Source organism: Vidua chalybeata, chromosome 12 (genome assembly GCF_026979565.1).
Source record: "Vidua chalybeata isolate OUT-0048 chromosome 12, bVidCha1 merged haplotype, whole genome shotgun sequence".
Taxonomy (NCBI): domain Eukaryota; kingdom Metazoa; phylum Chordata; class Aves; order Passeriformes; family Viduidae; genus Vidua; species Vidua chalybeata.
Window position 1 is genome coordinate 5,275,038 of NC_071541.1, and position 288,358 is coordinate 5,563,395.

The window sequence follows — 288,358 nt, forward strand, 5'->3', positions numbered from 1 at the left end:
TATTCTTCCTGGGAGTTGATCCAAAGCCCACTGAGGTCAATCAGAACTTCCCACTGATTTTATAAGGGCTTAAGCTCTGTTTAGTTGGAGCTACTAATCCGATTTCCACACCAGTGCTACTGTGAAGTCCCAGTGCTGACACATTAAATTTAGCTCACTGCCAGCAGTAGCATCATTACAGTTCCTGCTGCTCTCAGCTCTCTCTTATACAGATTTGTTCATATATCTGCAGCCACAGAAGCTTGGGAAGAAGTCCTACAAGGCAAGGCAAGCTGATTTGGGCCTTGTCCACTAAGAACGGAAGACCTCCAGGAACAGCCTGGGGTTCAGGTAAAGTTGCCCATGAAATTCAAGGAGGTGGCACTCAGTGCTGGTCCCATGGCTTGGGGCAGGCTCCTCTGCTGTGAGCAATGCCACTGCTGGGGAGGGGTATGAAATATGTCAGTGGACACCATTGAACACCGTTTCCAAAACAGGGGCCATTGCTAACCAGGTTTGTCACCAATTTCCTCAGCCCTTTGAACGGAGAGAACTGGAAGATGTTTTAGTAGTTGGTGGTGTAGCACCTGACAGCTGAATAGGGATGCACTAACCCACGTGGGCACATGCAACTTTTGCCCCAGAGACCTTGCAAAACTACACCCATCTGTGCTGGAGTTCAAGAGTATTGATGAGTTTTTCAAATTAATTCCTGGTTTAGACTTAGTTTTATCTTATGGTCTAACTTAAAGATTTTGAGATTTCCTCTCCCTTTTTTTTTTGACTGTGGTTAGCCTCAGGAGCCACTCAGCTGGATGCACAACTCTAGGGCTCAATAGTTAGTGTTTTCTCATATAAAATTCCCTTCCTGCAAGCCATTAAGGTGTGAGATTGATCCTTTCAGTGTTCATGGAGAGTTAAAACACATGGGGGTAGAGAAGAACTGAAAAGACATTTATTTGGGGACCCAGGCCAATATTGAAGAATTTGATTCAGCTACAATGTCCAGCTGGATGTGAGATAAAGCACACCAGTGCTTATATCTTGCTTTCCAGACTAGCTGTGCAGAACCACAGTGATGGGTTTTCCCATAGGTAACACCATACCTTAGGGATATTTGAAAATTAGAAGGTCTTATGGCTGGAAATAATTATAGTTCACAAAAAAAGGATTTGCTTCCATAGCAAAATGGGCAATGAGCTGTGCGGAGTCCTTCAATTTAGTGCTGAAGATTTAACACAACTGTTAAATCTTACATTTCAAGATTTCCTGAGTTTCTTCTGATTTCCAAGAATACTGGAGATGAAACAGCCACTATAAATCCTGTAAGTCCAAAAGTGCCAGGTGTATAGCAGCAAGTAGTTTATCAGCTTCTGTTTATCTGGGTTTTCTTAAACCTTGTCAGATACAATGATGATCAGCACTGAGTTCCTACCAAACAGGTCAATAGAGGCTTCAGTCTCTGATCCAGATGCCAGATGAGTTGTCCACAAAACACCCATTAGGACACAGACCTCAGGTGTAGGAAAACACAACAATTACAGAGACTTCCTGGAATAAAAGAATTTAAGCCATGATCACCTGCTTGCTCAGAAATAACTGATGAAATTGGTGATGTGATTTCCTGTGATGGCCTGCCTGCTTTGTGCCAGGAAGGTGCACCTTTGTAATGCCTCTTCAGATGTTTTAATGTGTCTCTCTCTGTGCTGAGAGAGAAGTGCTTTAGCAAGAGCGTTGTGCCATCCTTGTCCAGGGAAGGAGTGAAATGCTGGCCCCTGAGAGGTGCTGGCCAGGATGCCATGCATGGCACGGAAAGGAAATATTTCCCTGGTGGAAATCTGCATCTGGTGCTACTGGGCCATGCAGAAGGTAAGGGGTGGTCCTTGAGAGTAGTTGTGATATGTGCTGTGGGCACAGGAGGTTTGGAGTAGCAGTGGGATAAGATAATTCTGTAGTCTGAAAACACATTTGTCTGTTGAGTCATCTATTATGTTCTTAAAATGTGGTAATTGGAATCCACGCATTACCAAGCCAAAAAAGACAATAATTAAAGCCAAGGCACAAAAGGGAGTTAATGTTCCAAAATTATTTTGTGCAGAGTTATTTGATAAAGTAAGTCTTTCTCTTTCCTTATAAAAACCCCTGCTCTACAATGAATTTTTCTAACTCTCTGGAAAATAATCTAATTATAGTTAACATTATTATGTTCTTTGGTGCTTTGAATGGAGCTGTGGGTAATATTGTGCTTACTCCAAAGCAAATAGCTGCATGTTTCAGTCTGACATTTCATATTGATAGAAACAAAAACATTTTGTTAAAAACAATGGATAAGGGAAATAATTCATTTTCTAGATAATACAAAAGAGGGAAAAGCACCATCATGTTCTCAGCAATAGCAGAAATATGCTTTGCCAGACACTCCTCTATAAATATATTTAATTATAATATTGTATTCTTCTCTAGGAGAAAGCAGGTGAAACCTAACTTTCTCTTTCCTGAAATCTTCCCATATATTTTCCCAAACAAATGAGTATCTTAAGACTCAGGCATTGTGATCACTTGAAAGCTTATAACAACACTGGAAAAAGAAAGATTAAATATGAAAGAATGGTATAAAGTCTGAAAACGTGCATTTAAATCTTCTAGTTCAATCTCAAACAGACAAGCCTCATCTTTATTTTTCTTCTTTTTTCTTTCATAAAGCCCTAACTGGAAGCCAATGAAGTTGGAAATGTATTGACTTTGTTTCATTTCTGGTATAATTAGTCACCTATAGTTGAATACTGACGTTAGATGCACAACCTTCAGCCTCTCTGCAGAAATGGAAATACAATTGGAATTTGCTGCTGTCTCTGAAACGTGTTTTGTTGAATCTAATTTGTTTTCACAGCAACCCTGTTGCTAAATGCTCTTAGACCAGGGAGGTTAAGTAACGTGATGTAAGCGTAACCCACGGTCACGTAGGCATGGCTGCACAGGGAAATTTCTGGTAATTTGAGTCACAAAACCAACAATTTTTGCTGGTTGTGGAATGAGAAATGTCTCAGGAAACTGAAATGTCTCAGGAAACTGGGCTAGGGATGCTCAAGGGGCTGGTGGTGTGGGAAACTCTTAGCAATCCCCTTTTTTCCCTGTGGGACGCCATGGAGATGGTATCAGGAGGAGGGACAAACCCACTGATGGGGGAAATAGTAAAGGTAAGATGATTTTTATGAAGTTGGGAAAAGTAGGCTTTAGGAAAAAACTCCCCAGCACAACTGAGGGCATCCTGGGGCTGCTGCACAGCCCCACAAGCACCACAGCCCGGCCAGAGCAGCCTTGTGCATGGCTCATGAGCTGCCTGTGGTGGATGAGCTCTTCCTTGGCCATGCTGCTAGCACAGACCTTTTTTAACTTGCAATCCTGCTCACTCTGCCCTGCCTGACCCATTCCATTTGCACCAGGAGAATCTGAAAAGGGGCTTTTGGAGGTGTTTGCCCAGGGCCTGGGCTCACATGCTGTGAAATGTGTAATAGAGTCAAAGCAGACTTTGCTGAAATGGTGCTGGAGTGGAAGCCTGCCTGTCTGCTCTCTGACTGGAGAACTGACACATTATATCTCCCTCTGTGAAAGCAAATATTTTTTCTGTCAAAATGCCTGTAATATAATCCATTCTCATTCTTTCCTTGGTGTAGAAGCAAAAGCTTGAATGATTTTAATCAGTGCCGGATTTTGTGCTCCTGTTAGTATTAGAAATCCAAGAACATACAAAGCTGTACTCCAAAGACAACTGGAGCTGTTCTTTTTTAAGGTCACAGCAAATGCAATAATGCCAACAGCTCATAGTGCTCTTCATTAGGCTGTGTAACTTCCCAACACATCAATCATTCAGTGGAGGGTGTTTACTTACTTTCTTTAACAGGATGAGTGTATTTTAAAATTGGTAACCTAGTTCAATTCTCCTTTGTGAGACAGATGTGTTGTCCCCGTGTTGCCCCCGTTGCTGTGGGAATTCAGTGATGCAGAACACAGAGGCAGAGTTGGGATTTCCCTTCCCCAAAGAGATAAAGCCAGACAGGTACCCAGGGCACTGTGCATCCCCCTGTCCCCCCTTCCATCACGTGGCTCAGCACTGGGTGGATGATAACTGAATATGTGGAATCTGCACTTGAAAATGCCTTCTCCTCTCTGTGCAGGTCAGCTCTGTTATGAGTCTCTGCTGTACTCCAGGAGTTCCTGAAACTTTGGAAAGAAGGTTTTGATCTGTTGCAAACCCTGATTTGGTATGGCACTTACCTCTGGGCTGGGTAAAACCTCTGAGGAAGTTAGCAGAAATTCACTCAAAGAGGTGAAATGGAGCCCATTAGATGCTGCTGAGGATGAGCACTGAGAGTTGCTGCTCCAGGCTCTGCCTCCTGAGTGTTCTCTGTTTGGATGCCTTCTCTGGCCCCAGACAGCTGTTCCTGCAGGAACTCCTCTTCCTTCTCCTAGCTGAGAGCAGGGGACACTCTTGCATCTTGGGCTTCCCAGAGACTGTCCACCTTCCAGGTTCCTTGGCACGCAGCAGTTTGGATTATGTGCACTTTAGTATTACTTAATCAGAAATTCGGGCTCAGGGGTTTGTTTTGGGTTTGTTTGCCCTTGTTTTCTAAATATTCGTAGATAGCTCCTGGGAGCTTGCTGTGGACAGCCACACTGACAGCTCTGAGCTTTGGTGTGGTCCTGGTGCTTGCCAAGGCTCACTGCTCACTCTTTCCTTAATTGAGGGTTTGGACGAGGATAAGGCTTGGCTCACACCCCTTGTGAGACCTCACACATGCAGAGAGCTGTGCTTGATGGGAAGGCAAACTCCTTCCTGAGCCTTTGCTGTTTTTCCCTCAACCCCTCCTTGGAAAGCAGGGAAGATGTAAAAGTACTCCATGAGCAGCAGGAGGGCAGACCTTGCTGCTTCCCAGTGTAGGATTACATATTAATACATCAGGCTTCAATGGCTTCTGGTTACACAGGAACACACAGAGAGCAGCAGAGGGGCTGGGAAAAGCATCGAGTCCCAACAGCTCTGTGATCCTCTGGCAGCACAGGCACACATCCCTGCTTCCACGTGTGGGGCACTCACAGAGGCAGACTCAGGGCCAGGGAGAAAGAAGAGAGGAAACCAAACCCCTCAGCTACGTGTCATGGCAACCAGAGCCAGCACGTCACTGCAATCCAGGGAGCATCCCTTCCTGCTGCACCCATGTAACAGGACAGGGAGGAGCAATGCAAGGGGATCCATGGCAGAGCTGTCCCACTGGTGTGTGTGGTTAAGAAGATGAAGCACTGCTGGTGCTGGACAGTGTCCCTGAGAGGCAGCACCGTGCCTGGAAGGGTTCTACCCTGCTCTGTAACAATATCAGATGTGTAAGGTCTCAGTAGATGTGTTACACTGAATGAGTGTGAGTGCACCCAGGATACAGGGTGTCTTATTTTGGTTCCAGTTGGTCACGTTGGAAGAGAGACAAATGATTGCAGGGCTGCTCCCAACCCCTTCATCCCCCAGCCTGCAGTGACAGACACAGGACCTTGCTCTTGGCCTTGTTGAACCTCGTGAGGTTCACATGGACCCACTCCTTGAGCTCATCCAGGTCCCTTTGGGTGGCACCCCATCCCTCAGGTGTGTCAACCACAGCCCTCAGCTGGTGTCAGGGGCAGAGGCTGACAACGAAAGGAGATGTGTGTTGTGCAGAGGTGCTCTGCAGAGCTCTGTTTAATACAGCAGCACTCGTGGGTGTGTGGTTGGGATGTGAACTGCTCCCTTACCACATCTATTGTCTGACAAGTGTGGCAGTGTCCCTAGGGCAGTTGGGCAAGCAAAGAGAAGAGCAATTTTCTGAATACCTTGTGCTGAGAGGATGCAGGGCTACAATACAGCACAAGCACTCCATCTACCTGAAGTGCAGACCTACTGCTGCCAGTAGATTAGCCTTAATGCCCTTGGAACGTTTAATTCAAATAAACAACCTTGTTTCTGGCCATATACAAAACATCTCTTTGTGGTGGAAATCTGCTTTTTGTGGAGATTATGTTTGTGAATGCCAGGAGGTACTTGGCACTAAGTGCCTCATGCATTTGTATCCCTGCATAATCCATGAATTGCCTGAAGATGCTCTTTAGCTGCAAAATTCAGATCCCCATCTTAAAACACTTTGCTGTCCTGACATTCTCAGTTCCAGAAGTTTAGGTTTATCTGCTGAGCATTTCTCCACTGTGGGAATTTGGTTTGGGACTAGCTGTTAATAAATTAAATAGCACTTTTTTTTTTTTTTTTTTTTGGTCATTCTTTTGCAACAAAGGCCCATCAGGGAATAAGGAGATAATCAGCTTGAAGAAAATCCTGAGAAATCTGTCTGCACCTCTCCAAATAGGTCACCCACCAGGCAACATCCCTGAAAATTGTATGGGGTGCCTCTGAGATAGCCTCCAGATTATTTATGGTGTTATAATTCAATTAAGTGGTGGCAGGGGATCAGTGAGGGTGGCTGTGAGATCCTCATGTGCTAGGTATTTTTGGACCCTACAGAGGAAGAAATGAGAGTATTTAGGATTGAGTAATTACAGTGGTTAGGATTTAACAGGGAATTTATACTGCCATCTGTGGATATCAGTCTAGATGGGTTACTTCATATGGAGGCATAGGAATGGAAGCACTTGTCAAACAGGTAGCTGGGATGCTGCCTATAGATAAGCAGTAAATGATCTATGGGAAAAGAGAGTGGATGTGCTTGGACAATGTTTTATGACCTTCCCTAAACTATGGAGATAGATGCTCTAAAATGTGAGTCTGCCTTACAGGCAAGAGAATTTTAGGTCAGTAAAGCAGAAAAAGGTTATGGGTTAAAGCCTGACAGATTCCTTTCTGCAAGATACTGAGAGCAGATTTTCCTTGAGTCATTTAAAGGAAATGGGGAAAAATTGTGTAGCTGAGAGAATAACATGGTGCTTTAGCGTAAAGCACTGAAATGCTGGCAAAACACTTTTGTTTGGAGAGAGCATGAGCTATCAGGGTCAGAACTGTCCCACTGGAGGTGCAGATGAATCTTGACTGAGCTGAGAAAACAAGCAGAATGTTGCCTGGGTTCAGCTACAACAGAAAAATAGTGACATACTTGTAAAATTAGTTCTTTTACACTCTGGCCAAGTGGAAGACACCTCTTTCAGAGGTGTTACAGGTCTTTCAAACCTTCACCTCAGTGCAAGCCACCTTTAGAGTAGTAATACACAATTAATAGTGTATTATTGGTTAATAATGTATTATTACGTTAGAGTAATAATGCACCTATTAGAGTAATAATAAACAATCCTCATTTTCTTAAACTATGAGATTTCACTGCTGAGGGCTTTTTAACTGGTTTGTGAGAACTCTGTCTGCCTTTCCTCATAAGCAATCAAAAATCTATGGCTCCATAAAATTTTAGAGTCTTATCCTCACCTTCACCAGTTCCAAGTGAACAGAAAGTGTTTAAATTTGTTAAATCTGCTTGGTGAGGTGAGAGGGATGGCATGGATGGCCCTTCTCTGTTGGGCTGCAGTGGCATTTCTGTATGTGGCTGCAGAGGAAGTTGTTAGTGACACCATCAGGTGCTCTAGAATTGAATTGGGACTTGTCAAACTCTCAAGTCCCACACAAGAGTGGCTGTTTCAGTCAGAATTATGGCTGAGCAGACTCCTCTTGTGCTGTTTGGGATGCCCTGCTCCATGCTGAGCAGCACAGGGTGTGCTGCTCCTCTGAGAAGTCACTGGTGATTCCTTTTCCTTCCCTGCAGAGGTACTGGCATCATCTGTTTCCTATTTAAATTCAAGGGTATTACTTTGATCAATTGTTGAATGCAATTGAGGAGGTGTCTTACTGTCCTGCCAGGACTCTGCAGCCACAAAATCTTATTCTGTGTGGGAAACCCCATTTCTAAGCCATCATTAGTGACCAGCAAATTGAATTTATAAATCTCTTGGGAAGCTGTGAGCAGACACCCTTTGGATTGGGAAGTGGTGTTTAGCATCACCTGCACTAAGATGCAGCTAAACTGGGTTCAGTTTCTGCCTCTACCTCAGGTGTCCTGCAGCCAGGGCAGGATCCAGAACCAGAATGAAATCCCCAAGGAGGGGACTGCAGAATTATTTGGGACACTTCAGTATGGTGTTCACTGAGGTACAATGTAGTTGTAAAGCCCATTGGTTTCCATGGCAGATTGCAGAAAAGGGATGGGAAGGAAGACGCAAATCTGATTTTGAGTTACCATGAGCAGAAAAGAAAAAAAAGAAAAAAGTATACCTGGATCCAAATCTAATATCCAATAGCATATCTGGATTTCTCCAGTGGTGAGAACTTCTGTATCAAAAGAAGAAACTAGTAGAAGAATAGCAGGTACCTGGTATAAACCAGGAATTTTTTCTTGTTTAATGTTCCCTCTAGCAGGGGCATATAACTCTGCCATGCTTCACTCACCAAGAGAAGTCACTCCTGTTTCTCATTTTCTCCTATCTCTGGTCACTATTAATCATTAGGCAATTACATTCTTAAAGATAAATCACCACAAGTTTCTCTTCTGTAAACAGAGAAACAGCTTTTCTTTGTAAAGATTGATTTAGTTGCCCTGCAATTTCCTGTTTAATTAAACAGGATCAGTCTGACAAATGCAGGTTTTTAAGCACTTTGTTTCTGGCTTTTTTTTTTTTCTTCTTCTAGGAATATACAAAGGATGGAATTATTTTTTCATGGCGTTGAGAGGGCAGCTAGGTTAATACCAGTCACTTTGCCCTTGGGCATCGACTATTATCAGCAATGCCAGATAATCTCTTACAAGGAAACCCCAAGAGTGATTCTCCACCATCCTGTGTGGCCTTCAGCTGATACCAAGTGAGTGTCAGACCTTCCTGAGGCAGCAGATGTGTTTTGTCCAGATGTGGGGCATCTTTGCTCTCCTCTCCTCAGCCACATTGAGCCCTGCTCAAAGGAGTGGAAGATTTATTCATCCATATCACAGAGCTGCATGCTGGGTAGGTAAAGACCAGATGCTGAAATGTATTTTTGAGGGAAATCAAAGCCAAATCCTCAGATGGATTTTGGGCTACTAACTTAGAAATGTGTAATATATCCCTAGATACAGCAACAAGTGGAAGGGTTGGGCTGGAGGCTTGTGGTTCTGAGGAAAGAAGTTTGAGGGGTACCTGGGTGTGAGCTACCAAATATGAGAGTGGGAGATGCAGCTGGTGTGGGGCTCTTCATGCCCTCCAAAATCAGGGCTATGGGTACCTTGTGAATGAGGCTGAATTTTAAAGGGAATTAATGTGCACACAGGACAGTGAAGTGCTGGCACATCCCAGTGTGGGAGCTCCAGGAACGGATGGACAAGTCCAGAAAAGGATCAGCCAAATTGCTGAGCCTCATGGGGATAATGGGGAGAGTGGGAGGAGGAGGCTGGGGCAGTCAGAGGGGTGATGGAACCAAAGCCTTGGCTGCCATTCCCTGTGGGGGCTGCGCGGGGCTGGAGGAAGCAGCAGTGGCAGCCGTGCTGCTCTCCAGGGGCCCTCGCTGTGCTGAGCAGCAGATGTGCCCTCCTGCACCGACTTGTCTGGGCTGAAAACACTCATCAAGGTGATGTTATACAGCCTGGGAAAACAGGAGACAGTCACATTTTTATTGGCTTTCAGATAAACGTTCCCTGACGTTGGAGCCGTCTGCAGATTCAGTCCTGACACTCCTTTCATTCATGCCTCTGTTTAAGTGATTTCTTGAAAGGAGAAATCCAAAGAATTGTTTTTCCCCTTTCGAACTCTGTCTTTGCAGCCACCTGGGAATATCACTGATCACCCAGTGAACAATTGGCACTCAGCCTTGCCATACTCTCAGTACCATTATTACACCAACAAGGCAAAGGTGTCATGTTCCTGCTGCTGCTTCCTGAGATGGTAACCCAGAGCAGGGATTTTTCTGGAAGACAATTTCTTAAATACTCCCTTTGGGGTTTTCAAATGATACTCCTTAGCTGCTGTGACATGAGCTAACCCTACCTTTTGTTGAAAACTGCTTGTCTTTTGTTATTAGCTTTGTTCCAGGGTAAACAGTTGGAAATGTCCTACTGGTTCATATTAATGTCAGGTTTCACATTTGGGACTGTGGTTAGGAGCTGTGCCAGAGTAAGTCCTGACAGGTGTACATGGAATAAAGGGTGTTTTGATGCTTTTAGGAGAAAAAAGGGGTACAATTTCTTCCAGAGGCTGTGATCTCCCAGTTGTCTTTTACCCCTTTGTGATGCAAGAGGAAAAGCCAAAATGTGCATGAAGGTGCTGCAAACACTCATGTGGGATGGGAAAAAAGCAGGAACAATAGAAACTGGCACATCTGCGGCTTCCAGGAGAAGCTCTGATCAACAAAACCAAGGTCCCACCAGCCTGTAGTGCCCTCTCCTTGCTTCCTGCAGGGTACTTAGGCCTACCAACATAGGAGCACTCCTGCTCTGTGTCACACAAATGGTGGCAGCAGGTCAGGGATGTCCTGGCACAGAGGGGGTGACAAGCCCCAGGTACAGTCACATCCTCTCTTGGCACAGGCGGGTGTGTGGGATCCCTGACCACAGAACAGCACTAACAAAAATTACTCCCATCTTCCCAAGGGCTCAACCTCTCAGCATGAATGCAGAGGTGAAGAGGGGGCACAGCAGGAGCTCTGGGGCTGGGCAGGAACTCTGCAGGCTGGGGAGAGCTGGCCTCCAACGCTGCGGCAGCTGGAGCTGCATGGGAGCATCACCCGTCTCTTTGAGGGTTTCCTTGCTGCTCACCCTGCTGAAACATCTTCTCCCTCCGGCTAAGTGGTTCATGGCTCTTGGCTTATTGCTATTACAAGACATTTATGTTTCATGGCAGATGGTCTAGTGTACAACTTGTTGTTTTGCTTTTTTTTTTTTTTTTTTAACCAAGGTAGATCAGCAGGCAGCGGCTCAGTCTCAGCAGCTCTGGGTTGAGATATCAGTTTTATCCCACATTTCTTTAAAGCAAATGAAAGAAGGAAAACAAAAAGGTTGGGAGAGAAATACTTTCATAGTCACAAGATTTGTCAGTTTTATGGTGTATTTGGCACTTATTTTGTGATGGCCAAAGTAGGATGTCCCAAGCACCTTTAGAAAACTGCTAAGGTACAAAATAATGAGTGAACAGTACAAAGCTTTGTGACTGAATGTGTGAAAAAACACTGGCTTTCAGCTAAGCTGCATGGAATTTGACCTTGGCACAAATGATGGTGCTTCCCCATCTCCTTCCCAACCTGTGCCTTTTCAGACAATTTGCAGATTTAATTTACAATGCATTTCCATATACAGAGGAAAAGTGCTACAACTTTATCTGTCCGTGGAGTCCCAGTAGTCTCAGCTCACCAGATGTTCCTTACTCATTTAAACAGTGCATTGAGCTTTGCTTAGTGTGATAATTTTGAAACACAACGAGTATGGGGATACATAATGAGGAGTTAGAGGTAGTGGCTATAAGGGTAAAAAGTTTCAAGGAAAAGATCAATTGTCTTGTGTCCAGCTTCATTACCATAACTGTGGGTATAAATTGTTGTGCAAACACCTACAGGTCACTCTGAGCATAAATTATGTCTTGATTTCTTTTCTTAAGGCCAGAAACTTGATCAATAACCTTCATTTGAAAACAGGACCTCACTGCCAGCAAAGTCTTTAACTCAAACCTTGTGATTACCAGTTGGGTTTGCTGCAGCAGGGATTGTACCTGGCTCTGGGGTGAGAAGGAGTGTAAAGGACATTTTTACAGCCATGCCTTCCTACCCCCAGGAGCAGGAATAGCTGAAGTGTTTTTCCAGGGACTGACTCCTGTTGTAGCACTTCCTCTGGGAGCTTTGTAAGGGGCTCTCCCACTCAGTCCATTTTCCCACCAGGGAGGGTGGAGCTCCCACAGGCCCTGGCAGTGAGAAGGCAGAGGGAGAATATTCACAGTTACCCTGCAGAGACATCACCTTAGAGACTTCACTGCGAGGTTCCACTCCAAGTCCAAGAAATAAAATGGAGACAGATATTTATATCTAGGAAACAACAGCCCATGATGTGACAAGAGCCTCAAAAGGACACAGAGAGGTTAAGTGACACCAAAAAGAAATTTCATTTTCACCCAGTAGAGACCAAAAAAAGAAAAGGAAAAAAAAAAAGAAAAATCAGCATTTTCACCAGCTGAAAGGCAAAGCAAGAGTTCATGCTTCCTAAAGAAGTTAAAATCTAAGAATCCATATAGTTACATGAATATTTTCCCCTTAAGGAATGTTGGGGTTTTGTTTTTTAAAGCTTAAAATAGTTTCACCTCCCCTCCAATATCTTGCTGAAATATTAAAAAAACTATCAACCTCACTCAAGCTCACAATAAATTATTTTTGCCCTATATTTACAGCAAGGTCAATTTTTTCTCCCTGGATTTCTTGCATATAATTCATTTGAATGGGGTGGCTTCTATGTCATCTTTAATCTTCTAAATGTATCTTAAGCCCAAATTACAAATCCTAGAAATGAGTGACCCATAATGAATTCTTAACCACAACTTTCTGGCAGAACAAATATACTTCTCAAATATGCAAACTGTTAAATGTTTTCTTATCATACTAAAAGTGTGAATTAAATTATAATATGATGAAAAAGTAGCAGTTTGCAGTAATTCCAAATGTGGCAAATCTTCAGTAGTGCATAAAATTATTCAGTGAACTGTGGAAAACATCAGAGCAATTCTAGCCTTAAAGCTTTTCTTCCAACAACCAAAAAGTGCCAAAAACAAGCAAGCATAGCTAAGCATTTCATCTTGGAAGCAGCTTATTGAATTAATAAGACAAGTCAATTAATGTAATGCTCTGTTGCTTCAGGATAAAACATGAAAAGGAAAAATATGGAGCTGTTTACTGTAGTGAGATCAAGCAACCATGAAGCCTGTAAAGTTAAAGTTGTTAATTTCTCTAAAACCTAAGGAAATGATCAGCACAGCTATTGTATAGACTCACTTTATATGTAAGTCTTGAGTGAGGTGTGGATATTCTGCTGTCCAGACAGGGTTTTAATACCAATTTACTCCTGCTAGGAGTAAATTTTTGCCTTTCTACTGCATAAGCTTGAAACTGAATTTCTGCTTCATTCACACTGGGCAAACATTGGAACAGCCTGCCAGGGAAGTGCTGGAATCACCAGCCCTGGAAGTGCTCACAAAACGTGTGGCTGTGACACTCAGGGACATGGTTTAGTGCTGGCTCTGGCAGTGTTAGGTTAATGGTTGGACTTGATGACTGTAGAGGCTTTTTCCAACCCTAATGATTCTGTGATTCTCCATAGGTTCTGTTTGATGGGCTCTCCTGTGTCTGAGGGTGTTTCAGTGCTAACTGCTGAGGAAAGTTACCTCAGAGGTGTGCAGGGTGTTTTCAACAGGTTACATTTAACCTCTGCATTGTAGAACAGTGAGGAAAATCAAGAGCTGCAAGTAGAAACTCTCTGTAATTCAGCAGAGCAGCCTGTGTTTAAATCGTGGCAAGGTCCTGATAAATTGAAAGTTAAGGCTGGTAATCTTTGCTTTCAGGTCAGTTCCTCAAGTTTCATTTAACTTAATGCCAGGCTTGTATGTGCTCAGAAATCCTGATTCCAGATGTCTGAAAAAGTGTCTGACAAGGATGGAGTCAATTAATGGTGAACAGCTGGCTTTCCTGTGTAATAGACCCTATCTTCTCAGAAATCCTCATTATGCAAACTTTGGGTTTGATTTGGAAAACAAATATAATAATATTGATCAAGAACTTTACCAGTTGTGAAGTCCTATTTTTCAAGTCTTCTGCCCAAACCACTGCCTTTGATTGCAAGGGACTAATTAGATCAGTTTGAGCAGGGCTGCTGGGGGTTGGGGAGGACTACAGGAATGCCTGGCTGTTGGTAGGGATGAGTGCCTCAGTTATTCAGGCACAAGATGACTTTCACGTCTGACAGCAATTTGGGAAGAGCAACTTTCTCATGGCTATTCTGGTAAAATTCTGTAGGGTGTGAAGGGCAGCAGGTGGAAGGGAGACAGCAACACACTGACCAGGCCTACACCCATTTCTGTGAGGTTGGTTTTTGGAGCTCTTTTCCAGTTGTCAAGGCTTCAAAGGGTAGAGCTACAGAAGGTGCTTAAAGGTGGAGCTCCTGTAGTCTGCAAGAAGATATTAAAGGAATATCATGAGGACTAGAAATCAATGACAACTCTGTGTTAAACCAGTTTTAGTTTTGGGGCTAAACCATTCTAGCAGCTTTAGGCTGCTCTTCCTAATTTTGCCACAAGGTCTTCAGCAGCACTGACTGTAAGAAATATTTTCACTCTTATTTTCCTTTGCAGCTTTTTTCCATGCTGGAAAAAGGGATGTATTGTGGTCCCACTCTAAGTATTTTTTGTAGATTGCTGCTAGATGCACAGTGGAGATGATATTGTTGAGAAAAGCCATTGTGGCACTTCTGAGACCTTTTGAGGGACATGTTTAAGTCCACAGGATCTCACAGATCATGTGCAATGAGCAGTCACAAAAGTCAAAATTTAATTAGTATGGAGGGGGAAATTTTTTTTTTAAGTCAGCAGTGGGGCTGCAAAGCAACATTATGAACCAGCAAATACTGTGAGTCAGATCCAGTGAGAAGGGAAACTGAGGTACCTGCAAAAAGCAGGCATTGACCCTAAATATCCAGTCTTTGGTGGGGAGGGGGGCGGAAATTAAGAAACTTCAGCCCGGAAAATCTTCCTAGGCAGCAGGTACAATCTTTTGATCCTGTCCCAATTGTTCTCCTTGACTTGCTGGGCATTGGTGAAATTTTGGTGAAGGACAGCCATGCCCTCCTTGAGGTCAGTCCTAAAGGATAAAGACTAGCAAAAATATGAAACAATCTAACATGAATTTTAATTTGTCTTATATATGAATACCTGGAGTATCATTTCAAAGTTGGCTGTTTCAGTTTTTGTTGCCCAAAGATGTAACATGGCACAGTTGGAAAGAGCCCTGTAAGGTGGAAGTCTCAGATTAAATGGATACAACATCTGTAAGGGAAAATGGCCCACTGTTTTGAAAACTGAATTCAATTCTGCTCAAATCAGAGAAATAGACACAGGTTATATGAGCTAGAGCTCATGTAAACAAATCAAGGTGGTCTGATGATAATAGAAAGAAAAATGATATAAAAAAGGTGTTTCAGTTATGGGAGAAGATTGGAATACTGTTTATAATCCAACAATGAAGCAAATGATGAGATGAGTTCTGCTGAATAAAACCAACAGGCTCTTATCCCCTGTCTTGTTTTCTGTGCCAAGTAAAAGAACAGGCTTTTGTGTAAGCAAAGTATAATTTTTTCTGCCTTGGACAAAGAGTAGAGATGAGCTGAAAGAAAGATAGGCTATAATAACATTTAGAAATCAGGTGCTAAGAGAGTATAAAAGCTAACTGAGAATGTGATATTCTTATAATAATCACATCTCAGCACAGATGAGAAGAAAATATCACTTCAGGCTTGTAAGGCTTACAGCTTTGGGTGCCAGAATTTCCCTGTCCTTGTGTTTATGAGTCTTCCCTCTCTCCTATTCGAGATGAGGAGAAAGCAGTTCTAGGACATGTCAACAACTGCTATGAATTGCTTTGCTTTGTTTTCCATCCAGTCACTGTTCTCTTTTGAGACTGTAAGTTTTTGGGAGTCAAAGTCAGAAGAAAATGGAGCCAAATGAGTGAGGAGGTCATGGAAGCTGCCTCTGGCAGGTGCACATCCAGACTGTGATATTTCTTTGTTGCACTGGCTGTTGCTATTTAGCTGATGTGTCTTTGAGAGTCTGGTGGCCAAACAGAATGGGGAGATATAGCCAAGCTGCTGAGGAAAAACATTGTAGCCTGGTTGTTCCTCTTGAGCAGCTTTGAACATATATGCCACCAAACTCCGCTCAAAGAGCAGGTAATTCAGCTGAGGTGGAAATGCCTTCCTCAGTAGGAAAGCTTTACTTGGACTGTTGTGCTGTGCTGTGAAGACATAAGTGCTGTCTTCACACACACTCATCAGTCAAATCCAGACTGGACTAAGAGCAGGGAAAGTTGGTGGAATACAAATCTGCTTACTGTGGGTCCAGTGCTGAATGATAAACTTGTCTGTGGCAGAATTAAAGGAAAGCTGTAGAGTGCCTGGAGGTAGCACTGCAAGGCAGTGACGTCTTTGTGACAGGTCTCCTTCCCTGCTTACGTTCATTACTAAGATTTAAGTGGGTCTCAATGTGACCTAGCAGTTCCTCTTCAAGAAGTAAAGCTGGTGAAAGATTTGCCTAAGGGCTTGAATTCAAGAGCCAAGTGCATGTTTTATTTTAAGACATTTTTAGCTGATCTTCAGCATTAATTCAGTACTGAGGTTCTTCGGGTTGCAAAATGCTTGAAAGGCTGTTTAATTTCAAAAATACTTTCAGGGAGTATTCTCTTCAATCAGAGAAGGACACAGAGACCATTTTCTTTAGACTGTAACATTTCCTAACTGTTTCTCTGCTCTGTATCAGTGTCTGTGAGACACCAGGAGGGCTTTAGGGACTTGGGGTCAGATGTGTAAAAACTCTGGACCATTCTACATGGGACATCATGAAGGCTCTACTAATCTAGATAGCAGCATCTAACAGAGAGAAAATGTAACTGAAAGAGCACAAAAAGCTCAGAAAAAGCTTTGGCACAGGCTTCCCAGAGAAGTGGTGGAAGCACTATCCCTGGAAGTGTTTCAAAACCATATAGATGTGGTGCTCAGAGACACGGTTTAGTGCTGGACTTGACAGTGCTGGGTCAATGACTGGACTTGATGATCTTAGAGGTCTTCTCCAATCTAAATGGTTCTGTGCCTGTGCTTGGATTCCACACAGTGCATTTCACAGCGGCGTGGCCAGTTCTTCACTTTTTATTTCAAGTCCAAAAAAAGTCTGATCAAATCAGTAGTGATAAATTTCCCTCCTGCAGAGGCTTAAACTGGTGGCAAGCCCCAATAGCTGGTGTGCCGAGTTCTCAGATCTGGTCAAGGCAGAGGAGACCTTCAGAAAAGCAACAAACAGAATGGGTTCAGGGAAGGTGAGGAGCTGACACTTAACTCCTCTGCTGCAAATCAAGTAGCAGCAGCACCTGCTCTGTACCCAGGGCACACCTGAGAGAGACCCTGTGGCCCTGAGCTGGGGGATTGCTGGTCTGGGCAGTGAAATACAGGGAGCTGCTGGCACAGATTGGCATCTCGCCTTCCAAAGTACACAGGGAAAAGGAAAAGAGTGAAGATCACATAAATCACTGTTGCTGTGGGGGACAGCTCCCTGAAAGGGGTCTCTTCTTCAGTCTGTGGGGCAGTAGTGGTGATAATAGAGATGGATGAATGTAATTGAGTGGCGTGAAAGAGAGGGGATGGGATGAAATGAAAGTGAAATGAAATAGGAAATGAAGAGGAATGGCAGGTGGGAGGAAGAAATTACATATTCCCCTGAGCAATATTTTAGGTTATGGGTAGTTTGCTTCATATCTAGGTGGGCCCCTAGCCCTCACTTCTAACTGAATCAAGGACAGTAATCTGAGAAATAAAACAGATGAGAAATAATGGGAAACAGGTTAGTAACTTGATGCTCAAACATGTGTTTTGTTTCTGGTCAGACAAATTTGATTATATTGCTTCATGGTGGGAAAGCAAAAATAATCCAACCATGAGTGTTGGATGAAAAGATGCCATATCCAGGTTTGCTATGTGGGAAAGACCTCTGCACATTTCTGAATTAGGAATTAGAGGTACACATCAAACAAAGGCAAAAGTTTTAGCAAAGATCTGCAAAATGCACCCACACAGGAATATTTGTCAAAAACATTTTTTTTCCCATGACTTAGTTGCTCTGCATAGTATCCTCTCCCATGGCAGTGGTGTTCACATTCTCAGGTGAGACCAAGTTATTTGTGCTCCTCATTGGCTAGTTCATCATTTTTCTGGTGGAAGGCACCGTGAACTTTCTCCCCTCGAAGTCAGCTTTTACATGAAAACCATTCTCTCAGACGGGTTCTCCAAAAGAAGAATTGTTGGTCATTTTTTTTTCAGCCTGTCAGGGTTAAGCATGGCCATTTTCTATCTCTGCTCTCATCTGAAAGACTCAGAGCAGCTTCTACTATGGAGCCATGAAACCAAACTAAGGCAGGACTGTGTCCCTGTGGGAGCAAAAGATGTTGGAGTAGACCTGGTGGTGATCTTCCAAGCATCAGTGGTTTGAAAATCCCAGCTGAAGGGAGATGCACGAGCTCTGGTCAGTTGGTGCTTGCACGATTGCCCACACTTGACTGCAGGCCCCCTAATTCTGCTCTCTGTGAGTCAAGCTCAAAGCCAGGGTCTGCTCTCAGCAAAATTTCACTGATGTGAATCACAAGTGAACCAATCAGTGAATCACAGGTGAACCATCCTCAGTGATGACCTGAAATCCAGGAGCCCTCAATTCTACTGCTGGGCCTGCTGCAGGTTTTTAGCATCACCTTGGGCAGGTCTCAGCTCTTATGAGTTTCAGTTTCTTGCCTGGAAAGCAGAGGATTCAGTTCCTTTCCTCAGAGCAGCGTGGTTTTATAAAGTACAAATATTTGTGAAGTTAAGTGCTTTGACTGTGTGAGCCTCTGAGAGAAGAAACCATAAATATGTGTCAGGCCTATGATCTGAATTCAAACCAGTGAACTAGAAAAAGTGTTGACAGCCTGAAACCAACTGCCCTGTACACACATCTCCTTCTGTCTACCTGAAAGATTATTTGTGGAATGTGTTTCTATTTTTCTCTGGCGAAAAAATAGAATACCAAGCAAAGAAGCATGACCCACTTCTTTGTCAGGCAAGCTCTAAACCCTGCTTACTGGGATGTGACTGAGGTATTGATAAAAGAGAAGCTCATTTTAGGCCACAATATTCATCCTGCCCTTGAAGAAGAAGAAACAAAGCCTGCTACCTTCAGATGAAATGGATGTGCTTTCCAAGTCAAAGTATGTTTATCTCCTCCACAACTTCTCTATGATCTGTAATTATATTTGGACCAGCCAGTGAAACAGGTAAGTGGCAAATGAATGAGGAGAGTTAGGAATGTAACTAATCATTTTATAAAAGGAAAACATTCAAGCAGTACACCACTGACAGTACCTGCAAACTCTGCTAATAGTCAATCAATAGGTCTGATAGGAGCATCACTCATCAGAAACTGCTTCACCTTCAGCAAATTTTCATGGTCCTTCCTCTGTGTAGTGCCAAGTATGGGTGCACATCATGCTGTTCCTGATGTTGGCCATAGGACTGGACTTCCTTCAAGGTTTCGTTTCTGTTTTTTTTTATATAACGTATAGTATATTCAAAAGAATATCAAATCATACCACACTGAGCTTTTTATTACCAGAGATTTTTTGGACAGAAGCACATAATCTAAAATTTCTGAATTAATAGGCAGATGGTAGCTACTTCTTCTTTCTTTTTTTTGTATTTTTTTTTCAACTTGTACATTTTAGATTTACAGAACTTGATTTCACACATCTGAAGAAACACTGACATAAATCTAAATTTATATTTGATGCATTTACAAATATTCTTTTTCTTTTTTTTTTTTTTTTTCATTTCCTGAAGTGTCTGTCTAGACTTCTGCCAAAAAGCAGGAACTTTCATTTTCTCCTCTGTTAAGATAAATAACTTTTAACATTTTGCAGAGAATGGCATGACTGTCACTTTCCCATGAGGATATGAGGACCATTCACTCCACCACTGAAACACATCTGCTTTCCATCATCCAGGATAAGTAGCTCAGACATCTTCCTGCTACACACTGTGCTACTGTGAATATCCCTGAAATGCAGAATATTTGTGACTCTAGGCTTGTTGAATTCTTTGTTATTATTGTTTTCAACTTGGTTCCCTGAAACAATGAAGGTTAGTTGCATCTGACTCTTAATTGGACTTCATGTTCTATCAGTCATTATTTTTGCAAAGGCCTTAATTGCCCTCTAAAACATTTTAATTAAAACAGCAATTTCTCCATGCCGTACTTCACGAGCAGAGTTTTGCAGCAACTTCAAAGAGACGCAGATGTTTACTGAATTTGGTGGGGTGGTATTTGAGGCTGCCTACTGGCAAAGAAAAATTCATAAACATCTCAAAGAAACTTTCCTGTGGTAATGACAACATTTCCTTCTGATATTTTAGCAAGTCTAATATTTCCCAGTCTCAACAGGCATATTTCATAGGCACAGCACAAGCAGCATTATTGCTCACAGGATGAGCCATGGCCGTGGCTCTGCTGTGGGGTAAAAACCTCCCAGTGGTGATACCTTGGGCTTTGGCAAAGAGTACAAGAGGCCACACATGGGTTTGTTTGTGAGGCTCCTCAAACAGAGTATCACTAGACTGGGAATAAGGAAACCAAAGTTCAATTTCTGCTGGATTTTCCACACCCCCCAGTGTGATTGTGGGAGGCTGTTTAGCTTTGTGTGCCTCAGTTCCAGCTGGTAAAAGGCTGATAACATGTCCTGGCTTGAATAGACTTACCTGCTGGTCTATCTCCTAGTGCACCAAGGAATGCTGGAGGAGGTCTTGGGGTTTATAAAGAGCTGTTTGAGTAAAATTCAGAAATGCTAGGGGTTTATTTTGGAGGAGTTTCTCTTTACTAGTGGCAGCTGAGCCTGGAGCTGACATTATAATCCATTTGGGGGTAAGCAGGCAGGCAGTGTTCCCCTCTGAACTGAGATGACAGTGCTGGGGACACATGGCCAAGGCAAACAACATCTAAAATATAGAGGAGGGTCCAGGTATCTTCTATGGTTTGGGCAGGTGGCTGTCCCCAGAAAATACCCAGCCTGTCCAGCTGAGCCACCAGGGAGGGTGGTCTCCATGTGCAAGGATCATCATCACTCACAAGTGATGGTGAGGCTCACTCTCCTTTCTGTGCACAGAACCAAAATTTTTAATGCTGGAAACGACCTCTAAAATCATCAAGTCCAACTGTTAACCTCACACTTCCATCTTCACCACTAAACCATGTCCCCAAGTGCCACATGGAGGCCTTATCTTGAACATTCCAGGGATAGTGATTCTACCACTTTCTGGGTCATCTGTTTCTTCCCTGGATAATCTTCACTCATATTTTTGAAGGGAGATAATAGAAGTACTTGGAAACAGCTTATCCATTCCCACTGTGAGCACTGGGAAAAGATCAGCATGGAAAGCCAGCCTGGAATATGGCGTGACACGTCATGTAGCTGCTTTAATCTACACTCTAATTACAGTGACAATTTCTGCCTCTTGAAGCATCAGGATTGAAGTGGTTACCCTGAAGGAGAAAGAAACTCAGTGGGAAAATTTCAACCAAATCTAGGATGGGAAGTGCAGCACTTCCTCTGCATTGGATTAAAAGTGATCAGCATGGCCAAAGGCATCCTGTGAGAGACAGGTAAGCCGGCTGAAAGGAAATTGGAAATATTAAAGGAATGAAGCTGGACTGAACAGAACTAGTTTTACAATTCCCTATTCCTCCTTGATTTGGTAGCATTAGGGGGACTGAAGGGTAGATCGTGCAGACTTATGCGTGACAGCAAGACACTTTTCCACACCAATAAACACCCTGAAATTAATTGGACCGCTCACAAAAGTGCCTGGGAATGTGAACTAGGCTCGCACATTTCAGCCCTCAGATTTGATCTTTCTTCAGCAATGCCAGGGCCAGACTGCCTGGTGAACAGCTACAGCTCAGCCAGAAATGGGAGTTCAGGCTGCTCGCCTGGGCCAAGGTCTCTGTGGACACATCCTTGCTGAGGAGCATTTCAGCTCAGCTGAATTCATCATAGCAAGAAACAGATTGAAAATAAACCGAAGGAAACTGTTCTCAAAGTGAAGGGATCAGCCACAAGATTGTCCTTGCCACAAACTGTTGGGCATTTGCTATGCTGTGGAATTGCTTAAATGTATGCTTTTAGCTGGTGGCAAATGCTCTAATGAGAATTAGCCTGGCCTGCAATAAGGGAAACCTAAATTTAGGTACTGTGTACTGTCCCATGTGTACTGTGGGGTAAGAGCACGCAGCCAGGTGTCCACAGAGGCATGCTTAAGCTGAGGTGCCTGTTCACCAATTGCAAATGGGCTCCTGAAACACCAAACCATATGAAAAACTCCCCTCACGTGCCGGAATGGAAAATAGTAGCTTTGTTGTTGTTTCAAAGAATTAGTGAGCCAACAATGCAAAGCTTAGGAGGTGGTTACTGGGTTTTACTGCAGTCTCTATGAGCTACACAAAGTCTGAAGACATTGTACGTACAGTACATCTTTAATAAGAAGGGAGCTCACAGTCTACCAAACTCTGCCAAATAAACTTTTAATACATACTGTACTTCACTCAGTAGTTGTCCATCTCTTCTTCATGGAATATCTAACAGCTCTAAAAATATTTTCTTGGAGGAGGATAGAATTATCATTGTTATATATCAATCAAGTATGGTTAATGAAGCAAAGCCAGCATGCTAGTATTGCACAAGGGGAAAAGCCTCCAGAACACAAAGTGGAACAACAAATGCCCTCAAAATTCTGCTGAAGGGAACAGGAAGCTCTGGATGCTGCATCGGTAGGATTCGTGTAGCTCTTAGGCGTCCTTGTACCACAGCAGGTTTGCTTTGCCTCTTCACTGCCACATTTCTCTCTCAAACAGGTAGGGAACTTCCAGACCATAGCAAAAATGAAAAAAAAAATACAGCAGCTGCAGCAAAGTGTGGTACTATTCAATTTCTTGAAGAGTGAGGCTTTTATTTCAAAATATCATATATTAATATATATATATTTATATATATATATATACTTTAACTGGTATAAAGTAAATTGTAGATCCAAACTTATACTGTTGCTTGTACTTTGCAATCTCAGAAACTTTACCAAAGGAACCACTTTCTTCATTTTTTATTTTCAGCTGTCAAAAATCAGGGCCATTATTTCCACCGAATCCTTTCTTTCACACAGTAAAGCCACTGTTGTTTTCTGGTAAACAGTCAGAGTGCAAATAAGAAATCCATTTGGCTTGGAAAATGCTGAGATGGTTTTAAACTTTCAATACTTTGTCCTCATAAATCAGCAGGGCTTTCACTGTCTCCGTGCAGACGTGGGTGCTCTGTTAAGTCCTTGGGTGGATCTGCAGTGAGAAAATGGGAAAGAGTCAGTTATGCATAATATGGTATTTTCTAAATATAGTATTTTGGAAAAGAAAGACCAAGGCTCTGTGGGATATAGCTGATTGATATAGATGAGTTTAAATGCAATACCAGAGGGGTGTGTGTCTTTTAGTGCTGCAGGGGTGTAAAAATATGCAAGAGACAGATCCTGAGCGAGATCCTGCCTCTGCTTTGGGAGATATTGGATGTGCATTTACCACCTGGGCTGGTGGTGCTGGACATAACAGAATCACAGAATGTCTTGGTTTGGCAGGGACACCTTCCACTATCCCAGGTTGCTCCAACTCCCGTCCAGCCTGGCCTTGGACACTTCCAGGGATGCAGGGGCAGCCACAGCTTCTCTGGGCAGCCTGTGCCAAGGCCTCCCCACCCTTACAGGGAAGAATGCATTCCTGATATTCAATCTAAACCTCCTGTCTGTCAGTCTGAAGCCATTCTCCCTTGTGCTCTCCTCTAATGCCCTTATGAAGAGTCTCTCTCCATGTTCCTTGCAGGAGCCCTTCAAGCCAGGAGAGATTTGGGCCTGGGGCTGTGCTCAGCCCAGCCTTCCACTCTCCCCTTCCCAGAGTGACTCCAGTGACTTCTGCTGGACAAGACAGGCAGGAGCATCCATACACCTTTCAGGTTTGTTTGGAACCCCTCCAACCCACTTCCCCAGAGGGCAGGGTAGTGACAGGCCATAGCAGCTCCTCCACCTACTCACCTCGGGTGAGATAACACACCCTGCAGCAGACCAAAACCCATCCCTCCTTGTGACTACCACCAAAACTGATCTGAGTGCTGCACTAATGCTGCAAGGGGAAACACCAATGCCCAGGAGTTTTTTTAGGATGCTGAAATAAGAACAACTGCCCGACAGCAAAAATAGTGCTCTCAAGGAAATGCTTTTTGTTATGCTTTTGTTTCTTTTCTGTACTGGTTCAGGCAAATGAACACCACAAGGAGTTCAGCCCTTTGCAGGCATCTGGGTCAGCAATGAAACTCACATTGACTTGAATATGGTCAGGCTTGGAATTAAATCAGGGTTACAGATTATTATCTAAGCACGAAGTGATTAAATACAGCAGTAAATATTAGAGCAAGAGAGATTTACATGAGATCCAGACAGTTCAAATTGAATGAAACTGAATCCCACTAGTTAAAACTGAAACAAATGGTTTAAACCAGATTAAAGCAGTCAAAACAAGCTCAAACCAGATTAAACTGGTCAAAACAGGATAAAAATTGTAGAAATCAGTTTAAACCAGTTCAAACCAAATCAAACCTATCAAAATCAGTTCAAACTGCTCAGAACCAGTTCAGATGGGCCAAAACTTGTTAAAACTGATCAAACCAGGCTGTAACACAGAGCACAGGCTGAGAAACTGGAGAGGGGCTTTGAACTGGGCTCCTCTGCCCATTCCCAGCTGATCAATACATTAATTTCCATGCTCCAGAACACCAGCAGCATCCAGCCCGAGCTGCTGCTCTTCTACTTCCACTGGTGCCAGTTGCTGTGCTGAAAGTGGCAAGGTGACCTCCAGCAGGTCCTAGTACAGCTTTTTAAGGAAAGCACTGAAAGTTCTTAAATAAATTAAAAAAAAAAAAAAAAAACAGTGATGAGGGATTAAAAGAACATTGAAACTCCTCCAAAAATTGAATGACAATATTATTTCCTTCCAGTGTTTGTCACCTGCCTGACCATCAACAGAAAGCAAATCAACTTAAGGAAGCTGTGAGCTTTATAACTTTGGCTTTAAAAACTTAATTAGTGAGCTATGCTAAAGGGCTAAACACAGAAATAAATGCATGAAAAGGAAGGAATGAAGAATGTACTGGTAAAGACTTCACTGAGCCTGTTGGCCACCTCCTTCTGACACTAATCAGTATTAATCACATCTGAGACCCAACCATGAAGTTATGCACTACCCTAGAAGATTATACATATGGTGCATATCCATGTATTCATAAATATATATATAAACATACACACATGCTTATATGTGATTTACTGTGGGCCTGGAAGAATGCACTAATGGGTATCTTAATCCCAAGAGTCATAAATGGGAATGTTTTCCTTGTCAGGACAGCAGCTAACATAAATGTATTTAGTGTAAGGAAAAGCCTTCATTAAAACAGTTTACAGTTTACAGCCTATGGAGACTTGCTGTAGCCTTCTGCCTAATCACCACAGAGACTGATTTGTTGTGTTTCTTCTGCTTTCTTAACTTCCTTAACTACTCAAATTAGACACACGTGGCCCAGTCTTGGAACCTGGATTGTGGTCAGGGCAGATTACATTGTAATCTCGTTCTCTGCTGCTGTCTGAAATGGCAAAACAAAGGGGAAAAAAAAAAAAAAGCCTGTTTCAGGATCTGATTGCTTCCATTATTTATATTTATGTTGCTAGACTTGACACAGTGGTAGAGATTCAAGCAAGTTCCAGGGACTAAGAAGTAGAATTTCTCCTTAGAAAATGCAAGAGACAGTTGCTGAGCACATCATGTCATGTTGCCTTTGTCAATTGGGTTCTGTAATGATATTTTAAAGCAACAAAGCAAAATTCTACTGGAAGCAGCACCATAAGGTACTCCCCTCACAAGCTAATTAAAATAATTCCTGTGGGTAAATGAAGAAATATTTTTTCAGTTATGAGCACTCACTCTGCAAGTATTTAATTCAAATGAAATACAATAATGCATACTGAATAGATTGGACCATACATCTGCATATTAATGAAGCTCCTAAATTTCTAGCAATCACTTCTATTGCCTTAAACTAGTTTATATGATGAGGACTGGGGGAGTTAGGAGAAGGACAGCTTCACTGAAGAAAGAAAATGCAATTCCTCAATTATATAACTTGTAGACAGACTGCAGAAGGGCTGAATTATTGTGTAAGATACTTCATGTTGCTTCTTAGTTCTTCTACATCACTTTCTTCCATTTTAACTCCCCACTTTCCTCACTGGAAAGGACATGTAGCGACTTTGTGGTCTGGGATTTTTAAATTTCACTGCAAGGCACATTCATTAGGAAACAGCCTTCCAGTGGTGCTGCAGTGGGAAGAGTTCAGCTGTGGGCACAGAGAGATTTGCAGGAACAGCATCGCAGAAAGAAACTGAGTCAGGGAATCCCAGTTCCCTCCTTCCTCCTTTTCTCTGGGAGGTGACTAAGAGATCACATGGATCTTGTTTTTGGGGGTCACTTACTGCTTCCTACAAAGAAAACCTCCTAAGTCAGTAGGTGTCCTGATCATTTAATGTCTTGGTGTGGCAGAAGGCTCTGCTCCAGAAATGAGGATTGCAATACAAATCATTCATCCTGGGGCAGGTCCTATGGAGGGAAAGAAAAAGATTCAAGTGCCATGAGGACCAATTAGGGTAAAATCTCCTCCTTCAACTGGAGGCCTAGAAGACATGAAAAATGACTGGAGTTAGGTAGGATTGGAGAGAAAGGAAAAAGTCAGGAAATCACAACACTACGCTGCACATTCCTGTGAAATAGCTGCTGGGCATGAATATGTAGAATTTCTTATCAAACAGGGAAAAAATTATTGAAAATTTGCTCTTTTTCATTTACCAGGTTTCAAAAGCCCTTTTTCAATTCACAGAAAATGAAAATCTGTATGTTTATAAAAGCATTTTGAGTTGACAACCATGTCATTTTCTTGGAAAAAAATTTCAATTGGGATATGAAAATTAGTTAATTAAAATTGTTGAATACAGGTATAGGTGACAGTTTTAAGACAATGGTTGTGAAACAATCACACAATGCAAAAGAAAAGCTAGAGTCTATTTCTGAAAAACACTTTTATTCCCAAGGCAATCTCATGGTGGGAGTTTAGGCAGCTCATTCACACCCTCTCTCTGCCTTTTCCTGGCACGGTGTGGTGAAAGCTGTTGTCACCTGTTGGCCTGTGCTACCTGAACCTGCAGCATCTCAAGAGCTTGTCACTAATGAGTTCATGGGGTTGGAGCTGTTCTGAAATGTCCTGCAGGGCAAACAGAGAGCTGAGTCCTCTGCTACAAAGCATTTGTACAGCTGCTAATCCAGATGCTGCCTGGAACAGCCAAGAAATGGATATAGGATTCAGCAGATCCCTCTGAGCTGATGTTCTTCCCTTTAGCCACCAGAAAGGGACTCAGTGATGTGCATTAGGGGTATTTTGAGGTGACAATCTCTGTAAAAAGTGACCTGGCTCCAACCTGCCGATTACCAAGCCTGGACCCAGCTGACCAGCCTGATCCATCTGGATTTTCACCCAGTTATGGCCAGAAGCACTGGGTGATCATGACAGTGGTCTTTAAGACTTTTACAGCAGGGATAATGATGGAAAAGACATGGGTGAGCAGTCATTAGTGATTCCCTTTCCTGTTAAGACCTCCTGGGTGCAGACAGAAAGGAGACTTACTCTGGTGGTCTTGATTTTATTGCCAGTTGCACACATCCATCCAGAATTATCAGGCAACGTCTTACATTCCTCTCCTTCTAGGCAGGGCTCCATCTCACACCACCATTTCCCAATCACTATAGAAGCTAAAAGAGAAAAGACAATGTTCACAACTATGTTACAATGACCAACTCTAATTAAATAATATCTCAAGGGTCTAACACTGCAGTTAAAAGGCAGAGTGTCCCTTCAGCTGGAGTTTAGCTGTAAGGATTTCATATTTAATTACTTGTTTGGCATCCTATATTGCCTAAGACAGTGCACTGCTTGCCACAGCCTCCTCACACAGGAGATCTTGTCCGCTCCTGTGCTGTGGCTGCAGGGAATGCTGTGATGGCAGCAATTCTGCTGCAGACCAAAGGACCATCCAGCCTAACAGCCCCTCTCCCTGAGTGCCAATCTGATTTTCACAGGCGTGCACAAGAACAAGGCAAGTCTGAGGAGATTGTCCTCAGAATATTCTCCAGGTCTTCAGGACTTCTGGTTCAATGTACTCCACATAAAACTATGTCTGCTTTGCTTTCAGGATCTACAGCTGGATTTTTTTTTACCATGAATCTGCCCAGAATTATTTGAATCCATGGAGACTTTTGGCTTTCTCAATATGCCATCACAGGGAGCACCACAACTAGAAACAGAGGGTAAGGAAACCCTGAACAGCAGCAGAAGCTGTTTGTTGAAACAACAACATATTATGTATTTTATAGAAAACATATTATCTCTAAAAGTAACTTTTAATGTCCAAATATTTAACACTGTAAATAATGGTAGTGTTTGGACCCAGTTGTTTGAATTTAATTGGCACATATGTTTACAACCTTGAATGTACCTTAATGAAGCTTCTTGCCTGGGAATTGGTATCTGACTATATCCTTAGCTGTATCTTAATGACATTTTTTGTCTGGGGATTTTGATAAACTTTAGCTAACCTTGCAACTGTGACGAGCTGGCTCATGAGTGGCTCTTTCTGTGGTTTGCTTTCTCTGGCAAGAATTAATTTCATGGTTGCACTCAGGAAGCCTGTCAAAGCTTTCTGCACAGTCACTCAAAGAGAGATGCTTAACCCATTCATATCATCCCTCATGGCTGCTTCAAGCCCACAAAATACCTTTGAAGCAGCTGTCTACCTTATATATATTAATATATATATACATACCAGCTGACTGCCATTGAGCTCTGGAAAATGCCCTGTTGTGCATGCATTGATTTAAGGACGTTACAGAGCTTATAATTAAATTCTTGAATACAAAATTGAATAGAATAGTTCAGTTTGAGGGGCCCTACAATGATCATATAGCTCTCAGTGTTGTCTTTCCTGGTTCTTCCCACAGCTTGTATCTGATTTTTATCATATATAATTTCTCCATATATACAAGACAGAAAAAAAAAAAGCCCTTTACACCTGTGCTGGTAAGGCAGTTTAATGATGCTATTCACACACCTGTTTCAGAAGGCCATAATTGATGCTGCTAACAGCAGAGAAAAAAGATTTCTCTCTTTGCTATGCAGGAAAGGCACGAGGGCTGAATCTGCGCTCTAATAATAGATTGTGCAGTGGGCAAACTGAAAAACCATATCCTGCTAAATACTGGCCTTCACAGCAATCATCAGAGCATCCTCAGGATGCGTGAGAAGAATCCTGTGACATGGAATCAAAAGTGGTGATCATGATTATTTACTAGGAGCAGTGCTATAGTATTAAATAACCACAGAGAAGGATCCTACAGGGCAAGGTACTAAACCCCACAAACCTGAACACCCTGGCCTGGAGAGTTTACCATGTAGAACAGAGATTTGAGGTGAATACAGACTGAGAGGCAGCATGGAGAAGCAACGCTGCTCATAGCAATTCAGATGATCTCACTACTTATGAATGTTGTTAAATACAGCCCAAGTATTCAGATCTTGACCTTGAAAAATAATCAAATGCAAAGTCAGTGCTGAACTTTAATGGCAACTGACTCATGTAGTGGTGTACTGGTTTTAGTATATACATACATGTTATTACTGAGTTATGATCACAGTGCAATTACACCCAAGTGCCCATCAGCGAGCACCCTCACCTGGGATGAAGACCAGGCTCCTTTTATAACAGGGGAAACTAATGGGGGAAATTTGCAGATGAACAGCTCCTCTTTGTCTCTAATATATAAGTAGGCAAGGTCCTTTGTAAGTCTGAAGCACTAAAAAGCTCACTGTGGTCTAGTCCTTAGCCTCTTGCCATGGCAGGGGCATCCAAAACCCAAAGAAAATTACTTCCTTTGAATCTTGTGTTTATAGGTTTTCTCTTCTATTAAGAGCCTTTTAATCTTTAGGACCAGTTGTCTTGGGTACTGCTGGTCCTTTGAGTTCTACTTGATTTCAAAGTTTTACACCTCCAGCTCTGTTCAAAGAGGGAGGAAAACACTTCAAAATGAATCACAGTTTGCAGCATTTGAGATTGGGCCCACCTGTAGGAGGAGGGGAGAAACCTTCCCCAGGGACATGATGCAGCTTTTCTATGTTTAGGTTATGTCACTTAGAGATGAGCTGAAGCAGTTGGGTCAAATTGCTCAAATTAAGATGCTCCCCCTCAGGGTGGTTTTTATTCAAGAACTGCCAGATCCTGAGGAACCTGAGCTTCTCAGTGACCCAAACCACTCATCCTGGGTGAGAATTCGAAATTCCTGCTAATCACCAGGCAGCACAGGCTGTGAGTGCTCACATCATGCTGAATTACACACCTGTAGCATTCTGGAGTGCTTCTCATTGTGTTCTTCTCACTGTATGGGGAATACACGAAGCACAGGAGTTTCTTCATGCAAGGCTGAATTGACTGAGACAGATCCCTCTGCCATGGGGAAAGGAAAAGGATGTGGAACAGAAGAGCCTTGACTATTCCTGCTCTGCTTGTGTTTTGTTTCAGTGCTTTTTTTTTTTTTTTTTTTTTTTTTTTTTTTTTTTTTTTTTTTCCCCCATCACCTTCTAGGTTAAAAAAGGGATTGCATATATCTGACCTATTTTCAAGAAAATGCCTCTTTTATAAGAATATTTAACTCTTAATATATCACCAATGGAGCTGAGGAAAAAAGCAACTTTCTTCAGGAAATTCTTGAGGTTTATTTTTCAGCCCAAATTATGCATTTCTAAGATCTTTGTTTGCAAAGCCATAGAATAATTTTGATCAAAATATTTAACTTTTGATGTATTTAGTCTGCATGGATTAACACACACAAAAAGCATTTGGTTGAAATAGCAATTGCAAATCGTGGTCTCCAAATAAACTACAAATAAGAAATCTGAAGATCAGATAGAATACAGGGAAAAAGCAATAGAATAGCTTATATTTTCTCATGTTTACACAATTCTATTGCATTTTCAAATATATTTGTTCCCAAACATTGTGTTTGTTCCCAAACATAATGCCCAAAGCCTTAGGCAGCTGCAGGAAACTGCCAGTTTAGCTTGGATTCAGCCTTCAAAGTTCATGAGAACCTTTGGAGGTTGCACAAGGGTATTGACCATGCTTTGATTTGCTCCTGTGCATTATCTGGAGCACAAAGTTTTGATGCATGAAGGCAGCTGGCTGGGGAGAAGTTTTCCCCTTGAATTTCAGCATCAAAGTATTCTATTAAGGGGCAGTAGAAATGCACTGAACACCTTCATATATCTACACATATATCTAAAAGATCAAATCAACATGGAAGCATTAATTGTTCAATCATCCTCCTCTTGAGCCAAACAAAGTTTAGAAACAATACACAGTCCATTTGATTAAAGATGCCTGTTGAAACTCCTGAATTTATGTTTCACATTTCTCAGTCTTCAAGTTCTTGCATTAAACTGAATCTACTCAGTTCCTCAAAGCTGTTTTACCTGATTAACAGGACATGGACAGAGAAAATGTGCACACAGAGCCCAGACAGTCACAGGCAATTACTTCTGTCATTTTTGCTACTCCTGTCTGTAGAGAAAATGCAAATTCTCTTTGTTTTGTTTTGCAGATAAAATTCTTAACTTTTCTGCATTTGTATTTAGGAAATTGCTTTAACAATATGACAGAGTCTATATGGCAAAAAGTATAAAGGCATTATATTTAACAATGTAACAATAAGGCCATCCTCACAGAGTAACAGATAACTTTAATTCATGTTTATGGAATACCTTGAAATATGGAAACAGAGCAAAGTATCATCATGCATTTTTCAACAGTTTAGAGGGAACATGCTATGTATTAAAATGTTCCAAGATTGCTTCTGCAGTTGCTATTATAAAGCCACAGCAGCTCTCTTTTTGCCTGTGATAAAGTGGGCACGTTTCATTTATATAGAAATAGAATACAAAGGAATGGAGACATTAGATTGTGGCTCCTCCTCATCACAGGTATCGTGTTACTGCAAGGAATAAGCAGCTCATTTTCACAGCCAGTGTGACACTCACTGCAGCATGGGAAAGTTTTCCCTGTAAGTACAGAGCATTCCGTTTTAATCTCGTTTCCACCAGCGAAGATTGATATAAATAAAATTTAAATAGAGAACACATTTCACAGATGTCAGAAGTGAAAAAGACTTTGTCAGCTTAATGAAAAGATATCAATTTTCTCCACTTTATTCAATATATTGTGAGTCATTTTCTAAATGGATTAGATTAAAGGAAAGTTCAAACTCCCTTTGAGAGATTCTTCCACTGATGGAGATTTTGGCAATAGCAACAGCACAGAGGTGGGTAAAATCTTTCAAGTAGTTTCTCTCTATTTTTTTTAAAGGATATAAACTAGAATGGGAAAAACTGTAACCTGGTGCTCACCTATTCCTTATACAACAAAATCTCAGAGAATTGAATGAGACATGCAGTTTCTCTTAGTTTATTGGGATGTCATGGGGAGCAGAATGAATTATAGGGGTGGGAACACACTTTCTGGGAGGATGAGAAAACTGGACTGAAACAAAGTGTTATCTGAAGGGTTATGTATTTCATAAACAGACTGAGATAGCAGCCACTCTGGGAGCTGTAGAGAAGAAATCTGATAAGTTAAAGAATACAAATCTGAAACAAAAGATTTCAGGTTGAATATTGCTATCTGGGAGAAATGCAGGTTGCTTCCTTCAGGGAGTCCAAACTATCAAACTCTCTGCTTTAATTCAATCTTACTCAATTTTACAAGCATCAATCTAATGCTCCTGCAGTGCAATGCTTCACAGACTTTGATAACAGACCTCTCATAGCTCTGGGAAAATGGACATTTCTCCTGTTTAAAATACAAGCACAGTGCAATCAGTCTAGCAAGTGGTGTCTCACATCTCTAATTGCCTCAAATTCAGTCTTGCTGAGTTAATTTAATATTTTTTAAATTGTAGTAAACATTAAAAAGACATCAGCATCTTAAACATCTATTTTTTTGAACACTCTGATCTTTGTGATATTCTTCAGGCTTTTAAAAAAAGTTCTATTAATTCACTGATAGAATTGAAAGAATTGAAGATTTTAATTTTTCTTCCATTCAGAATTATGGATTCTCCATTGCAAAATATTCAGCAGCTAAAGTAAGATATTTTTAAGAGTGTATTACATGTCTGAACAATGCTGTGGGCTACACCATTAAATATGAAAGGGCAGATTAGATGCAACTAATCCATGAACAATTTCCTTGGAAGATCTGCATAAACCAGTAACAAAGGGTGCTAATTCAACAGCATGGAGAGAGTCACTAGTGAAAAAACACTTACATTGCCATCTCCTAGCAGCCAACAAACTGCTATTAAATTAGGAAATTAGTAAATTAGGAAAAATGACACAAACATGTTGTGTGCTTCCCTCGTAACAATGTAACCAACAGAGGTGGTGGTGGCTAATGGACTGAGAAGCAGAAACTCCAAAGGTTTGTTTAATCCCAGCTCTGCTTCCTCACTTTCTCTCTTACTACAGGTAAATTACCTCCTTGCTATACCAGTTTGCCATTTGCAATTTTATTTACTTAGAGGATGAGTTATTCTTGCTGTGTTTCCTTGTATGTTGCCCTCTGTTTCTTCTGCCCTGCTGAACTTTAACACTGAATTGCAGGAGTTTGGGAGTGACAATTTTTTCTCCAACTGTACAGTTTGAAGAATGGGTTTCTCAGTTACTATGAAAATGAATTAAAACATTAAAATTACGTGAAGTAATTTTTTACTGCCAGAAAGTCCTTAAACATATTCCTGCTTTTGAGCTGAATGGAGATGATCTGTTAAAGAGCAGATTTCACACAAAAAAGCTTTGATTTTGCCAAGGAATTTCTTGCCCTCACTGCTGTTCAGATTGGGAGCGTCAACTGCTGCAGCTTTGTCATTTTTCCATGTCCCTTTCTTTGCACCTCTGGAAACAACTGCTGCTGAGTCATGTGGCTGAGGGGCTTCCACAGCTGAAGTGGGACCAGGATTCCTCATGGGCAGCACCTTCGTGGTGAGTCCGTGTGCATCTTCACTTCTCTGAGTCCATTGACAGTGACAGCACCCCGGTCCTCTGGGCATCTGCCCAGCTGTGCAGAGGTAAAACACTCTGATTTGTAAGCCAGGCACACAGATAAAGCACCCAGAGTTTAAGGAGAGCTGTAGAATTTGCATATCCATTTTCTGAGTCAGGAAGATCTCAGCAGCAACGGCAAGGAAAAGAAATCAAAATGTTTCTCAGCTGCTCACAGCTCAACGTGTGAGATCTTTTTAGTTTGGGATTTTAGGAAATACAAAAATGAAGCCAGCAAGAAGATGTCAGGCTGGGAGGCCTCTTGTGGCACTCCTTCAGGAGATGCCAGCAGGTCCTAGGCCAGTTGTGCTGGCAGCTGGCTCTCAACCCTGCTCTCATTTGATAATCATCTACTCAAAAAGTGTGGTAGGCTTTTTAAAGTAATTATTCCACATTCCACTGAACTCAGACATGACTAAAGCTTGACACTTTTTCGCTGAAAGTCATGGATCATAGTTGGTATTCCAACAGAACCCTCAGCACATTATCTATCAGGAAACCTGATTTCTGCAAAGGAAAGGCAGAGCAAGCCTCAGCAAAACAGATTTTTGCAGATATGTGTGGCAGAGAGAAAGGACATGAAATGATAAAATAAATCATGTATGATAAACTTGTCTCCCCAGAAGTGCATAGTTATTCTATGACCTTCCAGAGTGCTAAAACACGGTCTTGTATTTTCTCTTAGAATTTCCTAAATTAGGAACAAATAGCCAAGGCAAGCATCAGGCTGCCAACTTTTTTTATTGCTTTACATGTGTGAGTTTATTGGTGGTTGACATAACCTCTCTGCAAAGGGAGTGGGGCATTTGAGAACAACCTGCTGGCACTAATGAGTGCTGATGAGGCTGGTGAGAACATGAAATCCAACATTCAGGGAGCTGATGTGAATGCAGGTGACTGAGGACCCTCTCCCAACCTGTCTGGGCTTCTTTTGCAGGTTAGGGAGACCCATTGCTGCTATTTATTACTGAAGTTTGGAACTGCATCCACCCTTCCCAGCAGAACAAGGCTGAGAGCAGGCTGCTAAAATATTTGTGCAATGAAGAAATGTTATTTACCCCCTCTTTGAATGACTTCAGATAACCTAGTGAAAGTTTAATTTTATTGTTATATATTTAATGAAATGACAATGAAATGCAACATATGTATACATATTTGGAAATACAATAGGAAACTACTTATAAATATGCACAGACATGTTTCAGACCAGAGTTGAGGACTGGTGTGCCATCAAAGAATTAGCTATCCATGCAATGGTAATTTTCCAGGAATTCATTAATAAAGTAAATGAACAAGTTGAAATGCAGAGGAAGAAGTGCCAGGCTGTAAGATGAGAATTAGGGGGGTGCACAAAGGTTTGTGGGCGGCCTTGGAGTGCTATTCCTTATATATATATATGTATATATATATGTAAACCAATAATCTGTGTTTAGTATGTTATCCAACAGTTACTGGAGAAGCAGGGGAAAAATCCCTCAGTTTTTGCAGATTTCAGACCAAATCTGGTATCTGTAAAAGCTGCCATTTGCTCAAACATGAGCTCCTGTGCTGCTGGTGTTGGGTTTGGGGATGTGGAAGGGAAAAGCTGCGAAATGGGCTCGGGAGAGTGAAAGTCTGTTGTGAAATTTTGACTGAATGAGGTGCCAGAATCACAGCCTAGCAGCAAAGCACTCTGTGAAAGAACACTGGAAATGAATAAATTATATAATTGTAATGCATTTATAAGGCATAACAAAGCATGCATAATATATTGGAGGGTTGTCAGTTATGAAATTTAATTCTGGTGTGCCACTTGGGTATGAATTGTGTAGTGTTTCTCTCATTACCAGAGAAACTCTAGTTAACAGAGAGAATTCCTGTAAATAAATATACATAGAAAATTCTTCCATCAAATCTACAGAAATTAATAGGATATAATGTGATTATATGCCATTAGTCAATGAAAACCACCTTTATTTAGTTGGGGTTTTTTTTTGGGTGTATGCTTTTCCAGTGAAAAATGATTTTTGCTTTGGCTTTCTTTTTGAAATGCAAGCTATTATATTGTCCCTCTCTTCCTCTGTGAAAAATACTAAGTTCTCTGTGCTTTAAAGACCTGTGGCTGGAACTCCAAACACTGAAAATGTTGAAATATGTGGCTGAGATTCCAAGTGTCTCTGCAATAGTGGAGGCTATCAGCTGGGTCCTGGAGAAAGCAAGTGAGGGCAGGAACAGTGGCAAAAGATCTGAAAGCGTGAAAGAACCTGAGCAGTAAAAAGGTGAAAGAGAACAGGTTTAGATTAGATATTGATTGAGAAGAATTTTTTCCCTGTGAGGGTGGGGAGGCCCTGGCACAGGTGCCCAGAGCAGCTGTGGCTGCCCCTGGATCCTTGGAAGTGTCCAAGGCCAGGCTGGACACTGGGGCTTGGAGCACCCTGGGACAGTGGAAGGTGTCCCTGCCCATGGCAGGGGGTGAAGGCTTTAAAGGTCCCCTCCAATTCTATGATTCTGTATTTCTCCTAAAATCCAGATGTCAAGGAGTTTTTGGGAAAAGAGACTGCAAAGAGATGTGAAGTACATGAAGCCATCTGCTGTTCTTCCCTTAAAAAGGATGGAAAGAGGATAATAATCAGACCTGGAAGATTCCTGGAGCAAAATCCCAGGGAAGGCTGGGAGCAGCCCTTTGCTGGTGTCTGTACCCACCAGATATTTCAGTCCAGCTACAGAAATTTGTTTATTCAGATCTCCACCAACCCAAGCCCACCCTGCACAGGGTCAGGTGCCCTGTGCTCCCATTGCAGGGGATGATTCCACGTGAAAGGAAAACTAAGGGAGGTTTCATTGTTCTAATGATGGCACTCTGAACTTGCACGTGGTGTTTGCTGCTTTATGCACAGTGGTACTGAAAGGCAGAGCCTGCAATATTCTTGAGGAGGTAGTTTTGTTAGCTTGCAATTATCTCTGCTGGGAAAAGACAATAAGGTCCAAATTCTCTTCCATGAAGTGGGAATTGCTGTGGTATAAATAACACACCTTTAGAGCACTCCTATCTCCACAGTCCAGAAGAGCACATTTTAAAATCTGTGTGGAGGAAGTTGTTTTCAAAGGTCGAGTTAAATGAGCCAACTGGAACTACACAAGGTAATTACTGATTTATTAAAGGTGTTGTATTCATTCAGCTATCTTTGTTCTGTGATGTAAGACAAGTCTAATTTTGTTTCAAAGATTAAAGGAACATTTGTTTTTTGTAAACAAATCCCTAGCTGCTATTACAAATTACATCATGCATAATCTTGACATGATAGATTGGGAGATATTTCAGTGCAACAATGCCAGTGCAATTGGAACAAGAACTGCGAGACTGAACAAAAATTGATGAATTGAGCACACAATATTTTGTATTTCATGTCATAGCTTAATTACTGCTTCAATATGCATGGAATAAGAGAAGTAACTCAATTATAAAAGCTTATCAGCAAGACTTACAAACAGTGAAATTCAAGTGTGGATATTAAACTGACCTTAACTGACAAGCTTTCTTTGAAATTATGTTTTCCTTCAGTGCTCATAATGCTTATTTACTCTGAGACTTTTTACAGAGCTGAGAAGTCTTTTAATGGGCACTTGAAATTTCATGGCCACGCTGCTATTGGCACAGCTCATGTCTTTTTGCCCCCGTTCAATTTAACTCTGAGTTGTATTATTTTAAAAGATCAAAATTCACTACCATTCACAGTGATATTTTTCCTCTCTCTCTTTTTTTTTTTTTTTTTTTTTTTTTTACCCCAGAAGAGGCCCTAGATTTCATTTCTTCTAGGGAACTCTTTGCTACTAATAATTTATACAATGACCTTACCCTGTTGTCCTTAGAGTGAATAATCCTGAATTTATACAAAGATCATTATTTCCATTGTAATGCACAAGATGTGCTATTGAAAAAATAAGAAGGTGGAAGGAGCTGTGAGCCTCAGACTCTCAGGTACTCCAGGAATGTCCTGCCCTCTCTGCTCAGGTGATTCTCAGCTATGAAGCCATAAGCTCTGTTCTCATAATTACAAAAAGGAGTTTGTTTTTCACAAACATCTGTCCTTGTTCTACTTGATCTCATTAATGCTCATACAAAATGAATGTACGTGCAGCCTGAGCGTGCCCAGCGCAAGCTCTTCACAATTATCAGCATGAATTAGTGGAAAAGGTTTTGCAGGATGTGTTCAGCTCTGCCAGTTGCAAAATGTATGCAAGCAGGAGTCCTGCAAAGACAAATAGCTAAACAAAGACACTGGGAATTGCTATAGTTACCAGAAAACTGAACAGAAAACTTTAAATGAAATTTTATGATTTTATATTTTTTTAATTTTACAATCTCCCTTCCTCTGTCATTTTAAAGCACTTTAAAACAGAACAAGTTTGAAATAGCTGGGTTTTCTAAATATTAATCTTCAAAAATAGCTGATCAAATAGGAAAGATAATTGCCTAGTGAGCTCCCTAATTCTGGGCATTATGATGCAGTCCTTAGACTTCATATTTCTAATTTTCTGCTTTAATAGTGATCACAAATAGAAGCAAAGGTGGGTGAATAAGAGAAGCAGGTCAGTGGAAAAGTTCTGGGGAAGCTGTAAAGACTGGCTGTGTACAACTGATCTGAACTGTCATTGCTCAGAGAGCTGAGTCTTGTGGATATTCTCAGTTCAGTCAGAGAGAAAAGGAGAAAGATTTCTACCAGTCTAAACCTGGGAAAAAGTTGGAGAAGAATGTAAACAATCTATTATCTTACTTTCCGTTCATATTGCTTATAGATATGTTCTACCACACTGACCCAAGTCCAGTGTACCGATCAAGTAAAATGTTTTTACTTTAAGACCAATAGAATTAATGTTCACAATGTTCTCTATAAAAGAGAGATGTACTTGTAAATAAATTTTCATTTACCTTCTGGAATTGTACAAGTCATTTTGCCCATCCCTGGCTCAACAACATCAGAGTCCATCTCTACAAGTGCTCTGGGTTTATCAACCATCACCTCAGACACTCTGAGGCCTTACAACAGGAGCATCTCCTGGTCCATCCTGCATGACCACAAACTGACTGCACCAAATTGTCACAGGATCCATGTGCCCACCTCGTGAGGCTCCTCAAACACAGGACAATTAAGAAAGAAGCACAGGGTGAGGGGGTTCATCACTGGACATCTCCTTCTATTTAATCAATTTAATTATCCATTACCCAAATTCTGCAGAAGCACTTGTGTCCTGACTGGCACCTGCCATTTATAATGTGCAATGTCCTTGACAGCCAGACACGACCATGTGCACAGAGAATGGGATCCAAAAGATGGGAATGTCCACAGAGTGACTCTTACCCACCAGCACTGCAAAACTGAGAGCTCCAAAAGAAAGCTTTCTTCCATCCAGAAAATAATTCCCAGAAAAGTTTATCCAGAGAAGTTTCTGCTATTCTGCTGCTGCCATTTTGAGTATGATTTTATTTTTTCCATTTCATGTAAGAAATCCCTTTGCACTGCTCAGGCTGATCTGCCACAGACTCTCAGGGTAGATATTCTTTCCAGCACCACTCACAGTATCTGACTTCTCATTCGATCAATCGATCCGTGTGAGTGATTTCTCCTTTCACTTGCTTCAGGCCTCTCCTTAGCACCAATCCTTCCCCTTTTGTCAGTAATTCAGTCTCCACACCTGTGATCCCAAAGCTGAGCCTGGAAACTGGTGGCTCCTCCATAAGACACTGAGCACAGCCAAGGGAATGGTCGCATACTTGATTGTCACATTTAGTACAAACACTCTAAGATACAAATGTTGTTATCTCTTTGACCTTTAGGTGCTGATTTTTATGTTTTTTGCTGCTCCTTAGACAAATTTTTCCTATCCCAGACCTTGTGATGCAAACAGCTGAAAAGGCTTTCTCACAAAAGGCAATCATCAGAGTTCTTTAATTTAGCTTTCAATGATGGTAGAATATAATAATTTATTATGAGTGCTTTTTGCATGGGCTTCCTCAAATATTTATAAATTCATTTAAATAATTAATACAGGAGTTTTAATAAACTGTTTCTATTCACAAAAGGAATGTAATTTGCAGAAAGGACAGTTCAGGTGCTAGGAAACACGGGTAGACCACATGAATTAAAAATAATGGTTTGCATCAAAAGTTTGTATGACCTTTTTACAAGTTGTCTAAGGTTGTGTTCCTGGGGTGAAAAATGCTTCTATTGATTGGATAAGTTGTGCACTACACAGGATATTTTAGGGAGGGAAAAAGAACAATTTTCTATTAACTTGGGGATTGTCAAGATCAAAGTTTATCCAAAGAAACAAAATACATTATGTTAACTATATCAGCATAAGTCTCCTTTTTTCCCCCTTTTTCATTTTTTTTTTGAGAATTTTTTGCTACACACTATTTTCAGGAAAGAGAAACAAGTTTTTTATCCATTGGAACATGTTTGCATTTATCACTACAGCAGGCCATTATTTAATCAAGCATGAGGTATCTAAACCAGCCTGTGATCATCCTAATACGGATAATAACAATAAAATCCTATTAACAAAAGCAATTACTTCACAGGAATGCAGCCAGTTAGAGCTTTCTCAGCCTGCCTGGGCATCACTGATTTCCTCTCTCCACCTCTGGTGCTGAGTTGAGCACACAGCTCTTGTAGGATGTCAGATTCCAGTCACTGAGTGTTGAAGGGGAGAAAGTCTCTCTCCATCTGTTTTCTCCCTGGATCTTGTTCCATTGGGATGTGGGTGTTTAGTTCATACTGAGGAGAAGAGTCCCTGAGCTGAGCAGGGATCCAGGCATGGCAGGGTGTAAAGCTGCAGGGAAAATCTTCCCTGCCTTCTCTTCCTGAGAAACCAGCCTGAACCTGGTGCTTGACTTCTGCCCTACGACCTTACAGCACACACACACACACACACACACAAAAAACCCAAAAAAACAACAAAAAAATTAAAAGGGATTATTACATTCCATCCTTTAGCTGCTAAGTAATTGCTGTTGCTGGGCCAAGGCAAGTCTCTCAGTATGTGTGTGGGATGTGCCTTTCATCCTGGTATCATTTATCCTCTTCAAGGTCACCTTTAAACTTTGCATGCAGCACCCGAGTGCAAGGGCCTGGACACAGCTCTTTGTGAAGCAGGGCCACGAGCTCCTCCTATTCTGGCTCTCCCTTATTCCCTTCTCCTTTCAGATACCAGCTGCCTTCACTGCTCCGGGCAGCATCAACTCAAAGTCACAAGAACACAAACTTTTCACACAGAAATAGGAGGAGGAAAGGAGGCAAACTTTTCCCCCCTCACCTCATCTATGTAAAGCACTAAAAACCCCCCACACACCATCACATTTAGAAAGGCAATCACAGCTATTTCAAATACCAAACAAACCCAAGCTTATCTTGTAACTTCTTCTGCTACCTTAAAACTCAGGGGTGCTATGTTCTGCAAACACCTCCTCTTTGCACAGAGTACCAAAATCTCCAGCTCCAACCCTGGAGAGAGCACTGGCAACTAAACCAAGGCAGATAGCAGGGAAGGAGAGCAAAATATGCAATTTTCACTGGGCACACTATAATTACTAATTCATAGCAGAACTGATCACAGTATTTCACGCTTATCCCATGTAATTCAGTCACAGCAGTATTCATTTTACTATTAATTTTAATAGAATAATTACCTTTATAAAGAAGAAAGAAACTACTGTTGGAGGGTCAGATCCTCAGGTAGGGAAGATATGCTGATTTATGCTAGCTTGATGAATTTTGTCATCTTCCTTTTCCCTTCCTTTGAAAGGAATTCAGTAATTGACTAGTTGCCAGACTTACCGAGATAATCTATGCTAAAAGAAGCAAAATAAGAAGAAATGGGGAAGCAAAGACATGCAAACACGTAATGGTAAAATTTCCATATCTGCATTTGAATGTTTATGTGCGTGCCTGCCTGGCAGGCACACACAGACACAAACACACAGACACAAACACACAGACACAAACACACAGACACAAACACACAGACACACACACGTGCCCGAACAGCCAGTTCCCAGTTCATTCCCAACGCTGTCTGGCAGCAGACACAGTTCCCATAGTGACACACAGTGCTGAATTTATAATGCTTTGTGTCCAGGTTCTGCTCTGTAAAATGGCAAAGAGGTTGGGATTCCAAGATCGTTCTGTTTGAATATTAGCAGACATAAGGATTTAGAGTATGAGCTGTATTAAAGACCTCCAAAATAAGGAGGCAGCTAAATTATTATCTCAAGAACCGAGAGAGATTCGCAAATCACTTAAAAATTTTGCTCTTGGTCACCAGAAAGTTTTGATATGAATACTTCATAACCTGCAGCTGCCATAGTTTATGTATTTTTGAGAATAAGCTTAGACCTCACCCCCTGCCAATTGCTGCTCTCACAGAGATTCTGTCTTTTCTCCTGTTTTTCTGGACATTTTGTTTCCTTGTCCTTTTTCTTCATTCTCCTGGCTCATAGGAGCAGATCTGCCTTTAGTCTGGAATGGTGTGTCAGAGAGGAAGCAGAAGATGTTAGAACTTGCCACCAGGAGCTGCTGGACAGCTTCTGCATCTGCCTCTGGCCATTTAGCATCTTCAGGTACTGTCATTTAGATACTTCAAGGTGCTGCATTATATTATAATGAATTGCTTTGTGAATTACTACTGAGATTTATTGAATTCATGTCTCCATCTTGGAAAATGTGTCCTCTTGTTGTGATTAAGATAATGCATTGCTTGAAACAGAAGTTAAAATACATGTCAATTCTGGCAGTCAGCAGTGCTGTCATTTAAGTTTTCTACTTCCAAAAAAAAAAAAATAATTTCAAGATAATTGTTTCCTTTCTCTCTGCTTGGGTTTTAAATTTGAGTATTTTATTTCAGGGTTCTGTTTAAATTGAAACTAGTGCAGCATTATATGCAAAGAGACACCAATCTCAGAGGGGGAAAAAAAGAACGACCAAATATAGATTAAAAAGCTGCCTCTCCAAAGGTTTTGAAATATGAGAAGCCTGGCTCTGCATGTAAGATTAATGACAGCTACGTGTGTGATGAATAGTTCAGCTCAAATCAGGGGAAAGTTTTGCCCTAAGTATCTGCTGTTCCAAGTGTTAAAACCCTGATATCACCCAGCCCTGCAGCAGGAGCACTCTGCGTCCCGACCATCCTCTGCACAGACAAGTGAACAACAGAGAGAAATAATACCTATGCTTATCATCAACTCACATCACTTCATGACAAAAACATAACTCCTCTCCCTGGATATCTCTTTTTCATTATTTTTATATGTGGTAATATATCAGCTTTGTTGGCTTCTTCTAAGAAAGGCAGATACAGCAGCGGTGGCAGAGGCTTTGCTCACATCGTGGCTCATGAATGGAGCTATTCTTGTACTTTAAATAGTCACTATTTTCCTAAAGAATGGACAAAATGAATATTCAGTTACTGTGCATTCAGGGCCTCAATTTGTGGCCAGGGAGCATTCAAGGCTTCAGTTCTGTGTTGGGAGCTCATGGAGAGATCTTCCAGCTCTGCCTCACAGGGAACAGCAGCCCTGGCCAGGGGAATGCAGAAGGGCTTCTGCGAGGAAGAGTCTTTAGTGGCTGATGTGCTTCAAGATTTTGTATTTTAATATAAATGAATAATTCAAACACTATCAGATTTTTTCCTATTAAAAAGCAGGTGGAAATAGTCAAATTAGGACAGCTTTTGGCCTCCAAAGGCTTCTGTAGTAATGCTGCAGCCAAGTTGGTGTCTCATGACACCAGAGCAGTTTCCTGTGCCTTTTCAACACTTCTGCTGCAAGAATCTCAAAGCACTTTTCAGGCCCTACCTTGACATTGTAAAATCCTGCCAAGGTAGAAGGGAAAGCATATTCTTGTCCTTGGATCACCGTGGATTGTACAAGCTGCTCTTGCAGGACATGGGGGAAAATGGTAAAAATATCCCTGATCCTTCAGTGAATATATTGGTTTATATTTGTGTTCTCTGCCAGAGAGAGAAGCAGAGGCAATCCTTCCCACTTTCTGTGGGCACTGGAATAGAAAGGAGCTCTTGAGTTCCTGAAGAATGGCTGTAAGATTTTATCTTGCTAAATAAGAATAATACTAAAAAAAACCAGACCCCAGAGAAATCTCTTAATGTACACATGTACATTTCTTATTACTGTTTGGGAGGAAATTCTTCAAAAGCTGATCAGTTATATAAATTTACTTTTTACACTCCTTGTATTTGGTCTTAATTTCAAATGGAATAAATATGAGAAAATAAATTGTATAGATAGCGCTTTTTGCTTTAAATTGTAATTTTTAATTTAGAAAACCACTGAGCGCAAGTTGTTTAGGTGCCCAAACATAGAATTGAGGTAACTCACAGAAGCCCTCAGTCTTTGAAAGTGAGTTCTAGAACACCATTTTGCACTAAGGGGAGAGAGGGAGGAGCAGGCTGTGTCTGCAGCTTCAGCAGTGCAGCAGAAGTGTGTCTGTGTTCCTCAGCAGCCTGCAGCACCCACCAAAGCATCACTCAGCGTGATGCCAAATGGCTCCCTTTGATGTAGACCGGAAAAAAACACACAGGATGGGAAAGAAAAACATCTAGACAAAGCTGTGAAACGGATTACCCATCAATATATATCTATATCTGCATATCTAATTCTGTGTTTTCTTTTTTTCCAGGGTGCTGAAAGAAATGGGCAACAGGGACACACCTTGGCAGCATCTTTCCCCCCATGCAGAGATGCTGGGAGAAAGCACAAGGAAGCCAAATCCCAGCAGCATTTCAGCAAGAAAGCTTCTGGTGAAGCAAAAGTGAGTCAGATCAGCCCAAAGACAATAGAACTGTCTGTTTAATATCCCTAAGGAGTTCCTTGGGACTGGTCTCTCAGCAGAGCACACTGCATTACATTTGTGTTCTGCAGGGGGACAGTAAGAAATGGAACTATCAGAAAGGGGCAGGGATGCCTCCTCTGTCATTTTGAAGAAAACTAGAATTGTCGGAAATCAGCCACACTGTATGCAAAGGAGGGTCTAAATGTACTGGAATAAGATTGAAGAGTTGACATTTAAATTGCAAGGCTGACATTTTTATGCATTTTTACATGCATGCTCTCATGGCTCTGTGGGTAGATGGAGGGTAGGAATGAGGAGGTGATGCCATCACCTCCTGATGATGGCTTGCAAAGGCAAAAAGTGAAATTGTTATTTATGGCAGTGCAGAACCTGTCTTTATAAAATGCTTGTCATTCAGGACAAAGATGTGAAAGTTGCCGAAACTCTTGGAAAATATGTGCAAATACACAGCAAGGTTTCACACGTATTTCCAGTGATGCCATATAATGTCCTTTCCATTGTCAGCCTGTTGTACAGTTTCCCTGCAGCCATATTTAGTTCTGCTGGCCATGGGATAATGGCAAAGCTGCTTCCAGAAACTGAAGCTTCCCTTCAGCTCCCCTTCAGCAGAGTCCAAAGGTCTTACACCTGCCAGCACTGATGTTTTGAGAAACTCCAAAGTGCCACCAAAACACTCTTTAGACTGAATGACAAGACAGAGTTGAAAAAAGTTTATGCATAGAGTCAATGCATTCAGCTTGAACAGTTATGCAAAGAAAATATTATTGCCTGAAACTCCCAAAACTACCTTGCAAAACCTCTGAAGAGCTGTATGTTTTTTGCAGGTTCCTGTTGTTTTTTTTTTTTTTTTTCTTTTGGGCTTTGGGGCATTGTTGTTGTTGTGTGGAGGTTTTGGACCATAACTAGAGTTACTGCCTGGTACAACTCTTAGTACTGCAAACAGCATGCACAAAAAACTCCTACTTTCCAAAACATCTCGTCTGACTATTTCTCAGGAAAGCAAGTGGTGAGCAGTGGATAAAAATGGTGCGAATACACTTCTGGATTTAGGGATCAGAAGAAAACCTCACAGCTCCAATCCTGATCCTTTTACAAACACAGCAGAGAACAGAGAGAGCAGCAACAATTGCAGTGCCCATCCTAACCATGATGTGAATTGTGTATTACCACAGGCAGACTTCTGCCAAGGCTCAGCTACAAAAACCTCCAGCACTCCCCAAAAAACAAAAACTCGCTGCCCTGATTGAGCTAGAAGGTGATGACTGCAAATACGCTTTACAAATGTGCAAGACAAATAAGGGTAGAATTGAACACTAAATTCACCAGCATTTCATAACCCAGGGTTTCTTCCCAACCAGAACTGCAATCTGTTAGCTTGCTAATTTTGATCCTGTCTTTTTCTATCTTCTTTGTTTTAGTGGTGAGTAGATCTGATTGAGAATTAGTTTGCTCCATTTAATCCTAATTCATGTGTGTCCCTGAGACTTCCTACCTTGTCTGCCTGTCCTGCTGTGGGTACCTAAAATGCAATAATCTATGGTTCACAAAGCTTTTATGATGACAGCAAGTCAGAGAAGGAGCCTCAATGGCACCAAACTATCCTTGTAATCAACCTCAACATAAATGTTGTCTTATGCACCTCTCTTCTCCAGCAGGGCAGAGCTGTTCCTGTAGGGATTTCCATGGCCGTGGGCAGCAGTCTTCCCAGCCTACCATGTGTGTTAGCTTTCATCTGCACCAGTGGATCATGGAAGAAGAAACACAGATAATGTGTCAGTCTGGAAGCAATGCACGAGGGATATCACAGACAGATTAATCTGGCGCCTCAAAGACAGCATAATTCATTTGGATGAAAAGGGGATTCTCCTCAGTGAGACAGAGAAAAGTCTGCTTTTATCTTTTGTCTTGGCAGAAGAGTGAAACACGAGGAGAAGCTCTTCATGGGAAATGGGAATGCCATTATAGCTGCTGACACCCTCCTGGCCAGGGGCCCTCAACTAGCCCCATGTCCAGTTTCCTCTTTGGCCACTGGCTTCCATGGGCGCCGGGTTTGTGGTTCAGTCCCCTAAATATACAACAGGCACAACATCACCTCTTCTGTCTCCTCCCAGTATAAAGGCCAGTGATCTGATGGACACCAGTGGAACAGCCAAAACAGGAGAATTTCAGCCTCTCTGGGGAGCTGGGACTGCAAACCTTCCACAATTCCTGCTGGTCTGTAACACAGACAAGCAAGTCTTCCCTCTACAAAGGTTAAGTCCAGGCCAGTGATGGTCACAGGACATCACTGCAGGTGGTACAGCTTCAGCACTGTCAAACTCTGCCCTCCAGCCTTCCCTTGGAAAATATATTATTGTAAGCACAGGTAATTTCTTGTAACTGTCAAGAGGCTTTGTTTTTGCCTTCTCCACTGTGATGAATTCCCTGTTAACCAGAATAATGTGACAAGAAATAATTGTCAAAGAGGTAAATTCATACTCAGCTCTTTTGATGATTTGGCAGTTTTTGAATTTGCACAGGCAGCAAGCAATGCTTTTTTAATATATAGGACTTGAATAAAAACAAATGTGCTCCCAGTAAAATACCCATTATACACATTTTATAATGGAAAGAGTTGTGGACAGATGTAGGTCAAGATTTCAGAGCAAGGATCACTCACTGTCACTCTATTTTGAGGTGGGTAACTTGCCTGAAGATACTTGGTTTTCAGATCAAGTATAAGTCAACACAATGAGACTGCTATGAAGGTCTGTTCATTTGGTGCATCATTATGCTCCACTTCATAAAACCTCAAGTAGACTCCTCTCAACTCTAGCTGCTATTTCTGCTGTGAAGATGAGCAAAAGGGGCTATACTCATTTCTCATCAGGAACCTGAATCAACACTCCTGGAAGACTCCCATTAGTTTGAGTGTGAATTGCCTGATGCCAATACAAAGTTATAAATATAGAGTAGCACCACTGGCACAGAACTGACACTGTTGTAAGATATTGAGGTGTGATTACCTTGGCCTGTTTTATTCTGTGTGCTGCTTCAGTAATACACTTTCTGAGGCCCACCAAAATTTGCAGTAATTCCCTAATTTGCATCAGATATCTATCCTCCATTTGATGGCTGTTTAATGGCCCTGTAATTCCACAGGGCAGTGCCACTGGGCACACGACTTTGGCATGAGGCCACCTGAAACACGGTGTTCCCTTTGCAGCACTTTATTAGCAAAAGGCCAGGTAATGGAAAGAGTGCCCAAAGAGGTGTAAAAATAACAATAGCACTGAGATATTGATGCATAAGGGACTGGGTTTAGATTACAGCAGGATAAGCAATACTGAAATTCAACAGCAAGTTAAAAAAGGTATCTAAAATTCTACTATAGAGGGAAATGTGAGAAAGAGCGAGTAACAAACTGAGGCTGGAGAGGAGAACAAAATGTATCATCAGCACAAGGAGCCCAGCAAGAAAGTGCAACACTTCAGCTTGACACCAGCCTTTGGCAAAGGCAATTGTTTACATTGGTGTTTTTCAGGCAGGAAAATAAGAGAAATGAACAACTTGCCCCAACAAGCTGGGAAAAGAACCAAGAAGAAAAGCCAAGACCGAGGCTATGGTCTTCATTTCTGCTGGCTGCTGTGGATTTCTCTGGAAAAAGAAATTATATTGAGAGGCACTGGCCTGTGGACCCTCCCCTGGAAACATTCAGGGTGTGGAGATGGGAATACAGACTGGAGAGATCCCATCTCTCATGGCTGGAGATGGGAATAGAGACTGGAGAGATCCTCCAGGGAAACAAAGACCAAAGGGGCAGCTAAGCCAAAACACTTTGTGTCACTAAATCATGTTTCTTTCTTGGAGGGATGAAGATTAATCAAGACAGAACTAAAAGTGAGTCTTTGATAAAATGTTTAAGTGGCCACACTCGAACTACAAATTATTTGCATCAACTAGAAGATGAAACATTAGTTTTCCATTATGCTGCAGGAAATAGCAGCTTGCTAAATAACTCTTTTAACTTTCCTCTGGCACCTATTGATTATATCCAATAGAAATTAAGAGTAGAAGGCAATTAAGTTCAAAATTTAATGGTGTTCTGCTCCTGTTAATTTACTGCCTGACCTGATCAATACATTACACTGGATAACAATCTATTCCACTGAGGCTTGGTTTCTCCAATGTCCCTTCCACTAAAATTACAGTAATGACAAACAACTAAATTTTCAGCAAAAAATACTCAACACTACCCCCGCCTCAAAAAAAAAAAAAAAAAAGAAAAAAACCATGATAAAAAATAACTAAAAATTAGATTATTCACTGTAGTAGTAAAAACAGCAGCTTAAAACTAAACTGACTTTTACAGCACAGAGCTTGGACTTCATGAAAATATTAGATAAGCTACAACCTCAGCCAACAGAACCCTCTGGAAATTGAAATCTCAAGCAAGTTTTAAACATCTCACATACACAGCAGTACAAAAAACACCTCCTTAATCTAGAAGGCAAAATTGAAGTGGGAAATTAAAGATCAATGGTAGTGAAAGCAACAATATTGTGCTGTTGTTTTTTTTTCTACATAATAGTTTAGGTCTCCAGGTGAATACACACAGCACAGACTTTATGTATAACCAGCTCCATCAAGACCTACAAGCACAAAGTTAATTTGCATTAGGTTGCAGGTTTTTTTGGTCCTTTCTCCAAAACCTTGTAAGCACTTTTAAAATAACTCAACTGTTTCCTAAAGGAAACAAGGAGATGGTGACATTTCTCACTTCCTCCTATTCTCAGAGGTGGCACGTGCTGGGTCCCTCAGTGCCACGCAACCTTGGATGGTCTTGGAGACCACAGAGATGCTCCTGCAATCCTGTCCTGCAGCAGAGTCCTTGGGGTGGACAATCCACATGGTGGCCAGCAGGCCAGCATTTCTCTCTCTGGAGCATTTCTCTGGAGAGGCATCTCCTAGCAGAGAATCCCCGTGGGACTGACTCTCCCAGTGTGTCTGGGTGCTCACACTCTTGCCTATACAACTGGCTGAATTGCATCACTTTTTTTGGCAAAATTCAAAGTGTCAGCATAAAGTCAAAACAAAATATGATGAGGTTTTCTGAAAATATCCTCTTTGCTGATCAGCTGCATCCCTACTGGCATTCACTGTGTAGCCAGCACACCATTAATCACTATGAAACATTTTCATTTATTTTGACACCAAAGAGAAATTGGAAGGAAGGATATTTTTGGATGGGAATGAAAAGCAGGCTGTAGGAATATCTCCTTTTACCTTAGTATTTCCCCAGATTTACTGTCAACCACGACCCTGTGGAGCTGCTCCCCATGCTCTGTTCTTATCTCATCCTTCACATGTACAATAACACTGATCTGAACATTGCAAATCTTTAATCTATTTACTGTACATTCTTTCAGGTTTTAAAAATAAGAAAACAAATTCAAATATTTGAGGTTATTTACTGCATCCAATATTACCTACACAACAAGTCTGCTGACACTGCAGCGTGGCTTCTCTTCACTCCTGTCTTGCCCACAGCCCAATTTTTTTTCTCACTACCTGAAGCCTGTGCTCCTGCCCTTGCTGGATGCCTGCCTTGTTTTGCAGCATAAAATAGTAGATTATATTTTTTTTGCTAGATTTCAGAGTGCAAATATAGCCCCCTTGGTCTCTGCAAAACTCCTGGGAAGAACCTCTCAACATCTATGGTGTTGTTTTCTTAGTGAAAAAAACCCCAAACCAAAATAATACAGTAATAATTCCAGGGACCTGTCATTTTTAGCTGAAAAATTATATAGGAAGAAGCAGCATCTACATTCTTTGACTTATTGTAGCATACCATGAAGTGAGCAAATACAAGGGTAGACATATCCAAAAGATGTTGTACAGGCAGGACACTACACCAACATGGCTGATTTGTAGTCTACAAAAAGATACATGGAGCAAGACCTAATATTTCAGGAAAAGCTGGCAGAACAAGTGCATGATCCATACCCTGAGCACAGGGATACTGCAGTAAGCCTTGCCCATAATTCTGCCCAAAACCTGTGGACTCAGCAGAACCAAGAAGGGCTCTGGCTGGCCCTCCTGCTGCTTCTGACCTGCCAGCACTGCTGATGTCCCTGGCTACACATTTCCTCTGGGTCCCTCACTACTAGACACTCATATTTAGGAAGGCAGAGTAAAAAAGTAAGAATACCAGAATAAAAATGTAACAGAATTCAGCAAAATAGCACTAATACTTCCTAAAATGGCATAGGTTCCCAGCAAAAGCACAGAGCTGCACTCACAGTGGTGGTGAAGATGCAGGTCATTAACATGCTGGTGATCTTTATGGGGTTTCTCTACTAATGATGCTATATTGAAACTGAAAGAGCACATTTATCACTTTGCACTTTTAGCAGCATTTAGTAATAGAGACCAGTGCATTATATTTGCTTCTTATCTCATACTATGCAAAGCAGAGCCCAGCAAATGCTTCACAGCAAGCAATTTATTTGATTTAGGACTGTATTTTGTGTCCATGAACAATCTGCTAGTTGAGTGTGGTGATTACACTTTGGTTATTTTAGAACTATTTGGTGAAAAAAAAGTGAAACGGGACAGTTTGCTCTCTAGCTACTGCAGTAACATTTCAGTCATGCACCACTGAGAGTTTATTAGCTGGGTTGAAACCCTCCAGTCTAAACCAGCAAATTTATTCCTGGAACACTGCTTCCTCACAGGTCACCATCTGTATGGATTAGACCTGAGACCTGGAGGTTGTTTATAGAAATGAATTTATATGGCTGTTTCTATTAGTTTAATAGTAATCCAATAATAAATTATTCTAATCCTATTTTTCTTTTAAAATGCCAGACTATTTTTCTTTGCGAGCACAGACAGGAAAGGAAAAAAAAAAAAAAAAACAACAGAAAAAACCCAACTAATTAAAGAATGTTAAATCAGCAGGGCAAAGTTCCTTACAAGGTTTAATATATAAAAGAATTCACAGGCAATTTTTTTTTCTATACCAAATATACTTATTTTAACAGTTAGCCTGCAATATTTTTGTCATTTCTGCCCCAGACTTCAACATTGAGTCAGAACAGCATTTTCACACCGCCTCTACTGACCTTTAAGGGACTGGGCTTCCTTTCTCTCTGATGCCCAGGGAAGAGCCAGGCTCGGTGCAGGCTGGAGGAGGGAAGGGCAGCCTGGCAATTCCCTCCGGGCTGCCCGGGCTCTGCTCAGCCAGAACAGCCCGGGGGTGCCCAAGCAGCCCCGAGGAGCTGCTGCCATCAGAGCAGGGCTGGGCTCAGTCAGTGCAGAGCAGTGGGAAGCTGCCAACACTAACTTCCTAAAGGTTAATACTTACAACTACATTTTGGCTGATATTTCCAAAGCTGCCTAGAGGGAATGGATGCCCAGTGCCCATTAATTTTAATAGGAGCTGGGCAGGCACGGTCCTTATGAGGGTAGGACTATTTCAGCCTATTACTGGTGGTGACATAAGGTCTGATGTTGCAGGAGCCTGATTACCAGCTGGGAGCACTGAAGCTAATGCAGCTCCTATATTTTGGCTTGAAAATTGAATATGCAAAATGCATGAAGTGTGTGGCTATGCTTACTATAAATAATGAGTTTAAAATGAGAGTGGTTCAGATGGAAAGGGTCTAACCCAAAGCTAACTACAAATTAGTGTTCCTGATGATTTGAGAAATACATTGATAGGATTCAGGATTTCACTGAAGACCTGTGAATAAGGGTTGTTACATTCAGAGCCTAAGCTTCTAACCTGGTTTGTCAATTTATTCCTTCTATTAGGAAATTGTATCAGCTTTCAAAAGGCGCCATGAAACAGTAAACCACAAACCTGAGTGATTTGCAATTAGGTTTGAATTTTAGGAATTTCAAAACCTCCTCCATTCATTCTATTTATCCAACCTGGCTACACAAAACACATTTAGACCATGTCTATTGTAATCATAGATAATTTCTGATCTCAGTTTCTATCAGGCCATGTGTTAATGAGCAGCCCAGCTGGGAAACCTGAAAACTCAAACGAATATATTTTGCTAGAATCCCCACTTGTGGACACCAGGGGTCATTGGTACAGTGCAAGCCAGGTATTTACTTAATTTGTGTTTGCAAATGCTGTGGGGTCTTTTTTCTGCAATGATCTCACAGAATTTGCAAGGGCTGTTTCAGAGGAGCAGTAGAAAAGGATTCTGCAATGCTGCCTCATTATTGCTCATCCAGGGAAGTCCAGGATTGCCATCTCTGACAAACAGAATAGATTAAAAATATCTAAGTCAATATTTACAATGGTGAATTAATTGGTTCCACTGCTAAAGCTGATTTATCAGCAGGTTAGTGCAAATAAATGAATAAAAAAGAAATACCAATGTTGGTGAACCAAACAATAAAAAATGATTGTATCAAATAAAGCCAAACTGTAACTAAAGATTTTAGGAGGGTTTTTTTGGCCTCTAACATAAAAAATAAATTTTATGAGTCTGCTGTACAGCATTTTGTCTTGGCTTTTATGTCTGTGATCCACCTATTGCTCACCAGTATGCTGCAGTGTTATTTGATCAAATAATACCAATTACTTTGCATTTTGTGGGTGAGACAAAAGACACTGGAAGTCTTCAAAACCAGCTGTCAGCCCTGGTGGGAAGCTGTTGCCACCCCCCTCTTAGAGCTAGTAGTACTCTTCTAATTTCCAAGCTAAATTTAATGATGGGGAGTTTATATCAATTAAACCCCCACTGCTTTTTTAGCCTTTCTCCATCCCTGGTCTGACAGCAGATTCCTGATCCGACAGCAGATTCCCACTCCTCTTTGTTCTGCTGTCCTACAACTCTTCTCTCTCAACAGAGGCTGCCTGCTCCCCTGAGCAGCCAAAGCCTCTCTCCACACCTGGCCCCACGAGTTAATTCACCTCGTTTTTGAGGCAGAGTGGCTGGAACTGCATCCCAGGAACTGGAACCCATCCCAGGACAGGAGCAGCCCCAGTGCTAGAGGGAAGCACTTCACTTCTCCAGCTCTGCCACAAAAACCTCACCTGATTCCCTGCCTGACATTCAGACCACCCAAATTCATCAGGACAAACCAGGGAGATGAGTGGCACCAGTGCAATGAGAGTAGCCTCTGCTACCGAGCTGAACCCCAGGGGAAACACAACCTGTCCAAAAGGATACAGATTTTCTCCTCTGCTGCCCTGCTCCTGTGCTCTGTGGTGTAAAGCAGTGGTCACTGTCCTGCCCAGAGCAAGGGGTATCTGTGTCCTTGAATAACCAATAATTATTATATTATATTATATTATATTATATTATATTATATTATATTATATTATATTATATTATATTTTGGATATACAGGTGTTCACTGCACTAATGAACTTGGGGTTTTATATACAACAGGTGCTCTGGTTTTAAAAAGTGTTCATCCAGTTGGCAATTTTCAAGAGGAGGAAAGGAAACTTCTAAAGGAAATAGAGTTCATTTGTTATTTGCATAACTGTATTACACACAACTGTATTTGATGGTATTTCGTGGAGGGGTCTGGAGAAAAAGGAAAGGGCATTTTGTAATAAGAAAATCAATAGAGAGAGATGTTTTCTACTCTCATTTGAGTTAATGGGAGATTTGCCTTTGTCCTCAGTTAAGACAGTGTCATTTGCTTCTCCATTTCATTCCTGAGTGATGGTTTGTGCTGATGTTTCACCTTGCTGCTCCTGAGTTCTGGGCACATTTGGAAGATAAAAAAAAATGTACTGACCACACACATGCATCTTGAAAACTCTGCTGTAGGGTTGCTGCCTAGGAATTGTAATCAAAAGGAAACGATTACACAAACCCACATATTAAAAGCAATCCATCTGCCTGCAGAATAGTTTTTATGTACTAATGACACAGGGCAGAATGCTTCAGTTGTGGAGCACAGCTCCTCTCCCCACCACTGTCTTTTCATGATGGTTTCAAAAGGGAGAGGCAGCACTATTTAAATAATATTGAAATTTGCCATCCTCCATCTTGCTTAAACTTGAGCAGTTATTGTAACAAACTGAATGGTCTTTGAGAACAGCTCCCAAAGAGGAATAATGCTTTCTTTGATACACAGGATTAGTAAACTGCTTTTTGACACCTGCATATGGAGACCTGTTCCAAACTCTGAAGGCTATTTACATGCTGAGTAGCACACTTCCTCAGCAAAAAATCTAAGATTTGATAGAAACCCTTTTTTGCAATGTCTTTACTCGATTCCTAAACTTAAGACAACGCTGCAATATTAATGTATAAAAATCTCCCAAAGCAAACTACAGACTGACAAACTGCTGAGGGGCTTGGGTCCTACAGTGACCTGGTCTTATTCTGAAAGGAGGAACTGTAAATGTGTCTGATCAATTGTATGGATAATTGATCCTCTGAAATCAATTAAACACTTGTTGACTTGCTTGCTTCCAGTTGCAGTTGCCAGATTAATTCACATAGTTCAACACAACAGACAGTCTCAGTGCTAAATTAGTGACTCCTATTTGAACTCTCTTCATCAGTGAAAGGATAAATGATGTGTTTGCTTCCTTCAAAGATTTGGTCACTGCCTCTTTAAAATTTCAGTGTGTAATAGCTTCAGGTTCTTGTTTATTAATTTAAAGAGAGCTCACTGTGGAGGAGCATTTTTCATTCTTACTTAATCATCCACTTCTTTTGTGTTCAAACCCTAATCCTACAAACCACAATCAAGCCTTCTGAACTAGCTCCACGTTTATAGATGGAAGGTAGCTTTGAAAGAAAAGAAAAAAAGGCTTCCTGCTCTGCAATGCTCCAGTCAGGTATTTTCTGTAGTGTATCAGAGACACCTGTAGGCACGCAGCATTTCACAGTGCATCAAAACCACAGCATCTGATGCAGAAAAGATGTGTGGTGTGAGCTTGTGCACAATTAACCACTTAATAATGTGGCCTTCCCTGGCAGAGATAAACTATCATCAGAATTCCTGCCAGGATTTGGTGTCAGAGGATACAGCACAGATGCTAACCCGACCATAATGTTTCCCTAAGCTCCCCTTGGCCATGGATTAGCTGGACACTGGTCCAACACATTCCCTGAGGACTGTGAGCAAGGATTAATAGCCAGTCACCATCCTGTTCATTTTCCTAAACCCTACTAACCGTGGCCTCATTTGGCACAAACCAGCAAGTCTCTCAGGACTTCAGGAGTCAGTTTAAAACCTGGGTATCAAACCATTTCCTGAGAGCATTTTGGGTGCTGCACTTGGGCATGTGAGCTTTGCCACTCAAGGGAAAGGTGAACCCAGTGCTTGTTTAAAGGCAGGGTGTAAAGGTTTAACCCTCCTGCTCCTAAGATACCACACATCCTCCATCAGCTGGATCACCTCTCCACACAGATGCAGTAAATGGCAGCAAATCTCTTTCTCCTGCTGCCATGCAGGGCAGATACACATCAAACTGTACCTTCCTGATGTTTGGAAATGTCTCCCTCAGCGCTGCTGGCTGAAGGGTTGTTGTGGGAAGCCTTCCTTAGCACTGCTGTAGCTGGTTTTGCCCCAGATCTGCCATCTGTATACTTGCACATGGGTCACAGGGGGCTGAGTCTCCTGCTGTGGGCTCACCAAAGCAGATCTGTGTCTGTAAATCAGTGAAACCCCTTGTCCTGGTTTTCTCTGTGCTCGCCAGGCAGCCTGAGCAGTCCTTAACCTGAACCCATGGTCCTGCCTGTGGCTTCATCCCTGCACAGGAATTTTCTCTAGGCTCTCTTTTCCCTTCCAGCTCGTGCTTCTTTTCCCTGTGGTGCCTGGCACACACTGGCATGGCTGGCTGCCCTCCCTGCCTCCAAACCCTCTTCCCAGGCTCTTCCAGTGCTGTGATTAACATTTAATGCTACCTATCAGAGGAGAAATCTCCTACTGTTTTTCCATTTAGCCTCTAGTGGGTTTATTGCAAGTATGTGAGTGAAAGGTTACTTTCCTCTGTATGGAGGTGAAGTAATTATATGTTCCTGTGTGTCTTCACACTGCTCCAGAGCCATGCCATTCCCTAATTTCACCATAGGGATGCTGTTTGTGCACCTTGGTTGGCTGTGAGGGCTCTGCTCCCTCTGAAATCAGTCAGCTGGAACCTGGGAAAGAGACCACCCCTCACACAATGGAGATAGTACCATGACTTACAGCTTTTTTCCCCCTCTTAAGTAGAAAAAAGAAATTTTTTTCCTGCTGAAATTGTGATTTAAGTGAGCCCTCTGCACTTCTCCAGGGGTGGATTAGTCAGCTGTTCTATAAGCTTGATATTAAAAAGGGTGGTTGCTTTGCTGTGCAGGAAACCACAACATCACTGGAAAAAGAAATATAAAACATAGGTGGGGAGAAAAATGATCACTGCAATGAACAGGTACTCACACAAACCCACAATCAGAGGCTCTCATTAGCTGCACCATCCTCACACCAGGAAGACAGGAGCATCCATTCCCCTCTCCCCAGGGCCTGCTGCAGTTTGCATGCAGCAGGAACAGCACAGCCCCGGCTGGGAGATGGGGGAGCACCTTCCTGGGAAGCCCTGACTGCAGCCTGGCTCAGGTGAGCTGCAGATTTGCTCCTTGAATGTCCTGCCTGTGTGCACCTTCATCACAGAAAAGCATCCCTGTGTGTCTGAGCAGCTCTGGGTGCTGTCAGGCACTACCCGTGGCAGGGTGGCTGTGCACAGAAATATACATTATCACACACACACATATATATATATATGCATAGATATAGATCCATATGCCCACACAGAGATTTGTTTGCACATCCACTTGCTCAGGGAGAAGCAGAGCCTCTCTGCTCTCCCCAGGCTGCTCACTGATGGTCTGGGTTCAGGAGATGAGGCTGTGCCCTGACACAAAACCTCACCCAGCACTGGCAGGGTCAGGCTCACACCTCCCCTCTGCTCCCTCCAGCCTCTGCCCTGCAGTGGGAAGGCAAACTGGTAACGAGAGCTTCTGTGCCTGGGTAAATGAATTAATTGCTCTGCATGGCTGCTGCCAGCTCTGCTTTTGCTCCCTCTGAAGTCAGCACCTCTCAGGATCTGGCTGTGATTTCAGGGTGGCTGCAAGGGCGTTTCAGAAAGACAAGATCTGGACAAAACAAAAGCCTAAAATATTTCAGTAAAGTTAGTCTTCTCTACCCCCCTTTTTTTTTTTCTTTTTTTTTTCTTTTTTTTTAATAGCACATATGATATTCTGTGACTTTTTCTGAGCTTGCTAAATGGCTGTCAGTGGGGAAGAGAGACATTTTTTTCCTCCTTACAAATGAAGTCATCTGAATTCACCAAATAAAAATAAATATGAGCTTGCTGCTTGGTTCCAGTGGTGCTGCAGAAGGACAGGGCTATAGATTTTCCCAGGAGTGTGGAATAATTCACCAAGGTTGCTCGTTATTCATATAGACAGTGAATTAATAATATGGGACCCTGAGATCTCTTCTTATCTGGGCCGAAGCACAGCTAGAGGGATAAGAAGCTGACTCCTTGGATTTCAAAAAGCATTTTTCCCCCTTTCTTCAAGAAATAAGAATTGATTGAAAGTATTTTCACAGAGCGGGAAAAAAAACCAGGCTTTCTGGTGATACCACCTAAAGTACACATTAGATAAATAGAAAACTATTGGCTTTGTGACTGTGAACTGTTTTCACTTGATGTAAGTGCTGATAGATACAGGATTATCTCTAACAAAGCATTTACCAAGGACTTGACCCAAAGTCAATAGGACTCTTTCATTTGACTCTACAAGGCTTGAATCTTGCTTTCACTGCAGGCAGAGCCAGGAAGTGTCTGAGCATCCCATGCCCACCCCTCAGCTGGTGGGTGCAGTGCTGTGGGAGGATGCCGAGGCTGAGCACCAGCACAAGGGGCTGAGCTGCACCTCTGTCCTGAAGGAACACTCCTGAATTATGGATGCTTGCTCCACAACTGGTGTCTTGCCCATAATTTAAAAATAAAAATAAATGAACTGATGTCAGCAGGGTGGCTGCACTTACTGTCTACCTAGGGAGAGACAGACCAGATGGGACCTTTTCATCTGTGTGTCCTGGGTGGGAGAAAGCAGGGCAAACACAGCAAATGGAATGTGTGCTGTGAATGCTGTCCTCTCTCTGCTCCAGCTATTGCACATGGAAAAATAAGGATGAGCAGCACCAATCATCCAGCAGCTCAACTGGAGAGGTGTGAGGTGCTGGCCCAAAAAGGCATTAAAGTCAGGGTACTCCCATGGGTCAGCAACCTCATGTTTGCTTTGGTAGTGCTGCCCTGATGAAGGGTGGTGTAAATTCACAGGATCATACGGTGGCTAGTGATCCTCAAAATAACAGAAATCTGAAGTATGTACATGTGTGCTAATATTTCATACATTGTGGAATTATCTGAAACTTGAGGTGATCCAAAATCAGTCTGTGAAAAATGAAAATACTGGCTTGATTTGATTTTATTTTTCTGTATCAGTGAATGACTTTTCTTTCCCCGGATGCGTGACTGGTGTAAAACAGGACAAGAGCAAACCATGGAGACTAAACCACTAATCCTGCTGCCTGAGAGTTAATGCTTCAAATCCTGTGTTGTAGAAAACGTGGAATAGGATCACCTCACGTGTCTGCAGAGCCCTTTCTTACAGGTACAATTTAGAGGGAGAGATACTGCTAAAAATTTTAGTAGCACCTTCCTTTTTGCTCATTGGTTTTCACCAGTGTAAAACCCACCTCATTTCCTAAAAGCACTGGCAATATGCACAACCTGCATGAAAGTTCCTTTGTGGCTGATTTCAAAAGCCAGTGCAGGTGCTTTTCTGTTATTCCATACTCTGTGGTCCAACAAATTTCACAGATAATTATGCAAGAAATATGAGGTTGCCTGTGAAAGAGTTTAAAATAGCCTGGAAGAAGATTGAAGGGAAGGGAACAGAAAAATGAAACATTAAAAAATATGTGTGTCTGAGAGCACTGACTGTAACATAGTAAACTCCAGTATAGATGAACAAATTATATATTATTCACAAGCCTTGAAGAACACACAGACATAACTACCTACTGACTGTACAGGATGCTTCAATACCACTTTAAAGGATATGGTACCAAGCATGATATTCCCAGTATAAAAGTGATAGTATTAAAGTGATAAGTATCTTTTTTTTTATATATATAGTAATGATATGACAAAGGAATAAAAGCTCAGCCCACAGGAGAAATTGCACCAGTGACAGAGATTTCTGCTGAGGTACCTGAGAGCCTTCATGAGCCCACTGGAAATGCTGGGCATTGCTTTCCCCAGAAAAAAAGGACTTGCTCTGGAGAGGTATTTGGGCAAATGAAGAAAATAATAATATCCATGGCAGAGAGCTGAGCAGCCTGATGCCCGTGGTATATGCTGTGGCCAAGTGGCAGGCAAGATAAATTGTAGAGAGGGAAGGGAGCATTTCAAACCATCCTTCAAATAAAAAAGACCTTGAAGTAGTGAAAGGAATCATGAAAGTAAATGTGCAACAGAATAGGCAAAGAAACAGAAACCGGTGTCTGTGTTTCATGGCAAGGTTTGGCTTTTGTTTTGCTCCCACTGATGCTACTGCACAATTCACTGGTGATGGAGCAGCTTTAAGGACAGTGTCTACTGAATACAAAGAATAATTTATGACTTCTAAGGCTGCCATGGCCTGGCCTCACTATTCTTTATTAAGATGAGGCCCCAAAGAAGAAGTTTGCTGGACTTGGCAGGAAGTGATACTTGGGAACACACATGAACTTCATGCCTTTCATAGTACAAATAACCTCAGCCTGAATTTTGTCTCATGCAGGAGGAGGACTGCAAACCAAGCCCTGTGTACTGGGATGGTGTGCTACCCATGATCAGACTTCACAACAAAAAGGACAAAAGGACCATTCATCAGCCATGACACTTATTAAAAATGTTAAGATGACTCCTACAAATAATTGTATTCTCTGAAAGAGAAAACAAAGCCAGCTCTCCACAAGCCCAGCTGTGTCCCAGAGCAATAGCTGGTAGGAGCAAAAGTCAGTGCAATCTCTCCTCTGCAATATGGACTCAAACTGTCAAAGCAGCAGACTTGAGGAGGTGTTTTCTGATGAACTTTAACTGGGAAACACCAAAAGCTTGATCCCAATATCATAAGTCAAAGTGTGGCAGGGCAAAACTGAGGTTCAGCCTGCTTTATACACATTAGTACATAGCCATGGGGTGGAGATGACTTGAGGTGTTAATCAGCCAGCAGCCAAACTGCTCACAGGGGTCTCCCAGTCCTTGTCACCTCTCAGAAGTGATGTCTTTGTTTGGGTGTGAGTACATTGCTTCACCTGAACACCAGTGGATATTTGATAAGGACTCATACAAGATTTCTTAGTGACACATTATGGCTTGAAATTATCTACATTTACACACTGTAAATAAAACCTAGTGTGAGGTTAACTTTCAATATGGTTGACAAAGAAGGTAGAAAGCTGCTGGTGACCTTTAGAAGTGTTCTCATGCACAAAATAAACAGCAAATCCCAAATTTTGTGTGAGTTAAAGCACTGACGTCAGTGGGACTCCCATGGGAAGTTTTGGGAGTTTGTCTTAACAAGAATGGAGCCACCAAATCGAAAAAGTTTTGGCTTAAGCCAGGTCAGTGTGTCAAAAGCCACAAAGCAAAGTCTGGGATAAAACAAAGGCCAAAGCAAACGTCCCTTGGATTAATTTTTACCAGCAGCATTTTGGGCTTTTGAACTGTTCTCCAGCCATCTACAAAAGCAGCTATGGGCTGACTACAACCAAACTTGAAAGGGGAAGACATTCCTTTGTAGTTCACGTTTGCTGGCTTTGAAGTCACAGTGAGTCTTACCAGTGACTTCAATGGGACTTGCCTCACACTTTCATATTAGCCATTGTTTTATCCTAACTCCTTTCAAAATTCCAGAGAATAACATTTCTTTTTATTGTAATCCTGACAGAGCAATTAGGCTCCAGTCCACACCTGCACCTGACTTTTTTCTTAATACAGCACTCTTTGAGCTTCTCTTCTCTGAACAGAGTTATGAGGGCTGAATTAATGGTGTCTCTGCTCTATCTGCTGCCTCTGTGTTTCATGACCTGATGAAGAACGTGAAATTCTTCAAGGCTTGTACAGCTGATCTTTGGTTACAACCAGCTGTAGTTTTCACCTATGGTTTTATGAGTGTGCTTAGCAGAAAAAGAAAAGCTTCTTTTTATCAGGGTAATTAGGCAATAACAGAATGACAGGATGTGGACTAAAGCATAATCATTCACAGGTGCATTCATAGCATGGTTTTAATCATGAGTTCAGAAGCTGAATTGCATTCCCAGTGTAACAAGCTATGAAACACTGCTTCATAATTTAAAAATTTGAATGTGTTTTTTAAATAATAAAACATTTCCTTTCGTGTCTTTAATATATAAACCAGGTATCCACATGCCAGAAATACCTGCTGAGAAAACACATGGTTCTCATTCCTCTAAGGCAGCCCCTAATCCTTCCCCTTCTCTTGGTGTCAAATCTGCAAGAATGATCTTTGTCTGCACAATATTCCATTCCACAACATCCAACAATATTCCTGTCTAACTACACTGAACAACTCCCTGCTCCATTCTAATGCCCTGGCAGCCTGGGATTGATGAAAGTTACCCAGAAGAGAACATTTTTTTCCAATATTTGCTTGCAAAGCTCCCTCCCCACTGTTGCTTGTGGTGAAGCTGAGTGCCAAACACGGACCCAAAGAGGAAACCATGGGTACTCCCAAATCTGGCAGAGACACCACTGCCCATGGGATTCCAACTTGGAAAGAGTGAGGAGAACCCAGCACAGAGCCTACAGTGCTGCACAAAACCAACCTGTGGCTCTCTGAAGCACCTGTGGGTTGGTACAAACAACAGAATGTTCACCAGAAAGAACAGCGAGGGATTTTTACAAGATGCTCCATTCCACAAAGCTGCTGCACTGAGGGATTCTGCAGCACAGAGCAGCTTGTTTGGGAAAGGTAACTAATGGGATTAGTAGCACTTAGTCTCCATCTTCTTATGAGATTTATATTTTACTAAGCACTTCCCAGCTGTGCATCTCTCCCTGATTACTGCATGGTTTCACCTTGCAGTGCTGGCAGGGGAGCCCCAGAGAGGAAAACACCCTGTGGAGCTAAACCTCATATGAAACCCAGACACAAATAACATCGTGCTTTTCCTTCAGAAAAAAAATAATTAAAAAACCCAAATCCCCATGACCAGCAACAGCAGCAGAGATTTAAAAGACAAAGATTTTTTTCCTGCTTTCTCTAATGTTCGTTTCAGGACTAGAAGAAAAGATTCATTTATTTATGTTATCTTGCCACTGACTTTCCAAATGACTAATTAAATCAAAATGAATGGCAGTTGTCCTTTGAAATATTTATGAATCAAAACTGATGTGGCACTGGAGGGGCCCCGTGAAGTGACTCAAGGGATAATTTTATCCAGGTATTTATCAATAATAAATATCTTGTACTCATCAAAGCATCATACTGGGCAATATTCTTACAGTTTTCAGTTAAATCTTAACGTGACCCATATGCACAGAACTATGCACTGAAGTAGCAAGAAAATGGTCTAAATATATACTCATGCTTATAGATTTTTCTATTTCGTTAAATAAAGAACACAACAAAATTCCTATGCACAATCTGTGGACTTACAGCTTTCTAGCTGTAATGGATGGTACACAAACAGAAACATATACACAGGAGGAGCTACTTGCCATCAACACAGGAAGGTCTGTTTCTTGTAGTCCCAGCCACTTTCCCAGGTAGACAGGAGCATTTTACTGTTTGTGATCTTTCCTCAATGCGATTCTTATTACAGCATCTGTGTGCTGCTATAACTTCACACGTTCCTCCTTCTGGCAAAAAAAAAAAAAAAAAAAAAAAAAGAAAAAAAAAAAGAAAAAGAGAATATTGACACTCTGATTAGGAAGAGCAGCAGTGGCTAATCAAAGCACCCAGGCGTGCTCCTGTCTGTGCCTCTGCCCAGCTTCTGTACAGGTGGGATTACAGTTTTTTATTTCTGTCTTGTTGTGTGCTCCCAAATAAGCCAGGTACTGTTACATTACATTTTTAATAGAAAATGTAGATAAGTTCACTTGCCTTTCTTATATTACAAGTCTCTATGACACCCACATAATTTTTGGTCTAAAAATAATATTGTCAATGTCTGGGCCTGGAGAAATGTAGGTAAAATACTACAGAAAATGTACAATCACTGTTGGCTGGTTTTATACTTGTAATATTGGAGACCTCTTCCCTAAATATTTTCTCATACAAGGACAGAGACTAAGGGAATTATCTAGAAATAAGATTTTTCTCCAAATATTTGATTCTGTGCTAGTACTCAGCCCTTAGGGAATGACAACGAGTCTCCCCAGATTACAGAGTGGCCCAACAGCACTTCCCTTTGCTTCCCCACTCACTAGATTGGCAGATTTAAGGCAGGAAACATTTCCACTGTGTGTGAGATCACCAGGTTTAATTTGTCTCCTCCCTAATTGTTCTTTCTGAGCATTTGCAATAGTTTTATTAGAAGGAGAGCACAGGGGAGTGATCGACAGGTCCACGGTGGCTTTGGGCTTATGAATGCTTGGTGTTTGTGCCATATGCTGAGCACAGAAATGAGGTGTCAGGTGTGCCATTCCCCTTCACCTCTGCTCTGCAGTGCAAGGAGACAAACACCACGGTGGGCTAATGCCCTGCCCAGGTAATTTCTCCATTCCTCAGTTCAGATTGCATTTAGCTCACAATCACAGAGTGTTTAATGGTGTCAGGCTGTTCCCCACAGGTATCTGGCTACTTTCTGAAATTGCAGCACAAATTTGGCAGGGTTTGTTTCAACTTAGTACAAAACCTCATGTGCTGCCCACTAATGGCAGGATGTGCACGATTTTCTAGAAGAGCTTTATTTCTTCATGCCATTAAGAATTGCTAAGTGCACAGTGCTTTTACTACAGCATAAACCACATTACTCATATCTTTGGATTTCACTATTTTTGAAACAATATTGAGGGCTTTTGACGCTGTGTGCTGTGTGGCCAGGTAGGAGAATAAGAAGTGTGGAGATGCTGATCCACATCTGGCTGTCAACAAGGGGTTTTGGTAAAAGTCTGGCAGTCCAGTGGCATTTCCCTACCAGGAGTGAGTCCTGGTACCTGGGGTTTCTAAAAATGAGGCATTTTTAGTGAAGCACTTGCCAGGTAGACAGAGAGAATTCTGCCTTGCCTGATGTTGGTCATATGGTGGAGTTTGCAAGCATAAGATTAACTCTGTAGTGAATATTGAAGTCATCTGGAGAGACATGCTGCTGCACCTCTTAATTATTAGGTGTGTTTGGGCTGCTGACACAAGCTTTTTGAAAGCCAAAAGGTGTCAAAAAAGAGAGATCTCAACAATTCAGAGAGCCACCCTCTGACAAATGGGCTTTGGAGTGTATCTGAGGAGTAAGAGGAATTGTGGTAATCAACTCAGCCCCAAATGTTTGCATTTTCTATGAAATAATCCTTCACACACAGTCCCTGTTCCCCTATCCAAATCATATTGAAGGCAATGAAAAGATTCTCATTGGTTTAATCCATCTTATGGTCATGCCCTAGGAGAAGAGAGATTTGTGATTTTATTGATTGCAACTTCAACAATAAAGATAATGTACACAGTAATAAGCATTTCTAATTTTAGACTACATAGACTGTGTGGTAAATATTTGTGAAAAACCTAAATGCTTAATTTTCTCTATAAATTTGCTGTATGAGTACTAAGAACCACATGACCGAGTCTTGCTTATTTGGTTATCTATTCAAAATATTGGGGTGTGGTGGAAGAGCTTTATAACATCTTTAATTGTTATGTGGAAGCTCAAGATGCTGGAGCAGTAATGAATTTGGCTCAAAATGTGTAGTTGTTTAGGAGGGTCAAAACATAATGACGCTATAAAAGCAATGAAAAACCATTTTTTTAACTGCTAGAAAGTTAAATACATTAATTGGAAGTTTTATCTACATGGTCTATAAAAGTATGCAAATATTAATAATTATAATAATAGAAAGACCCCTTCCAGTGCTGAGAGAGAAGAAAAAATCCACCTCACATGGAGAAAATTTTGGAGGTTATACAGCCTATTTTCCTGAAAAATCTGTTAAGTGGGATCAGATATTTGCATTAAAGCATGTTTAGCCTATGGATGCCTACTGGGTAGCATTGCATGAGATGTGTTTTGCTTGTATGGATTTTACCAGCAGTGCATGTACATGTGAGACTTTTAAAAAGCCATATACAAAATGGGAATAGAGACAGATCTAAACAGACACAGTGAGAATAGGAAAAAACCTCATTGAAAAAGCATACTCTTTACTACATCATTCACAGAAACATATACACCACGAATATATTGAGAGTGGGAGGTTCTATTTAAATCTACTTCAGCTGCATAAATGAGGAAATTAATTGAGTGGGGAGAGGAACACAAATCCATCTTCAGTTTCCACTGAAAACCACTCACTGTTCAGATGAATATGTGAAATACCTTTGCATTCTGTGATTTTTATTTTTTATTTCCAACTTTCTTCTTTTGGGGGAGGGGTTGAAGAACACCAAGAAATACTCTAATTCAATATCTGATGGATTTCCTGAGCCATTTTTTTTTTCTTAATGGTTCATCTGGATTATGGGAAGATTTGGCAAGATATTACATGGCTGGAAGTTCTGAAACAAATGTGAATTATTGACCTGATAGGCTGTGAGTGCAGAAAAAGTTTGAATCCTTGTCATAAGCCCCACAAATGTCTCTGTTTTTTGAAGTTTATGGTCTATTGAGCTACAGTAGCTTCTGGCTTTGATTCCACAACAATAGCCTCATCCAACTCCTTCAAGTCAATAGGGGATTTGCCATTGAATTTAAAAGGAGAGGAAAGGGGTCTAAAAATACTCAGAGTAAGTGTCTTCTGAATGTTATGTTGACAGTTACATTTCATAAAGTGGCTGTTTTATCCACCTGTCTTTTTTTTTTTTTTTTTTTTTTTTTTTTTTAGTAATTTCTTTCTGCCCCAAGAAACTCAGAATATTAGAAATGGAATTGGAACTTGCAGACCAGGAAGAGAATTGATCTTCCTTCAAGAAGCTTCAGAGATGAATGAAAATGTCCTGTCATGACTTATACCTTCTTCACACCAAACATTAGCAGGACTTGATAGTGAGAACAGCTGATCCTTTCTGAGCACTCAGTTCACAGGAGACCTCAGCTTTGCATGAAGGAAATGTGACCAAAGCCAGAGGGACAGAACTGCCTGCCAGGGAGGATCCTGGAATGTTGAAGATGGCAACTCTCTGTGTCATTGCAACTCTGCTCAAATTCCCCAGCCTTCCAGAAATCCTTGTTCTGCACAGACTTAAAATAGAAAATTGTAGAAATAATAGATCATTCTTGCTGTAAAACACAGACAACTGTTTGTTACCCCTGCAAATGGTTTCATTCTAATTGGAGGACACTAACTCCTGAAATAACGCCCATTTTTGTCTCTGTTACAAAGCCACCTTGAGTTTACACACCACAGAGTGAAATATTTTATCATGAGTATGAGTCTGCTGTAGGAGGCTGTGATTTAAAATGTCTAATCACCTATAAGGTCTGAGTGCGTGCCTGGCAGAAGCCAAAAAGCCATCTTCTAGTCAGCTCTGTTTTTTATACCTCTAGCTAGGAGGTAATAATAAGAGCATATTTTGCACTTCAAAATTATAACTTGCCTCTGCATTCCAGCCAAGCCTGAACTTATCAGTAAACAAACATAAAAAAAGGCAAACAGCACTACTGATTTGTGTTATACATTGTAGAAGTCATTAACTATGGCTCAGGTAGCAAAACTTATACGTCCTCTCTTTGACAGTGATGACAATTTAATAGTATTTGACTCTGCTGAGTTACATGGAGTGTCCTGCAGCAATGAGAGAGGTTGTTTATCAAAATGATAAACATGTTTTCATTTCCTCCTTGGCTGCATGTATGTGATCAGAAGTCTAAGGCCATCAAGAATTCACTTATTCTGGCCACCAGACAGACATTAAGCTATTCAGGACCATCTGTGCTTGAAATGAGTTCCACTTAATGGACCTTCCTAGGGCAGGTCAGTCATAATGAATGCATGTGTGCATGAATGCATGAGCAGAGCAGAGCTTTGGTGAGACTTCTTGGGCTGTTTGGCACTGGCACAGCCGGCTGACAGATAAGATGTGCCTTTCTTCTCGGGGTCACACGCCCAGTGATTTTAGAATTCAGATCCTCTGTTACATTTGCTTCTAGCTCATTGCAAATGCACCTCACAGCCCAATCCAGATGAAGGTTGTTGTAAGAACCTGTTCCTGCTACTTGCAAATAAAATAGCAGTGCCCAAACAGCATCATGGGCTTTGCTGGCCAATTTCTGCCTCTGTTACACCACTGGTGATTCACCGTGGGAATACAAGCAAAAGAAATCATATGGACCAATTTTATCAATGTTTCCAGACAGTTCATTAGGACTATAGCTGGTTTGTGGTAGCTCGATTTATTTGGAACAGCTTCAAGTAGCCAGTTGAAGTGCCAGTGCTATCATCCTGCTAAGGTCATAGACCCATATGTTATTCTGAAAATGCTTAAGTGCATGCAGATGCTGCTGCTAGATCTAGGAGAACAGAGAACATTTAGAAGAGAATTTAAGTTCTATAGGCTCCAAGCAAATGTTTAACAATGTGACAGCAAAAATTCTTCAGACACTTGTGGACTTGCTGAAAAATTGCTCCCAGAAATGAATGGATATAAAATTTTTCACCCTCTCCACCCCATGTCTTTACACAACAAAGGAAAGAAAGGAAAAACAGCCCTGTGGCAGCCATTTTTTTTACATTTACTATAAAGAATTCAGGTTTGGGGGCTGCAGTTTAAAGAGTTTTCAGATTGAATAAGCTTTGGAAACTTCCCAGGTGTAATTAATACATTCATAAGCTTTAATCAAAATGTTTATGCCAGCTAATGTGCCAGAACTGCAGACTACACTGTGCACAGGGGAAAATACTATACTTTACTTTAAGAAATAATAAGCCACTACTATGGAACTTACAAAGCAGCATTTTTGCTTCTGACAGGAATATGTAACAGATGGAAAAACAAAGTCCCATGCTACACCAAGAACTACTTCACAAGTGAACAAATAAAAACCTCCTCATAGCCACAGTGCAATTACACTCCAATTTTTCTTTTATGTATAATCCTCTGACATTGTGTATCTGCCTCAGAAGGGAAAGGATCAACCTTACAGGATTCATTTTCAGGGCAGTGAGAGAAGGCTTAGGGTTTTCACTCATTTTCACAAGGTCAAGGTTAACTGCCATCAATGAAGTCACAAAGCAGCTGAACTTGGCTCATAAACCTGATGTAACACAAAGGCACCATCAAAAAATTGACCTAAGTGTAACCCATCAGCATTACTCCTGACTTAATTATTTTCCATTATGATAACAGATGCAAATAAGTTGATGAGCTATTCTTTAGATATGGAATTACCATAACCATGAGAATTTGGAATGCTCCACACATGCTCTGCAAGTCCCCTGATATACAGTGGATTTTTTTATTTAGCCCAGTGGATTAGAATAAACTGCACTGTTCTGTTTCCTAGATTTCTATTTATATTTTGATTAATATTCAGTATTTAGTTGTTCATTATGCAAGATCTATATTATTATTTTCATTTTGGGAAGATTCTGTGCAACAGCAGCAACTTAAGTGACTCCCACTGTGGGTCATTAAGTTTTGGGTTGGGATATTATTTTCTCAAATGCTGCTGCTGTGAAAGGGTTCTGGAGACAGAGGGTACCCCCTTGAAGAAACTGCTGCTTCTCTACAAAAAAAAAAACAGTACAAGAGGACCATGGCTAGTGAAATTTGTTTTCCCGTAGAATTACACCTTGTGTTAAACTTTAAAACCCCACTGAGGTTTTTCTGATGCCCAGGTCACTGAAAAGAGCACTCCTGGAAGTCCCAGCTCTGTGAGCCCACAGGACAGAGCCCATGGGATGGTACAATATTCCTGTAGGTCGAGGCCCCAGTTCTTGTGTCATGGCACAACACCCCCATTTTGAGCAAGACAAATAATGAGATTGTCTCGCTTTGTGCTGGCTCATGGTCAGAATTTGGAGAAGAGCTGCTGGACCAAGCAGGTCATTTACCTGTGAAAATTCATTTCACACTCAGCCAAAGTTCTGATAGATTCTGGAGTGAGAATTCCTGGGCTAAGAGGGGCAATGTGCATTCTCACAGGCATCTCTGGTTATTTATCTTAGAAACTCTTAAGTTTCTGAGAGTAATCTTGACAGAAAAGGCCATTTTAATACAATCAAACTTTTCTGCAAAAATGAAAACCAAAAGAACTTCTTTTCTAAGAGGAAAATAAAATCTTTAAAATATTTTGTTCAGCAGAATGTTAATAATTCAATTTAATATTAACTTTTTTTTCCATTTTTATTTTATTTCCCATTCAGTCTAATAGGGGAAGCAGGGATATGCAAAGCTCTAATTAGCACAAGGATTTATAGTCTTTTACAATTTTCTACTAATGCTCTCTGCCATCAGCCACAGGAGGCTTCTATCTGAGAGATTTACAGATTCTTATAGTTACACCCAGAACAGAATAGACTCTGATCCTCACAAACTGGTTTACTCACAGAAATTAAAAATACGTATTTTCTGTAAAGGAGAAATGGTATGGATTCTGCTCTTGAATTCACAAGGAAAACCCAGAGCACACCAGCATGTGAGCTGTGCTTGGATCTTGGGCTGGCTTATGGATTTCCATATCAAACCAATATACACACCAGAGAATAGGCTTTTCTGCTAAACAGCCTTGCAAATTGATCTCCTGAGAAATTTGCACGGGACCTTATTCTTATATATATTAAAAAAAAAAAACAAAAAAAAAAAAACAAAAAAAACCCCTAAAAACCTCTTACAGATGAATCAAAGTGAAAATGGTCTCCAGACCAACAAGGCAGCCTTCCAGCAGCTCCTGCCTCTGGCACACTGCAGCTCCAAAGGCAGAGGAACACCCAGCAAGGCTGAGGAAGGCGAGAGGCGACAGGGCAAGGGTGGCTGGAGGGGAATGCTGATGAGGACTCTGCTCCCAGTTCTTATTTAAGCAGGGTTATGAGTAGTTTTAATTAACATTTTGCATGCCTGTGTAAAATATACCCCCCAAAATTACAGAATATATGAGAAAATTCCTCCTCTTGTGTATGGAGCTGTCCCTGCCCACTCCCCACAGGACTGATTGCCTCTTTGTCACGGGGAGTGTGCCAAGGGAATGTAATGAGGACTATCAGCTCTCCTGCATTGATGAACTACAAATCCCAGACATGTAACTCATGAGGCAGGCAAGAATCCAATGTTCTCTTAGTGGGGATCTTCAGTCTTTTAATGAGATTTTTTTTTACTTCAAAGGGAGGCCAACTTACAGCAACTTTGAGAAATGGAGGTTAGAAATTAGAAGTCTTGGTGGGATTTACAGCTCTGGAATGCCATTAAGAGATGTGTGTGAAGAGGCAGGACTTAATTCAGAAAGAGAAGAATGTTACTTTTGAGAAATAACTGAAGTTCCATATCAAAAAGTAATAAGCATTATTACTTTAAATTTCATTGACTTTCAGTGAGATATGACACTCCTAGAAGTCTATATCACTTGTAAATAGGATGTCTTGGTCTAAATGATGTATGCCAGAAAGGCTGAGCATAAAATCTTGTAAGTACCTTTAAAAAAAAATCATGCTCTTAGTCACTTGGGTGGTTTGGAAAATTTAATATTTGATATGTCAGAGAGGATAAAAAAACCGAGTTTGGACAAAACAGATGTAATGTGCCTGCACTGAAGCAGTGCTCCTCCTATAACTTAAACTGCAGGCAGCAGTATAAACTAGAGATTAAAAAGACCTGCTGTGCTGTTCTGATCATTGCTTTGCAGATGCACAATTCTTGCCCAGAACAAATTTTCTAGGTATCAAAGCTGTGGAGAAATGAACATTTTTGCTGCTGAACAGAAATGAACATTTCCAATATTGACATCTCTAGTTCTTTGCCAGAGAACAGTGAAAATCCAAAGTGGAATTAGGCCTGAAAATACCCTCACAATAAAATTGGAGTGAACCACAGAATATTGTTCTTGGAACCTCAAAATGTTTTTGTAAATGCTGCCACCAAGAGACATCCAAAGAATCAATGGTAAGTTTCAGGAAAAATACGCAATGAAAGAAAGACAGGACTACTCTCTTTTTGGGTGGAATAATTAAGTTGGAAAGAAATAAGTAATTCAGTCACAGCTGCTGATGAGAAATGAATATAGAAATGTGCATGAGAAGTGGTTACTAAGAAAGGATTTAGAAATTATTCAATGTCAACTATGGAACTATGGAAGCACAGCTTGGTCCTTCCAGAGTCTCACTTTTGCCCAATGGGCTTTCCCCAAGCACCAGATCTTTAAAACTGCCTAATACATTTATTGTATTAGATGAATACATTCTCCAAACTTCTCCAAAATGAGAAACCGTATTAATTTTCCCTTCAACCTTAAAAGAGATTAAAATTTTCTTATGATGCTCCCTTTGCATTTTTCATATGGTACATGAAAATGTCACATTTTCAGGATTTAAAAAAAATTATAAAATAATCCACTGATTACAAAGCAGCTCTGCAAAAACCAACATTCAAACCCAGGCTTTGAGTCATCACAAAATGATTCAGGGATCTTATATCCTTGTGCAAAAGCAAAACAATGTCGCTCTATACAGTTCATCTTTTGATATGATGGTTGCAGATAAATTCATCCCCAGATAATTTTATCCACTAAGGTGATTAGCCTATGGAGAGCCTATGATGTGTTTACTGAGCACAGTGGCATAGTTTATGGTAATGCTCTTGTCATGCTTTATAAATGTGTGAGATGCTTTTATGAAGTAGTTAGATAAGGAGTGGTGAAAGTAATGTGATCCATAAAGAATGCACAGTGATGAAGAGCTGGGATTGCACAGATACTACAGACAGACTGATAGAGAGAATTATAACCAGTGCAGAGGCTGCATTAATCTTCCAGTGAATGGCAATAAATAAAGTAACAGCAAGGAATGGGTCTAAACAAATTTGGCCAATGTATAAAACTGAGATGTCAGGGTGGGATCAGAGTGATTTTAATGGGATCTCTTACAGATGAGTTGACTAGCCATGGTGGCAACATTTTCATCTATGGGCTTGACCACGTCCTACAAAACCCATGAGAAGGAAAACAAAGACTGTAAGTTACAGCACATGCAAGCAAAAGTCACTGTAAAGTGCTGTGTGTGATGAGCAGCAGCAGTAAATCCTGTCCTCTGCAGCAGCTGAGCAATGCCAAGCAATCACTTCCCAGGCATTTTTCAGTGGACAAGTGTGCCCATTATCCCACCCCATATATTTCTAGAATTATTCATACCGTGACTGCCAGCAGCTGGTCCTGCATTTGAGCAGAAAACCATTCCTTTGCCAGGAACTGGCTGCACACTGGTGCAGAAGGACAGAGGATGGGACCAAAGGCTAGGAAGCAATCAGTTGTTTTTGCATTTTACACTGCATTCATTATCCATAGCAGAAGAACCTGGTAGTCTCCAGCCTAAGGAATTTAAAACACACTCATTTCTGAACCTTATTTAGCTTCAAGCACAGTCAAGCACTTCAGTAAATGTTAGGGACTAGATGTGTGAGCAGCAATATTTTAACTTTCAGACTACTGTACTTCAGTTATGAATTAATAAGTCAAGGAATTCTCTCTCAATCTATTTTAACTTTCAGGCTACTCTGCTGTGGTTATGAATTAGCAAGTCTTAAAATTCCCCCTCACAATGATCTATTCCCTCCAGACTTAAGCATGATTGAGCTGTTCTACTTCTGGTCAGGACCAAACTATGGCTGAGGAAGCAGAGGATGAAGTGGGATTCAGACCATATTTGTCTCAAAATTTAACTCATCAGTGCAGTCACTTCTGTGGGAAGCCTCAGTGGGAGGGCAGTTGCCTCCTCCTCACAGAAATTTTAAGGGAGAGGACAATGGCAATATTTTATTTCACGATAGCTTTTGGCACCTCTTATTTTCTTCTTTTGGTTTTGTTCTGGTAAGGTTCATCTCAAACAAAGCCGGTCTGACTGATTTTTCTCTTTTTCCATATTACTTTAATCACTTCCCAAACCTCTCTTCTCCTACATTTTTACATAGTCACTTTCCTGAGCTGCTTTTTTTTGCATGAGTCTTGGTGTTTTGATGTCTCTCTCCTCCCTATTCCTGTTGATGAGCAATATTTTATTTCCTGCCACCATGATTTGCTCTGTCTTTCCACTCCAGCTCTCTGCATACAATTGCAACCCTGATTTATTCTGGTTTCCCCCTCTCTCTCTCTCACTCTTTACCTTTTTTTTTTCAACTGCATTGAATGTTTCTCTCTCTGACAATTTCTTTCTCTTCTCTCTGGAAGCTCCTGATGAACAACACAATGCAGTACTGCCTCCTAATAATTGATCACCTGGCTGCTGTTCAGATTTGTACTGCTCCTCTGAATACATGTGCAATCCAGTTCACCCTGTTCCTTTATCATGTGAATAAAAAGGGCTGCATACTCGAGTGGAAACACAGGAAGTCTAGTGAGCAAATAATTTCCTACTTTGAAAGCAACATGTGACATTACAACATTGGCTTGAAATTATTATTAGTTTATTCTTTATTAGTTAAACAGCAGCTGTATGCAGGGAGCTCTGCAGTTAGCAGAACCTAAGAGGCCAGGCAGAAAACACATTTATTTTTCTCTCCCCTGTTTACTCTTGGTGATGATAAGGATTCATCCAAACACGATCTAAGAGAATTTGGAATCTGATTTTTCAATTAAAAGTTGCTTTTTAAACAGATTTCTTTAAAAACTAAAATGTTTTTGATGAAAAACATTGGCATGTCATTGGCCAATGTCAACAAATTTCAATTCAAGATAAAATCCTTGTCTCAGCATGTGTTAAAATTCACATAACTCAACTACTTTTAGCAAATGATTCCCAGTTTCCTATATAGTACTACAGCCAATGAACTACACCACACTCACATCGTCACCAGAAAGGGGACAGTGTCTTGAAAGCTGAAGTCCAGACAAAGAAGGAAGTAAGGAATTATTTCAGCTATGTCTCTTATGGTCACAAAGAAATAATTTTATACTAAGATAAAAACAAATTCAACTTTTGTTCCAAACTAATCCAAGTGATGTATTCCAGGGAAATGTTAAAAAAAGAAAAAAGATACATGCACATGTCCTGGGCAGGTCCTGCAGCTTCCTGAGGAGAAGCAGCCCCTCTGATGGGTTGTTTATTCTGTGATTCTGTCCTCATTCCAGCACTGCCTCCAAAGGGTCCCTCTTCCCTTGGCTCTTAGACTTGTCCTGATTCATGTCCAGCTTAGTCCACTTTTGAGCTAGTTGGAAAAACCCCATTTTCCTCATAGCCCAAGGTTTTGCTCCAGAGAGCTCAGGTTTAAGTGCCATTCCACAGGGGTCATGAAGATCCAGCTCCAGGTGAGCCTCACCAGAGAAACAACTCCAATGCTCTGACCCCTCAGTTCAGCTGCTGCATTTCCAGTCTCAGAAATTTTGGACAATGTTGGCTATAAACTGGGCTTTCATTAGAAACAAACAAAAAAAAAAAAAAAAAAAAAGAAAAGCCTGTAAACTAGAAATAGGACAGCTCTGCCAACTCTCCTGAATGGTGTGCTGGTAATTAGAAACAGAAGAGGTCATCTTGCCCAATTCTTTCCCTGTATCAAAATGTTGCCTTCCACACACTCACGAGCATCTTGCTCAATTTATTTTCTCATTATTTAAGCAATTGGACTTCTGCTGGTGCAACAGGGGATCTTTTGAAGATGCCATTCTAGTGTTTAATGGGATCCACCATTGGGCTGAACAGAAAAAGAATGCTCCGTTTTCTTTTGCTCCGTTTTTCTCATTAACACTAATTGTGATGCTATGACCAACTGAACACAGCTATTCCCTGTTCCACATTTACAGATGTCAGATATGTTTCAGATGGTCATCACATCCCCCATCATCATTATCACCACTTAGACAAGCTGTGCATTTGCTGCTTCACTTCACCTTTCTTTATAAGCCTGTCCCCATCACCTTACTGATGTCCACGGCTCTTCTCAGCATCACTGACATCACTGATGTTTTTATAATTCCACTATATAACAATTACATTATTATTAAAAGTGATAGAAATTGTGTGCTGTAAATTGGATGAGTATTATTATCTCCATTCAAGAGTGAAAATCTGCCCTATTTTCCCAATCCAGCATTTATCTCTACTCAGCTCTTCAGTACTATTAACTAAAACATAGACAAACAGCACAAGTTAAGAAAGTTTAAAGAATATTTGATCACCAGTGTATAAACTACCAGATACATAGGTATTTATTACTGCCTGGGCACATCAGCCCTGTGGAGACGGACAAGGAATAAAAACCAGGGTGTAGAAACAGAGACAGATGCTCTGTAATAGAAAATCCAGCCAACAGTCTGAGATGGAAGAGGAATGCCATATCTAATTGAAATGGTGCTCTATGCTTCCCAGCAGTGTTCTCAACAAGGAAAGACACTATCACCTCCTGCCATCGCTTTCCTATTTTTTCCATCCACTTTGTAGTGGCTGGCAATTTTCCAGCATTAATGCTTGAATACTTCTTTTCTCCACATATATTAGTTCACTTTTTTTCCTAGATACACTCAGATTATTTCTTGGGCCTTCAGATTTTTTCTGATCCTTTTTATTATGAGCCTTGTACTTCAGTGATATGTGTTGTAACACATATTTTACTGTCACTGGTAGATTGGCAGAGGCCCTGTTTCCTGTGGATAAAGCCATCCCCAAATATTTCTGTTGAAACTTGAAAGATGCTTTTTGGCTTGGCAGAAAACTGAAATAGCAGTTGCTATGGCCCTAAATAGCCATGGCCCTAAATGGAGTAAAAGGAACAGATTTTCAAGCCCAACCCACCAAGTTATCCAGCACTGCAAATGTGGGTTCCCTCTTGTTCCAGTGGGAGCCTTCTCCTATCAAACTGCACATCAACAAAGAAATTTAACCCTGCAGCCAGAGAAACTACTGACTTTCCACTGAACAAACAAAAATGTAATATCAGCAATACCTTTAAGGCAGCCTTGGTTGACAAACAGGTGCTCCCTCTGTAAGACAGTTTTCTTATTGATCTGTGCTAACATCTTGCAGAAGTGAACAATCTCATTGCCATGTCAAAGGCTAACCATCTGTGAACAAGTAATGCAGCCAGAAAATCCTTGTTGCTACAATAATAGCTTTAGGACGTGGGTTTTGTTTCAATCATCACAAAAAGAAACCTTCAGGAAACTTCACAGAAATTCTTTTTCTGATAAGTTAATGCACCTAGAAAAATACTTCTGCTTACAAAAATTTCATCTAAATAAATGACAATAATTTACATACTATCAAATGAGTAAAGTATCTAAAATAATTGGAAAGTTAATTTTCTCCCTTCTCCTCCTTTGATATTGCAGTCACCTCACAGTCTCATGCATCATAGCCCTTCTCTTATTTAAAAATCATAATTCTCTCTGTGGGACAAATCACCTCTTCAATACCTGAATATATATATGTTAATACTTTCAGGATCAGATCTTTTTTTCCACATCAATAAACAGTATTCAGCCATGCTGGAACCACAATTTTAGACTAAAAGACCATCCTAAGAGATGGATGAGCAAGCACAGTGTCATACTGAGAGACAGAATAGTGAATTAATGATGGAACAAAAATCTAATGGCAGGACTTTCTGAGACCAGGAGACAGTCTTGTGAGAAACTTTCTAATTCAGCGAGATAGCATCAGGTCCTAAATAATTTTCATGTTGGAGAATATTGAGGTCCCCTGGCATAAATTTTGACTAAGAATTTTATAATCTGACTGTTCCCTTAGAAATGTGAACCAGGAGCTCCCTTATTTCAAGGAAATGAATTATTATTATAATCATCATCATCACTAATTATTGCCTTTGATAAGGTACTGGACATTGTTGAGTCTATATCTAAGTGTCAAGCCTATAGTTTTATCATTGAAAAAAATCTAGGCTTCTGGCTAGATCTGGAAAGCCTTAACTTTGTCCTCCTGCTCCCTGGTTATGCCCAGGGAACAGCCTCATGGAACACCAGCAGTGTGGCATCTAGAAACAACTCTGGTTCCCAAATCCTGATGAAGACCTGTTTTCACTGCAGCAATCTCAGGTCTGTCATCCCTGGCAGATGGAGGTAAGTTGTCTGAGGGGTCTGTTATCTTTGTGCATAAATATCCCACCTGGCCACGTGTGGGCTCCTCCCCACTATCCCTGTTTTGTTGACTTGTTTCAGCTGAAAATTTGCACAAATTGAAGTACTGGTTTTAATTATTTTAAAACTAGTCTGGATAAAGAAAATATCAACAGAAAATAGGAACCATAGCACTGTCAGTAATTCAGTGAAGTCACGGTTCTCTATTCTTGGGGTTTTTTTAACCCAAAACATCAGAGACAACAAACTGGAACTTCTTGATGTGTATTTGCATATTTGTTTACTTTTCAAACTAATTAGCTTTTAAAGTATTACCAGGGAGCTGAACAAATGTACCCTATAGCTCCAAAAACAATACAAGAGAAACTGTTTGCATTTGAATGAATTTACTTTGCTGGTACCATGGGTGTGTCAGCCCAGTGAACACTTAATGTTGAACATTAATTATGCAAACAAAAGAAATGGCACAAAGCTGCTATCTCTGTTAGTTTTCTTCCAGGATTCAACCATGTTTATATTGGAGGTTTGGTGTCCGAAATAAATTCCTGACTGTGAGACTGCTTCAAGCAGGATGATGTTTCAGATGATTGAAAATATGCACTGATCAATGCCCGAGACAAACAAGCTCTCAGCTGCTGTTGCTCACTCACTGACCCTCGCTCAGGAAGAAATTATTTTTATTGTGCTGTGAATTTCATCAGCTGGTTGTCAGCGTGCTGGACTGATGGTGGCCCTGCTCCCTCTGGCCAGTTTCTGACTAACAGCTTCCCAGTTAACTGCTCATGGGTTTATGGCTTTGCTTCTGATCCTCAGGACAGGGAGAGTAAGCACTTGGGCATCAGAACAAAGCAAAAAAAAAAAAAAAAAAGATAAGTGAAAAACCACACTGAAACTTCTTGGAGAAATTTACATTCAAAGTGAACATTTGGATTAAATTTAGGTTTAAGCTAACCAACCTACCCCTCCCAATAGTTTTGGCTGTCACTTAAAAACAAACAAAAAAAAAAAAAAAAAAAAAAAAAAAAAAAAAAAAAAAACACCAAAACCAATAATGAAGCCAATTAATATCTGTTAAGAGAACTGAGTAAAACAGCAATATAAAGTGAATAGAAGAGGACAAAAAATATGAACTGCAACTTGTTGATACCCAACAGTAAAAAATAAATTTTAATATGGTAATGAACTAATGTCAGTTAGGAACAAAATGTAAATGTTTCTAACCAACATAAGAGTGACTTTCTGAAGAAGAATATTATTGGGAGTGATGAACAAGAGAGGTGGTTGGAGCAATGAATAATGAGGACACTGAGAGATGTCAGGAAAATACAAATTTTCACTGTGTCTTCCAATGTCAAATCCAGGAGTTAAGACAGAACATTAAGTTAAAGATTCAAAAAAATAATGGAAAAATCTCACATAAGCACATGAGCTGAAAGTTTTCCATGAGCTCACAAAGCAGTTAGAAAAGCAAATTCTTTTAGGGGTTATTAAACAGAATCCCTGAATCACAAACTGCTGAAAACTGGAAAGGTCTAGAGGGAAATTCTCCTCGTTGGTTTATCACTCCTGTGCTCTGCCTTAGCATGTGCTGCAACTGCTACTGGAAACAAGATTGGATTCCTGACCTGACCCAGTATGGTTGTTTTTAAATTCCCAGAGATGGTCCCAAAGTCCCAGAGGTCATTCTTCAAGTCATCTGAAAATAGTAACCCACTGTAAAGTATCACCCAGCTATTTAGGACACATATTCCTAACATAAATCATATATTGGGACTTTCATATCCCTTTGCAGGTCTTGCATTTCCATTTTTCCTGCTCTTATCCAGGGCAAATCTCCATCTCCTGTGTTCTCTTTATATTCAAATCACATCAGCTTTGACGTTCCTTCTCCAACCCGCGCTATGAAATGCCATCACAAGCACACCCTAAACTTTTATTTATTTCTTCACCATCTGACAGCCTGCCTTGCAGAGCCTTGTCCAGAGTCACTGCTACAGGACAGAACAAGGCAGGAAATGTCAAAGTTGTCATGCACGTTCCCCAGTTCTTTGATTTCTGCTGCCAGCCACACCTTCTCCAAAACTTCTTTGTTTTTGGGCTTCAAACTAAGGATGATTCCCCCACGTGCCTGTGAAATCCTCAGATTTCCAAATGTCCCAGATTCACTGCTAAATGGCCCTTAAACATGTACAATCCTGGAACACAAATACTGCCAAACTAGATCAGAACAGTTGTCCATCATCTCTTCTGCACTCCCTGTGACAGATGAAACACAAAGGGCTTCAAAGGAATGTTAAAGGAGCCCATAAATGGGACAACTGCCATATAAGCTGCCTACACACTTATTTTCTGGGAAATGGGAACTCCTATTCCTTTGGAAGCCTTTTTTTAATCCTAGAGAAATTCATAATGTTCAAATGATCCAGAAAAATACACATATTATTATATGTCCATATTATTATATGTCCCTACAACTACTGGTGTGTCATACCTTTCACATACATTATACACTGTATTAATAAATATTTTAGACCTGGTTCCCTGCATCAATTTTACAAATTTCCTGAGTATCTGCATTCATTCATCAAAAGGACTGCAAATATAACAGTTATTCTGCATTCCATTTTGTGCCTCTTCAGGAGTTTTTCTCTATTGTACATGGTCACCTACGTGTCAATTTTTGCTCATATAAAGCTATTTCCTCATCTCTCAAACATACCGTGTGGCTCTTATTTTAGATTTCACTGGTGCTTGAAAATTGATGATAAAAGGGGCAATATGAATCTGTCAGTAGACACATCTTAAATACTCATAATGACATTCAAGAGTTCAATATTCAATACAGTATTTCCCATTTTTATCCTGGTATGCTGGAGCAAGCATTTCAGTAGTCACCAGATTAGGGCACACCTATTTCACCCTGACACTGACTTTTTTTTTCCTATAACCAATGTTTTTGTAATAAATCACCCTCTGCAGTTTCACCAGATAGGTGATTTTCCCTCACCACTCCAAGGGCAGGAGGTGGCTGACCCCTGGGACTACTCTAGCTCTGCTTTCAAATCATTCTCCATGTTCTTGCTATCCTCTTGGGCCTGAGCTCCTTTTGTGCTGCTCAGCAGTCTCTGGAACAATTCAGGAACAATTCAGGAACAATTCAGGAACAATTCAGCACACGTTCCCCTGGGTGCTCTTGTCTCTTTACCGTTTACATCCTGACAACATCCCCTTCCCTCGTTCTTCCCTTCCAGGATCCGTCACAGATCCGTTATTCATTTTCAGAGCACAGTGTTGTGAGCTATGTCACAGGTTCAATTCACATGTTGTGAACCAGATGTTCTGCTCAGGAGAAAGAACTGGGGCTTTGAATCCAGTGGTTAGGATTTAATTAGAGCCCTGTACATCAGGGACATGCCTGTAGCCCAGACATGATCCTGTAAGTGGCCCTTTAAATGCACATCTCCCTCCTTTGAATACAAAGGCAGAATAATGCCCTAAGGCTAAAATTATCCTTACTGACTTTCTTTCTGTATAAACATTTGGTTTTTTTTTTTTTTTCCTGCTTTTATCAACTTTTTTCAGATCATCTGCCCTTACACTACCCTTTCACCTAGTTTTCATCTCACCCTGTGAAAGTCTTTGGTATGTTCTCTATCACCCAAGACAATCAGTCTCTAAGTCAAGTCTTTACATGTGCTTCCTAAAATTGTTTTATTCTATACTTCTCCAAAGGTGCCAGATAACTGCCCAAACTTTTTGTAGATCTAATTTATGGTAAATATTATATTTTACTAATTAATTAGCATTAAAAATATGACATAATTGTAACAAACATTCTTGCACACATTTGGAAGTGCTTTAAAAGAAGGTTAGCACACTAAAGGCATTATCAATGGTAATTCCATTATTTGCACACACATCACCACATGTACACACACTGTTACACAAGCATTATTTAAGTTCACTTTGTCTTGGCTCCCAAAAGATAAGGAAGTTTTAATTTTAATATTGGTTTGCATGCAATGAGAGAGAATTTTAGATTACAGCAGGGGCCACAAACTACATGCACTTTTTAGCAGGGGCTGTGCACATCAGCCTGTGAAAATTCTGGATGCACAGGCCCAGGGTGGGCAATTGTGCACATCAGCATCCATCCATGTCTGCAACTGTCTGTGTGCAGATACAAAGAGTTTTCCATGTTATAGGCACAGGGCCCATTAGAGAAAATCATTCATTACAGATGAGCAGTACATTTTTCTGCATTTTTTCCAATCATTAAAATACGTTTCATATATTTTTAGCTCAGTTCATTAAATGCAGGCACAAACTTGCCCACATGTCTGTAATTCCACTGGACTACTCCTAGCAGTTTTGTTCAGTACCGTTAAACTCTGTGTACTGCAGACTTTGTGTTTTACTACTACTGCCATGAGCTTTGCAAACTTAATTGCCAGAGTGACAATGTTTCAGACAGAGCTGTGAATTGAGGCTGCTGTTGGAAGGCTGTGTGTCACAGCTGAAGTGGTGGAGGGCAGACACTGGATATCAGCTGGTTTGTGTTCAAGTGTTACAATTTTATTCATGAAAAGCCAATTTTTGGTGAATGCCAGCCAGACCTGCAAGGTGTTGGAAGTCATTAAAGGATGTGTCAAGGTCTTTCTACCACCCTGCCTGGCCCTGGCAATCACCAAAGAGCAATTGGGGGAAAGGCAGAACTCTATCACCCTTGTGCACAGCTTTTAAAACTTACTTTAGACTGTGGGTAAGAGATGTTCATTCCCTTTCCCAAATATAGTAACAGGTTAATGACCTTATACGTGGATTCTTTTCACAAACTAAAATACCTATAAATAAATAAATAAATAAATGAAAAACCTATCTAAATACTAACAAAAATCCCAGCTGTTCTAAAGCTGAGGAAACCCATTTCCAGTCACCAAACATGACTTTCATGCAACAGTAGGCAGTATTATGTTTGCTCAAAAGACCAAGTAATAGATAATAAAAGGGTCATCAATTAATGTTAAATTACCTTATCTATTTTCATCTATAAAATCAGAGACTGAGTGTGACTTCACTCCTACAACGTACTTTGAAAAAGGCAAATAAAGGAGAATGAGAGAAATGTTATGAATTGACTTAGAAGCAGAGCATATGCTGTACTTAAATGGAGATTATAATGTCAGTTAAGGATGTATTTGCACATACTCAGAGTGAATATCTCCAAAATCTCTGTGCATGTGTATAAGCACATACTCATTCTTAAACATATATACCCATAAATGTTCAGCTGGCTCAGAATTTAAAATTCAGTTGTATTTTCCTCAGGAGTCTCTGACTATCTTGAAAGATATGTGCAGTTAGCAGATAGCTGGAGGTACATTCCCACAACTGCTCTGCCTTTACCTGCTGTTATTTTCAGAATACAAGAGGAGAGTGAGTGATGTCTTCTACTCTCCATCTAAAAGCACCACAGGCACTCAGAAAGTGTTTTAAACCATCTTTGCCTGAATAAGTTTCTTAATGTCATCTGGCATATTCTGACATTTACTAGCTATTTGCAAGTTAGGTTAAAAAAAATGCATATACAGATCATCTTCTACAATGAAATATCACATTTTGGTGATAACCCCAGTTCACCCAAGGAATCCTGATTTCACATACATCCAGATAATAGAACTGATCTATTGTGGTAATTAACTTCATCAGAGTAAATAAATTACTTCATTATTTTTCTGTTTTCTACTATTTGAAAATACCAAAATTAGAATCCTGAAATGAAAACATAACTAATGTGGACCATCACAGCTATTATTTTTTGATCTGTCTACTTGATCTGGCTTTAATATTTTAAAATCTGGTTTCCAAAACTAACGTTGCCATAAACTAAATGCATCATCTCCTGAAAAACAATTCCCTTTTCTAACAGTATTTGGTGTTTCTCTTATTTATTGGTGTCTTCTGGGCCTTTGTCTCAGTGTGTCAATATACATAAAACTTAGCTTATTTGGTTGACACACCTTATCTACATGGCTTTATCAATATTTCTGAACAGCTGCTCAGTGTTCTGTGCATTAGATCATGCAAAGCTTGTCACTGCAGGGGGATATTTGAGCTCAGGTGTAAACTTTTGTATGTTAGCCTTCAAACCAGTGCGAAATGAATGCCCCCTTCCTGGCCATAACAGGTACATTTGTGCAAATCTTAAATATCTAGACTGAATTCTTCTTATTTTCCTGGTTTGGATGCCATGGAAAATTCAGACTAAGCACACATTAATTCTTGTACTCCTGGCACAGGTTGGGATTTTTCTTTTCTCAGTCTGTTGCACAGTCCTGAGTCATGATTTCTTATTCTTGGTCTTCAGTTCTCTTATTTCTCTGTTTGATCAAAGCCCAACTGTGTCATCTACAAATTGTTTATGGCATTCACACGCAGGAAATACTGTTTTTCTAAGATATTTTGGATAGAAAAAGTAATCATTTTCAGTGATGTAAAGACTTTGCCTGCCTCAGTGTTTCAGTCTAATCTTTGATCTTGCTGCTCCTTGTGTGTACTATTATACAATTACCACCCATGTGTCCCTGAATTCTCATGTATTTATACAAATCCTCACTCTTTCCCCCAGGAAAACACATATTTGCACAAGTTCCCTCTGTAGAAGCAGCACTGCTTTGTGCAGTTGCAGGAAGCAATCCCCCCTACCATCTCCTTTGATGCTTAGACATGATCAATAATAGAGAAATTGCATCCATCTCCTGCCTGCATGCCTGTGGTTAAGGAGCAGACACACATACAGCTCTCAGCCTTAAAGGCCTCATTATGCATAATTACAAGGCATATTTCCTTGTATTACAATAAATAAAAGTGATCCATATTCATGTTGTTATGCTATCAGGGTGGATAAAATCCTGCTGCCCCACTAAGATGATAAAGTCAATGGGATTTCTGCTCAGTAAGAAGTAAAAGAGACACAAAGAATTTGTCTGATATTATTAAGAGATTCTTATTCTGGATTAAAGATAAGGTGCATTATATTACCCACTCTTTGCAATCCCAGCATATTTTACATTTTGTCATATTACACTGCAAACTCTTTAGAAGTTCCTATTTAGCAGCTCTTACCACTTTCAGATAGGAGCAATTGGATTCAGACTGTGAAAATCTTGGAGGTGTTACTAAGGACATAAAGAATTTGAGGGGTTATTTTAATTCCTTGCCTTTGCTTATCATATAGGCAAATGCTTACTTTCCTTTTCATTTCCTGAGGCAGGGCTCCAAAAATGTATGAATTACTTAGGAGTCAGATAATGCTTATCCCAGCCTTTGCAGGTTTTAGAACAGCAAATGAAAGAGGTGCCAAGGAAGCCCTTGCACACCCATGTACAGAGGTACATGGAGGCAGATAAACAGAGGCACTGCTACCTAAAATCTTCAGTTAGCTGAAAAATTCATCCTTCAGCCCTAAATCACCCCTGAAATCTGGAGACATCAGATTTCAGATGAATATTTTATATTACATCTTGAAGGCTCTTCACTACAAGAAGTAAAATAATTGTTATTAAATTCTCAGCAGATTACAAGGCATCTCCAGCACACAGTGCAAAGGAGGGATTGGGCCTTTGTGGTGCACAGCTCACTGCGTGCTGGAGAAGTGGATTTTGCTTCTTGAAGGATATTTGCCTCCAGCATAATACCAATAATGGAAATAATATCACATCATATAAAGTTGAAGCTTTTATTCTCTATAGAACTGAGGAATGATGAGAGAAGTACTCTGGGAATTTTACCCTTTAGATTAAATATTTGAGTCATGAGTGCCTGAGACAATCAGTTTCAGTTCTGAAATTACCTTGCTATCTCAAGCATAGGAAGAATAAAAGATACTTTCTGTATTACAATTAAGACATGGAAAAATCTTAATTTTAACAAGATTTTATGCTTAATACAAGAGAAAAAAGTTTTTAAAAATAGTGCTGAGCCTTGATGTCAGCTTTTCCAGCATTAGCTGAACTCAACCTGTGAGTTCATGGAATGGTCTGGTCCTCACTGCAGCCCATCCATAGACAGTCCTCTCTAGACAGTCTCTATCCTAGAGAGCTTACCAAAGGTTTCTTCCCAGAAAATTATACAAATAAGCCCAGACCACACATACAAAGTAACACTTCCATAACAAAGAAAAAAATGTAAGTTAGAATTTTCTCCACTCTGTGAATTTGATCTATAAAGCTTTTATGAAGTTTCTGTCTTCAGAAACTACTGTCTAAACTGAATTCATTATAGATGTAGAGATGATCATGAGGAGGGATTACAGATGTTTGCAGAACTAACATTATTTGTTCTCAGGGACAAAAAGCAGTTTTAGCAAGTAGAGAAAGCAGCATGAGATAAATGTGTGTGAGCACACCTGTACTCAGAGGACTATGTCATAAGTATTCTCTGTGAAGAAACCATTGGATTGTACTTCCAAAGAAGTGTCATGATCTCTCGGTTTTTAAATACTTTTTTTACATAAAAAGATTGGCATTTTGAGTAAAAATGGAACAGGACAGAAGGGACATGACAGGTTGAGAGGGGCAGACTCAGTTCATTTCTTCAGTTCATTGACTTCTGCCTCAGTAAATATGCTTATTCAACAGAGTTTACAAGGCTCAGCACTGAAACAGCTGGATGAAATCCTGTGACCTTTGCTACACAGGAGAATGGAATTCTAGAGGCACTTTCTGACCTTAAAAATCTTTGAGACAACGGAATAACTATAAAAAAGGAGAAATTTTATAAATCTTTGAAATGCTGAGTCTGTGGACTTTCAAAGAATTAATTCCATGTATTCCCTTTTTTTTAGCTTATTTCCTTTTTTCCCATTGTTCATCTATACTGGAGATAATATCTAAAATCCAATGCAATTATATTGCCACCTCATTCACTAATGTATAAAACAAGAAAAAACTTCAAAATACCATCAATTGTGCACATTAACATGAAACAGCAGAGAGTTTTTATTATGAAAAATTGGAAAAGTGTTTGACATTTTTGGCACAGCTGGGAAAAAACCCTTTTATTTCCACAGTCACACCAGAGGTGCATGTATGAAATGTTGGTGTAGGCACACAGTAGTGCCAAAGGATGATGATTTCACAGCTCAGCTCTAGGCACAATGGACTGAAAAGGCCTAAAAAGGCAAACAAAGATACCCCAAAGGCCTTCAGAGCACCAAAGGAAATGGTGTGGGTTCATGGAAGGCATAATATCCATGGAGCTCTCCAAGGTGCTGCCTGCAGGGTCACAAGGAAAAATCCATGGTCGTGAACAAAAGCAGAAACCTGAACGCTATTTGTATAAATTATTCTTCTTCAAAAGAACTTATTCTTCTTCAAAAGAACTCATATCAGAGGTGTGGATGGGCTCGATGATGAAAGGGAAAAGGTTGTAAAGAGAAAAAGGAGAGAATTGCAGTCGGAGAAGCAATAAAATATGTATCACTTGGGGACTGGGCTGTTTTATGCTGAGACTGGAAGTGTGGAACGTTCTCCAAAGGCTCTGCAAGAGGAAAGAAATTCCACTCACACAATTAAGCAAACTCCAAGAAAGAGAACCTTAAATCTAGTGGAACCTGAACAGAGACTAATACAGCTTGACAGAAAAAAATCTAAGTGATTAGAGGAGCAACCAAGTGCTCTTTAGAGGCATAACGAGCTTAGGTGGGAAGGCCAAAGACTTTCATGCAGCACTTCTTTTCAACCACTGGTTGATTGGAATTATGCAAATAGAGGAATGTGTAAACTTGATTTATATACAGACCTCAAGTGCTGAATAAATAAATTGGGCCCGTCCTAGTACAGTTAGTGGAAAGAAAATAAAGTTTCTGACTTTAAGCTAGCAGTTTTTAATTAATTATTTTTAACAGAAAGCAAGCTAGAGGTAATAATTTCACAACTACTAGGCTTCAGTATATGGTTAAATTATTTTCCAAAACTAGGTACAGTGTAAGTTGGAATTTGGGTGATTGTGAATCAGGAGAGTTGCTGCCAAATTTGATCCAGCTCTGTACTATTAGGTACTGCCAGGAGTTTTAATAAGTCTCTGGTTTGGAGTTCTCTCATTTTGCTAATAAAATATAATTACCAAGAACTCTATGGCTTTCACTGCTGGTAAGAAACACATGGACAGCTTCAAAAGTTCTGTTTGAGGACTAGCAGTTTCTAGAAGAGGACACATATTACTGGAGTGCAGGGGAAATAGCTCCCCAGAATATCCCAGCATTTTCCACATTCCTTCTGAGTTTACTTTTCACGTACATTTATTTATCAGGGATTTACTTACAGGCCTTTCAGCTTAAAGCCCTTGGTACCTTACAGAACTTTGCTCTGCTATCCTGTGCCATCTTAATTCTTTTGCAGGTGCTGTATGACAGAGAGAACTGTCCAAACAAGTCCAACAGTACAAAATCTGTTTTTCCAGACCACTTTCCTGCTACTAACTGCCATGTCTGTGCTACTGTAGAGGTAGTTAAAAGGAAAACAGAGATAAGTAAAGAGTTTTTTTTTGTTTCCCTAACATTTAATTGTATTTCTGAATTGGACGGGAAGCAGGGAAATGACCAAGGATTTATTCTTCTTTCAAGTATTTTCCATCTAGTTTTACATATTTTAGTTATTCTTAAATGCATGCCACAGGCAAAAAAAAAAAAAAAAAAAAAAAAGAGAAGAAAAAAAGAAAAGTTGAATGCTTTGCCTAAGTACGAACTACACAGGTCACTTATAGATGATTACAAGTTAATAAAAATTTGGATTTTATAATTTTGTTGAAAGTTATGGGTATCTGAATTAGCTTCACTCGGGGCAGTGCTTGCTTATGCAGGATTAAACATCAATTAGTTCTATGGCAGTGGGAAGTGCTGCTTTTAGCAGACAGAGTAAAGCATATATGCATAATATATGAGGACAGAGGAGATTCCACATCTCATTTTGCATGGGAACAGTTTAACTGAAATCATCAGTACAAGTATAAAAGAAAATAAAATCACAAGCAATTCCTGCTGGATCTGATCTCCCACCTGAGCAGAGAAAGGGAGACACTGTCGGGAACAGCTGCACAAAACAGCCCCACAACAGGTCCCTGACAAGCCCAAAGAAGCTGACAGCTCTCCCTGCACTCCCCAGGTGTGTGGAAAGATCCACTACTGTGAGAAAAGCTACTGAGTTTTGGAAGCAAAGATCAAACAGCCAAGCTTCATAAAATCACGTCAACCATGTCAGCAGCCCTGATTTATCCAAACAGGGAAGCTCTGTAACACTGAGTTTCACTGTGTGTTAACACACAATGACATTTGGGCCCGATGTGGATATTTGAAAGGCTCTCTTTTTGTCTGGGAAGAGATAAATGTATCTCAGTGTTGAGCCAATTATTCACAAAGACACCAGGGGACTCACATCAACAACTAGTTAAGCTTCCACGTTTGCCAGTGAAAACGTCAGCTGTTTGTCTACAAATATTCAGCAATTATCCAGATACCAAGACACCCAGTAGTACTCAGTAGTCATGGCAACCTGCTTTTTCCTTATTTGAAATTGAAGATCAAAGTGTTATTTGACTGGGGTAAAGTATGCCATTTTTTAATTCTTTACTGATTTAGGAACAAGATTTTAAACTTCTGCCCTATGTGGTGAAGATGTCATTATGAGTATTCCATCCTGCCTGGACTGTTCCCGCTTTGCTACTCTCAAGTCTCTACTTATATGTCATTTTCAATTTTACTGTCTCATTTTTCCTTTGGATCTGATGGAAATGTACTAATGAACTGGGCCCTTCCACCTGTCAACCCTTAGCTTTCCTTCCACATCAACCAACAACAACAGTTATCATTATTTAAATAATATTATAGCAACTGGTCCTGTGAAAAATACAGCATTGCTCTAAGTTTGGCTGAAACAAACACAACTCAGAATTATTCTGAATCCTGAGAATCCTTGGCCAGTTTTGTATTGTATTGTACTTTCAGGCTTGAAACTGCTCATCTCAGACAAACCTGGTCATACTTTGCTTTCTTTGTATAAAGCAAACAACTGCCTAGAGAATATCTGAGATTTTATCCTGTCTTGCTCTGAAGGATCAGTGTGAAGCCATGCTGTGAAGAGGAGCTGCTGGGACTAAGGAAGGATGTGGCACAGAGAACATCCATTCCCAGGCTCTGCCTCTCAAGCTTTCCCCACTCACCAGGTTTTGGGCTGGGAGTGACTATTTTTTCCCTCTGTGTCAGATCTGCAAGATTTCCAGGGTGGTTGTGCCTTCCCCTTTAAGAAAGGTGAGATTTTCTTATTGGGATCATCCAACCACTTCAGAAAGTGCCTGGATTCCCAATTCTCCCTGTCCTCTGCCCACCACGCCCTGTTACTGCCCTGAATGCTCTGCAATCTCAGCATGGGACATCTGGACAAAATCAAAATCATAGTGTTTAAGAGCAGTCAAAGTAGAGGAACCAGTCATCTTTTGTATCCTCACACTCCCTAAAACTCTCAGGCTACAAAGGTGGACACAGGCTAGCTGTGACTTCTCTGCATACAAGAAGAATTAGAACAACTGTGAAGGAGTAGCTACATAAACCCACAGGGCAATAAGCCAGGCAGTTTTGCTAAGATCATTTCCAGGCAATGTTTCATTCCCAGTGGAGGTTTCTATTGATCAGTAGTTATTTTTGCTTGCAATCAGCCATAGACTTGAAAAAAAAAAAACCCAACCAACCTCTGCTTAACAGAGCATCATCATAAAGTGTATCAAAACTAGGAAGGGCCTTTGATTACAGTGTACATCCACTCGTTATTTTTATTTTCTCTATCTGCCTTCTGTTTGTTTATTGCTATTTTCTTTTTTCTATCACTTAGAGTCAGCTCTGCCACAATCAAATGCCTTATTTTTGGTATTTATAGCAGTACGAGGGTGCAGGAGCTGCTGCAGGGTAGAGTGTCTGTCCCTCACCATCTCTGCCAGTGGACACTGCTGGGGATGAGGGTTTAGGGAACTGGGTTTTCAGCTGACTTTATGCTAAAATAACACTTTGAATGCCTCTGCCTTCTGACAGCTTGGAGCAGCCTGGGAGTACACACGCCACTAGCAAAGGCAAAGTTTATTTTGTAGAAGACTCCATACCCAGCTGATGTTTGCATCTGTAGGTCCTTTTTCGTGCTGTTGTGTTCCATTACAAGAATAATATTGTCTATGTGAAACAAATATGTATTTGGCTTTAACCACCCTTAATGTAGATCTTAGTGAATGCTGGTTACTATAGTTACACTGGCATTGTGGGTAATTCTTTCATTATAACTGTTGCATGTTTGTATATAAACAGCTGAGCTGTATTTTTCTTGCTTTAATCTAAGAAGCCACAGGAAATGCTTTGATTTAAAATTTGCTGATCCAGCCTGCAAAGTTAAAAATGTGAGATCAGGGTGAAATCAGCACAATTCACTGCATTATTACCTAAAAAACTTAAGGGAAAATGTACTTCAAAAAAGCTGAAAAGCTGTTAGAATGGCATACGTGAGTGGGTCCATGATCCATTATGATTAAACATGCACTTAACCATTTCACAGATTTCGATTTTAATGCCAAACAATTGGCTTATTAAGCAGACCATGAATATAAAGGCTTGCTTTATGCCCAGGGTTCTGTGATACATCCAGATCTATTAAAAGGATATTTTCCTTATCAAATTCACCTCTTCAGGGTTATTTTGTTTGTATTTTTTTTTTCTTCTATGGTGTCACCAATCAGGAGATGAGGTCAGTCAAGCCTTTCCTAAACTCCTGCTGGCTGGGTGTGATCCCTGGCTGTCCCATATTGCTCTGGGATGGCACTCAAGAATGTGCAAGGTAGGAAAAGAAGTTGCAGAAGCTCTTGTAGAATTAAGCGGAAATGAACATATTGACTCTTACCAGAGTGAAGTTCACTAAACAGGGGGACACGGCTCATTGTCCTTAAGCTCTACCTTCTGGGTTAATTAAAAATTGAAGCACTGTGGGTTTGTACCTCAGATTCCAGCACCTCAGTAATTGCTGCTAAGGAATGGAGTTAAGTGGAAAATAATTGCAATCTGAAGGTCTATCCCCATGCAATCCAAAGCAGCTCCTGCCCCCCTGCTCCAGGATTTCACCTTAAGGAGCAGCTCTGCCAATTGCAAGATCCAGCGAGATTTTCAGATACTTTGTGAACTGCAACTGAAGACAAACCATGCTCCTTCTCATCCATGCTCATTTTGCTGAATATATATATGCAGTAGTTTACACTCTCAAGTCTTTTTAGAGTTTTTGCCCTAAATCAACCCACCAACCACTCAAAAGCTGAGTTCGTGCTGCTTCTGATGGAGCCACCAAACTCACTGACAGTAAGTGTGCAAAGGCTTAAATGAGCACCTTCAAAACATAAAGTTTGAGAAGAATTTTGGAGGATTTCACCCCTATCTTTTAGCCAGAGTTGTTTCTACTAATTCTGCTCCCTGCATCTTATACCATCTTAGAGATTGCATTCGTATCTCAAAATGTCCTTTAGTTTTCTTCTAATTTAACTCTTTTACTCTCATTTCTGACTTCTTCATTTATAGCCTCTGACTTTATTCATGGCAGGTAGGACTGCTTATTTAAAATAACACATTTTTAATATATGTATTAATGCTGTTTTAGGAACAGAATAGTCTCTGCTTGGTCAGATTAGTGTATCTCCCATTTAATTACAACTCAAAAGGTTAGAAAGTTTTATCATGCATGCATATTCTCTGGGAATTATCTGACTCTAAAATATAATTAATCATCCTCTGTCATGCTTTTATTATATCCACTGCTCTCTGGAGTCATTCTTTTATTTCCTCTTCATTCATATTCCTCTGACCTTCTTCTTCACTCTGTTCCCACAGACCTCAGGTGAATTTTAGCCGACTGCTCAGAAAGGAGTGGATATTGTTAAACCCATTTGTCAACCACATTATCAACTGACAAACATGAGATCTCTGAATATGCTTAGCATTTTCCATATATAGCAGCCCAACTATTAACAGGGATGGCATCTGTCAATGTTGACTAAAATTAAATTTTGGAACTCCTGTAAATAATAAAGCAGTCATATAAAGATTATTTCTCTGGAGCATAAGCTACCAGTAAACATGATTTGCATACTGTGCTTACAGCTGTTTCAACATGAACTGTTTGCTGTGGTTCATTAAAATGATTTTATTTGTCAGATTCCAGGATAGTTGCAAGTCTATGTACACCAAGCTGGATGAATGTGGTGACAATTCAGGCTTTCAGAGCTAGGCACGTGTGTACTGGATTAGTGACCTGAATTGAACAATAAACCTTAAAAAGAGATCATTAATAACATGTCTCTGACGAGAGAAATGAAAGAGGGAGGACCTCTGAGAGATGTTCCTAAGAAACAAAGAGTACAAATAGCAAAGCAATGTCCCCAGTGAAAAGAAAAGCACTTTTAGAGACCTACATCTCACTTCCATTCGACACACTGCAATCTTTTCTATTGACTTAGCAGAAGTTAAACTGGAATTTGGGCACAAAACTTAAATGTATTTCCATATAATACTCTTGATCTAGATAATAACATCCATACATCCATGAAATGTTTTACTCCAACTTACAATAAAATCACACAAATCTTTTTGTTTCCTGTCATGAAAATTATCTATTTCCTTCCCCCATAATACCACAAAAGTCTAGATTTTTCTCTCCTCCCCTTTTCTCCCTATACTCACAGTCTCAGTCAGAAATTTGATTTCAGCTATGGAGTTGTCTCTTCCCAAACAGAAAAATAGCAAGATGGCACAAAGACTGAATTGAAAGGAATTCTGTGCTGTGAGGACACATGAATGCCCAGGCAAGACTTTCCACAGCCACAGTCTGTATGCTTACAGCTGCATTTTAGAGTTCAGCTGTGCTAGAGAAGAGCAGCAGAGACAGGATCATTGACATCCCTTAGAGTTTTGGGGCTAATCCACGTTCCTGTCAGACCCCTGAGCCTGGTGGGGCTGGCTGGGAGCTGGGGCTGGACCCCAGGTGACTCCAGCTTCCCCTCATCACCTCCCCAAGACTCAGTCCCAGGTCAGGCGGGAAATTAAAAGGCAAATGTAATTTGGCCAGTAATTAGGCCAGCAGCAGCTGCCTGCTTTTTGGTTATCCTTCCTTTCCACCTCTTGCTCTCAGCTATCATAAGAGTGCCTTAAGAGGTGTCTGTTGATGTCCATTGGATTTTTTCCTCCATTTTCAGAGCATGCAAGTTAAAGCAAACAAAGCAACAAATGTGGCAGCCACTTGAACAGCTGTGTCCCAAGAAAAACCATTCCATTCTGCCTTCTCTCCTCATCCATCTCCTTGCTCTTCACAGTCCTGAAGTATTTTTTGACATTATTGAAAGAGCTACTAGAGTGAGAAATAAGATTACCATGGCGTGGCACTATATTTTTATAGGTTTGGACATCCCTGAGAGCATCAGTGCAGATTTTAGAGGTCCATTTTCCAACCAGGAGCCAACATAGCTGGAAAAGACATGGATGTGATTGCAGGGGTTCTGCACCAATCCTGTTTAAGCAATGCCAGCCTTTGGTGGTTTGCAAATGCACATAAATCAACTCCTGAGTCTGTAGTCCTAATTCAAAGGATATTTCCACTGCTCACAGACTATTACAGGAATTTAACTCCTACATTTCCCATGATAATCAAAGCTTTAAAAAAGTACACATGGAGTAATTGCACATTGAGTGCATGTCCAAGGAAAGCGTTCTGCAAAGTTATTTTGCAGCAAAAGTCTGTCTCATAAAGAACAGATGTGAAAAATATTTCAGCAGAAGAAATTTGGTTTCTAATCACAGGTAAATAGATTTGTTTCCAGGAAAGCCTGTCCACACTTGAAAAGTCTGCCAAGGAAATGTGGGACTTCAAGAATGCTAGAAAAGGGAGAAGGACAGAGGAAAAATAGCTTTTCCAGTTTCCCAGCCAATTCCAGGCTTGAGAAGGAAATTGGTTTAGGTCAAAATATATATGCTATTTCAACAACAAGAAAACCACTGCATATGGCATAAGCACAATCTAAAATGCTTCATTTAACCTAAAACAACAACAAAAAAGTATTTTACTATGCTTTCAGTTTATTTGACTTCTGAACAAAGCATTGTTTCATTTTTTAGCATGCAGAGCTTTTTTCTTTTCTTAATACACTAAAAATGCTGATTTGAAGCAAAAAGTTCAGAAGTTGGATCATTAAAATGCTGAAAAGAAACATTTTGGCATTTCCCATGAACTGGTTTTGAATTCTCTCTTGTTCCTATATTTTTCATCAGGAGCTATTTATAAGATTTGACCCAAATTCTTTTCTCCCCAGCTAACTCCTCTTTTTCAGATAATTTATAAGTTGTCCAGTGAAGTAGTGGCCAAGACCAAAAGGCAGCATCAGTTCAGTTAGTTAATGCAAGCAGTAAAAAACCTCTTAAACACATCAAAAATGGAGAGCATGGAAAGAGAAGACTGGCCCTACCACACTTCTATTATTCAAAATATTTCCCATTAAGGGCCCCACAGAATAAGCAAATTATGCCTTAAGAATGTAGTTTCTCTTATTTATGACAAATTACCCTGTGTCTGCCTGCAGGGACACTTTTTATGCCTTGTGCATGTGCTGAAGCCCAACTGGTCATTGTGAAATCATATTATTGCTCCTGCTCTGCCCTCCTGCAGGGAGGGATGCTGGGATTTGGAGCTGTGCATCCTCCCTCACAGCACAGGTAACTAATTCCCACGAACTTCTGTGGGTTGAAACAGTTGCTTCTCATGGGTTGGGTGAGGAGTTGGGAGGGAATGACCATATTTAAATGGCAAAAGACACAGGGGTTTGGGATAGAAAACCCACAGAGCTTTCTCCTAGTAGATATGACAACCAGATATCCCAGGTGCAAACTGGATTTTGGTCAGGAGTTGTACTAGGAGCTGCAGTGTAGCTACTAAGTTATGTTTCTATCCCTGCTATTTTTCCATCCTCATGCTCTGGTTTCTCAATTCAAAGCAATTTATTGGAGCCAAACTCTCACCCAGATGCTGACACCAAATAAGACTCCAGAAGTCCCCACAAAGACTACTTGTGGGCAGGTGCTAAACTGGCAGAAACAGGGTCTTTTATTTTAGCAAGCAGAAATGTTTGGATATAGTTCAAATTACATAACCACATTTTCTTCCAGCAGAAGAAAGACAGACCTTATTCAAGTGAGAATCAAAACTCCTTACTCCTTACAAATTTACTTAAAAGGCCAAAAAGTTAAAAATCTAAAGCTTTCGTAGCTTAAAAGAGAATCATAAGAGAACCAGCTATCTCATTCATTTTCTAGGCCTCTCTGAAGAATCTGGTCTGAGGAGCTTTTTTTATCTTTTAAAATTTATGAGAAGATTGAAGAAAAGAAAATACCTGCAAAGAGGAAAAGCAAATGGACAACTCTTTTAAATCTGCAGTGAAACAAAGGAGAAGTAATCTCAGTTTTTTTGTGTGAGTTATGAAAAATCATTGTAATTTTTACTAGCTAATTTTTGATCATTAATTACCAAAGATTGCTGTCTGCACCAGATTACTGATGGTGGCTTTGAGGTGGCTGTGACAAATAAAACCCCACCCACCTTCCCACTGAGATGGTTCTAGAGTCACAGAATGAAGGTGTTGCACTGCCAGTTGAGTAGGTAGAACAAGGGACCATATTTTGCCCTGCTGCAGGAAAATATGCAAGGACCTTGATAGAGCACTGAATGCTGCATGGCCACAAATCTCAGGTGTCTAAAACTTGGTCACAAATCAGCCTGGCAGCAGCTCATGAGCAGGCTGGCAGTGACCTCAGCAGTGTCACACACACTCTTATCTGCTAAATTGCTTTGTGGTAACCTCACGTCATGTCCTTGACCACACTTTTACAAATATTTCTCTCTTGCTTTCCAAAGAGCTGACAGCGGGGCTTCTGAACATCAGAAGGATTTTTAAAATTATTATTTATTAAGTACTTTTTCTTTTGTATTTGTAGATGCAGTCCATTCCTCCTTATTGATACACAACTAAAGAGCTAAAGCAGCTTTGGGATATGGTGTTCATTTATCCTATAAACAGCTACAGCTTTAATTAGCCAATGGCAAACAAAAGAATTCCCTATGGCAGTGCATGAAGTGGGATAGTTTCAAAGGATGCTCCAAGAAAGTCTAGTTTTTCAAAAAGGAAGAATTTAAAACCCAATAGAATACCTCAATATAAACTTTGTTTGCCTTTTGTATGCAGGTGCTTTACCAAAGCTGTAGGAGAGATTTGATTTTTCAAAAACATATTGAATATTCCTGCAAGAAATAAACAGGACATTGCAGGGGGTTAACTAGAAGACCTAAGACTGCAACTGGGGAAAATATTTTTCCTAAATCTTCATAAAGGAACATCACTCAGATGTGCTTGGAAATCCCTAGGAAAAATCCACTATCCCAATGCATAAAAATACTGTGGTCTTTTTCAGTCCTTCCTCTCCTTTCTATTGCAAGTCTCTCTCCTCATATCTCTACAGTTTTCTGGGAGAGAAATAATTGACTGTAACATTTGTCTCTATTTAGCATTTTTCCCCCTTCTGTTTGCATGTTCTACCCTGTCCTGCCTTTTCTATTTATACAGCAAACTTTCTGGAGCAGAAATGTTCTCTGTCTCTGCTGTGTCCCAAACCACGGTGTCCCATCAATGCTCAGTCTGTTGGCACAACAATAATAGACTTGATCATTATTATTGGGCCATGCTATTAAAGTTACACCAGTGACACGAATGTGCAAAAACATCAAGCTGCTGAGACAAATATCTGCAAAGTCCTTAGCAGATGTCGTGTGTGTGTGAGAAGCTGAGGTAAGGAGCTAAACAAGTACAAATCTGTTTATAAAATTATGAAAAAGCTCAGAAAGGATGGAATTAGTTGGCACAGCACAAAATTGAGGTATCATGGTGCTGGATACTCACTTCACCTATCCTTGTTTTACATCAGGGGTCATAGTCCATTACCTTTTGCTCCAAGCTCCAAATCAAATTTGATTAGGCACTAATCTGATTCTACATAATGAGAATACTATTTAGGATGCATGCTTTAAATGTGGCTTTTAGTCCACAGTTTGTTAGGTTAATGAATTTAACAATTGAGATGATTTGTATGTTCCATGGATGATTTGGCACAGAAGACATTTGTAAAATGTGCAAAACTGGCTAAAAATGGCATTTCAAGGAACACAAGTGCAATATCAGTCATAAAGTGGGAGAGCAAGTGAGGAGATAGATGACAGGGAGAAAAAGGGATGTGCACTTCCTTTTTCCAGAGTATGCCACAGAAACCACAGTGTTAATTGTCCAAAACTCTGTCCTTTGACATACCTCCTCTTATTGATCTGATGACACAAGGATGCGATCTAGTCCAGCATTTATAGAAATAAGCTGGCAAGACTATACTAATATTAGCATTTAGGAGAATGTCTCGATTCTCGGTTGAGTTAGCTTTGGACACATGTACATTCTGTTGAAAAAGCACACCAGAGGATCTTCAATAAAAAAAAAATCATTTCAATGAGCACAATGCTAAAAGCTAGGCCTGTTGATTGCTGGATGCTGACCAATGCAACAACTCTGTGTTTTACATGGACATTTAAATGTTTCTATTGCTCTTATCTTCTTCATGGTCTGCTTAATACTGACCTTCCAAATGCAGCTACTCATAATAACCAAAGTAATTTGCCAAAGGTAACAACAGTAACAAGTAACAACTGTGCTTAGGCTTAGCTCCCATATTGCCACAACAATATAACAGCATTAGCATCTGATGGCAGGAAAGATTTCCAGTCCCAGCACAGTGAGAGAAATGTTACTAAATGTTAGACTACTGTGAAAGATTCAACCAAACATAATTACCATGATTATAGGCTATAAAAAGTAACATTACAGAAGAGCTCACTTAATACAAAGGAGAGGAGGAACAAAAAATAGATTTCTGTCTAGAGGTCCCTTTTACACAATTACAGAACATTTCAGTAGTCGATACAAAAAGCCAGGTGGTTGTACCCAGAGAAGCAGAGAGAATTGGTTTTTCATTAAACCTGTGGTATCTGCTCACTTCCCTCTCTCCACCTGCTTCTACCAGTTTTGTTCTGAGGAGGGTCACTTTGATGGGCCATGACCAGCTTGTCACCCCACAAAGGCACTGAGGCTACACATAAGGAGTTCCACACCATCCACAGGGGCACAAGGAAGTAAAGAGACTGAATGAGTCCAAAGCAAACACAGAAACAGTGGGAAAGCCACATGAATATAAGCTTTCTGCTATGAACTATATAGAAATATTCCTTCTTTTGGGAGGCATGGAGGTGACTTTCACTGGGGTTTCTGCAATCAGACCAGTGGACTGGCCCCTACAGACATCATACCTAACACGTTGTACAGAACAGTCACAAGTGGATCTATATTCAGTTCCACTTTGGATAATATTCATCCCAGAATATGCACATACTGGTCTGTCACTTGAGTGACCATCCCCTTTTCCCCCTCTACAGTGTCATCTATGTTAGGTTTATATTTCCACATTTGACTCACTCATAAATGAATCTGGAGGACCTGGCACAAATCAATGTTTACCAAAATCTCTCAGACTGTCAGCGATTCTCCTCCTGTTACGTTGCACTGATATTTTCTTTCTCTTTTCAGTGGAAAAACAAGCACACAAAGGTATTTTTTACTAGCAAGGCAGCTTGTTAAAATATTTTAATGACAGATAGAGCCAAAATGACTTTTTTTTTTTTTTTTGGTCTCATCAGGCATTCTTATCAATTACTTTTTTCCTCACTGAGCTGACTCTGCTTCAGCCAGAATTAAAAGCATGACCCAGAAATTCCTTACAAAGAAAAAAATGATTGCTACAATAATTTAAAGTTTTAACTAATGATTCTCTTGAGTAACTTGTACTCTGGTTACTGTATTCTTGTTCTGGGTAACTTGTTATTTTTCTGCTATGGACAGATTGTTCTTAGCTAGATCAATAATGTTCTGCCCTGCCATTTTAAAAAACCTGAAGCATGAAAAAAAGTTTTGAAAAACGTTTTGAGCCCTCTTTTTTGCTTAAGAGACCTCAGATTTGCTTGTGTGCTATAAGAGCTGTTGTGCCATTCACTGACTGAGTGCAAGCAGTTTGAATTCAGTGGTGATCATTAAAGGAATGCATGCAAAGGACATGCTATTGTTGAAGGGAGAAGGTTTGGGTAAGAAATTGAGTCTGTTCTGTGCATCATGAAAGGCAGAGGAGAAGGATGGAGTCCAGCCAGTACATGTGGGTTCATTTGAGCCTCTGCTCTTGCCAGAGCCTTGATGGAGTGAGGCACAGAGTAATGTTCTCAGAAGCACTTGCCTGCATCTTTAGCTACCTAAAAATGTAGGGAACCTTAGTCATCAACATCAAAACGTCCCATTGTATTTACAGGCACTGAAGGCAGCATTCCTATTAAATCCATGCCAGGTATTGAACAAAAGAGAAAAGCAGAAATGAAACCAGCGTTTACTTTCTTTGCCTACAGTACATTCTCTGAGGGGTATTTACACAGTATGAGGAACGTCCCAGAACCAGCCTCATTAGCGCTCTCCCACCTCCTCTGGCTACAATTTAAGGGAAGACTTCAATCATGACAGGCTCTCAGAGTGCCGAGGAACAGGAAGACAGGAGTGGTTCCGTAAGGCACACGAACAGCCCCGGAGCGATGCGCATCCCCCGGCAGCGCTCCGGGCACGGCGGCTGCGGATCCCCGGGGCCGCCTCCTCCAGAGGGGCTGCACAGCGCTCCTGCGAGCACCTGCTGGGTGTCCCCGTCCCTCTGGAAATAACTGCTCTCCTTGGGGCAGGACATCGCTGTTTTACCCTCTTCCACCTTCAGACCCACCCAGATTCGCTCTTTGTGGCTGTGCTGAAAATGTAGTTGCAGCAGCTTCCATATCACCTTCCCACTCTTCCTTCCAAACTGGCAAAGCACCAAAAACTCTTCCCCCCCCCTCCCCTAAATTATAGCCAGCAACAGGAAAAGCAGAGAGATGGCACTGGGTATTGGGCAGAGGACAGTTTTGGAGGGGTCTGGGCTAGCTGAGCCAGCAGAGCCATCTCCCCCTCCTGGGTGTAGGGGAGGAGTTGCTAATGAGTATAACCAGTTTATATAACCAGTATAATAACCCTGATGAGGTTAGGATGAGGATGGGGGTGTTGCGCTGCAGGCACGACTTGATTCCCTCTGCTGTTGTCCAGGTGCCAGGTCTGCCCAATCTGCAACCTTTTTAAAGGCATAATTATTTACTGTTTTGTGCCCAGCCACAAACACTGGGAGTTGGACTTGGTGGAAATTTTTTCACATGTACAGAAGCATTTGAACTTCAGCTTTGCTCAGGATCACTGTACATAATTTGCCAATCACTAAACATGACTAATGATCAAATAAGATGTAAATGTTTTGTGGTAAAATTGATAAAAATCAATGAAAAAAGTCTTAGTCATGCCAATGATTTCCTAAATTCACTTCATAGGTGACAAATTAATATTTAAGCATATTGGGGGAGAATGTGCCCTTTATTTAAACAGCAATATAGATATCAATTAAAGAACAAATTAGTTATACCTTTTGACTTATGTGCAAGGAAGAGAATTGCTATAGTATGAAATAGTTTTTAACTAGTGGGTAGTTTGGTAATTAGGGAGCTGTCAGAGCTTGTTATGTTATCTTGCAGCAGTTGGTGTTCAAAATACTTCTTGCCACTCATGATCTGCGTGGGAAGCTGTTAATATGCAGCTAGAGTCTACACGAGTTCAAAGGGTAGAATTTAATTATGATACTGTAAATTCTTAATTTTCAATTACTATGGCACTAGGGATCTGCCCTTGACAAAGGGCAGATAAAAGACATTTTGGCATTTACGAATGTATGAATAAATAGGAAGGCAAAGACAAATTTGCAGTATTGTTACATTTGCAAGTTCTCCAATTGCTTTTTTAATTTATTTTTGCTGTATTAGATTGCAAAACAGTTTTCCCGTGTCAACAGTTACAATGCATCATTTGCAGATATTATCTCACTCCAGGCAGCAGTTTCAAGGCCAGCAGAAATAATACTTTGATCTGCAGTGTACTGTAAGCCCACGCACAGCTGATGGTCACAAGAGTTATGTACAGCAAATAACTGTACATACAGCAAAGACAGCCTATTCTAGGAAAAACCCTTGCTAAGAATCAAACACCCAGCTACCTTGCAGGTCTCCTTTATTGATGAAATTCACAGGACCAACTTGGCCAGTGTTACGCAAATATTTGGGAGGAAGCTTTTCCAGTTTTATCACAGTTCACCAGTGACCTCACCACCAAACACAGCAGCACAGAAACAATCCGGCTCCACCAGCAGCCAAGTTCCACCCACAGGCTATGGACCATGATGGCAATGATGGATCACAGTACCCTACTTCCAAGCTGATGCTCCATTACTAACTGCAGTTAAGCCTATAGACAGCCCCAGCACACGTGAACACTTTTGTATCCAAGATCATAAGTTCTTTAGAAGGGGTACAAGGGAACATCCTGAAGTCAACATTAATGAGCAGAGCAGAAAAGCAGAGGAAGAAAGGTTGCCTAGGTAAAATAATCACATTTAAAATGCAAGAAACTTTTGCCCCATAGCAGCACTTCAGCCCTGTTTAAGGGGGACAACACTGAGCACTGACCCCACGTAGCCTCTCACACAGGAGAGCATCATTCTTGATCTGCCCTGCACACATCACCCAGAACTGACCTTCCAGGTCTGCTGCAGGGCTTCACTCCTGATATTCTTGCAGTTCTGAATACCAGAGATGACAATTCCACAGCTCCCAGTAAAGCTGAGCAAGATCAAACTCATGGAAAACTCTGTGCTCCTCTCTGAAGCTGCAGTGGTTTTATTTTATGATGATTTTATGCCACGTTTCAAAATTGCTATCTAGGGGACTGCAGCAAAAATCATGTTTGTGGGTGTTTCCCACCAAACCTACAAAACAAGAATGAATGCTCCAAGACCAACTGTCTAAAGAAACCTTTTATTCAAGCTGAATAAATAGTTGTAATTGAGTCCCATGTAGCAGACTGTCATTGGTGGGGGGAGGGCTAAACAGCCATGACCAAAAGTTTACATAGTGCGAGCCACTGCAGTGGGAAACTGTGCTATTAAAGTATTTTTCCTGAAGTATTTTTAAAACATTTATAATTTCTATAAAAACACCAGGTGGTACCTTTGAAGTTATTTAGCATGAAAGTCCAATAAAAAGCTCCTTAGGTTTTAACAGAGTGATACAATAGCTCACACAGTATGTATAGTTAGCCAGCTCGTATTCAGTAGGTAGGGAACAAAAGCACAATACTTAGTGCTCTCTGTCAAATCAAGAAAATGTCATTTCACCACTTATGGTGCTTTACATGCATAGCAAGTTGGCCCAAAATGCAGGTCCTTTTTCCAAGAATGGAGAGGAAGCACAAAAGGTCAGAAACATCATTACAAGCACTTAATACAAAGCAGTTTCATTAGGTTTCCACATATACGTGATGCTCAGGGAAATCCCAGCTGAAGCATGTCCTTCAAGTAACACACATGTAGCACTATCCTAATTTGCTCAGTTATTCAGCAGTGGAGATCATGTCAGCTTGCTAATTAGGCAATTAGCATCTGAGACATCAACACAAAGAAGTAGGAAAACAACCTATTTTCAAGGTGTAGGTGCACAGAAATAATTTCTTTGGGGACTCCAATTTCCAATTCTGAGCTCTGACTAGTCCCTTGTCTAGTTTTTCTTTTTCAGAACAAAAAATAAAACCAAGGCAAAACCTCTGGTTTCAGGTCCCTCTGTATAATCTCACTCCAAGTCAGTGGGAGTCTAGAGATACAGCCATGGGCAGATTTCATCTCTGTGCCTGTGATTAGTGATTGAGGAGGTGAGAAAACAAAGACAAGAAAAATAGGAACAAAACTCATTTGATGTAGGATTGCTGCTTTTTTGTGCTCTAGGCCACTGCGGACCATGGCTGTAACTTTGGCATGGGCCAGTTTTGAAAAGGCACACAATAAATAGGAATCATGATTACACCAGCACCCGTGGTGCAGGCAAATGTACATCTCAATATTTGCACTAAGATTTGTTCTGTTACAACAGGAACAAAATCTCAGCCCTTTTCCCCCTAATACAAGTTCTGACATCTGCATGTGGTGCAAGACCTGCACTTTCCAGAGCAAAGGGAGGGGATGTACTGTGACATTTTGGGTGACAACTGCAGGCCAGTTGAAAACTCTCTTGGCACATGGGGAAGAATGGCATCCTACCAATGCAGGCTATACAAACCAAGGCCCTGGCAAACCTGTTTCACAGCTGGTGACATCACAACATTATTCTGATTGTTTTGATTTGTCCAGTGCACAAACCCCAAATATATTGGGTAGGGCTGGAGGAGAACACTTGTTTTCTCCACTCTGATAGTCATTTTTTTCCAAGCTGACTCCCACAAAAACAATTTAAAAGTGTTGCAAGGAGGTCTGTCAATAGCCTGAAGTGTTCATAGATTATTTGGTAGACTCCAACACTAATCCAGACAAGCATCATGAATTGGCTGAGGAGAAACCCAATGGTTGTCAATAAACAACTGAGCCATTACCATCCATTCCTTCAGCTTGATTAACGGGGAGGGCTCGAGTGAGAGTATAATGGCAGTTTCTTTTTGATATGGAAGTTACTATCATATTTGTACTCATTGTCAAAGGAAATAAAAATCACAGAATCAATTTCGAAGCTTACAGAACTCCGCTTTGTGATCCTGGGGGAACAAAGCTTGAATCTGCTCCCAGATCAGAGCAGATAAAGCAGCTTTGGTCATTCTCAGCCATCAAACTCCTGCCCTGGTGCCTGTGTCACATGAACCAGCTGTTTGCAAGCTCCTACCACTGGATAGATGGGCTGAGAGCTCTTTGCCCAAGTGCAGGTCGAAATTGCTCAGAGCAAATTGTCCTTGGTCTGTCTCAGGACCTTCCTGCTGGAGGATGGCAGGAGTCTGAGCAGGAGGGTTCACAGCTCACCCCTGGCAATAACCTGCCAAGTTAAGGCACATGTACCCCAGGCAGTAGCCTACAAGTGAGCAAGTGCAGCATATCCACCTAAGGTACACACAGAGAACTCGTGTCAAACCGCAGGGAATTTACCAGAACTGCTTTTCTAAAGGTTTGTGCTTTTGTGCTGACTCAGTCACTAGGAAAAAGGCAAGTAATGACTCTAAGTGAGTGTGTTCAAAGAACAAATAGGAGTTTTTATTTTTTATTCACAATGCTGCACCCCTACTTTGCTTTAAAGGTAACAGCTGATGATCTAAGTGCTTTATACTGTAAATACACCAAAATGGAAATGTTCCTCTGTAATGGAATAGTTCATCACCTAGGCCAGCTTCTCCATTGATTTACATTCCACGTAGCCTCAGGAGCACTGCAAGGGCTGTAAATCAGTGAAGAATAGCATCCTTTGAGTCTAAATCTCCCCAGCCATTCAGAAGTCATGTTAATATGTAGCTAGAGCTGTGGTGTGCACGAGGGACTGTCACTGGGAGCAGCTCCAATCAATGGCATTGAAAGGGAGCGCTGTGGTTAACGCCTGCATCGATCACGCTGAAGAGTGATAAACAATTACAACCATCAGCCCAGGATCACTGCCTGGCACACTGCATGAAAGATTTCCATGTCTTTAAGGCTGTGTTTTTTAGAGTTGACTGTATTGTTGTTCAAACTACACAGTTTTATAAGCCTGTTTTTCTCCTTTCTGTAATTGATGAAGCACTAGGATATGGAGGACAAATAACCTTTAAACCAATAAGTTGAAGATGCACTTGGAAAAATGACTGTAAAAGCATGCCTTGACAAGTGGCAGATGTTTTTCTTCTCAGTATCTTTGACATTTTTGAGCTGGATGCCAGATTAATTTTTTTCTTTAATGAGTACAACAGTAGGATGGACAGTACTGTGAGCTCATGCCTGGGACACGCCTGGTGACAGAGGAACAAAAACACATCTCCAGGGACTCAGGAAACTCCATCCTGACATAATTTCACAAAATCAGGGTTGAAGGTGAAACCAGCTCATTTCCATTATATGCTTGATATACAACTTTGCCACAACACAACACAATTCAAAGTTTTACTAAGTGAAATAAGTACAATTCCAAGTATCTAAAAAACTCGTGCCACTAAAAACACATGCTTCATTTTCTCACAGACACACTTTCCATGCTAATTTACACCCCTGGGCAACAGGAATTTCCACACCTTACCAAAAGGCAGACAAAATCCACTTCAGAGTAGAGATGGAAAAATCAGTGTTGATTTGTGCCAATGTGGGCTTTATACTGACACATATGAAGAGAAGAGAAAGGAATTTTCTCCCACTCTTTCCTTCATTTTTTGCATTTCACATGGATAGCTCTGAAATTTGGCTTTCCCAGTCCCTATAAAACAGTCCACCAATATCTCACCTGATTAACAGGATTGCTGTAAGGTCCTGCTTGTTCTGATTCCCTGTGCTGGTGTTCAGCTGTGCACACTGGATGTAGCTTTCAGACACTTCAGTTATGAGATGTTTTCGATTTCACCTTTTGAGAAGGAACAACTGGAGAAAAATGGCATTCTCCATTAATGGGGGAAAAAACCCAAAAAAGTATCCAAAACCAAACACCAAAAAAATCCCTAAAATTAGCAGCTAGAAAAGCAAACCAAATGAAGGGACCAGCAGAAGTGCTTAGGGTAAAAAATCTAAAAATAAAAATGGGTACACCTGCCCCAAGAACAGCTTGGGGGAACAGTTCCCCCTACATTCATACAGCCATTCATGGTGTGTTCAAAACCTGTCCCTGGTTTAGTTTCACCCACAAACTTATTCTGTAAAACACTTTGAACTAAATTCACAAAATCTCTTCCATTTCCGAGCCAAGCACGGGGCAGCTGAGAGCCTTTTCATACTTTATTTAATGAATGACATTAACTATGAGCACACCTGAATTTGACCACATCTCCAACCAGGCTAAAAGAAAGAAGACTCTGCTCTGCAATGTCTGTCTGTTACTTTAATGATGTTTGTGAGGTCTCCTGAGCAAAACCATACCTGTAATCATTCTCCTGAGGGGTTTAAAAGCAGGTTCTCCTCCGTCAGTAATTATTCATATGTGATTCATGGGAGCCACTGCTGCCATGGTAGGGGTGGGAGAGAGATTTGGATTTTCAAAATGTGAGATCTCCTCCTTCCATAGTTATAATGGCACTGCTGACTGAATAAATAGGCACTGAGCCTCTCAGCTCCTGCATTTAGAAGTGGCCACGTAATGTGTATATTTGCCCATTGGGGGGTAAGCATTGTGTGGGAGCCTTGTGCACAAATCTTATTTAATAACTTGTGAGATGCACAGAAAAAGCCTGTGCACCTCTTGAAATAAACTAGCATGAACATTTATTTACCATTTTCATTTCCCCTGTCAATCAGCTTTGGGGAAAGGAAAAGAAAAAAAAGTAAATTGTTGGTATTCATAATGCCTCCGTACAGGAACACTGAGTTATGGGGTTCTTGTCTCCAGCATGTTTCCATGCATTCTTTTATAAGATTTGTTGGCTTATCCATTTACACAGCATTAAGGGTCTATTACATATGAATCAAATGCAAATGTTGGCAAAAAAAGGTCCAAAATTCCTCTATACTGCAGTGTTAGACACCAACAAGGAGAAGCACTAACCCAAACAAAACCAACTCCTGGACCATTTTGGAAGACAGGCTGATTTTCATAAACCCATTAAAACAACTACCAATTAGGCATAAAATAGAAGGTCCAAGATGAATTTTCTAAGCAAAGAAGAAGAATCTCCATTCTCTTGGCTGACTGATGTTGTGATTTGAAGTGCTGCACCACCCTCCCTCACCCCCATTTTAAAATAGTGCTTTCCAAGGCAATCAGGAATATCTCCTGAAAGAGCCAAATCAAACTACATCTTGTCCTTGAGAATATTAGCTGAGGAATGATTTTTTGCAAGCTCCACTCTAAGGCATACAGTGATCTGATGACAGCTTTGAAATCTTTAGATAGAGTTGAAAAATGTTTTTTTTTTTTTTCATAATGCCAGCATACCTGTCTCCAGGAAAGCCCACAGGGTCATAACTCCTTTGGCCAGAACTAGAGAAATAAACTATGGATAATCTTTTACTATTTCATTTTGCTATTCCCACTTCTCATGCAAGTTTGGGGGATTGCTCCTGATTTCTTTTTCCTTCCTTGCTGTAAGCTAACACATAATTTTAAGAGATGTCAGTGATTAGGCTTATTGAATTTTTCAAGTTGCTGGATTTTTAGTGATTTTTTTTTTTTAAGGACAAGAAAATTTTTCTTCAGTTTTATTATCCCAGGACAACTGACAGTATTTTCTTCATGCTTTAGTGTGGGCACATGCTAGTTCAAAACTGCACATAGAAGAGACAAAATGGAATTTATTGCCTAATAAAACTTACTTTCATTGACAAGATACAGAAGGGTGGAATAGTTATGAAAAGAAAGTAAAAATCCTTTAGGGACTGAAAATGGAAACTTCATGTTTTCCAGCCACTTGTAAGAACCAAGGCTGCTGTAAGCACCCCACTTGCCACTTCCATAGAGTTTATATCCTGTAACTGAGAACTTCCCCATAGCTCCCACATGGCTCCCAGCAGCTTCCACTGGCTGGGAATTCTGTATCTATAGAAATCTGACAAGGCATTAAAAATAATAATTCACTGCTGGGAAATCGGTGGGATGCCAGCAAGAAGACAAGATAAAATAACTCCTACATATGTAGATAATTCCCAGGGAATGGAAAACTTCAGTGCCTGGCCCCTCCATCAAAGCTTGCTGAAGTCAATTAGAAGACTTCACTTCAGCTGAGGTCTGTACCTTAGCATGTGGGGAAGGCTCAAAGAAAATGGCTAAGTTGGTTAAAACCTGCTTTTTCTCTCATTCCCCAGCACCTTTGTAGTTCAGGTACAAAAATCAAAGAGCTCTATGCTAAGAAAACTAAAAATACAGCCCAGGAGAAGGTATTTCTTCACTCTTGCACCTCTCAGGCAGATTCCACAGGACTTTACCAGTGAAATCCAGAAGGATGTATCTGGAATCCACACAGCACTGAGCAGTTGAGGTAAAAGAATATCTATGGCACAATTTCTCTTAAATACATCTCACATCTGTCAAAGCCCGCTGCAATCAATACTTTTATGACTGTAGCTGCAAGTTGCTGAAGAAACACAGCAGCTATCTTTTAAACTGATATCAGCAAGATATAATGGGATATCGGAATTAACGTTAGCTCAGTCAAGCATGACAGCTCTGTGTAATGACTAAGTGTCAGCTACTTTGAAAGTTTACATCTCTTTTAATTACCACAATTACCCAGCTGACTGGTTTTCAGCTCATACAGCTCCTGGAGGCTCTGAATGAGCAGCAAACTGCAAGGCACAGAAATGTCAGCAAAGTTTTGCACGGCACTGTAAGGATCAGATGTTGATCCTTATCAAACTGCTGTCCCCTGCTAAGAAGCACACTGCAGAACACACTACCACTGCTTGGGATGGGGAGATATAGCCTATTTTTGTTCTCTCACTCAATAGAGCAGCTTTTCTAGGAGGTGGCAGCTATGGAAACTCAGTAGATCAAGGAGATTCTGTAGTGGAAGGCCTTCTTGAATCCCACCAAGTACAGGGTGGCTGAAAAACTGCTTGTTTTATTTCTAATTAAGGCTTCCCTCTTTTGTCTCCAGGCTATTACAGCTCTACAAACCAAATCCTGTGGGTTACACACTAGGCATAAGAACTGTTTTTCCCCTGTGTGCATGGCCAGGTTGGAAACACAAACCTGACTTTTAATGAGTCCTGTTTCCAGCTAAACCACCTTTCACTTTGTCACCTCAGAACTCCCAAAAGGGAGCAGCAGGTAAGCACACACCCGCACAAAAGCCCTTTAATGGTCAGTCCTATACCAGGCCTGGATAAGGCAAAGGGGACCACTGGGACTCTCCAAGTGCTGACTCCAGGGAGGACAAAGGAATCTTCTGACTGGAGAATGCTGAATTAGACCTTTTCTGAGAGATGGCATTTTGCAGTAGAATTCAGTCAGGGAGGGACATCTCTTCACCACCTCTGCTGTCCATTAGTGTAGTTTTGCACTCCTACCCTTCACCCCCCACATTCTGTGGACTGCATGAGTGGTATGCTCCCCCTTAATATATTTTTAAGCAAGGATTTCAAGAGATATGAGGAGATGTTTTCATAATGAGGGTAATTACCATTGCCTTTTAATGTACTGCAATACAGAGCCATGGTTCAGCAGCTTTACTTTAGAGCAAGTGTTAAAATAGAGAGCTTTAGATCTCACAAAATACATCTGTGACTAACCTTTGCTGCCTCATGCCAGGATTTTCTCCTACTAAACACTAATAAGGTGTGCTCTGGCCTGCCTGCCACAAGTGGATGAGGCTCCTCTAATGAGTCTGTAACTACAAAAAAAAAAAAAAAAAAAAAAAAGGAAATAGCTACCTAGTCACTTTGCCCTCATTTTCTAAATAATGCCATCTAATAATTCTAATTGTGACAGAACATTGCCTCCTAGAGATTGATATCACTACATTACAAAAAAAAAATCAAATCAGAGTGCAACAAAGGACAGGGGAGCTCAGAGAAAAAATAAGATTAGCCATAGATAGGGCCAACTATCAGAACCATAACAGTGTTATAAATCCCATTCCTTTCAATATATCTGACATAGTATGCAGAGTTAGAAAATAGCAGTAAAATACCACATACAGGTTCATTACTTTCCTTGCCACACACTGCTTCTTGGATAGTTTTGTGAGAAGTCAAGGAAAGGGGAAGAGGTTGTTTCAGGGATGGTGAAGGAGCATTCACTCATCTCTTTTTCAACGAGAAAAGTGCTTATTTTGGACATGCACAGGAAGGCTCTCACAGGAGAGATGAAGCCACTGACAGAAGCCCTCAGGTACTACTGGCAGCTGTTCCAAAGCCTCTGAACTCAGCCAAGCCCTGAAAATCCTTCTCCAGCCTGTCAAGGCCCAGAGAAGGCAGCTGAACCTTGTTAGCAGAGCATCCAGGCAGAATAGGTGAACTCCAGTTGTCCCAAAAAGCCATTTTTGAGCACTCTGGAGGCCTGTTCTGCTGGCTGCTAACAGGAGGGAGATGGGCAGCCTTGGCTTGGGGGGCAGGGGCCAAGGTAGCCAGGCTGGTCACCGAGGCTGGGTGGGCACAGGATGCTCTTTGGGGCTCTGCGAAGGGCAGACAGGCAAACAAGGCTCGGGAGGGGAAATGCTGTGAAAGGAGCCCTGCAAAGAAAGCCCAGCCTGAGCAGAGCTCTCCCTGCAACACCCAGGCCCTGGGGGAGCTGTGCTGCTTCTGCTGTGCTGGTCTGAGCTTGCCAGCAATCCTGCCCATGCCACGGAACCTCCTGCTCAGGTCTGTGCTTCTGCTAAAAAGAAGCTTTTGTGCGTAAATAAGTGAAGGGAACCTGGAACAGAACTTCCATGAGTGACATGCAACTCTGCTAGTAAAGCCTGGGAAAAGTCCCAATGGGAAGCAGTTTAACAACTGGAATCAGAGCTGCTGGGGGCAGCAAATGGAACAAATGAGAGAAAGCACCACAAGGTGTAAATTGTGAGGCCTGGGGTCAGTTGGAGGAGAATGGATAAGAAATCTCCTTTATTCCAGCTCTCACCTATTGTGATTTCCCCTGCAGGAAAAAAAAAAAAAAAAAGAAAAAGAGATTTCCAAATGGAGAAGCCATCAGTGCAAGCTGAATTTTATGTTGGTACAAAATAACTCTCTTATTAACCTTTCATCTGAGAATCGCCATCAGGCTCTTCCTGCACAGTGTCACATCTCTCCCAAACAAGAAGGTCTCTTCTTTTGTAAAAATCACACTCTTGTTGTTCAGTGGCATTTTCCAAAGCACGAACCTGGCAGCCTCCTCTGTTTCCCACAGGAGTCCCAACCTCACCTCAATCAATCACTTCCCTAAGAAAACTTCCCTATTCCTCCATGTCTCAAGCCAGCTGGAGCTGGCTGCTGTGAGGAAGGCACAAGAAACCTGTAAAAAAGGGGCTTTACAGCTAGGAAATGTTAAGTATTATTAATGCATTAGAGAGCCAACACAGTAGCTGTTGTTGCTGTCAAATGCTTTAGTAATACACTAATCTCACCATCCACATAATTCTGAGTGACTCCCCAGAGAAACCAGGATTACTGCATTGGCCATATAAAGGTAAATGCTGCTTTCCCCATTATGATTCTACCCACAACTTCCAGTACTGCCTGATTAAAATAACTTGGCCCTGACTTTCACAGTATTTCGAAGGTGACAACATTTTTAGACATGACATCCTTCTCCAACAGAGAGTGCAGTTACAGGAGCTGTTTAATGGCTTTTGCAAAGCAATAACTCTGCAACTTGAAGAAAAAAAGCCAACAAAAGACAACCTAAATATGAAAGGCTGCTTTTATTAATATCCTCTTTTTCATTAATATTTGTGTTTTAGAGCTGAATATTATTCTGTGAATATCCATGGTAGAGAACTGGGTACTGTGGCACTGAAAGCTTGTTTTCCTAATGATTTATTTTACAGAAAGTAGCCTTCATTTATTTTATTTAAGATTATTAAAAAGAGACAAAGACCATTTTGATGTGTGCTTTTTTTTTCCCATGCTCAGGTGTGAGATATCTCTGGCGAGGATAATCTGTCAGTGTTTAGAGACAGAATAATCTCCATCAGAAACCTGGATGTTTCTTCTTGAATGTGTTGGGGAATTTTATCAAGAGGCCTGGGAGCCCTATCCAAAAACAGATTTCTGGAGATCAGAAAGAGATGTTTGTTTGGAAGTTTCCCTGCTCCCAAAGCTGTTCTTTGTGCAGCCTGTGCAGGGACCCTCTTGAGCAGAACCACCACGGCTGACGAAGCTCCCCAGTGGCCTCCTGCACCTTCCTCAGTGCTCTGCTATGATTGTGTTTTGTTAAACTACATCAAAGATCTGAAACTCCTCACAAGTCATAAAAACATAAACAAAGTCACAATAAAAGTACTCACCAGCTGTCTCAGAAATGGTGGACATCAAGCTCAAGGACTTGTTTTTCTTTATATCTGTGAAACTTTCTTCTTAAGTAGCCTGGGAGTATAATGTACAAAAGATTTCTGATTCAATTCCCTTTGACTCCAGGTTTGTCCTTGACTCTTCCAGCAAGAAGATTTTCTTCCCATAATTTTAAAATTTCAAATCACCAGCCCTGCTTCCAGAGCTGCTCAAGTGCAACCCTTCTTTTGGCCACACTTCACAGGTATGTTTGAGCATCTCAAATGTCAGCAAATGAGCTGCAAAGGGGCATCATATTATCCACTTTATTTCACTTAAGTAAGGACAACAAATTCTTTCTTTCCTTTTTTTTTTTTTTCAATCTAATGTGGTATTTGCAGATATCAACTTTATTTAGAACTGCCCTGTGGCTAATTTTTATAAGCATTTAATCAATAAATGCATCTTCCCAAAGTCCCAAGATTAGTATTTGTCTCCTCAACACTGCAGCTCAAGTATTTTTTTGACAGAAATATTTACAGCTGAACTTAAGCTTTTGACAGAAATCTTTCAAGAATATCAGCACATCAAGGATCTCCATTTGAATTAAGTGAAGCTACCACTTTTTTCCCCTCTGCTTCCTATGAAAAGATTCCTTTAGAATATCCTAAGGAAACTTTTGCAGTATCGTGACTAAATTTTCATACAATTTGTAACTACTTAATTGTAGTGAAGTCTGGGGAGAGCAGTACCCACTCACATAAATTAAGCTGTTGGGGACTAGCAGATATTGCTGAGAGGAGACAGATGTCCTGGTGAAGCAGGACTGTAGTTAAAGGGCCAAAGCTTCTTCCCACTCATGCAACCCCTAACAGAGCACATCTGGATGGGAGATGGTCCTGGCTGAGAACAATGTGTGTAATTGAAATCTCCATTTTCCCAGCTCCCAGCCAGCTGGGAGTCCATGAGGCCACAGAGGAATTGGGGGCAACTTGGAGCCACCCCCTCAGATGCTGTGGTTGAAGTCAGGGCAGGAGCAGATGGGTTTGTGTGGCTGAGACCTGTAATGGGTTCCCTGGTGCCCCTCCTCTGCACTGAGCAGATCTTGAACCTAGGCCAATATACACTGAGCTCAGAAGGGTGCTTGAAGTGCCTTAATTAGGGAGAAGCTTTACAAAAGCTGCTCTTGTACAAAATAACTCGTTTACTAGCATAGAGTATAGAAACAATTCAACTGCTTTCCACATTTCCACATCCAACACACTCTGTAGAGCGAAGGAGCTCCCTTATAGCTTCTTAAGAAAGAATAACAATGGGAATTATTTTAAAAGAGCCTGAGACACCAAAATCCAGCAATTAAAAGCACCTAATATCATATTCATGCTTTCATGTATCAGATGCTCCCAAACTGTTCTTGCTGCATGCCTGCATTCATTACAATATGTAAAACTGGGAGTGATAGTCACGGTCTGAAGTCAAATTATCCCACATCAAAAATCAGTCTCTGCTCTTCTACCTCAATCTTGTCACGCTGCTGTGGCTCCAAACTTGGCCATTTCCCTTAATATAATCCTTATCTTTAATGTTTCCCTCCCTTCACCCTCCCTGCATTTAAAAATTGCTTTGTACTGCAAAATGCAGCAAAAGGATTTTTCGGAAGAAGGGAAAAACCTCCCTGCAGTAATCTCTCCTCATATCCAACTGCCAATTTAGAAACTCAAGGTGTCAAAACCCTCCCAAGTGGCATTATCCTCCCATATGTTTTTAAATGTTCCCTCCCCAGAGGTGACCCTTCTGAGATGCCACATCCCTGGCAGGAGCACTCCACCTCCAAATCCATCTGCTGGGACCTGACACTTTATTAGCTGGGGGTGAGGGGACAGGCACCCACCCTGCTGGTGGGGAATGAGGTCAAAGTCTGTGTTCAGGGCTGACCCAGCACCCTTCTCATCTCAGCTGCAGCAAACAGAAACCACCAGGATTTCCCTCATACGCTTTGGGAATGCCAAGTGGCAGAAAAAGAAATAATCCAAGCTAATTACTGAAAGAGTGGGATCAGTAAATGAGTCACAGCAACAGAAATCTCAGCAAATGCTTGTCCTCTCACCACATTAAAACCTGCTCTTTCTCTTGGGAAAAACCAAAATAATTTCCCTTCCTTTCATATTAATAAAAATCACCTCAGAAACACCAGCACAGGCTTAGAGAAATGTGACTAAATTTTAGATATGTGGCTTCTTTGGAAAGCTATTCAAACATGCTAAATAATCTTTAATCAATGGAATGCTTTGTACTTGACTTTTTGCATGAAGTGTTTTAAGATAAGAGAGGCTTTTAAAGAATCTTCCAGGTTCCTTCCAGTCCTATGATACCTCTTCAAAGTTCAGAGCCATGGCTATGCATTCAAGTGCTGCATTACTGAGAAATGTATATCAGCTGGAAAATCAAAATATTATCACATGGGCATAAGGACATTATCTGGAAATGAAGACCAAATAAAAATTTTGAACACGTACAATAAATATTAGGGGAGGATATTATTGTAAATGAACTGGAGAGCTAAATAGCACTATCACAGTAGAGAGAAACATACTTATTTTTATTCCAAGAAAGAATAGGTGGAATTTCTAGGCAGTGGGTAGGCAGAGAACCTTCCCATTGCATTTGATGACAAACTGCAAGAGGTGCAAACTCAGACAAACAAAATTATTACTTTGAAAAGCAGCAGGTTTCCTGCCTTGAGAGTTAAAAGATCCAAATCTCTCAGTGATCATTTTTCTGTGGAAATTCTAGGAAGTTTAACTGTGGTATTGTGCCTTTCCCTGCACATGTAGGGAATCTGCATCTCTGAAATCAAGACATGGTTTCAGTGCCAAAATTAAGTCAGGTGAGGTTTATCAATGTGCAGATGTCTGCTCCTGGAGGAAAGATGGGCTGTGCAGTTTTGGGGATAATTCTGGCCCTTTGCAGAAGATGCATTTTTTAAGCCCTGTGCTCAGGCCCCCAAATGACTCCTGAGCTTCCTCTCATGGTGGAAAGAAACTGGCATTTCCTGAAGGTGGTTCAGCCCATCAGAGATCAGGCTCCTACTTGGGACATTCCAACTGGCTGCCTACATTTCTGCATGGTAGTTTCTTACCCCTGATATTCCACTGCCCTAACAGGATGTGCTGACCATTGTCAAAAACCCAGGAGCTCTCACCAAGGGCACCTAGTGCCCAAACAAGTGTTTTGATACAGTTACAGCTGCAGAAACAATGAGGAAATAATGTAACAGGCATCGTATAATTATACAGATCACATCAAGAGGCTCTTTTATCAGGCTGACTGATTATTCCACAATACATGACAAATTTCTACTCAGATGAAAAAAGTAAAGTTTTTCAGTAGAACTATAGCAAGCCATTAAACCCTGCAGTCTGTGATGGTTTGCAATGTGTCTAACACACAATACCAAGGGTATTGCAGGTCTCACTTCATGTCACATCAAGTCATTATTTTTTTTTATTGATGCATTACATTCTTGGGTTTGGGACAGCAGAATTTGCAGGGAGGTCTCTGAGGTGCAGGTCTGGGTAAAAGAGAGCATCAGGTCATGAGATATTTATCAAGTGATAATGGGAATGACCAAAAAAAGAGATGAGGTGGGGACAAAGGCTTCTCCAGCTGGGAAGTTATAGAACACTTGGAGCCCAGAACAGAGGGCTCAGTGGCAGCTGGCTGCCCTGACTCCCTGAAAAATTAATCACTGCAGATAAATGCATAAAAAGACAGCACCTCAATCTGTTTTCCGCTGAAGCTGGTGGCTAAATTCCCATGTCTTGCTCTTATCCACCCTCCAGTCTGTGCCACAAGGCCCAGATGTGCTCACAGCAGTCCTGTTGTTGTGACAGAATAACACCAGTGGATTTGTGAGTGCTGCCTGTGGGGAAAATCCACAGGCCCTTGTCCCACCACTGCTCTCCTCTTGCTCCTTCTGCACTGTGCAGAATGTGCTCCCAGTTTTTGAGCCTTTGCAGTGTCAAAATTCCAGGTTTGGCCACTCACAGGAAACTCACCTTGAGGAATTCACTTCTATTCCTCTGGATACAAAATCTGATTTATGGTATATCCACTGAAGGTGATGGAGCTGTTGCACAAAGAGCTTTACCACCAGCATTTCCAGGTATTAGCAGATACATTTGGAGCCCTGAGACTTTTCTAACACTGGAGCAACATTTCTCACTAATCTGCCACTATTTTCAGTGGGCATCTTTAAAAACAAGAATTTCCTACACACAATGCAAGAGTACTTCATGATTTCAGAGTAAGCACTTGAGCAAGCACTAGGGTCAACCTTGCAAATATGCCTTGGTCTAGAAAGAGTAATTCTATGAATATTTTAATTGATAAAACCATATTGTAGAAATGTTCATAGAAAATTAACACAAGTGGAGCACAGAATAGCCAAAGGAAATTAATTTACAAGTGTGATGGCATGAAAATTCCCAGGACACACTCAGCAATTGAACTAACCCTAGTTATGTGAGCTCTCTCTGTGTTTTCAACATCAGCATTGCACTTGGAAGGAAAATTCTTCTACCTGCAGCAGAGCACCAGATTGCATAAAAGGCTGATAATGAAGCCCAGTTAAAAATCCTTCTATGCTGCTTTGCACTTGCAGCATAAATACCAAACCTGTGGGAAATGGCAGCAAGTTCCCACTCAAGGATGAGTTCACATCAGAAAGTACCTGCTGTAAGTACCTTTACAGCCTGAATAGGACAATGCCACTTGTGTTGTGAAAAAGAACATTTAACAGTGTGCAGCTATGTAATTATGGGCTGCCAGCAGCTGATACAACTCTGTGCTGGCATAACTACTGTGCAGACTTCACATTTACTGAGCCAGCTTTTTGATTTAAGAAAATTGGTTGTGCAGACAACACCTGACAGAAGCATGGGCATCCCTGGGGAACAGCTCTGGGGAAAAGCAGGGTGGGATGCTACAGCTGATAAGGTTTTCCTACCCCTTGCCCTGAGCTCTGCACAGCCCCTCACTCCCCTCTCTCCCAGCCCCATCATGTCAAAGGTAATTAATTAAGGTAACACCCATGAGCAAGAAGGTTTTCTGGATGGGCAGCCACCCTGGGAAGGGAGCTGCCTTACAGCAGCAACGAGCGCTTTTTGGAGGCACAAGTTTTGTGGAGACCTTTTCTCATGCAAGAGTATTGTTATGGAGGTGAATATTGGTTTTGTGCTAATAGGAGTAAAATGGGTTGAATTAAGTTGGAAAATAGCCACTATATTGAATTATCAGGCAAAAATCTGAGTTCAGGAGGCACAATTGTACATGTAGCAGCACCTTGTGAAGTCACGGAGGCTTTGCCACTGGCTCAGCAAGCCAGGGTTGCCCTCTGTGTATACACAAGACCATAAACATTTCATAAATGATTGCAATCAAATCCAAATAAATATATTTAATAGACCAGTCTTCTCAAGATTGATTCTGAAGAAGCTCTGTAAAATGATACGTGCCTGTACATATAAAACAGGGTGAAAAAAAGACCCTTTTCCTTTATGTTTTAAATTACTGAATACTCCAGACTGGTTCCTTTGATTTTAATCTAAAAGGCTGAATTTTCAGATTGCCTAAAGATAAATGAATATTCGTCATCTGTCCCACTAACATTTTTCTAAGATATTGCTTCTCCTTTTGGCAAACCTGCTAAGATTTGCTTCTCATTTTTATCTTCTGTTGTAAAATGGAATTTGTTTTGAATGACAAATAATTCATTACAGAATTCATTTTTTTAACTTTTCTTGCCTGAGACATCTTTTTGATGGTTTCAGGGCATTGTTCTAGTCAAAGTATCAAATCCACTCTTCTATTTATTCCACTGTGCAGTTTTGTATTTTGCTCTGGCAAGGTTCCAGCTGAATTAATTTGACATTCACTGATCAATCAAACTGTCTCATTACTACCTTCTGCCCGCCTTGTCATCATGGTCCACTGTTGACAGGAGTAAGGAATGAACATCCTCAGGGTCACCTTCAGAAAATCTTTTATTTAATTGTTGCAGACCTACTGCCAAGCCCTGAGGTTATCTGCAATGTTCCTGTGTGCCTCTCTTTTTCTCTTTACAAGTGCAGTGAATAATTTTGCGTGGGCTCATGCCGTTCACAGATGGAGCCACTCCAGCAGAGTTATTTAAGCAGTGGCCTCAGTAATTACCCTGAGTGCTTGCATGAGGAGGGCTGTTTTATCTCAAAAGCCACGTGAATGACAGGCCAAGTAGACCATTCAGAGAAAAGGGTTCAGGAAGTGGTATGAGAAAGACTGACAAAACTCTCACTGTGGTATTATTAATATTCGTTATGCAAGAAAGCCACTTGCCTTGTTTCCTTGTTGTATAGTACATTATTCCAATTAATTACTATTCATTATTTGTATTTTTATTATTATTTATGAGTGCCAAGTGATATGCCCAAGACAGTAGCATGGCTTACTAGAACAGGTACTCCACCAGAGGATCTGCAATTTCTGTTTTCATTTGTCTGACTTGGCACCTGTAGCATTGTTAAGAACTTCTTGGAAAATTAAAACCTATGTGTCTTCTGCAGGAGTCAGAGTATTTTGGAAGGTGCAATCTCCTTTTTTTGCCTTTTTGTCTCTTTTTTTTTTTTTTTTTTCCTGAACAGGTTTCCATTTCCTATAGGAAGACACATGTTTAAACATTCTATGATATTTTTTCATGGAGATATTTTGTTTCACATTTTACATGGTTCACCAGTGCATTCCTACACATTACTGGAAAGGGAACTGAAGTCCTTTATATTCTCCTAGACTGTTATAGCACAGGTTTGGTTTCCTTTAGTTACACATATTCATGGATTCTTTTGGCTTAGGAACATCCTGTCATCCATTGCTACCCCAGATCAGATAACACTGATTCTTATATACCATTAGGTTTCCTAGGCAGCACAATTCTACCAGATTATGAATCTGATATTTCAGATTGCTTTTGTCTGAAAAACACATAATATTCCTCAGGCTTATTGTAAGATTTGGGCTGCTGTGATGGAAAAGAAAGCATGATCTGATGGACAGGATTAATTTACTTCAATACATCACATTTTATGTAGAATAACTTATCCTCTTTTCCTCCTATTTCTCTAGAATTTTTCAAGGAGAAAGTAATTTCCATGATGCACATTATGACTTTTTCCTTAATAAAACTTTTGTCTGCGTTAGGTGCACGTGTTTGGAGTTCTGTGTGTGTCCACACAGCAGCAAACACATCTCAACATTGCAGATGTGCAAATTGTTAATTAACAATGACACAATCAAAAGCATTACACAGAAGCCCCGTCACTGCCACAAACTAGGCAGGAATGCTTTAAAATGAGAGAAGCTGGGCAAGGAATGGGGTGGATGTTTCAACAAGTCAAAGTCATAAGACACCTTGAGACCAATTTACTGCGTACTTAGAAACCAAAGGGTGTCATTAACTTTTAGAGGAAAGCTCACTCTGCAGTAAAACAGAAGCCATCAAAGTGGAGATGGGAGAGTTAAAGGAGTTATTAAAAGCATGGCAAGTCCTTTGGCTCCTGGTGCACTCCCCAGGTGCCAAGGGGAGTTGAGGTTTTGCTGCTCTGGTCCCAGAGAAGGCGCTGACCCACCAAGTATGGTTAGGTCTGCACAAGAGGTGTGTGAAGCAGAAATAATAATCTGCAAAACCATGAGACTAGCAGAGACAAAGCTGGGAGAAAAGGAGAAGTTGGGCCAACAAAAGGTATTTTTGTTAAGATTTATAACACTGATAAGAACATTATTAATTCATTGGGGTCTGCCTTATGACATGCAGGTGGGGGAAAAAAAAACCCAAATTTGTTTTTTGTCATTCTGCCTGATACAACAAGTGTTTTCTATGTTCCTGGATCTAAAAAAGGGTTTAAAGGTGGTATTTTGACTAAACGAGCTATTTTGCCTTACTTGAAATTAGCAAATGTTTGGTTTTGTACCTGTCACACAATCACTCCCTGAAATCCCTGCGAATTAATAAAAAAAATTCAAAAAATTGCCAAAATAACCTGCTGAATTAATCATAGGAGACATCTACCAAAGCATCATTAATGTCACTGAAGCAAGGGCCACCCACCAAAGCCTTTCCACCACACTCAGTCCCACACTCACCATGGTCCAGCCCCATGTGCCTCTGCCAGACAGCAGGGGAACCCCTAGGAAACAGAACCAACATAGAGAGGAGGAAAACCAGATCTCTGTGCACTGCTTTTAACAACATTTAATGCCATTTTTCATCAGTTTATGTAAATTTGGAAGCTTGCAGATTTTCTGCGCAGTTTCCTCTCGGCCAACTGATCAGGCCTTTGCCAGAACAGAAAAAGCTTGTGAGAATATCAGTCCCACAGGACATGGAAATAAACTTATGAATCACTTGCTAAAAAATCAAAAAAAAAGGGGTCATGGAATACTTAAAATTGGCTTACACATTAAGGAAAAAAGGACTTGAGTATCTTTTCATTATTTTCATGGTACTTTTCTGAAAATAGGCTGTAGCTTTGAGAAGCAGTGACTCTCATTTCTTTTTTAATCTGGTGTGGATGAACTTTGTTGACACATCTCCTGATTTTGAGCTGTAAGCTAGGCAGTTATGTAGGCATGATAGAGAAAGGAGAGCATGCCAGGGATTTTACTTTGAAATATGATTCAGGACCTTGCTCTGATGCAACTTCTTAGGAAAGTGCAGAAGATTTCTCCTAGTCTAGGTAGTCTAAAAAGACATCCCATTTCCAAATAAGTCAGGGTCTTAATGTAGCTGATGAGAAATTACTGATTTGTTCCAAGGAATCTTTAATCAGCAATGTAAAGGGATATTTCATAGAATCACAGAATGGTTTGTGTTAGAAGGGAACCAAAAGTTCCAACCCCCAATTTGTAGCCCCCACCTCCACAATTTTTACTACATATTTTTCTAGTTGCTGCCACTCCTGTTAGGGGCTGTTGTTTCATCTGCCAAAGGTGTTTCAAAGGTTGCCCACAGTAAAGTCTTGCCAGCCCTGACTTGCAGGTTCCAGGACTCAGCCTGGCACCCTGAACACCAAGCCCAAACTCATTAATTCAAGCAGAAGTGCAGGAGTACAATCCTGCTTCCACTGAGTGCCAAGAAAGATATTTGTTGACATCAGGGGAATGCTTGAATTTTGTTTTCTACAGTTAAAGCAATAATAAACTGAGAATCCTTTTATTTTCCTTCTTATTTACAGTACAGAGTTGCAAGACAGATGGTAAGAACCCATCTAGCATAAAGAAGAGGGTAGCTTTAATTGGCATTTCTTTTAAAAGGATTACTGTTTGATAAAGGCTTGTATTTTCCCCTGCTAAAGGGAGGAAATTAGATCTTTGATGGAGGCTTAGAATTGTGACTGAAGAAAGTATATATATAATTTTTGGGATGGATGGTTTATTTACAGCTGGCTCAGTAGCATTAGCTTATCAATTACCTCTCAAAATGTGATTTACCTATCTGGAGAAAGAAAACAAACATTGTTTTTATTGTCTCTAATGATCAGTTCTCACAGTTCTTGTTATTCCCAGCTGCAATAAAATAGTTCTAATGACAGAAGTTTCAATGTATTCTGCCAAACTTTTACTGCTGTCAGCATAGAGTCAGCACAGATCTCTCCATCCTTCATTTTGTGTGATACTTCTTTCAGAGTGCACTTATATTCATTATGATGAGAGAAATGTTGGGTTTTTTTCCCAGCTGGTTAATCTACATAGCTTTGTAAATGTATATGTTTATATAAAAAACCAAACAAACCCCAAGGAACTGTCAAGAGGACTGAATATGTCTCACTGAAACTGAAGACAATCTGTCATCCAAAGCTCATACAGGAAAAATCCACAAAACACCCATTAGACAGACAAGAGAATACAAAACAGATCCCAAACACTTTCTATCACTGAAACCTCTTAAGGATTCAGAAATCTCTCAGAAGCAACTGTTTGTGCACAAATCTCACACAGTGCCTGAAATATTTCCATTGGGTGATTTTAAGAGGATCAAATCTGGTTCCAATCCACCATATTTCCTTCCCTTTGCTCACCAAAGCCCTGAACTCAAACCCACAGTTCTAACACCATCAATAAGTAATGTCACTTACTGAAGGACACATTTTCCCACCTACCTATGTTAAACAGAAGGACAATTTTAGGGAATTTCCTCCATTGTCTTTCATTGGCGACAACCCCAACTCCACGAAGGAGAAGACTGGTTCTTACTTTTTTCCACTGTCTTAGTGGTAATTTGCATTTTTATTTGCCTGTGGGAAACAGTTGGGACTGTTCTGGATGAACCTAAAATACTGGAATTCAACACATTGATGCCACAAGATTCACCACTTACCATAAAGAGAAGAGTAAGCAAGGTTTTGCTCTTATCAGTGACAAATCCAGATGGAAATAGCAACATCTTGGCATAGTATCAGTAAGCATCAGTAAGTGTGGCCATTTCAGTAATCTTTGAAGTGTAAAGCTTTTTACCTGGGAGTGACTCCTCACTGTCTTCCCTATTTTCTCTTTCTTCAGCTGTTTACTGTTCAAGTGTTGGTAAATGAAGTCCTCCATACAGCAAAGGTTGTAAGCATGTGATTAACATTAAAATGGCCTGGCAGCAGTCTCCACTGGATTTCATCTTGGGGCTACTGAGGTGCTTAATGTTCAGCATGAATTAATTGCTCTGCCAGCTTAGAAGGTGTGTTTGCCATGTTGTGCCTATATTAGCGCTGTAAGTTAAATTACCACTGTCTATAAAACGCCTTGTAGTCCATTTCTTCTGGCTGAAAGGACCTGTGAAGTATAAATTGCAGTTTCTGAAACACAAACACCCACCTAAAATGATTATAGGAAAATGGTTGTGGATATATTTCTGTTCCACTTTAGTGTTGCAAAATTTGCTGCATTCTCTTTGTATCGGATAATTCTATCTTGCTAATTTTCAAGTTTCACAATCACCAATTACAAGGAAAATGTCAAAATAATGGGAAGATAAGGCATCAGAAGTATCATTTGTCTATCAATGATAGATTTGTCTATCAATGAGCTGTCTCTGTTCATAACTAAATTTAAAATACAGCTCAGATATTGCATGTCAGAAGTCAAGGTAAAAAATTTTCAAACACTATGAGAAACCTGATTCAGACTAATTTTAGAACACATTAGCTATACATTTGAAGAAAGAGATGGAGTAAATATGTTTGTGCTAATATGATCTTCAATCCCACATTTCAGGGGGCATAAATTCCATCCTCTTTTGGCTCGCCTGCAAGGAAATTGCATTAGTAAGTGGCATAAAATCATTCCATTTTGAGCAGTAACCTGACCCTTTGTTTTCAGTGGTGTCAGAACTGAGAGCTCAAAGGGACAATGGGAAAAGATGGCACCCTAGAGACAGACAGATCACACATTTTTCCTATCAATCAAATCATCTTTGTGCTCAGGTGGACTGAACTCAACAACGTGGCTTGAATTAGACTTGCTGTCATAAATTTAGCTTGTTTGATGCAGCAACTACACGTGAATGCCAGAATTAAAACTTTCTCAGTGATGTGGTGAATGCGATACGTTGCTCTTTGGATCATCCAAAATAGCTTAGAATTAAGCAGAAAAAATGGACTCTGACCTTGCAGACTGAATGTGCTCTGAGGTACTCTTAGGTGACATACGTGTATATAAATACATCCCATAATATGTTGTAACTTTGCTCAGAAATAATGCAGGTGGACTTGTACCTGTGCATGAAGGTCCTGGGCAGTCCAGGCAGTAGCACCCACAGAAGGAAAGGCTGACATGCTCAGCCATTAATATGTTTACCCTATTTGGCATCTGAAAATGTTTAGAGACTTGTGTTTGACTGATGCCATCCTGTAATCAATTAAACTGACATCATCAGTTTTACTTGGCAATTTGGGAAAAATTATGTGGAAATTATTTGGTGTCTACAATTCAGGACAAGCAAAGGAATTGGACAAAAATACAGTTTTCTTTTAATGTACCTAAAGAAAACACCAGAATAACTGAAAAGCCATCTGTGACACAGAGCTTGCAGTGATGCTGAGAGGACCCACAGCTCTGAGCTTCCTGCCAGACCGTGGCTGAAGTTAGCAGGATCATGAGCCAGACAAAGCATTGTAAATCACTGAACAATGCAGTGTTCAAGCACTGGAACGAGCTGTCCAGGGAAGTGGAGCAGTCACCATCCTTGGGAATGTTAAAAAAATGTGTGGATGTGGCACTTGAGGACATGGTTTAATGGTGAACGTGGTGGTGGTGCCAAGTTGAGGGTTGGACTTAACAATCTTTTCTAACCTTAATGATCTTATGACTCTCCTTGGTGTCTGTGGTCCCACCAGGCTGGGGTTGGAACTTGCCTCCCAAAGCACAGTCCACAGGTGAAGTGTCCAATTGCAAAATCAACACTGAAAATGTGGCAGCAGAGGGGTGAGAAATGAAGAGGTATGGGCAAGGAGAAGGTATTTATGGCTGGTACTTGAAAATAGATGGAGGCTTATTGCAGTAGAGATTCAAGCACAGGTTCTTCCTGAGGGCTGGGACTGCAAAGAGGACAGAATTCAAACCTCAGCTGTGTTGGGTTGGGAACTGGGAAGAAATTTCTGGTAACATCAAGAGATGAGTCCATGAGAAGGTTTGCAAACCTTAATCTGCTGGAAAATGTCAGAGACAATTACTGGATATTTAGTTTTTTGGGCTGTATTGTCTGATCCATTTCCCTGAGCAATAAAATGAGTAGAGATAAAACAGGATGACATTCAATGTGCAGTGACATGCCTCATGATGGGTAGGTGGGAATTTGTCATTAATTTCTCATTTTGATTATATATAATAAAGAATATATATATGTAAAATATAGCTAGATAGATACATAGTCTTTGCACCTGGTCCGTGGGAGCATTGCAAACTTGTAAATATCATTTAGTGATATTTAACAAACCAGCCAGGGTTTGACAAAAATAAACAGCTCCAGTGTGAAAGAAAGCAAGAATTTTCATTAAACAACATCTTACAAAATGAGTTATATTTAACTTCTTTAAACCAGCAAAAACTCCAGTGCCTTGGCACACAAACTGTGGTATTTTTCTTGGCACACTCTATAGGTTATGTCTTGTGCAAGGAGGAAAAACTTTGGTTCTTCATTTAGGAATTATGATTTAGAATGAACTGAGTTTTTTAATATACAATTAAACATATAACATATAAACACAAATATTGATCTGTGATTACATAAATATATATTAAGAAAGCTTCGGAATACACATACACATGTTTCAAATGTGCACATCTATATGTACACATGTGGATAAGCTTGATTTTTCAAGCCTGTTCCCTAGCTACCACAGGAAAAGAATTCTGCAACATTTTTAAAGCTGGGCCTCCCATCACAAGCTTTTCCCTTGGCATCTTGTAATAAGTAATAATTTCAAAGCATTGGAAGTAGGTTTTCAGTCTTTAGCTGGGGAAGATCAGCATAGCTCTGTATTGACTGCAATATGGAAAGTCACAAACAGGTTGGCCAATGCTTTTAAAGCCTTAAAAAAAGAGCTTAGCACACACCAGTTTGTGCAGGGTGAAATTTGTGAAGAGTCCCTGGTTACTGACCTGGAGAGGGCTCTGGTATCACCCCTATTTTTGCTACAGGTGAAAAGTAACAACTTAGAAGTGTTGCTGACTTAGCTGGTGACAAAAGTCATCTATACCACAGATGCTCTACTACTGCTTCTGGGCATCCTGACAATATTAACTGAGCCATTCAAGTATATAATAAATCTAATTTTATATATATATATATGTCTCACATATGTCAAGACAAGTGTCCTCAGCAAAATAAAACAAGAGGCAAAAGCCACAACCATGTTCATCAAGACTAAGTCAGACAGTAAGGAGGTGAAATGCTCACACTAAAAGCCAGGCAGGCATCTCCCCAAGTGTCCTGCTCAGTCTCAATAGCAATAACCCCTCACTTGAAATAATCCCTTCTCCTATTTCCACTATCAGTCTAGAGATGTAGGAAATTAGATTCAATGCCTTGGTTGGAAAACTCCCATTCCAAAACTCCTTCCACACTGGAGTGGAAGGCAAGCCAAACTTCCCTTATGCTCTTTTTCTCTCCAGAAGTGCTACGTTACTGTCATTATGCTAATGAAGTCCACTCAGGCTGTGTGAGTGCTCTCCTATTTTTTTTTTTTTTCATAAAACACATATAACAAAGAAGTAAATTTCAGCAGTGATTGATTGACAGCTGTCAAGCAACACACACAGCAGTTCAGGTACCAGGAATTGCTGCTGTTTGTCTGGGCATTATAAAAACCTATTGCAAAAGCTGATGTTTTTTGAAATTATCTTCTGAAGCAGGAGCCTGGCAAAAAATTATTTTTGTCATTTCGTTCACTTTCCCCTGGTTTCCACATGCAAGTTAAGGTTAGCAAGGCAGGGCTGTTCTGATCTGAGATTTATGTAAAGAAAATGTAACACCAGTCTGCAGTGTTGGGTAATTTTCTTGAGCAAAACCTTCGTGCTAAGCAGTCACTTCCAGACCCTTACAAACAAAAACTGTGTCATGCAATGTTCTTGTGACTCTTTCTTCAAGTATTTAATAAATTTCAACACAGCTCTATATACAGCAGTAATCAGCACTTCACTTAAACCACTTCATAGTAGTGAATAATTTGCCCTAAATAAAGCATCCCATTTTCCCTCTTTGTGAATCATCCACAAGCAGGTTATCGGTTAAACAAGTGTATTTTTTGTGCACAGTTATTTACCAGATGATTTCTGTAAATAATTAGTGTTCTTAATTTTATTTTTAAGTGATCAGATAGAAGTTTAGAACAGCAGAAGTTGGAGCGGGGTATGGTTAGCAAATGCTCAGTAGGAGCTAGATAAACTTCATGCCAGGGTTATGAGAATTCCTGTCCTGTTCTTCCACTACTCTCTATTATTTATTAAAATGTCCTATTAAGTTGTTATAGTTTCAGCTATAAATTTGATTATGAAATAAAGTATGCCCATATATAGATAAATCTGTAAACCAAAGCAATATTTCATTAAAAAGGGATTTTTAATATAAAAAAACTCCTCAATTAACACTTTAAAGCATTAATCTAAATTAAATCTTTTATTAAATGGATCAGGATCTCAGCTAACCACAGCACAGATAACAGTAGCTTGGTCAGAGCAGGAATGCTGATTTACTCCAGTTCAGCCTCCTCCTAATGATTCAGAGCTGTTGAACGTGACACTCCCACACCCTTTACTTGTCAAAAGCTCTGATCCAGAAAACATTTCGAGGAAAGAAAGCGGAGAGAGGACTCCCAGCCAGGCTGGGGATCTGCCAAGGCAAGCAGTAGTGGTGTACAGCTGGGAAGACAACCCTTGAAAGATTTAGCATTTGTTAGTCACATTTCAGACGTCTAAGAAATGAATAAAGTTATTTTTGGTGCATGCATTCTAATGATGCCACCTAAAGTTGGTGCCATAGACACAAAATTTTAAATGAACCAGAAGAGAAACATGACATTACTTATTTGTACAGCCTCAAAACAACAAGATTGGTGGTCACTTCAGCTTTTCACAAGTCTCATTTTTTTTTCTGTATCATAAGAGAGCAGATAACAAAATAAACATGCTGAAAGATATTTTTGCATTTCCTACTTAATATAAACTTCCACTGCAATTCAGACATCGGAAGTCATCTCTACTCCCTCTGTTCTTGAGAAAGATGCCAAGGTCATTAGGTGCCAAAAGACACATTTAAATGCCTAGAGAGGTTGAGCTCCCTGGGAATTTGATGCCTGGCTTAATTACTAGTCTTGAAAATTGCTATCTCTATCTTAAGTTGCTTTTATAACCTTGAAATTTTGGCCTTAAACTGCTCCTGAAAATAAGATTTAGAGACATAACATACTGTTGGCATTTTATCTGAGATCACAATACCAAAGAATGGGCTCCTATTATTGAATAATTAAGGAAAAACCATAAATTATTCAGGGGAGCTGTGTTTTCCTTCCCAAAGGGAGCTTTTATATCCCAAACATGAGCCTGCAGACAAACAAGCTTCTGTCCTGCTGAGTTACAGCCACCCCAAGCTGTATGACAGGAATTGCTGCAACTGCTGCACCTCCCCTGGGATCCAGCTCACCATGGGCAGAGGCAGCTGCTCCAGGAGGGTAACTCAGGGAGAGGCTGCAGCCAAGAAAAGGGATTTCTGTCCAGTTAAGCCCCTCTCCTGCATTGCCCTCTGAATGGACCTTTCCCTCCTCAATGTCCAGAATGCCTAGATGGGCTTAAAATCCTTTACCTGGGATTAATTCTGCCTGAAATGACCCTCACTCTGTTGGACAACCTGACCCCAACCCCTGCATGAGACAGTATCTGACACCCATTCCAGCTGCAGCCCTGCTGCCTTGATGTGGTTTTAGTTTCTAAAAACTCAGTTCAGCTGTTCAGCAGATCAGGCATGGACATCAAGAACCCCAAGGTGACAGCAGCCACCCCAAGGTGACAGCAGCCACATGAACTCCTGCAGGACGGGTGCTGTAGGAGAGTCCAAAGTTATTATGGAATCATGGAATGGTTTGGGTTGAAAGGGACCTTAAAGCCCATCTTGTTCCACCCCCTGCCATGGCAGGGACACCTTCCACTATCCCAGCTTGCTCCAAGCCCTGTCCAACCTGGCCTGGACATTCCAGGGAACTGGGCAGCCACAGCCTCTCTGGGCACCCTGTGCCAAGGCCTCACCACACTCACAGGGAAGAATTCCCTCCCAAAATCCCATCTAACCCTGCCCTCTGGCAGTTTGAGGCCATTCCCCCTTGTCCTGTCACTCCAGCCCTTGTCCCAGTCCCTCTCCAGCTCTCCTGGCACTGATGATCTGGGCCTCTAAGATCAGAGGCACTGGAGGGGCCTCTAAGGTCTCCCTAAAGCTTTCTCTGCTCCAGCCCCAACACCTGCTTCTGCTCACATCTCCCTCAGCTGCACCAGGTCTTGTCTGAACAGCAATGCAAAGGACTTTTCCCACTCCCTTCCCCTGGCAAAGGCAAATATGAAGGTCCTAGATCGTGCTCCAAAATAGCAGCTTTTTCCTCTCCTCACCTACAGGCTTGATGCCTGTGCTGATATCTAATTAATTAATTAAGGTTAGTTGAGGTCGGGGCCTGCAATCTGAGCAATTAAACTGTTTGCTCCCCTGCTAAAACAAGCCCCGTGCACGAGGTGAGCTGCCAAGGCTGGAATTTGTGAAATTTGACTCAGGAAAGGAGGTGCCCTGTGCCTGTCCCTTAGGGCTGCCCGGGGCTGTGCCGTGGGCTCAGGGAAGGCACAGAGGAGGTAGAAAAAAATCCTGCTAACTTTTGTTTTAGGGATGACTTTTCCTGTCCTTATCATGAACTTGAATATCTGCTATTTTAATTTTAAAACCCAGCTCTTGAAATGGAATGATTAGACATAATATCTCACCTTTGACAAGAAAGCCTTTGTGGGTTCAAAGATGAGCTTGAAAATGAAAACTGATTAAAGCCTGAAGGGTCAAAGCCAAGGATGGAAGTGAGAGTTACCTGACATGGATTTCTTTTCAAAGATCACAGGCATTTAACCCTGTTGCATGATTCCTGACTTATATAATTTAGTGGTGCAGGAGCAGAACATGCAGTTTGTGGAGGGCCAGAGGTGACCTGGGCTGGGGAGGAGGGGGAGCAGGATTCTACTCCAGGGACTCGTGATGGAGGTGCCTGCTGAGGCCAGCTGCCCCCATGGCCCCCAGACATTTATCACTACCTGGCCTGCCATAAATACATAAACAGACAGACCACTTGTGCTGTAAATAGCAGAGAGCCACCAGCTGTGAGGATTGTACTCATCACTTTAAAAATTAATAGTGTTTTATTGAGAGGGTTTTTTTTGCAAAACTTCTTCATATTCTTCAGTAAAATGGAGAAGAGCTGGAGAACAATCTAAATGCTGCTATAAAGAGAAAATGAGTGTGCAGCTCATGGACATCATATGGTCACAGCTTGACAAAGCCCCAGGCGCTTGGATCTGGATGGATTATGATTATTACTGCTTGGATTTTCTGCCATTCCCAGGAAACTTTGTATTTTGCACTTGTTGTTAATTAATCCAAACTTGTTGTTAAGTGATCTCGAAGTTTTTAGAAAGTTCATTCCTTCTAAAACCCTGAGCTTTTCCCAAGCATAATCCTGTAAGTGGCTAGAAAGGTTGTACTCACAGGATTTCATTCCTGTGAAAGCCTTCTGGACTTTCTAAGGTATAATAGATTAAAGGTCATTTAAATAATTATAGTTGATATAAAATTGAAATAGCCTTGATGGTACCTCCCCAGACACACAATTTGAAATAAACTTTTTTGAATAAAAAACCCCAGAGTTACTTGCTCTAAAAGTTTTATGTGACCCACTAACCCCTGCAGTGTCATGTATCTTAACTAATTAACTCTGCTCTTTATTGATCAGAAAAAAAAAACCCTACTACAACAAAACAAACAAACAGCAGGAAAAAAAACCCCACAGGATTTTCTTAAATAAAACAATTATTTATGAAATGGTTTTGACCAGTTTACATGAAGAACATGCAGAGCCTCAGTGAACCTGGGGTATGCCATGGGAATCTGCCTCCTGGGCAAAACACAGACTTGGAAAAACACTGTCAGAAACTCAGAGTTTCCACCTCCTGTTTGAAGGGCTTCTGCTCCAATCTGGAGCTGCTCTGCTTTGACAGTAATCCAGTCTTCCTTTTCTCATCTCACTGGGTGGAATGTGGGCAGAAAAAGCTCACTGAAGACACAAGGCTGTTCTTCACACCCTGTGAGGACACTTTAGAGGGAGAAGAAAGGAATATATTTCTTCCTTCCTTCATTTGACAAACAATGAAAGTAATCTGATCATCAGGAAGCATTTTTAGAAGCAAAATCTGCTTTTGCTTGGATTTTCAGCTCTTTCATACCTGATGACAATATCTAAGGCTACCACTTCCTCCTGCAATTTCCTCCAGCCCATTTCCTTCCCAGTTTGACTCCCATTCCCCAGCTTTTGATACACAAGGTACAAAGTGGAGACTTCACAGTCAGGGTCAGCTCTGTACATAAACACTGCTTGTGAACAGCCTCCATTGGTGTCATGGGTGTGCAGAAAGCTGTGACTGCAAAAACCTGGTCCCTTTAGGGAGGAGGATGGTCACAACCCCAAGACAAGCAAACCCACTAAGCAAAGCCATTAAATAAAGTCAGAGATCCAGCTCCCCCGTGCATTCCTGCCCACCTGAGTTTTTACCCCATAAGTCCTTTATAATCTCTGTGCCCAGAGATAAATGCAGGGCAAAACTGCTTTTTTTTTAAATCAGAGCTTCTTGGGTCTAGCACAGGTCTGATGTCCCTAATTCCTTCTTTACTCATCCTCTATACACAAAAAGAGAGGCCTTGATGCAGGAAAACACTTGAGGGGCTGCTTGATTTATTTAGGCATGTTCTTACAATGCTGAGTGAATAGCTAAGCAGACTTGGATTTAAGAATATATTTAAGTATGGGACCAGAATGAGGAATGCAGCTGCAGCAAAACATGGTGAAAACATGGCTAGAACTGTATGGCAGATACATGTTACAAACTGGGAAAGCACGATGGCCAAGCTGTCATCTGTACAGATGGTTTTCCTCAGCCAGAAATCTGCTTTATTCTGACACATAAAAAATTAAAACACCTTGCTAAAGAATCCTCTGGTTTACAAGACAAGCTGTTCTGGAGAGAATATAAATGTGTTGGCTGCTTCATTGGCAGTCTATGCTTCGGATTTATTTTTTTAAGATATAATGTCTGAAGCCATATTTCCCTGGTGATAAAAATCCCGTTAGTAATCCTGACAAAATCCTAAAGGGCTAAAAAGCAATGAAGAGGATTTCTAATGGTAAGTTATAAATCCTTTTAGAGAATATCTTGCTTTAAAATAATTCAGGGGGAGAAAAAATGAGAATGTTAGGAAGGAGGTAGTTCTACTAAAAAATCCTATGGTGAGGTCAAGGACACATAGGAGAAATGCCACTTCCTAAGGCAAGGAGATGACACTGAGCAGCAGCTTTGGCTGGTCACTTGGCCAGTGGGGCAGCAGGTACCTCAGGAGGGGTAAGAGAAGGGGAGATCATTTGTGCAGTGCTGTCTGTAATCCCATCTTCCAGAAAAAAATATTGAGTTCTCCCCATTAGGGCAACAAGAAGGTAAATCGAGATCATGAGTACAAGTGATGTGTGCAGCTGCAGGAAATGGGAACTGCAAAACCAACAGGGATGTTGGGATGGAATGAAATAGCAGAGTGCATTTGGCTGATTTCTCCTGTAACATGGGCAAGGCTTCTCTTGGTTTAAATTGCTTTAAACCCTTTTTTTGTTTTGTGTTGTGGATGACTTCCACTCACTGTCCCACACACCAGTCATGACACGATTTTCAGGAATTTTTTTCCACAGATAACTTGTGTCACATAAATATCTGATCTATAACTTTGATGATTATTTTAATCCATAATTTGGAGGTGGATGAATGCACATCTTTACTCACAATGGTAGAACACATGTAGTGAAACTCACACTTGTGGAATAGAAGAGGGTTTTTTGCTGAAAAAAGTATGTATGTTACAAAAAACCCTGAAATAACTTCAGGAAGTCTCACTGCAAATGTATAGTTCACTCTAAAAACTAAAAGGACAAAAAGCATACCCAATGTTATTCCTCTGCTAGATTTATAAAAAAACTGAATTTAGTGTGGAAACTGTTCATTGAATGAAATGAGGGTGGCAAGGAATTAATTGGGGTCTCTGCACCTTATGTCACCAAATGCAGAACAAGAGACATGATTAAGAATTCATTACATTCTATTACTAATTTATCAAAGAGGCTGCATTCTTCACTCACCTGGGTTTTCACTGGGATGAAATCAATTGGATTCCACAGGAATTGATAAAACTGCTACATTTAAATAAATAATTTTATACCTTCTGAAGATTTTTAAGCCCATTTATATCCTTCTAGGGCAGAAGTGCATCACTGGTTAAATTCTGCAGGCTGCAAAGGAATGATTACTGTGCTTTATCAGTGGCAATGGTACTGCTTTTTACACAGTGAGTAATTAGAAAAGAGAAGCCACTGCTGAACATGCAGCTGACAAGAGGCTGGGAAGTCTCTCAGGGACAGACTTAGAAAAGCGATCTTGATAAATTGGAGAAACTGAAACAGAGAAAATGGAATTCATGGAAGACAAATGCAAAGTACTGAGGTGTGGAAGGGAAAGCAGATGTGCCAACACCAAGCTGGGACACAGCTGGAGGTACAGGGCAGTACAAACTGGAAATGAGGGGAGGCTGTGCTGGGGTTTGTGGGTATCTGCAGCGTGGGCTGAAGGATGCTCCCCTGGAAGCCTGCACAGTGGGGCAGCCCCTGCCCTCCTCCTCAAGGGCCTCCTGCTTTCCTCCCGTGCTGATAGTCAAGCCCCCAATTGGATTTAGCCTGAAATATCTCACTCAGCAGATTTGATTCCATCCACTCAGTGAGGAGTTTTGGGATGGCTCCAGTCCTTGAGTGGGAATAACTTAATCCCTCAAAAAATATGTGCCTGGCCCTAAATCTAATCTTGACCTGGAACACTCCTGTGCAATCCATGGAAGCCTTTTCCAGGTGAAAAGCCACAAGAAAGATGTGCTGCAGGCAGCAGGACAAAACTGAATCTCTTGCAGGGGAAATCAGGGGGTAAGGGAAGACCTCGGAGTGACCTTACTGTGGGGTTGGGAGAGAAATTAAATCAAATGTGCAGGGGGCTACCGAAGGACTTCCTTGGGCCACTAGGCCAGTATCTAAACAGCATGGTCAGCCTCTCCTGTGCAGCATCATATGTGGGATTTTCATCTAAAAGTAAAGTTCCATTTATTCTCTTTTTAACTGTAGCAACTCCTTGTCAGACAGACATTCCTCATACAGCAATATATGGCACAATGTGTTTTAGAAATGGTTCTCAGTCACACCTTTGCTAATTCAAAATGAAAATGTAATGGTATGGAAAATTAATACTGTTTCTCTGCTATGTCACATAAAACTTGTTCCATATTCATCTAATAGCTCATAACTGATATGATAAAATAATACGGACACTGAAAAGCCATTTGTTTCAGAAGCACTGTGAACATTAAACCTTAAAATAACTGTAGTGGCTACTAGAACATACAGAAAGCACTTAAAAAACCTTGTAGATTCAGCAATCAGCTGCTGAATAAATTCTGTATTAAATAAAAACAATATCTAGCAAAATAAAATGCTTTATGAGGAGGAGGAAAGGTCTTTTAACTGCTCATGGATAGCATGTATTACAGCAAACCAATCAAATAAGTCACCCATTGAAAAATGATTCAGGACTCATGGATTTCAGAACACATCCTAAAAAGGCAGAATCATTTATGTGTGCCAGACTCTTCCACCTCGTCTGGGGAGGTTTGTCCTGCCAGAGCCCTGCCTGGGAGTATTCCTCCTGCCCAGGAGAAAATGATGACTCCAAGGGCTGTGAAGAGCAGCTTCACAGACACCTCTCACTTCATTTGGCTTTGGACTAGGTTAGGCTCTGGATCCTGACTGTATGAACCAGACACAGCCTTTCTTTTAACCTTTAGCTGCCTGTTATCCACAGATAAACAGGAGGAGTCACTAATACGTGAGGATAACCAGAGTCACTGATCTGAACGTGTATCAGACCAAAATTAGAACCAATTTTACTCTGGAAAGCAAAACCTGGTTCATACAGAATTTCAAACAGTCTCCACATTTCTGAAAGAGCTACTAACAAGGTGAGGCTACAAGGCTATGGAGCTCATGTTTTTATCACAGTGGGAACAGGTACATCTTTAAGACACAGACATTTCTGTAACCCAGTCAGACACACTACACTCATCCTACTGCTATATTTAATCAACAAAAGGGATAGATCCACGCTGCACTTGAAATCTTAAATCATATGGTGTATTATTTGGCCAGAATTTTACTAAAGTCTCTGTCTGTAAATCTTCTCACAGCATATGAAAATATTGCACAGGTAAGAAGTAAATCTACTACTCACAGGAGTTTGTATTGGAAGATGTGGAGGACTTGTGGTTGTTGGTTAATAAAGGCTCAGGGGAAAACCATTCATAAATACTCAGCCCATTTTAATGCATCACAAAATGAAGAGTCTGAGACATTTTAGCAAACCTCCAAACTACGTTTTAAACTCTCCAGTTATGAAACAAATTGCTCCACATTGAGTCACTACCAAGAGAAAACTACCTTTAATGCTAGCAGAAAGTGTATTGCAGAAATTCCTCACATCTGCAAAGCACCTCACTTAAATGATAATTATGTTCTATAAAGTGCTGTTATTCTTAGTCACTATTTACTTTATCTATTCTGAGTCATATTAAGTGTGGTGTCTCAGCTGCAGAGAATTTCATTACACCATTTGTTAAAGCATCTTTAATAGGCCAATTTCAGCATCCTTCTACTGTATCTCACTAAATGGTTTTTATTTGCTAAATGATGTAGTTTAGATGAAACACACTTCAACAAGAAATGCAGTTGTACTACTACAGATGTCACACTAACAGCCAGAAGACTTTCTCTGAGATTACTGTGACTACCAGGGAAGTGAGGTTGCAATCAGTGAGATCTATTTTGAATCCTAACACTAGTGAAGCTCCAACTAAACTGCTTGGGACTAGGACCAAAACTTGAAATTAAGCCAGAGTTTGGAGGTTTATTCATAAGAAATAAAAGTATTTCTTTGATGTTTTAATTTGTAATCTCTAATGGATTAATAACATAGATTAAAAGGTGAAATAAATACTTCAATGACCTTATTGGCAGTTCAGTTTCAGCCAAGTATTTCAGTCATACTTTGTATGGGAGTGAGACATTGAAATAAAACAAATTTACCATGCATTGTAATAAAACAGAGTACAGCAAGTCTTGTCAGTGTGGTTACCTGCTCTAATTCTCAATAAGTCTCTCTATCTACTTGTTCTGCAGTCAAGCCATCTATATTTTCAAAATTACATACTTTAAACATTGTTGGAGGAAAAACTATCAAGTCCAGTTCATACTAGAACATTTTAGCCCTGTGTATCTGTAGTTAAGCACTGTCACAGAGAGGTAAAAGTCCCAGCTTCAGCCTTGGGGTTTTTTTGCAGTGTTCCTTCAGACTTGTTCCTGCTTTAGCCCAGACTAGACAGGTCTGCTACAAGCAGTGTGACTGATCTTTAAATTACACTGTGTTGATTTTGTTGTGGGTTTGATTCCTGCTTCTTATCTTCCTTTTCCTTCCTAAATACCCCATACTTCCACACAACTAAATCCAGAACTTCAGAGCCCTTTCAGTCTCTATTAGGTGAAGGAAACAGAAATATCACTCCAGCTGACACCACTCAAGTGATGCTATCAGTTACATTAATGCCTGGAAAGGGTATCTCCACTGAGACCTGCCAGCAAGAAAACATGCCTTGAATTCATCAGGAACCTTCAGGCACTAAGGACAGATAGTTTGGCCAACCTGGCTGCTTGCAGTTTAATTCCCCAATTTAACACTGCCGGTCCTCCTCTGCTCAAGAAACACCTCCCCATCCTCCTGCAGGAGTCTGCACAGGACCAGAGCAGCAAAGTTGTTGGTCCTTTACCTCTTTAAATTTGTGTGACTTCTATGCATCCCAGGCAGACTCCTATGTCCTGATCACCACAAAATATCACAGAAGTTTCCAGGAAAACAAGATGTTAATACAGAGTACCTTTTGTGATCAAAAATCCATAAAAACCTGAAAATCAGAGAAAAATCTACATTTGCATGGCCTACCCCTCTCTGGAATGACATGTTTGCCCAAGATGGAAAATAGACATGTACAGATGAAGGCAAGAGAGACTCGCTGCTGCCATGCCTTTTTGTGACTGGCACCTGACAAGATCTGATAAGGAGTGGTCAGGATAAACTCCCACGGTGTCCCTCCCCCAGCTCGAGCCTCTCCATCTCTCTGGGGGGAAGTGAGAAGTCCACAAAGCTATCTTTAAAGAGGACTGAGGTGAAACCAATGAAAGAAGCAGCTGGAAGGGCAGGGACCCTGTGTCAAAGAAGTCAATTCTGTGTCCATTCCTAGAATCACTGAATCTCCTGAGCTGGAATGTGCCCACAAGAATCACCAAGCCTGACCCCAGGCCACCCCAAAAATCCCACCCTGTGCCCAGGAGCGTTGTCCAAATGCTCCTGGAGCTCTGGCAGCCTTGGGACTGTGACAATTCCCTGGGGAGCCTGGGCAGTGCCCGGCCACCTCCCCCTGGTAACAGAGATGGAAATCCTGTTGGCTTGCTGCTAATGTGAAAGGAAAGGTGCTGCTGTTCTCTGTTAATCACTTGCCCTGGATTAATCACTGGAAAAGCAGCTCAGGTGAATGGCACACGGGGTTGCAGCACCTCGAGTTTTGTGCCAGTGTGTGCAGTGGTTTCACAGGGTGAGGTCAGCAGCAGCTAAGGATGGCAGTCCTGGATAAAAACAGCCAAAGCAGCAGGCGAGCTGCAAAGCTGATACCTGCAATTAACAGCCCAGTGGACTTTGGGTTTATGGTGAGTTTTTTTCCTCATTAATTAATTCCCTCAGGTAGTTAAAAGGAATATGAACGCTCTGCCCAGAAGTCAGGAAGAGTTTATTTTCTTCCCTCTAATATTTCAGTGCATCACAGCATGTTTTATAGTTGTTGGCCAAGGACTGACAGTTGCTTTTCATGAAGCACACTGCTTTGCTGACTTTTGATGCTGAACTAAATTATCAGCTATAGCTTTTTCAGCTGTATGCATTTCTCTTTAATTAAAGTTGTTGGAGGTCATTGCATGTTGCTGAAATCTCTGCAGGGAAAACACTTTCCCTCTGTTCTGGTGCAGTTTGGGTCTATGACTCCTTTCTTATTCTGAGTGAATTAATGTTTTCGTAAAGGAGAGAACTATGAAATGGGAGTTCAGGTGCAAACGAGGGCAGTTTTTATCAGTATCTCTGCTAAAACAGGGCACTCTCTTTATGGTTGAACCCTGCCAAGCACTTGAGCACATGCTTTTCTTAAATAGCTCCACTGAAATCAATGAAACAACTCACATGACAGCAAGACACTGATCAGGGCTTACTCCAATGGATGCTTTATGTCTCATGATTAAACATAATTCCTGCTTGGGAGCTGGGAAAGCATTTGCTTAAACCTGCTGTTTACTGGTTTCTTCCCTGAATGTCCTCTTGATTAGCACACAAGCTCCCTATGAAGTATTTGCAGGATATCTATTTTCTAGGTATCCAAGCAGTGTTTTTCTCTTAAATTGGACGTGAATGCCAAAGCAACTTCATGCTCCTTTTCTACTCAAATGCTCTGCTGCCACATGTCAATACTGGCAGGTTCCATAAGAGCTGGAACTATAAAGTACACCTGCTGCGGCCAGCTCTGTGTTTTCTTTTCAGTTTTTGCTGTGGTTGAAACACAGTTTTCTGATACCTGCTCTCAATGAACTTCATCTTCCTGAACTGATTTTCTGGATTTTCAACTGCATCCAGCTCTTTGCCCAGCAGCCTAATCTCAGCAATATTCATTGCTCTCTTTATTTAGCTACATCTCTTTATCACACATGCTCCTTCCATTGTTATGTCTGTTTTTCAGGCAATAAGCTGCAAAAAATAATGTAACTTTTTTTTGGTGCAGATTCAAAGGAAAAGGTCTCTAATTATAAAGATGTGCTCAAGGCTGCCCATTTTGCACAAGGATTTCTGCTTTCTCCACTGCCATGAGCAGGAGGGCAGAGACAGGCAGGGCTCAGCCCTTCCCTGGCACATTCAGGAACAAAACCCACTGGGTTTCACTGGGGCACCAGGGCAAGCCCAGGCTGTGCTGGTTCTTTGGCAGAGCTCCTCAGGGTCAAACTGCACCAGACATGAGTCTGGAGTGGCTAAGTTTAACAAGATGTTTTTATAATTCCAGGATTTCTTTTTCAGGATGCTGTTATGACAAATTCATTACTGAACTTCCCAGACAGGTTTTTAAGCCACCTCCAGGCTGCAAAGCTGAAGAATAGCTCACATTTAGAAAATTACAATAGTAAAATCCACGTACAAGGATTGACTCTATAATAAGACTTTTTCATGTTATTTTGCTGCTGAATGAGACAATCTGCCAAACCTCCTCCAATAATCAAAGAGGAGGTTTGCTGTCTGTGAGGAGAAGATGCAAATCCTGATTCTATTCTTTGGTGGTGCTGAGAGCAGGAGCTCAGCTCATGTTTGGTATGAATTCAGTTAGTCTTTTATGACATTGTAATATGCAACTCAAAAGAACTCATCAACTTGATCTAATCTAAGCTTCTCTACAGAAAACTCAAATAAGCTTGAATTCTTGGATTAGTCAGTGTTTGCAGCCACTTGAATTACATTTCATATATACATAAAGCGAGCATGTGAATCTCAGCAGTTAAGTACTCTGCTGTCAATTTCCATTTTTTTCCTTAAGAAAAGAGTAAAATATATTTAAACTCATCATGCTGAGAAGTAGTATCTGGCTGTAATCAGATACAATCAACTAAAAAAAAAAAGAAATAGCCATATTTGCATCCATAATCTTTTTTATCTTGACACTGAAGGCTAATTGTCATATCAGGAAATGCAGAATGATATACAGTATATGTGCCTGAAGGTACCATGTTTGCAAAATTGCTTAACAGCAGCTACTACTTGCTGTTTTGACAAAGATATACTCTTGCTGTCTGATAGCACTTTTCTGTAGGAAATAATTTTGAGGAGGCCCTGTCAAATAAAGTTAGATTTAATGCAGCTACAATGTTAGTAATAAAGAGGAAGCATTGACATTTTCTTCATAATTAGATGTTGCCACTGATATCCAGCAAGAAGACACTGCTGTCCTGAATTGTGATTGTTGCTGGAATGCTCATTGCATTCCCTGAAATCTGTGCTGTCCCTGCGGGTGCTGAGCACACGCACACGAGTTGTACTTCTGATTGAACTGTCATAAATCCATCAGAATGTGATAGAACTCCACCAGATGAACCCTACCTGAACATACAGCAAATAAATCCCTCGCCACCACTGGCTATTTGTATTATATTTCACATTTTAGGGACAATAGGAATGTGTTATTCTCTAGGAAAGTGTCTCTTAACGGCCTAAAAATTAATAGGAGCTGAGATTTGCTTTCATACACCACATATGCCTGAGGGTTTTTGGTTTTGTTTTCATCTTCTTCAGGTAATTGTTTATCTGAATGAAGTTATCAGATGGTGCAATGGAAAATAGACAAGTTATTATAAAAGTGCTGTGGCAGCCTAATCAGGAGCAGGGTCCCACTGTGTTATCAATCACAGAATCACAGCATGATCTGAGTTGGAAGGGACATTAATGCCCATCCCATGCCACCCCTGCTGTGGGCAGGGACATATTCCATTATCCCAGGCTGCTCCAAGCCCTGTCCAGCCTTGGACACTTCCAGGGATCCAGGGACAGCCACAGCTTCTCTGGATACCCTGTGCCAAGGCCACCCTATCCTCACAGGGAAGAATTTTTTCCCAATATCCCATCTAGCCCTGCCCTCTGGGGAAGCCATTCCCATTTTGAAGCCATTCCCCATTGTCCTGCCACTCCAGGCCACTGTAAATAGTCCCTCTCCAGGTTATTATTATAAATAATAATTATAAGTTATTTATTATATCTTTCAGAGGTGCCCAAAGGAATGAGCACTTCCAGAGATGCGAAGACTCCTTGGCCACTGCTGTGACAAAGAATGCCCACAGTGCCCATGTGGCCCTGGGGCCCGTCCTTATGAAGTGAAAATGAGGAATAAACATATTTGCAAGTCCCAGTTGCTGAGTGGAACCACTGGAACCCTTCCTATGGCAGGTGCATCCTCCAGCTCGGGCCCTAGATCCAATTTGTGGTGTTACAATCAGCCCACACAGTCCCATGTAAATAAAGCAAACGAGAGAGCTGGAAACAAAGGCAGGCGGGAACAGAATATAAAACGCACCTAGAAATATTATAAATCCTGCAGCAACCAGAGAGTTCTTTTTATCCCAAAAGGTAGAGAGATGGAAGTGATTAGTTCTCACTGAGGAAAGGATATTGATGTTTAATACCCTTTTGAAGCTGTTGAGCTCAGTTATTGGATTCAAAGCAGGATACCTGATGGTGCAGGCAGCAGCACATAACTCTGTTTCCTTCCCTAACAACTGCAAGTCCACAAGAAAATTACCAGTTTCAGCTCGGAAATGAAGGTGGTCTTTTGCTGTCTGAAAATCCTTTATTTATGAAACAATTTAAAATTATTTGCCATTTGCAAAGCCAGGAAGGAGCAGCACATTTGTTCAGCCAAAGTACAGTTATCTCTGCAGTGAGGTTTAGAATGGTCCTACTGTTTGTTATCTTTTAGGCTGAATTCTTACTGATTTTGCAAATGTTAATGCATATTTTTAAGAAAGTTTTAGCCCAAGCAGATAATGTTAGGAGTGAACATGGCTGGGTTTTCCCCTAAAACAGCTACAAAATCTTTGAAGGGGAAAAGAAAAAAAGCATGAAAAACTAATGACCTGAGAAATGAAGAATTAAAAAGTGAGTAGTTTGCACATACAATTTTGCCTTTCTAGGATGACATCCATGAAGACTTTGGGGCTAAAAGGGTGCTTGTCTTTCAAAATTTGAAGTGTTCATTTAATATTTTCAAAGTGAAAAATTTTGATTTTCTTTTTGGTTTTGATTTTTAAAATATTAAAATCTGATTTAATCCTTATAAAAAAGCCAGGATATTAACATTAAAAATTAAATATGGAAAGAAGCTTAAAATCTTGCATTATTTTTTTTCAAACCAGTAACCTAAATTGACACTACTTTTTTTTTTTTTTTTGCTAATAGAAAATACTTTCTTGTAGCATGACTAAAATTAAAAAAAATAAAAAAACAAGAAACCCCCATCCTAAACCCTCCCAAAAGCTAAAAACCCAACAAAACACAGCTCTGTGAAGAGCTTCTTGAAAGCTTTTTAGTACACTTTTGTTCCTAGAATATGATTTCTAGCTAACTGACATGGTACCTGGCTCCTGATTTAAATAAGAGGACAAATTGATTATATAAATGACAACTCCTAAACATGGCAAAATGCAGCTGATGGAGAATGTGAAACTTTGGGAAACAGAAATATAAACACCCGTAGCTGCAATACACCAAAAATACATTTTGGATCCAGTATATTTTGGCCATGCAATGCCCTTCTAACTTCTCCAGGATCTTACAGGCATTTCTGCTAAAAGCTGGTGCCTAAGCAGACTTTTTGACATAAGAAATAGCAGCACAATCTTTTTCTGTTCATGGCCTCCAATCCTCCAAAGGGAAACTGAAAATAATATAGCCTAATTACAACTCTGAATAAAACAGTTTTATTACTGAATGAACGACTTTAATTCTTTGTTTGCTCTCAAATGATACGTGAAAATTAATATGTGGCAAATTAACACCATAAAATTCGTGAGTGAAGGATTTTTTTTTGGTTTGCCTTGCCCTACTTGCAGCGAGGGAATACAATTTCTCTTCTGGATCACAGGCAATAAAGAACACCAGATCTCAGTAATGATAGAAGTTATAAAGCAATGGGCTTGCCTTACAGCATAATTCAGTCATTCAGAAGTCTCCACGCTTACAAATGTGTTTTAAATACGTCTCTAAACTGAAATGTGGCTGTTCTGGTTTGCACCAAGCCTTACACCTCAGTGAGACAATGCAGGGAACCATAAAATGTCACCAAGAGCCACAGTGCACGGCGCAGCCTGGCTTCTGCTCCATCCCATCCCCACACCAGGACACAACCAGGCACTGCTCCTCAGCACAGGACACAACCAGGCACCTGAGGTGCTCCGTTGCCCCATAATGAACTCCAGTTAAGATTCATTAACCTCTGGCCTCCTTCAGTTATCTGATGGACAGTGAGCATCTCAGGGAAAACGATAAAAGGTGAACTTGAATGAGCTCGGTTCAGCAGATGACATTTTGAGGAGTTAAAGACACCTCAGGTGATAATTTACATCTGAAGCATCAAGGCATGTTGACATATTGATTGATAAATGGAAACATTATGTGTGATGGTCATGCTGGCTGAACATTTAGGGTGATTTATGCTGTAACATTTGCTTTTTATATGTGTACCATTTTTTTATGTTAACAATAAAGTGCTGTAAATGCTACATTAGTAATAAAATATGTACTGGCTATGTGCTTTATTGGCTTTATTTGTGTATGAATAAATACCACCACACTCACACAAAAATGATATGGAAATAATATACCTTGAGTAGGCACAGTGACAACCTGTAACTATCCTAAGGTAAAATTGATGTTAAAATGCAAGAATGGAAGTCTGCACAAATTGTGATTCATGTTGGGTGGTACATCTTACCACTATGCTTAAGGAGAAATGTGTCAAAAAAAAAAGAAAGGATGTATCAGAGTTATTAGGAAAGCATCGCAGATGACTGTGTGCAAAGGACAACACTTAACTGATTTATACCAGTGCTCAGAAACAGTTCAGACTTTTGATGTTCCTTTGAGATTAATGACACCATCACTCTCCATTATAGGCACCCACACATGCAGAATGACTCTGCTGCAATATGAGACACAGCAGCCAGGCAATTACAGAAATGTCAGAGTTTTCTCTTTCCCCCCAACAATGAACACTTTATCACCTCCTGCTGACCAGTCCACTTTCCAATGGGGTTGGTTTTCCTACAGGAAAGGCCTCTCTGAAAAGGCCAGCGTGGGGGATCCCCATTGCTATGGAGCCACACGAAATATGCTCCAAGCAGGATTTCCTGGAAGATCAAGCATCCTGCTCAGCAACCATCAGCCTGTGCAGTTCTTGCCTACACAGAGATGCCCCTGGGAGGCATCACTCCTAATGTGTATGTACAACACAGATGCTCTGTGCACGTGCAGTACACCCAGCACTTTCATACATGACTGACTTCCCAGACATGCAAATAAATCTCATGAAGTCCAGGGCTTGCTTTATGGTTTAGCAATAAATATACAGAGCATACACCGTATTGTCAACATTTAAAGGGTTAGTTTGACTTACTGCCTACCTGCAATGCCCTGGCCTTGACTTGTGTCAGCAAGACACACAGGAATTCTGGATATAAATATTGCTATGTAGTTGTCTGAAACATTCACTTTGAAAAATTTGTAGGATCAAAAATGAAAATAAGCAGAGAAAACTTCTGACATGGGGTACCCAGAAGTATGCACACAGGAATTTGTAAATTCACAATAGCAGCAGTTCCGAGTTAGCAGCAGCGTGCTGTGACTTTTTGCAAGAACTCTTGCATTGAGCAACTTTACCTCACACAGATTACCTGGCTCAGCTAATAATACAGCTCAATGCTAACAACTTCTCCTGGGCTAGGTAGGGACTCAGGATTCATGGAAAGAAGGATGGCAGTGCAGGAGTGGGAGTGCTGTGGAATTACTGCAGCACATCAGGCTCCTACTGTACGGAGTGTGACGTGTCAGCTCGGATGCAGGCTGTCAATAGAACATAAATGATCAACAGCATCAAAGGTATGGGAAGACACTGTGCTGTCCTGAAATTCTGCTAACTTCCTCTGGGATAACAAAGCCCTGACACCATAGGGAAGCCCTATTTTGTTGACAAAAATAGCCCCCTTTGAGGGGCCAGAAGAGACACAGAGCCTCCCCCAGTGCAAAGGAGAGCAGTGTTTTCATGCTGGTGGCTTTCCTAAGGCTCTGGCCACCCCCTCAATGCAGCCTTCACCATTCCTTCCCTGAGCATATTAGAGTTACAGAAGGCAGCAGAAACAGCAGGCACCTTTTATAATCAAAGATCTCAATAGTTACGGAACACCATGTAAAAGCCATTTCCTCAGTTCAGCAAGGACTAAGTGGCAGCAAGGGAGAGGATGAAGCAGGGACAACAGCAATTAAAAGCAAAAAGGATATAAAAATATTCCCAAATGCCTCAAAAGTAGCAGGAAGAGAAGACCATTTCAGTCTTAACTGGCATTAACCTCTTTACATGGAAACTGAGTCTAGAGGTAGAAATGGCAGTACCCAGGATTTTGTTATTCACAGCATCCAGAGGTGATGTGGATTTGGGGAGGAAGGGGATCTCGCAGCACTCAGAGATAACAATTACCCCCAAACACACAGGCACATGCACATTTATCTCAGACACACACAAACAAGCCTGTTGGCACACATAATGCACTCCACAAACCCAATTTGTTCTCACTTCATTATTTTCAAATACACAGGGAGAGTTCTGGGAATGCAGGTTGTTGCTATGCCAAATTCTGCAGAATGCAAGTTCTTTTGGTATTAACAGGAGTCTTTATACCATTTTCTCCCTAATTTTCTACTACAGCACTGCCAAACACCACTTAGCTTTGCTCAGAAAGTTGAAGCTTTTATAGGCAAAGCCCCAGAAACACTTCTCTCTTTTTTTTCTTTACTCCTGTGAGCAGCCACATAAATCCCAGATGTTCTCTATTCTGCAGGAAGTAAATATTGAAATTGTGCTAGGAGATATTAAAATAGAGCTGATGGAGATGTGAGCCTGAGACCCAAAGTGTGCTGAATTTGAAACAGTTCTGTCAGCAACTGCCCACTCTTGACAGTGCTGCATATCTGCTGTCTGCAATCAGTACTGAGTGCCATAGATCTTCCTAATCACCTTTCTACCCAGTGACAAATATGAGCAAGCTAAAGCTAAGGTCAAATGAAAGGACTAAACACCTTCCATACATCAGGAAAGTTACCCTCACTCAAAATATGAAGCTCAGCATCTGGTGAGCTTGAGTGATGTAAAGCACTTTTGGCAGAAAAACAGCATCAAAGAACCTGATGCAAAACTCCCTGAGGGCTGTTGAGAGCTGGGGAGGATGGGTTCATTCCACTGACTTTGAGCACACAGCTCTACACGTCACACTCAGCCACGATGCAAAAGGCATTTGCTGTTATGACTAAATGTAATTGTTCTTTGAAAAGGAAGCAGAGGTGCAGCCCATGGGCCTGTGTGAAGCTTTTACATGTGTAAAAATTGGGTTTTTTTTTTGCCATCAGTGAGTGGCCTCAATGGAGCCCGGCCTGGAGGCAAGAGAGGATCCCTCATGGCTGGGCCACCACAGGCTTGACGTCCAGCAAATGTGGTGGGACAGGGAATGTCCCCCTTTGGGGCAGCTGCCAGGGCTTGGAGGATTTCCCTGTGAAGAGACCTGTAGATGTTCCCCACCCCTGCCTCACCTTGGGACATCCTAATTCCTGAAGAAAGCTGAGAAAGGCAGCTGTAAGGCAGACCTCAGTCCTTGGGTTGTGTTTCACCCTGGAACACAAGGGTGTTAAACACTCACACCCTGATGACCTGGAGGTAGGTGACTGCTTCCTTTCTTTTAGGGAAAAAAAAAAATCAAGGTTTTAGTAACTATCCTCAGGAAAAGAAGCAAGATGGAAGAAAATCCCAAATCATCAAAAAAGCTTGGAACTTAATCCCTGTCTGAGCACTTCAACCAGATGACAGAATGACTTTAACTTGGAGCAAATGGGCTGGATGTAAAAAATACAACTTTTCCCAGGTACAGCAAGCAGGAACAGGCACAGAGGTATCTAAATGAAAGTTGAAACCTGAACTTTGTGCAAGGCAGTGTGAGTAGTCAGTAATTATTTATAGCTGCAGGCCTGTGCCTTCTGAGCCTAGGAGAAGCACTAAGCAAGATACCTTTCACCATGAGAGAGGCTCTGGGAATATTGCAGGAGGTTATGGGAAGAATATCTGTTGAGGGGTCATGGCTCAGGGCAGGAGGCTGCCTGAATACAGACTGCCTGCTACAGTCTGAATTATATTATTTTATTCTGCAACCCCAGAATGTTCTATTTCATCTGTCACCGAAACTGTCAATCAGTTTTTTAAGTACAGCCTAAGCCTAAGTTTATTTGAATTATTATAAAAAGGAAAAATGGCTTTTCCTTCCCCAAATGAAGCCCCTAAACTCAGTGTTTCCACAACACAGATTCTAAATTCTAGGAAACTTTATCCAAAAGCAAGGGAAGAGCAGCCCCAAACCCATCAGAGCACTACAGAACCAGAGGCACCTTTTTGTTTCAAGCAGCTCCTGTGAGCCCTTGGGCTGGGAGTCTCTGCTGTGCTCTCCACCACTCTCCTCCTCATCCTTGTGCTCCATTGCCTCTTCAAGGGCTTTCCAAAGCTGTTTCATATTTTTAGCTCCTCATGACAAGCAGACTAAACTTTTCTTCCTGCAAACCCCACATCAGTATGAAATGATGTCATGACTGATATACTGGTGGCTCCAATTTGTACTGGTAACATCCTTTTCCACACAGAAAATGCAGACATGAGCCAAGAACAGAATTTCTTCCCCTTCTTATCCTATTCCTCTCACCCAAGAGAAAAAAGAGATCAAGTCTTAAAATTACCAAATTTGCTAAATCAGCAAACACAAATCTTCCCATGGCACTGAGCATTGTACACATTGTCCAGTTATGAGGAATTCCACCAGTTCCAAGTGCCCCCTCATCCGAAATGGGGAGTACTCAGTGGGATATTCCTGGCTGCACAGAAAATCAATTTGCTCACCCACTACACGAGAGATGGATTTGGTATCTGTCTGAGGGCTGTACCCAGCACAGTGCTCAGCTGTCCCAGCCTGCCAGCAGGTCATTTGCCATGGTCCAAGTGGCCAGGCAGCCCTGGCACATCTCACACATGGCATCATGTGGAATTACCCCTCTCCCACAGGTTCATCCACAAAAACACAGCTCTATGGAGGAGACCAGATCAAAATTAACTTAGCCTAGAGTTATATTTCCATTGTAATTCCAGTTCAGGGCTGTTTCTCAATGCTTTCTAGGAAAGTGCTGCTGACATGTCTACGTGGTGCTCAGCCACTGAGGATATCCTGGCTGTAGCAGGCTGCTGGGACTGCCAGGAAAGCCAGGATCCAACCCTCAGTGTCCCAGGGACACATGCTGGGGACACTTGCCACTTGCTGAATGACACATCTGAGTGAACAAATGCAAGGGGCAGGAAGCAGCTCTGCCCTGGCCTGCTGGGTGCCCCAGTGCCAGGCACTGCTCGTGTGAGCAGGGCAGCCCCGCCAGCTCAGGCAGCCCAGAAAAAGCCACATTCCCACAGGCAGGCTCAGGTTTTGTCAATGAATTATATCCCTTTCCCCAGATGCAAAGAAGGCCAAAAGTACCCCGTTGTGATACAGGGTAATATAAACGTTGTTTTTGGACTTTGGTGCTCCAGTGTTCGTTAGCCAATTACATGAGGCTCGATTGTTCAGACGAGAATTCCGTGTTGACTAATTGGCAAAAACATACACACAGCTAAGTAGCACACTGTGTCCTACTTCGATGAAATGTGCTACCATTCCATCCTAATTAGAAATACTCATTTGCTCTCTTAATTGCATACCTTTGCATATTTACAGTAATTAATAAATTGCAAAAGTGGAACATACTAAGTCGGTCTAATATTTGCATTTCTGCTTGTTAAGTTCGTTAGGGCGTCTCTTCCACATTAGGCTTTAATTATGTGAGGAATGCAGAACACCTGATGCCATGCTGGAACCCAGAATGATTTTCTTTGGACTCCTCTACCTGGTCACCAACCAAAGCAGTGTTTTCCCCACAAAAACTGGCTAAAGATTCACCTCCTGAGGAATTAATGCTGTAATTGCATGCATTTTTCTAGCTGGCTATTATGCCCTTGAAATACTGATACAATCTTAATTACAGAAGTGCAAACAATACCATTTTTGTGAACTGCTTTCTATTTTGTGCCAATTACGCAAGTAATAACCCACATTCAGTAAAAAAATAACACCTTTTAGCAGTGCCCAAGTCTTTTCTATATTTTTAACAATTTTGGGAGCTGCTTATTTTTAGCGCCTGAAAATATCCTGCCATAATATATATTCTACAGTAAAAGGAATAAACAGTTAATTTCTGAAACTTTCCTATTAAACATGATACATTTTTAGTTGGTTGTAGTCTGAACTGCTCTTTTAATTTCATTGAGACTGCACCAGTTTACATCAGCTGGGATCTGGCTCACCTTTTAATTTTAAAGGATCTGATCCCATCTGGTCTGGAAATTCAGGAGGAATTTTTTTCCCCTTAATAAATGATTTTCCCCAAATGTAGGTAATCAATGTTTTTTAAAGTATATTTGGTGTACATGCTCACAGATGTAGAGATAAAACATATTTTAGACTGTGATGTATGTAACAAAGCAGATAAGAACAGGAAGGTTTTACAGACAACAAGCTGAGCACAAGAAATTATGCATTTTTTTCTTAGATCTTCGTACATGCTCACTACTTTCCAAAATCTCACTAAAATCCACTCATGTCACTCTTGTGAGATTGCAGCTTTGAGATTGCTCACAGTTCTCATTTCAGAACACAAAAGGCAGTTGACATTGCTGCCTGAAACACCTGGCTTTACACCTGACTCTGGATCAGGGTTTTATCTGGTGGCATTTGACGGGGCTGTGCCAGTGCCAGCAGAGCTCATCTGCTGAGCTGAGCTAAAAGCCTTTCCATGCTGCAGCCTTTACTCCTTCTGGACGCAGAAAAGCAGTCCTTAATACCATAGGTCCAGCTCACAGGAATTTGGATGCTGTTCATAGCCCTGGCAAAATAAAGAGGATGGCAGGAAAAGAGCAAATGTAGAGCTGTGTCACTGTAACAGCTTCACAGGGATTCTCCCAGCCTGCAGATCGCTCCGTGGCAGTGGCAGGGAAGAGGGGACACACACCAAGGGTAACTGTTTATGGCTTTTCTATCCAGTTTTTACTGCTGCTGCTGCTGAGGAGAGCAGCCCTGGTGCTGGCAGAATTCCCAGCAGGATGCTCTGGTGGGGTGTCTCCAAAACGGGAGAACCTCAGGTGCCTGCAGCTCGTGAGACAGATCCTGGCAGGACCTGGGTGGGACCAGGAGCGGTGGCAGCCAAAGCCTCCCACACCTACAAAAACAGCCCTTGGGAAGCACTTGGAGACCAGGAATGCTGTCACCAGGGCAGATGGCACAGAAGGGACCTGCCAGCTCAACTGGGAGCTTTGGTGCCCACCTGGCACAAAGCCAGGGGCTCTGTGAGCACTGCACCCACCACGGCTGACAGAGCTGCCCGGGCAGAGCTCAGGGGGAACACGCTGCCCACCCCTGCCAGCTGCAGGCTGTGCCCTGCTCATGCTCCAGCTCCATCCAGCAGCAGTGGGCACAGTTCTCCTGGAGGAGGAAATCCTCGCCTTAGTGCCAGAGCTGCAGGAGGAGATGAGGAGGTTAAGGAATGCCAGTGACTGTGAGAGGCAGACCCCTGAAATCACACCCTGCCTCCCTGAGACAAACCCAAGAGCAGAAGGATGCCTGTTATGGAGGATTCCCCCTCCCTGGGAGAGTCTGAGGTCAGGCTGGAGGGCTTTGAGCAACCTGTCCCTGCTCATGGCAGAGGAAATGGACTGGATAATCTTTAAAGTCCCTTCCAACACCAACCATTCCAGGATTCTATGATTCCCTGTCCTCCATTCCCCTGGCTGAAGGCAGTGACAGGAACAATGGGATGAATTAAAAGATGGAAACAGGCTCCTGCCCAGTGCAACCAGTGCATCTCCTCCAGAACTGCCCTGTGGCTCTAGTCACAATGGGTGTGGAACCAAACAATAGCACACATTGCTGGTTGTTTGGTTGGTGGTTTCAGAAGTTGGAGTTAAGGCCATTTTCTATCCATTTCATATTAGAAAGTTAAATCTGAGTTTCCTACCTAAACCAAAATCACTGCCATTCTCTGAAAGGTATTTTTTGCCCACTTCTCCACATCTCACAGAGTTATAAACATTTGAGCCATAGTAACATCTTTAGTATTTTGGCAGAGAGTAGGATTTGATTAACAAACTCTTCAGCTGTTGTATTTTGCAGATAGTGTTCAAAATATCAGGCCTAGGTAGGGCAGAATTCCATCATTTCAGATGCCTTTATGGCACATATTTAGGTCTGCAGTTATATTTGCATGCATTCATTCATTCAATACTCAGCCTGACATTTGTAAAAAAACATACAGCTGGTGAACAAGAGAGTTGTCTTATTCTTCAGATGTAGAAATTTCAGATTTTAATGTCAAAAGATAAAAATAACTGTTGGAGTTTTGTTTGGTTTTTTTCCTTCACTGTAGGGAGAATTTTTATAAAAGGAGATTTACAATTTCAAACTAAACAAGCAAATTGTGTTTGCACTGCAACTTTCTTCCTTACCAATTCCAGTCATTTTCAGAGAAAAAGGGGAGGAGAAGGCTACATGAAGATGAAAGGGAAATTTACCCCAATGGTGAGCTTTCAAAAGCTGAAGAGTACAAAGAAAACCTGATCAAAAACTTATTACCAGAAACTGGAATGACTATATGTGTCTGGGGAGGGGGAGAAATGCAATATCACAAGCAAAGAAAATTCAAATACAATAGGAAATGGTGCTGGATGTCCACCGGGAGTTGGAATGATTTCCTCTGAGCTCATGGGAAATTACTGTATGGATATCTGAACGTTGGGTCATATCTGCTGTTGAAACCAAACAGACATTTACTGTGCTACATTCAGATGCAGGCAGAGTTTAGTTTGTAAACAAACATCAGCAAACTAAATGATAGATTTGCTGCTAGAGACACAATGTCAAAACCAAAAAAAGACAAAACCCACCAAACCAACTGTGCATGTATCTACATTTTTTTAAAATACGAAACAGTTTAGAAGTGTAAGACCAATTTAAAAGAAAAATTTAATTTAAATTTATGCCCTACAGGAAACCATACATCAAGCATTTGATAGAGAACACAAAATGGATTCACGCTCCCAGTCCTCAGCATTTTTTGGTGAGCCCATCAGAAGTACACAACCACAAGGACAGAGCCAGGAATGGTCTTAGAGGCACTGAGGCACAGCCTGAACGTTTGATGTGGTTCCTAAGAGACACAGAGGATCCTGCACTCCCTGCCATGCACAGAGGAGGAAATGGCTCCTTACATTAACTATACCTGCACAAAACTGGAGAGGTGATACAGAAGGAAAGCACGCCTGATAAGGGAAATTTGCTCATTTAAATAAGTTTCACCACTTGTTGTTTCATTTTCCTCTGAAGGTTTTCTGATCCTCTGCAAAGTTCCCAGGGGTGAGATCAGAGAAGCCTTATGAGATTTTTGCAGGGAGGTGCTCTGCAGAGCCAATGTTCCTGGGACTGAAGACAGCTGAGGAATGCAAGGCACAGGAGCACATCCCCTGCAGGTGGGAGATCTCCCCTTCCATGGGAGATGTAAAAACTCAGTCAAGATGGGGACAGTTCAGAAAACATAGGCACAAAATTCCCCTGTTTAGGTTGATGCAATAACAACACATACCACCACAATTAGAGACTTGATTTGGCCACTTTGGTGCAAACAACTCTTTCATATGATGTGATTTCTTACTGATAAAATATTCCTAGTAACACTAGAAAAATCTCTTACACACTGAACAAGGCTATGATTGACTGTCTGCACAGAAATGAGTTATAATGGGATTTGGCACCTCTGAGCTGGGAGGACACAGGGTGCCAGCAATTGTTTGTGTTTCTGGAGGGGTTATCCAGCTTCAGAAGTGTTCAGTGGCATGTTTCAATCAACAGCAGGAAAGTACAGCTATCTCCACTTTGAAGAAGTTTAATCTATGGCTACGATCCAAAAAGACCAAGTGTCCTCTGAATTCAAAGGCAGCCAATCTTCATGGACTTGAGAAGAGATTATCTAGAGATTATGTTGGTAATTAACTGAGGAAATGGAAAGTTGGTCTAAACCCTGTGGATCTGCCTCAAAGTGACATTGCTCTTTTCATTTCATAAAGGATGTGTTGGAAGCTATGGACAGAATTTTCAGAGAAACACAGTGAAATGTGGGTAAAGCAACCAGGGCAGCCTGAATTCAGGTGTCTTAACTAACTGTCTTTGCACAGAACTGGACAACTGAGTGGCTGACAATAGGTCATTTCTATGTGAAATTAAAATGAAAACTAGCAACTGCACACCAATACCCAGCAATCATCATATCAATGTTAATACATGTTCCTCATAAATAGCATTTTTTTCTAACTGGTCTTACTACACCTCTTGGTTACTGCAATTACTCCAAATTAAACAGAGACTGTGAGCACCAGCTTTTATAGCCTGTCACATGCCAGATAAGCTGAAGGACCCCTCTGCTGCAATGCTGTTCAACAGAGAGACTTCATTTTCTATTACTCTAGAGACCTTCTCAAGACAAATGCTTCATTCTTATAACATCATATTTTTTCCTCTTATTTGCATGACAGCGCTTCAGAGCTCTCCTAAATCTTCGATTACTTAATAACTACTTTTCTTTCTCATCTGATAACTGCAGAGGGTGGAACAAAAGAGTGCTGCATAGTTACAGGCACACAACAGCCCTGCTATTTAGCATTTAGATGGTGCCACAGAAAGAGGGAAGATGTACCAGGGAGGCAGAGGGGAGGTGGATGTGAGCAGTGCCAGTTGGCTGGACAGAATGCCCCCTCTCATCTCCCTCGCTGTGGTCCTTGCCAAAACCATTATGCTGTTAGAGGCAGACAGAGGGAACGTGCCTGCTTTCCACCAGTCTGCTCCGAGCAGCGCATCCCACTCTGCGGGCATTTCCCAGGCTTCAAGTCATCGCTGCTCTGCAGAGTGAGGAACAGCTTGAGACAGCTTTTTGAGACAGCTACAGCAGGGCAGCAGAACCCCACGCACCAGGCAAATCCCCCTGTGCAGGCTGAGTGTGCAAAAGAGATGTGAACATGGACATCTGACAGCTCACCTTCACAGAACCCCAAACAAATACCAAATCCCCCAGCACGAGCTTAGCCCCTTAACCCAGGATATTCACAGATGTCTGGGAAGTTTTGGAATCAGTGCTCCTTTTAAATGATCCTTTCACTCCTTCCCACATATATTATTGTTATTTGCATTAACAAATATACTCTGTGCCAAATTTCCCACAGGCCTCTTTTCAAATTAGCCATCTGCAGCCGTGTGAAGCTTTGCATGAACACGAAGTATATGAAAGGATATCCAAATCCTATCAGCTCTAACAGGTACTTATCCATCTTTTAACACATTGCATACACTGGCTATAGAAGGTAAAAGCATTATGGATATGAACTGTGGAACAACATCCAAGCAAACCACATGCACAGCCACACATTCCCAGAAATCCTTCTCCAGTCACCAGTTTCAAGGAGGAGATAGCTACATAACAGGAGACAGCTCTTAATTTGAAACATCCCTCCTACTTTAACAAAAAGGTGGTGTTTTTCCATTATTTGCTCCTTAACAACAAAACACTGAAGGTCTTTACTGCCTACTGCAGAGTGTTAATTTTTAATGGGAGAAACTACACGCTGCTTGATTTCTTTAGTGCATGAAGCAGCCAACCAATCGTGCATCACCTCTAACTCCAGAACAGCAGTTTCAGCAAGGAGCCTTTACAGCTCAGAGCATCCTTGAGGGCTAAAGATGTCAAGCAGTTTAAATGCCAATGAAATCAAGAAGACACCAGGCTCAGATATGTTAGGAAAAAAGGACGGGAAAATGGAGACCTCCACTGAGACCAAAAACTTTTTCTCTGCTCTAAGAAACAAGGGCCCACTTAAGACGCCTGTGAAGCGCCCGCCTGGTGAATGGGGAGATGCAAAAGCAGCACTAATGACAAAGCACAGAGCAAATTTTATCATGAAAAAGGTGTGAAAAATGGGCTGGAGGACATGTGAGAGAGCCCAACTGTCCCTCTGTACCTGAGACATGCCTTGCTTCGCCTGTCCAGTAGGAGCTCTGATGACAGAGAACCTACAATGACCTTTAGGAATTTCTTCCAAGTCTAAACAGAAAGAGTTTTTTTTCCCCCAGTAATTTTCCAGAGCACACAATCTCAGTGCCACTGTGCCCACTGCCAAAGGTGCCAAGCATTCCTGCAATACAGGACTCCCCACCCCTCAAAGCTGGAATCCACTTGCTAAAATTCCCAGTTGACACTGTTTTCAGGAGATGCTGTGTTTGGGCATCACCCCTAAAGCCCTTCCTTGATGGGACATGGCCCTGCTAAGGAGGAGCACGTGGCTCCAGCTCCTGCATGAAGGACAGTGCAGAGGGATCTGCATCTCAGCAGCTCCCTCTGAAACTGGACAACAACCCTCAAAATGTACCAGATCATGTTTTCAGTGAACAATTGAAGCTATATTGCTGCAGAGGCTTTTTTTTTTTTTTTTTTTTTAGCAGTAATTTTCAGCACTTTTTTCAACTTTCCAGTGTGCTGTGTAGCAGGATTGAAAGTTAATATCTGTTTAAGCCATCGCCAGAATAGGAATATTTCTGCTCTTGTATCTTTAAAAATATCTTGTGGAGTGAAACGATGGATGCCAAGTTTCAAGGTTGAATGCATTTTTATAGCAAAATTATAAATCCCTGAAAATGAAGGATAAAATGGAGAGTATTTAATAAGCCTGAACTGAAACAGTGCTATCAGATGTCCCTTTAATAATTTTGATAGAAATGGATCTTCCCTCAGATTTTCCTATCTGTGAGCACAGAGTTCAGCACTGGCATCATTCTGCTGCTGGCCAATGTTTAAAGGCAGAATATTTGGATTATACCAGAGAGTGCCTGAGACCATGCAACGGCACAGTGGCTCTCCCAGGCAGAAAGATGATGAAAAACAAGCTGGGCTGATGAATTTTCTTCAAGCCCACTTCCACACCACTGTGGCTACTATGAACTTAGCACTGCCTTGGGAGACAAATCTTTTCCTACTATTAGGTGGGTGTTGGATGCTGTAGAAAAGAATTCATGGCCAAGACTCCTGCAGCCTTGGTGCTGATGCTGCACCCCCTGGAGCATATCTCTAGTCCCACCTGAAGGTCCAATCAAGTTAAGGTTCCAGTGAGAGAAGAGGGTACTAACACTGGTATTAAGCAGGAAAGCTCTGAGTAGCACCCTGGGAGGAGGAGGAGAGTTTATCCTTGTCATGTGCACTTTAATCTCTTTTAAATGACACTCTTGCCTAGAGGAAATGGTAAGTGCCAATCCAAAAGCATGAAAGATGTGTTTTGCAATTTTCCACACTAACTTCAGAAGTTTTTATGAAGTATTTGTGTTAGAAGTATTTATGGTTGGATACAGTCCACTTCCTCACCAGCATTTACAGGGATGCAAGTTGGTTTTGTAATGACACCATCACAATGGCACACGTGTGAATCCCTGGACTTCAAAGGTAACAAAATGTGTCTTGATGGTCAGAAGTATTGAAAAAGAACAGCAACAGGTACAGATCAAGAGTTTCAGCCCAAGCAAGCCCTTGCAGAAGCCATAATTTGGCAATGACAATAAGACACTTTCTCCTAAACATGGCTTCTTGCTGCTACTCTACCTACAGTTATTTCAAAGATTGGTCCTTCTTTCAGGTACCTGGGGGTGCCATCAGATGGCATTCTAGAACTATTGAGAGGTGTTAGTTTGCTACTTATAGTGCACAAAGACATCTTCCCTGCAGAAGGATCAATCCTTCTGATTTTTTCGCACTTCTGCTCATTTTTTTCTACACTAGGTCAAACTATATATATATATATATATATATATATATATATATATGGCTAAACATATGTAAGTACCATCTTTTAATGTTTACTCACCCCAGTTTTCCTGTATTCCCTCTCTGCTCAAGCTGTCTTCAGACCAGTCCTTCCCAATCCCACAGACATGATATGCATATTTGAGGAAAAAAACCTCAACCCTTTTTTGGTCTGTCCCTGCTTTAGCTTCAGGCCATGAGCAAGTGAAAGCAAATCCTGACAGCAATGTAATATGTAAGACAGAACAACTTCAGCCAAGACTCCTTAATGGAAATGGCAACTGCTATTGATTTCCTAAACACAGAGGTTGTGCCCCTCACCTCCATGACAAATCAGTTAGTAAAGACTGGGGACTCAGGGGAAACTCTTCCTCATGTAAACATGAACTTGTGGTTTATATTAACACAATATATTCTACAACTTCTTCCATGGTGAAGTCCAGGAAAATAAAGGAGGAGTCTGCAAGTGGCCACCAAAGATATTCACAGCAAAAAAAAAATAAATCACTAATACAAGTGCAATTGAATTCAACAAGCAAAGGAAAGAGCAGGCACATAAGAGTACAGAGAAACTGTGGAAATCTTTGGATTACCACTAAATTTATAATCAAAATGAAGAATAGAAAGGCAAAAACCAAACAGATTGATTCTTAGTTGCAATACAATATATACAGTGATTAATAAAAATAACTGTTATTTATCTGCTGGTAACAGTAAATTCTCCTTATTGCTACTAAAACTGTTGTAAGAACTCAGTCTGACAAGGACAAACATCTTCATCATTAATGGTTGTCATGGTAGAAGGGACAAATATTTTTCCAAACCATAAAATATAGTTAAGAAGCTCCTCACTATTTGGTAATACAATTTATACTTTGAATCCAAGAAATCTCCCATTTAGAAGCACAGCAACGTGCCCCTGAAGCACAGTTCCTCCACAATCAGTGTTTTCACAGCCATTACCAAGGACAAGGAATACAGACATCACCAAAGATGTCTACAGCCCCCCCTTCTCTCCTGCTAACAGTAAAAGCAGTATAAATAAACCCACTCACTGGCCTGGCTGCACCAGCAGAAAGATCAGACAGACAGCTGAGATGAATAACACTGAGAATAGAATAACTTATTTCGTCCTTGAAGCAAAAGCAACTTCCTTACACCCCTTAAGTTAATAACGCTTTATTTTGTCCCCAGCTGTTAAGTTTATAGAAATTAAAAGTCATGACTATTTGTCTTTTGCCAGCATGAATTTAAAAGTGCCTTTAAAAAATCTCATTATCATTGTGGTTTTCTTTTTTTTTTTTCCAAGCAGATTCAATACAAAGCAGATTACATCCTGCCTGCACTAGTAAAGTGCACATAAATTTTTCACAAACCAATTTATCTTAAAAATTTTTCTCTCCTCATTTTGATTCTGGACACAGTACAGAGTAGAAAGGCACTCCAAGTATTTTTTAGATAACACAATTCTAGCCATAGTGCGTTAGTGTTTCTGAGGTATTTCTGTTCTATAACATTATTTCCAGACCATCAGAACACACCTTTTATGAAGTGGAATGATCTCATATGAAACAATTACATTACCATGAAGTTTTAGTCTGATGTTCAACCTGAATTTGAAGATTAGAACTACAGGATTCATTCACAGGTAACAGAAGAGGACAAAAATAATTCCCTTGGGTAAGGAAATTTGGGAATATCCATCAAATGACCTGGAAAGGGGCTGCATGGGTCTCCTGTACAATCATCTGGGAAACCAGCAGTCCTGCAACAACCACAAGTGGGACCACCACTGGTACCCCACTCCTGTACCAGCAACAATCAACAGTGCAGTTACTCCATTCCAGATGTGCCAACCATCCTTTCTGGGACACTGGGAGAGGAGAGCGACCATAATTTTCATTGTTAAGTTTTTAGGAGTGTTGGGAAGAGACAAAAGCCTTCCAGGTCTGGGGGAGAGTGTTTGTATGGAGAGCAGCCCTTCCTCTGCAGAGCCTTGACTCATCAATGCTTGGGGACGGTCAGGAGACACTGATTGAGCAAACACTCCCAGTGAAAAACTACACTCATCTTGGAGCCAGCAGAGATATTTATAGCCAGGTTTGTTTGAATGGCTGTAATAGCTGAGCTACGGCTTCAGTTCTCCAGACAGCTCCAAAAAAAAAATCAAGGCAACAACTCTGGTGGAGCAGGAAATGTTCCACTGTCGCTTTTCATGTGGCACTTGTCTCTCCCTGGCACTGATGACAGCCTTTTCACAAGTACCCCAGGCACCTTACAGAAAGAACAAGACACGAGTACGTCATGGCAGGAGTGCAAAAAAAACGGAATAAAAGTTACCTTACACAAGTCTGAGTCACTTACTGTTAAGAGAGAACAAAATCCTGAATCTCTCCTGTTCTTTCATTTGCTTTCACTTCTGCCTAAGGAAGGGTTTTGATCACACTTTCATTTTAGCTAATAAAGTGTTCACAAGTTATATATTTACAAGAAATAGTAACACCAGTCCTTTGAGAGAGACTGTCTAGGAACAGACAGTGAATAGCCAGGCCCAGTAAATGGGAAAGAAGAAATTTCTTGGGGTTTTGGGTGGATTCTAAATATGTAATCTTATTCCTGCATGTTTGCTAGTCTTGGAGCAGAAGTGATCAGAAGCAAGGGGATGTCACAGTCTTTTGCAAAAATCTCAGAAAAAGACTGAGTCAAGCAACAACCCCAAGCAGAAAGCAGCACACCGAGGAACAACTTCTTCACCCACAGCAGCTCCTGCTGCAGGACTGCAACCCTGACACTTCTGCTTGTGCCTGAACTAGGGAAAGACTTTGGAAGCCTGGGGTAACCCATAACACCTCCAGAACAAAGCTGTTGACAAGACTTTCCTCTTTTGGCTTAGCTGGTCAGAAAGTATGAGGAAAAAGAAGTTACTTAAGAAAAATCACTCCATAAAGAAACATAGTTCCACCTGCTTCCTAGTAAGAGTTTCTAGGATAAAAAAAAAAAAAAAGAAAACAAAACCAAAAACAAACAAACAAACAAAAAAAATCCCCCTCCATCTAAGCATGGCTGAAATTTCTACCTTGGGGAAAAAATTCTTGCATGTTCCCTTCCTTCCAGCAGACAGGCAGTGAAGGCAACATTACAGTCCTTCAGGAGTGCCTTCAGGGATACACCAGAGAAAACTTCCAATATTATTTTCCACATTAATTTGCATTAAGCTGACATTTTTAGTGATGGACATTTTGCAGATTTGGGAAGAAATATATTTTTCTTTGGAAAGTAATTTGTGAGAAAATTTCTACCACCTCAACTATTTCAGATTTCTTCTTTATCTTTGGAAGTGCTGCCTTTTGAAATGCAGGCATGAGAAGACGCTTATGACATCTCTGTAGGAACACAGGCTTTACTATGATCACATTTCTGTGCATTATAGCACATTTTTAGAAAACAATCAGTTGGAAAGAGTGGCTATAAATCCCAGCTTCAGGATATTAAACCATTGTTTAACACCTCAGGGAGAGGACACTGTCTAGAAGGAATGAAAGGCTGAGATAATTGAGATGTTCAGCCTGGAAAAGAGAAGGCTTTGGGGTGACCTGATTGTGGCTTTCCAGTACCTGAAGAGGGCCAGCAAGAAAGATGGAGAAGAACTATTCACAGGGGCCTGGAGTGACAGGACAAGGAGGAATGGCTTCAAATTGGCAGACAGTAGGTTTAGATTAGATATTAGGAAGAAACTTTATTGTGAGGGTGGTGAGGACCTGGCACAGGGTGCCCAGAGAAGCTGTGGCTCCCCTACCCCTGGAAGTGTTCAAGGCAAGGCTGGATGGAGCTTGGAGCAACCTGGGGTAGTGGAAGGTGTCCCTGCAGGGGTTGGTGTGAGATGGGCTTTAAGGTCCTTTCCAACCCAGACCATTCCATGATCCTGAGAACCAAACAACAAAGCAGTTCCTTGCACCCTCTTCTCAGACTGGATGCAATCAGCCCCTTCCAGCAATATTTTGGAGAGGATCCTCTCTTCTGCATCTCCAGCTCTAAGCCAGGAGCGAGCGTCCCACGGGAGCTCCGGGAGGCCACCTGACTCAGAGACACATCTCTGAATCACCAGCACCTACTCCCCGTGGGAGGGAAAGGCTACTGAGTGACTGCTGGCCTGGAGCAGGACTGAATTCTTCCCTCCCAACAGACAGGTGCTGGCTCAGCTATTTTGACCCAGCGTGTGGGAGGGCTGAGCCAAGGTGTTATCCAGCCCTGGGAGCTGCCCACCCTCTCCTGGGCTCTCACTGGGAGCGGAGGCTCAGGCAAGCTGCAGAACGTTGGCAGGTTTGTATCCCCTCTTCCCACCTTCTCTAGACAGCTGAAGCCACAAACTAATTAAACTATAAACTATCCCACACTGCTTTGCAAATTAAAGCTGTGTTTAATACACAGCCATTGTGGGCTTTGCACTGTGAGCTCTGCTCTGAAAGCCTTTCAGAAAGAAGCAAGAGACTGGTAAGCTGAAAGTTAACAAAAAGCACGTCTTGTAACATCCTGAAGTTGCCAATATTGTTTAAAAAAGAGAAAATAATTTTATTTTTGTATCCCTTGGACTTTTCTTGTTGCCATAAATAATCATATTTCTGTCCTTATTCAAGACAAACCAAGTTTAGAATAATTGTCCTTAAAATGAACTGCAGGAAACCAAACACTGACTGACTTGTATTGTGCATGGAGCAATTCCACAGTCTGGATAAGCCTTCATCAGTGAAGTGCTTGAGTGGAGTTCAGCCATAAAAGGCATGAGGTATAAGGATAAATGTTCAATGTAGCAAGAACCAGTTATTTAAACAAGCATTAAGGTTATAAACTTAAGTTCATTAATTCAGTGTGCTTAGAAATCAGCAGCAAAAGTAAATGACAATGCTACATAGCAATAGCAATGATGAGCATTAACAGGAGTGTTTTAATGGCAGCAAACTCCAGAAACAGACACATTTCTCTAAGCCAAGAAAACTCAATTTCCACTTGGCGCAAAAGAATCAATTAGATATGGCACTTACTGGTCAGCTGAGAGTTGGAAACACCTCTCCTCCCTTCTAACACTTCACTCTGTACAAATCAATGATCAAAGCAAATGCAGCCATACAACTCTGTGAGTCTGCAATAAAGCCATTTATTTCTGAAGCCCGTTTCTGTATGTGGAATTTTCTTACAAAGATAGGTGCTGTCATAACCAGCATCCATTTCTTGGCAGAGAGAAAAGCAGCAGAAAATCAATGCGTTTGCAAACTCAGAACTAACTGAGCCATTTCCAACGCTGCATGAAATGCAGCAAGACAAGGACCCATTTAATGACTGAGATGTTTTATCTCAAATCCAGGTACCTATGTGGCTTGGAAGAGCCTCCCATTTAAAGGAAACTTCAAGTGAAGAGTGTAGGCAGAGATGAAGGCTGAATCTTGTTTCCTCACACAGTGAAGTGGGTAAGATGTCAGTAGTGCTAAGAACTCTGAAGTCCAGTGAAAGCCAAACTTTGGAGGAGATTTTACCTGAGTCTAAGATAGAAAATAACCCTAACTGGAGCTGGCTAAAGTGCAAGACCTGGTAAATGAACCAACTTCTGGGACTTGGGCACCTCATTTTCCTCACAAATCCTGTTATTACACAGAAGGAAGACTTTGAAATGCCTCAACCAACACATTAAATTAATGGAACTATGCTTCACCTGTTCTATACTTCCTTGGAAAGCACAGCTTGAACAAAGTGATTGCAAAATGTAGCCTACATTTCCTGCATTTCAATTGTTCTTCAATATCTAACTTCAATACAGTCAGTAAAATAGAATCACAAAACAGCCAAGTTGCCATGTTAACTCAGGTTTCTGAACAGAATTCCCGAGTAAATAAGGCCATCCTCAATCTGATGCACAGGAAACTCCTATCCACCTTTCCTCATCTCCCAGCCCTCTCCCCAAAATGGCAGTTCATTTTTCTTTTCCCTTTATTTGCTCCTTCAGTTGTCTGCAATGCTCTTAATGGGCATACCAGAGAAAGAGAAGAAAAATGCAATTATCTTTTTCATCTCTTCTTAGACTTCAGCATAAGAAGAGCACATGAGTACTTTGATTGTTCCCATGCAAATGTTCCTGCCTTTGGACACTTCAGCACTTGCACAGATGTCAGAACAGACATAATCGGATTATTCTTTCCTGTGTTGTTGTTTTTTTTTTTTTTTCCCTCCAAGTTATTTACAACATAAATCTTTAATTCCTTCTAATTGAGGGCATCTGTCCTGATATCTGCCTCTTCCATCTGAGGAGCCCGTGTCATCTTATGCAAGTCCTGCTATTCAGGTTCCAATTCATCTTCTTGCTTGACATTTTCCTAGCTGGAAACTGTTTCTGTAAAGCACCTCCAGAAAGGGAGGTGTGATGCTTGGTAGAACTTAATATCCTAGATAGGCTGGAGAATATTTAGCCTGCTCTTACAATATCCATTACTGTGCTGTTAAATGATGCCAAGCCACAAAGTACCTCATCTGAACGATGGGATTAGTCCATTTTGTGACAAATATTGTAACTGCAAAAGCATCTATCACAAAATCTCATAAGGCCAGAAAATATTTCCTGACATAATGTCATCATACACACACAGATCACAGAAACTTCTGAAATGCAGAACTAACACCCTTCCCCCCCCGCCTGCAACAGAAACTTTACACATTCTTGAAAATGTCAAGATGTATGGGCAGGATTCACTCTATTTTTGTCCCAGGACCTATATTACAGGGCAGAGGAACAACTTTCTGTCAGGCAGGAAGAGTATTCTAATAAGCTAGAGATTGGAAAACTTTCCTGACCAAAACCAATTCATTAAAAATAGAACGTACAAGTTAAAGTTGTTTCCAGGAACGATCCTCAACCCATCAACAGGTTCTTAAAGGAAAATAGATTTTTCTTGAGAAATACAATACCTTTGGTGCAAGGATGGGAACTACAACATTTGTAACCTCAGGTAAGCAAGCCTACATCTCTCCTGGACTCAATAACCTTGTTCTGTTTAGTTACTATGCTATTTAACTTCAGTGGTGTGGCTTCCTTTATATCTGTAACAGTGTTAATAAATGGGAATAACCCTTTGAGGAAAATTAGAGGGGACAAGGGAAACAAAACTCTGTTCAAGGAGAAAGTAACATTGGGAAGAAAGTCCCTGACTGTGGTACTTTGTCAGACGAGAGGCAGCGAACGGAGAGAGCAGGAACAGGCTGAGACCAGCACAGAGAGGAGATCAGAGCACGTCTGCTGGCCTGATGGAAAGGTTTGTGTTTCCCTAAGCAGCTCACAGCTAATGGGCTCATCACTCTTCCCTCTGTGCTCCCATACAGACAGCAGCCAAGGAGCAACGTTCCCAGGGATGCAGGCAGCAACTGAAGCTCTCTCTGCCACTTCCTTTTCCATCATTATCCTCTGCAAAGTTATGACAATTCTCGATGGAGCCAGAGTTTGCCCCAGACCTGCTGAAGGCACAAGATTCTGACATAAAAACATTTTTTACCTGATAGCAATAGTCCAAATGAGAAATGCTAAAAGAAGAAAAAAGTCAAATTTAGGGGTAGGGTTGGATTCTCAGTGCTCTACTTGCACATTCTCCAAAATCCACTGAACCAAGGACTGGTTCCATAAATCTACTTGTTTTTTGGTTTAATCAAAATGAAAGGAATACCAGCAGCAGCAGAGAAGGAACAGGCTGTGAATGTTAAGCACTTATTTGTGCAAAATAAAATGCCTATTTCATAAGTGTGTTCCCAAGTCTGAAGATAACATCTCCAAGAGATTGGACTGGAAGTTAAAAAGTAAAGGTACTGTATTCAGGCAGAGCTGAACAACATCCATCACCACTGGAGCATGGAAATACAGAGTAAGGGCTTCAGCAGCTCACATCCCTGGAATCAGTTATCTAATGATTCATCTTTGCCACAATAACTGCTGCAAAAATCAATTCTACAGCTTTCCTCCAGTCTTGGGCTTTCCACGGAAAAGCAATTATTTAAATTAATTATTTAGCGAGTACTTTCAGAAGTTAAAAATGTAGCACCTAGCTATGCTCTCTGTTTATTTCACAATCATTTAATTTTTTTTAATATCAGCATCTCAGATACACAGATATGTGATTAAAACCAAACAGTTGTAAGGAATGTCAATATAAATAGCAGGCAATGAAAGACAGAGTTTCAGTTCATTAATATCTGTATCTTAGGTGACTGCAGATGCACCTTAATGAATTACATGACTAGTAAAATACAATTAAGTGCAGCTGCATATGTTTACAAAACTGCAGAACCAAATTACAGGTATCAGTAGCACCCATAATTCATCCATAATTGACAATTTTCATATTACTGGAATAAGGAATCAAGTCATGCAGATGATTACTGCATTTGCCTTTGAGCACTCTAGACCCAGGTTCATTTCCTATGCAGCACCATAAATGAAACAAATTGCATACTTGCAGGTTAAGGCAGACCTGAAAGCAAATGCCCCCCCTGAATGACAGCCAAAAGCTCAAATCATTCAGGTTCTATTTAGCTGTCAATAAAAGTTCATGAATGGCTGATAGCTGACATAACTTAAACATATTGTTAATAAAGTATTATTCTTTACAGAAGAGTCATCATATGTCTGCTGCAGAACTGGGTTCTGACCCCAGTTATCCACAGGATGGATTTCCAGGCTTCAAGGACGTGACAAGAACATAACAAAGAACAGAATTTATGCTGAAGATTTTGGTTTTCTTTGGTTTACACTTGTGGCATAGTGATCATCTCTCTCTTTTTGCCAATATATTTTCTATGGCCATAACTCCTGTCTACATTTAAATTTCATTTCACCCACAAACCTTCTTAGGAGCTCAAGCTGACTGTGGCATTCAGACCTTGCCTGGAGAGGCTCCTGAGCAGCCTGCTCTGAGCAGGGCTTTAACCAGAAGGTGCCCAGAGGCAGCACACTCAGGCTGGATGATGCTGTCCAGTTGACAAGAGCCCATGGTTCCCATCCCTGCTTCTTTAATTGTTTGTAACACCCTCACAGCTTTGTATTTTGGGCTGTGAATTAACCAGTCAACAGCCAGAGAGGTAAGGAGTAGCTGGATTCCAGCACTGATCTCCTTAGCTCTACAAAGAGCCATTGGGGGGGAAAATATCTTTGTGTGTGTGTGGTATGGACCAGTGCTCGGAGGCGATGTCAGAACCTCTGCAATTCCCCTTCATTCTGTACCCTGCCAGTGGCCACAGAAACAAACACAGGCACCAGCAACCTGCTAAGGCAGAATTTTGGAGAGCTGCATCAAATTATTGTATTGAAGACTGAAAAAACCCAAACAAACAATAAATAATAAAAAACAATCATTAGAACTTCACATCCTCAGCTTAGATTGACCCTATCAAGTGTACACAAACCACAACCCTCCTGACAAATGCCTCATGACAAAGAGCCCAGTTAAAGGCCACCACTGATACTGAAGTAAAACCAGTCACAGTTTCTTCTCCTTTGTAAAACACATTCATTGTAGATAGTACTTTTGGAATGTAAAAAACCTGGAAATAATTAAATGCAGCAGTCTTTATTGTTGGTTCCATTTTGCTTTCAAATGGATGATTATAAATGGATGGCCAGTTCCTGTTTTTAAAAGCGAGGAAGAGGAGAACCTGAGTGGAGAATTTGCTCAGAGACAGTGTGAAAATCATAGATGCCAAACATGCAGTAACCCCTGCAATCAATCCAGCTACTCTGGATGCATGACTCTGTCTTTGTAAAACAAGAGTCCAAACACAGAAGAATGAAAGGAGGAGGAAGAGTAAAGGAAAGCATAAAGAGGAGACAAGCTACCACAGAGGAGATACATCAGCTGTGTCTTCCAGCTAGGGACTTAACTGATTGACAATTTATCCTTTAGGAAACACCTGACTTCACAAAAAAAAAAAAAAAAAAAAGAAAAAAAGAGGTGTTCATTTGATGACTCATTCAATATTTCTCTTATCAACTGGAGAATTTTCGGTGGCTGTGCTGCATGCAGGAACAGCACCCAGAGAAACACTACTATGATTTCCCTCTGCAAAATTATTGTGGAGGAAATGCCGCAAGTCTAAATTTCCAAAGAGAAAGATAAAAAATAATTTCCTCAGATCATCTGTTGGAAAGTCTCTTTGTTGCCTTTAAAGTATAAGCTATCAGTAGGATTTTATTTTAAAAGAAAGGAAGGACAATTTTACAAATTTATACTGACAAGTAGGTGTTTGTTATCACTTAGATTTTGTAAAATACCATCGTTTTATTTTTGGTTGTTTTATGGGTTCTATTACTGACAGAAGTCATGGCCATTTCTTGACATGACCAAATGAATGACCTCTTCTGTTTTGTAGGTGGGGAACTTGAGACCACGGAATATCCATTCCTGTAAAGGTGCTCAACTCTTTAAGCTCTTTTGTTATTTGTTAGAATTTGAGATGAAGAATGAGGGGCTGAGGAACATGTAAGCCTCAGTTCAAGATATCTGGAGAGCTTCCATGGTGTTGAATTAACTGTGCTCATTTGGTATAAGCATGCCCTACTGTTTCTGAACACTGGGCAAGGCTACTGCAATGTTATTAGCAGCAAAAATTCCTTCTCAGTCTAAACCCACGTTTTTTTTATGCTTAGCAGACATGAATATCTCTCCAATCTAACCCATCTTCAAATACTTTCAACGGTCACAGATGTGAAGACTGGAGGCTTCCACTCTTGGCTCAACCAGGATTTCTGCAGTGCTTTTGCCAAAACAGCAGTTTGTACCACATCTCACTGCGCAGAGATGCTGTGTGATGCTCTGTGCCACCAACATCCCTTTATTGCCCACTCATGGCTGAAAACCTGCCCCTGGTGTGGGCAGCTGGCCCTGTGTGGTGCCATGGTTTTAGTTCCAGCAGTGCCCAAATGGTGCCAAGGTCATCGTGGTCACTTGCTAATAACAGTGTTCATCAGAGCTTGTCATCCTGGGACTCAGGGAATCACACAATGGTTTGGGTATCATCCACTTCCAGCCCCACTGTCACGGGCAGGGACACCTTCCACTAGACCAGAGTGCTCCAACCCCCATCCAACCCATCCCAGGAAAACCCAGAACACCAATTAAAATAATTTTGAAGATTAGGAGAAGAAAAAGTTATGCCTGGGCAAGAAGAAGCCCACCGTGAGCCAAAGGGTCACCACCTTTAGGACAATGTAATGTTGAGGAGATGTTTTGAGGGGAAATGGTCCCTTCTGCAGCCATGCCTCCAGAGGAGAGATGGGCCACAGGACAGCCTGGCATTACCACAGGACAGCCTGGCATTACCACTTACACAGACTCCCTCTGAGGTCAGAGTTAGTGCTCCCCTTGACATCCCCAGATCAGACTGGCTTGCAAGTGCCTCACAGAGAGCAAGAAGAGTCCAGACCCATCCCCCGTGGACCCAGAGGAAGGATCTTTGTGTAATGTTGCCCCAGAAGATCCACACCAGCATTTCAAGACTCGGTGGGGAGGTGATTGAAAGCTATTGTGAGCCTCTGTCCACACAATCCTCCCACTGCTCTGCCCCCCAAAGAAAGGCAGCCCCGTAATACATCCCAGCCTTAGCAGGAGCTACTTATATCCTGTAGTAGGAGGCTTTACCAGCTTCGCTGAGTTTGGAAGTGATATAACACAAATCTGTCACCACAGATGGTCTCGCCGATAGCATCTGTGGCTGAAGTGCCGAGAAAGGAAGCCATACTTCTTACCACTGTGTATAAAAAGAAAACTCTCCTGCAGTAATATTTCACTGCTGACAGCATAGCATCTCTGTTAAAAAAAAAAAAAAGCAGCTCATGTATGCTAATATTCTGCCTTTCTAAATAATAAAATCCATCTCTGTGTTAGCAGCCTGTCTAGTCAATATTTCCCCTATAAAGCTATCTTATATTCCATTTCTATGTTCAGGATAATCTTTAATGGGAGGATAATGAACACATTACAGAGCCCTAATTTTTTGTATGTTACAAAAATTCATATGTCTTCATTAGCTAAAAAGGGGGCAGCACACAGGAGTATTTTTCAACTCTGACTTCACAGCATACACTAATCCTTTCACTGTTATTTTGTCAAGATTTACTTTGCACACACAGATACATGTAGAATTCACATCATGGATTTCTCTTCCATATCTATAATCACAGCCATCTGATTTAGCCCACATCCACAACTACATACCCAGCCTGCTAATGTATTTCCCTGGGATTTATTTCAGTGCACCAACAGGACTGTATCTCTTCCTCAGCATGTTCAAGTGGTCAGTTCTAGGAAGGAAAGAAGTCCCTAAAGTTATCTAAACACTGTATTTCCATTTTCAGTAAATGTGGAATGCCTCTTCACCAATTAATTTTATCTAAACCGCAGGAGTGGCTGGGCATTGCTCTTGGTCAGTAAAAGCTTTTCTGAAGTACAAATGTCTCAGTGTAAAAGTCCATTACCTCACATCCCTTGTAAGATATAAGCAAAGGCTCTCTCTTTCAGAAAAGTCTGCACAAGCATAAATTCAGCATGACCCCTGAAACTCCAGCCCAGCAAATCAAATTTCTTTACCATTCTATCTCAAAAACATGAGTCTACAAGATTAATACCATGACTCCTTTTGCATTCTAATAGATCCTGAAAATTAGGATCAGCTTTAACTGCTTAATATGTGACAGAATTTAACTTATATGTTACCTAAATCTAGGCATGGGATACAAATATGAAAAGTAAAAAGCCGTATGTAGACAGCAGACTTTACATAGTTGCATTGTGATGGAGGTTAAACAAACACACCCTGAGAAAAACATGAAGCTGTTATCTGCTCATACACCTTCCAGAAATGGAATTTGACAGGAACATGTGTTAACTTTACCAAATTTAGGAGGCATTTTTAAGTTTAGAGGATGTTAACACTCATAAAGCTCTCCTTTCCTCTTTTTTTGGTCTATTTCTTTTAAAGACTTAAATCTGTAAGCTGGACTGAGTTTTTCCCATCTAGTCTGGTGCCCTGGTGTCATTAATTTGTAATAAGAGCAGGAAGAGGAGAGACCTAATTCCTGGTTTGCTACCTGGTAATTTTGACAACAAGATGACCTGGTATGGTATTTTATGATACCATATCCCCAGCTGACAGAGACACATGTACCATATTATGACAAGATGACCTTTAAAGGTCCCTTCCAAGACCAACTATTCTGCAGTTCTATGATATTATCTTAATACCACCTTTCAGGTAGATGTATGTTTCAAATATGAACAGCTTAGAGAGGGGAGCAGATAAAACTAACCAGAAACCCAGTGTATATTGTTATCTGAGAGACAGGCAGGGATGACAACCTTTCCTCTTTTGGTCTCCAGCCATGGATATTGTGCCCTGTTTCCTTCTCCCTTGTGCCCTGTTCTGATCTGATGCACAATCTTTTCTTCAATATTTGGATACCCACACCCTAGGGTCAGCTGAAATCAGGAAGAGTAATTCCCAGAATACAGTGGGACATCAGGTCTAGTTTGGATGGAAAATGTTTTGATTAGAAGGATTTATTTTAGCTGGAAGGTGTCTAAAGATATTATTTCATAAATAAAAGGGCTGAGATGAGTGCTAAAGCTGCAAAGTCAAAAAAGCCTTAGAAAACACTATCTTAACTGTTGTCAGGTCTAAACATCTGTGTACAAGTTGTCCATAATTCCATGTCCCCTGCTCCTGAGGGCCCTGCCCAGACCAGTGTAGTTCAGGCAGTGATGCAGACTGCGCAAGACTTACCCTTCCCTTCAGCATTCATGTGCTTTGTGCTTTGCTCCAAATCCAAATGCAGCAATACATGAAACAATAAACTTTCTGAATTCCCCACAAAAGAATACTTTATTCACCATCCTACTTACACAGGCAAAGAGATGGGTGTCCTGAGGAAAATACAAGCACTGAGGAGCCCTGCCTCAGGGAGAGCAGCAAGCTCAGGAGACTCATGGAGAAGATGTCACTTTGTCTAAAATCTGCATGGGACAGACAAATGGGATAAATGGACGTTTTAAGACTTAGCTGTAATGAAAAACAGCACCATCAATCATTTTATTGCTGTTGCAGAAAGGTTTCTCTCTTTGCAATGCAGGGAAGCTGATTCTTGCTGAAATGTGCTGCCCATGGAAATTCTGCAGTCAGCAGCACCATTCCATGGACTACAAGGATCCCACCAGCAAGGATCCCACGTGCTGTCCCACCTGTCCCTGGTGGTCCACAAGACACCAATATTCATTCTACATTGGTTCACAGAAGCACATTAAGCCATTAAGGATGTCATTCTGTTTATTATTATTAAAAGCTCAGCAATAAGGTGAACATTGCAGAGAAGCCTCTGTAATTTTTGGGCTGTTTTAACCAAAAGACTTGTGCAACAATTGAAGAATTGTACCAAATCACACCCAGTTTTATGCATAGATTTAACATATGAAATCACTGATCACAGAGTGCTTGGATAATTTAGATACTTCTCAATTAAAAAGTCCAATTTTCTGTGATATATATAAACTATTGTTTATTTTTTAGCCTCCCTGTGGAGTGATATCTATAATTTTCAGCAGGAAGCCAGGGCTATTTGTTTTTCAAAGATAGCTCTTTGGAATTAATCACTCTGGTATTAGACTAAGTGACAAAACAGGTAGTGCAGAACCGAGGGTAACAAGAAATTTTGTCTTGCAGCTTTTTGGAGTAAAATTATTCTCCTAACCTGACTGACAGCAAACCATTAATCACTATTTAACAATTATTACAGCCAAGACATATTAAAAAACAACCCTAAATTTCTTACTGCTAGTTATGCTTATTTCACTTTCTAATTGCAGGCTTAATTTTTTAAATGTCAACAAAAGACAATTAAATCCTTGTTGTAACTGTTCAAGCCAAACATACATAATGAAAACTTAATGGATGCATCCTGTTTAAGATTCTGTTTTAGTTTCTTCCATCTTATGGCACCAAATCAAACATGACAGCTGCTCTCCAGTGCCTGATGTCCAGCCCACCTGAGGTACCTCTGCTCCCTCCAGTGAGTTTGGGTGTTGTTTTGGTGCTCCTCAGAAATGGCAGACAGTTAAAATCTCCACTGCAAGGTTAATTATCGAGCTGCTTCCCAAGACATCAGAGACAAGATGGCAATTGCAAAATGGCTGTCAACATTTTGACTGAAAACCACTGCTTTAGCTTTATTTACCACCCTCTCTGCTGTGATTGTCAGAAAACAGCACCAGGCAATGTTTTACGTGCAGGAGTGGACTTGGGGAGACTGTCTGATGAGTCCCCTTTTTGACACTGAGAGTTGCAAAGAAAAGAACAAAACTGAGCAGCACCTGCTGACTTGCACGAATGTTGTGGCTCAGGGTACAGTGATAAATCAGGTTAAATGAGAAAGCTGCTTTATTATGTTCTCATCCTCCAGCAAACTCTTCCTAGCTTCTGCCATGGTTTGTTGCCATCTTAGTTGGGCAGGTAAAACTCTTTATTGGGTCATAATATAGACTGGATCTCTAAAAGCAACGTGCTTTGCCAGGAGGATGGGAGCAGCACATAACTACCCGGAGAGCAGGTACAGAAGGTAAAACTCAGAGACAGTGCCAGTCACAAAATCACTGAGGTGGAAAAGACCTCTAAGATCACCTGAGTCCAACTGTTAACCCAGCACTGCCATGTTCGCCTCCAAACCATATCCCCAAGTGCCAAATTCACACACCTTTTGAACCAGTCAGCCTGGTTGTGTTATAAAAACAGGAAAAAAAATCATCAGTGGTTGATAATCATCATAAGAGCAGTGATTTTAAAATCAGACATAAGCTGCAAAAACTTTCAGACACAAGCTTATAAATGATGGAACAGCTCTCACAGGGGTGTAACCCTGCTGAAGCCAATTAGACAGCATGTTCTGTGTGCCACATTAAGAGGGATTTCAGGTGAAACACAGGTAACATGGCTGTATATCTATCTACCTTTTTGACCCATGGCTCAAAACCTGCCAGCAAGACTGTCAGTCAGAAGTGTGACAAAAATCATGTCACTAGGGCAGGCACATTTCCATGTTCATGAGATCAGCACTGAGGAAAGGGACCCCATTTTACCCTATTAGCTTTTAAAATCTGTCACAGCATAAGGAGCTGAATACAAAATACAACATCCAGCATACAACAAGCACTCAACATTTGGAAATGAATCAAGGGAAAAAACCTTTCTAAAGGATGTGTTGCTTCAGAAAACAATGACCTCCAAAAGTAGAAAACTAGAAAGAGACATTCCCTTGCTCTTGGAGTTTTATGAGAGCACAGAAAATGAAAAAATGTGAGAGTGTACAATATGAGAGTACAAAAATGAAAACAGAAAATAAGTTTAGTAAATGGATCCTTTTCCCTGACTATTGCATTGCTAACAACAGATGTCTTTTCTAGTCTCTGGCAAAACATTAGAGAATTTCCTGGTTTAGGAGAAGAACTGCACAAAAAGGCACCACCAATGACCCAGCCAAGTCCAGTCAGAAAGAGAATACCCAGCCACAGAATATTTTGCTCCCTTTGCTTTATAGCAAGAGGCTACAAACCAATAGGTCCTGACCTTCAGCTGAGCCTTCTGACAAGAATACAACTGTGGGACTGGAGCAGGGGTACAATTAACTGCCAGACTGAAAGCAGACTGTGGCTGGAAAACAGAGGGAAGAAGAAAGTTTGTGTTAAGAAACTGCCAGGGTGGATGTGGGATGATTGATCAACTCAGCGTCACAATGTCTCAGAGGCTCAGGAAGGGGATGGGGAAAGGCAAGGTAGTGAATTTATTTTTAATTGCTATAAGGTTTTTTTCTTTTTACCCCTAGGACAGTGAAAAGGTGGGGATGTGCATGGAAGAAAGGGCTTTTTTGGGCAAAACTCCGTATGCTTCTGCTTGTGTCTGACTCTTTCTCTGTTTCTCTTTTTAGGGTGAAAAAATTTAAAACATACATCTTAATAAGTCCTTTTTTTAAAAATAGGTGAAGATACAAGACTTTCTTGAAGCAGTTGCCATGGAGAAGCTGTTCAAGTGAAGAATAATTACTAGGGCAAAATCACATACAATATGGGGACTGATCCTTCAGATTTTACCCATGCAGAACTCCCACAGAAGTCAACTTGTTATCACATATTTTTAGCAAGCCAGGAAAAGAAAAAGAACTCATACTTCACTCCTTCTAAATGAAAGAAAAAAATCATTTGTTTGCATAACAGAGCAGAGAGAATAGGCTTTTTCAGCAAAAGTCTTTTTTCTAAAGACTCTGCAAGCCACCTTGTAGCACAGGTGGGCTGTTTTCACTTTTAGGATCAAAGAAGTTAATTACTGAGCAGTAATTTGTAAGTGCATGGTGTGCTCTTTCCCATAGTATCAGAAATATTGCAGAATGTGTACTTAAAACAAAATGAGGTCCCTCTTTTTTATTTAATCAAAAATAATTGCAAATCCAAAGAGAAACATTTTTATACAAGTTCCAGCTGGCTATTGCTGCTGACTTACAGAAAGAACCAACATTTCTTTGTCCTGAACACACATAACTCCAAAATTAGAGATTTGTCTCTTCAAACAACAGTGGTTACACAAGGACTCCTAATGCTTCAAACTGCACCTTGCACAAAAGTTCCAGCAAATTAATTCCCCCCTCACCTCCATTGCCTCCTCTATGCTTCTCCTCATCCAGCTCCAGAGCAAAGCTCTGGGGTGTTCCCCTCCCAGCCCTGAAGGCATTGTTCACTGGGGATGTGCCTCTTGCACCCCTCAAAAGAGTCCCATGCCACCCTTTTGGGGTGGTTTGATGCTCCCCTGCAATACCACCTTGCTGAGAGCACATGGTGCTCTTTTCAGAATCTGTGCTACCAAAAAAAGACACGTCCCTGCCAGATAGCTCCTTTCTGTCACCCTGCAGAATAGAGGGATAACAGCTACCACAGAGCTGGCTGAAGCACAGCCTGTGGACAAAATAATCCCACTGAGCCAGGCAGCACAGCCCTCCACGTTTTATCACGTTCTGGGACATAAATCCACATGGCTGTGGGGACAGCAGAGGATGGAAAAGCCCTGGCACAGCCTGAGCTCCACCACTCTGGTAGGAGAGATCATCCCTGCCAAAGTTTGCTGCCTTTTCTCCAAAACATGTCACCATGGAAGCACAATAAACAAAAAGAAAGGAACCCTCATTCTGGGAAACATGGAGTACTGATGCTGGTACAGTCAGAGGTGTGTAATTGCACAGGTGTAATTACACCAGTTGACTTGCACATGTAGAAAAGTCCTGAATCCCCTTGGCTTCAGTCAAAATACCCACAAACTCTCAATGGCCCATTCCCAAAACAGCAATTCCCATACATGAAACATCCCTGGAAAATGGGGACAATACTTAGGGATGTGATGATCTTCAAAGGGATCTCTCTGTTGTATTTGCATCTGCTAAGCAAACAACAAAGGTTGGTTTGTGGTGCATGCCCTGTGATCACAACACACCCAATGGGCTTATTTTCTCTTGTCCAACATCCATTTCAGAGGAACAATATAGTAATTAAAAATTGGGATCAGCCTAACAAGACCTGTGGTCCTCGTGCTGCAATTTAATCCTAAAAGGATTGTGAATATATGGGTTCTCAGCAGTGAAGTCCAGCATTAGCAGCTGCAGGGCTTTTAGGAAGCCAGACCCACATCACTCTGGATTCTCAGCATCTTTCCTGTGCTGTATTTGGCAGAAACTTACCCACAGTCTTAAGCAATTTAGTGTTTCAGGTATTATATTGAAGAAAAGCTTAAAAAAACCAAACAAACTCACAAACCCAGTAATAAGAGCAAGACGATTTTTTTTTCTTGAATTATCCCAATTAAGTCACCAGTTATCACTCCTACAGCAGTAAAAAAGAGAACACAATTAGAAAATTTAATTAATTAAGCTGAAGGCAAGAATACCTATTTTAAACCCCTCAATGAATGCAGTGGGATCAGCAGAGCAGATCACTGAAGCAGTGAGTGTTTAGAGCTGAAGGAGGCATCCAGCCTGTCCATGAGATTCTGCAAGCAGGGGCCTGGCTGGGGTGAGCCATCCCTCTCCAAACCAGCACCTGTCCTGGAGGTGTCTCCTAGATTCTCCTCACAACCACAATTAAAGACAAAACAATGGTTGTCCTCTATGTCAGACTGAGGGATGTGAGAAGCAGCCCTCAAACACCTTCTTGAGCTACAAAAAAAACCAAAGCTGAGCTGGGGGTGCGGATATATGTTTTATCTTTATAAATAAAGGCATTGTGTTCTATTAACAGTCATAAATATCAGGAAAATCAGACAAATAAAAAGGGTAAAGACCTGGTTTTTGACAGAATCAAGCCCTCAGCAGTTTCCAGAAACTCAGGAAGACTCTATTAGAGCAGTAGGACACCAAAGTTAAAAAAAAAATAAACCGTAGATGGTATCTAAGCTGAAAACTAAACGATAAGAGTTAAAAAAAATAACCAAAGCCTTAATGAGCTATGCTTAAAATACAGGCAATGAAACCCCAGCGAGGAGGAACTAACAGAATTATTCACTGCTATTTTCATAAAATGTTGTAACGTTTGCACAGATGCTGAGGAAGCCAGCCCTGCTCAGGCACACAAATTGAGCTGGAAAAGATGGGTCAGGAGAGGTGCTGAGAAGAGTGACCCAATTAACATCCATGAGGGGACTGCTCTGCCAATTCCACACTCTTCCTAGAAGAGGGAAATTGTGAGACAACCAAGCTGAAAATCCATAATTTTAAAATTCTGTCCACTCAGAGGGATAAGGTCCAAATGGTGCAAACTCCATTTAGAGGCAAAAGAGAAAAGGTGAGGTGAGACCAGAGCAGATGATTGGGGTGGAAGGGAAGTGCCTCTTTCACCTGAAAACAACCTGAGGGCAGAAGCAGTGGATAATGGAGAGGCTGTGGGTTGAAACACAGCCCTCAGATCCTGTCCACAGTCTCCCACATCTCCTTATCCAAAAACCAGCAGGGATCAGTCAGCAGAACACCTTGGGTGGTTTCTTCAACATGGTAAAAAAAAAAAAAAAAGTTATTTTCTGTGCTGTTTCACCATGGCAGAGTGTAAGAACAGTTTTGATGTAAACTGAAATAAGCTGCTAGGAATAAAAATAACTGCACATTCACTTTATCTGGTTTGGGTAAATTGGTGTAAACCTGTTTGCCAGGCAGTGCCCTGGAAAGAAACTGGAGTGTCAGGAGAAAGGAGGAGATGAGGAGGGTTGGGACAGCAACCACTGGGACACAGGGAGAGCCAGGGTGGGTGAAACGTGAGGGTTTGCCTTTGAGAGAGCAAGAAGAGATGTGAAAAAGGGAGAAACAACAGCAAGGTGTGAGAAATGCAATGTTTTTAAAGAGTAAGATAAATAAACGAGATGAAGGATGGGAAGAACAAAGCCTGGACCAGCCCTTGGTGTGCTCTGAGGTGTGATTTGGGGCATCACCAGAGGGGACGAGGCAATTTAAGGGTTTTACACTGGGGCTGTTCAGCAACAGGGATGGGCTCCTAAGGTGCAGAGGACAGGCAAAGCTCTCACAGTTCTCTTAAAAGCTGGGGGAAAAAGCCTAAAGCAGGAATAAGTCAGGGAACAGTAGCCCATTACTTAATTTTTGGAAATGGCAGCAGCAAATACTCTCACTGGCATAACTGAGAGTGCCAGAGACAAGACATTACAATTACAGCAAGACTGTATTTAGAAAAAACACTTTTCTATTGATAACATAGCTTTCCAATAAATAAACAACAAAAATAAAGCACATACGAGCATTTAGTGTTGTGGAAATAAGATTGAGAAACACCCATGGAAATGAACTGATGATTTACACACAAATAAAGATTTTCTGATTTTCCCTCTCCCATGATTTTTTGCTGATAAGTCTATAAAAACAATAGACAAACAAACTTGAAATACTGCTGACGAATTCCCAGAAACCCAAAGAGCACATTTTTCGGATCTGCTATCTAACTAATAGAGAGAGAGAGAAAAGCAATTAAATAAAAAAAAAAAAAGCAAGCAACTCATTCCTCAAATGACTCATTTCTCACTGAAAAGGAATCTCTTTCCTCTGCCTCCACTGCCCTTTAATAGCTCCTTCATGCCATCACCGCTTCAGGTCACAAAAGGATAACAAACCTTGGTTCTTTCCAGGATCATTTCCTGCCTGTTATCCCATGCAGGGAGCTTGGTGTCACCTTCTGCTGTACAAAGCTGATTCCTCATCCAACCTGAGCTTCTGACTGCCTCCCCTCCCCAGGGACTATTTCTGACATCTTTTATCCAGGATTTTTTCTGTCAAAGATCACTTGTTGACACTCCTGCCTAACAGCTCTTCCATTAGAACACAGAGCCATCTCGGGTTAATTTGCAGATGGCCACTTGTTTTTTTTGGGAAAGCCAAGGTTCCCAAGGCTCTGCAGTGGGACAGATTCCCATTTTGGCTTTTTTTTTTTTGCTGAAAACATGATTGCTGTACTTGCTGTCCCTAATGCACACAGCAGCATTTGGTTTTATATTTATGCCTCCCCAAGGAGCCGTAATGCTTCAGAGATAATTAACCTACGGACCTTTTGACATTATTTGCAGCAGAAATGGGTTTTAGATGTCCACATAGGCTCTGTGGGCATAACAGGTGAGAGATGGCCCATTCTTGTAGCTGATGGACATAGGAAAATAAGTTTCCATGGCTGCTTCCACACAACAGCCCCTTCCACTCCCAGTGAAGAGCTGAGGCTCCCACAACAGTGCTTAAGGTCTTTGTTTCAGATCCTGTTTGGAAACACGTTTCCAAGTCCCACTGTTACTGGATAAAGGAGCATTCCATTGTTCCTGAGCACAGTGGTCATTTTCTTTGGATATCTGGAAACAGAGGCAGCTGGGTACCAAGAATCAATTATGGATGCCTGCTCCTGGAAGGGTAAAAAAAAAAAAAAATCAGGGGAACAGAAACTTCAGTTTTCCCATTTAGATGAGGCGTCTCCATCATTGGTAAAAGTGTCTTATGTGCTGATTATAGGGCAGAGAGGGGAAAATATTGTAAAATGATGATTTTACTGTTCTTCCAGATAACACAATAGGAAGAATAACTCAGATGTCAATCTGTACTCTCCCTCTTTTCATTCCAGGAGAATGTGTTACTAAGATCTGGCACAAGCAAGCAATTTAGTGCTTAATAAGTACCTAAGAGAATTAGGATCCTAATGACTACAATTGAATTTACTCAACAGCCCCTAAAATCCAATGAAAGCATGGCAATAAACTGAAAGAGAAGCTGGATTATGTGCTTCAAAACTCTTCCCCTTTTTTTCCTTTAAATTGGGTTTAAAAACCTGCTTTGTTAATTACTTATATACCCATGTCCCATGTTTTTGAAAAACAAATTGAACCTTGCCCCTGGCTTTCTGCCAAGCATGGAATTTTGGTTTGGTGGTTTTAACAGCCAATGTAACAAACAGTGTAAGAGATTTGGGGGAGGGTTATTGTTGTTGTTATTGTTTTGGGCTCGGTTTTCTTGAGCTTTTCAGCACTGAATATCTGTCCTTCACTCATCTTCTTGTTTAGGTGTCAGAACAGTGTAACAGGGGCTACTTGTAGGGGGCTGCAGAGCTGGGGATGGGGCCACTCTGCAGTGCTGTCCACCCCTGTATTCCTCAGAGTGCTTTGGGATCTGCCAGTCACAGCAAACAGCAACTTTTTGTCCCAGAGGGTTTCCCAAATAGTCAAACACTAATGTTATCAATGCACATTTCACCAAGACAATTACAGTTATCTGGTTTTCTCAAACTCCCCTCCCAGCCCTTGCAGTATTTTAAAATTTATGTGAGGAATTGTGAAGTTAAGAGACTTTATCCTGAATATTCTTGCATAGCAAAGTATTGTAGCCCACAGCACTGAGAATAAAATTGGGCACATATATACATATATATACACTCAATTTAATACATGGTCTCCATGTCTATATAGTGCTGCAATACTGCAAAATATTATTATTGTAATGGAAGAGGATTTTTTTTTGTTTGGTTGTTTTTTTTTTTTTCCTTGAAAAAGAACATAATGAAACTCACACATATGTGAATTTGTTTCAGGAATATTTTGTCCTCAATTTATCAAGATCTTATGGAATCCTGTTGCACTGACTATTAAGGAGAATCCTTGAGTTTTCACTAAATACAGTCAGGTTCATCTTCAGTTATGGGATCCATGAAAAAACTGCCCAAGGCCTCTTGGAACTCCAGACTGCACATGCAAACCCATCCTGTTAATGTGACATGATTGAACTAATGGAAGACAAAAAACCATATGGCATTCTTCTAGTTCAGAAAAATAAATCCAGATTAATTACTTAATAAATAAGTAATGATTATATGAAATGCAAATGAAAGTAAAGAAAGGCTTCCCAGAGCCCTGTTACTCTGCAGGGCTGATTTCTGTCCTGGGGAATTTTGAGGATTACAGAGTGACAATCATCTGCTGGACCCCAGATCCTAAGGAAACAAGGTTTGAGGTGCCAGGTACAGGAATGCAGCACTGTGCATATTGGGAAGTGTTTTACATGGCTCTAAAAACAGCTGTGTGAGAAAACCCACAGCAGATATGATCAGAGGACTGTGAGAGAGTGGTCTCAGAGGGGGATTCTGGCCCTCACCTCACATAGTTGTGGCTTTGAAGTGGTTTGGGACTTATTGAAAAGGAGAGGAGGATGGCAAGAAGGTTCCATACTTTCCCAAGGGACCAGACAGGCTTCAAAGACAGGAATTTCCAGCACTTGCTTCTGTATATTAATGCCAAAAGGCAAGTGGTTACCTGGCTTTTGCATCCCCACACATTCCCCCGAAATCAAGAATGAGCTGAAATTATCTAACTGAGAAAATACTTATTGCATTTTCAAGTGAGAAAAAAAAAAAAAAAAAAAAAAGAATAAACTTGTTGAGTTCCAAAGGCCATTATATAGTAGCAAAGTATCAGGAAAGCTGAAGTCAGATGTTCCACAGACCCAAGCAGTAAGTGCTGATCTAATTAAATACCCAACCAGACTCTCACAGCTATCAAAAGCTGCTTATTAAATTAAATAAACAAAAGCTGATTAATAAGACACTTGGTGTTAAATGGTTAGCCTCCTGCTTGCTCTGCAATGTTCATTCTATAACAATAAATGAAAAATCATCATGCCTAAGCATGTCTAAATCTGGGCTATGAGGATTCTTAATAAATTCCTGCAGTGAGGCACCAAACAAAGAATAACTGGCATGAAAGAATGATACAGCAGATAGTAAAAAAGGAAAATTTGAAGCACTGTCACAATTAATATGAGGTCTATTTGACTCTCAGTGAGGCAATAATGAAATTGGTTGGACCAATTTCCTTTGTGACCAAAATGAAATAGGATTCAGGGGTCCTGCTGTCTGGAAAAGAGTTCCATGGTATTACAGACGCAAGAAATCCAAGGCTACAAGTGCCTGCACACACAGAGGTTGCTCCCTGTCCCCCTCAGTGGTGCAGATGATGACTTTAGTTCAAACCTTGCCAGGTCTGCATGTGGTGCCAAGGTCCTGGGCAGCAAGATCTGTTCAGAGAAAAGCCAACCTGGACAGAAAGCTGCAATAATTTACTTTAGCTTCCACTGTAAGTAAATCAGATTAATCTTCTGTTTTCTAATATCAAAATTCCCAAAAGAATCAAACTCCTTCTTGAATCCCAACTGACCTCAGGGTGTGAGGCTGTAATGCCCAGTGCCCACCAGCCCAGTTAGATTAGAGGGTAAATACCTTTATCAGGATGCTCCTATGACTATTTTCTCCAAATAACCAGAATAAACAGTAGAAATGTCTCCCTGGCACAGCTGTGGAAAATTGGAGAGCCCACCCAGCGGGCAGGAACACCCCAGCACTGCTCTCTCCTGACACATCCCAGCTCCACCACTCCTGCAACCCAGCTGAGGCCAAGCTGTCTGTAGGTCACAATTGGTGTTTGAGGATTTCATTGTTTGGAAATAAAAAAAAAATGTTCTAAGGAATATCAAGCCCACATAGGGGGATGCTGAGCTTCCTTTGACACAGGAATTAAGAGACCTTTCAACATCTCCTTTTCAAAACCATTCACTTGAGTGGAACAAAGTCAGGGAAATGTTCCTATTGCATGAGTCAACCAAAAAACCACCTGGGAACACTGCAGCTCACACGTCCCTTTCCAAGGAGGAGCAGGTGAGAAGAAAAACACACACCAGATATTAACTGTGCTGTATAACACACACTGAAAGGTGTTCAGGTACAGCTGTGAATTTGTGGCTACAAAAACCTGTAGAGAATAGGGAGAACAAGGTGGATGCAGTCAACCCTGAGTCCAGGTCTTTGCCTGTTGGATAATCAAATGAAGTTTCCAAGACCTTCAGCTGAAAAAAATAATTGTTTTAGATTTTTTTTTTTGCTTGCAGGAAAATTACTGAGAAGAAAATTATTAATGTAGCCTTCCTTAGCTACTTTGTAACAACTCTGAGAACATCCAGGGCACAGAAAGCATAGGGCAGAATATTAAACTTGCTAAATCATAAAAGCAAAGAGAAAATCAACTGGTGTGAGGGTTTTCAGATACAACAAGGGGTAAAAAGAGCAGTGAGATTTTGCACAGCAAAACACTCCCATCAGTGTTAAATAATGAGGCTGTGGTAGTGACTTAGTTATTGGAATGAAAGATTATTTAAATAGCCAGGTAACTATCATTTCTGAAAGAAAGTAAAAAGTACAAGGCAAAGGCCAAGTTGTGGTTTTTTTTTTTTTTTCTTCTTTCCAAGCAGTGCTTTAATTCAGATTGGTTCTTGTTATGCCCAGCTAAGAGATGTTAATTTTTATAAGCCATTATTTGGCTGGTTAATAAGAGGGAAAAAAAAACCCAAAACAAAACAACAAACCTAGCAAAATCTGCTTTCTAAGACAGAATTGCAATTACCCAAGAGTTATTTTTATTTGACAAACTTTCTGTGCCAATTACAGCTGGCTGTGGTCAGTGCTTTGCCTGCCCAGGAACAGCACAGGATGCAAGAAGGCATCTCCTAAAAGCTTCTGCCTTGGCACTGAAGCAAAACTACCCCCAAACATGGTATAGTTAAAGGCACTAAATAGAGCAGCAGCAAAGGAGCGAGTCACAAATGCATGACCCCATTCCCCAGTGGGATGGAGCCAAGACCTCCACACTGTACTAATGAGGGAGGTTAACGAGCTCCTGCAGAGGTGAAATGGACAGCACAGCCAATAATGGGAAAAATTGGGTCTGATGAAAGGGAACTGGGGGGGCAGTCAGTTATTCATTCTTCACATGCACTGAACAGAGCAATCACCAGGTGCCTCTGGTCTTTCCTGGGCATAAACATGGCAAAATACTCCTGGCCTGGGAGGGGGGGAAGTTTTCTGTAAAAAATACCAACAGCAGCATCACAGGAGTGGTGTGCTGAGCCCTGTGTGACATGCCACGTGCAGCCTGTGCCCTCCACATGCCATGGTTCAGTCAGAACCAGAGGACACAGTCTCAAGCTGTGCCAAGGGAAATACAGGTTGGATACTAGGAAAAGGCTTTTTACAGAAAGGGTGATAAAGTTCTGGAATGGCTGCCCAGGGAGGTGGTGGAGTCACCATCCCTGGGTGTGTTTAACAAAGCCTGGATGTGGCACTGGGTGCCAGGGTTGAGTTGAGGTGCTGGGGCTAGGGATGATCTTGAAGGTCTCTTCCGACCCAGTGATTCTGTGAATTCTGTGAAACGTCTCTGCTGGATTATGGCTGCATGCCCTGGATTGTTACTGCTCATCTAAAACTACTTTTTCATTTTTTTCACATAAATACAACACCAAAAGAGGTGTCCTTCCTGCATTAAAAGTAGTTCACATCCAATTAATAATTGGTCCTCTAAGGGAGTTTCAAATCAGGGCTTGGACTTGATTTGATATCCCAGGCACTATATCAAGGGGCTGAGGAACAACTTGTTCTTATTCTGTGTGAGTCACATCCTCTCAGCATCCATGCACTCAGGCATTCCTCTAAAGAGGAAAAAACCCTATGCTAATTTCCAGGCATATGATCCTCCTCTGGGGTTTTTTTTTTTGCTCTGTTTAAGATTAAGCTTTTAGAGTTATAATGGATATTGCATCATCAGGCTAGCTTTAATATGTAAAAGAAAGGCTAATTATATGCTGTTTGGTGGTGGTAACAAAAATATAAAAATCAAAGCAGTTTTCTTGATCTTGTTTTTCCTTTGAATCCTCATGGCTCAGGGAAAGCAAGGAGCTGACAGCCTTGGGCTATGAAGAAAGGCAGGGTGAAATTGGCCCCTGTGCAGACCACAGGCAATAGGATTGTGCACAACTTTCTCAGGATTGATACGCTCCTGCAAATTTAATTTTCATCCTTTAAAAGCAGACAGGGGCTGCTGCAGAGACAACAGAACCCAGCTTTCCCTGGCAGGGAGAGCAGCTCAGCCCAGCCCTCACTGCTTTCCTTGAAGTGCCCGTGCAATGCTGAGCAGAAGCAGCTGACTTTGGAAATGTTTCAAAATTCTATTTGCCTTGGGCAGAGGACTGTGCCCTGACCACTGCCCCCCAGGTTTTGGGAAGAAAACATGGATAACACAAAGCCTGGGATCTGCTCAGCACAAGACATCTGCCACATCTTCAAAGCCTGGTTCTGGCTGAGCCACCATGAAGGTATGGACTGGAAAAGCTCTTGCAACCCAAGAGGCTGTGTCACAGTCTGGAAAGCAAAAAGGATTTGATTTTTAAGGGTTTGCTCCAATAGATTAAAAGCTAGTGCCCATTATTTTTCATGTTTTCCTGAGTTCCAAAGAAATTTCAAGACTCTGCCAGCGTCCTGGGGGTTTTATTTAGAGTGCTAAGCAATCAAACTGGGCAGGCAGTGGGAGTTCAGCACTGTGGGGGAAACTCCTCTCATCTCCATGCCAATGTTTTCTAAACCAGAGCCAAAGGCAGAGCATTTAGCTGTGCATCCACCAAACACCACTGAATTGAAATATTTATCCTCTAGTTAATCACTAACACAGTAGATTTGGATCCCTAATTCTAATGTAATGATTGAGTAGGTAAATCATCCTGGCTGGATGGGGACTGCAACTCCACCCAGCACTGTGTCCATGCATACAGAATTCCTTTCTTCAAAATATTCTCTGTACTTCCAAAATATCCATATAAATGCACCATACTGTTTGTAAACTACAAAAAGTGGGATCTACATTTAAGACGTAGCTGGATGAAGAAAATAACACAGCTCCATCACATTTATGCATAAACTCACACCTCAGTAGCTTCAGCATCCTTTCCTACGTTTGATATGATGGATAAAGAAATAGTTGTAGGGAAAATGGAATTGAACAATGCAAAAAATAAATCTTTCTTACATAAGGAACACAAACACACATTGTTTTGGCAGCGGTCTCTCTAAATGTAGTTTGTGTTTGTTTTGTCTATTGATTTTGTAATTCCCTTACAACTCTCTATCCTAAGGTAGACAGCAAAAGTTACTTTATAAGAAAGATTTAAATGAATGAATGAGTTGCTGGGGAAACAGAGGTACCACGCAGTTCAGCAGCAAGTGCTTGCAAGCACAAGTGCTTGCAAGGCTGAGGGAGATCAGCATCTTTTGCTGTGCCATAAAATAAAGGTACAGACAAAGCTCCTCAGAGCTGAACTAAACTACCCCCACAAAAAATGATTCCAGCCTCCCAGGGGAGCAAGACATAACCGCAGCAAACGTCCTAAGTGCCTATTCGTGTAAAAGGATGACATAGCAGGGCTGTGTAAATCCTGCTCACCTGCTTGCTTCTCATTTAGCGGGTGATTTACTGGAGCAAACTGCGCTGTGACTACCTGAGCTCTCCGTGCCCATGGGTGTTTAATGTCCCCGTGCCAGCCTGGGGTCAGCTTTGTCATTCACGTCGGGCACCCAGGCTAATTCAGGTGCATCCCACATCCTCCCTGAGGCACTCATTTGCCTCCTTTCACCAGATGAATGTTTTATGCACCGCAAACTAATTATTCTGCTGTCTATCTGCCTCTCCCCAGCCCTCTAAATTGCCCAGGATTGTAAAGACAACAAACAACCTCATTTCAAAGCATTGAAAAAAAAAAAAAAATCCAAGTTACTCTTGCTTTGAGATTCCATGTCACAAGGTAGTGATTTCCAGGCAGTCTGAGAAATCTCTCAAATACAGACTCCAAAAACTCAAATTCTGGGTTGAAATACACCCCAAGTGCTTGGCTTCTCATACAGCATCAGTATTAAACTGATTGCCCTTCCTAATATCCCTGTAATCCTGTCTGCTCCAGGCACGCTTGTTTGGAGTGATTAGACTGTGAGAAGCATTTCTGCCCCATTCCTGATAGATGTACAGCAAAGGACAGGTCTGGCTTTGAGCTGCATAAACTGATTTTGTGACCAACTTCAGCAATGCAACCCAGATTTCATCCCAGGAGTAGAAATGCTGTGTCACTCTTCTATTGCATTTTTTTCCCAAAAACTACTTTCTTTTTTTAAATTAAACAAAACTCCTGCAAGCTTTTAAAATCAGATCCTTGCTGCACATTTTTTAAACTAAATATTCAGAAGTTGTACAAGCAACAGATTTTATTGCTTTTTAGAGATCAGATTATTTAGGAAACTGCACTGTTAATGTACACACACTCAGTTAAGAGGTGTTTTTGTGCTGTTGGCTTAGTGAATGAAGAAAAGGTAGAAGCTGACTTAAACAGCCAGATACAAGGAAAAATAATGTAGTTTAACTCATCATTTGACTGACTGGAAGAAAATTAGCAGGAGGTTAAGATGGCAGCTTTGATATTGTCTTCTAGCAAGAAAAGAACCATGAAAAGGAAGTTTTCCCATCCAAACAGTGATGCCAGCAGCTGATGTATTTCTAAACAGCACTGTCAGGAGGAGGATTTTCAATGCAAGTGCACATAATCTGTATTATTCTGAGAGAACCAAGTGATGAACTGAGGAGGAATGTGGAATTCATGGAGCTTTAGCATGGCTGGCTCTTACAGAGAGCCCAGTTCTCCTGAGGTGCCTTTCCACACCCCTGGCACAGCACAGATTTCACCTCAGCAGCTCAGCAACAGCCCAGCAAGAAAAATGCACAACCAGAAGCAGAAGGGGCAGAATGGGAATTTCTACTCTGCCTTCCCCACATCAGCTAGACTAAAGCCTCCAAAAGCAACGAGGATTGTAACTTTCCAAAACCACAAACAAACACACACCAAAAAAACCCTAAAACCTAACATCATCCCCCTGGCAAAAAAAAAAAAAAAAAAAGACCCAATATTTACTCAACAAAGGAAATTTTCACTGATACCTCACTGTATTCACTACATTGCTTCCAGGTATTTCCCTCCATCCCCTCTAAGAAAAAAAAAAAAAAAAAAAAAAAAAAGAAAAAAAGAAAAAAGAAAAAAAGAAACAACTCTGCATTCTGAAGGGACAGATGGTCTCATCCCTGAGTTACAACAGGGGAAATATTTGAAGGTGTTCATGCCACAGCTTTCCTTTTCAGGACAATGTGGTTTTCTTCCTGTTTCTCCTTTTCCATGCCAACACTGGTCTTCCTTGAAGCCTCATTTCTGTTTTTTGGCCTAGTCAGTAGGAGCATTCCAGGTGTAATAATTTATAGCAATTTAATTTCAGTTCTTATGTCCCTGCCTCTAGGGTGCTATGTCTCCTTTTCTCTATGAGTTAGTTTGATTTATTTTGCTTCTCTCCCCACTATGATTCTTTTATGACTCTTTTAGCCTTTTCTTAGTCACATCCTATTCCTCTACCACTGAGCTCTCCCACTGTGGACCAGTTCTCACCTGGTCCATAGAACCAGTGGTAGTAACAGCTGCTTAAATATATGAATTATTAAACCAGCAATAATACATGACAAAATCATGAAACTCATTGGGGCTCAGCCAAGTACATGCAAATTGATTCTATCTAACCTGAACAAGGTTTACACAGCAGCACAATGAATGCACACTTACTCACACATTTTAATTTTTGCCACCAGTCACGTTCATTCATCACTTTTCTTGCCATCAAACATTTTCAGTGTGCAGAATACAATAATTTCAAGATATTGGGTTAAAATGAAGCAAATGCTACTAGAGTAATGCATTTTATAGTCAACAATCTGGTGCCAATGACAGTGAGTTCATCTGAAGTTTGTTTGAAAATTTCCGAATGTTTAGTTTTGACAAGAGACATTTCAAAGAGAAGCTGGGTTTTATTAAGCTGTACCCTTTAAGCACAAGAATAACTGCAACTTAAAAGAAAGATCATTTTCACTACAAGCACATGAACTATAAATCCAAAGTGAGAAGCAATTATGAAAGGACACATCACTTTATAGCTTTCAAGTCACTTTTTACACCTTGCATTATTTTTGTTTGAACATCACTGGTGGTTGCCTAAATTCACATCCTACACTGACACAATCACTGAATGAATGTCCTCAGTCCTCCTCCAACTGTTAGTTGTTTGAAATACCATTTGTTCTGCTCACTATTTTTTGTGCTTATGTCTGAATTAGCAAATAACTGTGGAGAGAATGAAGCACCTGCAGACAAATTCTGAGATGTTAATGGTGAGTATCTGTGCAATACTTTGTGGTGGTGTAAATATTTAATTTGTACTCATTGGGCACATCTCCAGTGCAGACAGGAAACTCCCAAGGAACTTGTGAATGTCATCCAAATGTCTACAGACTCCTTGGAGTGCTTAATCCACACTAATACTTCAATATGGGAAAAAAATAAGTGTGTTTAAAATTAACTGTGGTAATTTTCTCTTCTGCTTCAACTAAATACCTGCTCTAACTTACTACCAGGTGTATACTCGTGCTCTCTTGAAAAATATAATGAAATGATTTTACAATAAACTTCCCATACACCAGGGGTTTATTTTTAGGGTAGATGCCATGGACTCTTTGGGGCTTAGTGGAATGAATCCTTATTCTGGAAAAGTGGGAACCTGTTTCCATCTGCTAATTCAGCAGAGCCTCTGGATGCTGCACCTCATCCCTCCAATAGATCCAAGAGAGAATCCAGAAACATCTGATCTTGCACCTCTAGTCAGAGTGGTCCCAAGCCACTCTTCTGCACTGACTGAGGCACCAGAGAACTTCTCCTGGGTACCTAGACCTAAATATGCCAGCTTGGGTAAAGGAGGCTGAGGCCATCCAGCATTATGGCACAACAAATAACTTTGTGTACAGACTGAGAGGTGACCAAAATCCTGCACTGTAATACCATGCATTAATTGGCATTGAAAATTCTGCAGAAATACGTTTTTATACACAACTAAGACCCATGGAAATATTTCGGCATCAGATTAAAGAGGTAGATCTACCTATCAAATTTACATATACATAAATTTAGGTTTATATCCAGATATCACATTGTCAACATGTTACTAGAATTGAAACAAAGATGAGAATCACCGAGTAATATAAATGAAAATTAATCTCCAAGCAAGTGCTGGAGGAGCTGTAGCCTTCTTTGTGGTTTCATTCCCACATCAGCCAATTGTGAGTTCAGCAGGCATGAAGGAAGGGGGTAGTGGTTAGATTTCTAGCATGTAAAAGTACAAAAGCACTAAGCGACCACAATTTGAGAGCATGTAAAAGCTTTCATGAGATTTTTAATTCCAGCTAGTAGGCATGAAAAGCTGTTGTTATTAACCATTTTTCATTATTAGAGGTCTCTTCATCCCTGAGTGAGCAAGTGGCATTGACAGTTGTGCATTAGTCTCAAATGACAACAAGCCCATCAATCTTGCAGGGCTCCAAAGAAGAAAGCACGTCAGGATTGGCAGGAAATAATTCACAGCATGAAAAATAAAATAATAACAAAATAGAATAAAAATAAAAATAATATCTTCCAAGGAGAAAACACAACTCAGAAATTTAACTCAAAACACTACCACAAAACCAGGTTATTTTAGACAGGGCTTAGAAAGGCTGAGGGAAGAGCCAAGGTCCAAGAGCCAGATTTGAAACAATAAAACATTTACCAACAGAGTGACTCATCCAGTGAGATTTTGGTTAGCATCTTTCTGTATCTTTATGTGCCCACATATCTGAATACCCACATGTCTGAAGGTGTCACCCTGCTTCCAGGTTCCTCAGAAGATGTAGAAGTTCGGCAGGTGCTGATGGAGAGTTGTGGGGCTGAGATCATCATCTCAGTGTCCTGATTTTTAGCCTCTCTCCATGGGTTTTTACTCCTAAAATTAACCTTAATATATACTTACGCCACCTTTAGAGCCAGTCCTCTAAAGCACTGAACAAAACATGTGACATGCTCAGCATTTTCAGCTCCCAGAAGAAAAAGGCCATTATCCCTTCATAAAAAAAACCAAAATAATTCTTGCAGAGTGTGGTTCTTCATCAGTTAACTCATTATTACATTGTGAGAGACTCAGCTCAAAACCAGCAGGATGGTCTTTGTGACATGCTCTTTCCTCTGGACTAGATCTAAGAATACAGAATATGCCAAGCAAGATGTGGTTTTTATATTCTCACAAAACACTGCCAAGCATTCGTCTCTCTCCTGATACAGCAAATCCAGACAAAAACACAGTCCATCTGGAAATGGACAGAATGAGGAGTTTCCACCAGCCTCAAAAAAAATGGGATAATTTGGAGGAGTTTTTTTCACAGGTTGGGATTCAGCCTTCATGTAATTCTGATTCAAGCCTTGTACCACAACAGGTATCCAAGAGTAACCAGGCAGTGCCATTTGCAGAGCACATCAATATTTCATAGAGTCCTTAAAGCCACAAGTGCCAACCAGAAGATGTGTGCCAACATTAGAGAATCCCACCTCTGAGGCAGGGAATACAGCCTTGGGATTTAGGGGCTGTTCTGTCAAGAAGATCCTTCTCATTCTGCAGGGTGAAGCTAAAATTCCTGACAACCGCACACGTGGGATAGTGTTCAATCACATCAAATTTTAACCTGTGTGCTCCCTGTCTGAGTATAAGGCTGGTGTTTCCATGTAATTTGAAATAAGAAGCTCTAAAAGGCAGCAGAGATATCTGCTCTACCAACAGGCTCCTGTTGCACACTCTTCTCATTTTGGGGGTGACAAAGCATTTGGTTTAACTGCTTCTTTTTTTTGGAATTGACCTGAGAGATTAAACCAACATGGGAGTATCAGTTACACACTTGTAGGTTTCTGTGAGTCTGAAGGAAAAGCTGCCACTGCCACCATCAGCTTTCTAAAGAGCAAGCTAATAGCATCACTTCAGCCATTCATACAGCTGCAGAGGACAAAATAAAGGTCAGTGGTTCAAAAAAACCTGATGGGGAAAGGTGGAAATCAGGCTGAAAGATCAATATAAATTGAGCTGAAAAGACTGGCTTGGATACAAAGCAAATGTTGGTAAATATCAGCCAGTATTTGCTTAGGAATAGGCTTATGCATACATTCATCATGATAGTTTTGCACCCTAAAATCTGCATTCCTTACAGAAAGCTTGGACATAGGATAACAGGAGAAACTGAAAGCTGAAAATATTAATCTTTTATGTTAGATAATCTGAGATTAAGTGGCTCTGGAAACAAGCTAAACCTGTTGCAAACCAATCTCAGAAGTACTTGTCCATATCACTGAAATTCCATTCAGTTCTTCAGAAGTGACAATCTGGTTCTGGTGACGACCAGAACTGATCTGTGTGATTGTTGGCACAAACCACATTTGGTTGTACAAACCTACAGCCCTTCCCTGGCCACAGTCAAGAACACAAACGTTCCTTAAAATCAGTGTCCTGCTCATAACTCCGATTTTCCAGGATGTGATGAACAGCTCCACACTGTGCCTTGGCAAGGCAGCTCCATCTTCCCCCTCAATCTTCTCTCCAAACTGAGAGGCCCCAACCCAACTGCCCCGGTCTGGTCCTGTCTCTGGGGGAACACTGCTTAGCAAAATAAACGGCATCTCTGACTGATTACTGTCAGTCTCAAAAATATGCACACAAATAATTCATTTAAATCTATTTAGGCTGACAGCTACCACACTCTTCCTTAGGATATAAGGACTTGATTGTGTCTTGGATTTCAGGGCCTCGTGAAAGGGCTTTAGGAAAGAACAGCTCTTCCTTCCCTCTCTCCCCCAGTAGAGGCCGATTGAGAAAGAGCTGGCAAGAATAGAAAGTGTGTTTAGCATCAGTCTTAGGGAGTTTCTGATAAGGACCTGATGGTCTTGAAGGGCCTTTTCCCCCCCAGGATACATTGCTTGTTTGTATGGTCTTGGATCCAGTGGTATTTGCTAAAAAAATTAGTTTCTACTAATTCTACTCATTCAATACAAACTTCAATGAAGCTATTGTGGAATAAATGTATTCCAATTCGGCATTTTTAAAAATTAAATTAGGGGTTTATAAGTCTGGTATTAAAATATTGTGAAGTGTTTTACCATTTACGTGGTTCTTTTTCTCACCTTTTCCAACACGATGGCAGAAACATCCTGCACTCCTTTCCCATGGACATGACTTAATGTATGATTTTGGTACCTGTGTCAAACCCTTCACTGCAGCTCAAAGCTGACACTGCTCTGATAAAGGCAACTGGGATCTGGTCAGTGCAAGGCAATCATGATTCTCAAAACAACATGGGAGAAGATGCAACACAAAAGATGAGCTGACGAAATATTGAACCACCACTCGTAAAAAATTACTACAAAGGTGAAAAATAGAATATAAAAAATAGAGAAAACCACTGAAACCTCACATTTTAACCAGCTCAAATTCTGATATAATTTTTTAAGAGTGTCACACTTCCCAGGACACAGCCAAATTTTCAGTCTAAATCACCAACTGGTCTAAGCTTTGATTCCTTTAACTTTCTCACAACAGTCAGTGCAACTACGCAAGACAAAATAAAATGCAAACTAACAATACACCACGTTATAAAGGAATTGCCATTTCTGCAGAGAGTCATGCAGCAGTAAAGGAAATTTTGCTGGTTCCATTTTATGCTGTAATAGCACCACTCTTAGACATTGCCAAGAGGATTGTGGGGGTCATCAGAGTGGAACTTGTGACAAATATTGCAAATGGAACAACAGCAAACACGTTGTAACAGCAGAAAAATGTGAGCAGGACTGTTTCACTCGGAGATGAGGTAAAACGAGCCATTTATCTGGTGTTTGGAGTGTGACCCGCACTTTGCTTGCAGGAGTGCAGGGGATGCTGAACTGGAAAATAAAGCTGAATGCTCAGTTTGGTTCTCCCCCCTCCAGCTAGAAACTGTAGAAAATGGAGGAAAGCTGCAGGGAAGGAGAATAAATTTTAAAAGACATTACCTGCTCTCTATTGAGCTATTGATAAAAGAGGTCACGCCAATTATGAAAAAGCATAGGCGAAATTTTGCATGTTGTACATTTTCTGTCAAATGGAAGTGCCCAAACTGACAACACTGAGGGGAAAAAAGAGGCAGCCAGGATAAATATTCTCCCTGCCTCGGTATGGCTGCTGAGGGGCAGAAGGCAGAAAGAAGCACTCCATGTGCTCTGAGGAGATACAGATGATGTGATGTGTGCTCCTTCTCTCCTAGCAAAGGGCAGGAAAACCAAGGTGAAGTCATCTTGCAGTCCCTGGCAGGGCATTCAGCAACAAAATGCATCCAGGAAATAGCACTGGGGCTGATTAGACATTTATAGGGTTCAGGCCCTGGCAGGGACAGTTTATTTCCACATCTCCTAGTCTAAGCAGAATTTGTGGCTTAAAATTGTTCAAATCTTTTTGCTGGCCTATAAATACCATATTGTTTAAAAAAATATTAAAACATGACTCCAGCTAGAGAACCAGTAATAATGCCTCTTGAGATTTATGTGATACTAAAACGCCAGAAAAACCCCAGACAAAAACCCAAACCCCATCTCTTACTGAAGAAACACATACAAGAGGAAATGATTTCTTTCCTGCCAGAAACAGGACATGAAATGGACTAGACTTCTGGTCAGAAGGTTACCTGCTGTATTTAGTATATTCACTGTGATACTAAGGTGTGTTTAAAATTCCCATTTGCAGCCCACACTACTACAGAGTTGTTCTTCCCTCCACGTGGCCCCAAACTGCATTGTAAATTATGGTCATCCCTTCTCCCTGCTACCAAAATTAATTATCTGATAAATAGAGTTAATAATACACGGCTGCTCTGCAACAATCTCTTTGATGGATTTGTGTTTGGGGCACTGCAGATGGCCTTGCCAAGGCACAGACACCAAAAACATCTTGATTCTGTGACTGGATGAGCCACTGCAGAGAAATCCCTGCGAGGGGCAGGAGCAGAAGGGCTCCCCACCACTCCTGCTGGCTCTGAGCATGGACAGCCTCACGTCTCCAAGCCATGAAGCAACCTGACAGTGCAGCTCCAAATGTAAGTACCAGCCCCAGCAGCCAAAATATTGCCTTCCAACAGCACTAGAGCCAAAGGTGTCAGGAAGAAATGTGCATGTGCATCAGTGCACAGCCACTTTTCCTCTTTGATGGCCTGGCACACAGGCAGCTGCTTCCAGATGCTTTGGATGGCAGAGGACAGAAAGAAAAAAAGGTGTGTGTTTTCCCCACTAAATTAGCATGTGAGGAAAAAGCAACAGCAATCAATAAGAGAGCCAGTAGCCCAAAATAAAGTGTCTGAACTACCACGAGTTTTCTCAGTATTTCAAATTATGCCAAGTAATTAATGCTGAAAACAGCCTCTGGTGGGCTCTTCTCATTTCAAAAAAGGAATGAGAAGCAAAAAGGTAAAGAAAGTGAGAGTTCAGTGCTAGAGAGAGACCAAATTCAAGTAGCAAGGCTTCTGTTCTCAACAAGAAAAGATTGTCCTGTCATGCATCTATAGCTAACTTAACAATGAAAAAAGAGATTTTTTTCTCTCCCTCCATTTAAATGTTGTGCTGGTCTGTGGAAAAGGAGATATTCAGTACAAAGCACAAGTTTGAGTGGGGAAAACTAAACTTTTGTTTTTGTGATTGCCAGTTCCTGCAGACAGACCCCAATGATAAAACCACAGCTTGTTCCTTCACCATGGCCAGGGAACTGAGCTGTGCCCTGTCTCACAAAAATAACCAAAGGCAAAACTTCACCCCTTTAAATTCCTGCTCCCACTCCATTTTCCCCCTGGAGCTGTTCTTGGGGAGGCTGAAAATGTAAATGCAGCCCTGAAGCAGCAAAGCCAAGCAGCAGAAGGAGTCCAAGCCCCGTCCCAGCACTGCCTGCCAGCCACTGACAGCAGGACAGATCCCTTATCTGCAGCAGGAAATGAACAGTGCCCCCAATAACTTGAGGGGTCTCTTTCAGTAGATGACAGTGACAATTTAGCAGATTGTTATGGCAAGTCTTGCAGCATTTAGCTGCATTTAGACAGACAAATTGGAGGAGCTGCCTCACTGCACCCACCAGCGTTTCTTACGGGACACTGTTAACAACTCCCTGTTTATTCACAAATAGGTTTTGCTTCAAGCAGCTGGATGAAAGTAAAACCTTTTCTGGGTTTATCCACAGATCTAATGGAATTAGGATATAACAATGCAGAGAGACAAAACATTGCTGTTTATTGTGTAAAATAAATAAAATAATTCCAAGGTATTTGACTCTCAAACCCTTGGAAAAAAAAAAATCTCAGTAACCAATACAGATCAGGGCCTGGTCAATCCAAAATAACCATATAAGCCAAGAGTTAATTATTCACAATTCCTTTCAGTTAGTAGGCCAAGTTACAGTCACCCTTCAGGTGTTTGAAGAAACTGATGGACACAAGAGTGAGAGTGCTCTGCATTTGGAAGATTTAGGACCACAGGAAACAAAAAATTGCTCTTGCTGCAAAATAGCTGGGAGCCTGACTGACATTTCTGCCATCCCTAGACCCATGGGTGATGTGCAATATCTTCTGCATCTCAGACTTTTGACCTTTTGTCACAGATCAAAGACATTCAAGATATTTTCTTTTGAACTCAGGCCACTGGCAGTCAACCCAGCAGCTCCATGTTCACCAATAAACCACACCCTCAAGGGCCACATCCACACATTTTGGACACTTCAGGGCTGGTGACTTCCCTGGGCAGCCCATTCCAGTGCTTGACAATCCTTACAGTGAGGAAAGTTTTCCTAAAATCCAGTCTAGACCTCCCCTGGCACAACTTGAGAACATTTTCTCTGGTCCTGTCACTTGGGAGAAGAGACCCAGCCTCACCTGGCTACAACCTCCCTTTCGGAGCTGTATGAGGTCTCCTGAGACTCCTTTTCTCCAGGCTAAACACCCCCAACCACTCCTCATATGATTTGTGCTTTAGCCCCCTCATCAACTTCGTTACTCTTCTACAGAAACAACCTCTTATTGTTTCCTGTGTCATGGAAAGAAAAAAATGCACATCTGGGTTTTGGAAGCACTGAAATGTCACCTACAGTTGAAGTGACTGACATGAAATTTTGTGTTATTACTTTACTCCTCCAGCTGTACAGTAGAGGGCAAATGCTATGATGGCACCTGCATAATGCAGACACACATAATATGTCACAGTGAATCAAAAGCCTTAAAGGAAACCTTTTTTCAGGGTCAAATGTGTTTGAGTATCTCTAATGTAGAACAGAAGAATGTAAACAGGCATGAACTGTTATATTTCTGAAGGGTTTTTTTTTATTCAGTTCTCTTTGCATTGTGGGCATCAATCCCAGAACATAAAAAATAACCAGAACAAAAGAAAAATAGCCCAACAAAAAAGGGACTTTCAAAGGGAGAATATGCTTCACACTCAGCTGTAAAATACATCACTGTTGGCAGATCAATATTACCAATTTCCATTTGCGCTGCCGTTCCAGACAAAGGGAACTCTTCTAAAAGCTGCCCTTAACAAGAAAGTCACAGATACAACTCTGCAACATTCAGTTCACTGTAATATTAAGACAAAAAATGAGTGACACTCAGTGCTCACTAAGGCCTGTCCTGAGAAGGCAGTGGCAGGATGACACACGGGGATCCTCAGCACTCCTGAACTCATTAAGTAGTTGGGATGACGTGGAACATCATGCCACCATTCAGATACAAACCTAGTCTTTCCCTTTTGTCCAAAATCCTCCACACTCTTGGCCTGTGTTTTTAACTTTAACAGACTCTCCAACCTGATCAATCACATTTGTAGAAGTCTGGGCATGTTGAGCTGCTGAGATAGATATTCATAACCTCAGAACTGAAAATATAGACCCCAATATCATTACTGCTGGTTGAATTAAAAAGCTTATGGGTAACTTATAATTAGATAACTATTCAGGGTTTTATAAAACAACAGCCATAAAGCTCAAACCTTAAACATAGACCTCACACCTTGGAGATGAGCTGACTGACAATCTAAGAAGCAGAGTTTTCAGCTTCGTGTCTCTGCTCTGCACCTGAGACTTGTGCCAAGCAGCCATGTGCTACAAAACTGAGTCAGGAGCTCTTTCCAGGAAAAGCACACACAACTCGAGGACAAAAGCAAATCCAAAATGTTAGAGTTCAGCCGGTGCTCGAGCAATACCAGGCCTTTGTCCCTGCACACCCTGTCTGCTGTGTCCCCCTCCTTCTCAGAAGCTCATAAGGAAATACCAGATGTCAAGCAGGATTTATTACAGACTCCCTATACAATTAAGTTCCTTCTCAGCTTCAGGCAAGGCAAAATTAATTTGACTTTAAAACAAAGCAAATGTTAGTCTAATATGTGCATGTTTTCTGCTCTTTCCTTAGAGAGCAGAGCCTGTGTTTCACGAGCAGCTGAGATTCCTTCTGAAACCAATAGGCATTGATTGATTAATCACTAAGGATTTATTGCTCAGTGAACAAATGATGACATATTATCTAAAAGAAATGGAGCAAGTGGTGCCTGTGGAGATGTATCTGATGGCCAAACAACAAAGATGGGACTTACATTCCTGCAGAAGGGTACCTATTATTTTAGCAATATTATTTACACAGGGATTCAAGTAGAAGAACACCTGTTTTCATTGATTATTTTTAATTTTTGGAGTTTTGTAAGTGCAACCAAACTTACTAATTCAGCCTAAGTTCAAAGCTGTATTCAAATTTTCAGTAAGCAGTGCCCAAAAATAGAAATGCTTGAAAAGACACAGCAAAAATGGCCAGTCCTCAACCACTGTGAACTCAAGGAATTAGCTTATTGGATTTTTGTGCTGCATTGATCATGTAACCCTAATTATAACCTTGATTTAGAACCTCAGTTTCTTGGTTATATGAGTTATCAGCTAATTATTATTTAAGTGTTAATTATCCTAAGCCTATACACATTTACTAAAGTCATCAGGCTCTCTTCCTGCAGATCTAAAGAAAGTATTTTGTGCTGAAGTGTTTTAGCTGTACTTTGCCATCCATTTAAGATGGGAAATTGGAGCTCAGATCCTTCAAAGAGGGAACACATCTCCCTGGGAAAGGTGAGGACAGAGAGCAGGGTTCCACTCAAAACTGACCCTGCTGCAGCAGGGATAAACACAAGGATGCTTTGCAACACTAAAAAGGGGAAAACAGGAAATACAGAGAGAATGAGGCACCAGCAGCTGGAGGGCCCAAGCTGTGTCTGTGTGTGCTGGGATTGCCTCCCTGGGGCTCACCTGAGACCTGCTCCCAGCACTGCACAGAGCCCTTTGGTGCTGTCACACTGCAAATAAACACAGAGGGACAGCACGTGGGCCTTGCAGCTCTTTGCACCTGTTTGAAGCTCACTGTGGTCCAGTGAGGAATGGCAGAGCAACCCAAACTCCCCCTAGCCCTAATCAGCCCAGGTGATCAAGTCAGGACATGTATTCATCTATTTGTGACACAACTTGAAAAACAAAATTGAAACACCTCTACTCATCCTTATTACAATAATTTTTCTAATAACAAATAATTTTTATGACAAAATTATATAATAGTCTCAATTGTAACAGAACACTTTTCAGCTATAAAACTGTAAGGCAATGAAATGTTTTCTGCAGCATTAATGGGCTTTCTTGGACAACTTATGTTTCAATGAAATATTAATTCTTGATCATTTGTCATGTGTTAATTAGGAGAATAAGCTGTAGGAAGTCTCGATTACCATGCAAATGTTAATTAGGTCATAATTTATGTTAAGCGTTTCTAAGTATAGGAGCACCAGAATCACATATAGCAGCAGATGAACTTTAGGGAAAAAAAACTGCATTTGCATGAGTTATTTTTCTATTTAAATATGAGAGTTACTATGCTTTAATAAACACCAAAGAACATGGATTTATTTAATTGCCCAAAGTCTTCTCTCCCCTTTGTACCCAGAGTCACACCTGTCTCTGGCCAGGTATGAGAACCTGGGAGCAGATGTTGAGGTCCCTTTGCAATGCAACAACTCAAGTGCCATGGAAGTCCTGGAAGAAGTAGTGGTTTTGATTTATATTGGAGCCAAAACACACAGCCCTGCAAAAGCAGGAATTCTGGTTCATCAGGGGGTGCTGGGGCTCTCCCCTCTACAGTCATCAACAATAGCAACACTCCTGGAGTCACCTCTTGTCTTTACAAGTGACTCACTGTGGCACTTCCCCAGTGAGGGGGAGAAGGCAGCTGAGAAATCCAGGGGAATCCTTCTCAGCCTTTGTCCCAGTGCTCCCTTCAGAAATGGGGACACAGGGGGAAAAAAAATACAGGATGTGGCTTTTCAAATCTGAGAGGAAGGAGCATCCTCCAACCTCCTGCTCCTCCTCAGAGAGTTTCCACTTTTTTTTGCTGTGCACAGGCCCAGCTCCTGGCAGCAGGATTTTGTTTTCTGGTGGAGAAGCAGGACCTGCCTCTGTCCAAGCTACGTGGGCAGAATTCAGGCTCATTGGTCCTTGCTGGCCCATCACCTGAAAACACCCCAGTGCTGCAGCCAGCTTGAGGCAGCAGAGAAATCAGCTCTGCTCTGGCATTTTCTGTGGAACAACCACTGAAATAAACAGCTGCAATGACACACTGTAGTGGGATGAAGATAAATTTATTTTGCTGTTTCCACACTCCCACAATTTTTACACCTCCCCACACAAATCTGCCCAAGCTGCTTCCACTTTGTTGGTATTATCAAAGAAGAAAAATAGCACTAGGCTCTGGAGGGAATACCAGCATTAACTCCCCCTGCTTCACTTTGAAGGCCAACATTAACTGTTATTTTCATTTGTTGAACTGCATTTCAATTGATTTTTTTGAGTTGTTTTTGTGGTTTGATTTTTTCTTTTTAAAGGGGAAAAATCATTAAATGATACAAGAGTTAACAAAACAGATGCAGTTCTACTGGAAGTCATATGTCAGCTCTACCTTCTCCAAGCTATTTCTAAAGTAAACAATGTCAGGTTAGGAAAAAAAAAAGATAGTTCAGCTGTAACATCTGACACTTTGGGAGCTAGAAACATAATAGTTTTGAAAAAAAATAGTACAGAAGGAATATATTTAAGTGTTGCTCTTTTTTAGTATGATGTAAGATACCCTAAAAAAGACAAAGTGGGAAAAAGAGAGAGAACAGCAAAAGTAGCAAGGGGAATCAAGGGCACTTCACCAATTTAAACACTAAATTTCTAGGAGGGACAAATAAAAGGGAGGGACACAGGAAAGCATGAACATTAGTGGATGACACAGAAAGACCAAGCACTTATTTACCATTCTTCATAATGCAAAACTGGTGAAAAGCATTAAAGACATCACATGTCAAATTGATTTAGATGAGCAACTTTTGGGTTGGTGTAATTGCTGTATGGCACAATTACTGGCATTTTACACCTGCAAATAGATGTACTTTAATGCACAGCAAGTGCTTGGTTCCAGGTCACTACACAAGCTTGAGCTATGTCAACAAGAGGTGTAGAAAACTAGAGGGGAAGCAGGACCCTGTGTCATAGTGCTGCAGGGGAAATAACCCATGGTGTGGCCTCTGAATCCAACACCAGGTCCCAGATCCATGGAAGCAGCAAGGTCTGAAGCCCAGAAGCTGCTGGCTCTGCGCCTGCCCTAAGTCACTTGGGCTGGTGAGCAGGGCTAAGGGACACCCTGTGAACACACTCTAGAGATGAACCAGCAGCTGAGCTACTCCAGTGGGGACAGAAAACTCCTGGCCCTGCCCAGGACACCCCAACAATCCCACCCTGTGCCCAGGAGCATTGTCCAAACTCTCCTGGAGCTCTGGCAGCCCTGGGGCCGTGCCCATTCCCTGGGCAGTGCCCAGCACCCTCTGGGGCAGAACCTTTCCCTGATCCCCAACCTCAACCTCCCCTGGCACAGCTCCAGCTGTTCCTGGGTCCTGTCCCTGATCACAGAGAGCAGAGTTCAGTGCCTGACCCTCCACTTTTTCCCTTGTGAGGAAGTTTTAGACAGGCTTGAGGTCTCCCATCAACGTCCTCTTCCCCAGGCTGAAAAAGTCCCATGACCTCAGCTGCTGCTCTTAGCATGATGGCATCATGTGTGCTATTCACTGGAGCAATTTAAACCCTTCAGCTCTGAGGAAGATCCCTATTTCACATTTATTTCCTTAAAAACAGAGCACAGTTAATAATTATTATTTCAGTGGAGATGAGCCTTGCCCTCTGGAATATTACATTTAAATCACCCTGTACACAGTGACAGTGTTGATCTCACAGCCCCTCAGGCTAAAATAGCTTTATTTCACACTGCCTATACATTTTTTCAGGGCAGAGATGCAATCAATACACACAAAGGGGTCCAAGGAACCCAATAGGAACAAGAATAGTTTTTGTGGAATTGATGTCACCATGCATCCATTAGCCCCACTCAGTAATTAGAAAATTAAAAGTGTCTCATTGCTCCCCTCTACTGAAGGTCACCCTTGAGGCCCTAAAGTTGGGTTTAGATGCTAATTAAGAGTTTGCTGACTGCTGCCAGGGCATGGGCTACAAATGCCAGCAGAAATCTTGTTCTCAGTCCCTGAGTTATTATAAACAAATGCATGTCCTTCTCTACAGGGGATATTTTCAGGAGTACCTAAGCCTCAGGTTTATCACCACAGTTTGTAGGGCAATAGCCTGGCTGTGCACATGTATTTCACCTTAATAACATCTTCCTTCTTTCAGAGAGTAAAATTTAGTTCAGATTAATAAACCAGGGCACTCCATATTATGCACACCCACAGGCATAAGTGAGTCAATCAATATCAAATTTTAGCTACACCTTCTAACAATTTTTGCTGATAATTTAATTCATTAACAAAATCTGAGAAACATAGCATGAACAAAAATGTGTGCAATTAAGATAATGTTTAAAATACGAAATTTTGGTCTTATGAGCCCCTAGGATGATATGATAGCTTAAAAAGAGGCTATTCTGAACACCTGAGTGCAGAAAGCAGATTTGCAATCAACACATGTGATACTGAAGCAACACAAAGTATGCCTGGAAATCAGGGTACTAAACCAACACAGTGAGCGTGTCCTGATGCACCTGTGCTGGCTCTGGAGCTGGTGCAGGCTCCAACGAAGACACCTCTGTGTTCTTTGCACTGTGTGGACATGCCTAGAATAATTTTATGAGAGGGGGATATTCAGGGTGAGATGAATCAGAGACCCTGAGGCAACTTTGAAACGAAATGCCTGAAAACTCATGGCTGAAATCCACAGGAAGCACAAACCTGCATCTGGGTACCTAAACCACGCTGTCCCAGGAGATGTCTTTGGAGATCAGGTAAAATCACCTGAGTTTAAGAATAATTTTTTATCTTAAGTACAGGCTTTTGAAGATAGATTTTCATTAGATAATCTTTCTTTCTGCAGTAATAGGTAAATTATTGTGGAATATTAGACCACTTGCTACACCTAATCCCCTGATGCCAAAGGGGCTTGGTGCTTGGAAATGGGACAGAAAGTACAGTGGGAATGAGCAACATGAAAACCTGCCCGGTGCAAGGCACACAGGAAAGCAAGGAAATAAATCTACTGGGAACAGTCAAAAATACTATTAAAAAATCAAACCAAGTAGTTTACAACTGATACAATGGAAATGGGGATACCAGGACAGAGGGAATACAAGGCACAGGCTGTAAGGACAGACACCAGCACAGTGTAACAAAAACCTGTGAAGGACAGAAAGGGGAAATAATCAGAACATGAAACAAGAACCTTAAGACTTCTGGCTGCACATATAAACTTCAAGAGCTGCATCTTAGATGGCTCATGCAGCATGATTCAGACACAGCCAGGATGACACAAGCTGAAGATGATACTCGAGTTACAGGCAGGGTGAAATTATTTACAGTGGACAACACTGAAAACTAAGATTTGACAAAATCATGAGCTCTGCTACAGCTGTGACAAGAGAAGAACTTTGTTCTGACTGTACTGTATCAGACTAAAAAGCCAGATATCATGGACATCAGGGAGACAGGTGTACATTTTAGTGCAGGCATAACTAGGATTTGCATTAGAGATACTAAGATTTGAATAGCTAGATTACACTGATAAATGAAGATTACAACCCAAAAAATTATCCAAATATATATACAGTTTATTAGTTGTTGAAGTCCCTAATTTGTTTATTTGAATCCCACCACATGATGATTTGTGAAGAGCCTGACACATTGCAAAGTTGTTCTGTAGCTTTGGCCTCTTTATTTGAGACCACTGCATCCTTCTTCCCTTTTGACCACCCAAACACTTCCTTGCCACCTGCAGACCCAGTCACACACCACATTTCCTCTTGAGGACCTGAACAAAAGCTGCCATGACAAATTTTCTCCCTCAGCGAAAAGAGATTCATTTTGCCCTGGTTAAGATGAAATCCTGATTAGGCATTCACTCCTTTCTCTGATGGGTCACTTGGCTCATCTGAAATCCCTCCCATGAGCCACCAGTGAGTTTCATTCGGCAGAGGGTCTAAAGCTGCTTTTCTATACAACCCTGGAACAGTTATCTACTGCCCTGGGTCTTTTGGGCAATGCTGGTAAAATGTCACTGAGTCAACGTGGTCTAACTTGGTGCCTACATTGTCCTGATGGAGTAAAAGGAGGATGAAAGCTCAACCAAGATCCAACTGCTTGTTTTGGAAAGATTTTCTCCTATACAAGACAATCAACTTCTTCCATCCCCTTTTCCTTGGCAGTTTTGTGAGTCTGACTTACAATATTTGTACCAGCTCATCGTTCCATGAGCTTCTGAAAACACTTCCTGCTTTCCTTGGGTCATATTTTCATACTGATAGTACAGGTTCTGAGACTCAAATAAAAGATAAACCTACAAGAAACACTAGTAATACTATGCTAAAAAATTACAAAGAAAAATGCAGATGTTGGTCAAACCCACTCAAAAAATATTAAGGGTCACAGTATTTCACTTGAAAAATTTCAACTAAAATTATCTGAGTAACTATTTTTATTTGCATTTTCTGTAAGCATTTTTAAGTACATTTTTTTCCTCAAACAGAAGCCTAACAAAGCAAGTCTGAACTGATTTAAGAAGATGTACTTTCATTAGCAGGTGATTTACTACAGCAGAATGTGTGTTAGATCCAGGAGTAAAGGCAAATTAATTGAAGCAAAAATACTTTAGGAAGAAGCAATCTGAGTTATCAGGTGTTAGTAATCAAAAAAGATTAATACAGGGATATTCATGACCTCTACTTGTAAATAAACATCAAGAACATTTTTGTCCTTTCAGAAAATGAATTCAAGAGAGCCTCGGAAACTGTAATTAGTATTAATTTAGCTGATTGTACGCTTAGATAATACGTGCATAAAATGGTTTCAGACTTTAAGGGAGACAGACAGCTACATACACTAATTAACAGATTTTTAAAAGACCTGGAGATAAGTAATTAATTAGAGGAACACTGGCAATAAAAGGATCTTAAGAAATTGGTGGCTCTGGAGCCAGGAGCCAAGGAAATATTGGGAAGGGATTGTGGAAGGGCAGGAGGGGGAAGATCCTCTCTCTGCAGCCCTGTGCCAGCTCCAAGAGCAGCAGGGACCAGCTCAGCCTCACTGAGTTGAGCACAGGCACGGAGATAATTGGGATTTTTCTGGAGGAATGTTTGTGTAACCTGGCAGCACACATTCTGTACAGCTGAAACCTTCTGAGGAGGAGCCACTTGGGATTTTGATGGGAAAGAGTTGCTGAGGAACAAGGCAGGTTTTGGTCAAAGGCACAGACAGCAGAGCCCCTTGGCAGGGCACTGCCCTGGCCCAAGAGCAGCAAAGAAACTCTTCTACCCCTTAATTCAGGCCAGGACGTAACTGTGAGCTCTCCATGCCCACCTTCACTGCACCACCTCCACTCCTTGACCTCGAGGCCCTTCAACAATAGGTGGATCTTTATTTTGTTCCATTCTCCAACAAAACCTCTGAAAGCTGCCTTTCATCTTGCTTTGAAGTAGATATTTTTAATGAACTGTTTACCAGCCAAGAATAATTGTGTATCATAAGTAGTGCAAGTTGAAAAAGCACTCAGAACTGCTCTAGAGATGGGAAATGACTACAAGCCAAAAGTTGCAAGGGGGAGAAAATGAAAAACTTCTTTTTAAAAAGGCTCCTGATGTCAGCGAATCTGTCATTCCTCCTACTTTGCAAAGTGCATCTTTGTTCATCATGAAATTTCTTTGCATTTACCAGCCCAAAACAGCTTTGCTTTCTATTCAAACAGCCAAAGACCTGTCAGGGCTGCAGCTACCAACGGGTGTCATAATGACACAAAAACGTAATGTAACACTTGTAACAAAACCAAATCTAAGGAATGGCAGGGTTTTAATATTTCAATAAGGTTAAAGCATGAGTGTTAAATTATTTAGGTTCAGGAATAAGATATAAGCACTAGAGCAATATCACATCCATACTCATATATCTTTACACATGTAGGGGTGATATCCACGTGATAAATTGCTGGAGTGTGAGGTAAATTAATTTACTATGCACTTTGATCACAATACTCTCTCCTGGCCTACTAATCCATTTCCCAGCAGGCTTGCTCTAACATCCCAAATCACAGAACACTTTCATTGCTGCCATCAAGAACAATGTTTCATAGTCTACCTCTCTTTTTCTCCTCACAGGTGGGGAAGTTTCCTTCCTTGAAAAAATAAGAAATATAAATTGAGTTACAGGAAAGCATACAGATGAAATCTTTATGTCCTCCACTCTTTCATATTCTGCATCTATATAAAAGACTTATAAGGAGAAAACATCTTCATATACTGACAGCTGGGCAAGATGCTGTGATGTTGGCATGAGTCTGGTGGAAGGGGAAAAAATAAAATCCAGATAATTTAACTCTTCAACTAGAATGATTTAAAATTGCCAATAAAGAAATAATATATATCTATATAGAGAAAAGCACTAGAAGTTAAACCTGATCTACAGATGTGCTCACAATTCAGGGCTATAGACACGATAAAAATGATAATTAATGTACCTATCACTGCCAAAAGTGTGATGGAAGCAAAATATTTGGCAAGTAAAGAAAGCCTGCTACTTCCTTAAATCCCCAGTCACAGCTAGCAGGAGCAAGGAATCCCTGGAGCACCCTCTCCCTGCCAGGCTCTGAGCATCCCACACAGGTGAGGTGCTGCCAGGCTGGAGGCTCCCAAGGGGAGCAGATTTACCCCTCTGCCCACCAGGCTGGCAAACAGCTCTAAATCCAAATTATGATCTATCACAAAGCTGAACAAACCATAAACTCAGGTGTTATTTACTGGAAGATCACCAAGTAGATTGATTTCATGGATTTTCAGCTTCTGAATCTTGCCACAAACACAGAAGGGTGTAGTGCCTGAAACCCCCATGGAAGAAATCCATATGGAAGTGGGGAATGTAAAGCAAGAAGTGAGCTGGATTACAGAAAAGCTGCATGGACATCCAAGCACTACCTTCCCCCAGTTTGCCATGACTTTGTTTACAGCATGAGTTGCACTTAGCCAAATATGAAATATTGACAGAAAGAGTCATGGCAGACTTAAAGACACTTTGAGCATTCTCTGCACTCGAGTTGATGGATATGGTTCAGAATTTGTTACAGGAATCATAACTCAAAATGTAATAAGAAAAATATTTCTAGAGAAGAACAAAGGCAGGGTAATTGATACTGGTTTCAGGTTTCATACACTTATCCTTTATGATTTTAAGTACTTCATTTAGAAAACCTCTCCTTATAAGCACTGAGGTCTGCCCAGCTTTGGCCACCAGAACACAGAATGTAAAATAAAAATATCAGAGGTATATCTTCTATATTGGGGCGGGGGCAGACAGATAACAAAAAAACAAAAAATCAGGGAATTTGAGTGAGTGATTTTACCTAAAGGATGGCAGAAGCCCTGCACCTGCAGTGGCACTTCTTGGCCCCCAGGTCAGCTGGGGCTTTGCCTTCACCTTGTGGAAGCAGAGACCTGGACAGTGCACGTCCCACTGGGGCCACAGCTCAGCAGCAGCACTGCCAGCTGCCAGAGCCGTGCCCACGACAGACAAAGCCACACTGCCCTGGGGGCACAGGGAAGAGGAACATGGAAAACCAGCTGTGCTGAGCTCCTGCAGTGCCAGGGCAGCTCTGACACACCTTGTCCCTGCAGCTGCAGAGAGAAACTTCCACTGCTGCTAGGGCAGCAGAAATTCTCTCAGGGACTGGGGGAGAAATCTGAAGAAGGCAGCAGCATCCATTTCCCATGGCCAGTGCAGCACAGGGGTTTTGTGCTGTCCCTCACAGTGCTGTTCCCACTGCTGTGGGCCATGACAAGCCGTGGTCCCAGGGGAAACATCTTGTTCCAGAATGGCACTTGGACAATGAGGAAAGATGCTCTCAGCAGCAGCAGGACTGAAAACATTTCAGTCTTCATCAAAACCAACAGGAATGCAGCCAGACCCTAAACCCTTGTGAGCATTTGAATAACAGAGGGCAAGACCTGGTCGGCCAAAGGGAAACTTTTAACCCTGAGGTCCCCATGAGGGGGCCCTTGCTGCTGTGAACATCCCACTATGGGCTGTAGTGAGAAGACAAGAAATTAGGGAAGAGCAAAGGACAATTTTGTGAAGATTCCAGCTCTAAAAATGGGTCTCTGCACTACAAGATGAGGCAATGTACAGAAGCCAGCAGTGAATATTCCAGTGCTACAGAGAAAGAAAAGTTAGGCAAGCCTGGCCATGTGCATATCCACACCTTCTCATTTTGAGAGATGATACTTTGCCCCCTTCCTCTATCCTCCTCAAGAAGTGAGGAACAGAAATACAAAAAATAAAAGCATCCATAAATAAGGAGTCTTTGCAGCAGAACATAATTAAGGCTCCTTTTCTCTAAGCATCTTTCCCAAGCTTCCCATTTACAGAAGGAGGATTTACAGACAAAGGAGGGTGTCTAAAAACTGAGGATTTTTGTAATTATAATGTTTAAATAAATAAGAAGAGAGGTAGGCAGAGTGTTATATAATACAGAATAAAACTTCCCAATTTTATGTTAAGAAATAAATTAGCACCCTTGCCTCAAGGTTTAGTGTCCTGAAAATGTTTAGCAGCTTTTTTTATAGAATAGGATCATTATCTTGTGCAGATATAATACACGGGATGCTTCTCAAAATTGTATCACAAAGTACTTGTGCATTCACAGTATCCAGTAACTGCCTCCATAATTTATGGGCACCATCCTATGCAAATCATTGAAAAGAAAATGACAGATCTCAGGGGCTGTTTGTTGTTTAATCTCACTTTGTCATGATTCAAAAAAGAACGATGTGAAAATACAAGGAAAGTCATCCGTAATGGTAAAAAAAGATTCTTGGACGTTCTTTGTTGTTTTCTAAGAAACATAAATAATCAGCTCTTTGTCAGCTATGAAATGAACTTACATTTTCTATTCCACATGAAGGGCCATCAAAATCCAAAGTGTTTTACACCCTATTCTGTTCCTGCTGGCAGAAAGTTGGGCCTCTAAGATTTGACAAGAAGAGATCACCCAATGAGGTGGGAAACAGCACAAAAAGATAGCACAAAACTGGTCTGAGACTTCAACAGGCATCACAAGGCTTTGGAAAGAGGTTAAAAAAACCCAAAAAAACCAAATAAAAATAAAAAAACCAAACCCTTGGGTAACCCTGGCTGGATGACAGGTGTCCACCAAAACTCTTCCATCCCTGCTCTTCTCAGCTGGACAGGGGACAAAATGAAAGGCAGGGCAAGGAGAGGCCACTCCCCAGTTACTGTCAGAGGCAAAGGAGACTTCACTTGGGGAACTCACTTTAATCTATTACCAAATGAGAGCAGAATGATGGGAAATAAAAACAAGTCTCAAAGACATCTTCCCTCCCATGCCTCCCCTCTTCCCAGGCTGAGTTTCAGTCCCAAATTCCCTCCATCCTTCCCAAACCCCCTTATTATTGTTGTTGCCTCCTTCTCTGATGGGCTCGACCTTGGCCAGCAGAGCCATCCTGGAGCCTCTGGCATTGGCTCTGTCAACCCAATACATCAGATCTCAGCCTCTCTTTCAAATTTACTCAAATTTGGAACCTGCTGAAAGTGATATGTTCCTACCAGAAGTGAGTGAGGTTTTGGTTTTTTTCCACAAGTCTACATTTCACTAAACGTCTCCTGGCACAAAACCCATTTACTGCCAGTCCTACTACTTTAAAACAAATATGTCCACATAGGAATACCACAAAATCCCCTGCACCCTCCCTGCAATGAAAAAGGCACAATTAGGTAGAGTTTTCACAACTGCTGGGTTCAGTGGTTGCTATTAGATCACACAGAGCTCCACTGCTGAGAGACAATGCTGCTTTCCCCAGAAGAGGAAAGCAGTGGTTCTGTGCAAGGCAGAGCTGAGTTTCCATAAAAATGACACAGGCGGGTATTATTACTGACATAAACAAACACATCTTTAATACTAAAACTTTGTTAAAAAAACCCTAAAAACTAAAAGCCTAAAAGCATCTCTCAAAGTACTATTTCAGTCTGAGTTTCTTCAAGGGCAGCAGAGTAACTGCTGCAGATGTGTGTTAAAGGAGGAGTGCTGCTGTCTGACATGGATAACTGTCACACTGACAAGTGAAACGTGCTCATTAAATTAGCAGAGGTCTTCAGATGACTGAAGTCAGCAAAACAGAGCAGCACTGCAGACAAACAGGGGTTTGTCAAAGCTTTGCCTTCCCTCCCTCTGGGCTCCTGCTTCTTCCTGAACGGATCAGCAGAGGCCACGGGCAGGGCTGCTGCAGCCTTGGCCACCCCCAAAACTCAGAGAGAAGCTACAGGTCAAGCCTTGAGTTCAAACAGCAGAAGAGCAGAAAGTCTCTGTCTTTCACACTGCTCTGAGAGTTAGGGGCCAGGGATTCAACTTTCTCCCAGAAGAAAGAAAGAAAAATCTGCCAAAGTGTTCCCTGTCCGGAGCATGAACTTTGGAACAAGCTGCTTTTGTGATATGCATCTTTTCTAGTTATACCCTCCTTTTCACAGATATTAAATTCTGAATGACCAGCAGCAGCCCCCACCAGCCCAGAGCAGAGCCATGTACTCAGCTTCAGTGGCAGAGATTTTAGGTCTGTCTTGTCCATCTCCTCTCTTTCTGGCAGAGTTAGAGGCTGTCTCAAAGCCCATCCAAAATTCCACAGAACACTGCCTTACCCATGGACACTGAGAGCAAAGGACTGGGGTTTTTTGCTGTCTCATAAGAAGTGAGACAGAAAAATCCTGATGTCTCATCTCTGCTCTCTTATTTATTCAAGATGTAGAATTGAAGAGCCATTGGAAGGCACTCTCCCTTCCAGCCATATCTTAACACCATAGCTCTGCTTTAGAGAGAAGATGAAGAGTCAGCCCCTAAAGCAGAACACAACTTCTGATTAGAGATACTCTGAGTTGAATCTATTTAAGGAAAGAAGCAGTACCACCCCTAGGTTTTTTTTTTTTTTTATTTATCTGGCCATTTCCTCACTCTTCTTTCAGTGTCTAGAAATTTGCCAAATTGTTTCAGGTTTTGTTTTCTATTTTTTCTTTTCCACTTAGTCAGAACAATTGAGTGTGGTTCTAAACTAATTTAAAAATGTAAATACTGCACCAAACCAACACTTGATACCTTGCTTTGGCTGTCATATAAAAAAAAATTCAATTGTTTACACTGCTTTAGTCACACAACAAAAGCAAGGCTGCTTTTCACAATGTAGACTGTTACCCTGTATTCCCTCAAACTAAAAAATAAACAATTGTCACAACAGAAAATTTGCTACAATTACTCAAGCACGTGAAAGCTGATCACCACTAGAGATTCAATGAGCAATTTTTACATTAATTCTCAGTAGAGAGAGAATCAAGTCTTAGTTTGATGCTCAAGGCCTCATGAGAGCCTCCAGACACTTTCTGCAAGCCAGGCTGAGGGCAGCAGCTGGTACTGATTCACCTTTTCATTGCCTGAGGGGAGAAGGATCCTCTGGAAAAGGATCCCTTGCCAGGACTCCCCAGTCCAAAGAGGTGATTCCAATCTGAAGTGGGACGCACAATTCATCCTATGACAGCAAAAAGAGCAAAAAGTCCTGAGATGAAACAAAAATGCTGATAAATATCTGTAGAACTTCGGAACTTTTGTGTCACCAAAACAGAGATAAATCATGGAGAAGACCTCTCTCCAGCTTGGAGGTTTTCTAGATTCCAACAAATGAGAAGCAAAATTTCTGCAGTCAGCCTCAACAGCCAGAGCCCAGAACTGGCCATCAGTGGGAAGGACACACAGGACCCTGTCCCTACCAAGTGTGTGTGCCCACACCTTTGGCCAAACAAGACAACACCCACAGGTGATTTTCCACCCAGGATTCCCAGAGCACAGTCTTCTTTTGGGACAGATCTTCTGGAGATTTCCCCAGAGTAATCTGTGTTTTTAGAATCAAACAAGAGATTAAGGTTTTGGTTTTTTTTTTTTTTTCCAATTACTGCTAAAGAAATAATCTTTTTTTTCCCCCTTTATAAGATGACATTTATCTTGACACAAGCCACATTGCTGTAGCTGGTCTGCAAGAATTGACTATTGAGTAATAGTAATATTTGCAAGTCAGACACATTTCAAAAAATACCCTGAGTTATACAGGACCCATTTCCAGCCTGGGAAAGGCTGGAAGCACAGCACTAAACTCAGGTGAGAAGTGTAGGTTTCAAGTGAGAAACATGGCTAAAGAGGAAGCCTTTCTTTCCCAAGACAAGCCAAATCTTCTCCCCTCTTTAAGGACACAGTTAAGTAGAAAGTGGGAAGCTGCACACTTGAAGCAAAGCTGGCACTGCCCCTCTGCAGCTCAGCTGAGAGCCTGGACATTCCCTGGGCAGGGAAACATTCCCTGGGCAGGGAAACATTCCCTGACATGGCACAACTTGTTCCTCAGTCGAGCACCAGCAACAGGAGGGCTCTTTACACCTCTCAGCTGGGGCAGTCTGAGCCATTACAGCTCAACCACCATGGGAGTTTAAGGCAGCATGAAATTGGCTTAAGGCAAAGCCCTTGATTCCATGGAAAGAGGGAGCTCAGAGGCTCCTGATCCATCACCCTGCCCAGAGCAGCCACGCCAAGGACAGAGCACGAGGGAGGGGATCCTGCTCTGGGTATCAGCTGCAGGACAATGTCTGGCAGCCACCAGAGGAGGCTGTGAGGAGCAGAGTAACAAAACCTCACTTGTTTCCATCCCATCTCCCAGAAATGGGGCAGAGCTGTTTCCTCTGATGGGCTGTTCCACTGCTGGATGCTGCACAGACTGTCCCTAAAGAGAAAAAAGCAAACAGGCAGTGCTTGCTGGAGTCCCTGTAAAACTAGGCTGTCTTTTTTTTATACCAAATGAGGTTCTGAGACCCATATGTGCTATCAAAATATGGAATAATCTCTCCTGACAAAGGCATATTTGAGTTTTGTTCATATCTTTGCCTCCTATGCGAAATCTGGACATTAAAGCACTTGGAAAGAAGACAGGATACAGCCCAGAGAAAGATATCTGAAACTTAAGATACTAATGTATATAATGCATTACAGAGAGAAAATTATTTTACCATAGTTACATTTAAAAGCGGGTTTGCATTCTAAAGTCTGCATGAATTTCCGCTCCAGATTTTGATTCATAGATTCTGTCAGGACTAAGGGATAATCTCTTCTCACCTGTTGAAGAGCACAGCCCCTCAGATGTAGGGAGCAGCATACTAAAGACACACAATCCTCATCAGAAGGACTTCAGTATAAATCTGATACTACTTTGTAGCTTGTTTCCATCTCTAGACACTACAGATTACACCTTTTCCTTTGATAGGCTAAAAAACAAGAAAGGAATGTAAGAGATAATTCATTTCACCTAAGAAGAGGATTTAGGGGGGACTTGCATAGCCTGAACCTCAGAGGATTGACTGCTACAAAGGACTGCTCGACACCACACTGCTTGTAGAAGGCACCAATCAAAACATGTGTGGGGTGTGAAACCAGAAAAACCAGAAATCACTATGAAATCTTTCCCAGCGGAAGATTCTGATCAACAGAAATAGTTTTTCCTATGGGTAGAAGATGATTTATATTTTATACATATATAATTTTATATTTTTTTTAATATTACAGTTTATATTTTTCCCAGTTTTTCTTAGAAAACACTTAATCTATCCTACCAATATCAGGAAGTCGGGAATTCTTTCTACCATTTCAAGTTTTTTATCAAATAGCTCCATTTTGATACTTTTTAAAAATAAAACTGTTTGAAACTATTTAGTTTATTAAGATATATTGCTGGTGTTCGAACTGGGATAAAATCAAGTGGAATTTTGCTGCTCAAACACCACATCAAGGTGCATTAACTAAGAGGAGGAAGTTCAGAAAGCTTTTTCCAAAAGTGAGAGCCTTAGGAGCTTACATAAAGGAAGATTTAGAGAAAACAAAGGAAATTGGTTTAGAGGAAGGGAGAGGGGAAATAAAGACTGAAACAGGATAAAAACCTACAGAAAGCAGCTGGTAATCTGCCGACATTGTAGACCTTGCACAAAATGACAGCCTCTGTGTCTGGTGACCTCCCAGGGGTGGTTTGGAGGGTTAGAAATGCAATGTGCCCTGGATGCTCATTGCCCACAGCCTGCTCCCAGTCAGGGCATCTCAAAATTTCCCTTCCTCCAACTGTGCTTCAGCTCTTCCTCCCTCCATCCTCTGAGCAGGGAACTCCAGAGCTCACATTTACCTCTTAGGACCAACCAGGCTCATAATGGAACTGGAGTAACCACGGCAAGCGTGAGATAAATATCTAATAACCACTCAACTCATTCAGTTCAGCATGTTATCAACAGCAGGAATCAGCATTAAACAATTACCCAATTCTGCCCTCGGGGAAAGAAGGAAATGCAAAATATTTCCAAAGAAGTCATTGAGGAGGATACATTCAACCTCAACAGAATTCACTGCATCCTGCCTGGCAGCTCTCCTGACTCCCACTGTGCTGCGGCAAATTGGGATACACAAGGTTGGAGGATCATTAATGTTTCTTCTCTGCTTTTGCCCACCTCTGAGCCCCATCCTCCACCCCTGCTGGCTTTTAATGGATAGAGGGAAGATCCTGGTGCATCCACATTCCTGGGAAAGCCAGGAGCTGCCACAGACACTTCCCCCACTTCACAGGCTTCACTGTGAATTTCCCTACTGTATTCAGATTTCAGTAGAGGACAAATGTCAAGGGAGGGCACAGAAGTTGTCCTGCTCTTAGGCACTGAATAATCTAATTTAGGGGCAGCTATCAGTGCTGCTTTGGCCTTGTTGATTTTCTCTTCCTAAGTCAGTGTTCAGACACTCACAGCTTTTGTCTACTGCTGTTATCAAGGCATTTGCATGCACTAATCCATGACAAATGGTTTCATTTGGTGCACATCTGATTTCCTTGCCTGCCAACTAGAAAGAGATAATAGAAATACCACGAGAAACTAAATTAGAACTAAAGGAGTCATCTATTTGTTGGAGAAACTCAAAACAAGGTTAGGATAAACACCACCCAGGCAGCTGAATTAATGGAGAAAGCGCTGAGATGTCAGCTGAGGAAACACAGTTTCTAATTACCTGGAGGGAAAAAAAAAAAAACAAAAACTGCTTCACAAAAAAAAAAAAAGCTCCACTAAAAGATGCTGCTAAAGAAATAATTATATTACAGATGTGGGAGCTGGCTTAGACACAGCCATTCTCTGTCAGATCCTGCCCAAGCACACTGAAAACAATCAGGAACTCAGAAACCTCAGTGAGCCCAACTTGTCCCTTGGGTTCCCCTGTTTCACACAGTAGTGACTTCTGGCTGGCTGACCACCCAAATCTGAAAGCACTCCATGTAGGTAACCAAAAAGAGGATTTTAATGTGTTAATGAAAGTCACAGTAAATTGTGTTAGCTTAGCCATGAGAGCTTATGATTAAAGCAAGGTTTCCCCCAGATTTCTGCTGTTTAATGCAAAGTGTATCCTTCTGTTAAAAAGGGCAACTTCTGAAAACACCAGACCTACTTTTACTTTCAGGGCAGCTCTTAACCAAAACAAGAGCTGGTACCAGCCAGAAGGACACACAAGACCCTCCTCATGTTCACCCTGGTATTGAATTTGAACTCTCTGTGGTCTTGATTCCTCTTGGGAAAGAGGCAGCCACTGGCAGATCTGAATTTCTGCTTCCAGACAGGATTTTTGCCTTTATCAGAATGATGGCTTGTTTTGGGTAGCTGCTGCTATCTACACAGATATTTTTTTTTCCCTAAAGAGGAATATCAAGGCAGAAATAAAGAAGGCACAAAGACATCGAATCACTTTTTAAAGTTTCAACTTAAGAAACTGATTCTTAAAAACAAACAAAAAACCTCAAATATTAAGTGCTCAGAATTTCCCACTCAGTTCCAATTTTGGCTTTAAAACATGAAATAGCCTGGTGTTCAAAGGTTTCTGAACTGTAAAATTAGTCAATTTTTAAAGACATGATAGAAAGCATAGAAATTACTACATCATAGAAATAAAATGATGGGCTTTTTAAAATTAATATAATTACAGGAAGTACCTATATCTAGTAATATTTCAGTGTATTTTACCATACATTCCTTATCCTCAGCACCTTTAGTCAGTCCAGAAATGAAGCTAAGGTCTTCTCTAAAATGCAATTTTTTCAAAATGCAGTGTTTTGAACATGACCTTAATGATAGTTTCAGTGTTATTTGGTCTCATTTCTGTCTGGTTTTTGGTCGTATTTAAATTCAGAATTATTCAGAATGTGAACACTTACTTTTTAATATGTTTATATAGGGAAATATATGAGCTACAGATACTTTTAAACTCTTGAACATGTTCAGTCACCACTGTGTTCTTGTGATTCCTGAGCAGCACATAGGAAAGAGGTGTTAACCAATACGTTCCCTTCATGTCTGCATGTTCTTTTAAGAAACAAACATATAAATCAATGAAACCAATTTTCCAAATAAAATGTCCTTGCTTGCTCTCAAGCACTTAATTAAACACCATTAACTCTAGTTTGTTTTGGCAACCAATTAATGTCATGATCAAATATAAATAGACTCTGCAAGAAAAGATTATAATTAATAAATCCTGAACAACACAGTACAATTGCTCTGAAGCTTTGCTTGCCAGCAATATTTCACAGCAGTTTTGGAGAGTATTAATGAGGACAGTAAAAATTAAGTTTCAACAGGGGGTGCAGTTCAGATCCTGAGGCTCTTGCCTGCACCCAGGCTGATCTGTAGGTTGCTGCCATTATCTACACAGAAAAATCACAGTCCCAGGTTCCTCACTTTCCAACAAACTGATATGTACATGCATAGGAGTCTTTCATCAAGTTCTCCACAGATATAACTTTCACTTGTGCACACTTTAATTGACAGTATATTCTATTTTGCTCCCTGTGTTTTGGTAGGTTCAAAATGAGGGTTCTTGATTCAGATTTGTCAACTACAGAAAACTAAACTAATCCAGCAGGCGTGAGAATGGATTAAAAACATTCTTAACCTGAGCCAACAGCTCTCCGGATGATCAAGAGACAAGGATCACTGTTTAAGCTGTTTTTTTGGTTGCCTATTCATTTAGCAACAGTTAAGGTACATGGTATACAAGTAAACTTAGCTGTTCATGGTAGAAATATTTGTGCCCAATTCCAAAAATCTCCCAGCATGTGTGGCTGGGTGGGAGCTGCTCATGGAGAGCAGATTATTCCCTGGGTTTCTTGGAACTCAGAGACAGTGCACCACAGCAAGGGTACCCATCCCAACAGATTGTTTATGTTCTGTACTTCCCTCGCTGATTCTCAAGGAATCACTTTCACATCATCCAAAAACAAGTAAAATTTTCTGTTCCTGCCATCATTTCAGTTCCCAAGCCAAGCTGTTTTCTCAAAATAAGGATTACAATGGAACAGTAGGACAGCTATTGATTATCATGATAGCAACAGTGATCCTGCATGCTGCTGTCATTAAGTGACCTTTCAAGAAGGGCAGGAATGTTTTCTTTACCCACTGCGAAGGAAAAGGGGCAAACTAGTATTCCAAAAGAAATACAGAAGGCAAGAGAGAGATGTCAAAAAACAATCTAAACAGAGCGTAGAAATATGAGTCACAGAAACACTGGGCTTTGTAACTTCATTCAGCTTAATTTACACCCCCGATTCCCCATTGTGCATCACTGCCTGAGTCTCATAAATTTAGACTCCAACTGTGCTGCAGTCCTCGTGGTCCCTTCTCAGGGCACAGTGAAGAGAAAGCTCCAGCATCACTCCCATGCAAAGGAGCAAGATCAGTTGGAAAAAGCTGTTCTGTGTAGGGCATCTGAAAACAGCAAAAAATGCTGAGATCCACCAGGAAAAAAAAAAAAAAAAAATCTTTCTCACAACACAGGTTGGTTTCACAGAGTGGAAAGAAAAACATTCAGAAGGAAACACAAAGATTATAGACGGTACAGGATAAAATAATATCAAACTTAAAGGGGAAAGCACATCAATCTTGTGAAGCAATGCACTTGAATATTACTTTTTAAAATATAAATGAGCCTTGGACTAAAGCAGGCTAATCATTAAAGGCATGTTTCTGATGTTATCAGCAGAAATACTTCAGTGCAGAGCTATGTAGTTTGCCTCTGGGGTTTATATTTGTAGGTGCCAAATTTTCCTTGGGACTTCACCACCACAGAATGAATTCTCACATTCTTTAAGGCCATGACAGCGAGCTACAAATAGTGGTGTGCACTGAAAGGTTCCTGCATGACTCACCAGGGCCTCGAGGCTGCACTTGGCAAGGGAGGCTCAGCACAGGGCTGGGAGCAGGAGATGCTGCTGGGGCCAGCACAGCAAAAGGAGCTTTTTGGTCCCTGCCTCCCCAGGGAAGCTCCTGCCCAAGTGTTTGCCTGCAGAGAGGCCTGAGGGAGAGCTGAAGTGGCTGAAGTGGCACGGGATGGGGACAGGAGCACGGCCAGGAGGAAGGGCACAGCAGGGGGACTAAACCAGAGCACAGAGAGTGTCAGTGCAAAGCACCCACACGGGAAGCATCACCCCATTGTCCCTGTGGCAGCACTTTGCCATTGCTGTTTTGAACAAGGTGTGCAGTGAGGGTGACCCCTGGAGTGCACCCACAGGAAAGGAAAACTGGGAATGCAGCCACACTTCCAGCAGCTCCTGGGGAGCCCCCCGGGCTGCTCAGGGCCCCAGTGCACACCCCGGCCATGCTGCTCTTCACAGCCCATTGAGCTGACACACCTGCTCCCCCTGAGGTTGCTCCATGTCCCTGGATCAGCAGTAACAAGGCATCACATTCAGCAGTGTCACTGATGACAGCTCTCCTCCACCTGCACCAAGCTGTGAGGATCCCAGCTGCCCTTCTCCTCCTGCCACTGACCAGCCAGGGAGGACAGCCTGATCCCTGGCAATGCCAACCTATCCCTTCCCCTTTATTTCCCCTGTGTCCCAGCAAACAGACCCCCAAAACCCCCATGCCTAACCCTGTCTCCAAGCATACCCTGGAGCCATGCTGGTTTTGTTTCAGAGGTTTGATTTTTCATGGGGGAAAAAAAAAAATCAAAAAAAACCCAAAATCACAGGGTGCAGTACTTCTGATCAAGTCTGCTGCTGTAAACAAGCCCATCACACGAGCACAGCAGGCAGTTCATTGCCATCATGCTGCTAGAAACCCTACCTCATGCTTAAGTGTTGATTTTGTCACATCAGTTCTCTTCCTAAACAAAATACGTGTCCACATACATCCAAATGTATTTTGTATGTGACCAGGAACACACTAGGTACTTACAACCTGGATTTCTTCACTTAGCAGTTGGTAATTTCACATTTTCAAGAGCAGCCTGTCAAGGCCAGGTGGGTATAACAAAGGTATCACGAGGGAGATCTTTCCAGTGAGTGACTGGAACAGCTCCTTGTGAGCAGGATTTTCTGACTGTGAACAAACCAGGGCACTGTGCTGCTTCCTGTGCATTTGCTGGTGTAAATGAAAACTGAATCAGACCTTAGAACTTAAAAATGTGCTGATTTTAATTAACACAGCAAGAAACAATAGCTGTCACCTTTCATGGCCATGGCTGGCTGTATTCCTGCCTGGCAATTTGAACGTTGTATACCGAAGGCAACAGTTTGCATTCACACCATGTGATTGATGAAATACAATTCTTGCTAATCACAGAAATTTTTATATATTAACTGCCTAGTGCCACACTTGCTTCTGTCAACACCAAGAGCAAAAATCCTGCTGAACTCACCTTCCAAATCTCAATTGTTCTACAAAGTAGAGATACATTTTATTTATACTTTCCTGAGGAATTAAATTCAAAACCCTGTCTGTTTTGAACTGAATAGCCACATATATGGGGCATATGAAAATAGCAGACCTTTTGAAATGTGAAAATATGCAGTTTACCCCAAGGCTATAAAAAAAAATCAGTGGGAAGGCCAAGATCAGAACTAAGACATTTTTTGCTCACAGCCACAGACTACAGTTTCTGCAAAATGCTGTCTACTGAGAAACATGCTCACAGCATCCTTAGGTTGATGTTCCTTATTAGTTGGTGCAGAATTGCTTTGAGACCAATTTTTCCATCTCATAATATGTAGTACAGAGAATCAGTACTTGAGAAGATTTTTAATATGCACATCATTAACTACTGTCACAATAAAAGGTACTTCATGTTTAGCATCATAAAATTCCAGCCTTGATTCAGTCCATGATTTCTTCCTCTGAACAGGCCTATTTTTAATTAACATATTTGCAAATGTCAGCAGTGCTACAGTGGGTACTTTTTTCTGCTTGTGCCTGCCTTACATCTTTGCACACAAGACTAACTTGATGTGTACCTAATTCATTTGCGCAAACTTACAGGTGAATCCTATGTCCTTCCAAGTAACACATGGCCAGTGTTGTCACCTATGATTAGCTGAAAGATCCAATACTTTGTTATGGAACAACATCAGAATTTTGCAAAGAATTGCATGATTGAAAGGGTGATGGCTGTTTTATTTTTTTTTTAAACTTGAATCCTGTACTTTGCTAATATATTGTGTCACCAAATCCCAGCATCTACTTCCTACTGGTGGGAGGATCAATCCTGTCAATCAGATAATCAAAGAACTATCACAGGCACTCAGATAACTGCAAATCAACATGTCCACTCTAACCCCTCAGGCCAATTCAACAGCCCTACAACTGTGTGTATCTTAGAGACCAAAGCAACCAGCGTGGAATTCTTTTCATTGCCACTATTTCTTCTTAAATCACACAGAAATGACAAGCTTGCAAAGAAGATGGAGATTTGTTTCCACATAAAGTTATTTCCTGTGAATGCTTTCACACATCCTTTGCCTAACATGATTTTCATGAAAATGAAATATAGTCATAAAAAAACCCTGCAGAAAGCCACGAGTATTGCCCAAGGGAATTACAGTGCAGTGAGGTTCTGCAGGTTTACTCCCAGGTCTCCTCTTCCTCCCCTACCCAAGTCAAAAGGAACAGGCACCAATATTTAAGGGCACTAAAGAGCAGCACTGAAACTTCTCACTGTGTTAATGAGACAAGAAAGAATTAATGAACAGGCACAAATAACACAGCATCATTCATCTTATAAGCAAGCAGTATTTACTATGGCCATACTACCTGTGCCCACCTGCCAACGTTTCACAGGAAAGAAAGCTACAGTCAATCACAAATGCTGTCATGTAGAGCAGTTTATCACATTTGTTTCCAGGTTCATACCTTCTGCTAAGTCATCTAACTGAATATAGAAGTACTGAATTATAAAAATGAAAAATTATACTGCACTGGAAAGAGACTTTAAGCTTCTGTGATTGCACAGTGTGTAAAAATCAGCCCATTCAGATACTTGCTTAAGAAAGTTTCTGGGAGAAAAAGAATTATCAAGCTCAGAAATCTCTGATGATAAACTAACCTTTTAATATATTTCCCTTGATTTCCAGGGTTTCCAAACGGGATTAACTGCTGCGGTCCAGATGGATATATTCACTGTGTTAATCCACCGTGTTCAGTTCAAGTTTATTATGCTAAATACACTCCAAGAGGATTTTATCTTTTACTTGCACCTTCCTGTGCTCAGTGAGACTCTTCTATTAGTCAAGAATGAGAAGCACAAGATGGGGTGGAACCTGCCTTTTTAATTATCTTGTACCAAAGTGGCCCCATGATGGAGATGAACTGCTCAAATTCTCTTATTTTAGAGCAGCTCATTACCTATGCATGATCACAAACTGAAAGAAAAGGTATGCTGAGCATGCTATTGATTACAGCTCTATCTGCCATGATTCAATAAGTTGAAATTCCATACACCAAATATTAAATTACTGAAATTATGCTTTGGCTCATCTGCATCCATTTTTTATTCACTTTTATTTGGCTGAACAGTTTAATCTTACTTACAGAGTTTCTAACTAAAACTAAACTATGCATTCCTAATAATATAAATATGAAAAATAGGGTGTGCTCAGGGACTGCAGTTGAATACATTAAAATCACTCAGTTTGCTAGTTAACATATTTCCATCCTTTTTATGTACAACCTTTCACATTCAGTTGGCAGACTGCAAATTCATGGCCTTATAAAAAAACCACTGTCTTGATTTTCTGTTGTGACAGCAGAAATCGTCCAAAATATCTAAGAGTTTCCCTAAAGGACACTCACAGGCTGGTACTTCCCAGGTGCAGCACAATCTGAATTTGAGGTGAACATCATGTCAAATTCCACTCATCTGTCAATGTAGTGGATTATTTCTTGAGAGACTGAAATTGGCTGCCTGGGATCAGAACGCCATCAATCTTATTCATGTAGGGTGCAGAGAAGCTGCCTGAGCCAGGCTCGCAGGAGGGAAAGCTTGGCTGCTTCTAAGTAGGTGATGAGGCAGCTGTAAAACCTTCACTCTATCTGTAGCACATCCCTGAGTGAAAGATTTTGTCATTTTTCACATTTCCCCAACATTTGGTATGCATTCAGTGTCTTGCTGTTCTTGCTTTATAAAAAAGGTGATTTTTCAAGCTTGGGCAAATGTTGCAGTGCTCTGGATCTGCCCAGCTCTCATTTTTTCTCATAATGTCACTTGTTTCAACTGATTCCATAAAATGATATTGCATTTTCCTTTTACATACCTGTGCAGCTGGGCTCTTTTTCCCCCCTTTCCTTCACTAGGGACACGCTCAAATAACCAGCAGCATTACTGGTAATTGCACTATAATAAATCTCTGCAAGTCCCAAAGAAGTCCCTCAGCCCTCACACTTCAAGCACTCCCAGATTTCCAGTGCCAGGGGGTAAAGGTAAGACACTTGGTTAATCTGATATAACATGGGCACTGAGACCTAGCCTAGCAAGGATTTTGGTCTAGTCCTCAACAACATTTATGTTTCATTAGAACAAACCAAGACAATGCCAATACCCGTGATTTCTGGGCAAGAAACGTACTTGGGAAAACTTTGAGTTTTAAAGTTGCTAAAGACCTGTGTTCAAGATCATTTGTCATTGAAGGGATGTCATTCAATCAAAAACCATTAAAATATTAATTGCCACATTGTAAAATGACTCATCACTGTGAGTTAACACTTTCCATCTTTCATTCCTACAACTCTTAAAGCCTCTCCCACCTTTTCTTTGGATTTGAATTCGGTTAAGTGACATTCTTGTCCCATCTAATTTTAACCAGATGAAAATACTGTGCTAGAAAATGCCACCACCTCAATTTTTATCATAGCACATTTTTCAAAGTGCAATTAGCAGTTGAAGGAGTTATGTGATCCATTTCTATTAATAAAAACACAATAAAACCACTGCTGTGCTGTCCCTGCAGACCCAGCAGCCCAAGTGAGCTGTGTTCTCCCCTGCTAACCTGTGGGATTGATTCTGCCTTTACAGGCACTGCACTCTATTCACAGTCCCAAATTCTCCTCCAGGCCACACTTTTGCAGCCCCATCAATTTCAGAGGTAAACCTGAGAACTCCAGAAGAAATGTGCCTCTTTTAACCTGACCTCCAGCACACACACATGGGTGACTGAGCGAGATTGGTGCCGTGGTTTAAGGAACAAACCTGACCCCAGTTTGGGTCAGATAAGCACAAAGTTCCACAAACCTGTGCTCTCACAGTGCCCAAGTTCTACAGAAATTCACCAAATGGGAAGAAGGGGAGAGAGAAACAAGGACACAGAAACTGAATCATTACCCACAATGGGATTCTTATGCTGGGCAATTGTTAGAAAAGGATATTAAAGGATGACTATTCCCACATCGGACTGGCAAAGCACAACACACATTAGACCCACCAAAAAACAGATGCTGTGCAATACAAAGGCAAACAACTCATGAAACTTAAATGGCAAAAATAATTTTGGTTAGTCAATCATTTATCAAGACAGACAGGAGCATGGGCAGAGAGCCTGCAAGCCCAGAGCTGAGCTCAGTCCTACCTGGTCTGTGCAGGTGGTGCTGCTGGAAAGTGTGATGGAGGGACCCCTGACAGAGCAGCATTGCACAGGCACTTATCCACAAATACAGGACCCAGGACATTGCAGAGACCACTGCCATTCTCTAAACAAAATATTAGAAATGCATTATTATCCAATGCCTTACAGCACACACAATAGTCAGCTTCCATTACAACAGTGTTTTTAATATTTTTCTTTTTCACTCCTTTTGATTATTATTCCCCCCCTGCAGGATGCAATTGTACAACAAAGGTCATGCCCAAAAAGGACAGCTGAGGTAAAGAGACATCAACAGAGGAGCCTGGGTAACTTTAATAATTCAGTGGTAAAAATCAAACTGTAATAATCTGAGGACTAAAAAAAAAACCACAATATAAATAGAAGCTGGGAAATATTCTCACACTGATCCATAGCTCAATTTACAGGGGAGTTAAAAATGTAAACCAAATTTTAAAAAGTCACAACACCAGCTGGAAAAATCCAACATGATGTCCAGACAGTATCAAAGCTGCTTTAAATACATTGCAGAAAGGCATAACACATCCTCAGATATCCAAGACATATTGCCAAAATACTCCATCCCCAAAGCTAAAAGGGCTATTACTGACCCAGAAGGTAACAGTACCTTGTTTGGTTTTTTGCTTTTGCAAGCATTAATTATTAATCATGCTTCTGTCTACCAAACAAAGTAATTGTTTCTCAGAATTATGTTCTAATCCCCAGATGAAATCAGCTTCCTTTTGTTCGACCTGTGCATGCACAAGGACTGGAGTATGGCCAGACTGAATTTCAGAGGTGCTCTATAGAAGACCTGATGTTTCCACAAAGCAGATTGTGTGAAAATTTAAAAAATATTCCCTTTGCAAAGGGAAAAAACAATTTCTTTGTCTGCTGGTGCTGGTGCACTTGGCCATCCAGTGCAGACAACTCTTTTTCCTTACTTGTGTTCATGGCTGTACTAACTGGCTGAATTTCCCTCTGACTTGTTAACTTCAGCAGCTCTTTCCCAGTGCCTGCAAGGATCAGGAGGTTTGCAAGGCTCAGCTACGCTACACATCGTCCAGTTCCCTTCACAGCACCTTCTGCTGCATTTCAGATGGCCAAATTAATCAAACTTGAGGCACTCTCCTCACTCAGCCAATGACGGGATGCTGCTCTCTATCTAATAATCCAATCAGCTGAACATCATTTTCACAGAGCAAGAAAGACTTTGAAAGATTCAATCTCTCACATGGAAAAAAATAATGTCTTAAAAAAAAAAAATCTGCATGCAATATCAGGGGATTTCTACAGTAGGAAGATGAGCAATATTAAAATAGTGAAATGCTGTGATAATAAAATATATGCATATAAATCCTTTTTTTCGCCCTGATTTTAAAGCAGCAGAGTCTTTGGGAAGCTTTTTAAGTCTAATTAGCTGAAATGAACCACATAAACTGACAAGTATAATTAATAGAGAATACCAAAGCATTATTTTGATCAGCATGAGGCTCTTCCTTTCTCTGTGCTGAGTGCTTGATGCACTGCTTGGTGTATAATTAATTTCATTTCCAACTGTTTGCTTTGCAATATACAATGCACTTTTTCTCCTCTCTTTTTAGACCCATTTATCTTGCAAAATAGATTCAATCTTCCCAGATCAGGGAGCTCCCAGGAGGCTTCCCGTGTCTTCAGGAATTAACACGTTCTTGTCATAATTGGTGCTCCTGTGCTTTTTATACCACAAGGCAAAGGGAAAGGTGAGCCTCACGCAGGGGAATTTCAGGTGTTCAGGTTATTTAAACTGAACTTTAAAAATCCCAGTCAAAGAGCCAAACTTCCACAACCTGCTAAATGCTCCTGTGTCTTTCCTCCAGCATCATGTTCTTCACACATGGACAGCAGACTTACTTTACCCACTCAAGCTTTATTATTAGTTTTTTTTTTAAATATAAAAACATCTCTCAAACATTCTCTATTTCAAACTACCTTTGTTCAAACCCAGCATTTCTTACAAACATTTCTTCATTCACTCGTTCGTCAGCAAACTGTCACACACACAATTTCACCCAGAGATCATCTTATCATTAATATAGAAACACAGCAGTGAATATTTTCCACTTATTATCTGATGAGTTCCAGATCTGCTTTCTGAATCTTAAACCCTGAGGAAGCTCCTTACCTGAGTAATCCAACCAAGAGCAGAGCACTCTAGTAGTGTTCATCGGAAAGATCTAATACTTTTTTAAATCCATCTGTACCACAATAAGGGATTTCTTTTATAGCTTCCCAATAATCTTCTTTATCAGGATTAAAAGTAGAAAAAAAAAATCTCTTTTTCGTTACAAATCCTGTTTCCAGAGTAAAGAAGACATCTGAGCTCTCAGACTGCCGTCAGAAAAGTGGCCAAGGTTTGAGGGGTGGAAACCTTCTCATTTTCACCTTTAGATCATTTCCTAGCATCCCCTTCTGCTTGACGAGCCCTTTGAAGTGATGGTGCGATGAGGTGCAGCGTGCAGGACACTGGAGGCCGAGCAGCAGCTCCCGAGCGCGGGCAGCGCGGCCGCGGCTCCGCACGGGCGGCACAAGGCGGCGGCTCCCGGGCGCTGGACCTGCCGGAGCCTATTTCAACACATCCCTGCTCGGGAGAGTATCACATGTGCCTTAAAGCGACACAGCCCTCGCTCGGCAGCCCCAGCCAGCGGCTGGAGTTGCATTTAAATAGCGGCAGCAGAGCCCGCACGGCGCAGGGGAGCGGCCGCTCCGGCTGCGGGAGGCAAGTGGGGATGGGCAGGAGCGAGCGCGGCCACGGAGGCACCTGGGGACGGGCTGGTTCCGCCGGCACAGCCTTTATTCCCCAGCCTTCTTCTGGCACTTGTTCACCAGAGCAGTGCGGGGCTTAAGGGAGTCGCTTCCCTTGCACGGAGAGCAGCACATGCCTGGCAAGGGGAAGGGAGGTGCGGGGAAAGTGTAACGAGGCACACGGGAGAGCAGGAGACTCCTACGCGCTCCCAGGGGCTTTCCAGCACCTTGCCACAACTCCGAGTGGAAGCTTTCCTTCCAACTCCATTTCCGAGGCATGTCTGCAGACAATGGGGAAAGAGCTCTGATTTACTCCCAAATGCTAAAGCTCAGCTATGCCAGATTATTTATTGCAGTTATTTATTCCCCACATTTTAAGTGGCCATTTACAGGAATGGAGTGGTTTCCTCTCTCTCTTGTACCTTATGTAATTATTTTTTTTAAAGAGCCATTGTATAGACTTAGTACATACCATTCACTTGGTATTATAGCTCTTATGTCTGCCTACAAAAGAAAAAGGGCTTGGAGACAAAACAGAAACTTCCATTTTAAGAGCTCAGGATGTGTGCTACAACACAATGTGGGATTATTTCTTTTCCCCCTGGATAACCTGTGGTAGAAGAGTGTGCCACCTTCACTGCTCACCAGCACAAAACACCAAATAATAATAAATAATAACAGCACTAAGTACCCTTACACTCAAGTCCCTCCACCTCAGCACCTGAGGACATCTGTCTGATGGAGACTCTCACTGAGAGGTGCAATGAGTTTACCTGACAGATCACATGCTCCTTTGGAGCTGCTGTATTTTATTGGGTAACACACACCAAGCATTTGGCCCTGCAGACCAACAGAGATGTGACACTGGTCTCTGCCACAATGCTCAGAACAGTTCTAACACAGTGAAGCAACTGGTGGCAGGGTGTGACAAAGTGACACAGGAGATCACTGGCTATGGACCCTCCCATCAGGTCCCTGAGCAGAGATGGGGACAAGAGGGTGGCTTAGGCCAAGCCTCACTGACCAGAGATGTTTTCAAGAGGTTAGCATTTTCTTTTCAGAAGCTTTGTTTGAAATCACGTGGAACAAGTATGGTTGGAGATATAATGATATGTTTAATAAGGGCTTTCTTGTTTTCCTGAAGAATTTCCTTAGACACTGAAAGACAGCAAAGAACTGAGGTAGTTATTACTTTCTGGCCTCAGAAGGGTCTAGAAGGCTCAAAAAATCAGATGAGAGGCAACAAAATACCATGAAGTACTGATGAACAAGGCACTTGGGATCAGGCACAGCCCAGAGCAGGAGTCAGCAGGAGGAGGCTGTTGGGGTTGGCTGCTAAAGCCACAGGGAGGCTCGAGGAATTCAATCCCATGGGAATACAGGGAGATTTCTGCTGCTCCTGTGAGGGGATGGGAATTTAATTGAAAAGAAACACCTATTTAGGATACATCCCTTTTAGGACTTTGTGGGAAAGATGCAAGTGAACGGGTACAGAGTGGGGAGGTTTTAAGGAAGATGAAGGATAAATGTCTCAAACAAATATATTCTTCTAAGAAACTCAAAATCCTTGTGGCCAGCAGGAAGAATCAGACAAATTGTGACCACACACCTTGGCGGAATAGGCAGAGACAGATTTATGCAAGGTACAGATTTATGTAAGGTACAGCAGAACTGTCACTCTGCCAAGCACTGCTAACTCCCAGCTCCATGAGGCTAATGCCACCATAACCCCTGACAGATGCTGCTATTGCTCAGGACAAGCTCTGCAGAAACAGGGGACATGTTGCTTCTGCAGGGTAGGGGGCAGATCAGAGGGACAGAGAGAATATTAAACAGGCTGTGCTTGCAGCCTCTCCCTGCCCTGGCTCCCAGCATCAGACAGGAGCACAGGAGTCCTTGGCAAATCTTGCAGAAGCATCCTCACACCTGCTTTGAAGTCTTTGCTGCCAATTTTAACTTTCAGTGGACCAACAAGACATTAAACATTTTCCTCTTGCCCTCTTTGCTAAGCACAGTGTCATAGTCACCTCATGGTTTGGGGCTTTACTTCAGCCTCCTCCCCTGGCTCTGACAGGGAGGGGATGATGCTTTACAAGCACCTCTGGGCCCATGTTGATTGTGGGGCTACTGACACTGACACGCTGGGAAGAGAAAATAAGAAGGGGAAAAAACCCACAAGTGAGCAGTCTGCACATTTCAAAATGTTTTCTCATGAAAAGGGAAGGCTGAAAGTAATTTGTCTCTAGACAAAAGAGAAATGGGACTAAAGGGGGTGTCCTGTGGAATGGCAACTCCTGGCAGTGCTGGGACATGAGGAATCCATGCCCTGCAGAGGGGCAGAGCACCCTTTGAGTTACGTGGTCTGTGTCTGACTGCTGGGAGGTGAAGTATCAGGAGGAGCTCTTTCCACTCCCACTCAGACACCTGATGGGACCAGAGGAGAGGACAGAGACCAGCACCTGAGCTATCCCAGCTGGAGAGCATGGAAACTGCTTATTCACAGCTCTGACTGAAAGTCTCTACGGGGCTGCTGGCACAGACCATTACACTGGATGATATTTCCAAGGTGAAGGTAGGTTGCAAGGGGTCAGCAGCAATCCAGCTGTCTTTGAGAATCTGCCCCACACCCAGGGCTGCATGCACCAGGAGAACAGCGTTTCCCTCCTGCTTCCACCATTCATCTAGAGATGCCAAGTGAATGACAAAAATAGGCAAATAAAAATAAATGCTCTTCCCTGCCTGGACCTCTATTTATCACAATTTTCTGGGCACGCAGAAAAGGACAGCATGTGCAACTCAGGCAGGCTCATGCAGACAGCAGATTGGTGCTTGCACCCAAACAGGGGCTTCTGGCCTCTGCTTTCTGCATTCTGCCTCCTCTGCCTCCCTCTCCTCCTCCCCCACAGTTGCCTTTTCCCAATGAAGAGGTTTAACACGACACATCCAGGCTCATATTTCACAGGGTCTGGAGAAGGCTCACCACCTTGGAAATGCAAAGCTCCTCAGTTCCAGTGTTCCTGGGACAACGAAGCTTTGCTTTTCACAGATTGCGTTCTCCACCCCTCCCAGCTGCTTCCACCCACCCTACAAAGCTCCTTCCCAAATCCCAGACTCCCCCCTGGCTGCTGCCTGGGCAACAGGCACTGCACACTGCAGCTCCTGCCTACCTCAGTGTTCCTACCCAGGTGAGCCAAGTGTAGTCTCACAGCAAGTTTTACCTCAGCTCCAGCAAAAGCCAGATTTCTGACACTCACCCTCGGTTCACAATATCTGTGGAAGCTTTTTCAAAAATCTGGCAGAGCAGTTTTGCTTGGCCCCCTCACCTCCCCACAGAGTTTTTCCTCCACTGGGAACCATCCCACATGGATAACCAGCAGCTGAGCATGTGAAGATTGAGCTGCCTACATGTGACTGCATGAACAGCAATGCTGTGAAGCCCAGAGTAAAAACCAGCCAAGAAATCCTTATCCATGGTCCTGAACCTCCCTCTATTTCTTGCTCTTGGTTTCTTTCCTTTCCCCTCTTGGAACAGGGAACACAAAGAGGATTCCTTTGGTACGGGGAGAGCACAGGTTTACCAGCTCCCTGGCCACAGCTTGGCCCGAACAAACACTCACAACCCACATTCAATGCATCAGCACAGCAATATTTGATGCTCTGTGTGCACATCCCCTCTGCTCAGCCAGGTGCTCCACTCCATGTCTAGAACTTTTAATAGATACATCCCCAGGAAAACCTTCCTCTTCCTGAGACTTCCTTTTCTCAGTCCTCACCACTTGTCTCCCTCTCTTGCAGGACATCTAATCCAACCTCAGTGACCAAACTGAATCTATTTCCTTTCTTGCCCTTCCTATGTCTTCACTGACAGCATGAAATCCTTCTGTCTGCACTGTAAGGTTTTCTTTCCTACAGCTTTTTCCTGTGACAAGAGAAGATGCAGTATTTTTCCTGGAGGCAAACAAGAAAAGCTTAGCTAGAAAGACACAGCATTTTTTCATGAAATGAGTAAACACCAAGGACTTGTCTGGCTGTGACCACAGGCTCCACTGACCAACACAAAGACCACACACACCAGGAGCCTGAAAGATCAGAGCTGAACAACATGTGCAGGGAAGCCACTTGCCACGGGATCATCCCAGGGGCTGGTGCAGACAGTTACTGTCCCACCTCAAGTGCAGGATGTTGGGAGATGTGCTGTGTTTCCAGCACAGGTGCAGACATGTGGATATGGAGGATCAGCCAAGGCAGCAGCACAGCTGCTCAGAGGAGATGCTCCACCTGCTGCTCTTGGCCCCTTTCCACCCTCTTATCTCATGGCACATCACTGCTCTGCCTCTCCCACACCAAACTTGCTTGGCAGAAGCAGCAGTTTTGTCAACCGTCCTCAAGAATACAGGGAAGATCCAAGCAGGAAGATGACATAACCACAGGGGAAAAATAAACCAACCAAAAAAACCCCAACCAAACAAAACCTCACAACAACCACATGAGCACAATAAGTAGTTTGCACTGGAAAACAACAATTAAATAACAAGTTTGAATGTTGACAAAAGCAGGGAGAAGTGAAAACAGAACACAAAAGGAAGGATTCTCACAGTTGCTCCTCCCAGCCTACCTTAAACGTGTGGCTACTCCTTTTCAAGGGGATGTCTGGTCCTCACAATTACTGTGTTTGGGAGACAAGGATTCTGCTTTTTACAGTTTTCCAAAGTCTAAGAGGGGAGAGAAAGAAAAAAGAACACATCTATATTTGTCAGGGAAGTTTATATCACAAAAGTTTGTGTCCTAGTTATTTTTAAAGTATGTAGGACAACGCGCACAAAAAGTCTCAACCCTTATCTAGAACTTGCCATTAGCTGACAAGATCAGCACTTGCTGAGGATTAACAAGATGAATTCTCTGTGCAGTACATTATCATCATGAAAAAAAATTAATAGCATTCAATACATTTAAAATACAACCAGCAAAACGTGACTGTGCTCAGGGTATCATGGCAGGTAAACATAACCATCATGTAATGAAGATGAGTTGTCCATTTAGTTTCAGTTCAGAGATACCAAAAAGCAAAGAAATCTAAGTTAAAACAGCCCATGAACTGATAGCAGTTCATGGCTTCTTGTGATACTCTTATTCTTTATGTATAGCTGGAGAGATCATCCTGATCTGAAAATCCAGAATCTTTTAATGGATTCCCAAATTCATCCCAGCACAAACTCAGCACCTCCAGCTGATTCTTAAAAGAGCCAGGTTGAACCCATTACATAAAATGTTAATGGAATATTCCCAGTTTGAAAACAAACTATTATTTTTGTCAGACTGCAGCTGCTTTTCCAGACCAGATAAAACCTCATAACAGGCAAGATCCCCCTACTGTGGGCAAATCATGGGTCAGAGGCTGCATGGACTGAAAATTAGTGTATCTATAGCCAGAGGGGACATTTGGCATTTGATCTATCGCTTTCATTATGTTAATTATCAGTCCTCAAACACAGGTTTAGCATCTACTTTTGCTGCTGAAAAGTCAGCTTTTATATGAAGGTGCAGGTGTTTTTAATATTTACAACATAAATAAAATAAATCCAAGAAAAGCAAAGGCATTCAGAAACTTTGGGAAGCAAATTCCCTATGGTGAGCTCAGATATGGTCACTGGGTTATATTCACTCCCTCTACACTTATGTTCCTAAATTTCAGTTAAACTTAATAAAAAAAATATGTCTCCATTATTATTTCAGCAGCTTTAGGAGCAGGGTTAAACTAGATGGTCTTCAGAGGCCCCTTCCAACCCCAGCCATTCTATGATTCTATCATTATCCTGAAGTAATAAAAAAAAAGGAGGCTTCAACAGCAGTTAAAAAAAGCCTTCTCTGTCAAATTTGAGATACTTCAGACATCAGCATAGAAACAAGGCTATCTAGGAAACAAATTCCCCCTAAAACATTGCAGCAAGCCAGCCCCAGACTGATAGCCCCTCTCTCTCCTCCTGGCAGGCTCCTCCAGCCCAGCCAGCCTTCCACCTTCTCCTGGCACAGGGACAACTGCAGGAAACGCTGCCAAATCCATACAAAAAGTTCTTACACAGACCAGAGCTCAAAAATACATCAACCTTTTTCCAGTCCCATCAGAAGTAAAAATTCCCCCAACAAACCATGAAAGCTCAAAGCCCAAACCATGAACACAACCAGGAAAGCACTCCACAACCCGCAAAATTCTACTTCCCAAAGACTCACCTTAAAAAACCAAACAAATACCCAAAAACCAGGTCTGAAGTCAGAGGCAGGTTTAGTTCTTGTTTCTGTTTGCCTCTACCTTAGACTACCTTTTCTTTTTTTTTTTTCCCCTAAGTCCTTTTGGCTGCTTCCCCAGCTTCACAAGCAAAAAATCCCACCGCCTTCCTCTTCCTCTTAGTGTCTTTCTCCCCTACAGAGAACTTTTGTAAACTCCACCTGGACACAGGGAAGAGCTGGCTTGAAGGCTCAAAGCACCATCAGGTGCAAGGGTTATTTTGGTTAGAACAAATCCCAGTGCTCAGGTACACCCAGGCTGCTGTGGGGAAGGTGCCAGGGTGGATCTGCAGGGTGGGTCTGTGCCAGGAGCTCTGCTGGGAGCTCAGGGCCTCTCCTGGTTCTGAAATGTTTCAGACACCCAGGTCTGCCCCAGTGCCCATCCAAAGCACATCCTGGCACAGCCCAGCACCTCTTTTGCAAAAGGAAGCTTTGGCTGGTGCCAAAGGAAAATGCAAGAGGCCAGATCAGCTCTGCAGTGTTGCACTTTGGGTCTTTTAAGTCCAGGTGCTGCCCTGAAAATAGCACTTTAAAGTTTTCTAACTCTGCCTTGGCCTCAGCTGCAGAGCAAATTTCAGCTCTTACATTGCACCAGGGGACTGACCAAAGAGCTGATTTGCAAACCCGTGTATTTGCTTCCACTTTATCATAAATACAGATAGTGGTGGGGAAAGAAAAACATTAACACATTGAGAGGTTTCTGTGCTACTGGTCCCCTGCAGTGTGGACTCTTATAATGGAATCACTCTGTGATATTAAATTATATTTCAGTTTATTACTTCTAAAATGGCCTGGACTGTGCAGGAGCACGGTGTGGCTTCCACACACCTATTTTAGCATGCTTGGACATCCCCAGACTAGAGATGCTACATGAAGAAATGTAGTTATAGATGAAATGCACTGCTGTGCAATACTATAGCCTAGGGTTTGTAGGAAAATCCTTGAAAAGATAAAGCAGTCAGACAGCAACAATTTTTGCCTTCAGTTATGTTCATGAAAAAACCCACCCCAACCAACCAAAATAAATATCATAAAGCAACAAAGAAGACACCCTTAAAGAGGGTGGAAGTGAGTTTGGGGAAAAGATCTCCCACTGGAACAAAGAAAAGTGAGAATTATCATGAATATGTGGCATACAGCAGCTAATATTCCCTGATGCCATTGCTTAAACAATTAGGATTTAATTCCTTGTCACACCTATGGGCTTGTCATTATTTAAGAAAACCACTCTAAGGATTCTCTGCCACACCTCTTCTCCCTGATTGCTGGACCAGGCAGGGAGCTGCAGCCAGAGCCCAGAGTGCTGTGCTGGTGCTGGAAATGGTGATTTTCTGAGTAGGGAATTAGTGCATGAAATGAGCAGGATAAAAAAAAAATCATATAGTGTTCTGTCTTTGCTTCAAAACAGGTTGGTTGATTGACAGCAAACCCTATATAATAGTTCCTTCCAGGCAGATGGCAAGATCATGATTTGCTCTTCAGTCACAATTTTCTGCTGCCTCTCACAACCCAACCCATCTCCACAATCTACCAATAAAGAGGGGCCTGAGCTGCTTTATATGTGTTTTACAAGGCTCACATCAAAGCTTAGGGATTAATATTGTGACTAGTTATCATATTCCATTTTGTAAAAATTTGCCTCGAATTTGCCTCCAACATCTCCTGGCTGATCCTCTGCAGATAATAGCTGCAGAAATCCACACAAAAGCAACTGGTAAATTCCTGAGCCACCCCTGACAGACAATACTCTTCAAAAGGCTTGCGTAGGTGGTGAAAATCTTGCCATACATCTCGAGCTCTCTCAGCACATATTGTTTTTAGGCTGCCATCTGCTAATGCACAGTCCCACCCTAAGAGAGATGCAGCAGTGAATGCTCCAGTCTCCAGGCTGTTCTGATTTCAGATTTTTATTTCTTCCAATTCTCAACCCTCAGACCCTGTCATTCTTAACCCTGAGTGTAGCTGCAAAGTTCAACAGACCTGCTCACACCACTGCTAACTTTCAGTGCTAAAGAGCATTTATTGAGCACTGCTTTAATGAAGCAAAGCAATGCTTCAGACAATGTGTCCCTGCAAGCAGATTCATTAGAGAGGTGCTGGGACCATCAGGAACTCTGGATATACTCCTTTTCCATGCATGTGTGTTAAAAGGATGTGTATTAAGTTGGTGGCAAGGGAAGAAGACAGCTCCTAAAGGCACAAAATGGGCAACATCTTGAACAAAGCAAGCCATGCCCATCACAGTGCAGAATGTCAGGATCAAATTATCCCAGTAAATAAGGAATGATGAACATTACACTTGATTGATTTTCTTCTTCACTGGAATTGTCAGCAGTATTCTTTTTCTTACTGCTGATTCTGCTTCACTACCAAGCACATTAGCAAAATTTATAAGACTATATTTAATTTTTTTTTTCTTGTTAGAAAACAAATTTATAATAGCTAATTTACATTAAGTTTCCTATGCAGAATCCATCACTAAAATACATTGGAAACTACAAATTTAATGCTAGGAAACTGAAAAGTATATTATCACTTGCCAACTGAAATCTATCTGTTTTGATCCTTTTTTTATATTCCTCTTCTCCCACACATCCCTTCTACTACCCCACCTTCATCTCAGGTTTTCAAAGATTTTATTGTCATTTAGTCCTGAATAAAATCCAAGAATCCACTGCAGGCTCTGTACATAAAATTGTGGTTCATGTCACACCCTGACTTCTGTGTACCAAGCAGGGAGGTTGGAATGAAGAATCACACACAATACATTAGAATTCCTTCTAGTATTTCTTGAAAAGAAAAAGGTGAATAAAGGAGGGCCAAGAAAACAAAATAAGGATGGGAAAATGAAACTATGAAGGGCTGTGTGTTTAAAGGAGGTACAACTGGTAGTTTTGCTTTCTTTCCCAGCTTGTACAGCAATCCTCTCTTTCATTCCCTAAATGCTACAAAAATGGTTTGATAGACTGAAGTTATGTTTTCCTTGATTTCAGTAATCAAGGCAAGTCAGGACAATCTTTGCCATTGAAAATAGAATTCTTTTTACATCTAAGCAACAGTAGTAGTTTTTGTTTCGTCTACCTCTGCTCCAGCAGAAGATTGCAACTGCCTTTTTGCAAGCTTTTGGTTGCTAGAGATATAAGCACTCTCTTCAGAGCATGGCAGATGAATTCTCCTGCAATGAAATAGAATACCTTTCAGAGAGCTTGAAAGCAACTAATATGCTGAAAAATTGGCTTAATGTTGCATAAATAAAGATATTTATGCAACCTGGAATGCAACTGAACCACAAGCAGAAGGCTAGGCCCTACTTATGATACCAAATCCTTCTTTTGCCAGTTTGCACAGATCTTTAATGGACATGGGGTCATTTGCTGCCTTTCTGAACCTCCCCTGATACAGTAATCACTGTTAAATTTTAAATATGAATCATTTTCCAGACAATATCCAGTTGGCTCCTCCTTCCATTTTCCCACAGGGGGCTGAAAAGATGTTAAACTGTTCTCTTCACAATTAAATTCATGAAACACTTAAATTCTATGGCAGTCAGACACCAAGGAACAGGAAAATCATTTCATCTCATAATGTTTTAGAGCCCCTAGGCAAATGTAAACACTGTATGTGATAGAGGAAGGATTTATTGCTGCTGCTGAACAGAAATTCTGCAGATTTATTTGTACATCCAGTAGATTTTTGCAGATAATTTATTTATTACAGAATGTTGGTAAAATGATTATTTAGGAAGTTTGAACATACCAGACTCATTTGTGTGGAGATGCATTTTAAACAAAAAGATACAGAACCAAATCAATGTATATTGAACACTGGCCTGTGAACAGTGAATCATTGCTGCACTCACTCTGCCAGAGCATAAAAGAGTTTGAGGTCTCACATATCCCAAGTTCTGGAAGCCAAGAGACATTTGGTAAGTGACCACTGCAAGTGGTGCTGGAGACACATTAAACTTAGGCAGGGAAATATCAAAGTCGCTCTTACAGTCTTGTAAATATTTTACCCAAGAATAGTTTCCTTAATTTTGCTGAGAAAAAACATCAATAAACTCTGCTTCCAAATGTTGTTTTAACTATTCATTTTTATGTATCTCAGAGCGCCAAAGGACATCAGTCTGAGCCAGTACATCTCTGTTAGGATATCAAATTCATAGAAACATTGGTAAAGACAGGACTTTATGTCATGCCACTTCCTTTACAGTAAGCACTTGGCTCTACTGGAGCCTCCTCTGCCTCAGCGGTACGAGGGAGCCTTGGGAGCTGCTTGGGAAACTAAAGGAGGATAACTCCAGTATCATGGCAGAGGTTGAGACACGAGCTTCCAACAGCAGCCAGCAGTGGATTGTGCTTGTAGGAGTAGCTGAAACATAAACTTTAAGGGATTTAGAGATTTTAGAGGAGCTAAGATTTTAGTTAGAGATAAGCCTTACTAGAGTTAATTAAAATAAAAGGACTATAAGTAAGCCCTGATGAAGTTAAGAGTTAGTAATAATTTATTATTTACTAATAATTGATTGCTTGTCAACACAATGTTTAGTTAGCTGGGTTTATAATGGAGAATACAGAAACTGACAAATAGCTTTTAGGAACATGAGACAATTGTGGGCCTCCTCTGTTCTGAAACCAATTGAAGACAGGGAATGAGAGTTCTACCAAGGTTCATTTGTCATATTTGCATTGAAAAGGTAGAAAGGTCAGAATGAGGAAGACTTCATTTACTTCCTCATTTTGGGACCCCTCCCCATGAAAGGGACCACTGACCCATTTCAAGGAACAAACTACGCATGATTAATAGCTTTGGGAATGATTAGCATAGGAAGCGAGGAATGGGATGTACTAAATTATGAATATGTATTTGTGTTTTGGGTATTCAATTCTTGTGTGGATAAAAGGACTCTGTAATCATTGGAAAGGTGCAGTGTGTATTTGGGAGCTGTCCCACACGCTGCCCGGCGCCGCAATGAACATACACGTTCTAACTTTAAACTGTTAGAGAGTTTTTGTCCATCACAGTTGGACATCGGTACTAGATCCATATCCATATTTCTTTAATAAATCACAGCCACCCACACACTCATGTCTGTCCCTGTGGATATCCCAGCTCCAGCCATGGTTGGCCATCCTGGTCCTGCCCAACATGCTGACTCTCATTGAAATCTTTGGGAAGAAGCCACCTCCTCCTTCACAGCTCCATGCATGAGATCCAGCAGAGCTGGCTGAGCTCTGCCCACAGCCTGTGGCCATGCCCCAGCACGGCTGAAGAAGATCACTGAGAGCCTGAACCTGAGCATCCTGACACCTCATCACACATCTCTGCTGAAGGGTCCCTGCCTAGTACCAAGGAATTAAAAATACTTTTTTTTCTCTTCTTACTCTCTGTGCTTATTTAGTAGAACCAAGAGGAGACAGGAGACTTCTTTAAACAAAAGCATAATTTCTGAAATTCTCTTCAAAGATGCCACAGAAATCACCCTGGAGTATCTGTCAAGCTGGCATTCCCCAGAGAGTGCTTTAGCTCTTTGCTCTGGCTAACTTGAAGCGAGAACTTGAACCATATCTCAGATAACTGCTGTAGAGAATCAATTTTCAATTTCCTGCTGAACTTCAGATATATATTTAAATACTCAGTACTTCTGGCATCTGGAAAGAAACCAACAATAAAATCAAATGGTCAAGCTACTCATCCGATAAGGGGAAAATCTGCAATGAATCAAACCAATGAGATCCTCAGACAGGGGCCTGGAGAGGAAATTTTCTCAGGATCAGTGCAAAATCAGTGCCACCATCTTAAAGACTTTTTAACAAAAAATCCCCAGTTACTCAATGGCAAATTTGTCTAAACCAGAATATTTCTGTAGAATTCACAGTTCATTTTAAAGCAGTCTAATTTTTCGTGGAGGGGAAAAAATAGATGAAGTTCACTGTGAGGTTGAAATCAGTAACTTAATTAGAAACAAGGTTTAGCAAAAAAAGGAGAACCTCTGTTCTCAACAGAGACACTGGAGGAATACTGAACTTCCTGAAGGCAATGAGTGTTTTGTCACTTTTGTCCACGACCAGACTTTTATCCTGATCACAATCTCTACACCTCAGTGTATGCTGTGATTAGGATATGGGTCTCTCAGTTCAGCACTCTGCAGCTTTGCCTTTACTTTTCTCAATCTTCAATGTCCTTAATAATAAGTAAATAAGTTAATACAACAGCCCCCAAAGAAAATTCATGCTTTAAACAAGGCCATTGGAAATATTAATATAAAAAGCCCTAGAGCACTTTTGGCTGAGGTTTTATTTGAACAAAATTTTAACAAATAGACAAATGTTTCCCAAGAACATTAAAGTGTTATCGAGTGGGAAACAATGTTCCCTGGCTCAGCTTCCAGACAGACCAGCAAATGAATCTTTTTGCATTTGGAAGGCAAAATGTTAACTATGATCATGGAAAATCACAGTTGTGAAGATGTATTAAACTGAATTACACAAACTAGGAAGGGAGATAGCAAAAAAACTCCCAGCACCTATAACTGTCCTGCAGTTTTGCAGGGTCTTGCTGGTTTAAGGGAATCAGAACAATAAAATGCCTCCCCACCCTTTACCAGTTGTTGTAAGGCTGTTTCTGTGGGTACCTTATGGTAAGAAGGAACAAATACTTTTCTCTACAAAGCTCTGAAGGTAGGAACTTGTAAAACACTTCTTTGAAGTCAGAGTGATTGCAAACTGAAGAGGGAAAGCCATGCAAACAGTACTAAACCAGTGTCTCCAGGGGGGTTTATTTCCAGCTCCACTGCTCCCTCAGTTTGTCCAGACAGCTGATGTGCTGAGAGCCTTCTCCAGTCTGCAACCAGCACCTTGCAAACAGGAAGAAGAGGGAAATGACAGCAAGGTCTCAAGAATAAGCTTATCTTGATGCCCCTCTTTGGGAGGAAATCAGCGAACAAAATAATAAGTGTAATAGGCAGGCTGGTGACAACTGCAGAATTTCTTGGGTTTCAGAGGTGTGAGAACAGAATTGGGAAAAATTAATTGGGTTCCAATTCTAGCCTCACTCTGAAAATGCACGAGCAACTATGGGCAAAAATGCCAATATTACTAATAGTAATTGTAATAATAAATATGACAGGAATTGCCTGAAAAATATTAATTTGCGGGTTAGGGCTTTTCAAAACTCCTATTCTGAGAGACGCTCAGAGGCTGCTTCTTGCAGAACGACAGAACATCCATTTTAGAAGCATTTAGATGCAACCTCCTGAGTGGTACGGAAGCCTAGCAAGGCTCCATCTTGCTGTGGATCTGAGGGGAGGGTGAGCTGTGTCCAAGGAAAAGCAAGGTCTGTGCTGTAATTCCTTCCCTCCAGCTCTGTGTACCTGCCCGTTGCTCCCCCTGACACTTCAGATGGTGTCGGTGCAAATACAAGGAAAGGAGTGAGATAAAAAGGAGGATGCCCACCAGTGCTACAGCTCAGCTCAGCTTAGTCCCTGCCCCTGGCAGGGGGGTTGGAACAAAATGATGTTTAAGGCTCCTTCCAATCCAAGCTATTCTATGATTCAGTGATCGCTGAATCTTGAAATACAGTCTGTATGTTTTGCACAGAAGGGTCTTGGAAAGCTGTGCTCTAATTCGACTCTCATGGAAATCAATAGTAAATTTCTCATTGTTTCAAAGAGCTAGATCTATACCAGTGGTTTTCAAAATGCCCCCCTGCTGTTGCAGTGCCCTCACCTGCCTTGAAAAGTGTGTGTCATACACCTGAGTCAAAAATGTCCTTGTTCAGTGAGGAGTGACAGCAGTGACAAAGGAGCAATCTCTTTGCTGGCCACCAGCTGAACATGGCAGTGGGTGGACTCAGCTGCCTCTTCATGGGGAGAAGTGCCCAGTCTGTGTAGCATAGCATGAACTACTGTAAGTGGGTGGCAAAATATCCCCCCAGCAAAGACCTTTCTTCTGGTGCATTAGTTCCACAGGTACTGGTGGCACATCAGGATTTGATGTAGTTAAGAGAAGAAATCTAACTCAAAGTCATTTGGCTCTAAGGGCAATTTAACCATCCTGGTATTGCTGAGTGATTATGTGTATTTGAAAGAGGGAAAAGCAAATACCCAAAGGCTTCTTGTTGACGGCGTTGCAGTTTCATCAGTGTCTCTGTGGCAGAATGGGGTGCTGATAACACAGGAGATAAGGCAGGTGCTAGTGCTATCAGCACCTGAGGAGCAAGAACCGATCTGCTTCGTATTTACCAAACCTACCCAGCACTCATATTGTGTTTGCCTAATGATTAAATGGAACGACTTTCTTTTAATCAGGATGTCAGCTTGAGCAGCATAATGCAATTAGTCAGGGGTGAACACAGGATTCTGAGCCAAAAGGGGCATTTCATCACAACTTGTGAAATCTGTGACTTTGCTATTTCCTCAGCGGGCCACTGTGGGATGCTGGGTTCCTTGCTCAAACACAATATATCCAAAATCAAAGCAAATGCCCAGTTCCTGTAATCTATTGTAGCTACTCTCTTAGCCTGCAAGTTCATCCAAGTCTCAGACAAGGATTTTTTTTTCCCTTAAGATACATGTATTAATAATTTGTTCATGTGACATGGATGACATCTAACAGTTTATCCCAGTTATCATTAATAACTGTTAATGACTGCTATTACAATGAAGCTGCATCAGCTCATAGCCTCACTTGCATTCATCTCATTTTTCATTTAATTAAGAAATTCAGAATGCCTCTCTTACAGCTGAGCTCTTTTACTTAAAAGGGCAGGGATCTGTGCATTTGATTGCTTTTTGAAATGTGGTAGATTACACTATTTAGCTACTGTTATTGAGGTGTGGAATATATTATGTGTTTCCTTAATCCTCAAATACAAGTTATTGTCATTCCCAGGGAAGCTACAGCATATGGAAGTTTTAGAAGCAAACAAATCCAAATTGAATGAACTCATGTTTTTTCAAAGCTGAGAAGATTTAACAAATTCTTGTAGACACTAATGAGTATTACTGGGCTTATAGAAGGTCATGGAAAATTAGACTGGCTTTTTAAGCCATTATTATAGATTTTCTCATTGTTGCATGCTAAGCTCTCTACTGTTAATACAGCTTGCTCTTGCTTTCGGCCATTGGACGAGGTCTGAACTTCAATGGCATGGCTATCTCTTCATACTCTGTTTCTTTAGTAACCATATATTTTCCTCAACTTTAAGGATTTGGCAGGATTTAATTTCTAACTTTAACTTACTGGCTTCTTCCAGAAATTTGCCTTGTATCTATTCTGCAAGCAAAATTGTCGTGCAACATACAGTGTTTATTTACCTCATTTCTCATCCGTACTTGGTGGAATGTTGTAAAAAACATCTGTAATGAGAAAAACATCAGTTTCTTGAAGATACAATGCTGAGTTTGGGCCTGATGAAGTACCAGAGGAGTCAGTTGTTATCAGTGTGGCAATCCGCATGTAGAGTCAGCACACGTCTTCCATTCATCAAGGCTACCATCCTGTATTTCAGCACAGTACAATGGAACTGCCAGTACCCACAACTTGCTCAAGGGTGAGGAGCTGAGCTGTGGAGGACACGTTTCACCCACTGCAGTTTCTTGACATTAGAGGGCTCCATATTCCACAGAGTATGGCAAAAGCAAATCTCATTTTGAGGTCAATAGAGATGACATTGGAAAGAGAATTACCAGCTCCTCTTAGAGCTGAGGTTTGATGGTGCTGCAAATTCAGCTTCTGAAGTTTCTTAGGTCAAAAGCTAAAAATTTCTGGGTTATATTTTGGAAAAACTGATGAACTAGAAGATCTCTTCTGTTTCCTTTTGTTCCCAGCAACGAGAAGAAAAGTGGAGCTGCCGTGGCCATGTCCAGTGGCTGTGGTGCCTCTAGGCAGAGGCTGCACAGGCACAGCTGCAGGGAGGTGCCACTCCCACGACACACAGCACGGAGGGCACAACAGGCAGCACGTCCTGCTCCCTGTCTTGCAGAAATCATCAGTCCCCTTCTCTTGTCCTGCTGAGGAAGAAGGCTGCATGACCACCACAGAATGTCCCAGAGCAGAGTTTGGTGGCCCTTCAGGAAGCTGCTATCCTTGTGTAGAGCTGGGCACAGCTCTAAAGAAGAAAATCTGCATTGTGAATGTAAGAGCTCTTCCTTGACATGGGTAAGGTAAAAAGGTAATCACTGTGGAACAGGAACAAATATTTGACTGCTGTTATCTCATCTTTATTGCTCAACCTATTAACAAAAAGAAATATTTTTAAAGTATTTTAAATGGCCACACTCCAGAAGAAGATTTTACATATAATGACTTAGCCTTGGGAAAGTGCAATTTGTCTTTGTTGCACTTCAAAGAGTCTAATCCTAAAGATATCTTCCTGAGGAATAAATATGCTCATGAGCTGAACTAACCCCCTTCTAAGGAAGACAGAGGAGCTTCTCCAAGTAGTACAATTCCAAGCCTGCAAAAGTGAACTAGCTTTTTATTGAGGCAACCATGTAGAGAGGGGCTTCATCCAAGCCATGTGCCCACACTCACACACAACCCCACCTGCCCTTCCTTCCTCACCACCAATATCCCGAACAAGTGGCTACTGCAGGGCCAAACAGGTTCTTTGACTTCTCAGAGACTACAAAAGAAATCAAAATTTTGGTGACCATTAAAACTCCCTTTTTCCTGTGCTCATACATGATTTTCAACAACTAAAGACTGATTGGTGTAGCTTTCCTAGTAAATATTGAAAGAGAGTTGGATTATTTTGGTAGGGAGGGTCAGATTTTAATGTTACAAACACTTTAGTTTCCAAAATTAAGCAGAGCTGGCCATAGAAAATATAATTCTGTTAATTTTTGGCTTTGTCCTGACACATGGACCATGTTTTACTCAAATAATTTGGTCACATATTTCTGAAAAATGTCAAATAATCATAACCACAAATAATCATTTTACTAGTCAACAACAAAGACAGTAGAAACGGGGGAAAAGTACTGTATAGCCACCAGTAAAGCATTGAAAATCTGAGTTTCTCTTTCAAAGTTACCGAGCTGGACACTCCAACTTCAGCACTTGCAAATTGTGCTAGCCCAAGATAGCAGGAAAATTCCCACTGTGAAAGGCAGCGTCTGCTTTTGAAGCAAATGTGTGAAATTTACACCAGCTGAAGATCCGGTACTTGTTGTTGAATTTATTGAGCTCCAACCAAATCCCACTGTAACCAATGGGGAAAAAAAAAGAAAGGAATAAGAAAAAAGAACTCCCTTCCCTTCAGCATCTCCCAGCCCAGGCTGGCTGTGTGAGGAACCCTCTGGGCCCTGTGCATGGCTATCAGCAGCTCTCAAAGCATGACCAGCTGATTATTCAAGGATACTGACTCATTCCTGGTTTAGTGAAAAATCCCAGAAGTAATATAAGTGGCATAGATTTGGTCACAAAAGTGCTGTGAAAAGCTTATAGATTTATATATCTGAAACTAAGTACCCTCTGAAAAATCTGGGGGTGAGAGGGTGTAAATTGTCTCTTTCACATCTGTGTCTACAGGGTATTGAGCCTGGTACCCAAATCACAGATCAATAATATTCTGGCAAGATGATTTCTCATTGTGCTTCATTTTGAGATAAATTCATGTAACATGGAGAGGCAGCTGCAGGAGCAGAACAAATAAAACCTCAGTATTTCCTTATGGCTGTTGAATTTTTTTCTGAATTTCTAATTTTGTGTCTGCATTTGATGGGTCACTGATTTAAATAAATTAAAGACATAAATCACATCAAAACTGTAAGTGAGGGACTACTTTTTCACTTTATGTTTATAAAGTATATTTATTTCACAGTGGTTTATGGCCTCAGCTGTTGTTATACTAAAATAGTCTCTTCCTTGGGATTTCTCACTGCCTGGCTCCCAGATTTGAAGGCTTCCCATTTCCATGGGTTAGGGGAACCTTGCTAGCTGGAACCTGGGTGACTCTCCTGCCCAAATTCCACCAAATGCCCTGAAACACCTCCACCTGACAAGAAATACCCTTCCTGTGACATCCCAGCCACCCCAGAGTCTGCAGACCCCCATCCATCTGATTCTGGCAGCCAGTCTCATCACTGGTTTTATGAGACCACAGCTGGGACTGAAACCAAAGTGGTGCAGCATTAGGGAAGCTTGGTACCATGGCAAACACTGGGAAAAGTCTGGGATAAACACAACCAAAGCTCACAGGAGCCATCTGTGGCTGGAAAAGTGAGTTTCCCCAATGCTCTCCAAGAAGTCAGTGAGGAACCTGAGGTTCCAGGAGCAGAGTGATGCTGGGAGCTGACTGCACAGCCCTGAGCTGCAGCAGCTGTCCACATCTGCACAGCCCCAGCAGCCAACTGAGGAGTTGGGTGGAAAAGGCTCAGAATTAAATATTCTAAAAATGCAGATGTGACTCGAGCTTGCCATGCAGCCCAGTGGAGAAAGCAAACTGTCAATGCCACATCTGCTCACATTTCTCCATTTATTACATTGGAAACAAAATTTTGACAATCATCAAACAGAAGGAGCAGTTGTGTGTTTGTATTAAAACATCATTTGGATAAGCAATACCAGTGACTGGTGTAAAGGAACATCTGTGATATTATCCTGCTATTTTTGTCTGAGTCCTGTCACTGAGAAAGGCAAAAAAAAAGAAAAAAAAGGGAAAAAATAGAAATTATCACATGTGATGTTTCACATTTAGCTTTGTGAAAGACACATTCCTCTTGATTTCCAGTGCAATTCCCATAGAGTTAAGATAAAGACAACTAACTTTTCTGTAGAATCAAATAAACATTCCATTATTTTGGTTTGACTATGAATCATGCCTCTAAAACATTTTGGAGTTTAATTTTTAATCCCAAATTGATAAATTCCAGCTCACACAATAATGCTAACTTTAAGATCCAAGCCTCCCTGAGCCCTTAATCTGGATTTCCCTTGTTACTACTAATGGAGTTTATTTTGTCTATGAGAAAAGTAATTAACTATAGCAGAAAACAAGGCTGAGATGAAACAGACAAAAGAAAAGATATGATTTTTATAGATAAAACATGTTAGCCTTTTGTTAGGCAATAACAAAGCCACTTTGGTTATTAGTCTCCACAATAGAAACACTGAGGAAATTTATTCTAGACACAGAAAAAGCACTTCCACTGCTTTATAAAATCAGATTTTTTCTTCATGTGTGCTGGGAGGGTGGAGGGGGAACCACTTAAAAGCATTTGTAGGACTTTCAGCTCATTGTAGTTTATGTTTGGCAAGAAAGTGATAAAATATGTTGATTTTATTAATAATTTATACCAATCAGTATTTATAGCCTGCTTGGTGTGTGGCCAATGGACGATCCACAGTAATAAACAACTCATTAAAACACCCAGAATTCTGATTGTTTAAATGTACAGAAGTTCACAACTACGTGCACACCATTAAACCTCTTTGAAGGAATATATGTGCATTTTATAGGTGTCTCTTCCTCCTGGAAAGAACATCCATTTTATCACTTCCTTCACTTCTCTTGGGGCACACTGGCTGCTCTGCTATTCCTGCTCCCAGAGGGAATTTGCCACTGGGAGTGATGGTCCCTGGGGAGCAGTGGGGAGCTGAGCAGTGGGTGATGCAAAATGTCTGCACACTTGACCCCTCCAGTTCACTTCTCCATGTTACTTCAGATTTCTTTTAAAATTCTTTTAAAATTTGTGATAATTTGGAAAAAGTAATTGATGTTAATAAGGAGGGAGCAATGGGTTTACACTTTTGATCTCAGTCCAATATTCCAATTCTTACACCAATAATATTCCTTAGTAGGAATTTGTATAGTGAACTAAAAAAAAAAGTTCTGAGATACAGACTCAGTCTTGCTCTCCAGCATAACATCTCTGCTATGTCCCAATGGCTGTTTATCTGTTTTGTGATATTAAATCATTGTCATGGGGCTGGAAGCTAGGGCCAGTATCTAGTTCAGTCCCCAACTTCCCCTGGAAAATCATTCAGTTCACTTACTTTGTTATATGTTTTCTTAGCTGACAGTGATTTATGAAGATAACGTTTGCTACATGATAAAACTCTGAAAAGATCAGATATTGAAGTGATGCTAAAGTTACCTAAAGTGTAAGCTGAAACAATTAATTTAAGGCCTAATGCTGTAATGCTCACATTGATCAAATTTTTACTACTGCCTGTATTAAAAAGCTCCTTGATTTTGTGTATTGGTGATTATTATTAAAAGACTGACTTTAAAAAAGCCTCCTCTGCACACATTAGATCAATAACCTGTCCAAGAGGCAAGGAGCTGTGGAAATGAGTTATAGAGAGAACTGTGAAGATGAATTATATGGAATAATTAAATAAAAACCCACTGTGTGTGATTGACAGGAAGACATTTTTGTGAGTATCTAGTCAATATTTTACTGCATTCTTTCATTCTTAAAAGGTGGAGAAAAATTCAAATTAGGCCTTTACATTACTGTGAGTTTGGTACCTTTCTTAATTAAATGTAATCTCAAGGGAAGGACTTGTTTATGATTCTATACTTTATGCAGGACTGCTAAGAGAAGAGCAGAAAAAAAAAGCAAAGATGCGAGAAAGGCACCAACACATTGCACTCTCCTGGTGCAAAGGAAGCAGGGAAGAGGTGCCAGGGGTTTATAAGGAAGTTGTAGCAGATGGCAGAGAAGAAGAGGAGTGGGTCAAAGGCTGGAGGCAAATTCTCTGAACATCCACAGGTCTGGTCCCACCACCCAGCCTGGGCAGCCAGACTGAAGCTGGTGCCTCTCAATAATCCAACATGACAACTCCTCAAGTTACTGATTTGATGGAAAATTGAACAAATTCACATTTTCAAATGTCAGATTTATCCTGTCCATTGGAAAGTCCAGTCTTCTGCTATCTGTGCCTTTTCTTTAGAAGAGACTCCAGAATGTTAAAGAAATACTTTTACAAGGGTAGGTTGGCATGGCTGTAATTGTGTTATTTTGTTACTTAATGGACTAGAACTGAGGACACACTGCATATCTCCAGTTTACTTTTCTGACACAGCAATTGATAATGTAAGTTAACATGGTATGTGCTTTTTATTCATTTGTGGGAAGCCAAAAGTGATGAAATCACACAGTCTGGGTTTCATAGGCACAACAGTCATATTTATTTAGTGTGCTCTATTTACAGTGGATTTTTAAAAGCTGCAATCCACATGAGTGCCATCATATTAGGATACAAGAAATTGTTCAGATTGTTTCCTATTTCCAGCTTCTGTACTGGGAATAAACTGCTGTGTTAAAGATGTGTAGTGTGAATAATGTGTGTGGTCATTCATATCTCCAATTATTTTTATTGTATAAATGAATTTATTATAGAGCAGTGGAAAATGCCACAATTTGACATATTCTGTATTTAAATATGCATGCTTTGTATCTAGCAGAGATTTATAGACAATATGTTTGTACAAGTGTATCTAATAGGTTAGAGGGGTTTATTAATCTTAGAATTACTGTGATAGTGAAAGCATTATTTCTTTAGCCCTTCTATTGTTTAATAGAAATGACAAATAGTTCAGACATTTGGAGATGAATGAAGCACCACCAAGAGCAGTTCCCTTGGAAAAAAAAACTCAATAAATATCTACAGTTGTAAATCTAACCACTTTCCTTGGCAAAACAACATTGAAGAACTGTTACGGAATTATAAAATGTTGTAAAGTGGCCTTTTTAGGATTGAACAAGAATTTTGCACTGTTCTCTTAGAGAATGATGGCTGATCACAAACCAGTTTCTCCTTTGCACTTTCCAACTGAATTACTTGAAACACTGGCTACTCCTATCACTAACCATTAGTTTTATGCTAAGTCACATTACATTTTACCTGGAGCCTGGTGAATCCAGTGCAGTGGGCTGGCCAGGGCTGGATGTTTCCTCCCCTCCTTCTCCTCCTTCTTCACTGACCTTGGTCTCTGCAGAGCTGTTTCTCTCCCATAGTCTCCCTCCAGCTGCAGTTTCCATTGCACAGATATATTTCTCCTTTTCTTAAATACATTATCCAAGAGGCTCTGTCACTGTTAGGCTCAGCCTTGGCTGGTGTTGTCTCCATCAGAGATGGAGAGAAGAAGAAGAGAGAGAAGAAGAAGAGAGAAGAAGAAGAGAGAGAAGAAGCCTCTGGCAGTCCCCCACTCCCAAAAGCTGGCCACACAAACCCAACACACCCAGTAAGAACTGGCTGCACTAGAGCAAACTCCTGCATTCAGCAAGGCAGAGAGTTGGGATTACTCCCAGGAGACGAAGCCAAGTAGGAAGGTTCTGTAGGCTTGTGCTAGGGGGTGTATTATTTCCAGATCAGGTGCACTACACTTGCTCCTAATACACTCTTCCATCAATGCCCAGTCTGCTAAAACCGTGAATGGAAGTGACTGATCTACAATTTGCATTCTCTTTTCAGTCCATCAGCAGAACATTAAAACCATTGAGGCAAAAGCCATTAGAACAGCACTCACGTATGAAACAATGCACAGGTCTGCTTGTTCCCATTTTTATGCACTGCTATAGGACTATAAATATTCATTGTAATGTAACTGAAAATTATTGAAGTGAGAAAAAAGAGAAACAGGGAAGCCATTTGCTTCAATTCATAAACAGCATCTGTTGGGAAGTTATTCATAGATTGCTTCAGGGCCTGCTGAGCAGCAAGCCCATGGAAAAGGATGCCATTGCAAGCAAATTGGCCAAAACTGCAATGGAGATGCTGTTAAACATGATTCACTGACAGCCAGGGAGCATGATCAGGCACTGGGTTGTTTTATGACTCCTTTTATCACTGGGACACAGAAGTAGCCTCCAGCCAAAGTCTCACACAGTTCAAATTAGAAGAGCAACCTTCTAAGTATATTAAGGCCTAACTAGTGGCAGAAGAAAGTTGCATGGAGTGATATTATAGTGAATTCAGTTGTTTTTTGTCCCTTCCTGAGGCACATGTAAAACCCCCTTGTGAATCAGGGTGGCTACTTTTCCTACTGGGTATTTTTGGTCAAAAGGTGTTTGAATGTCTTCTTGTAAAAAGATGAAATTGCAGCCTAATGGATAAGTGAAAAGCAATTAATAACTCAATAAACATCCTTTAGCCTCTCATTAAATTTCAAAATACAGTTTGGCAGAAAATTGACATAATGCCAAAGAAAAATGTATCTGTGCAAATCCACAGAAGAGAGCACATCCGTTCTCAAGTATAGTTTATTTATTGAGAATAAAATATTCAGCTGCCAAATTTTTGTTTGCTGATTTACAGAGCAGACTTACAGAAAGGCAAAACTGTCCAGCAGTTCTGAATTCAGTTCAAATGGTGCTGAGTTCCTAGCTAATGATCTGGCCCAAATTCTTCCCCCACCCGTGGGAAAAAAATCAGATCATGGAGAACTTAAAAAATACACTTGCAATCAATACATGGAAAAATAATTTTCCCAGCCACATTCATCCTCTTGTTGCAAATTATTTATACTTTTAATTAACTCCAGCAATTCACTGACTGTAAGTGACTGGAAGTGCATCCCTTTCATAACAGGGAGGCTGCACAGGCCCACAGCTCACAAGGTGAAGGGTTTTCTTATAAATCTGCTCCATTTTCCTCAGCTGCAACTCAGACAAACAACAAGAGATAAGGAGCCCTTCAAATGAACTTTTTTTTGGCTACTTTTAAATATTTTCATGAGCTGTTTTCTCTTTTCACAAAAATCTGGGGAAAGATGGGTTCTTCATCTGCCTGACCTACACAAGGTGCACGACCTTCAGGTGACTGATGAGCTTTAAATCAAGCACGTGAAAATGCCTGATTCTGCAAGCAAACAATGACATTTTCTCCTAAGAAAAACAGTAATCATTTGTCATTTGGCTTTTACATTTTGTTGTGGAAATAGATGCCTGTGACTCAAGTGAGTGAAGGCTCTTCACACATAAAAATATATTTGACTTTTTTTGGATATTTTGAGCAAATGTATTTCCAAAAATTAGGACTGTTTCATGCTAGGGGGAAAAAAGATAATTTATTCATCAAGTACCCTGGAATGTGATAACTAGCGGGCACCAGTTACATCTATTCAGTAAACTCCTTCTCAGGAAAGTTAACTTAGCTTTAAATTATTCATTTAGAGGTTGATACACTCTCCAGGAGCAGTAGGAGCTGTGGTGGGTGTGTTACATTTAAGGGGTAACAAATGCTCAAGCACAGAGAAATCTCCACTCAACCTTTAAATGGAAGAAAAAAAAACATTTTAAGAAGCTCCAAATTTTCCTTGTATTTTCTTTTGCTATGATATGCCATTTTCCTGTTCATTTTCGTGGAAATGTTTGCTAGAATAATTGAGATTTTATTAATAAGAGATGATATGGAGAAAATATAAATATCTGTTGCCAATAAATTACACACCTGAAAACCTACAAGATATGACGTGCAGCTTCAGCACTGTCCTGTTCAAGATGAACAACTACAACACATGATTGATGACACATAATTAAATACCATACCTTGAAAGCTCAGATCAGACATAACTCTTTCAATGTGTGTGATATCATCACATCCTGGTAAGGCTAAATGAGAAAATCAATGTTTGACAAGTAGAACCAGATCATAACTTCATAGATTAAGAATCTGTTGTGTATAACTCTCTTGCCCTTTCATCTCTCCAAATTGTGTGATTCAATTAATTCCGTGGACACCCTGATTTCACATGTGAGGATGTGGTCTGGCATCTCCATCTGGAATGTAGATGTGGGTTTTCCAGCTCAGGGGCATCGAGTAAATCCTCTTACTATGCCTTCTTTGTTAAGTCAAGTCATAAAATTAAGGGCTCAAGTTCTTTCAGGTTTAGGTGCCACATTCTCCAAGGAGCTGCATTTTGAGGTGTATTTTGCTTGTCCTCTGACATGTCCAGCACAAACCAGAAATTTGAATACAACACTTGTACAGTTCTCTGCTCATAACTTCCCTACTCCCCGGGTGAAGCTTCAGGGACAGTTCAAATGGAACTGGCATAAATTTAGACAAAATAATTTTAAACACAATCAAAAAAACCTGTTCTTGTTTATGGAGGAAGATAATTAATTTTCAAAAAAGCTACTGCATATATTAGAGCCACCAGGAGCAGCTCTAATTTCTGCTGAGACCATTTATGGAGACTTCCATTCCTTTATTTATTCCTTTATTAAATAAGGGAGATGCCATAGCAACCCCTGTCACACAATTCCATTCATGTATTGATTCAGCATTATTCAATCTGTATTTAGTTTCATTATTCATTATTCAATTCAATGTAGGTTTTAATGTGCCCATTGTCTCACATTATGCTGTAGACTCTCAAAATCAAACCTATTCACTGCAATCCTCCTGCAGTTTGGGTTTCTGAATAACTTGGGACAGAAAAACAACCATCCTCAGGAGCTGGCTTGGGTCTAAGTCTTTAACTATGAAGACTTTTCCCAAATCTTTTCCACTCAACTCCCATTTTGGATCATTTCCACCTAAAATACCAACCAGCCCAAAGCCTAGCCATTCATCTGAATTAAGCAAATTTATAGTGAAGTCAAATCAATCACTTTGGGACAGTGTTGCTCTGGCACATTTCCAGCAAAATCCGGTGCTTTTCATAGCAAACTCATCTTCTCAGCACAAATTGTTTTATAAAAGCAATGTTTCCTCAGTATAATTTCATTTTTTTCCCATAGTAAGCATTTTCAGCCATTCACCAAAATGGGGTTAGCCCCTTTGGTTACACAGTTTGTACCCTAAAACAATAAAACATGGATCATCACGGCTTTCCTATAAAGGCCATAAGTGGCTTGCAGGATGGCAATAATTTTGCTCCTGAATATCAGAAAGAACCTCTATAACAGTCCATCACATCATTTAACTGTGCAATTCTATAACATCACTCATGGCACCAGCTTAAAACTCAGGAACAGGTCAGTACCTGAAGGCCAGGCTGGAAGCCTCCCACCCAAACATGATATCCAACCAGCACATCAATGATGTGTGTAGCTGTTCTGAGGCTGTTGTGCGGCTTTCTGCTCCTTCCTGAGTTCTCCTGGAACAACTCCTGGAATTCAGTGATACTAAAGGTTTATTCCTGTAAGCCCTGCCTTTGCTCTGTGGAGATGGGAGCTTGCTCTTCATGCATGCCAGGCCATTCCAGATGCTCCATGTCCACATTAGCCAGGCTCCAAACCTGCCGTAGGAAAAGCAGAGTAAATTAGTTCAGACTTGGATGTGCATTAGAGTGATCCCAGAGTTAGAGCAGCCGAGACTATGGGCACAGCAACCTCTCAGATAGACTGACTTGAAAGGGTCACAATCATCCCGTGCTGAGACACTCTGGGAAATCTTCCTTTGAGTTCCTTACCTCCCCTAGGAGCTCACTCTTTTTGCCTGTTAAGGCTTTGGTGCAAGAGAGAAGAGCTGTTCACCCTCAATATGAGAGAAATCTGGATAACCCCTTTTCATGGAATATGGCATGTCCACCTGCTAAGGATAGGACACGTCACACATCTGTTTTCTGGCACTGGCCTGGGAGCAGAGCTGCTCTGAGCTGCCAACACCATCAGCTCCCTTCCTGAGCAGCAAGGGATGGCTCTCCTTGGAACAGAGCAGTGAGTGAGCAGCAGGCTCGAGTCAGGGTCCTGAGCCACAGCAGGAACCTTACCAGACACTGACTTGATGAGGTGTCAGCAGGACACCACAGAGAGCAGTTTGCCCACACAGATGTCCACTCACTGCACATATAGGAAATAGAAGACAAGAGAATGAAAGGAAAATAACAATTCTCTTGTAAAACCTTTCTTTACATCAAACATTGTTGACAAGCCTGACCCAAACTCTTCTCCCCAAACAAGCTGTGAGTAACAGCATTGGTGATATTGACCATATTGGTTTGGTGTTCTGGTCATGCTCTGAATTTTAACAGATCTGAATCTTAAAATCCCAGGTCTGTGTCTGCATCGTGAGGTGCCTCAGCAGGCAGCTGTATCCTTAGCTTTAATGAAGACTCGAAAAACCTAAAGGTTACTTTCCTTAATATTCATTATCCTTCCAGGATGGAGACTTGAAAGGCACAGGACCAGGCAGTGATTAATTATTAGGAAAAACCTACTGGGACAACAGCTAAATTTATGTAATTTCATTAGTTTCTTCCTTTGGGACTAAATCTTTCTTAGTCAGCTGAGGAAAACTATGGAACCAGAAGTTTCCCTACCAAAAATAATTTACCAGGTTTAAAGGATCGTTAGAATAGTAATTTTACTCATCTAATTGTATTTCTAGTCCAAAAGATTACATAAATAGGAACAAAAATGAGAGTTTCATATAGACTGAAATACTGTTCACTCTCCAAAAAAACACAATCAATATCTTTGGGGTAGTTCAGAGAGTGAACATATAATCATAAAATACAGGAACAGAATGTGTTAGCAGGGACTGAAAAAAACCAGAACAAATGACATGGCTTCAGCATGTAACCCGGGAAACAAAAATACCTCATTCAGCTGGCATTTTTCAAAGTGATATATGTCAATACTGTTGTTCCCTTGTAGGTTAACTAAATCTATCAAAAATGGATACAGTCTGAGACTTGGTAGAACAGTCTCTCTTTACAGCTTGCTTTCTTGACAAAGTTCTATTTCTATTACAGGAGGCCAGCAGTTAAAGAGAGTCACATATCTCTAGCTTGCTATTGTCTGCCTGCCTTTGATTTTTATAAATTTTTACCTTGTATAATCAGAGCTTTCAACACTGAAAACATGCATTCCCTTTTGTTAACACTTTCAAATTTGAAAACATAGCAGCAGGAGGTTAAATCAAAAATCGCTTGCCCTTATTATCTCATTCAGTGGAGGAAAAAGTAACAATAAAAAGCCTTTTGTCAGAGAAAGCAAGAGTTTTAGGCACCACAAACAGCACCAGCACAAGGGATTTTTAAACAAGAGGCTGACAATTGCTGATCCTGAAAGGGGAAAAATGGCAGAAGTCTGAAGAAAAGGGATGCAACTGCTCCTTCTTTTCTTATTGCAAAGAGAATTTGGAGCATCAGAAAGCTTTGTAGCACTTTTCTTATGCATAAACATGAAACACAAGATCATATGGCTTTCTATTATTATGGATATGCATACAGCTGCACATGTGGCACAAGGCAGTGACTGCACACAGGACAGGGTGGAGGGTGTGCCAAGGCTCAGGGGTGACAGTGATTCCAGCCCTGCAGGTGGAAATCTCTGGGTTTGCAGGAAGGTTGTTCTTACAGTCCAGCTCTTGATACAGTCCATTCGTGTGACAGGTGAGGGTGAGCACGTTGTACATTAATTGTGCTTCTATCCTGCAGCTCCAGGAGTCCTCATGAGCTAAGTGAGACAAGGAGATTTTCAGTGTTAAATAACAATCACAATACAATGTACTCAAGAGAACACTGTGCCTATCTTAACAAATCCCTCTTTCACTTTGTACAACTCAAGGATACTCAGCTTTTTCATGGAGGGATAAACTACCTCAAATCTTCCTGGACTCTTCCCCTTTTTGAAGTTGTGCCTATTCACAGTCATCCCTTTGTCCTCTAAGAATATTTAGTGCAATCTGTGGGTCCAGTGAGCTTGCTGAAGTAACTTTAAACCCAAAAAACAGTAGAGGAAAGAGGTTGTGAAGGACAAGCAGCGTTAGCCTTTACAGCTGGCAGCAGATGCAGCTGCCCAGCTCTGTGGCACCCCCAAACCCTCTGTTGGCTCCAACACCCAGCAAGTGGCTGGGTAAGACTCCAGGCAAAAAGCCACCACTCAGCTTTGTGCTGTCATGTAACAAATCCAAGGCTTGTTAGTTTAATGCTGCCTTTGGTGTGTCTCCACTCCATAACATTCACAGCAGCAACTGCAGTGCAAACTTACCCAGGGAGAGGCCAACAGATGTGGTGAGCTGTGCTCACAGCTAGAAGTGCAAAGTGTTTGATCAGCTGTGTGTAGATAATTAGTTCTATAATTTAAAAAGTTTCTGTTATTCCTTAACATCCACGCTAAGCTGCAGCTACAGAAATGCTGCTCAAAATACCAACTGTCAGAAGAAATTTCCATTCCCCAGAACTTTATTTTTAATTCAAGGAAGAACTGAAAACAAAAGAAATTTATAAGAATGCTCAGATGACTCACAGGCCAACCTTATATTATTTCTGTAAGTTTTAATTTAAAGAAAAAAAAATTGATTCCCAAATATTATTCAAATAATTTGTTAAGAAGCAAAGTGCCAAATATTATGTGAGGTGATCTTCCAAAACAAATATATGCATCTTTCTGTTGGAAAATTATTTAGATCACAACAGCTCTGAACTTTGATAGCAGCAAGCATTTAAAAGCTACATTGCTTGATCACACTTGCCTTATTTTTGCATAACACAATGAATTTTAATACTAATTCTAGCCAGCTCTGTTTATTGGTCACCTATGGGTGGACTACTGCTATGTTCTGGTTTTCTATCTGTAATCAATGAATATCCAGAGGATAACTTTCTCCCAGCTCCCTCACACAATCTCAGAGAGAATTTTGTGTATGAGAACAAAAGAGTTCCCATTACAACTCAAACTGTGGTTCCAGCTGGAAAAGAACCTGTAAGAACAGCACCTTTTCCTGTACCCTATGTCAAAATTCACCTTATCCTGCTGAGTATTATGACAGAAATTATTTAGATTCTTCTCAGCTCCTGAGAGCCAAGTCATAGGTAAGAGGGGAATGTAAGTTGCCTCCTTTGTATCAGCATCCTAAAAGCTGTTAAATAAGTTTTAGTCTTGGGCAGGTGCATTAAAATCTGAAGTTATTGAGGCATTGATTAGGCCCTAATTTGGCATTGAATCTTCATCTTTGTTGTCAGTGCCTGTGATAGAAGATATGCATTTTGACTTCCAGAGCACAGGTTGGAATTTGGAAAAGGAACAGAACATATTTCTCATAATGAACTTAAAAGGTTTTACACAGGGTCCTTGAGTGACAAACACAAAACTTTATAAACATCATATTTATGGCCATTCACTGGAGCAGAACAGCAATGTTAAAAACTTACATTTCTGACATTGTACATTTCTGAGCCCTTCATAGCTTTGCTGTACAAAAGCCTGAAAATGTTTGAATGAGGCCTCTGGTATTTCTCTGCATCCTATTGGTGATGTCACTGCTGTCTTCTTTTTTATTTCTCCAGAGCTTTTAAATTAAAATATGCATCTCTTTGGGGAATATATGAAAAAAAAAATATTAAAGCACTGCCCAGTGCAATGTATCTGTAATTTAATCAACATTTACCCATTGTACTAGTTCTCAATACCCACAGCCAGATAAGGACTTTTGCTATTTTCAGTGCATGAAAATGCACCTGTGCCTGGCTTTTAAAAAGAGGCAGTATTGAATTTCTTCTGAATGGCACCACTTAGGTGATGTGAACCCACTAGTTGTGTGCATTTATGTGAGAAATTTAAAAGATGTCATATGATCAACTCATTTGTGCAAAGGAGAATGGTATTTTCCAAGACAACAGGTACCAAGTGCTATAGAGCAGAATTCATGCTACAGGTGAGAAATGGCCACAAAGGGCTCTGGGGTTATCTGCTCACAGGCCCACCCTCGCCATGGTTTTATGGGTGTACCTGGTCATCTGCAGAACCATGACTGGTCTCAGTCATGTAAAATGATGATCAGGAGGTTTTCTCAAATATAAAGGGGTTAGATCTGATCAATCATCATCACTGCTGCTCTGTCCTTCATTATTCTCACTTTAGATAAAAGGCCAAAGGGACTGTAACCTTTGCTATAACCTGTTATTCACCTCTTTGATGTGAATGGAACTCCTTGCTAAAGGAAATCAGTAGGTTTGAGGCTGATTTAAGGTATGAACACCAGACACCAATGTAGTAGTGCTCTCCTTCAGTTTTGGAGAGAAGGGTGGCTGTGCATATGGAAAGACCTGGAGGTTCATGTAAAAATTAATTTGGAATTTAAAGGGGAGAAAAAAATTACGGGCTGATTTTCTCTCAGCGAGGGAAAGGATGCTCTGTGGAGCATGTGATTGCTTTGTGCTGCCAAGTAACCTGCAGAGACACTTCAGAAGCAGGGGATTAACAGTGCTGTTTGTTTTGTGTTTCTTGATAGATTACCTATGATAGGGACCTTGAGATTCAGATTTGAAAGGCTTACTTTAAAAGTTTTCTTTGTATATACAATGCCCTACGTGTATAGAGCAAAAAATACGTTCAACCTCGATACCCTTGTTTAATAATGTAGAGTGTTCCTCTTCGTTTTGTATTTGTTTCTTAATTAAGACATCAGGTGTCTTTGTTACAGAAATATAATAAATGAACTTCTGCCTTCAAACTACACTTATAGAGAGCAGGTTTTGCTGTAAGGGAGATACAGTGAAGTGGCTGCTGTGTCAGCAATGCTCCTTCATCACACTGAGCTTTGTCACTACAGAGAAGTAGGACCACAGAGAGTTCCTTCCCATCCTTCCACGAAGTACTATTAGTCTGTGAGGGAAAGGATATTCCAAAATAACCCAAGGAAAATGATTTTCAAAGCAAATCCACAATACTTTTTTTTCTGGATACGTAGGCAGAAATATTAGCAATAGCAAATCCTTTCCTTACTACCATTCTTGAACTGCACTCTGGCAACTTTTTATTTACAACACTTGAAAGCAGGCACCAGCAACTGGTGTGCAGTTAAATGCTCTTCTTTGAATCTGCAAAATGCATATGAAAGTTTAATAAACATATCAGATGACAGAGTTTTTAAGGCTTTGACCTTGTTGCCAACTAATAGTAGTTCTCTTACCTAATGTTCATGAGTGCTCAGAAGGATTACTGTTTTTAAATCATTAATGACACCCCAAGGCTACTGCAGCAGCCACCCTATATATTAATATAAATGTTTTAAGGAACCTAAGTACAGTCAAGCTCTCTTAAAACCAAAAGATTGACTTCATTTGAACTTAAACATATGCTTGGAGCTATGCATACATTGAAGTGTTCTGCTGAGTGGCATTTTTCTTCAAAGAACAGCCCTGCTAACTTCAATAAGACAATTTATATGATCATGTTCTTCTAGTCTTAAAGTATAAATTTACAGTCCATTAATAGCAAGCCCAAACCTATGAAATATCATTATAATGAACTTATTCAATAAAGTTCACCTTTACTCACTTCTAAATCTGACAATATACCTGGAAGGAATCTCAAGAACATGGGATTGCAAGACTAAAGGGCACTGAGTATGGAATTTTAGAAGCCACATGCATAAACTAGTTTTTTCTTCCTTTTTGTTGGCCAGGGCACTTAAAGGAAGTCTTGATGCCACTTCAAATAAGCTTTTACATCCAAACAAAGGCACTTGTGAGTAACACAAAGTAATGTTTGTTGCAACTCAAACAATGGAAAGGAAAAATCTAGAAATGCTGAAGCACTTTTCAGCCTTTTTATAAAACACAAAAAGCAAGATGTGCATCAAAGCTTTCTCTGAATTATGCTTAAAAAGACAATTTTATTAATATTAAATAGTCCATACAACACCTTTTGATTAAGCAAAGACTTTCAGCTTCCCCATGAGTGAGAGAGTCTGTTTATTCTCAGTCTCTACTGTAAGATCATTTGAAAGGGCATTGCCTTTGCCAAATGTCAATGTTGGGATCAGGAACATTGTTACTGATCAACAGAGCAACTAAAGCTGACCAGAGAGAGGTTTCAGGGAATCCATCATGTGGTGAGCAGCAGGCTACTCTGCTCTGCAGGGAGCCTGAAGCACACAGAGACCAAATTACTGGAGCAGCCAGCCAGCGCTGCAGAGCTGCAGCAGGGACACATGAGGGACCAGAAAGAAGAAGCATCATCTCTGCAGCTCAGAAAGTCACTTACCTGCTTTGTATGGATGCAAAGAATCACCAAAGGTATGGTGGAAATGGAAAGGAGGAGTTGTTATTAATATTTCATCTGGTGTAGTCACCTTCAGATTTATTTATGTACCAAGTGAGCATGTCTCCTGAAATGAAACAGCAAAAATTGTCTACCCTGAGTTGCAGCTCAGAGCTTACATGCCATACATTGCACCAAAACCTGAGGGGTGCACACTGGACTAGGGGAGCGGGAGCCTCACCTGGCTGGGGACTGTGTGCATCCCCTAGAGAAGGGGTGGTTCCCCTGCAGCACAACTCAGAGCAGATCTAAAAAACAATGGACGTTCACCATGCTGGATTTTCTCCTTTATAAAACAATGAAGAAAACAACAAAGTGAAGACAATGAGAAAACCACCTTTTCTCCTGGACTTCAGGCTGAAAAAAGTACATCTCCTCCTTTCTATTTATTCTCCTTAATTAGAAAAGGGGAAATTTGTTTTTCCTTTTCAGTGAAAAAAAATCCTTATCTTCTACTTTGTGGCCCAGCTTTCAGTGGTTCTCATATCAGTGAGATTTGGACAGACATCTGGAAGGCTTGGAGGGAATCAGGTGACTTTACAAACTAGAGATAGAGTAAGAGGGAGAGGAGACAGATGTGTGTGGGCTGTGGGCAGAACCTCTTTAAGCAGCACAGATGCTCCAGAAGAAAATGTGTGTCTGCAGCCTTACACCCAGTTGTGGGCAGTCAGATCAGGCATGAATGGGAAATATTTGTAGTAGGAGTGGAAGGAGAAATCAAGGATATCGGAATCTCTTAAATTCTTTCAGCAGTCCTTGGCTAAATTCTGCTCTCACTGCCACGGGGTCACATCTGTAAATTCAGATTCACATCTATAGATTCACAGGACCACCCAAACCATCTGTATGCTGCAATGACATTGCCTGTGACTGATTTGAGCATTTCAAAGGGGTTCAGGCACTTGATTTGTTTAAAAATATAGGTACTGGCCCTCTAAGAAATTCTGCCAGAGATTTCCAGGGTGGTAGGTTTTCATCTATGGTCTCACAGCTATTGTCATAACACAGAACTGCTCTTATGGGTCTGGGAAAAACAGTTTTCTTGGTTTATATCTAAATAATGGCAATACCTGTAAAATTAATTATTAGAATGTTAAGAAGTTCATTCTTCCAGGATAATACATCACATACTGTTAAACTTAACCTCTAGTGAGATTAAAGGAGAGAAAGATGTGGTGGTTAAACAGCAAGAACCTCAGCAGTTTTCAGATACTTTTCTCCTGCTAAAAGTGATATTGCTACTCATCCTCTCAAGCTGTAGTGAGTTAAAAGGTAGAAGAGAGCAGAGAAGAAGTTCTTAGGTCAAAATATTACCGAGTAGCTAAGCAGAGAAAAGAAGAGAAAAAGTCTCTTAAGAAAACTCAGAACAAGGAACAAAGGTCTAGTAATTTACAAGCCTGCTGCTAAAAACAGACACTGTAACATGTTTTCATTGCACTTTCTGCAACATTCCCTATTTTTCATTGAAAAATGAGGAAAAGAATGCTTTGCTATTGCATCTATCAGCAGTGCTTGCAATATTCATTTACTTGACCTGGCACTGGGAGAAAGAGAAATGAATTAAAGTGCTGGTTGGAAAGGAGGGGTAGGAATACCTGAGTGAGTCTTGTGCTTCGCTAGAAGCAGGGAGCTGTTCATATTGCATTTTGGGTTTGCAGTTTGGAATAATTGGCAGGATGCTCAGAGCAGGTGGATGGTTATTTCTAGTTTTTTCTATTCTGGTCTAATAAATAAAATAGGAAATGCACTCAGCCTTTGGGTCCCTAGACTGGCTTTGGTTTTCTTACTTATGTACTACCTGCAGCCTTAAATATTTGCTTAGTTTGGGTATGTAATGAGTTGCTCATTTCATTGCTGGCTGTAAGCATGACAGAAATCATTACATCATGTCTTATATGAAGAAATCTCCTTTAGTTTCAACGTGCTTCAGTGACTATATTCAGGCTATTGTGTGGCATAATCATCTCTTATTACCACACACTGCACTTCAGAACTGGCAAAGAAGTGCCCTTTAAATTGAAATCAAGTTCTTCTTCAACTGTTTGCAATATCTGAGGCAAGGCTGCTTTTAGTCTGGTTTTCTTTCTCAAGACTGCCTCTCTTGCTATGAGTATCACTCAGTTGAACAGCACTATCCTTAGACTTCACAGAAGGGCCTGCAGGAGCATCTGGGCAGGACTCAGCACCATGTGCCTCTGAGAGAAGGAGTGAAAAATGTCACGGGCTGCATCCCAAACTGCTGACAGAGCAGGCAGCAGCAGGGGGAGGCAAACAGGAGCAATTCAGGAATGGATACAGTCCCCAGAGTGATGTATTCTGAAGTTAGACAGAAAGGAAAAAGCCACCAGGAAATGTGTTTGCTAACACTATTCCAGCTCCTCATGAGAAAAGGAAATCTCTCCTTTAATTTATAGCAGTGAGAAGTGTTATCCCCGTTTGGCTGTCAGAGTCTATTAAGAGCACTGCTTGCTAAATGCCTTATCTAAATTGCTCAAGGTGCTTTTTGAAGCTGATATGACTGCTCCCATTAAAAGGACTGCTGAACTGAGGTCCAGAGATGCACCTCTTCTAAGCTTGCAGCCCCTGGTTCCTGCACAAACCAACTTCTGTAAGTGATCCTGATGTGTCTGTGCTGCAAGATCAGTTCTGGTTTGAGAGTGGATTTGGGCAAACTCCTCCATAGGACTGTTATGATTCCAGCACAGGTAAGTTGAAGATGTCTGTGTTCATCTCAGGAAAAAATGGGTTTGAAACCTGAAGGAGGCTGGATTTGAGTTTACTGGTGTTCCTTCCAGACAGACCATGAGAATGAATAAAGCTGAGATCCCTCTCTAGGGAGCCAGCCTTCAATGAGGAGGGACAAGTCTGGCCTTGAGAGTGGGGTTGAACCTTGTACAGACAAATAATAAAGGACCTCAAAAAATGTTCCCTTAGAAGGAGAAAAAAAAGCCTTTTTAATTAGATTTGTCCTATATAAAACATATGCCTGCCTTTCAAGGCACAGAATTTCATGGGCAGACAGAAGAGTGACCACGGGAGCCGACATTTCCATTAGATGGAGAAATAGCACATTATGCTGCTCCAGTTTAGTCTACAGCTCCTGAATTTTCTCTCTTTAAATGGCTGTATAAATCTAGTGGCAAAAGCAGGCAGTTTGTCAATGAATGACTAACACCAGAGCAGTGCACTGTCTCACCATTCTCTGGCAGCTATTACACCTGAGCAGTATTTTCTGGGAGAAACTTGCAAATATGTGTAGGCTGGAGCTTTCAAAATAGACTAAGGGAAGCTTTACCCTTTCATTTCTAAACTGACAAACTAACTTTCAACACAGCTTTTTTCAAAGGTTAATGATTTTAATTTAAAAAAAATTCTCTATATTTTAACTCAGTGTCAATCACACACCTCAAAAGTTTCTCTGAATTCCTGGATGCACTATTGCTTCCTGCTCAGGGAGAACTTCTGGAAGTATCATGGAAGTGAACAAGCCCAGGTTAAACAGCCCATTGTTGTAGGCTCCTTGCATGATCCAAAAAACATTGCTGTGTGACTACCCTGAAGTAAGTTTTCTTCCCAATTTTAATGCTACAACCTAAAAAAAAAAAAAAAAAAAAAAAAAGTAAAAATAAACACTTTAAGCTTTTGTTTTATATATTTCCCAGCTTCACAGACCATATGACAGAAGACGATCTTTCCCATCACAGGAGGTCAGGATGACCTCTCTGGAAACCAAACAACAAAATGTGTCCATCTGGAAGATTAGAGAGTAAAGGGGGGTTTTTATGCATCATCCCATATCCAACTTTGCTTTCACAAATGAACTAGAAGCCCTAAATATTTTTTCACTAATAAGAAAGGAAGGCTGGGGTCCCAAAATTGAGTGTTCTCAGCAGTGTTTTTCTGAGATACCCAAGGCAGCCTCAGGTTAGCGGTGTGATCAACCTTTGTCACACAGCATAGAAGAACCATTTTGTAAAGGAACTGAAGGAAATCTTTGCCCAAACTGGTCTGCAGCCCTTGTCCTGAGGTTTTAAACAATTCTGACAGCAGCAGGTTGGTTCTCAGCAGCACAGACGTTCCTCACTCTGTACAGAGAGCTGACTTCCTGCTGCATTGTTACAGATAAATTACAATACAGCAGTTATTACCAGGGAGACTGTGCATTGAATACAGCACTCTATAAAGACCTGGCACTTCAGCAGAAGAACAGATATTTGAAAGCAATATCAGCTTAATTTCCCTTTCTTCTCTTTATAGCAAAAAAAGCTATAAAGTGTTAGATCTTTCCTGTAATTTGCTTAATTGATTAACTTGACTGATGTAGATGACTGAACAAAGGGTAAGGCAATGAAAAACAGGCCATTATCTTCATTTGTTAGCATAGTTCGATTTTGTGTAAATATTTTGTTTCACATTTATTCAGATTCTTACACTGGAGAGCATTTATCAAAAGCAAACAATTTTTACTAGCAAAAGATTTGTCACCAGAAATTTCACTCCACAAAGGTAAAGAGAAACTGATTTAACCAGCTACATCTTGGAGGAATCAAAGTGCAATTATAAGAAAGAGGGTGACTGCAAAATGAGCAATGTGATGGAGAGTGCTGCTCCCAGAAGCTGAGAAGCCACTCCTCTCAGTTTGGAATGACACCTTTTCCAACATGTCAAATGGAAAATTAATGCTCTATTTGCTGAGCTGGTCCTTGGTGGCTGCATTTTACTGAAGTACAAGATCCACTTTGCAAAGCAGTTGTTCTTTTGGTAATTGTGCTGTGCTTCATTTAGGAAACATTCAGAGCAGAATGAATTGTGCCTACAGTGATAACAGGCATTTGGCTTTCAGATTTTGATTGTGCCATTAAAAAATGGGGAGATTGTCACTCAGAAAGCAGATCTTGATAAATAATATGCTGGAAGAGTTTGAAGCAGTGTGGGGAAAAGCACAACCACACCAATTGCCTTAATTATTGACTGAAGAAAAACACTTTTGTCCCAGGAATATCAGTATAGAAGGAAGATGGCTTTGAAGTAAATGTATGTTCTTTCCTGTTCATTGTGGCATTGCTTTAATTTCACAACTCAGTAGCCCAGGGCTCACCTGAGTTCCTAAAGAATTGAATAATTGATCCATAATTAATGGGTGCACAAAGCAGGAAAACAGGAGCGGGATACTGGTTAATACAAGAGTCAACTATGGGGAATGAGGCTGTGTACTTGTCCAGCTTTTGGAAATTGTTTTATTAAATTTTATTAGATCTATGTGGCCATATGCAGAAAGATACTTTTAAAAGCACAAGGCATTTGGAAAAATGCTGTGTACCTATGCCAAATTACTTTCTGTGAAGAATAACCTTAGAAATTCAGTAAAGGCACACAGAGTTGTGTGCAGGATGATTCAAATTCATTTCATAGCCACAGTGATCATGAGCTTTTCTTTGTACAGATGGAATGAACTTGTGGTACTTTCACATTGAATCACACACAAGGCATCTCAAAGTTAATATGAAAAATAAAATTTCAGCACAGAGGCTTCACCCTGCCCTTATCTTTCCCCCAGAGTTCAATCCACACTGTGAAAGAAAGCAGACAATTTGTTACCTGGCCTCTGGGCACGTGGTAGTACTCAAGTAACCCTCCTTGCTTCCTGGGGCTGTGGAGGAGACGACCTCCTTGCTTCCAACCACACCAGTGTTGCAAGGGAGATCCATCCAAAGGCTTCCCATATTCTGGATTTTCCCTGTGCCATCCTCGTGCCAGCGTTATGCACCCACATGCATCTGTGCTCCCTGAGCATGGATGTACTCTGCAATTAGCTCAAGTCTGAGCACTCAGGTTACCATAACACCCAGCTCGCAGCTACGAGCAGATGGCATTTAGAAATGCACGGAAACTGGAAGGTGATCCTCCACTGCAAGTTTATTTCTGTGAGCCTTTCAGAGTCATATGGAAATTATAGACAATATTAATCCATTGATCTGCTGAGCAAGAGGAACAGCAAGCTGGCTTGTTGGAGTACCTTTGGCTCTTGCTGGGATTTTTAGCAAATGAAAACCAATATAGGTTGGCAACTAAGCCTACACTACTTGTTTTAGAACACTGACTCTGACCTGATGGCTGTAATTTGGCCTCAGGTTTGTCTCATCTCTTATTTCTCTGAGCATTATTAAAATATTCCCAGGAAGAGGAATCCCAGAGAGCTGCATGGACATCTCCCCACCCTGCAAGGCACCTCCTGCATATCAGGAGGATATCAGCCAGCAATGTGCAACTGGATATCAGCCAGCAATGTGCAACTGGAGAACAAAAATTAATTAAGAGGCAAAGATTCATAGAATAGAATCTTAGAATGCATGATTCTAGGCTGAAAACAGAGAACAGACTGAAAACAAGGGTCCTGTGCAGCTCTAAACACTGCCAGTCTCTGAGAGCCTCAAGCTGACAGCAGTTTGGATTCTAAAATAAAGACTCCATTTTCCCATGTACAGCAGATGGAACTAAATGACAGAACGTAGATAAATATAGAAGACTAAAAAATATAATATCTATTTGAAGCAAATAAATCTCCAGGCTTGTAACCAAAGGCACCCAGAAGGAGCTGACCAGCACCAGCCAAGCTCTCCCTGTGTTGATGCTGCCTCCTCAGAGAAACATGCAAGGTGACAGGCCAAGAACCTGCATGTGGAATAACTCTTAAGATACCTGGACTGTGGTTAGGAGTGATAGAACCACATCTATGTACAAGAGAGAACTTCATCCAGGCAGCAATCCTGGTCACTGACTTCTGATAAAGCTGGATCACGTGTGTGTAACATGAGAGCTATTTAGAAATGAGTCTGAAATTCTAGATCAAATTTCAGCTTCAGGATTTTTGAAAACTGCTGGGTTAAGGTTGGATTTTTTTACCTCATGTTTTTTTGTTGATGCTAAAATTTCACCAGTAGGTAGAATCTAAATGCAGTCTAACATCAGAATGAATCTGCCTCATTTAAAAGAATGTGCCAGAACTCGTTCGTTCAACTGAAGCATAAAGATTCCAAATAATGAACATAAACACAAGTATCATCTACCTTATGGAGATGGATTCCTGTCAGGTGGGTGTTCACTGTTTCAGTGTGCATAGCCAGATGCTCTAGTCATTCTTTTAAAGGACCTAGAACATTTCCAGTGATTAATCACATTTCTAAAGCGGTAATGTATGCTACCATCTGTTTAATTAAATCTCACACTTCCAGACATACGCCAGTCAGCTCAGAGGGGTCAAACACTGTTTTCCCCCTTTTTGCATAAGGGAGCAATTGGTTTACACCATTATACTTTTTCTGCAGTCCTGGTTTTAGGCACCAACCACCACTTGAGAGATGACTGACAGCATGACAGGAGACAAAGCTATTTTAAAAGGTAGGGGTCTGACCTCTGGTCTCGCCTTCTCTATAATTACTCCATGTTTTTTTAGCACCTGTTACTTTGTACCTGAGACAGCTGTGAGTATCTTATGCTAAAGTGAGCTAAGAGGACAAACTCAACAGGTCATGAAGAAACTAAACTCCCCTAGAAATGTTTTCTCGCTTCTTCACATGCTTGAGTTCACACGCCCAGAGACTCGTTTAAGTCAGTGTAAAAAAGGATTTTGACAGGGCTGCATGTATCATCTGATCCTGTCCATTGTAAGAGATTTGTCACTGTGATTTTTGGGTTGTTTTATACATGCCTAAAGCCTGTCTTACCCATTTTCTTGTACTGATTAAGGTCCTGGTTGAAATTGCTCAAAAAAAAAAAAAAAAGCAGCCTTAGGGATTTTGAAGATTATTATCTCCTACTTTCATTTTGTAGCAATACTAACGTATCTGAGTTTGAAATATTGCATTTAATGTAAACTGCTGAAGCGCGCTTTAGATTTCAGCTTGAACCTTACATACCACAACTTGCACAGATTTGCACCTTATTAGCATTGTCATTATGTTTTTTACCTTTGCTTATTTGTTTTAATAAAGGAATTGCTGAACTGTCAAAATCTTCCATGATGCAGTGTCTCAGGAGAACTCCTGACCTCCAAACTGCACAAGTTTTTGAATCTCACCTGCTGCCTTTTAGCAGGGATGTGCCAACCCTCTTGCCCAGGTAGAAAGAATGAATTGCACTGATTCTTTTTCAAAGTGAGACAAATTGTTCTAAACCATAACTATTTCTTCAAATAATGTCTGGTCCTGAAGCATGTGTCAGGTTCCTTACACTGAGCAGATGCTGAAACTGCTGCAGACACAGCTGGGGCACTATTTCAATATATCAGGGTACATCCATTCCTACTCAGATAGCACTCCCAGAAACTGGCTTGGTTGCCCAAAGGAAAATTACTGCATTTACAGACTTGATGGCTGGTTTATGTTAGAGTGAGATTAAGCAGATTTATTACCTAGCTAGTTTAGTAAAACCTTTATCTATCCAGTGCTTGGCCATTTTGGTAAATCAAATTTAAAACTGAAATTCAAACTGTTTCTTGAAGAAGAATGACAACCTATGACAGTCTCTAGTGAGATGATTACTGGCAAATATTACACCTGGTATAATCCTGTCTTTGGCAGACTGTCTCAGACAAGGATAAAATAAAAGCATCCTGCTCACTAAAGCATCAAGGCTGATGATTGCTACAGCTGAAATGCAGATCTAGAGTGAACACAACACGATCAGCTAAGGCAATGTGTGTTCTGAATGGAAGGCTTTTATTAAAGAGGCCCAAAATAAGCAGGTAATTTTTAGAGCTAATTTCAGAAACATTGCAAACTGAAGTCAGAGGAAAATCTGCTTTCAACTTCCCTGGAAGATTTCACCTCAAGTGTCCAATCAGTCTCGAGTTTCTCACTTATAACTCCTATAGCTGGGCATTCTGACTACAAACAATAACTAGTATAGACATATATTAAATGAAAACAAATAGATTTATCATAATGTGAAATTTTGTAACATTACATGGCATTAATGTCTCTGACACATCTGAGCTATTTCTTCTTGAACAGATGGTGACATTACAGTCACCACAAACACTGAAGAAAAATTGCAAGAAAATATAGTTTTACACACAAAATTTAGAGTTTGTGTGATGAAAAACATTGTTAGTGCAGTCTAACACTCCATTTTGTAGCCTGCCCATATTTAAAACCTAAATCACAAGCAGAGAATACAGCTTTGAAATCTAATAATCCATGCACCAATGAGTTATTGGAAGCAGGTGAAAGTAAAAGAATCTCTTAAAAGTTTTGCTGAAAGATCTGTCTTCATCGTTGGTTTTCTAACATTTAGTGACTTTTAGAGTTCTCCTACAAAGGAGAGATTAAAAATGCATCTGTATGAGACTAGAGCCAGGTCATCTTATTGTTCTGAAATTTCTGCCAGAACAGGATCTGGAGTAAGAAAACCTCTCCACAGTCTCAAGTAGAACCACAGAGATAAAATCCTTTAGAAGAAAACTGATCTCAACCCATGACTTAAAAAAGATCCCTTGTGGATTACAGATTTGGATGTTTGTATCCATGGATGTTCAGGTTCCTAAACCTTCAATATAAACCATGGGACTGTGCCCCACACAGCAGGATGGGTTCTGTCTTATCAAGAGGCCACTGCCCCAGCTTGTCACCTATCACATGGATGTAGATGTCACCATGGTGGGAATTAGTGGATGGCCATTAGGCTCACTTGTTTTCTCTTTGGTCTGTTACATAACCTGAGACTAGTTCACTTAATGCACTGACTTAGAAAATGAATGAGTTTAGCAATCTTTCATAAAATGTTCTGCTGTCCCTGCAAAGAGAAGGAAAACGTGTCATTCAGGATCAGATAAAGAGCTGGAAGGTCTAGGTGCACTTGCAATCCAAACTTAACCCCTCAGATGACTGTGGAAGCCTTTGCTGACTGTTTTGGACTTGTCCATAGACAAACCTCTGTCTGCCTAGGTTGTCCCATCCAGTGAAAAAAGACTCAAGATTGGCAGCTACAGCTTAGCTGAGCTCTGGAGCTGAACAGATATTTGCTCTTGGTTTTCCCTATAGCTATTCCAATTGGATTTAGCTGTCAGAGTTGATATTACTGTCCCCAGCCATGCCTTGACTGGGCAGGTGGAATTGGTGAGCTCTTACAGCTTGGATACAGCCAGTCACGGGCTCCTTTCCAAACATTCTCCAGTTATTAGGTTTGAATCCTCTGTGGCACAGGTCAAAGAAAAAGATTTAACATAGAAAACCTGCTATTAGACAAAATAGCAATCCTGCTCTGCATCAAGGCTGAAATTCACGTGGCTAAAATAATTGCAGTTTTTTTAAGATCAAGTACCATTCAAAACAACAGAGATCATCATAATGGGAGATGCATAATAGGGAAGTAATAGGGAATGCAAGTAAATGATATAAAATGCCTCTGGGCTGAAAAGAAGTAAGAGAAGAACTGAGGTAGACCATTACAGCATCAGATTAAAATAAGCAGTTGATCAGGTGATTGCCAGAAAAAGAAGTACTGTGTAAGAAAAAGACCCATTTATAACTGCTGGACAGCTAAAGCAGTGCTCTCATCCCACAATAACATCTTAAAACAATTGCTAGAAGAGCTCTCTGCAGCTGGGAGGATTATCTGACTCTCACACAATTCCTGTTACTCAGGTTCATTTCTGAGAGATGTGGTTCATAAACTTAGTGATTGGTAGTATTTTTGGGATTGCTTTAATGTAAAATTCACTGCTAACATGATTACATTCCGATCATCTGCTAAAGGAAAGTCTGAGCTACCCAACAAAAGTACAGTGTGCTTCTGACTGAAGGCTCCAAGGGAGGTTGTCGTAGCTATTGGACCTGGAGGGAATCAGATGCATTTACCAGCTTTGGAAAGCTTCCAGCCTTTATCACTGAAGGCTGTTGGAAACGCTCCTAAGAGCATCTGGAATATATAACAATATTTTCCAAAGGTTTGTTGTAGTTCATGCTTCTTGGGCAATTTCCAAAGAACCTGGGCAATTTTACAGCTATTAGAAAGCGATGCAAAAGCCAGTGGCTGAAATTAATTTCCATTAAATTGCAGGATTAAAATTCTCAATAAAGAGTCAAAGGAGGATGAACTTGGCATGCAATAAAATTGAGAGGTTCACCTGTGAGCTGCTGTGGCTGTGCTTCGAACAAAGCCTGCTCTGTTGGAGGAAGGTGGCATCGTCAGTAGTACAGTGGCTCGCGTGGCACTCACCTGCCTCCTCAGCTGTCCTTCTACCATGGCATTTTGGGGGGTGTTTCACATTCTACTCGTGGCAAATAACAGGAGAAAATCCTATTTAATAACACATTTTAAGAACTTGTATGCAATATCTTGAAATCAATAGAACGGCAGTGGCTTACCAGCCCTCAGGACACACTCTGAAGCTATTAGCACAAACTGGGTTTTATTTCAAACTGGGGTTTTATTTCAGTTCCACTTGGCCAGATAGCAATCCTTCCTATTTCATGCTATAAAAATACACTATTTATGTGTGATATTTAAGTCAGGGATGATTTAGATGGACAGGGGAGAAGGATAAAGTAATATAAATAACATGCTATCTCACCTAACAAAAAAACTAGCCAGAAACCTCTGCTTAGCATGAGATTTCAAAAGAGAAGAGCTTCAAGGGTAAATGAGGAAAAAAATATTCAGGTTTTGAGATTCATATTACCAAATATTGGATGTCTAGTGGTGGAAACTGAGATGGAACACAACACTATACTTAGAATCAGTTTTTCAAATATTCACAGGCTTTGAGACTATATCCCTGAGTAATTTAAACCTGATATAACCCAGTAGCAGGGTATAACCTATATCTTAATATCTACACAATACCCATTCATGGCTAAGATGAAAAGAATTGATGCAAAGTGCTGCTGTAAATAATAATCCTCCTGGCTGCTCCTGTAGGTAAGAGTTTTGCAAAGTTTAGTCAGATGGGTGGATGCAAACAGTTACCCACAAAGCAACCAGAAATTTATGTAGATATAAAAATTAACTGCCAGGAAACACACCTAAGATAGATACATGCTTCCTCCCTTAAATCTGTGGTTCTGATATTTCCCTGTGTGGGCAAGACTGAGAATTTCTGGCTTATCCCATCTGAAGCATCTCTACTTGGGATAAAAATCCTTCTCCAAATCAGCATCTTAGCTATTTCACTCATACTGCCCCTTTCTCCTTGAAAAGGCAAGCTTAGAACTGAAAGAACTGAAAGAAACACTGCCCTCTTCCTACACTTGGGAAAGCAGGCTCTGCTCCTCTGCAGGCTGCAGGGACTGCTTCTTATCATCTCTTCCTTACCTAGGAGAAGGGGCTAAACAAGGAGATAAGGTCTTAGGAGCATGATTAATTTACAGACCCCTTCCAACTAGAACATAAACTGTTATCCAGAAAGATAAGCATGAATCTTGATTTATTTTTCATACAAGAATGACTGCAGCAGTAGGAACAGTGGTTATTTGAGTTACTATATCTGTTTCACTCTTCCCAAGTAGAAAGGTCACAACCCTGAACCTCTTCAAACCATTCTGCAGTATTCACTTTTCTGTGTGACCAGATGATTTTTGACCATGTAAGTTCCTTTGTGCAAAGAGACTGGGAGGTGACATGTTTGCATCTCAGCTGCCTGGAATCTGTTCAAATTCAGCTCACAGATGTTCTCCCTTTCTGTATTCAGTCCCAACACCCCAACCTGTCATAGCCTTGTCTTCCATTTTTCTTCACTGTCCCTATGAGCTACAGTTGACAACTTGCTTATTCAAGCTTTGAGTAATATAGAAAAGCAATAAATTCACTAGAAATTGTGTCTTTTTTTTTTTTTTTTTTTTTCTGTCTGGCTCAAATATCTGGGTGGCAGATCTGCAAAAAGTCTGCTTAACAATTTCCCTCCTTGCTTTCCATTTCCAGAAAGATTTTAGAAATGTTGTACCACAGCATCCAATTTCTACTCTGTCCTACCTGCCACATCTTCACTCCACAGAAAGCACTGAAGGTGTTTGCTGCTGTAGATCTTCACTTTACTTTTCAGAGGCATCTTTCTGCTGATCTCTGATAGCTGTCAGAATGTATTGCTTTCCTGCCTGACATTTGCATGGGTCTTCCATCAAATATTGCCATCCACAGCAATCCACCTGTCCAGATAAGTGAAAATCTCCTTTTCTCAGCTCCTTTCCTGTAAACATTACTCTTCCATCTTTCTATATTCCTCCTACCTTCATCAGCTTTGATTTGGAGCTACACACACACAGACTGTACACACAAATACAAAGATGCTATAGGAACAGCTGAAGAAATTGAGGTGTCTCTCAAAACAATAATTCAGAGTTAGACTGGGAAATGTAATGTCTAATTTATCATTGCTGGTTTATGCATCATTGGTAATGTCAGCAGTGGATGTGCCTCTTCAAGAAGGAAATGCCAAGTTTTTTGAATGCAGGATTGTCCCAGAAATGACATCACATATGTTTCACAAGTAATACAAGACTGCTGCAAACTGGTGAACATGCAAAAACATTCACTAGTTTTCTTTTTAAGGATGTACATTTTAATACTCATCACTTCAACAGAACACAGTGCATCTGGCTCTATTCTCTATCAAGTGAACTGAATGCACTCTGTAAGGGTGGATAATAAATACAGTGATGTGCTATCAGTATAAATTGATAAGGTGTAGCTGATATCCTTCATTCCCATTTTGTTAGGAAATTTTGGCTTGTAGTTATAAACATCCAGTAAAAGTTAAGGACTTTAGACATATTCTAATCTTCCAGCTTTAACTAAAGCTATGTGAACTAAACTGTATAGGATATCAGTTCTTATGTCAAGTTTCACAAGAAAGGAGAATTTAAGAATTCAGATATTTGTTCAAATCCAGAGAGTCTCCACTTGCCTGGATGAAAAAAAAGATTGCTATGTCCAAACTTTATAAGCCAATCTCAACCAGACTAAACAGAAACAGCAAAACATTCAACCAAATATCAGAAAAAGTATTTCCCAGCAAGAGTTTAGAGAAGAGAGTGATTACTCCTTCCCAGGTATTGTTTTCTGCCAAGTGCCAATGTATTGGCATAGATGATCCTTGTTTGACTGACAACTCACTCTTATGGTAAGAGGGAGGGGAAACAGCCCTGAAGGAAAGTGGTAAATGTATGCCAAGAAATAGCTGGGCAGGAAAAAGCCACTGTTCTGCCTAAAGAGGGCACGGGTAGGTGAGTTAAAGTGAGGGCATGGGGGATGAGGGTGTGCAGGGGATGACAGCAATGCACACACACCTGCCTTACTCACCACAACATGCACAGGGGACTGAGGCAGCTGCTCCTGAAAAAAAAGTGAATTTCAGAAGCTTCAAACTGTTTCCTCTAACAAATGGCAAGCTGTCTCAGGGAAAGACATCTGTGCCTTGCTCCTGGTGAAATTTCACTGTGCTCACATAGAAAAATTGTCTTTGCTCGCAGTTGCTTGCACAATAAATTCATGGATCCTTTGCAAACATGTCAAGATTTGCAGGAAACTACTAATGAAAGGAAGAGTGGGTCATTTCACTTAGTTCAAATCCAGTGAGAGGGAGTGATGTTTGAAACCAGCAAGAAAGAAATTGAAGATTAAATAAACAAAAGGAAAATTTTTGCAAACAGCTTAAGAAACCTAGTCTGAAAACAGCCAAAGAGCACAGATCAGAGCAAACTAAATATGAGCTATAAATACATAACATAAATACAAGCATATTTGATTCTGAGATTTTTCAGATACAAACCCTGAACTTCTTCCCCTCGGTGTACTGCAGTTTGTTTGTTTTGCATAACAAAATTATTTTGGTTTGTCCATTAAAACATTCTGCAATTTCTTTCCTCCAGAAACCCCCACTTTCAAGTACAGTGACATTAGCTCTGGGAAGACACATGGCTTATTTCGGCTGAGAAGTGCTCTGATCTGCAGGAACTAATTAGAGCATTTTCTCGAGCTCATCCCTTTCTTCTCATTACTGGTGACCAAAGACAACTGCTGAGACATGATTATTACAGAACTGTCTACTAGTGTATGCATTATCTTTACAGAAATAAATCAGCAAACACTACCAGAATAAGGGGTAAGGAATGCTTAGGAAAACTGCCAGTGGCAGAAAGCAGCACCCACAAGAGTCATCCTAAGGCCAACCAAACTGATTTCTGCCAGAAATAGCTTCAGAAAAAAATGCTGTTGGGGAAAAGGAACATAGAAGAAATTAAGCCTGTGCAGGGTGATATGAGTTTACTCATAAAATGATCAGAGAGTTGGAACATACTTCCTATGAGGAAAGGGTGAGAGAGTCTGGGTTGTTTTGCCTGGAGAACACTTCTGGGAGACCTTATTGAAGCCTTTCCATGCTTAAAAGGGGCTTATATGAAAGATTGGGGCAGTCTTTTATTGGGGTTTGTAGCAATAGGACAAGGTATCAGTTTTAAACAAGAGGGTAGATTCAGACTAGATATAAAGAAGCAATTTTTTTACAGTGAGGGTGGTGAAGTGCTGGCATGAGTGTGGTGGGCTTTAAGGTCAAGTTGGATGGGGCTCTGAGGAACCTGAGCTAGTTGAAAACACCCCTGCTCATTGCAGGGGGTTGGACTAGATGGCCTCCAAATGTCCCTTCCAACCCAAACTCTTCTATGACTCTGTGATTTCTCAGTGTGGTCTGCAGGTTGTTAAACAGATGGGTATTTCAACCAGTGGTTTGAGGCATGTCATATCTTCTGAAAGGCTGAACAGCTTCATCCAGTGAGTTCTTGAGTTCAATAATTAGTCTTATTTACAAATTAGTTTATATGTTCATATGTTTATATGTTCATATGCTTATATGTTTATATGCTTGGGGGCACTTCCTTAGCACCATCCTCTCAAGTGATTATATTTCACTCCAAGTGAAGTCTGCTTCATCTGCCAGTCCTTAATTGCTGCACAAAAATGAGCAATTACATAAAAAGCAAGGAGAAAGGCAGGAATAAGCTGTTCACCCATTCTAAATGTGGATCTGTACTAAAGGTATAGCATTTCTGCATTTGTGGTGCTTTTCCACATTCCTGCATGTGATGCCTTTTATTATTGTCTGGCTAGATGAACTTCTAAAAACCTGAACTAAGCTGTCATAGAATCATACTCTGACTGGCCTGAGTGTCCCATGGAGTCAGCTGATATGTCAGCACATTACAAAGACAGAGTAAGATTAATGTGAGGGGAGTGCTGGGAGCTATTCACAGTATTGGCACCACTGTGCCCCTAAGAAGTGCAAAGGTGGCTCTGGCTGTTCTGACAGCCTTGCCTGACTCTATGTTTCACACAAAGAGTGGGTTGCTTTGCTGAAGGGTGTTAATAAGACATGCCAGATCTCAACAGTCAATATGACAAATCCTGTAGTCTGAAAGAAATGGTCAGGGCAGAATTTAGCTTCAAAGAGCAACCCCAACACCAGAACAGACTTGAGTAATTATAAAATCTACTGTTCTGCACAAGCACACTCCACAAAGAGTATTTTAACTTCCCCAGTCCTTCAAAATCCCATTTTTTTCCCTATTTCCAGAGTGCAGTGGGACTTAAAAAGCATAACTTTTTAAAAGTGACAGATTTAAATCCATACCAAAATAACAACAGGAAAACAGGAAAACATCACAGTGGGTTTACGAGGGAGAAAATCAGATGGCATTTTTACATGCAAATGATGAATATCACAGGGAGAGAATTCAATATGATGAATGTGATGTTTCCTCTCTGCTATTAAACAAGCTTCTGTGATGCATTTGTCTATCCCAGCCTTATAATTCCATAGGAAATAGCACAAGTTTCTCATGCAAATTTGCAGCAGCTGTAAAGGGGATACAAAGCACAAGGCCATGACTGGTTTGACCCATCAATCCAACATAACTGACGGAATTTTTTTCACCACCAAGGAAGGAAAATGAAAAGAAGAAAGATCCTTCTAGGTGTTTCTGTGGAATTTGTTTGGTTGTAGGTTTTTGGTTTTGTTTTTTTTTATTTTTATTTTTATTTTTTATTTTTAACATGTAGCTATCACTGTTTTCGTTTTCAGGAAGAACAGAGTCTATCATAGTCATGCACTGAGTTCTCAACACAGCATTAATTTCCCACAGTGCCACTAGCCAAGGCTACACTAAACTTGATCTCATTGTGTCTTTCAGGCCTGAAAAAAAATGTACATAACTCAGGAACTGCCCCCTGAAGAGTTTAGTTTCTATCATCAGTAGCTATGTGCCAGCAGGGAAAACTATTCTCAGCAATATAAGCAGTGTACACCAGAAATCCCTACACCAGGACTGTAGCACAGAGACCTTCCTAATTGCAGCTGGTGACCTGCCCTTGTTTAAATGATCTTGTTTAAAATATCAAATAAAGAGAAAAAAAAAAAACCAAATAATTTTATCAGTTTTACAGGCAACTGATTACTTCCTGATTTTCAGCACTTGGAAGCCAACATTCAAAGTCACCAACTTGCAGTCCTCAAACACACAGAATTTTCCCAGCAGCAGTGAAGGTTTTGCCAGGAACGGCTGTAACAGCAAACCAAACACACTGAACCTTATTGTCATAAGGAAAGACAAAGTGAAAATGAAATGAGTTCATCATAAATGTTCTTCTTTAAATGGCACTAAAAGTTTAAGATGGTGCTAGAAACAAAGGGTCAAATTTCTAATGGAGAAATGTTACAGTTGTTGTGTGTCCATGTTGAGGAGAAAGAAAACTTTTCTCATCACTGGAGAAGGCTCCTTGATTAGGGGAAAAAAAAAGGAAGAAACAAATAATGACAGCCAATTTCCAGTGCTTTTAGGCTATTTCACATCAAACAGTGTGATGAATGTAGCAATATCACTTTTGGCTATAGCACAAAAAATATTATCCTCTATAGACGCTGCAGCATAAAACAAAAATGCTTTTATTACCACTAGCAATGATGTGACATGCCTGATAAATGCCACTTTAAGACTCCTTTGGGTCCCAGCATCCCTTCACACTTATTATCAAGTTACTAATAGATTCTGTAGGTTTGACTGGCCATCATTTAGGAGTGTCATTTACTTTAAAATGACAGAAAAGTAAAATGTTGTAAAATGCTCAATTTTTCTCTTTTCCCTGACTGAGTGACTAATGAGAAAGAATAATAACTTTTATTCATGTTGTCTAGGTGATAAAATGGCCATTGTAGAATGATGAATATCAAGTAAAGATGTTTTCATTTAACACAGGCAGGGATAAAAAAACATGAACCTTTAAGTCTTAAAAATATGAAAGAGAGCAGGCAGCTATTTAAGTATTCACATCTCCTCTATGACAACTGAGTCTGTTTCTCTTTGTTATTAGTTTTCCTCTGGATGCAGAGAAGCATTGAAAACAACAAGGTCAGACATGTTGCAGATTAAATTCTTCCTTGCAGGATAATTCTGTCCAGAGGCCCCCACTGAGATTAACTCTCCTTTTTTCTGGGTAATGTATAGACATAGCATAAAGGTTAATTCCTGCAGTGAAGTGTAGAAGTTATATAAACTAGACAGGCAGAAGATCAGAGGGATGGAAAAATAAAAGGGAAAATAGTTGTGTAGTAGATTCCTGGCAGAACTCACAGGGTATTATGTTTAGAGTAAAGATAATACTTTGGTTGCAGACACTTCAGAAAGGCCTTTGCAAATCATAACCATAACACCCAGCAGAAGATAATTTTCACCCACAGCTGGACTCTATGCTATGCTAGAGAACCCACAGGAAAAAAAGGATATAAACCACATCTTTCTGCAAAGTTCATTAATTGGAACCAAGTCCCTAATTCTCTAAAGCCATTTAAAAAGCCAGCATAAATTCTTGTCTGTATGAGAGGATCTGATCCCACCATGACAAAGATGCAATAAGTAATTCTATATTAACCAACTCAAAGTAAATGTTCATCTGACCCTCTGTTCATCATGCTCAGTCCTTGTAGTTCAAACCCAAACCCCCTCACTACTTTTCAACACAGTTGTGTGTTGGCAAAGTACAGCGGTTTTTAACTTTTTTTTTTTTTTTTAACTATCTTTCGCTAAGACAGCTTTGCCTGTTCAATGAGTTTATTTGTGGATGAAGGGTACAAACCAATACTGCTTCTGTATAAATGTGTCAGCAAGTAATCATATTATAACAAAGGGTTAATTAAGATCAGCCATGGCAGCAATCCCAATAAGTTCAGTGGTGATACTACTGATTTGCACAAATTATCTCCTGATCCAGTTTCATTGACTTCAGTATTGATTTTCATTTGGATGAGTGCACCATCCCAGATCTTTAGCTTTTCAGTTCTCCAGGGTGATTGAAATGTCACTGGAGAGCCAGTCCTGCCAAAAAGGGATTAAGTGAGCCAACTCTGAGCCAGTGTCATTAGTTGTTCTCCTTGAGATGAAGAAATTCCATCATGAAAAGGGCCTGAAGGACAAAGGGTTTTCTGATGAAGGGGATGAATGGCCAGCACCCCAGATGACTCACCAGGCAGAGCAAACTAAAGACTGTGAGAGATTAAAGCATCCCCTGTCATGGCCTCAGAAAAGGAGTCAACTCTGCAGCTCCTTCAGGAATAGTGCCACAGCCTCTGATCCACTCTGAGAGGATCAGGGTGTCACTGCCACAGCGCTTCATGTTCATTAGACAGACCTGGAAACGCCAGCTCTGCTCACACAGTGGTCAGTCCTGATCATAACAAGTTCCTTGGCAAAGAGGAGAAAAAACCCAGCTGTATGATCAGAAAGATCACAGAATGCTGCTGTGGCTGTATTGCAGGCTGTGTAATGTAAACTCTATCAAATAAACACTCCCAGATATTTTCCTACTCTCCCATTTACTGCACTAGAAATGCTCAATAATGTTCAACAAATGTACGAAAACAGCATATGTCAATCCAGCATTTTCTTCAAACTGTTCTATTTTCAGTCCCTGTTTTGTTCAATTAACATTGCTATCACTGACTCACTCTCATTACAGCTGATCCTCTTCAGGAGAACAGAAGGAGTTTTCTTAGCACTGAAAATCTACAGTTCACAGACTACTCTGAGTTGGACGGGACCCACAAGGATCCTCAAAGTCCGTGTCTTGGCTCTGCACAGGAAATCCCAAGAATGCCACCCTGTGCCTGAGAGTGATGTCCAAACACTTGTTGAACTCTGTCAGGCTGGTGCTGTGACCACTGCCCTGGGGAGCCTGTTCAGTGCCCAACCACCTTTTCCTGAAATCCAGCCTAAACCTCTCCTGACACAATTTCTGGCCATTCCCTAGGGTCCTGCCACTGGGCACCAAGAGCAGAGATCCGTGCTGCCCCTTGTGAAGATGTTGAAGACCCCAGTGAGGTCTCCCCTCCTCCAGGCTGAACTAACCAAGTGCCATCAGCTGCTCTTCATTTGGCTTCCCCTCCAGACCCTTCACCATCCTCGTGGCCCCCTTTGGATGTTCCCTAACAGCTTAATGTCTTTTTTATATTATGGTGCCCAAAGCCTCAGGGTGAGCTGTGCCAGGCAGAGTAGATTGGGATGGTGGGCTAGAAATCATTTGTAAAATTATTTTCTCAGTCCTAAAGACAAATTCATTTTATACCAGCCTAGAAGACTCTCTTACTATTAAATCATCATCACTGAAAACATCACTGAAAGGTCATTTTGTCAGTGTTCTCGTTCTGTGTTGCCAGATCCAAATTTCCCTGTGCCTGCCTGGATCTCTCTGCCTGAGGCACTTTCTTTCCTTGTTGCTCAGGTGAAAGCAGCTGCTATGTGGATGTACTTTACAATGTGTTTTTGAAATTATTCTCAAATAAAAATTGTGTTCTGTAGGCTGTAATAGGCAAGTATAAATAAAGAATGTGTCTGGTTTAAATAGAGTGAATAAAATACACAACCTTAACATAGAGTAAGAAACATTTCTGGATAGAGGCAAGAAGGTAAACCACTGTGTTTTAAGTAAAAGCTAACACTAATGAGCACTTCTAAGATGGATTTGTATTAAAATTATCCTGAAAAGATTTTAAAAACTAGTGTATTAAAATGCTCACGTGAAATTGTTATGAATTTTTGTCTGAGGAGCAAGTTGTCTTAAAGGTTCCATTTTCTATCACAGAATTGTATTCACTCTATGAAATATTTTGCATTATATTTTAATTAAAGTTTTAATTACAGAACTAAATATAATTAGCTTCTTTCTTCAAAAGAAATTGGAAGTGAACTTACTTTATTAAATTTTCAATTTGTTTCCTGCAGTGTTACATAGTTTATTCTAATTAATTGAATGAGATCTCATAAATATTTTATCAACATAGGGATGTGATTAACAGCTCGAGTTTTGCGTGGTTTTCTTTTTTCTTTCCAGCTTTCTTCTTCTCTGCATTACCATTTCCCCAGTTTTCATGTTCACTCTCCTGCCTTCGGTGATAATTTAAGTATGGGAGCCCTGCCAGAACACCTCTCTTCCACAGCAAAATGTTGCATTTTTGCAGTCTGGGCCATAAGAAGCCATTTTTACCTTCTCTTTGGGAGTGATTGTTATCTAAGGAAGCCCTCATACAACACAGGCCACGGAAGTGACACTCATTTCTTGGGTGATTTATGACTTCCACACTGAACAGCTTCCTGCACAATCTTCTCTGCTTTTGGGGGGGTGTGTGCAGCATATTTGTGTATTCCCTGAGCAGATAAAGCAGAAAGGAGTAAAAGAGATTGTAACCCCCCATTAGCACACCCTACTCCAGAGATTACAAAATGAAGCAGAAGGTGCATTTCACACAGTTCCCTGGTGCCTGTTGTGTTGCAAAGGGCTCAATTTTCACATGGCATCAGAGATTTCGACTTGGGAGCTGAATGGAGTAATTGTGGTTTGAGCCTCTGCCTCACCTGTTCAGCCTCCTGCCTGCATGGGGACATTCAGCAGGACACAAACACCCACACAGTGCCCTCGGGCCCCTCTCACAAGATCAGAGCTGCCATCAGGGGGAAACCACACCGGGGGCCTCACAGGCTGGCAAGGAAAGAGGCAATCAGTGCTTCAGAGTGTGTCAAAGCAGATAAAAGGGCAGGAGGACATGGAGGTGAAGTGACCTGCCTGTAGTTACACACTGCATCACCACAGACATGAGAACTCGCTTTCCCATGCCCAGCCCAATGCTTCCTCCCTCCCCATCACTGCTGGAATGGGATGATTACAGCTCATGTTGGAAATGCAGCTCTGCAGCCAAAGTGAGAGCAGATAGACTTATCAGCATGGATAGCTAAGCAAATGAACAGCATGTCGGTCATATCAAACAGGAAAAAAAAAAAAAAGTCAGTACAACTGTAAATAAAATGAATAGTCAGGAAGGAAGAAAATAATCATTATTGCTCTTGATCAGATTAAATCTGTCAGCCCCTAGTTTAAGGGGGAAAGAACCTTGCTGTCAGAGAGCAGTTCCAGATTAATTTAATTAAGCACTGCTTTAATAATAACAAAAGAAAGATTCAGCTGTTAGCATAACCTTTACCATGCAGCATTATCAAAGGTATGAGATAAATGGAACAAAAAAGATATCCATACATATTTTAACCATTCATTTAGCTCAGGCAGGAATTGTGTCGCTTGCCCATCTTGCATTGTTGACAGCAACAGGCTGAGTATCTTTTAATATGTGAAGGACAAATTGTTTTCTTGCAAGAATATTTCAAAAGTCCCAGTGACACTAGCTGCAAGTGGACTCATTTCTTCCTGGGAAAAAACTTCCCCTAATTGTTTTTCCTGTCCTTTTACTACTTATTCTTTAATTTAGGGCAAATTTGGAACTAGAAAAGTGAATCAGTTTTGTTTCATATCTTATATGTTGTACAAGACTGGGCAGTCTTCATCTGCATGCACAGTAATGCTGCTTTTGAATTGTGAAATAAATGAATGGAAGTCGTGTTGACAAGGACCTTTCACTGATGATTCAGTGATTCTGTTGTACTGTTAATGTTGTTTTCTAAAGTCTAGCACTATTTTCCAATCAATCCAAGTTTTGAGTGATAGATGAAGTTAACCCTGATGTTTGCAGGCACTTCTTGTAGAGGCAGGAGCTGTGACTGTTGATGCCAGACCTGGATTTGACCTGAGATTTACTCTACATTTATGTCTTGTAATGACTCCAAAGTAGCTTTATTGTGCTTGGATCTTCATCTTTTAATTTACTTTGCTTGTCTGAAATCAAGTTGACTGTTACTTGCACAGCTGCAAAGGCAATAACAACAGCAAATGCAATTTTTATGTGGAGAAAGTCCACATTTCTCAGCTCCTAATACACCAAGAAAGATGAAAAGGCCAGAAAAGTTGTTCTGCTGTTAAAATGACAAGATTGTGGATATTTTCCAAAATTATTACAAGACAGGGCTGGGATTCACATGTAATATTTAAAGCACATCCAACATACTTTAGGCAGCACATTACTAATGCCAAGTGAAGTATATTCTCCAAGTATTTATTTACAACTCTCAAGTGTTACAGCTCCAAGTGGGGATTCCTTCCCTGGCCTGTATATCCCACTGTGGCAAACATCTTGCTCCTTCTTAGGGTAATGCAACCTCCCACTTTCCTGATTCAGACTGTCTGGCCTTTTATTGGCTGGGTGCTCTCCTGGTCAGAATGACATTTATATGATTATTTGACATTTATATATTATTTATAAGATGTAAATATTATTTTATAATATACATATATTATTTGATTATATGATTATTTGAATGTCATAGATTTGACATTTATATGATTATTTGCTGATAATGTGTAATATCAGCACCAACAAAGGCAGCTGGGCCAGGTTCCAAACCCTTCAAATTCCCTTCCCACAATGCTTCAAACACACTGTGGCATCACAGTACTATCACTTTAGCTGGTAAAAAGGTGTTTTATCTCCTTCTCTTGTTTTAGTTTGCTTTCACAGCTGCAGTCTCATCTTTTACCAGTAACATAACTTCAGATACTTTTCCCTTTACCAGATTCTTTATTGCCTGCTGCAGATTTTTTCCTCAACATATGTGGGAAACAATTTTCACACTTTCCTTTCCATTCCACATCCTTGACATAATGGGTAGTTTGAGCAGTTTGCATATGTGCACACAATAGAGAGGGGGATCTGTGCTGACAGAGATGGATGCTTCAAGCATTTTGCTGAAACAAATTTTAGAGAAGGTTCTACTTATTTTTTTTAAGGTTTGGATATGATTTGTCCAGATGATATTAATTTATTCATAAAGTTAACTCTCAACCATTGCCAACACTGTAATATTTTGTTTCTTGCTTTTCACCCACTCATGAGGGGTAAAACCAACAGAGGTCACTGTGTTTGGCATGGGGCAGGCAGGTGCTGAGATCCCTCTGTGGCAGATCCCACAGGTGATCCCTTTACCCACCCGGAGCAGAGGGTCACAGAAGCTCTATGGATCTACAAAGTCACACTGAAAAGAGAATTTCTGGTTCAGGGAGCTGCCACAGGGCACACCACACCAACTCTGCTGCATCCTAAAGAGATGTTGAATTATGAGATGGAGAATAACTCATGTCATACATTTCTCCAGAATAGTTTCTATTTCATATCTCCCTTTTTTTTTCACAGCAAATTTATCTATGATAGAAATACTATGAGCTGGGCTATGCCAAGTTGGAATATTCTAATAATGAAGAGTCCTTGGAACAACTGCAAGGACTTTGAAGCAAGATGTAATAAAACTAGTTATGAATGTTTCCAGGTTGTGAGCACTTTTGTAAGACGAGTGAACAGATATTTTGATGCTGGAACTTAGATGAGTATCATTTTTAACTCTAGCTGTAACCAAACCACAATCTGGATTTTTCAGCCTTTGGGGTTTTGTCACAGCATTCACGTGGCATTTGTACCACAGTATCTTGATCAGCAGGTAGCATCTGTCTTGAGTTTTGTTCTATTTAATGTGATAAAAGTGGACCTCATGCAAAGACAACTAATTGGGGAGCTGAATACACAACCTACCACCCACCATGTGTCGTTACTGGAAATAACTCCACAAAGAAACCACATTTGGTGCTGAAAAGCTAAGACAGCTTTAACTTCTGAAAGCATTCTCTGTTTCATTATCTCTCTGTGACTTGGGATGCTTTTTTGTGACACCACCCCCCTACACACACACCCCCTGCGCAGCAGAAACTGGTCCCAAAAGCATTCTGAGTCAGGGACCACTGACATCCTGTAACTGCCATACCCCTGGCTTTACACCGGCTCCAAGAGTGGGAAGATTGGCAACAAGATGCAGTCAGAGCAAAAATAGTCTTCCTCTGTATCATTTGGTGCTATGGCACCAAGATGATTATTGGACCAAAAATGTAGTGAAGAGAGCCCCCTGGTCTGATAATGCACAGCCATTGTTTAATGCACACAGCAAATCCTGTGCTAGGGTTTCCCTTTCTGGGACAAAAGACTGACATGGCACTGGGACAGCAGCAGATAAAAAAACCTGATGGCTACAGGGTCACCTCTTATCTTCCTGGGGAATGGTAGAGGAAGACTCTTGTAACTGCTCCAAGCCAAGTTCCTTTCAAACTGATGGGGAAAGTATTGGCTGGCCTTGTCCATCCTCCTGGGCCATCACAGATTCTCTCACACCTCGGCAGGGCACTGCATGACTCGGCAGGTTGCACTACAAGGGAACACCAGGTCTTTACAGCACTCTGAGAGAAATAAAAGAAAATAATCCATATCTGGCTTTTTCAAAAAGCCTCTGCACAAGAGTGTGCCTGTGTTCATCCGGGGCAGAGCAGTTCAGAGGGACAGCCCACCTGGGGCAGTTATCCCACCACAGTCAGTGTGTTGGCACACCTGTGGCTTTAAACAAACTGCCAGGACCAACCAATACTCTGTACATCCATCCTGACTTTTCACCCAGGCACTCCTGAAGTCCTTACTTTGTAGCTGTAATTCAGGTCATATCCTAATTCAGTGTCTTTTTCCCAGATCAATAAATCTGAACAGTTCTGTCTCCACAAAGACACTCGCAGTGTGTTATTTCGTTTTGGGTTTCTAAATGGGATCAGTGTGGCAGTTTCAGAGTGATGCTTTGCTTTATTGTCACCTGGAGAATGCCACATCTCTTCTCCCCCTTCTGATTTACATAAAACAATATGGGATTAGTGGAAAGTGCAAAGTTTTTATTTTAGAGGCACTGTCACTAAAATGTCTTTAGAAGCTTCCAGAACAATAAGATGTCATCCATTTCTTTTGGCTTTATAACTTCTCAGTTACAGAGCTAAAAGCTGTGGACAAAGCCCATGCAAAAGAATGTCTTCTTCTCTGCAGAGATTTGTTTCACTGAGGATCAGCTCCCCTGGCCTTCCACACCTTGAATCGTCAGTGACCTACTGCTGGAGATCTAGACTCAGAAATAACTAGAATCACTCCAAAAAGGACATTAAATCTTCAATGGATTATGTCCTTGACTCTTCACTGACCACTCAAATTCTTGTAACTTTGTGTTTAGACATTTCTCAGGTGTCATATTGATTTTAATAAAGAACTTCCTGAAAATTAAAAATATCTGCATATTTTTTCACTGTTACCATGGAGATCCTTGAATGACCTGCTATCAAAACAGGCTAGTTAAGCAGGAATTTCCATTCTTCACATTACTCACATATTTGATCCAATTGTTTTGTCTCTTGGAAGTTTCCCTAACTCTTAACATATTTTGCTCATTTGATGCAATTAGAATTCAACATAGGTCTCAGAAAGCAAGACAATAAAATCACATCTAGCTGTAACTTTAAAGCTGTCACAGAAGCTCAAATTCTTTCCCAAAATCTTTCTTTTTCTCCAATTAAGTATGATATATTTACTGCTTATTTTCCAACATTAAATGCTTCAGTTCAAAAATGCACTAAGCAAATAAGTAATGTGCAAGGCTTTTTAGCATAACTTAAAGGAAATCCTGAGAACCTGTAATACACTATTTCTCAGTAAGAAGAAAAACAGACAATTGGGGATA

General features: G+C 41.1%; 1 protein-coding gene and 1 long non-coding RNA gene across 3 annotated transcripts; both read right to left on the reverse strand.

The window, feature by feature from the left end:
- Nucleotides 1–22,325: 22,325 nt before the first annotated feature.
- Nucleotides 22,326–228,151, reverse strand: TAFA1 (TAFA chemokine like family member 1). 2 transcript variants are annotated; one of them, XM_053953749.1, is made up of 5 exons: nucleotides 227,499–228,151; nucleotides 225,320–225,440; nucleotides 63,695–63,832; nucleotides 27,578–27,702; nucleotides 22,326–23,145 (listed from the first exon to the last, which is right to left on the reverse strand). In XM_053953749.1, exons 2-5 carry the CDS (start codon nucleotides 225,435–225,437, stop codon nucleotides 23,128–23,130), a joined length of 399 nt encoding a protein of 132 aa, XP_053809724.1. In that variant the 5' UTR covers nucleotides 225,438–225,440; nucleotides 227,499–228,151; the 3' UTR covers nucleotides 22,326–23,127. The 2 variants fall into 2 exon arrangements, with proteins under 2 accessions (XP_053809724.1, XP_053809723.1); XM_053953748.1 differs by having other exon boundaries at nucleotides 63,695–63,835; nucleotides 227,499–228,150.
- On the reverse strand, nucleotides 170,607–183,312 carry LOC128794107 (uncharacterized). The gene is made up of 4 exons (XR_008432990.1): nucleotides 183,202–183,312; nucleotides 180,004–180,345; nucleotides 172,285–172,395; nucleotides 170,607–170,687 (listed from the first exon to the last, which is right to left on the reverse strand). It is a non-coding gene; the product is annotated as an uncharacterized LOC128794107 (long non-coding RNA).
- Nucleotides 228,152–288,358: the final 60,207 nt, after the last annotated feature.

Excerpts from the sequence above, each read along its gene's own strand:
- TAFA1 (XM_053953748.1), bottom strand. The coding sequence starts at position 225,437 with ATGGCAGTGGTCTCTGCAATGTCCTGGGTCCTGTATTTGTGGATAAGT. Across the intron at positions 63,836-225,319 it reads GCACCACCTGCACAGACCAG|AAGGAGGAACGTGTGAAGTT; the intron begins GTAGGACTGAGC and ends TTTTTTTGCCAG. Across the intron at positions 27,703-63,694 it reads CAGACCTTCCTGTGTTGATG|CTTCTATAGTGATTGGGAAA; the intron begins GCAAGTAGCTCC and ends TTTCTCTTTTAG.